Raw genomic sequence first — 239,244 nt, 5'->3', positions numbered from 1 at the left:
TTCATGGACAATGTAACACTTAATTTTTTAAATTTAATAATAAATTAAACAATGATACAGAAGATAAATAAACGTTTCCCATTTTTATATTTATGTAAATTACTTGTTAGAAAGAAAGTCAAAGATTTTGTATTAAAATTGTCATCATAAATAAGTTGCGCAATAATAATATGAATGAGTCAATAGATAAAATAAAATGCAATTATCACTTTAATAATATTTTATATTATAATATTTACAACACAATTAAATATATTTCACAAAATTTAATTTTTTATTCATAACCAACAATAATATCCTTTCACAAACAACCTGTGAACACTCTTCAGTCCCCACACAACTAATCCATTTCAATTCCCATTAATGTAGTAATTATAATATAATATAACTATATTATAGTTTGGGAACATTATCAAATAAACAAATCCAAGCACAGTAAGAATAGTATATCTATACTTACACATGTTCCTTCAATGCAAACCAAAAACAATAAATTATTACATTCTAAAGTTGCTATTATTTATTATAAACAAACAATGAAAAAATTTTAAAATAATGTCTACCTACATTCATTTATTACAGCCAATACATCAAAACTCGGTAGTAACAGTAGGTAGGGATGTTTTTCTGCCTTAAAATCAGGCTTATTAGATAAGTGAAGCTTACAAGCACAAGTCAACATGTGGCAATTTATTAAATTAATGCATAAGATAATAGAAATGGCACAATATGTTTTACTTTTTATAATACATTTTGAACGAATTATGAGGTTATATAATCACACAACTTAAATAAAACAATAGCAGAACTATTTGCCATATCCTTCAAAACATTAACAGTCCGGTGTACCATATTCGACACATGGAGAGGTTCCACCAAGTCCATGTACCCTTTGAGGTCCATGAACCATGTGTTACTCTAAGGGCTCTGGAATCATGGACTTATCCTAATTAATAATGTTTTCTTTATGGGCAAAGATCTAATAAATTTTAGAAAAAAATATGAACATATGAATAAAGTTTAATTGAGCAAAAAATAAATCAAGAACTAGCTCTACAATATTGTGTGAGTATATGTTCTTATTGATATAGTAATTAATATATAATTGAGGATAGGATGATATTTTCTATCTCAGTTGTTGTCACTCAATTCATTGTTTATGGTCCAGAAATTAAACTTATGTCTACTAGTACACATATGAGGCTGTGGTACATGCTAAGGCTACACATTTATTTTAATTCTTATGAAATATGTCTGTGTCCCTCTCAGTGTAAACGGGTATATCCGAGGACACTGACATATATTTTCTTATTTTTTGGCATCAGTTGTTAAGTGGACATTGAATAAAGGTAAAAAATATGATATCTTATATGGACATATGGCGTTTCGGAACTCTTGTATGGGGACTAGCACTAATAACTAATAGCACTTGTCTATTTAAACCCTGAAATAGACTGAAATTCCTTAATGTCAAAAAATTGCTGATGATATTTTTGGCATTCTCTCGCAATGTTCACTAAAAATGCCTCAACAAACTAGGGCACTAGGAACTAAAAGTATATACTTTTAGCTCTCGGTTTCCATTTGTGTGATATATTTTATCAATCACTTAAATTGGTGAGAATTAGCTATGATAAAGTACTTAAGTAAAAGTTCAGAAATTATCATGGTACCAAAAAAACAATAATACATCCACATTTATGACACTGAAATATAACATAAATGTAGTAAAATATTTTTGAAAGATATTGAATCTCACTGAATGAATCACTCGCAAACATTGCTCCTAGCTCTGCTATGGTATGATACATTATTTCATCTAAGACCTAAGTTATGGATTGACAAATATTATTAAATGGATTTACACATAACAAATTATTCACAAAATTACATAACACAGTTTTGTATTCATATTTAAGTCAATGTGAAGCATCTTTGTCATTTATTTTAATTAAATATTTACATACAAAATGTATAATTACTGTAATACTTAGATGACCCTTCATACAAAGTTCTTTTAAAATTAATGATAATAAATATATCAACAATAACAAAATATTTTGTTAAAAGGGTGTAAAGATCAGGTACATTGCAATTTAGTACCTTTAAATTATTTTAAATTCCCAAAGGATACTGCTTTGTCGACAGTAACACTAGGATAATGAGTTTGGTGTGTAGCCATTCAGAATTGTGTGCTGAGGGCCGCCGGTGTGGCCTCGAGCAGCTTCTCATAGAACAGCAGATAGGCGGCACAGCGCAGTACCTCCTGCAGCGACACCTCATGCACCAGCGTGTCTGACGTGTACCACCAGCTGCGGGAAACATGTGGGCCCTTACACAATGTTTTCTGAAGTTATCATGTACGGGCTTCATGTAGCACCGGTGTGCTGCATACCACCATGTTGTGAAATTTAAGTGCACGACATTGAAGTCTAAGTGCAATATGCAGCTGTATACAAACACTGTGTTAAAAAAAAGTCCTGTACGATATTTGATACGGAGATGCAGTAAAATGCGGAGACACCACTAAAAATAAAATAATAAATCAAAACCCTTTATTAATGCTGCATTACGTAATAAAGTAAGTTATATAAAATGTCAAAAATGTTACCCCCTAAAATTATCTAAACCCCTGACTTATTTGATTGACCTGATGATTTATTGTAGCAGTAGGCTAAGGTAATCGACATGAAATCAGTCCAATGGCGGATAGCTAGGCATCTGCTGTGAGAACATCTTTCCGAGAGAGTACCACCATCAACTGCGATCGCCAACCCGCCTGCCAAGTGTTTTTTATTATATAAGAGTGGGCAAACGGGCAAGAGCCTCACGTGGTGGGGAGTGGCGAGGCAGCCGCTCATGGACATCGCAAAAGCAGGTGTCAAGAGATGCATTGCCAGCCTTTAAGGTGAGAGTATGCTTTTTTTTGAAGGTGCGTAAGTCGTATCGGTTCGGCAAAGCAGCAGCTGGTAATTGATTCGACAAAATACTGCTGCTGTACGAGGCAAGAATTATATTGAAAACCGCGCGGTTGTGGAATGCCAGACGTCAACGTTATGCGGGTGGTATTTAGCATTTTCACGTAGTGTCCGTTGGTGGTATTCGGCCGCTGGCACTCACCGAAGCCGATCCGAAATCAAATAGATCGTCGATGATTTGAGCCGCTCTTCGCTGTATGCGCCCGCCCAGAGTTGCGCTTTATATATATATTATACTAGCTGACCCAGCAAACGTTGTATTGCCGATATTAAAATCGCGATACAAAAGTAACTGTTGATCGTAGATGGGTGAATATTTGAAGTTAAATGTATTTTTTAATGCTGACTCACAATCAAACAAATTTAAAAAATGATAAAAGTTTCATGAGAATCGGTCAAGCCGTTTCGGAGGAGTTCAATGTTTAACACCATGACACGAGAATTTTATATATTAGATATAAATATTGCAGGTGGTGGCGTGTAGTGAAGTACTGTCTCGCCTTACTGAGTACACCAAGCTTTTTAGAGGCCAGTTTGGCCTTCTCTTCCAATTGACCACTAAAATGAACGTCAGTCGATCCTATCGACGCTGATATAGGCTGTGGCAGTTAGGGGAGCGATCTCGAATCAAGGGGATACCACAAAGAGAGACTTTTTAGCGATGAACGCACAAACTTGTGTCTTCTTTGGGTTGAATTGGACTAAATTTCGTAGTCCAATGCGAGACTGCAAAGCAAAGTCTCGATTTCATACACACGTTTGTTCCGGTTGTCGTCGATGTAGCCCGGGAGATGTTGAGCTAGAACTTCACATTTTCACCGAAGCCGATCTGAACAAGCATACGGTCCATCTATTTATTTACGTGGTCTTAACGATAATGGTGAAATTACAATTAGATTATTGATAGCAAAAAGTCGTGTGGGGCTATCAAACAACTCCAAAATTGGAATTATGTGGCGCTTTGGTTGGTGCGTCTCTACGAGAAGGTAATAAATTCATTGCGCGTTAACGCTAAACAACTTTTTGGTTTTCTGGTACGACTTCCACCATTGTGTTTAGGATGGTTGCAAACTACTGTTAACACTTGGTACGTATACAGTAGCATTAATAATTTATAATGGAAACAGATTACTTAAACAGCGGCATATTTTCGTAAATAAAAACATTAATTCATTATTACAAAATCATTTGTATACGCGTAGGTTCCATGATATCATTTCATAATTACCCTAAGATTTTATTAACATGCTGCTAGATGGCGTGAAATACAAATACACCGCCATCTATTCGCTCCTAAGCGATTTAAACACTATAACTTTGTGGAACTGTCTTGACATGTCGCGCGGTTCCTTTGTAGTTTACAATAAATTACTAGATGGCGCTTATTAGTAAATTATTTATTTAAAAATTATATAAATTGGCATATTATATAAAAATTTTATTTTGAAAAATGAATAATCTTATCAAATTAGTGTATTGTCATCGGTCCTCGATAAATCTACAAAGTTTGAATGAAATCTGGCTGTTTAAAGTGGATTAAAATCGCGTCTAAAGGAGTCAGTTACAAACATACATACAAGTGAAGCTAATATAAAGCGTGTAAAATGGCCGCCGCCAGCTAAAGCCAAAGAAATACTGATATATTTTTTGACGGCTGTCTTGCCGTGTCCACGGGGTCACGGTAGCATGGGACCATAGAAACGCTCACCGTGTACACTTGTACATTGTATATTTTTTTTTTTATAAAAAACACTGTTTGTTTCTTACTGAATAAATATAAAATAATAAAAAAAACGGTCCACCCCACCAGAGATCCATTCAATGGGGATAAGGGCTTCAGTAAAACATGGTTCGCCCTGCTACCCTGAGGCCCAACATTAGATATATGACAATACACCGTTATGGTTTGTAAAACGGCTGTATTACAGTCCTGTTTCACTGCAACCAATGTGATATATAGCTCACTGCTAAGACTGATTCTTTTCATGTATCGTACTATACCTTTTGCAGGGAGCTGACGTATCTCAAATGGTTGAAGAATTGGACTTCCCAAAGAGATTCTACGTTTACGCATTGAAAAACCATATTCATAGAGGATGTGCAATGAGTGTTTCATCTGTACTGCATCTGATAACGACGTCGTCGCACCCTCGAAGGGTACGAGATGATAACGGAGATCCATATACGCTATGTGTATTTGCAGTCATCAGAAGATTCAATAACGACTTCATAAGTTCATTTGGCTATCTACGTATGAGAGCCGCAGATGGCGACTCAGCTAGGGGTGGGTCAGATTATACGCTAATGTAATATTAAGCACAGATCGCCATGCTTACGTAGTTTATATTGCGCGACCCAATCCATTCGTCATTAAGCCCGTTTTAGTCACCCAAGACTACGATTCCAGAGAAGTGGTTCTGTGCAGGTAAGTCGGCAATTGTCGTTTGAACGAAGCCCATGAGATGATCCTTTTCTGCGTCACAACAATGGGACCTGTAGACGCGGTCCTCAAATTTTGACTAGGGACTGACTTTTGCACTTTTTGACCTGGGACTATACTTTTTACGCCCTGAGGAAGTACAGGGCAAAAATCATGTTGACTGTTAGGGTATACCGTTTGTTCTCAAAGCCGTTCCCGCGGCGGTAAGTTGCGAAGTGTCCGGAGCGCGGGCCACCCACGTGCACCACCACGGCGGCCAGCCGGTACTGCGCTCCGGAGATCGACCCCTCGCCCGCACCCTCGCCCGCGTTCAGCAGCGATAGGCCGGCACGCAGGCGACACGCCTCCGTCAGCTTGGAGAGGTCCGGCTGGTAGATGGAACACTGTGTTAGTTTGTTTATATGACCTAAAGCGTGTCCGATGGGGCGGTGGGTACCTGCGCGGGCCGGTGCGCGGTGTACGGCGCCAAGCAGAGTGTCTCGGGGAACGCCACGAAGTCCCCGCGCTTGCTGAGCCCACCGACGCTCCATTCTACGCGAGATATGTGCAAACACAGGCACCACGGCAACTGACACAAAACATGATTGATTTTATTAATAAAATACATTACAACATCGTTTCCAACTGTAATGAGTTCTCCCACCTTGCCGAAGCTGAGCGTGCGGATGTGCTTGGTGCCGGCGCGCTCGCCCTCGGCCGCACAACACTTGCTGCAGCGCAGCCCCGACACCATCTCCGGCGCCGTGAACGCCCGCAGCAGGCCTGTAATATATAATTATGTCTAGTCCAATCCGTCAGAGGCACAACTCTGGAGCCGAAGCCGTACCTGCCAAGCTGTAGGAGCCACTCTGTCCGACGTTCGCGTTGCTCATTGACAGAGAGATGCTGTCGAACTTGTCGTAGCGGACCGGGCTCTGGAATCCGACGTCATAATATAAAGTTGCAATATAGATGTAATTGGCTTGTCGGCCGTGCGGCTGCGCGGGAGCTGCCTACCTTGGTGGAGCAGGCGGTGCAGGCGGTGCGCGAGGCGAGCGTGCCGCAGAAGGGCGGCGCGGGCGCGGGGCGCGGCCGCGGGCCGGCCAGCCAGCGCCGGCCGACGCCGCTCAGCTGGCAGAAGGAGCGCGACACGCCCTTGCGGAGCGGCGCCGGGGGTGACTCCGCACCGCATTCATCTGTTGACAATTGTCTTAACATTTGGCACTCAATCAAAATTATTGTAATAATTACTTGAAATTTGACCAAGGCCATAATTCAGGCTATGACAACCGGCGTGGCCTAACCGACGTGGCTTAGTTAGCAATAGGAAAGTTACCTACCTATCTGCTGAACTCTCGCTGTATGCGAAACAAAATAACAAAATAATATTGTAGGTAATTGAAATGTTGTGCTTATATCCCATGCGGGATTGTACGTACGTACGCTTACGTTTGCAACGCTCCGAATATTACAGCAATGCTATTAACTATGAGTCTCATAGTGAGTAAAAATTATAGCTTTATTAAATTTTATGTAAAAAAAACAGCGATTTAGTCAAACAAGGGACGAATGCAATGTAATATTTCAATTTAAGGTTACAGGTTGTGGAAGTCTCGGTCGTTAGATTTACTGAAATATACCTTATTCACGAGTCGCTTCACGTCAGCTGTTTCGACTTTCGTTTAGTCTCGATCTATAAATACCTACTAATATTTAGATTTCTATGGTTGATTTTATAAATATTAATTGAAAATATAATAATATCTTAAAAAGACACACTATCTGAAAAAGTCAATTATAATTGTAAATAATTGTTTTGATTACTTATAAACATAAAAATTATAAAAGTAGTTGACTCAAATCAACTATTACGAATGTTCTATTTTGCTTCATAACTCAGTGCAGGAGTTATGTAGAAACTAGGCACTGCTCGGTTACTCTGGTACTCGTGGTCTCAATTCTAAATGTAATTATACTAGATGTATATAGACCGAACTGGTATCTTACAATAGGTGTCGACCTAGGCTATGTTTACTATTCATTTTACTAATTGACATCGGACGGGCGATTTGCCGCGTAAAGAATCTAAAGGTAGAGTTGTATTGGCGTTGACGGTAACTATTGGAACGTATCGCTAGCAGAAGATCAGTTTTAATAAACATTTTAAATATTTGAAAAACATAAGCAGCGTTCTCGATCACAGGATCAATCAGCCACAAGAAGCGTTCGTTCACGAGCATGACGCATAGTTTCCTTGAAGTAAATAAATTATATGTATAATAATTTAATAACACTTTTACGAACCACTCGAATAGAATATATATTTCACTATAATCACAACTGTTTACAAGTTACACTAAATGATTTATAACAATAGGACAGTCGGGTGACAAGCAGCCAGCACGTCTGATACTTCCGACTGCCCCAACAATAAGTCGTTAATAGCTGAGAGCAATTGGTAACAGTTAGGTACCCTACTACCAATCTTAAAAATACGAAACTACCAACTTCATAATAAAGTGACATCACTAAGATTTTGCATGTGATTATAGTATATTACAATGAATAAAAATATACTAAATATAATAACTAAATCAATATAATATTAACAGGTTCCAATTATTGTATTAATATTATCATAACTGAATGTTGGTACTAATTGGAATGTCAAATAATCATAAAAGTTTAGTTGATATAGTTTATGAGCATCATCAGGTCGATGTAGCCCAGCCTGTGATACATATTATGACGACATACCCGAGTCCACCAAGTCCGGTTCGGCCGGCGCGGCAGAGGCGGGCCGGGCCGGGCGCAGCGGCCACGAGCCCGCCGGCGGCGACGCGGGGGACGCCAGCGCAGACCACGCCTTCCCTCCGCTCAGCCCCAGGGCATCCGACAGGCAGCCCGGCTGTAAATTCAATTTTTTTATTCCAAATAGGATTTAAAATCACTTATTGAACCACCCATTCAAAAGAGACTGCCTCAGACCTGAGAAGAATGGGCGCAAGAAACTCAGCGGGCTTTTTTTTAATATAAAAATATGGGTGACAATGAGATATCGTACAATAAGTGCCTGAGGGTGTTCGCTTTAGTCCGTGGTGTCATTAAGAAAATCGTTTATGCTATAGTAACCTTTGCCACACAAACGTTTTTTAACAATTCTTTTAAATTTCGTAACTCATTTGTTTTGTACATTTTCTGGGATTATATTGTAGAAGCATATACATCGCCCAACAACCAACAAAAGCTTTACTAACTCGACCCAACCGAGTAGTAGGCATAACAAGTGTATGTTTGTTCCTCGTGCTAACATTGTGAATGTCACAGTTTCTAGAAAATTCCTCAATGTGCTTATGAACATGCACTACATTATCAAAAATGTATTGAGAAGCAACAGTCAAAATGTTTATTTCTTTAAATTTTTCTCTTAATGATTCCTTAGGACCTAGGTTATAAATCGCGCGAATAGCCCTCTTCTGCAGCACAAAGATGGTATTAATATCGGCCGTACTGCCCCATAACAATATACCATAGGACATAATACTATGAAAATAACTAAAATATACTAATCGCGCCGTATCTATGTCAGTTAACAGTCTAATTTTCTTAACCGCATCTGCTGCAGAACTAAGCCTATTCGCCAATCCTTCAATATGGGGGCCCCACTGCAATTTGGAATACTGGAGTAATGCCAAGAAATACAACAGATTCCACTGGATTTACCACGTCTCCGTTTAATAAAATATTTGCATCTACATTTTTGACATTTGGCGCGATAAATTAAATATATTTAGTTTTATGACTATTTAACAACAAGTTATTGGCGCTAAACCAGTTCACGATGTCAGATAGAGCATTGTTTACTTCGTCATATAAAACTTGGCTTCGTTTCACTTTGAATATAAGTGAAGTGTCATCCGCAAACAATACCACCTTGTGTTTTTTTTCTACAAGGTTAGGTAGATCATTTATATAAATTAGGAAGAGGAAGGGTCTAAGAATAGACCCTTGTGGTACCCCTATACCGAGAGGAGCCCCAGGAGATCTCCTACCATTTACCTCGACCCTCTGAATCCTATTATTTAAATATGATATCAGAAGATCGAGTGCAGATCCTCTTATACCATTGTTCCTGACCAGCGTTGAATGTTGAACACAATCAAAAACCTTAGATAAATCACAGAAGATACCAAGTGCATTCTGTGATTCCACCCAGGCTTCAAAAATATTCCTGATGAGTTCAACACCTGCATCCGTAGTCGAGCGTCCCCTAGTAAAGCCAAATTGTTTTATATGAAGTAACTTATAAGTGTTAAAGTGAGTAAGCATTTGGCTTAAAATATTTTTTTCAAAAATTTTACTTAGGGTCGGCAACACTGAAACAGGGCGATAGTTATTCGGGTCAGAAGTGAGTCCCGATTAAAATATTGGTGTAATTTTACTATATTTCAGAAGGTCAGGAAACACGCCATGTTCAATACAGCTATTAAAAACTAGTGCTACGTATGGTGCTATGACGTCAATAACAGAACTTATTATTTTTACAGATATGCCCCATATATCAGCAGCTTTTTTTATTTCTAAAGATCTGAAAGATTTAATTATTTCTACTGGGCTAACAACACTGAATTTGAAATTATGTTTACATTCCTTTACATTTTCCAAAAGAAGTGACTCGGCAACACTGGTGGAGAATGCAAGGGTGCTTGAGATAGAGACTGGAAGGTCAGAAAAAAATTCTCAAAAGCAGAAGCTACTTCCTGCTCAGAGTGGATTTTTGTATTGTTTATTATTAGATTGTATTCAAACTTGCAGTCTTTCGCTCTTTCAGATTCCCAGTTAATAACTTTCCATGTCATTTTTATTTTATTTGAAGAAATTTTAAGTATTTATCTAACATGCATTGACTTAGCAATAGTACATACTTTCTTAAATAATTTTGAATATTTTTTTATATATAGAAGAAAAGATACATCACGATTACATGATGATCTCTCACTATATAGTTCATATAACCGTTGTCTGCTCCTATGAATACCAGCTGTTGCCCAGTTGTTGAATGACAAGAGACCACATTTTTTTTTGCACTGATACAATATTGATTTACTGTAATCAGAAAAAAAGCAAAGTACATCAGATACTCATTAAAATGAAGCGTTGTACATAGCTCGTTCAAAGTAATTTATAGGTGTCGTAGTGAAATTGGTTTGAAGTCACAGCAATTTGTGCTACTGTGATAGCAACATTTACTTATGGTTTCGTGAATTTAACCGTTATTCGGAACGATAAATCTAGACTGGCCGACCATCAAATGCCAATCCTGTAACATATATTAAGTCATCAACATAGAGAATATAGATAATTAGATCTCAGGCAGTTTCCAAAATCCTGGACGAACACCTTAAAAGTTAGGAAGTTTGCCGTGCGATGGTACCTCATTCCCTGACCGAACAGCAAAAATCACGTCCTGTTGATCAGTGAAAATATATGCTGGAAAAGTTTGAAGAAGGAACCACCCTAAACTATCTTCTCACGATTCAGCTATTCACTCAATGGTGTTTGTAAAGGCCATGTTGTGGACGTGTAACAGTAATTCAGCTACAAGATAAGACAGAATGTTATAAGCGAATGGAAAGCGATCTTATGAAGAAAATAATAAAACTCAAAATAAATACCTACCACTACTCCTACTCCAAGTTTACTAGTTGCCCCCGACTACATAAGCCGCGCGAAAACTAGGTGACGTGCGATTGTTTTGCTTATTTACTACGACAGAGCGTGGAACACTCAGTACTCTGTTGACTCTATTTCACTATCACACACATGAACATTCAAAACGCACCGATCACTAACAGTGCACTAAGCACTGTCACTTACACCTGGAGAAGCAAGCGGCCTTGACCCGCCTCCATCGAAGACCTCTTCGGTAGTCTCTGCACCACCCACTGAGCTGCTGCTGTTACGATGACGCCGACCGACGGTGATGTACAACGGCACGATCTTTTGAATCGAATCTGAATCAGCTGTATTCCATGTTAGCTGATATAATATTTCGAGTTACTAGTGGGCCGTATAGGTATAGATATGTTTATCAGAAGATTGATCGGAGAAAGTTTAGGTACCTGAGGATTTGCCTTGATTTGCAAATAACTCGCATGAGTTAGGCCAAAGGCAAATCATTCACTCACAAGCAATAGGTATTGCTTGTGAGTGAATACCGTAAAATCTTTGAACTTTACAACACAACCTTGACTCGTTGTCAAGTGTCGGCATTTGATGACTGCAGCGGTGAAATCTGATATTCACACAGTAGCTTCACTTGGCATTGTCCGCAACAAAAATAAAATAGGTATATTTTCATTCGTACCACATCATGTTGCAAGTTTCTTGATATGTGTTACACTTGCTAGATTTATTTCTCATAAATTTTCATCGTCCTTGATATTATAAATTGGTGACATATTCGAGCACAAAATAATGTCAGAATCTTGCAGCTGACACGATTTTTGATCGCCTTCTGTCATCGCCGGTAAAGCGTCTTTTTTTAACGGCCGTGTTCAATAACCTATCTATCCTTAGTTTAACTTACTAGAGGTAGACAAATCTATCCTTTTAGGCTTACGTACATTTCAATAACCTATCGACATAAAGCATTGGACTATAATTATATTGGACATAACTATGTATAGATAAGATCTTCTCATTATACGGTGACAGCAATGTATCCGTAACTAGAGATACATTATAGAAAACGGCCGTTAAGTGATATCTAGGTAACTTGATACGGGTTTGATATGAATCATTAGGTTGCTTTAAATATCTATGGCACGGCAATTATTTTATTTATTTCGTATGTATCTCAGTGAACTAGGGATATTTTGGTTTCGAATAAATACAAATACAAATATTTTTATTTTGTCTCAAAAGAATAAAAGATTATATGTAAATATTCTGCTTTCACTTTTACAAGATGATAGATTTTTGGTAAATCAATACTACCAACGGGTACTTATGAGTCCTAGGGAATCTTTCCAGTGATGATATTGTCGCGTAGCAACGCTTCGACGTATATGATGAGAGTTGTCAAACATCATATAGTCCAGCAGCGTATATGACGAGAGTTGTCAAACTTCAAGACATTGATAATTTCAACAGCTCCGTCAGCAATACTACCCGGGTTCGATACACCTACCAGTGTATGGAATTTTTTGGGTTTTGTTATGCAAATGGAAATTTCTAGTAAGTTCAGGGTCAAATCGAACAGAAAAAAATGGATGGAAAATGTGTAAGCAGGATAAAAATAGTTAAAAGAATTTTCTAGTACAATTTTAATTTAATAATAGAACAGATCCGGGGGTATATAAGCCGTACTAAGCGTGGCCTGCGGCAGTTCTAGTTCTGACTCGAAAGTGTAAAGAAGAAGAAGTAGTGAAAAGTTGAAGTGTTCCAAGAAGAAGAAGATAGAAGAGACTTAGTGTTCGGTGCGGTGTGATGCGTTGAAGGTACCGCCGCCCACAAGAGGAACAGCGGCAGACCGGCGAAGTGCAAGTTCAGAAAAAGTGACCGTAAATAAAGACTCGTTCCTATAAGCGGAGTATTATTTCCAATCCCTGACCCACTCCCGTGTCAATATTTATTTTTCTTTTGAGCTGCTCAGGCGTGAGAAGATGTAGACTTAACTGCCCGTTGTAAATATTTGTTTATGTATCCAACAAAACATGCATCTCTTTCAAATGTTACAAAATATTGTTTGCTATAATTATTGCTGACAGAGTGAAATCGTTAATCACAGAATTTTCTATGGTTTCTGAGTTTACTGCGTTTACCAACTGACGTCATCGCTGATTGATAAGTGTATGCTGCTTGGAGATAATAGTTACTGTAAAGTAGGTTAAACTCTGCTTCTACTATTGAGGTCTGGTTCTTCCAAAGTAGTGCTAAATGTTCTTGATTATTGTTAACTGTATATCTTGCTCATTCTTTTCAGCAAAGTTGTTATCTCAAACTCCAAATAAACTGTTTGCCGACTCCGTTTATCAGGCCTAGCCGCGTGCGCGTCTCTCTTTATTATCTCGAATTAGTATAGGGTTAAACATATTAATATTGCTCTTTCATGATATTCTAGATAAAAAATTTCTTGCTTAATTATTTGAATTTTTGCTTTGTTTATTGTGAGGTTTGTTGATTTTACTTGCTTTTTTGATAATTTTCTTGATAAAAATCTGTAACTCATACTAATATTCTGGTTACCTTGTTTAATGAACTGAATTTATTAAGCATTTTCTTGATAATGCTTTAATCTTGATTTTTGGTAACAGTAGCTACTTGCCAAGACCTTTCACTTCTTAATCATTGATGTAGAGGTTTTGATTGCTTTCTTGATGTTTTGCTTGGTAACCATAAGGATCCATTCCACCTGGTGGTGCAGACAGCCAGGTTTTCCTCTGATTTTACATACCTCCAGCACTCAACTCAGGTGGTGTTGCTTTTATAATTTGCTTGATTATGTTTGCTACAAATGGTTTCCAGTGCTCCGGCTCACCATTTATCCATCTTAACACAACCATTGAGTTGCTCCAACAATAATTCTTGATATAGTAGCCCTGGAGACAATCTCTGATATTTGTCAACAGCTTGATTAGTAAGACGGCTCCACACTACTCTAATTTCGGTAGTGTAAAGTTTTTATTAATAGGCACTTATCTTGCCTTTCCTACTATCATAAGAACTAATGTGCGGCCATGGGACGTCACCTTGCAATAAACTAAACAAGCAGAATGTCATACTTGTTGAAACAAAATTTTCATCTTAGTTGAAATTGGAGACAACCACTACAAGGGGTCAAATAATTTGGGAATGTCCGATAAAAAAGTTCGCTTAGTGGGAGTGTTTTCTGAAAAGTCTATTTTTGTGAATTGTCTATGTGAAAGGGAAAATATCTTGTTGTGGATTCCACTCAACCCTAAAGTTTTTGATGTTTCAGCTAGTTTAAAATCAAAATCAGCATGCTCTTGATTGCTGTCTTCCTACTGTAGTAATTCTTGTTCATTTGCTTTTGGGTAGCCACTCTAGGGGTAGGGCAGACTAGATACACTAGTACCATAAGTTGGGGTCCACTGATTAGCTTCTGTCACAGTTTAGTGATAAAAAAAAAGTCATTGTATATATAACTTAAAATAAAAAACCGAAATCATTTTAATATACTATTTAGAAATATTTTTCATAACTTTTATAAGTTCCAAGAAAGGCAGTCATAATAATATATTAGAAAATATTCTGTTTCACTGTCACACATTTATTTTTACTATGAACTTGAAAAATTGTTCTGTTATACGAAACTTAAAACACAATTAAAAAAAAAAAACAGGAATCTCCGTGAGGGGTGTCAATTGAAAGGGGGAAATACCTCCATAAAGTAAATACCATACCAATCCCAAATTCGGGATGCGAATTTCTAAAGCCAACCCGAAAACTGTACTGAGTGCATAAAATTTGTGGAAATAAAAAACCTGACCTCTGGGACTGTATATATACATATGTTACTGAAAAAAAATATTTAGAAAGAAATACTTCTTAAGTAAATCCAAATCATAATTGGTTCTCTCAAATTCTAAGATTTATCTAGATTATAAGATTTTGGAAACAATAATTAATGTTTATTTGCATTTTGGATGGGCATGGAATTAACATTTTTAAAATGTTTGAGAACCAAAACATAAATATTGGAAGATGCTGCCAATATTTTATCATAAGTGTATTTTACAAGAACTTGGCAGCATATATATTATACATTTCAGTGCAATAATTAAATACTGACAAAATTTTCCTTTATTATCATCCACATTATGCATGATGTGGATGATAATAAAGAATCAAAATTCAAGAAATGAAAATAAAAGAAATAAAATGATGACTTCTTCCAAATATGAAATTGTCATTAAAATGTAGTTGCCTAGTATAACACTCATGATAAAAGAAGGGGTGGTGATATCTGTATTCTGACATCATGCATTATTTCTTCTTCCAAACATTAATCATTGAAATGTAGTTGCCTAGTACAATACTCATGATATAAGAAGGGTCAATTTGTATTCTCACATCATGCATTATGACTTCTTCCAAATATTAAATTGTCATTGAAATGTAGTTGCCTAGTACAACACTCATGATATAAGATATCTCTATTCTGATCTGCCATCACCATGTGGCCAATTCACTGTTACTAACTCACCATGTAGCAATTAAATAATTGCTTAAAGTGTTAAGAAAGTGTTACATGTGGACAATTATATTATATACACACACTGCCTCAATGTCCTAAACATTTATAAACAGCTTTTGGTCTTAATTGTGTGAAATGGTTCTAGGAACATGTTCATACTTTGAGAAGCTTCATAAGATTATATTTAAAAATAAACAAATAAATTGGATTTGTGGAACAGGGTAACAGACTTGTAGTCACACTCACTCCCAACCTTTCTAGCCATAGCAGCAGTCTCTTCTTCAATGCAAGTGAGCAGCACATGCAACAGTTCATGAGCATCTTGTTGGTCAGCTGGCACAACCCATCCAGCAGCTCTCAGCGCCTGCAGGACTCCCAGTGGACACACAGGAGTGCCCCGTGCTGACTCATGTGTGCCATTCACAACTAAAATGTTATTTTACTTGAAGTCAGTGGCATGCTATCTCTGGATTAATTGATTTGTGAAGAAGAGCAAAGCAACTAACCTTCAATGACAGTGTACAAAGTTGTTATCATACTATTCTGTCCATCAGCTTTAGCATACTTTCTCAACCAGTCTATAAAAATTGGAGAGGCTGCCAGTGCCTGTAGGAGCGTGTTCAAAAAACAGGTTCGACCAAGGTTGTGGAGTCCAGCTATTTGCCCACGCCGCTTCCTAACCTTAGGAGCACCTCCTGGACCCCACAACACAAACGCACCAACCACTACTGCGGCTGTGAGACCAGCAGCTACAAGTATTTTATCACCCCCATCCATTTTCAAAGTATATTTATATATATTTTAAGTAGGCCATTCAATATTTACATTGCTTCGGTTTGTAACAATATTTTCACACTACTGGGAACAATAATTTTCTCCATTCTGATACATAATAAAACTGTATTTGTTATTAAATATTTTCGTGAATGGAAAACAATACCTTACAGTTTGTCTGTCTGTCTATCACTACAAAGTAGAGTTTAAATTCTCTTTGCTACAAGGCAAAAAATTTTTTTTTTTTAGTGCAATACAGTTAAGACTTTACACAATTTTCTATCAAGTCTGAAATCTGTATATTGTATACAGTATTTACAATTATAGTCTACTACTATGAAGTTATCACTCTCTTACTAGTATAAAGTGATCTGTGGCCTAGCTAATTGACAAGTTAATAAATAAAACCTACAGTGCGTTCACAGACAGCTGTTTATCTCTAACCTGAGCGTTATGTTGCTTTTATGACTCCCTTATACGACATGCTTAAGGTATTGCTGATAATTTTTTAGAACGTAAAGTTTACCCATTTCGAATCGTCCCGGAAACACCACACAAGAAAGCTCATTTCACAGCTTTATAATACGTGGAAGAAAGCTTCTTGAAAAATCGCATTATGGAGGACCGCCGCACATCCAGATGGTGGGGATGATATCCTAATTTGTCGTGCGAAGGTAGAATACGGTGGCTGGAAACAGGTGGAACAGCTCTTCGGAACACTCCCCGTAATAAATGCGGTAAAAGTCACACAATGACGCGACGTCTCTACGCAACGCTAAGTGATCACAGAGTTTCACAGAGACTGGGTCCTTGACAATTCGAGCTGCTCTGCGTTGCACGCGGACCAATAGATCGAGCTGATATTGGGGTACACCAGAACTGCGATGACAGCAGCACTCTAAATGTGGCTGGACCTGCGCTTCGTAGAACGCTAGAATGTGGGCTGGCTTGCAAAGTATTGCCATGCTCAATTAATGACGCCCAGTTTCTTCGAAGCCAATTTGGCTTTGCCCTCCATATGACCGCGGAATTGGCAATCGCTCGAAATTTCGAGATCCAGTATTCCGATATTTGGCGATGCTGAGAGGGAAATGTTGTCGAATAGCGGTGATACGACTTTCTGGGGGTTAAATTTACGCCATTCCGCGACCATCTCAAGAGACTACTCGATAGAAGACACAAATTTCTTCCGGCACTGGACGACAATTTCCCGAGAGAGACATGCGTGCCCGTTTATACGGCATCACCAGTGCTGCCGTCTGCATAGCAATGTAATTTGGAGGTGTCCAACATATCAATGATATGCAGAAGAAATAATTTAGGAGATAGCAATAAATAGTGCTTCGGGGCACTCCAGCGTTCATGGGCTTAGGTTTCTAGCAATAACCGTCGACAACTATCTGTATGCTGCGCCCTGCGAAGCTGGAGGTCCACTTGCATAAACTCTCGGGAAACCGAAACAATGGAAGTTTTGAGAGTGCAATACAGGATCAAAGGCCTTCGCTAAACCCAGTCTACTTCTACTATATACTTCTATTCTTCAAACTCTACCTATTGCTATCTAAAAGGGGCAAGCGGACACTACTTCTATAGTCTTAATATTCTAAGTCAGGTAGGTACCCTAGATTTTACGTTTTGACTTTTGACTTATAATGTGTCAAATCTGAAAAACACCATTGTGGAATACCTAAATAAATCGTCAAAATGACAAAAATCTGAGTTACTGTGTTCAAAACAATATTTGTGTTGTTCTAGGAATAAAAGTAATAATTAATGCCTCGTTCGAATTTCTGTGAATTCGAATAAAGGTCATAAATTTCATAATACACTGAGGGAATTGTGAATAATTTATGTGATAGTTGAAAAAGTTTGTGTCAAGTGAAGTTAACAGCAACAGGTTACTTACAGGAAAAATCCAACTGGTGGGAAACGGGTTAGTAATTTTTTGTGCCTCGATTTTAATATCATCTAAAGATTCTGTTACGTATGTTGTAGCTTATTTTACATTTGTCTTTAAATCTTTTGTTTTGTTTGATGGTGACAAATGTCTGAATTATAATTCAACAACGATTTGTGACCTTCGCACTTTAAAGCATTATTTCTTTAGTTTATAATGATTAAGATTATAGTATGGACGGGTGTGTAATTCTATTTTAGATCCTTAGAACTATGTAACAAAACAATCTGATTTATCAGGTGAGATTAATCTAAATATACTGGACATGTTTACTTACAAAAATCATTACAGTCCACACATATTCTGCTTGATAGTCTTAAATATTGTAATAAATATAATAATATGACATGTTGAATGTGATTCTTTGTTTTTTTTCAGATTTTTGTGACTGGATATGGCAGATGACCCAGGCCCATCTTCACTTAGTACTGGTGAGTAATGTAAATCAACTTATTTCAAGATTTATCTAAACCTTGAAGACCTTTTCATTATAGCTGACCTTTGTTACATTTGACATCCATATTATAAATTTAAAATTTAAGCTTGTTTGTATGAAGGAAATTCTCTGTCAACTTTTTAGTGTCTCAATTTGTCGGGAAATAGTCAGTATTTTTGAAAACTTGGTAATAATGTCTTAAAATTGATATGTGAACAGCCAATGGAATTTAATGCTATTTTTGCAGATATCAATCTTTTTCTTAAAACATTGTGGTAAGGTACTGAAAAAAGTGTATTAAATAAAATAAAATCCTTTTAATATCATATCATAATAAAAGGCATGAAAGGTATTTATTTTCTCAAAATTGATTACTTTAGAATTCTTTTTGATAATATAAATAAAATAGCGCTCTGATAGAGAAGAATTTACGCAAGAAGCTCTCCAAGCATTCAATTTTTTTGAGCTCTTCTTACAGATAGAGCCATTTTTTAATAAAATATTTAAATTTATTTATAGATAATGCCTCAATAGTGGCTGGGACTTTATTATAAAAGTGTTTACACTTACCCTTAAAGTAATAATATTATTAGTTACAAGCAATCCCTTATTACTAGAGTGTTATAATAATGAAAATTACTATTTATGATATGGTGATGTTTAAGTTTTAATAAATAAGTAAAAAAAAGAAAAAAACTCCGCTACGGAATAAAAATATTTATTTTCTTAGACAACCCTTAAACACATTACACAGTTTCTCACCTCAGTATTCTTGAAGGGTTAGGCAGAGATGTATTTTTTCCACCCACATTTCACTATGTTTAATTTCCACATAATAGGGAGTGAGCCTCCACATTTCTAAACTCTGGGCTGCTGCTGAGAAATTTCTTACGAAAAACCCAATAACTGCCCCATTACATGCCAGGCCAGGCTTTCTACCCGGCCTGGGAATGGAATACCTAGCCAGTTTTCCCACAAGTGACAGCACCCTTCAGACCCAAACACAATAATGCTTACACATTTCTGCTTTACGGCAGAAAAAGGTGCCATTATGGTACCCATAATCTAAAAATACTATTTGGAATTATTTTCAATGTCAGCTGAAGAAAATTTCAAATAATCCTACTTTGAAGTGCTTAGGTATTAACTCATCAAAAGTGTGAACTCATTTAATTTCCAACATAACAAATTAACCTTGAATTATAATTAATGGTGTAGTGTCTTTAGTAGGGTTTTCTTTTGAAAATGCCGGCAGTATTTAATCTGAATAATTGTGTGATTGTGATTGTATAATGTCTTTCTCACAATGTCTAACACAGAGCAGTAAATATCGTGATTCAAAGCCCAATTCAAAGAGTTTTTACACAGACAGGCCAATCTTTTCAGTCTAAATGCATAACATAACATATTTAAATAAATTTAAAATGTAAAAACACAGTTACAATTACATGTTTTTTTTTTATGGTATAGGACGACAAACGAGCGTACGGGTCACCTGGTGCTAAGTGATCACCGCCACCCACATTATCTTGCAACACCAGAGGAATCACAAGAGCGTTTCTGGCCTTTAAGGAAGGTGTACGCGCTTTAAAAGTGTTTTATTTAAATGCATGCATTAATTGCACTCGCAAAGAAAATACTAACATAACAAAGTTTCATAATAAGATTAGAATTACCTATCTTTATTGGGTAATACATAACTACAGTAAATACAAATTTGGAATGAATGAAAGAAAATGCACAGACAAAATATCTTCGTCTTCATGGCAAAATGAGATTATAATTTGCATTACAACTGAAATAAATAGTAGACATTTTACAATTTTCTGATATTATGTCACATCTACATTATTTATCTGTTTTAGGTCAGAGAGAATTCAGAAAAACAGCTGATTAGGGATGCATAGTTTTTGCGAAAACTTAGTACTTCCAAAATTGTATTAATATATGCAATCCATTTCTGACTTCACATTGTCATAAGAAACCTTGTCCAATTAACCCCCAGAAGACTCAAGTTTGCGCGTTTACCACTAAAAAAACCCCATTTGTCGTATCACCGCTCTTCGATAACACTTCCCTCAAAGCCTCGCCTAGTATCGGAATACTGGGTCTCGAAATCTCGAGCGATTGCCAATTCCGTGGCCATCAGGGGGCAAAGCCAAATTGGCTTCGAAGAAGCTAGGCGTCATCAATAGAGTACGGCAATACTTCAAGCCGGCCCACATTCTAGCGCTCTACAATGCGCAGGTCCGGCCACACATGAAGTATTGCTGTCATCTCTGGTCTGGCGCACCCCAGTATCAGCTCGATCCATTTGACCGCGTGCAACGCAGAGCAGCTCGAATTGTCGGGGACCCAGTGCTCTGTGAACGGCTGGATCACTTGGCGTTGCGTAGAGACGTCGCTTCATTGTGTGTCTTCTACCGCATTTATCACGGGGAGTGTTCCGAAGAGCTGTTTAACCTGATTCCTGCCGCCAAATTCCACCTTCGCACGACACGCCACAAATTAGGATATGTGTATATATATATATCCTATTCCATAAAAAAAAAGGAAATGACCTAAAGAATGTCTGGTTCAAAGTATAGTATACCCATAAAGTTTCACCATGTATCAGCAAGTATAGTCATGATGATGTGCAAAATAAGTGAAGTACACCAATCCAGCGGTAGCAACATTAGTGTACTCTCTAATCTTTCTAATGGCTGATAGTGATACTCAAGAAGACTGTATTGTCCACAAGTTCCAATCTTGGGTCATTTATAAGTATGTTTATTTGTACTTCTGCTGTGTTTGGTGTAATGAACTGTAAACACTTTGTTTTTTTTTCTGTTTAAGAGCAGATTATTCGTCTCAAACCAACACACTATCTTTGAGAGTGCATTGTTTACCTCATCAACAATATCTGCATGTCGCTTCACTTTAAATATAAGTGAGGTATCAGCAGCAAACAATACAATCTCTCTCACAAAAGGTAAATCGTTAATATATATATATATATATATATATATATATATATATATATATATATATACAAGAAACAAGAAAGGACCGAGAATAGAACCCTGGGGAACATCTATCCCTACAGGCTTACCCGAACACAGTCAGTGGACTATCTGAACTCTTCCTCTTAAATTTGATTTTAACAGATTTAGGACAGTATTTTTAACTCTTTAATATAATGCTTTAATTTTAGGAGTAAAGTTTCATGGTGGATGCAACAAATGCTTTGTACAAATCACAAAAAATGCTCAATGTATGAGTCAAAGCTCTTACCAGGCGTCAAAGATGTGTTCAATGAGTCTAATACCCGCATTATTTGTTGATAAGCCCCTTGTGAAACCAAATTGATTATTGTTCAATAATTTATAATAATGCATTTGCACTGCTCACGCAAATTTTTCAAAAATTTTACTGAGTTAAGTTAGCAGGATCAAAAGAACTGCCCAATTTAAACAAAGGTATAATTTTGCTTGATTACCGATTTATATCGAAGCGTTATAGTGTTCGTGTAAAAACGCCACAGTCAGTCCGTCTCCAGGATCAGATCTCGAAACCTATCCGACTGCAGCGGGGAGTCAAACAAGACGATGTCATATCGCCCAAGCTGTTCACCGCTGTGTTGGAAGATGTCTTTAAGCTTCTGGACTGGGAAGGTCTGGGTATCAACATCAACGGCGAATACATCACTTACCTTCGATTCGCAGACGATATAGTAATCATGACAGAGACCATTGCAGACTTAAGCCATATGCTCGATGGCCTCAATACAGCTTCCCCCTTAGGAACTCCTTACTCCTTAGTAGGTCTCAAAATGAACATGGATAAGACGAAGATCATGTCAAATGTCCATGTCGCACCTACTCCCATACCAATTGGGAACTGTACTCTCGAAATTGTCGACGAGTATTTCTACCTCGGACAAAATCCAGTTATGCAGGTCCAATTTCGCGAAAGAGGTCACTCGTCAAATCTAAGTTCAGCGTTCGGGAAGCTCCATCAAATCTTTTCGTCCCAAATACCATAGTGTCTTAAGACGAAGGTTTTCAACTAGTGTGTGTTGCCAGTGATGTCTTACGGTACTCAGACGTGGTCGCTAAGTATGGGCCTTATGAGAAAGCTCATGGTCGCTCAGAGGGCAATGGAGAGGGCTATGCTCGGAGTTTGCCTGTCAGATCGAATCAGAAATGAGGAGATCCGTAGGAGAACCAAAGTATCGAATAGCCCAAATGATTGCGAAACTTTAGTGGCAGTGGGCAGTGCACATAGTTCGACGGACAGATAGCCGCAGGGGCAGAAAAGTTCTCGAATGGCGACCACGTACACGTAGGCGCAGTGTTGCGAGGCCCCCCACAAGATGGACTAACCGGACGTCAAGTATGATTTTTACAATATTCGTCGAATGGTCCCACAGGTCCTTTGTATTTTTTAGATTAATAGGTTTGAGGATTTTTAGTACACACTTACACTTCCCTTAATGATAATTTATTCAAATTAAAACAATTTGTAATCAACATGAATATCAAGCTAAATCGTCTATTTTGATTGTTTACACCTTGTCAATCAAAAACATAACTCTCAATTATTATTTTTGTCTATTTCATTAATAAAAGCAACTTTTATTGAAAAGTGTTACTAGGAACCTGTGAACACTTGCAATACATGCAATTTAGGCTTTGGGAAATAGACTACTATTTCATTCAAAATGTTGTTCATTTAACAATCATTAAAGTATCTTAGTCTCCATGTGTAGTAAGAATGAAATGAAAAACAAATAGGGGCCTAAGTATGTTTTTACAAAATATCTTTGTTTAAAATTTCTAACAATTAAAATCAATAATTTGTGAGAATAAAGTGGGTCTGTGTGACTTAATGAATAAATTCACTTTTAGGTTGATTAATTTTAACTATTTAATATCCTTTACTTTTTAACTTTAGGACACTGGTGTGGCGTTTGACGTGGAGTCAGCCATTGCGTTTTTCACTTCACGGTTATCAAAAATAATCCACTTTTCATCGCATGTTACAACTGGATCCAATATTCCTTAATTTCTGTATCAATTCAACAAGGCAACACAAGTTTCAACACGCGTTTCTTTCTGCAGATCTGTCAAATTATGGCACCCATTTTTTATATGTTTTTTATCTTATTTATTAGACGCAAATGAGTCAATATTGTTAGTAAGGTAACGGTTAACCATGCCGCTAATTCCTGGGTAGTTGAGCTCGGATTGGCTTCCACCATCTCTTTCAATTCATTGTTATTCACCTATCGGGCGGTCTTCCATGTGGTTCGTTCAAAATTTCCATCTCGAAAGCGTTAAAAACAAAATCGCACGTTGCTTTCATTAGCAGTCCTTTCTCCAATCGCAACATTGAAATTCCGACCTGTTTCTGCCGCGTTAGTCCCGCGTCGAAACTTGTATTCAAAGATCACTCGAATTTTCGAAGTATCCATCTTTCTTGTCTAAGCTGATTAAAAAAGCAACTGAAAGTCGATAATAGAATGTTGCACAGGTACCATGTGAAAAAAGCAATGACGTTCTATACATATAGACAATGCACCTCATACAAAATCAAAGCCGAAATATGGCACATGCCACGAATGACACCTTAATAACCTTCATGTCTATACATTTCTGCGTTTACTCCAGTTGTTTAAAATATTATTGGTCAATAGGCAGCAATGTAAACACTATTTCAGTTTCAGCTGAGTATTTTGAATTTAGAACCCGATTTGGAAAGTGACATCAGTGGAGTAGCAGTTCAGTATTTTTTTAAGCCCAGACGAAAAAGAGGGTTGGTATAAGTTTTACGTTCGTCAGTTTTGTCCCTATTTTCCGATCAAGATCTGTTCAGTCGGAGGGTTCTTATGTTTTTAATCAAAAATCACTTTCATATTATAAAGGGGAAAGTTTGTAGGTTTATTTATTGGTTTGTATTTATATTTGTTACTTCTCTGCGTTCTAAAAGGATTTGGATTTTGTAAGTTAAGGTAACCGTTAATGAGAGAACCTAATACTCATATCTAATATTTTAATTCACATAAAATAATTCGTTAAACTGGTTATTTAAATGTTAGGTTCCTTGTATTAAATAAAATTTGTCTTATAGACTTAGATGTCTAGTGTAAGCGGACATCAACATATATTTGTATGAAAGGTTTTGTCAAATTTTAAATGTGGTTAAATCCAAAAAACTTAAATACTTTAGTGGTGTACTATAAATATGCTTATTTGGTTTGTTAATTTATTAACATCTCTCTCTTGCTACCAATTCTCTTTCATTATTTCGTGTACGGGAAAGCTGAAAAATATTAGCTTTTACATAATATTTGTAAATAAGTATCAATTATCACTAGGTAATGATACTTCCGTGATAACGTGTAAATAGCACTAGTATGTAATTATTCACGTTCTTGTAAGCCGTTTACATTACACAAAATACAATATTGCTAATCATTGTTCACTAGGGCTTATTTTACTACGACAATTAGTTGACCATAATGCCGTTACGGTTAAGTCACCTGACTTAAATATCCGAATAGCATAAAAAAAATTTGGTCTAGTATCGTTGATCCTAAGAATTGAAGAGTTTCGTTACTTTGTCATGGATCCCATAAGCAGAACCTAACCAAACTATCACCAAACTACCTTTGAAGTACGATCGAAGGTACTACGATCGATTGGCGCGATATTGAGTTATTCATAAATTTGCGCACATACATATAGCAAATTAAAGACTGATGGTTTTCTCATGTTTGCCATTGTCAGATCTGGGCCAATAGCAATGGAACCACACGGGAAGCACCAGCCTTCAAATAAAAAAGAATTATCAAAAACTGTTCACCCAGTCGAAAGTTCTGTGGTAAAAAACATAAATAAAACATACCGACGAATTGAGAACCTCCACCTATTTTGAAGTCGGTTAAAAAGAGCGACTCTATTGTTTTCATTTCTGATTGTGTCCCATTCTGACAAGCGGGTCTTGTCTGGGGGCTTTTCAATAATGGTACCATATTTAATGAAAAAATATTCGTTTTTATTAAATTACTTACGCTTTTTGCATATCAATCTTATATTAATAAAATAACCGCACCGATGATAAGTCACACCATCTTTTTTTTGAGTCGTTAATGTATTATTTAAGCACTTTTTATAGCGCACTTAGGCTTGTTGATTGACATACAGTTGACACACGACTAAGGAGAAAAAAGTGCTTACATTGTCTTTAAGCACATTTTTCCCGTTCCGCTGTCAGACTGCGACTGCTATATCCATATGTATAGAATGTCACTGGAAAAAAGTTCAAAAAATCACAAACCATGTCAATTCTAAATACCTATAACAATTAAACGGAATTTCATACTCTATTTATTTATTATTACAAGGAAACATAACAAACATATCACAAGAACTGAACAATATAGGAAAGAGATACAAAATATAAATATAGATGCGACACATGTTTCACAAATACAATTATAACAAAACGAAAAATCAAAGGAATACAGTCACAAACGCAAACATTCGCAGAAATAACTAATTTGATTATGCGCATTAAAAGGCATAAAAGGCATTTATTTTCTCAAAATTGATACCTTTAGAATTCTTTTTGATGTCATTTCTTATATACTAGATACTACTACCGCTACGGAAACAAATGGCGCTCTGAGAGCGAAGAAGCGGCGCAAGAAACTCTCCCAGCATTCTTTTTTTGCGATCTTTTTAATAAAAATATACAATATTGTACTTTCATTGCTATTCCTATAAAATAATCATAATCTTGTCCCAGGCTGTCCGATCACTTAGATATTCAGCTGTGGAGTAATAGGATTTACGACAGAGGCATTCTTTTATAAAACATTTAAATTTATTTATAGATAATGCCTGAACAGTGGCTGGGACTTTATTATAAAAGTGTATACATTTACCCTTAATGCTATTATGTATCTTATGAAGCCTACTAGAATTAGTTACAAGCAATCCCTTATTTCTAGTGTTATAATAATGAAAATCACTATTAAGAGCAAAAAGGTGACGATTTTTGTGAACGTATATTATGTTTTCATGAATGTACTGACAATGAACAGTCACAATATTTATTTTTTTAAATTTTTCTTTGAGAGACTGTCTATAACCAAGCTGATATATAGCACGAACAGCTCTCTTTTGCAGAGCAAACACTATGTCAATGTCAGCAGCATGACCCCACAGTTAAATACCGTCATGATACTGTGAAAATAACTGAAGTACACCAATCTAGCGGTCGCGATAATGTTGCGTACTCTCTAATCTTTCTAACAGCATATGCCGCAGAACTGAGTTTATCTGCTAGTTGAGCAATATGTGGACTGAAGTTTTTATCTAACGTGATACCCAAAAAGACCGTAGTGTCCACAAGTTACAATTTCTGGTCATTTATAAGTACGAAACATTGATACGAAAGATGTAGATAAATGAAATTAATTAAACTTCGGGCAACGATAACAACGATTTTAAATTTAATACTAAACTGTGTCTCAACACAGCAGGGGAGCACGAAAATAAGTCGATGTCAAGAAAACAATTGTTATAAAATTTTCACGTTCTGTGTAATGGCGCGCGAAACCCAATGTTTGTTCTTGGGGATGATAGCTCAAAAGTAATGCATGAGCGGAGAGACCTGGCCGCGACGTGAAAGCCTACGAGACTGAGGAGCTCAGAAGATGTCAGCTCAACAGTGGCTTTGCCTTCCATGATGACCACGAAATTGGCAATTGACATAGCTAAAGAAAGTTGTATTCAAGCAACAAATCATTATAGTGGGCTCGGTTTCCTTTTACACTACAATTTTATGTGCGTAAGAACTTTTTTTGAACAGTCTCGACTCTTTTTTCATGGATCGAGTAAAGAGGATTCCATATTGGGCTTGCATATTCTAGTTGGGGTCGCACGAGAGACTTAAAAAGATATGTGTGAGTACACTTGTCCATAAATTCTTGGATATAAGTGTTATGAAACCTAGCATGCGAAGAGAGCTATTTAGAATATGGTCTATATGGTTAGTGTGCGGTTCAAATGAACACCCAGATCTTTGATGGTAGAAACTGACGTCAGCTGTTGATTGCCGAGCTTAAAATGAGTCGTGATAATATTTTTATTTCTGGTGAACACTGCCTTATTCATAATAAAACGCTTTTCGAAGGTATAAAGCTAAAGTAATAAGTATTAGTTAAAACGTGTTTTAAGCCTATCGAACGTTCGATAAAATTCCTTATTCATATTCGTTAGATAAATCTCCCATAACTAATACGTCTCTATAGTACGCGATGTTGTCATTTCGTACAAAAAACATGAGTTTAACTAATTCAATGAGGAACTGTCAATGGAAACAGACATCTTTTAAATGTCAATGGTTTGTCAGTTGTCTAAAGTCGATGTCAAAATAATTTCAAACTTCAAAAATCAAAGTTTAAAAGTCTGTCGGTTGTCAATCTATGGCGGATATCCAACAACTTTGAGCGGGAAGCTTTAGATCACATTATTTAACGAACAGCTGATCGATGTCGGCCATGTTTTTTTGCGTTCGAGTGCTTTAAATGGGTTTATGAAGCTATGAGCGTTTTAGCTCTAATATGCGATTATGAATACCATTTATTAACATGCGTATATTAGCGATGTTTTAAATATGTGCTAAGTCATTATGAATAAGACAGTATATGTTTACACTTTCTGTATGCCAGGTATAATTTATTACGTGTGCAGTATGCATCAGGTCTGTTATGATCCTCCTGAATACGGACAGCGTCAGATGGGCAAGTAACTTTTTTGTGCAGCTTTAAATCGTCAGCGTAAAGTAAATAATGACAATGTGTAAAAACACCTATTATTTACTGAGAAAATGTCAATAGTGGATAAATTCACGTCACTACAAGTGTCCCTACTTACAGTGTTCACTTACAGTACTATGGGGCCAAACACAGAGTTAAAGTAATCGTTACACATATTACTCACTGTTTCTGGGTTGTTTGCGGAAACTCCATGTATAGTTATGTGAAAAGATTAGGTTATCACACAATTTAGACTGAATAAAAGTACAAAAAAAAAGCGAGGACTCTTCAGTACAGTTAATGTACATACTATAGCATTTGCGTTCAAGTTTAGTTTGCATTTACCACAATTCAATATAGTCAATATATCACATTTTTTCATTTAGCATGCACGATTTTGAACCTTTACTTAACATCTCAAAATTACTTGCCTGATTTATAAGTCTAAGAGCTCTTTCGTACTACGTCCGATCCGAATCCGATCCGTTCCCATGAAAATACGGTCCGGTGTAGTCGTGGAACTTTTTAAATAGAAAGTTTGTGATGTAAGAGTGAGCTCCAATGATTTCTCGGCATCTATGACTGTGGAATATTTGAATCACTGAGAGCAAAATTTAAAGAAATAAACATCTTATGGTTATGGTTTGTAAAGTGGCTTTGATCCAGTTCAGTGCAGCCCTGTTACACTGCGACCAATGTGATCTATTGTAATAGCCACTGTTAACTATAGCTCACTGCTAAGATTGATTCTTTTCATCAATCTTATTATGTCTTTTGCAGTGAGCTGACGTATATCAAGTGGTTGAAAAATTGGACTTCCAAAAGAGATGCTACGTTAACGCATTAAAGGACCACATTCAGAGAGAATGTGTAGCGGGGTTTTATCTGCACTATTACAGAATCTGCACGCTCTGCAATCTCTGAGACCTAAGATTGAGAGGTGTTTGTTTAATCTGCAGTGCCCCGTTAATGTCCTGGTTAATATGCGTAAGTTTTCTCCACTTAGCCCTAGTGCCTCATTCGCAGCCTTTTTGTTGAAGGCTTGGATTAGGGTTTTGGAATGGGTTAAACCCAGAGTGTTGCTCCAGAGTTTAATGCACTCTTGTGAACATGATGTATCAAGGGTTGATTTAACAAGACTCCTTGGGATATCACAGAAGGGTTCAGGGCCAAATTGACCATTCTTTCAAGTTCGTCGGCGTATTCATTGCCTTCGATCCCTGCATGTCTTGGAACTCATCGAAGTGTAACTCTGTGTTATGATCACAGAGTATTCAGTATTGTCCGGCAGTTGTCTACAAGCCTTGAGTCTGTTCTGTTGGAGTCTATAGCGGACAGAGCCGCCTGACTATCTGTGTGGATATAAATACACTGACCGACGTAGCCTTTATTTGGGATCGTAGCACATTCTATTATGGCGTATACCTCCGACTGGAAAACGGAGGCAAGATTTCCCAAGTTGACAGATTTGCCAAATTTGGGGCACTCTCCGACGATTCCACAGCCAACGTCAGATCCCGACTTGGATTCATCGGTATGCTATTTAAGGCTTCCTGTTCTCCAAGTAATTCGATTGTTTAACCAGTCCTCTCTTGTAGAGAATCCAATACTAAAGTTGCTGATGAAGTCAATGTCATGTCTAATACAGGACTTCTCAGTAAAGATTGCTCGAATAGCCGTAGCGAGTTTAAGAGCCAGCTCGTCCGCATATGGGTATGCATGCATACTCTATGCATGCTGGCCCTCGCCTATTTTTGTAGATATAGGTTTAGGGGTGGCAGGTTCAGAAGTGCATTTAGAGTTGCTCCCGGCATGGACTATGGCTCCTGTTGCTATCGCGCATGCATTTCTTTGAAGGCTTCCTAATTTGGCAATGTTGGGCTTTAGGCCTATTTTTGGTCGACATGACGACAACAACTACTTAAGGCAAATTTTGCCTTTTGCACAATACTGTCCACTTGACTATTCCATGTAAGTTTCTGGTCTAAAGTAAGTCCCAGATATTTTACCTTGTCGGAAAACGGTATAGATTTATTATTCAGTCGCAGAATATGAGGCCTTCCAACTTCCGGTTCCTTGTAAAAGGCATCAGGACAGTTTTGTCAGCATTAACCGCCAGTTCATTGTCTTGGCACCATTTGGATATTATATTAAGCGCTTCTGTATAAGGTACGAGATGGCACATGGGCTGTCGCCTCGAATGATTATCACTAAGTCATCAGCATAACCTTAAGTGTCGATACGAAGTTCATCCATCTTATATAGAAGCCCATCAATGACGAGGGTCCATAGTAGAGACGAAATGACGCCTCCTTGTGGACATCCTTTTGTGGTCATTACATCAAGAGAGACTCCATGTCGTCTAAATCTAACAATCGTACTCGAGAGCATCGACTCAACCCATTTGACCGTGGTAGAGTCGGCCATTTTATCCGCTAAAGCCTTAACAAAGGCCTTTATGGGTTTTTTTATCAAATGATCCTTAAATGTTTAGGAAGGCGCAAATCGCAATTTGTTTGTCCTCAAGTGCCCTTTCAACCCTGTCTACGTGTTGTAATAGGGCGGTTTCAGTAGATTTATCTCTACAATAGGCATAATGAGTACGGTGGATGGGGTTATTAGGTAGAACCTTATCTCTGATGTACTTGTCTAACACCTTCTCCATATCTTTCAATAAGGATGAGGTAAGGCTGATTGGTCGGAAGGTCTTTGGAATCTAGTAGTCCTTTTGCAAAACTCGCCCTGTAGATCCTGAGTAAATGTGGAAGAAGAATGTCAATTCCTTTCTGCAGCAAAGCAGGAAGAATGCCATCCTCCCCACTTGCTTAATAGGGTTGGAACGATTTAATCGCCCATTTCACCTGTGCTGGTTTTATTACTTTAGCGGACATACACCAGTCCTGCCGAGTACGATTTCTATATGGTGTACTCGCCTTAAGTTCTTCAACCTCAGGATTGAGCGCTCCAGGGAAATGGGTTGAGACTAGAAGTTCCAAGGTTTCCTTCTCATCGGATATGAAGGTCCCATCTGGTCTTTTCAGAAGTCCCAGTTGGTTCGGGCGTGTTTTTGGGAGCATTTTATGAAGTATTTCACCTTGAGTCGTACTCATGACGTCCTCACATAGCTTCCTCCATGATGCTCCACGGGCCCTCCTTATTTCTTTATTGTATTCCATCAAGGCTTTTGTGTAATCTGACCAGTTTTTGGTGTTTTTACACTTGTTTAATCATATTCACTTCTGGGATTAATAAAATTAAAATTGTTACGAAAATTTATGAACATTTGACACATGAGCGACATCTAAATTCAATTTCCTAATATGCAATTATTGGGGTTGAGCAGGTTATCAACTGTAAGGGAGATCCTGTAGTCATGAAGCCACAACCTGAGAGTTGAACAAGACATACCAAGATTTACGAACCATTGGTCACTCGAACAGTTGGAAGAGCGCTCGGACGGAACCCGAGAGGTCGCGGGTTTGAGTCCCGCATCGTTCATACATTTTTGTTACTATATAATATTCGAACAGAAATTTCGCAGAGTGACGCCCTAACTCGTAAGCGGTTGCAGCAGCAGTGTGTCGACGTCATGGAGACAGCGCCTTTGATAGTCATCTTGATCCTGTCCACCTGTCACTGTCAGCAATATGTACCTGGTCTTGCCATAAATACTGAAACAAATAAAAAATAAAATTTTGTATTGCAAATAATATTTACTACTTTTAAAGTATGTTAGTTTAATACATAAATATAAAACAATTTAAATTATAAAAAGCTTATTCGAAGTGGTCTCCATTGCAATACAGTCCTTTAAAGTTGAGGCCAGTTATCACAAACATTTTACTAATACTAAGCGTATGCAGGGTCTTTAAAATTGCATTTGGCTACATACCTACTTTGTGTAATGCAATCACAGCAATTCGGTTCTCTTTATCACCCCACTCCATTTTAATATCGCAAAATATTGTACAAAGTATTGGCACCAAAGTGAGAAAACTCAATGAACAATATTTAATTGTTGTGTGTATTTGTGGCGAGACTAACCCCCTTATTCATAATGGTCCGCTAACTTAAAACGGCCATTAAGGAGTGTTTTTTCTCATTCTGACTAGGTCAATAGAAGAAGACAGAGTGAGAATTAGTAATGCTTAATGTAATTATGTATATCGGCTCGCCGTGTTCACACTCAGGCTGAGATCTATAGAGCGTACTCACACTTTACTTACGTATAACTTAGCTAAATGTAAACTTAGCATACATAATCTTTGATTTCGTTTTTATACTCATTTGACAGCTGAATTTATTCTGAGCTTAAGCAAAGAATACATAATAGTTCAAGTACGGAAGTCTCACTCTGCAAAATCAATTAAAGAAATAGGGACTCTTGCGTTCATACAATAATAATAATAATTCGAAGTACATTTTTATGCACCTATGTGGCCTCTCTTACTATCGCGTACCTCTTCTGACGACATTAGGGTTGACTTCTTGACCTAAAACTGTAACTTACCTAGTATGAGGCCATCTTATAAAAATAGCTCAGTTTTTTCTATAATATAAATAGGTATGTATTCGTAATTTTAAATCAAGTCTTTCGCTGTCAAACCTACATTAGTTAGCAGATAGTAATGGATGCGTTAGAAGACCATGACATATAGTCAAACATACATCGTGAATGGTAATTTAATTATAACAATAATCATTTAAAATTAGATTGTTTCAGCACTTTTAAAATATTAAAAAAATAAATTTTGATCGCAATGACTTTTAATATGCTTTGCTTTATTTATGTTTCTCTATTTTATAAATATCGGTCGGTGACGTAGGTGGTGGTAAAGCTCGCGCGTGCGTCTCTGCTCGCTTGTGAGTCCCTACTGGCTGGCCTACTGTGCAGAGGCCGCCGCACAAACTTACGATTTCGATACCAACACGCGGAGTGGCCTGGCTTAAAACTGGCTGGCTTGAAACCACAGATTAAATTATAATATTACGTATATTATACACATGCATATATTATTGAACAATAAATAATTACGGTGTTATTACAAAAAAGTTAAACTTGCACTTGTTTTAAAAAAGTTCTATTACATTTCCGTGTCTTTCTGTTGTTTTCGATTGTGTTTCAATTTTTGATTGTGTCGTCAATCTTTACACGTCGTAGTTAGAAACTGTTTAAAAAAAACACGTGTTGGAGCCATGTTTAAATATTTTTTTTTGTAATAAAACCGTTAATATTTAAATAGATATTGGATACGGATTACGTAAGTAGTTACGTAAACACTACAGGTAACTTCGAAAAATGCGTACATCTACCTAAGAGGCTAGTAGCGCTCCTGGCATTTCTCTTGTGTCTGTCTGTCAGAAGTGTGAGCGGCGGTGATCATTTTGTTTAATGAAAATAAGGGACAAGACGAGCAAGACGTTCAGCTGATGGTAATTGATACGCCAAACCCATTACAATGCAATGCCGCTCAGGATTCTTGAAAAACCCAAACATTCTAAGCGTCACTACAATTCCGCTCGTCACCTTGAGACATAACATGTTAAGTCTCGTTTGCCCAGTAATTTCACTAGCTACGGCGCCCTTCAGACAGAAACACAGCGATGCTTACACATAACTGCTTCATGGCAGAAATAGGCACCCTGTGCAAAGGAGCCTCTCACTGGTGTGGTAGCCGGGTCGGCTCCCGGCACCCGGAGGCTCGTCTTGCCGGCGGTCGATGCGGGCAAGGCCACGGTCGCGCGGCCGCGGCGCTATCGATTACTTATAAATAGCGGCCGCCCCGCGCTCGCGTCCTCGGGCCGCCCCCTTCTTCCCGTCCCCTGCCCGGCCCCTCCTCGTCCTTGACCACCATCCACGTGTCAGCTCTCGGAACTGATCGATGTGCCACCGGGTGTACCCGCATGTTTTTGCTCTTCAGCAGGCCACGTGTATACGATTCCAAATCCCGTCGGAAATTAAAGTCAGGTTGGATTTCCTGTCTTGTTGATCTATGCTTTGAAATTTCCAGATCAACCAAAAAATACTTTTTTTTTGTCAGAAGCTGTCATCACACACATATCAAATTCTTCAATTAATTTCTACAGCTGTAAAATATAAATCATCATCCCATCATTAAATAAGCACCAAATAACAGAATAATTATATTGTATTAATTTTAAACTACAATATATACCTAACGAAATTAGTCTTTCTGCCATCAAAAAAGAAAAAATGCAACGCAAGTCGCGTGATGAAAAAAACTGTTGTTGCGGTGGAAGTTTGCATGGTAATGTACATCATACATTTTTTTTAGTTTTATCATTCTCTTCCTTTAGAAGTTACGGGGGGGGGGCGGACATCTTACCATTTGAGAAGTGTCTTTCGCGCAAACTAGCTTACAAAAAATAATATTAAAAACCTTAATATCATTTTTGAAGACCGCATGCATCGTCCCATAAGGAACTTCGTTCCAAAATTTCGAAAAACTATTTTTGTGTGAAAATGTAAATGCGGTTCACACAATACATCTACTTACCAAGCTTCAACAGTATAGTTCTTAAATTTTTTGAAAAAAGTGGCTGTGACATTCACGGACTGACAGACAGACATGACGAATCTATAAGGGTTCCGTTTTTTGCCATTTGTCTACGGAACCCTATTATTATTATGATTTGGCGATTAAAATGCACTTAAATCCTAGGATCTATTATGCCCTAGGGAACCCTAAAAATCATCAGATGTAAATGTTTGCTATTCTGTCATCCAAGATCATTTATGGGTCTCCAAAGTACTAATAAATAATTACGAGCAAAATTATAGCTCTACTTGGCAACGATATCAAGAGACTGGTTCCGTCAATAGAAGTTCTGGGTCTGGAAGAAAACCATGCACAGGTGCTCGAGATGACCGCTATCTGGTAGACCAGGCATTGAGAAATTGCAAATATTCTATGTCGGCCTCAAAAAGACTAGAGGAAGTGAGAGGTGTGCAAACTAGCTTATGGACTGTCAGGAGGAGGCTTCTCGCTGTCATTGTATACAATTGCCGTGGCCCTTAATTACTCTGTGAGCACAGAGTTGCTAGACTTAGCTTCGCTCATGTGGAGTCAAGAGGGGTTGAGTATTATTCTCGGATGAAGCCAGAATATCACTATATGGTGAGGACCAACGTCGGCGAGTATTGCGAAGGCAAGGGGAACCCCTTATGGTGGAGGCTCAGTTATGTTTTGCACTGCGCAGTGGCAGCGTTTTCCACAAGAAACAATTAAGAATAGCATCGATAGCATGCCCGGATGAGTACAAGATGTCATTTTAGCAAGAGGGTGCTACATTCAATTATAAACTTTTACTCTTTATTTTTATGTTAAAAAAAAGATAAGTTCTTAGTCTGCTCTCTATTTAATGAACAGATATATTTTATTTATTTATTATATACAGACACTTTATCACATAATATTACATTATATTTGGTCCCTACACTAGGCGTAGCCTGTCCTGTAGGCAACCAATTTACATCCTAAGGTTAACAATATGAACCGAAAGGTCAAAAAGTGCACTCTGTATATGTGTGTGACTCTGGGTGTGTGTGTATGTGTGTGTGTACACGTGTGTGTTTCTGGGTGTGTGTGTATGTGTGTGAGGGTGGGTGTGAGTGTGTGATATAAAACTAGCTGTTTAGAATCTGGTATCATTTATCATTAATTCCTTCGAAATGTAATGACTAAATTGACAGAAGCTACTTTTTGCTTATTTATTAAAAGTATTATGATGATAAAAGCTTCTTAGAAATATAACTAAAATAAACAGGCTATTTACCTAGGTGCCCGTTTTTTTTTCAAAAGAGTATACTCCGGAAATGTTGGAACAATCTTTGATTTAAATGCAGAATATTGCATGAAATGAAAAGGCCATTGTCCAGGAGCGTGTAACAATATTTCTCACCAATTTGAGGGCGAAGTCTGTTCCGAAGTGGTGATGCTGTCTCATGGCTGCTTACAGCCGTTTGGTGTCGCGTCGCGTACTGGAGGTCTACGCCTAAAATCGATATTCGATATATCGTGGCATTAGTCGTGTGAATCCTAGTCTTAGTTACATCGTATTCGATGTCGAAACGATGATTGAACGAACGAAACATTATTCGATATTATCGGAGCTGACCGTACTCTTAGTTGAAAATGTCAGAATATTTGAATTTAGCAAATAATCAAACGTCACTTTTACGAAAATCCCAACGACACCTAGGCTGTTGTTGCTTTTACTGTTTCAAGTGATTGTGGAGTCAATTTATTAAGTCTTTTGGTGTATATTTAATAAATAAACATACGACAAATATTTAAACATACGTCCTTCAAAATTGCGGTTTCTTATTAAACCTAAGTTGAAATTTCAAAATTATTGTTAGGACTAAGGTCACCACCCGTCTGGATTAAACCAGACTTTTAGACTCTAGTCTATCTCTAACTTGTCCGAATTTTATTATTAATTAGATGGAATATAATAATAAAACAACATATATCAAATAAGTCTTTAATCTTTACGAGAAACGACGTCTACACGAGATCAACTATAAAGTCCGCACTTCTAACTAAATGCAAGGACACACAATTACAATATATCTATGCAAAGTGATGCAACAAAATACACACACGTCAATTACTAAATGCCTTACACGAGTGAGTAAAAAAAATATGTAAATATAAGTAAAAACATAGTTATAGTTATTGAGTACATACATAACCCCCTTATTTATAATAGTTTGCTAACGTAAAGCATTGCTAATACTCACTCTGTCTTCTTCTATTAACCTAAGTCAGAATGAGAAAAAACACTACTTAGCGGCTGTTTAAAGTTAGCGGAGCATTATGAATAAGGAGGTAAAAGTACAATACAGTAGATGCATCAATCCACACATACCGTAAATAAAATAAAATAAAGAATATTGCGAGCATTTTATTATAATATATAATAACTTAAAAAAAATATAGAAAAAATTAAGAAATAAAAAAAACATATAACAGCTTACCCGGTGACAGGATCATCCAGCCACCACAAGCAGCACCCGTTCACGAGCATGACGTATGCACCAGCCATCGCCTCCCTCGACCATATTTAAAGGTAAATTGTTTACTTTTAATTTATCAGATGAGTTAGTATTTGTAAATACGATATGTATGTTCCCTCTATAGTGCCAAATGACATAATAGACATTATCTATTGGCAATACTTGTGTATCACTGCTAGCTATCGCCATTATTGTTGTGGCCGCGGTTGTTTGGAAACGGAAGGTCAAGGTCTCGGCGGGCGGGCGCCACCCGCGCGAGGGCGTGGCTGTGTCTGGAAATAGCAACAACACGGTTTGTCAACACACACCCACGCACCCAACCCACCCCACCTACCAACATACGATCGAGCGCCTCTGATCCTTTCCTTTAAAACCTTTTTTTTTTCTTGTTTAAGATGTGATTGTGACACGTTGTTTGTCCGCGATGGACTCCTAAACTAATGAACGGATTTAAATGGGGATTAGTTCATGCAGTGGAGTTTAGTCCAACTTGAGAGATAGGATAGTTTTTATTTCCAATATTTGTTTTGTATGGACATATATTCTGTGAGAGAATTTATTGACGCACGGTTTGATAGTTCTGCTGTGAGACAATTTTATTATAACGACAGGGAGCATATTTTACGAAATAATTCTTGATGTTATGAAATACTATTGAAAGATTCATAAAAAACAGTATTTTATTTATTATGTACATGACAACGTCTGTTGGGTCAGCTAGTATATATATATATATATATATATATATATATATATATATAAATACAGGTTTTTAACCGACTTTGTAAAGGAGGAGGTTCTCAATTCGATTGATATTTTTTATGTATGTACTTACACCGATTACGCTGAGATTTATGATCCGATTTTCGTGATTATTCTTTAGTTTGATGCTGAATGTTTGCCATTTGGTCCCAGTTTGCCCCAGTAGTTTTCATTTTATGAATATTTGTGTTAACATATATAACGTGAACAATATATAAGTGAACGTGGATGATGTTATTATAGTTTGTGTACTGATTTTTTAGGAGGTTTCATTTAGTTTATTTAGTTATATATTGAAACTGCTAATTGTCACTATAACTTAGACTTCACTTCCTTCTGTGAGGAATTTGACAGGATTTTCATTCCAGTAACAGTGACAGTAAACAACAAACATTGTTTTAATAATTGGGCAACAATGGGTATCCACATTAGCCGTAAACGCTTGTATGACCATTACTATGACAAACAAAACAATAATAGTGAAGAATTTAAAATAAATGTAAAAAAATACTCCAAGCTCTTGTTTTTCATGAAGCGAAAACACGTTTCTTTGCAGATAAAATTAAAAACAGTAATAATAAAGTAAAAGCGACTTGGAGTGTAATTAACAATGAAACTGGTAGATCGAATTACCGTAACACCTCTATGTGTTTAAATATTAATAATCGCGTCATAATATATTCGGAAATAGAAATTGCAAATTAATTTGATAAATATACCCAAAAGGGTCATGCTGCTGACATTGTTATAGTGTTTGCTCTGCAAAAGAAAGCTGTTCGTGTTATATATTAGCTTTGTTATAGACAGACTCTCAAAGAAAAATTTAAACAAATAAATATTATGACTCTTCATTGTCAGTACATTTATGAAAATTTTATATAGGTTCAAAAAAATCGTCACCTTTTTCCTCTTAATAGTGATTTTCATTATTATAACACTAGAAATAAGGGATTACTTGTAACTAATTCTAGTAGGCTTCATAAGATACATAATAGCATTAAGGGTAAATTTATACACTTTTATAATAAAGTCCCAGCCATTGTTCAGACATTATCTATATATAAATTTAAATGTTTTATTAAAAAATGGCTCTGTCGTAAATCCTATCACTACACTGCTGAATATCTAAGTGATCGGACAGCCTGGGACTAGATTATGATTATTTTATAGCAATATCCATGACACTACAATATTGTATATTTTTCTTAAAAAGAGCGCAAAAAAAAGAATGCTAAGAGTGTTTCTTGCGCCGCTTCTTCTCTCTCAGAGCGCCATTTGTTTCCGAAGCGGTAGATATTAATCTAGTATATTAGAACTGACATCAACAAGAATTGTAAAGGAATCAATTTTGAGAAAGTAAATGCCTTTTATGCCTTTTAATAATTAATATCCGGACGACCGAGCCTTGCTCGGATTATTAAGAATGTACAAAACTTGAACAAAAAAAAAACTAATAGGACATCTGGATTTGAACCAGGGTCTTCTGCTTTCCGGATCACCCAATGTCCTGAGCTATAATAGTCTTGTATATAGTGGCGAAATTTACCTTTATATTCTAATGTTATTGTAGCTGTTTCTCATTCAAACATGGATAAAACCATTTTTTTTTAATTGAAACCTAGCTAGATCGATTTATCACCCCCGAAATCCCCTGCATACTTAATTTTATGAAAATCGTTGGAGTCGTTTCCGAGATTCAGATTATATATATACAAGAATTGCTCGTTGAAAGATATAAGATATAAACCCGTTTGCCGGTCTTAGGCTACCTGTCATTCATAGCTAACAAACGTTATTCACGATATTTCAGTGTCTCACAAGAACGTGAAATAGGGGTGATCTTTATTGTTAAAGGCACGCAGAACCTTTCGTAGGCTTACCCATGGCTAGTTAAAAAGAAATACTATTATATCTAAATATATACTATTAATCTTTGGAAATAAAACGCAACGGAATCTTATAGTTTACCTAATTAATGACACTAAAAAGTAAATAATAAAAAAAACTACTTTTAAGAAAACCGACTTCAAAAACTGATAAGTATAAAATAACTTAATAGAGATATAGTGTAATACACCTCTTATGCCTTTAATATTAATAAAATACTATTATTTGTATAAAATAATCAATATTCGAAAACTTGGGTGGCCCTACCTCTGGACATTGGTTGTCACTATTTTTGAGTTATTCTGTTTAGAAAATTTATTGAATTAGGCGTTACTTTGCGGAAATCCATTAATGGAATTAACACTAAAGAAAACTTAAATCATTTGTATAATTCTGTATAGGTCCAAGTGTAGGAACACAGGGACAGGCCGCCTTGTTGTCCACAGCTAAACGGCTGTAGATTCCATGTTACCACAGAGTTTGGGATTATTGGCGATTTCAACGCTCTGGATCTGTTCACATATCACCGATCATATGGAGAGATCTATTAGCGACTTCTCTCTAGCATATGCTTTGAGATAAAGTCAATCATGTAAGATCCCACATCTTCACTGTTTGTGCCTCTATTGACCACTTCATTAACAGCTTCTTGGTTTCCGTGGATCCACCGTTGGGATCGTTGGACCACGACCTAATACGAAGCTGATCTATATATGCTCGCTTTTGAAGCTGCGTGTCTTCTAATGTTTCTTTAAGTTTCTGGACTGGAACGGACTGGGAATCAATATCAACAGCAAATACATCACTCACATTCGATTCGAAGAAAATTTCGTAACCATGGCTGAGACTTAAGCCATATATATGCTCGATGGCCTCAATACAGGTTCACAACAAGGAGTTGAGAAACTGTTGACGAGAATATCTACCTTGGACAAACAAGCTAGTTGGGCGAATTCTATTTCGCGAAAGAGGTCAATCGTCAAATCCAAGTCGGATGGGCTGCTTTCGTAAGCTCCGTAAAATCTTCTCGTTCCAAAAACCACAGTAACTCAAGACGAAGTTTTTTTACCAGTGTGTGTTGCCAGTGTTGAAATACGGAACGCATTCATGGTCGGTAACTATGGGCCTTATGAGAAATTTTATGGTCTGTCAGGGGGCTGTGCTTGGAGTTTCCCTGCGAGATCGAATCAAAAATGAGGAAATCCGTAGGAGAACCAATAACACCAACCGGACAATTGCGAAACTAAATTGACATTGTGCAAAAGCACATACGTCGAAGGACAGATAGCCATCCGGAACCACCTGCTATAATATATTTGTATATGGTTGTTGAATGATTCACTAGCATGGAGTGCCGTGGGATTTGGGAACCTGCCTTACTATTTCACAGTGAGACACTTATGCATACCATCGCTTGTGAGTGTTGCGCCAAGGAGATACTAGTTGTGGTATTACAAACAATACTGGCACCACGGCACATAACAGCTCACTGCAGATAAACTGTTCACTTGTTTATATACTTACACAAACGGAGTTAAAGCGCCTCCAGTCTAAAAATAGCAACAACCCTCGTACTTACATAATTGTTGTCGAGAGGCTGCGCTGCTACCACCCCTCCACCTACCACCCAGTACCCCAACGCCACCCCCCCAGGAACACGCTATGCGAGCCGCGACAGCCAGCTGCCAGTCGGACCTCAGGCGCTGTAGTGAGCGCATCATACCGTAACTAATCATTTCAATCCAGACATGTTTTGTTTATTATTAGTTACTTAAATAATTATCATGCTACTATTTAATGGATGACGTAAGATGGGTTAACTTAAAGTAAACTTTTAAAAAGATCAATAAACTTATTAAATAAAGACTACCTATGTCTAATACCACGATTGTCAGTGAAAGTGTCAAGTTTATGCTTAATATTATTGGATAGTAGTGTAGCAGAGCCGATAGGAATGTCGGCCAACCCAACACCTGTTACCGCTGAAGGTAAACATAGCTTTTGTTTATTCAAGTGTTACCGAAATCATTGGTGAAACGGTGATGGCTGGCCACCACTGGCAATGGACGGCAATATTTTTCATATATTTTGACTTAATCTTACGTTACTATATTTAGATTTAATAATCACGCGATATCTTTTAATCGTAATACAATTTCAAGTCACTGAATCCATTCAAATATCTAAATTGTAAACATTTGCATGTTTCTGCAATGGCAATGCTTCAGATATGCAGTCACCACCACCCTGAGATAAGTTGATCCTAAATCAGCGTCGACGAGAACCAGAATAAACTTGTGTCTGAAATCGAGACTATGCTTTGCAAAGTCTCGGAATGAGGCCGACAAAATTTGGTCCAATTCAACCCCAAGACACAGCTTGTGCGTTTACCGCTAAAACGTCTCCCCGTCTGGCCTGTATTGGCATACTTGGCGTCGATATATCGAGCGACGTTCAGATCCGTGATCACTTGGAAGAGAAGGTCAAACTGGCCCCTAAAAAGCTTGGTGTACTCAGTAAGGCGAGACAGTACTTCACTATAAGCCACCGCCTGCAACTATATAAGGCGCAAATTCGGCCTCACCTGGAGTACTCTTCTCACCTCTGGGCGGGTGCTCCCCAGTACCAGCTTCTTCCATTTGACCGCATACAACGAAGAGCGGCTCAACTCATCGTCGATCACGCCATCCCCTTGACTCTTTAGCGTTGCGTAGAGATGTGGGTTCTCTTTGCATCTTCTCGGTAAAATATTTATTCCGATATCCGGTGATTTATGTGCCCAGAGGATCTGTTCAGGTTGGTTCCAGCGGCCGAATTCCACCACCAGACTTACGTCAAAATGGAAAACACCACCCGCAACATGCTGACGTCTGGTATTTAATTTAATTTATTATTATTACCACAACCCGCGTTTTGCAAGAAATTCGTGCCACACAGAGCCACTTTGTGGAATCAATTACTGGCTGCTGTTTTCCCGTTACGATACGACTTAAGGACAAAAAGAGCTTACTCCTTAAATGCCGGCAACGCATCTCTTGACACCTGTTGTTTCGGATGTCCATGGGCGGTTGCCGCACCATTCCCATCCCGAGAGCCGCTTGCTCTCTTATATTAAAAAAATGTTCTTCTCCCGTAAAAAGTTGTGATCCATGGAATACCAGGTCGATCAATTTATTCAGTCTCAACGTAAGGTCCTTCTGTCTTAAGTTATTACGTAATTAGCTAACCTAGCAACATTTTCTATTGACACTTTTATGTTTAACCTATTATACTTATGTTGTCTTTATTTACTCAAACGCCGTGGGCACCTATTGGATTGTTTATATGATGTGTAACCTGTCACTGCTAGGGGAGCGTGTACAACAAAGTAAAAAACTATCACAAAGAAATACTCAAGCGCTTCAGGTATAAATAGTGTATGCGCCCCACGTGTGACCCCCACCATGTGGTGGTGGTAGAAAAATAGGGAAAAAACCTTAAAGCGCTCATTGCGAAAAGATATTAAGTGAACCCTTTTGTAGCTTCTATTCTAAAGATTTGGACGTGACCAATTTTTGAAAATGCAAACAAAAAAAATATCGTGACCATGAATTATTTTTTGTTAGTTTACATTGATTACATTACTTAACCATTAACCCACACAATTCTGTAAAGTAAGTATAAAATTTTATACTTGTTTTAATGGGGTTGATTGACAAATTAGCCTACTTACCCCGAACAAAATTCGTCAACCAACCCCATGCATGTATGCAAACTCTGGCACTAACATGGAAGCAATACTGTGGACTATAGCTTAAAATTATTATTTTTACATTTGTCATAACAGAGCCATAGGCAAAATAAAAAAAAAGTACGAACGAAAAACCTTACTTACCGAGATCAAAAATACTAGATGTGATCACGGACTAGTAAAAAAAGAAGGACTCCGCGCCGTGATATTAGCAAGTGAAGCACCTTTATGCTAGTGTGTGTGCTGTTACCGGGGACTAGTTAAACAATTTCTTCTCCCTTAAATAATCATATATCGACAAATACTTTTATAGTATTGTTTTAACAGTTTTTCACAATGGACGACTGTATTTTTAAAATATTTTATTGCGACGCAAACTGATCTGTCACAGACGATGGCAAATCTCATAATGGCGGCCGATCGGCTTGTATTAGTGTAAGTGTGTGTATGCGTGGGGCTATGATATACAGGTTTATCGGCTTGTTTTGGTGCCTCACTTATGTAAGGTGACACGGAATCCTTCTTTTTTTACTTGTCCTTGCATGTGAAGTCATTAACAAACGCCGCGCAACTGCGTCGTATTTTCAAATATGGGCCAAGTTATCTGTAAAAAATCACTTAAACAGAAAATTAGGAAATAGAGCTTCCTCAAGCATTTAGTTTACAGATTGATGTTCTAAAATCTAGATAATAATGTATGGATAATAAGGTGTGTACCGTTCTCTCTCATACATAAAAACATTGATAGCTTCATTGACTCACTCAGCCAGTGGGAGGCTCCTTTGCACAGGAAGCCGGCTAGATTATGGGTACCACAACGGCGCCTATTTCTGCCGTGAAGCTGTAATGTGTGAACATTACTGTGTTTCAGTCTGAAGGGCGCCGTAGGTAGTGTAATTACTGGGCAAATGATACTTTACACCTTATGTCTCAAGGTGACGTGCGCAATTGTAGTGCCGCTCAGAATTTTTGGATTTTTCAAGAATTCTGAGCGGCACTGCATTGTAATGGGTAGGGCGTACCAATTACCATCAGCTGAACGTCCTACTCGTCTCGTCCCTTATTTTCATAAAAAAAGCTACACAATCATAAAAGAATCTAATATTAGCTGGTGATATTAACATCAATATTCGGCCCAAAGAAACTGAAGCATTCCATTAAAATAAAACCGCCTATTATATATATATTATTGTCGACTTATGGTATCCTACCTACCTACTAAAGAACGGAACTGCCTGGATCACTTTATGTTGAGGAGACACCCACATAACACAAATTAAAATTTAACATACTGTCGATACTATAATAATACTATGATAATTTGCAAAACATTGGTAAAGATTTAGCTCACAACCTTCCCATTGTACGACCTAATTCGTCTCCACAAACAAATTTTTTTGTATCTACTGTTAGATACTGATCCAAAGAAAGTGTAAAGAATTTTGAATAGCTTAAAATCAAATAGCGCCCCAGGATGGGACAATATCACGACTATACAGGGTGTCCCAAAACTCAACGATAACCTGGTACCGGGCAAGAGGCCAAGGTATACCAGTTATGAAAAAAATAAGAAAAAAAATCTATGTCACTTAGTCAAGCGATGATAGACATTTTTCGAAAATGTTAAAAATTTGACACCCTTTGTCGCATTTTTAGGTACTGTGATCGCAATTTTCACAATTTTACAGTGATTTTTTTAATAATGTTATCTCAAATAACAGTGCTATTAATGGTAACCACAAATGAAAGTAATAATCATTGTTAACTAAGTAAAATAAATTAAATTTTGACGAGTTATGGTTCATAAAATTTATGTCAGTCAACTTTGACACTCTACGTTGGAAAAAAAATGTACTACACTACCTATGGCAAGTTTTTTTAAAGATGGCCCATTTAGTCTAGATTTCAAAATAGTACAACACTTGCCACTTTTCTTGCCAATAAAACTGCTATTTCGTACGCTATGCGTAGGGATCCCTCAGTAAAAAAAATACCTGATATTCTTTTGTTTGAAAAGTTCGAAGTCTCCATTATTTGTAATGAACAAAAGTGATAAAAAGAAATGGATAGTAGTTATGGTATTTGTCAAAACGAGACGTCACTATCCGTCTCACTCACAACGACTCATCAGTCGTTCATAATAAAATTTAAACAATAACATTTAGTACGCATCGTTTCTTCGTTTACTGCGCGTCTCTCGTAATCGTGTCACTTTCGTATTATCGACTTTGGCTTGTGTTACCCTGGACTTGATACTCTATCCGTACTTGACGACTCTGGCTTTGTTTTTTGGACTTTCTGCTGTGCAAACTGTGTGTGAACAACATGCCGCATTTGTACACACCGCAAGAATATGCAAATATACATCTTATCTACGGTGAGTGCCATTGTAATGCCTCTGCGGCAGCTGGACTGTATCGGGAGAGGTACCCGAATGTGGAGCGGCACCCAGATTGTCGTGTCTTCCAAAATGTGCACGCATCATACTCGGAAGGACGATTACCCAGTGCTGTACATCTGGTGGGAGATCTCAAGGAAACTACGACGCTGAAGTTTTGAATGAAGTTGAAAATGACCCCAGTACCTCAGTACGTGCGATTGAAATTGCAACGGGTGTGGCGAAGAGTACCGCACATCGAATTTTAAAACGATACGATTTTCATCCTTACCATGTACAACGTGTGCAGAGCTTGTTACCACGTGATCACGCACCCAGAGTTGATTTCTGCAGAACCATGTTAGCGAAAATTCGTGATGATCCGGATTTTCTAAATAAAGTTTTGTGGACTGACGAATCGACATTTCAAAGACATGGTTATTTAAACTTACATAACCTTCATAGTTGGCATACGGAAAACCCGCATTTGATGCGTGAGGATCGATCCCAATACCAATTTAAAGTCAATATGTGGACAGGAATATTAAATGGTCAAATAATTGGACCATTTGAATTCACTGAAAATTTAGATGGCGCCACCTACTTGCAATTTCTTCAAAATGATTTGCTGACATTGCTAGAAGATGTACCACTCAACATCTACAGAGAAATGTGTTATCAACAAGATGGTTGCCCAGCACATTATGCCCGGCCTGTAAGAGAATATTTAAACGAATTATATCCCGGTAAATGGATCGGACGCCTTGGACCAATTTCATGGCCCTCTCGGTCCCCAGACCTGAATCCAGTAGACTTTTTTTTACTGGGGATGCATAAAAGAAAAGGTCTACTTAAAACCAATTCAAAATGTAACAGAATTGCGCCAAAAAATTGATGCAGCATCAGAAGAAATCAATGGGAGGAGTTTTGCAAGACTGGTTACAGGTCATTTCTGAGGCGATGCAGAGCTTGTATTCGTGCTGGAGGGAAACAATTTGAGCATCTGCTTTAATTTTAGGAGGATAATAAAGTGTTACGATAATTTACCGTTTTATTTTGATTAAATTTTCCATGAGTTCCTTTCGCAAAAAATACGAAATAGCAGTTTTATTGGCAAGAAAAGTGGCAAGTGTTGTACTATTTTGAAATCTAGACTTAATGGGCCATCTTTAAAAAAACTTGCCATAGTACATTTTTTTTCCAACGTAGAGTGTCAAAGTTGACTGACATAAATTTTATAAACCATAACTCGTCAAAATTTAATTTATTTTACTTAGTTAACAATGATTATTACTTTCATTTGTGGTTACCATTAATAGCACTGTTATTTGAGATAACATTATTAAAAAAATCACTGTAAAATTGTGAAAATTGCGATCACAGTACCTAAAAATGCGACAAAGGGTGTCAAATTTTTAACATTTTCGAAAAATGTCTATCATCGCTTGACTAAGTGACATAGATTTTTTTTCTTATTTTTTTCATAACTGGTATACCTTGGCCTCTCGCCCGGTACCAGGTTATCGTTGAATTTTGGGACACTCTGTATTATTAAAGTATACTAGAAGTGAAGTTGTTCCTATCTTGGCTAACCTCTGTTTCAAAACTGACTGAAAGCTGAAAATATCTTTTGACTGACTTTATTTTTGTTTTTATTATTATTTATACAAAAAGAAACAGCTGACTACTACTAGCTGACCCGACAGTTGTTCTGTACATAGTAAAATTAATACTGTGTTCTATGAATTTGTCAATAATATTTCAAGATATTAACATCAAGAATTATTTCGTAAAATATGCTCCCTGTTGTTATTAAATGAAATTGTTTTACAGTAGAACTGTCAAACCGTGCATCAATAAATTCTCACATAGAAAATAATATGTCTATACAAAACAAATATTGGAAATAAAAATAGTTATAGGTTCCAAATCGGATTAAAAACTATCCTATCTCTCGAGTTGGACTAAACTGCACTCCATGAAGTAGTCCTCATTAAAATCCGTTCATTAGTTTAGGAGTCACTGGTAACAAATATTAGGACACTGGATTTATATACATAAAGAACATTTGATCTGATTGTAGTTATTCTAGTAGACTTATCCAGGCTTTATAATTTTAGATACATTGTATGATTTAAATAGATACATTTAGTAATTGTATGCTCATTTAATATTTTGCTAATATAAATTTATAATTTTTTATATTAATATTTTTTAGTACATAATAACAATAAACAATATGTTATTTCTGTTGTATTAAATAATACATAATTATTAGGTAGCTACTGTGTGTTTAACAGAAATATAATTTATCATTTCGATTCTTATATTTATTAATTTCTTGGATGATGATATGATACCTAGCCATTGTAGAGTTGACACATATTTTTCTATAATAATTGTCAAAATTGATAAAAATAAAAAATGTATAATTTAATTTTATAAACTTCAGAAACTTCTTTAATTTTATCTGTAATGAACAGCCGTTTTACTTCGTATGTGGGTAATAAAAAATGAGCATAACACCTGAATAATATCATGGTGGTAAATAAATTAATAGTTATTTATGCAACTGTTGTGTAATAGGGGGTATTAAAACACGAATGTGGGTGGGGGTGAGATTATAGTAGCACATGAGTGTTTTAATACCTAATTATCAACGGTTGCATACAAACAAGATTTTATTCTACACCCATAATATGAATTCTCTATAAAAGATTCTGAAACAGTTAGCGTACATTAAAAAAGCCAGTCCTAGTAACCAGAATATTGGGGTGTTTTAATGTTGTCAATAAGCTAACTGTTTTAGCATCTTTTGTAGAGGATTTAAAGCACGTGTGTAGATAAACGATGGAATTATGAAAAAGTAAATAATATGTGAAATACGACCGTGGCCTACACCCTCTTGTACCGCTAGAGACAGAACACAGGAGCATTCCTACTTTGTAATAATTTATAAATACTTTTTGGTTGTATTGTATGTAATATGTTTATCTACATCGTAATAAGATGAAACCTTGTGTTTTTTACAATAAGGCCTACATACCTCTAAAGATCATAAAACAGATGAAAAGATCCTTCGGTGTACGTGCACTAAAATTGGACAGTAGTTACGTGTTCACGTAGCGCTGGTGTTCACTGGGCAGACAGCTCGAAACAACCGAAACATCACATACAAGACCCCACTTTACACGGTGGTCGATGTGTTCAATAATATACGACGCACGGGAGGCGGCGAGGACAATCAGTTTATAAAACTGCTCGTTCAGGAATCAGGAGTAATAACGTCACACGGTGTGTTTACTTGTGAACCGTGTGCGTGTGTCATTATCAATAAACAAACGTCACTCGTCGCCCACAGCACAGCTGAGTGCTGAGTGCTGACACTCTGACAGGCGACAGCCAGTGATCGTGGACGCTCCGAGCAGGGCGGACGTGTTGCGTGTGCTGGTGGCAGTGTGAGTGTGTCTGTGTGTTTAGTGTTGACGTTGAGTGGAGTCCGGAGTGAACCGCTGTCCGCTAGCGGGCCGCTCATGTATGTCATCAATGTAGGTGAGCAAGGCGCGATTATATTTATCAACACCTCGAGCACGCCGACTGACCAGTAAAAATACGTCGCTAATTAATTTATTTACAATACAAAAAACATACTATAACTTTAAACTAAGTAATTAATTTTTATACGACGACCCCTAGTGGTAAGTGACCCTGCCTACTGAGCAAGAGGTCCCGGGTTCGAATCCCGGTAGGTGCAAACATTTATATGATGAATATAGATGTTTATTTCCGAGTCAGGGATGTTTATATGTATTTATGTATGTAAGTAAGTATATTTATAAAATATATCGTTGTCTTGTACCCATAGTACAGGCTAAGCCTAGATTGGGGCAAGATAATTTGTGTATAAGTATGTCAATATTATTACTTAATTTAATATCATCGTAGTGATCACTATAATAAGTTATGTATGTGAGATATTCGCCCCTATTCGTAGTTATTGTTAAGTTTATGTGGACTGTATACTGTATCGTAATTGCCAGTCCTGTGCTCCGTGACCCGCCTCTCACCACATACGTCACGGGTCCCTGTGAGAGCCCGAAAAAATGAGGACTAGCTATTGAAACGAGCACTACGACGAACCGTGATGATGATCATAAGATTGCCGCACTCCCGTCCGGAGCCGGTATCTAGTAAGGCGTTGGTGTTGTTGCGTAGGTCAAGGACTCATTGTCACTGTCGATAGTCGATCACATCAGTGGCCTGCGTCCGAACTGACCCCAACTTGTATCATACGAGCTCATCCGACCCACTTCTGTCCACACTGTGATGAAAGTCGTAACGAAATACAAAGTGTAATGATAGCAGAGAAGTGAACAGTTTTTTTTATAATATTTATTTAAAATACAATGTAGTTATAGCTTACAATATAATAACACACACTTAAACTTTAGGAAGCTTATCTGTGTGTGAAGCCGCTTAAAATTAAATTACATAATATTTAAAAAGAAAATAAGAATTATTTTCAATTACAGTTATTACAACAAAGATCTCATCTTAAACAAAGTAGTATAGAATTCATTTAAATGAAAATAAAAAATAATTATCAACTAATCTAAATGTTAGCAATTATAAATTAGCTGTATACCTAAGTAGCTAACTTACCCCAGATAAAATTATATTAATGAAGGATTTTGTAAAAAGTACTTTTTTAACGATGATTTATATATTTATTTTGATTCATATCTCTAAGGGAGAATCGTTTAAGTATAGAGGAATGACGTAGTTGTTTGCTCTGTTGCCATATATATTTGTAGATTTAGGTAATTTAAATGATATGTTTGTTCCTGTAAATTGTCTTAGATGAGGCAGCCTTTGAATTTCTCAAAGGAATTTTTCTTCATTTATTTCTAACATTAAACTCGTACGGAATAATTGTCAAGTTATCGAACCGCGTTGTGAATATGTCGCCCGAGTTGTCCGAGTGCTCGTCAATAACTCCCGGGAATAACTCCGCGATAACTGATAACTGATAGCGAGGTGCACTCTGCGCTGCGCTCGTGTGTGTGACTTTTAGATAACATTGAACACGCCCGCCAACTTGGAAACTTGTAATGAACCAAATGTTTTGAGTTTTCTTGAGTGTTAATACTGCCATAACTGCCAATATTCAAATGAAATCAGAATCACTTTATTCGTGTTGGTCACGGTAATGACAATTATGAATGTCAATGTAAAGGGTTGAGAGCTAATAAGAAGAAGTAGCAAGAAACTCATTGCCACTCTTTTTAATCAAGATAAAAATTTTCATTGTTTTACAAATCATTTCTTTTACAATATAGTATGTACAGTGATGCAACAAACACACTCAAACGTCAAATAGTCAGTGCCATACACGACTATTCGTCAATACTGACTGACCGAGACTGAGTCTCGTGCCAGAGTTTGGCGAGTCAATATCTCCTGAGGATGCCTCGTGTAGAGTCGAACACGGACGAGTAAAAAAAGAAGGACTCCGCGCCGTGATATTAGCAAGTGAAGTACCGTTATGCTAGTGTGTGTTCGGTTACGGGGGATTCTAGTTACACAATTTAAACAACGCACGACGGCATTTTTTAAAATATTTTATTGAGACGCAAACTGATCTGTCACAGACGATGACAATTCTCATAATGACCGCCTATCGGCCTGTAGTAGTGTAAGTGTGTGCGTGGGGCTATGTATTTACACGTTAATCGGCTTGTTTTGGTGCTACACTGTTATGTAAGGTGACACGGAGTCCTTATTGTTTTACTAGTCCGTGGTGTCGAATTGTTTGAAGACGAATATTGGCGGAAATAACACTCAAGAAAACTCAAAACATTTGGATAATTATGGATTTCCGCAAAATAACGCCTACTCCAATAAATTAACATGTAATGAACCAGATACACTTCGCGTAACTTGGAGACAATTTTAATCAATCAATCAAATTCTTTATTTGCGTATAAAACATGGTATGGTGGCCACAATCTTAAAGTTTCACATGTTTCGTCAGGTTTATCTTGGCATGCAAATTAATTTAATACAGTAAATGGTGTAAGTAATTAAACACATAACAAAATTAGATGATGAAATATGTCTGCATGTCAGGAGCAATAAAATTTTTATTAACGTAATAATATAAAAAAATTACAGACTAAAATAATCTTAATAAATATAAAATACGTGACACGTTGTTTGCCGCGATGGACTCCTAAACTAATGAACGGACTGCCGCCCAAAAGCCGTTCCAAGCCCAAGAACCACAAGAGCGTTTCCGGCCTTTAAGGATCGTTCCGAAAACGCGGCACAAGAAAAAAGCTCCTTGAAAAGCGCACTGTGGAGGACCACCACAGTAGTACGGCCGTACTGGCCGGCCACTCACTCAGCAGTGTCAAACCATATTCTTTGGCAGCATTGCGATGTCTCAGCGCCACTTTCCGCCACTCTATTTCCAAGTATCGGCCGGTGTGACGCATTGTTTTCCTTTAAGTTAAAATCGAGGACGTTCGCGAAACCACATTTGCGTCAACGTTCGTTCAATAGATATAACATTATCCTACTTATTAGTGGCGTTTGGACCATTCTTGGCGTGCGTCCGTGCAGAATGGGATGTCGATATGCCAACTTACGGCCGTTCCCAATATACCATCTACAGATAGAGATAAATTACTACCTTCTACTGTCAGTAATTAGCTGTCAATAATCTGAAACTGTCTCAATATACCCGATAAGTCATTCTTATCGCCTTATATTGGGACGCGTGAATTGCAATTTCCATACAAACTTCTTTCGCTGGTATACGTAGCTATACGTCGTCCCATTGACAGACAGGTGAGTTACCTTCGATAAGTTTATTGTGAGAGAAAATTCAACGATAATTACGATTTTTATCTCAAGTAAGAGATAGACTGTATATTGGGAACGGCCGTTAATAGCTGAAACATTTTATGCATATAAAACTTTTAGTTGCGAATGCAACTAATAGTTTATAATAATGGTCGTCTCTCGCCATTCTTCAGCACGTACTGGACTCGTAGCGCTTACCGCAGCGCTTCAGGACCCTGCCTCTGTTCTCCGACGCGTATTTTTTTCTCTATTTATCAGAATACAAATTCATACTTACACACTTAATACTTTTCAAAAACAAACTTAACTCATATGTTTTAAAACTTTTATTTTTTATCATAGTAATTATTATGACGGGTACTCGCGATCTATATTTTATTTATTTGAAGCTGATATTTCGATCCAATTGCATGAATTGTGGTGTCTTTTCCATTTAATAATAAACCAAAAACTAAGAAGTTACACATAAAAGATATCAAAATCATAATAGAAACAATTAATAAGTATAAAGCAACACTTCTTCTCGGGTGTGAAGCATACCTTTTGGAATGGTTGGTAGATTTTGACTTTCAATATGTGATCCTATATCCTATTTTGACTAAAAATATTTGAATTTGAAAGAATATTGCGTCAAACGGCGTCACAACTCACATCTGAGCATAAAGTTACACTTTATTAAATTAATTGTTTCTTTAATACAAGGGCTAGCCTGCTTCTACAAGAAACCACGCTGTGGATCTGAGATAACGTCCTCCAGATGTCTGGTTGAAACTGAAAAGTTATTTTATAATATGTTTAAGGTTGATAAGGACAAATTATTGTTTATATTACATGTATCACCTTTGTGTGTACAATATTTACAAAACATTACATAAACACACAACCACTTTCACCTTCGCACGACACGCCACAAGTTACGATATCATCCCCACCATCTGGATGTGTAGCGGTCCTCCACAGTGCGGTTTTCAAGGAGCTTTCTTCCTCGCACTACGAAGCTGTGGAATGAGCTTACTTGTGCGGTGTTTCCGGGACGTTACGACATGGGTACCTTCAAGAAAAGCGCGTACACCTTCCTTAAAGGCTGGCAACGCTCCTGCGATTCCTCTGGTGTTGCAAGAGAGTGTGAGCGGCGGTGATCACTTAACACCAGGTGACCCGTACGCCCGTTTGTCCTCCTATTCCATAAAAAAAATACAAGCCCAGTCGCTTAAATAACGTTGTTGACTTTAGTTGTTCACTAAAATTCTCCTGTCGCGGTGTTTGTTACCAAACTCCTCCAAAAAGGCTAAATCAATTTGTTTGAAAATTTGTGTGTATATCGGGTAGGTCTGAGAATCGGCCAACATCTATTTTTCATACCCCTAAATGAGAAGGGTCATAGGGGTGGACCCTAAATATATATTTTTTTGAAATATTTTATTTTTTTATGATTCAGCATTGAAAAATACCTACAAATTCGAATTTTCGCCCTTCTACGATCTACAACTATTTTTCTATCGTGATTTTTATATTATTCTGTTCCATGCACAGATCCGCAATAGGGTTTATATAATAATTGTAGTGTATTAAATTTGGTACGTTTGAGAATCGGTTGTCATCTATTATTTCACCCCAAAAATTTTTTAATTTTCGAATTTTTGGGGTATTCAAGATATATGATTTCTTTTTGATTTATTGAATTTTTTTAAATTACTTTTTAAGGTTATACAACGTTTGCTGGGTCAGCTAGTAATATATATAAATCCAGTGTCCTGCAGTTTGTTTACAGTGAACTCCGAAACTAATAAACGAATTTTGATGGGAATTCTTAATGGAGAGCAGTATAGTCGAAATTGAGAGATTAGGTCTAACAACAGGCAGCATATTTTACGAAATAATTTTTGATGTTATAAAATATTATTGATAAATTCATAAAAAAACAATATTGTATTATTATGTATAGAACAACGTCTGTTGGTTCAGCTAGTCGCTACGCTATCTGCCATAATAATTAATATCCGGACGAACGAGCCTTTCTCGGATTTTTTAAGAATGTACAAAATTTGAACAAAAAAAACTTATAGCGAGCGTTATGAGCTATAAGATATTATAGTCTTGTATATAATAGCGAAATTACCTTTGTATTCTAATGTTGTTGTAGCTGTTTCTCATTAAAACACCGATAAAACTCAATTTTTTTAAATTGAAACCTAGCTAGGTCGATTTATCGCCCCCGAAATCCCCTGTATACAAAATTTTATGAAAATCGTTGGAGCCGTTTCCAAGATTCAGATTATATTATATATACAGGAATTGCTCGTTTAAAGATATAAGATTATTAATAACCTGCCTAAACAACATTTTTATTCTAGAAAAAGTCAGGTAAAGTTGTAGTATGAAATGAGATGTAGAGTATAAATAATGGTAGTTCCCGGGTGTACCACTGGCACGGTCCACGGCTACCGCAAGGAGCGTTCTCCGACACTGTTCTAGAAACTCGTTGTTGTGTGAAGTCCGAAGGAGGCGGACCGTGAAATGATTGTCTCCGCAATGTCTTCCGCGCACCGAGCCTCAATGTTATCGTCATTCAGATCTCATACTTCCGCTAACTATCCACCTCTGTATATATCCACAGTGTGGATAATAAACTGTGTGGATTCCACACAAAATAGCACTGCTGTCACAACTTTACTTGTACGAGGCTCCTTTGCACAGGATGCCTGCTAGATTTTGTGTACCACAACGGCGTCTATTTCTACCGTGAAGCAGTAATTTATACCGGTAGCTAGTAAAATTACTGGGCAAATGAGACTTAACATCTTATGTCTCAAGGTGACCAGCACAATAATTGTAGTGCCGCTCATAATTTTTGGGCTTTTCAAGAATCCTGAGCGGCACTGTCTCGTCCCTTATAGTCATAAAAAAAAAACAATATACAATAGTACAGTACCTACTGTAGGCTACAGAATATTAACTAAGTGAAACATTCGTTTTTTTAGGCACATTTTTGAGTCAATACTGGAAACGTTGACAGTGTAGTGGTCTGTGGTACCTACGAGGGCTTAATGTTGACGCCGGCCGATCAAAAGGGACAGTCTTCACTCAATCGTGACGCCCGCACCTGTCGTGTTCTTGTTGCGGCAAATCGCGCGATTATGATTTCCTAGCTCCACTGGAGCCCTGATCACCCCTTTGTTGAATGTGGCCACAATATCTAACAACGGTTTCTAAATCTCGCTTGCCATTCGAACCTGAAGCAGTCTTGTCATACTTTAAACCGTTAATTATTAGCGCCAAAAAGTCATAATACAGTATACAATCAATGTATATCAATGACAAAAAATGAGTGTTATTGATATTGAATTTAGGTTGATTTTAGGATGCACTTTGTCAGTTACTTTGTCATGCGCCCAGCGTGATTTACGTGATTGGTTCTCAGCATGACATCATTACGGTAATTAGTTCGCGCGTTTGACGCGCTATTGTCAATGTTTGTCAGATACGTGGACGATGTGTGCGTTATGTATGACGGGATCAGTCATAATAAAAGATATTGATTTTTGAACTTTACGATATATAAACTAGCGTTAACGTATTGTTATATATTAACGTATAGCTTGAAAAAAGGGCGTACACTCTTCTAAAAGGCCGGCAACGCTTATCTGATTCCTCTGGTGCTACAAGAGAACGTGGTCCGTGATAGCCACTTAACATCAAATGACCAATTCGCTCGTTTGCCTCCAAAAATCTCCTCCTCTACCATAAAATAATACCTAAATAACATTAGAAATTATATTCATTTTAAAGTGAGATTCAAGTGTTTCTTGAATAAAATAATTCTGTAATTCAATATTTACAGCAACATTGCTAGCGGGAAGGCTGCTTGATATATTTTGTGAATAGTACCGCTTATCCTTTTTTGATTATTTATGAAAATAATTTGTAAAGGCTTTGCAGAAAACTGTAACTGTGTGTCTGTTATTAAGATATTTCTAGGGATTGTGAAATTTGATTTTGTCTCATGCCTGTCAATTAGGAATGTCTAGTAAAATAGGTAGTACTTACCTTTTTACCATTTGCTACAACTTCGAAAAAGATTGTGCTTTGATGAGAATTGGCAAGAAACTCATTGCCTCTCTGATTTATCAATATTGACAGCTTTAGAATTTTTAACCGACTTCGAAAAGGAGGAGGTTCTCAATTCGATTGGTATGTTTTTTTATGTATGTACACCGATTACGTTGAGGTTTATGATCCGATTTTTGGTTCGATGCGTAATGTTTGCCATTTGATCCCATTAAAATTTGACATAGTTTGACCCTGTAGTTTTCATTTTATGAACACTTATGAATATTTTTGTTTACGTTGATTATGTAATTATAGTTTGTGTACTGCTTTTTTAGGAGTTAGGCCATTATATTTGGTTTGCAACCGACTTAAACCCAATAGATAGCACGTACAAATACTAGCATTTTATTAATATTAAAGGTATAGATTTGCATTAGAGGTGTAGTAAATTAAATCTTTATTGAATTATTTTTTCGAAGTCGGTTTCGGATGCAACTAAATCAGTCAAGAGAACGGCCGCAAGCGCGAGCCCCATTACCAAAATTGCGATTTGAATTTTCGGTTGACGGATCGTACATTTTCCTATTACGAAAGTGTTTCGGATCCGAAAATCGATACGAAGTTCGCGATTAGACATTTTGTCTTTCTTTTACCTTATTCCCAAATTCACATGACATTTCCATTTTAGTTGTTTAGCATTATTATGATCGTAACTACAACTTTACTTTTTATGGTTATGTCTATGGTTCAAAACGAAATCCATCCGCACTATTCGGATCCGAAGTACTTTGTAATAGGATTTAATTTGAAGGTCGTTGTTCTTTCGCGCGGATCGAAACCTCGGCTTTCGATTTTGGTAGTAGCCCTCCTGACGGGCCGCCCTACTACGCGGACGCCACATAACACATCGCCTAGCCTCACGTTCTGATCATTGTAGCAGAAGAAGCCGCGACATCCTCACAGGGTCGTGTCCTTCCTCTGCTCTCTGCAAGACTGGGAAGGGAGCGTATGGCGTTCATCAGTTACCGCCATACGTCGTAGTTGGCGGGCGCAGGCGGGCGGATGAATGAATAATTCACCAGTAGCTGAGCTGCTGCGGAGTAGTACTCTAGTATGGTGGCAATGTATTTGTGTTCCGCACTGAGTACACTGCACAGGACGTGTTTTAAATATTGAACACGTATTGCCAATTCTAAATTGGGAACCCGCTCGCTTCCTCGAGCTGGCGGGCGGGGAGCGGCGCGGGTAGCGGGGAGCGCCCGACCAACAACACTCAGTGACGCGCGTCTTCCTCAACACTATTTTGCTCCTATTTATAGCTCAGCTCTATATCAATATTTAAATTGCGCTTCAATCATAAACAGGAGGAATTTGTGTGTCTAACAGATTTCTTTTCTTTAAAACAATATACATAACAACATTTGTATTTCAAAAAACTATATAGCAATATATCCACGTGGCCACGTGTGATCTAACGACACAAATTACAAAGGTCTACCGTTTCCCTTCATTCACATTCGTTTTATGACTGTGTGCAGTCTCTGCAGGCAACCTCTTATAACATGTTAAAATACTAGATTATTTTTTTTTCTCTAAATAGGATCTTAAATCACTTGAGTCAAAAACCACCCATTCAAAAATGTATGCAGACCTGAAACGAATAGGAAGAAACTAAAAAAAATTATTAACCTGAGCCAGTCATTCATATTTTAGTAACCTTAACCTACCAAACAAATGTTACGATATTGAAGAAAAGAAGGGCTTTTCATCAATTTCGTAACATTTCATGAGTGGTAATGTCACGTTAGGTCCTAAGGGACTCAAACAAATTAGGCTGGCACGCTCGGAGAAATACCAATGTCCCACTTAAAACCGGCATGAAATAGAGGTTTTGCCGCTGTGTTTCGTTCGGTCTGTGGGTTATCCGGAGGTCAAAACCTGACCCGTCTGGATAGAAATGGCAGCACGGAATAAAAATAGGCTACTCCAAGACGATACCAGGCTATGTAGTCCTGGAGAATCCGCCCTTGGCGTCCTGTACCTAATAGTGAAGCCCAGGCTGTCCCGCGTATTTCACATTCGCTGTGGACTTATGCAACACCTGGGGCTTTCGCTCAAATTTAAATTCCGTCCACTTCCACCTGACCTGAGGACGAAGCCGGCCCTGCTGTTTTTGACCGAGATAAAAATATCCTCTCTGGCTGATACATCTTACCTCTCGAACCTGGGGTATAATCTGGGACTCCTTTATACCACGGGTTGGCGTGTGCGTTTACGTCAGGGAGGATGTCTGTTCTCGACGCCTGAGTATTCTTTAAGGACAGGACCTATCCACCATCTGGCTGCGCGTAGACTGCGATGATCATCCGCGAATCCTAGCGGAGAGACTGACCGGCTCCTTGAGCATACGCAAATGGCTATAGATTCCGTGTTGGAGGAGATCCCCACTGCAGAGATCGTGTTTCTTGGCTTTTTTAACGCCCACGGGAGAGGCGTTGGCGGTGAGTTTGGACATGGCGAAGGCCTTCAATCGGGTGTGACATAAAGTGAAGCGATTATAGCGAAACTGCCATCCTATGGGCTTCTGGAGAGGTTGTGCAAATTGGTCACAAGCTTTTTGGCCGACCGGAGCATCAAGGTTGTTATCAACGGTGCATGCTCCGTCTTTATACCCATAAAGGCTGGTGTCCCGCAAGGCTGCGTGCTATCCCTTATACTGTTTATTCTGCAAATCGGCAGTATTCATTGTAATGCAGACGACAACATAGGCTATGCTTCCTAAACCGGCCGTGCCAACTTGTTCCGGGATAGCGTCGACGAGCAGTGGAACAAACTTGTGTCTGAAATAAAATCAAATCTGAAATCACGCGGGGGTCACAGAAGATCAGCGTTGCAACATATTTGTGTTGCAACACATGCTGGGTGGTTCCTTTTTAAACTTCACCCTTTTTTATATTTTTAAGTTGTTTCATTTTTGTTTTGTGTGTGTGTGTGTGTATAAATAAATGTTTATCGTTCTTTCTTTCAAAATTGAGACTAAGCTTTGGAAAGTCTCCGAATGGAGCCGACAATATTTAGTAAAATTCAACCAAAGAAGACACAAGTTTGTGCGTTTCACCGCTTAAAAGTCTCTCTTTGTCGTATCCTCTCGATTCGAGATCACTCCTCAAACTGACACAGCCTGTATCGTCATACTTGGCGTCGATATATCGAGCGACGTTCAGTTCCGTGTTCACTTGGAAGAGAAGGCCAAACTGGCCTCTAAAAAGCTTGGTGTACTCAGTAAGGCGAGACAGTACTTTTTAAAATTTATTATATTAGTAAAATTTATTTGTTATGATAGCGTTAAGTAGCGGGCACAACTATCTTTCTTGTGGTTGAGCGGCTTAGGCTCGTTGTTATCAAACTATAACAGTGCAATATAGGACTCGAAATAAATATTGCGTGAGTTGGAGCTTACTGGGAGACGCCGCCGATTCGATTTCTGCCCGGCAGCTACTAATGTGTTTTGGTTTTCCGAATTCAAATGTATGTTTATAGCGAGGCTCATTCGGTGAAGGAAAACATCGTGAAGATCCTTATACACTCCTGCACACATATTCAGTGGTTGTGTGTCAAACTGACGAACTCGCACTGGGCTTACACGGGCTCGAGTTAGAACTGAACCAGGGTGTTATTATACCACGCAATATAACCGCAAAATTTTATGATAAACGAAAACTATTTCTTTCATGTTGATTTTCAAAAATTCTGAGGATAACATAAAAAAATACATAAAATTAACAATAAAATTAAAGGTAACCAAAAATTTATGCCCTGCTTAAGTGCCCACTTTTTGCAATCGCGTGTATATTCTCTATTATATATCTCATAATAGTTGCTTACGAAGTAGGTTATAAATAGCATGGATAGCACTCCTCTGGAGCACTTGATGTTGAAGATTTTGAATATTAATATTAGTTGCATTGCCCCATAATAATATCCCATAGGACATAGTCTATAGCTAAATAGGTGCGCCGTATCTATGTCAGTTATTTGTATAATATTTTAAACCGCGTATGCTGCAGGACTAACTAAATCTATCAGACAATCCTTCCATATCCCCCTTATTGTTATTTGGAATGGACCAAGAAATACCTGTAGCAGATTCAACTGGTTTTATCTACTGTCCGTTTAACTAAACACTTTCATCTACATTTTTAACATTTTGCATTGTAAATTTAAGATTTGATTGCTATGTAACATTACTGATGATAAGCATGATAAGATTTGATATAAAACATTAAGTATTGTCCATCAATATAAATCAGGAATGAAAGAGGTCTTAAAATCGTACCCTTTTGGACCCCCATTTTAACGATTGGTCATGAAGACAGCTATCCATTTTTTATTTGTATATGGAGTTTACCTTGATGATACAATATAATTGACAATATAATCGTACAATACAATATTTTATAATGTATGTAGTGACAACAGCGCTTGAGTAAAACCTAATAAAGTGAGGAAGGGACTCACATAGTAAATTTTTCTGTTCGTTCTGTTCATTGGTACAGTAATCGGTAGTAGCTCTCTATCTGTGGTGTACACAGGCACTTGAGCTGGTGCTCACTTTGCCCAGTAGTCGTTCCGGGCGTGGCTCAATACTGTATCAAGCTCCAAATTTTTATTTTCACTAAACTTTATAGAATATTATAGATATTCAAACGAACGATGACGAAGTTCTAAACTGCGTCTTGAGAATGGACGCCTGTAGCGAAAACGTCATCAGGATGACTAGCTGCGAGGCAAAATCTAGAGGTTAGAGAGCCAGAAGCGTGAACTGTTTAGGCGCAGTTTCGAATTGTCCATAAATTTTGGTACAAAAATAAATTTGTATTTTATACTCCTGTAGTAGTAGGAATGAAGAAAATTACTAAATAATAAAGATCGTTGATCACGTATAGTTATATCTGTACCGTTCACTGATTCCCACAGCCCAGTGTGTGTGTGTGTGATTGTTGAACAAAACATAGTGGTTCAGAAATAACTCGCATATAAACTGCCACGCTCCGGGAATAGCTCGGGAGTGGGAACTATCGTGCGCGCCCTATTTATATCCGCCATCGTTCGCCATCGAGCCGAGTGCCCGTGAGCTCGGGGCTCGGGGCAGACTGTAGCAACCCTTTATAGTACTATACTACTTGATAAGAAATGTCAAAATGCGTCCACATTGCTGGGCAAATTAAATATTTGCATGTAATCCTTTGATATTGGTATTACATGAACGGCACTGGGAGCTTTTCCGAATACCGCTGCCCCCTCTTGCATATGTTATTTTAATCATTATTAAAGTTAATTATGACAGAGTTACCAGTAGTATAGTATCTGACCGAAGAACATCCAGGAGATGAATAAAACAATCAATCCTGTTAGTCTCTGTTAAATACCTCCAGCCATTACGAAATGTTTACAATGCAATTGGGGATTTGTGATGTTGCGAGGTAAAGGAGAGAGTGACTAGGGTTTTACAATTATTATGATTATTTTTTATTTTCTTACCATATCTGCAATCAGTCTTAGATCAGAAGCAGCGTGTGCTTCCAATAGAAAACATCTACTCATCCAACTTACTCAATTCTGGAGCCAACTCACAGAATAAAGAGTAATGGTAACAGAAGATCCAATAAAACACACCTTTTAAAGAAATAGCTACATTAATTAATCGCCCTCAAACAAGATTAATTTTAAATCGTACTTAGTTTGTAACTGCAATGGATTAATAATACATTGATAAATTACTTTACACACACTACGAATTCCTCGTTCTTACTTAAATGGGTACCTGACCAATAATATAACACTGAATCATTAACCTTTTTACATTTATAAATAGTTTTCAGTAATTGTAGCCACTGTTATTTATTATAGCTCACTGCTAATAATATAATATATAATAATCTTATTCTATATTTTGCATTGAGCTGACGTATCTCAAGTGGTTGAAGAATTGGACTTTCCAAAGAGATGCTACGTTTACGTATTAAAGGACCACATTCAGAGAGGATGTATAACGGGGTCTTACAATGGCTGTGTAGGTGTAGCTAATGGGAAATGTTGGGCTATAGGCCCCATTTTGGCCTCTTGGGATTTGTATAATTTTTATTTAATTGATTCGGAATATGTTTAAAAAAATTAAACAATAAGACATTAGGGGACTCCCCTAGCCATGTAAATACTAGGTGGGAGGCTCATTTGCACAGGATGCCGGCTAGATTGTGGGTATCAGCGCCGTAGCTATTGAAATTACTGGGCAAATGAGACTTAACATCTTATGTCTCTAGGTGACGAGCGCAATTGTAATGCCGCTCAGAATTTTTGGGTTTTTCAAGAATCCTGAGCGGTACTGCATTGTAATGGGCATGGCGTATCAATTACCATCTGTAGAACGTCCTGCTTATATCGTCCCTTATTTTCATAAAAATAAATAAATAAAATTAAAAATATATATTGCTTAAAACAAGGCAGAGTAGGTACTCGAACTGGAATGATTTGGGACAGTTACAACTGAACATTTCCACAAGGGAAATGAACTCATGAATATTTAATTTCAGTAAATTTAGTTTAGCTAGCAACTTCAGCAGAGAAAATACTATAGATAAGACGGTCACTTATTTAAATATACAAAAAATAAAGAAAGAAAGGATATTGTGTCTCTCTCAGTTGAATCTAAAATAGAAATGAAATGTATTCAATAGAAACAGTTTATTATAGTTTGCTGGGCAGCAGGCTGTGACGTAGTGAGTTTCGTGGTAGTGATGAGAAATAAAACCCACAGGTAAGCACGAGGAGTTTATTGTTCCAGCGCTAGAAGTAGTATATAGGGGGGGTAGTTTGAGGGTCCGGCCACTATTATGACTAAGCTTGTAGTAGGGGTATTTCCCTGCTGCGCCGTGCGGTGACTCAGGGCTAGTAGTGTAAGCGCTGGTTGACGGTGTCGTAGGTAATCTGGTTCTCTGGACGCCAGCCGAGCGTGGTGAGATCCGTGACGCCAGAAGAGGGTGCCACGTGTACGCGAGCCCTCTGTGCATAATGCGAATGCATATTCCAGTGCGTGAGTAAAGTTTCACACTGCGCATTTGATTGTAACCATGCGGCATAAGCAAGCGGAAGGTACTATAACGATGAATTCTTATCCTTATATAAGAACTCATCGTTATGAGGTTGGCCGTAAATATAAAGAATAATGAGTGATTCAGATTAGCATATTGAAGACAATTGAGAATGAAGTAAGACCGGTCGGCCTTAGGCCTAACATTTAAATTTTTTTTAATAGAAAGTGAAAGAAAAAGAATATAGAAGTCCAAAGAATATTAGATTGTTGTATTCTGCAACGATCCCGCGTGTAAGGGAGGACTCACACGCTACAGTACCTTAGGGTGTAAGATGGTGTTAATGCGTTATCAGATGAAGTTACAAAGGAGGTGAGAGTGAAGAAACGATAATGCTAAAATGTTGAAGGCAGTAAGCAATTAATAATAATAATTAACAGGCTAGGCAGGTACATTAAGTCATTAAGGTAAGAAGTGGTAGCAATTGAGATATTATAATATGGCCAGTGTAATTTTAAACTTAATTAAATGATCGTCTCATGAAATAGATAGCTTTATAATGCCTTAATACACCAGTTAAAGCTAAGTAATAATGTACTCACGAACAATGCACGGTCGTCCAATGAATGACATGTGGAATTAGCTAGCGTTTTAGCACAAAAGCAAACTATACTGTGACGATTTTACGGGATTTCCAGCTTACACTTTTATAAGATTTTCAATGAGTCGACTAGGAATAGGAACTTATTTGTTCATTTTAATTAAGGGATTAACGAAAGGGTGTTCTGTCGATCTCAAGTCGTGTCACGACTGCACGGCAGCTCGTACGCCTGTGCCTGAAGCGGCTGGATCGTGAATCAAACCGGTTCAGACCTGTAGTTTAGCGCGTGGTATGCTCGTTAGTAATAGTTTCGATTAGGTTTCGATAATTACTCGTGTATTGAAACATGTAACGATTTTACAACGTTACAAGGTGTATTGGCGTGTGCGTAGGAAAACATTTGAGATTTTACAATTGCAATCATAGGCGTACCTGAGATTCCGAGGCGCGATGGTCTGCAGCTGGGGGGCCCCCCTAATCCTCTAGGAACTCCTCGTGCTTAGGTGCGTGTTACCTCCTCTTGGCGTGTGTAGGAAAAGGATTAACCTGATTCCTGCCGCCGAATTCCATCTTCGCACGACACGCCACAAGTTAGGATATCATCCCCACCATCTGGATGTGTGGCGGTCCTACACAATGAGGTTGTCAAGGAGCTTTCTTCCACGTACTACAAAGCTGTGGAATGAGCTTCCTTGTGCGGTGTTTCCGGGACGATACGACATGGGTTCTTTCAAAAAAAGCGTGTACACCTTCCTTTAAGGCTGTAAATGCTCCTGTGATTCCTCTGGTGTTGCAAGAGAATGTGGGCGGCGGTGATCACTTGATATCAGGTGACCCGTACGCTCTTATGTCCTCCTATTCCATAAAAAAAAGGGAAAAGGATATATGCGTTGCGTTACACCGAGAACTTATTGCTCATTACGCGAGGCGATTAGATCGTTGATCACTGATGAAGTCTTAATTTACTTATATTATATTAAGCGTATATTATGCTTATATTGCAATTTGTGTGCGAGCTGTGTTGCTCGGTGACAATTCGGTTATATTATTATGTGGCGCAAGAGACAACTGTCATTGCAACAACATGCGTCTGTTGTCTATGGTATCTTTCAATGTTTTTCTTTTCTTTCTACAGGGCACCGTACGTACTATAATTTGCCATAACCAAATTACAAGAAAAGAGAATAGATAATTGCGGCGCATCCACAAGGCCTGGGTCTTATTTTAATAAATTCGAAAAATTATGGATTATTCTCTATGTAAAACTCAGTGAATCACAAAAATATTTGACTGTGTGTAGAGATTTGAATATTAATGTTTTTGAAAAAACTTCATTGGCAATTAAATATTTAATTTTGTTTACATCACTTTCTTTTATAGTCATTTCTTTTTATGAAAATAAGGGACAAGACGAGCAGGACGTTCAGCTGATGGTACTTGATATGCCCTGCCCATTACAATGCAGTGCCGCTCAGGATTCTTGTAAAACCCCGAAAATTCTGAGCGGCACTACAGCTGCGCTCGTCACCTTGAGACAAGATTAAGTCTCATTTCCCCAGTAATTTCACTAGCTACGGCGCCCTTCAGACCGAAACACAGTAATGCTTACACATTACTGCTTCACGGCAGAAATTTATGGAGCCTACTATTGCGAGATTAAATCAACCTGTCTCGATAACATATTCAGTGATCTTTAAGAGTCCAAACTCTTTAAGTGTTATACAAAAGTTAGATTCAGATCATTGTGGTATGTTTAAATTATTGTAAAAAGAAACATGAAAAAATTATAAATTGTATATTATATAGACCAGTTCCAGTCAAAAAAATTTGGATATGCTTTGTCAGTTACTTTGTCATGCACCCAACGTGATTTTCGTGATTGGTTCTCAGCATGACATGATTACGGTAATTAGTTCGCGCGCTTGACATATTGTCAATGTTTGTCAGATACGTGGACGATGTACGTTTTATGTATGAAGGGATCAGTCATAATAAAAGATATTGATTTTAGAACTATACAATATGTAAGTTAGATGAGCGTATACCTTCGTAGCGTATAAAAAAAGGGCGTACACTTTTCTAAAAGCCCGGCAACGCTTCTGAGATTCGTCTGGTTTTTTTTTTTATTTATCGAAATACATATTTTACAAAATGTGAACAAACAAGATACATTGTAAAAAGCACAGAGGTTTGACCTCAATGCATTTTCTTAGTTTACGCCTTATTTCAGTTTTTTTACAAAATAAATATAATCTTAACATTAAATTCTATACCCACATACAATTATTAATATCTATAGAAAGTAACCTACAAGAAATCAGACAGGAGAATAAGGGCGGCGGTGATCACATCATCGGGTGTTCGGTTCACCTGTACGCTTGTTTTTCCTCCTCCTCCATGAACAATATGTACCTAAATCATTTTAGAATACAGTATTTTCTTTAATAAACGCAAGCGTTACACATTGAAATAAAATACTTTCTAAAGGATGAAAATTAGCTCCTGCAAAGGTCACGAAACGGCGGGTTAAATAAATAAATTATAAGAAACGTTTTATTAACGTAAATAGCTTAATATAAATTACAGTTACAATTTACATAAACATTTTAGAATGTATTTTTTCAAAAGAGTGAGATTCGAGTGTTACCTGAATTTAAATGATTATGTTATTCAATATTTGTATCGTATCATATTTTAATATCTTTTGAGTTTTTACATTATTGTACAGCATGGAAACATTTTATCAAACAAACCTAAATGCACGTGTTGACAAAAATATATGAACAACTACTCACCCACCCACTGAATTACCCACAAATTTTACGTCAATTTAAAAGAAAATTATGTAAAGAGTTGAAAAAAATATGTTTGCGAGTTAAAATATGTTTCCCCTGTTGTGACTGACTTCTCAGTCAGTTATTAGGGTTCCCAGGTGTAAATGTTGTGTAGTCTAAAAACATCTCTATCCATTTTCAAAAGAACTATGTTGGTGTCCTCCATATTATTTTGTCGTTTTTTATTGCAGTTTGATGAGATATAAAAGAAAATCTGCAAAGAACTCTGAAATACATACACGCACACACACTCACGCCTGTTTCCCTTCGGGTAGGCAGAGACAACAGAACCAAACTCTGAAGTATATATATCTCGGGGTTATCAATACATTCCAAAATAAAATAAAATTAAAGATTTTACAAAAAAAGTTAAAGCATCTGTTGTAATTCAATAAAGAAGGTTAAGACGATTTCACAGGGCGAGAAAGTGTAATATGCGTGATGATAGGGAAACTAAAGCGTGTACTACATATTATTATATATTATGATCTGATTCGGAATCTGATGAAGGCATTAATTTATACATTTATAAAATATCATTAAATATATAGGGTAATTATATCTACGTTATTAGAATTAGTTCGTAATCATTTATTTTGATTCAATAAAAGAATTAATAGATAGGTTCATTGACTAGAAAAATCTGTAGGTCGGTCAGATTATTTATAATTTAATTTGATTAATTTGTGGTTAATCGGCTTATATGTGTACAACATGTTGCGAAATTGAAATGGGAATGGGCTGGCAATGTCGCCCGCAAGCACGGCTCGTGGTGCAAGGCAGTGATAGAATGGAGACCGTGGGGTGAGAAACGCCCGAGAGGAAGACCGCAGATGCGTTGGTACGACGATATCAAAAGACTGGCGGGAACAAAGTGGTTGGAAAGACCGGAAAAGATGGCATAAGCTGATGGAGGCCTACACCTTAGAGGTTGTGAACGGCTAAAGAAGAAGAAGATCTGTACACACTTCGTATGTGTTACCAAAACAATAAAATAGGAACCAAGAAAAATAAAGATAAAAAATGTAGCTGTAATTATACAGATACGGAGAAGGCAACGATGTTAGAATTAGTAAACAATTAAAATGTAATTAATATAAGATTTGCTGCACGTTGCGAGATTTAAATGTATTTAGTAACAAAATTATTTATTTTTGTTACAAAAACATTAGAAAATTAACAAATAAACTAAAAAAATCCATAAATTCAAGTGGTGTCAGGACCTGGCAACAACCACGACACTTGTATGAAACTATCAAGCAGCGATCTAAAAAGAACATCGCCAAAGAAAATGTAGAAATAAATTATTTCTTACTAAACATATTACAGTTGGATGAAGGCAGCGCAGGACCAATCGTCGTGGAAATCTTTGGGGGAGGCCTTTGTCCAGCAGTGGACGTCTTCCGGCTGATGATGATGAAACATACTACTTCAGTTCCATCCATACTAATATATTAAATGCAAAAAGTAACTGTCTAATGTCACATAATTATTGCTTGTATTAATATTAGTATTCTTTTATTTTTTCACATTTTGGCCAAATAGCGTTTCCAAATACAATACAGTTTCTTTCGTAAGGTGAAATCGCATTCGAAACTGGCTGTCGTCGCACTTTTTTTTCACCGAAAAAATATGTTTACAATGTAATATTGTACAGTTAAACTTATTATTTAATAGCCTGAGAGCGGTCACTCCATTCCCAATCTGTGGTATCATTAAAAAAGTCATTTATGTTATAGTAACCTTTACCGCACAAACGTTTTTTAACAATTCTTTTGAATAACGTAATTCTTTTGTTTTGAACATTTTCTGGGAATTTATTGTAAAAGGATATACATCGCCCCACAAAAGACTTACTAACTCGACTTAGTACTAGGCATAATTCAGTTTATGTCTGTTCCTTTTTTTTTACATGAGAAGGGTTCCTGGTGCTATCATTATGGTTATGTCAGTTTCTAGCAAATTCACTTATGTGCCTATGTGATATGTGATAATGTTATGTATGTTACATTACATTATCAAAAATATATCGAGAAGCAATAGTCAAGATGTTAACTTCTTTGAATTTTGCTCTCAATGATTCTTTAAGACCTAGGTTATAAATAGCGCAAATAGCCCCTTTCTGCAGCACAAATATTGTATTAATATCGGCAGCGTTGCCCCATAGCAATATACCATAGGACATAATACTATGGAAATAACTAAAGTATACTAGTCGCGCCGTATATATGTCAGTTAATTGTCTTATCTTTTTAACCGTGTATGCTGCAGAACTAAGTCTGTTCGCCAATCCTTCAATATGGGGGCCCCATTGTAATTTGGAATCTAGAGCTATGCCAAGAAATATAGCAGATTTCATCGGTTCTATCACCTCTCCATTTAACAAAACACTTGCATCTACTTTTACGGCAAATTCATTATATTTAGTTATTTGCGCAAACCAGTACACGATGTCAGATAGAATATCGTTTACTTCGTCATAAATGGCTTGGTTTCTTTTCACTTTGAAAACCTGTGAAGTGTCGTCCGCAAACAATACTACCTTATGTTTTTTCTTTTTAAGATTAGGAAGATCATTTGTAAAGATAAAGAAGAGGAACGGTCCAAAAATAGATCCTTGTGGTACCCCCATACTGAGAGGAGTCCCAGGAGATCTCCTGCCATTCAAGTCGACCTTCTGAATTCTATTGTTTTGATATTAAGTCAGTAGATCGAGCGCAGTTCCTTTTATGCCATACTGGTATATCTTCCTGACCAGCGTTGAATGTTGAACACAATCAAAAGGCTTAGATAAATAACAGAAGATGCCAAGTGCACTTTGCGATTCCTCCCGGCATCAAAAATATTCTTGATGAGCTCAACACCTGCATCCGTTGTTGAACGTCCCCTAATAAAACCAAATTGTTTCAAATTAAGTAACTTATGAGTAGATTAGTTCCACTTGTTTTGAGAAACACTTAAATTTCACCTTTGGAATTACCAAATTGCATTTTATGAATCTAAAAAATTAGAGAAAAGAACTTAGCTGCTTACGATAGTTTAAAAATGTTTGCAATACGTCATGTTTGTTTTTCCTTGCAAGTGTGTTGAAAAAGTGCGTATAAAATTCGTGAGCAACTTACTCACTAGTTTTTTCTTTCTTTGTTATTGGATTTGCCGGCCCCTAGAGCTCCGATGCATGACGAGAAGGACTGGAATGGTCCAGTTATATCCTGCAACAGAACGAGCTGGTTAGGCTCAGCAGATCGTGTTATCACACATTTATAATTGTAGGAAGTTGGCGGAAGAGGTCATATGGACTGTCATGGGCGGGATTCTCGTTGTTGACATCTGCTTGAGGATGTATCTTGACGTAGCCTCTGGATATGAATATTAGTCTATTGTTGGTACGCGCAACCGCAATAGAAGCCGCGCGCCGCTAGTAGCGTGTATATAAATAGCCGGTAAGTTGTGACATACTTGATTGTGGTGTAAATATAACGGGCGGCGAGACAAAGCCGCCGAGAGAGGAGGCCCCGCGCGGCGCCCCCTCCCCCCCCCCTGCTCGCCGCCCCCGCGCCGCAGCGGCCGCGTGCGTCGCTAATTATAGCGCGCTATACATAGCCGTGAGTCACGCTTTCGCCCCGCACACCGCGCCGGCCTCGTGCATGGTGCACGGGCCACGGACCACGGTGACCTACTTCTGACGCAAGATTCCGTTCATCAGTTCACCTTTGAACCTCTCACCCTTACCACTGCAACTTCAGACGAATCAATCCCAGCAGACGGCGCCTATTTCTGCCGTGAAGCAGTTATGTGTAAACTTTACTGTGTTTCGATCTGAAGGGCGCCGGAGCTAATGAAATTACTGGGCAAATAAGACTGAACATCTGACGTCTCAAGATGTCGAGTGCATTTGTAGTGCCGCTCAGAATTTTTCAAGAATCCTGAGCGGCAATGCATTGTAATGGGCAGGGCGTATCAATTACCATCAGCTGAACGTCCTGCTCGTCTCGTCCCTTATTTTCGTAAAAAAAAGACATGGCTTCAGTATGAAAGGGCCGCGCTACTCCGTTGACTACTTTTTTAGTATAATTCTGCCATGATCCATCGTGGAGTCGCATCTAATTTTGTAATGGCCGAACAACCTGCAGGGGGCTTTAGCGTATGTGAATATAATAGTTTGGGTACAGTACCTTTGCCATTTTAAGTAGGAGTACATAAAATATAAATTATAAAGAACTTAAAGAAACTCTGATACTATATGATACATTAATTACACGATACCCTTGAACGTCTCTAAGTCATATCAGTTCGGGAAAACTGCAGCCGGTAATTATTGATAACACAAATTGGCTGTGCGAGGCAAGAAGTTACTAACAAACCCGCGCAGTTGTAGAATGCCAAACGTCAACACGATGCGGATGAAATTTCGTATTTTGTCCTGTGAGCACCCGCGATGTATGCGGTAGAAGATCCAGAGAGAACCCATATCTATGCACCGCCAAATAATCAAGCGGAAATGACTTCATCGTCTATAATTCCAGTCGCTAATTTTAATAAAATTTTACACACCTTATCTTGCCCCAAACAAGGCATAGCTTGTACTATGGGTACATGACAACGATATATTTAATACAATATGCTTACTTAAACATACATAAATACAGATAAACATCCATGACTCGGAAACAAACATCCTTATTCATCACATAAATGATCGCACCTACCGGGATTCGAACCCGGGACCGCTAAACATTCGGCTATATGGGTCGTCTTACTAATTAGTATATAATTTACACACAACATTGTTGTATAAGTAGGAACATTATATGGGCAATTTTACTTGTTATTGTATATTGTACGCAAAGAAGTTTTAATGTAGTGAGACACAGGTCAGTCATAAATTATTTAAAAAGCATGCTTAATTAAAAGTACAAATGGGGATTTTGGAAATATTCCCTCCAAATTTTTACGAGCTGATATAAATTATTGAGTGTCATTAGAAATTACTAAGTCGGGAAAATATGCGAGCGATGCCGACTTCATACAGGATATAACGATGAAGACTCCGCTAAAGTACTAACTTTGAGGGATGAAGAAATAATTGGTCGCTCTTTGACGGCTGTTACGCAACAAAACGTGAAAGTTTAAATTGAACAAAGTAGGCTAATTTCAATACAAAATTTTCAGCACATACCTACTTAAGATTGCATAGGGAAGTTTTCATGAAATTCCTCCATAACAGCCATCGAGTACGACCATTTTTTTACTTAGTACCCCAATGATAGACGACCAGGATTAAATTCGTTATGGCATAGGTAGGTGGTTGCATTAGAATGGCCTTCTTCCATAAACACTTGTTGAAGTCAATCAAATGACTCGTCTGGTTTAAAGCCATATTTGAAATCAAAAAAATCATGGCACGAACACGTTTCTGAAGTAGATCTATTTTACAATATGCCACGATACTTAAATTAAGCCCTCAAAATTCAAGGGCTATTTGTACTTGTCACGATGTTATTTTTTAATTACATTACATTAAAATATTTGAAATTGAACCATCCATCCACCATTTTATTATCATCTATATATTCATCATAATAGTGATAAAATATTTAATAACAGTAAAAACGTCGAAAACAATTACAAACCGTAAATCAATGCAGAATCAACCTATAGTCTATTTTTCCTTACTTGTCTTAAATAGTGAACAAAGACGACTTTGAATGAAATTCACTTATTTTCGGACAACCATATTTTAGATTTCTCTTCATCATTTATAACTATTTCAGGAAAACACACGCAATGAATTACACAAATAAAAGCTATAAATTAATGTTTTAAATGCATTATATTTGCTAAGAAAAATAAAAAATTACAGAGCAAACTTTCACAGATAACATATCAACATAAGATTTTGACGTTTGGCTATAGAGATGGTACATTTAGAATGAATTATCGAGAATGGAAACTGAAATTTTATTTTGTTTAGGGCTTGGCACCGACTTCAAACCTAATAATAGGTACCTACCACATACAAATAATAGTAATATAAACATTAATGGTGTTGGGTTTGCATACTAGGTGTATTCAATTATGACTTATTTACGTTATTTTATACTATTTAGTTTCTGAAGTCGGTTTTTACGTAGTGTATGCGCTGGATCTAGTTGAAAATTGAATTAGGGAGCCGGTGTAAGGAAAGAAGAGAGAAGGACTTGCCAGAGCAGCAGCGATTCTTCCACCACGTGCCGGGTCGCGAATTTCCCTCTTTAGTTTATAGGTGTTTTCTTTGAGTGGCCATTATTTCTTCCCGAATCCAATAATAATATAACTAGGGATCACAAGACACTTGATCACGAGATTACACGTAAGCAGACGAATTAATGAGTTATCACGCCGTTGACAAGTTCAATACTAATTACTCCTCGCGGAACGCAACGATCAGCTGCGCTCGCGCTACTCCATAAGTGGGAGGGAGAGGGTGCAGGTAGGAAAGAGAAGGAATTAGTGCAACTCTTTGTGCACCCACAATATTCAATTTATTAATAATTTAATTCATTAATTTGGCGACTGTTTCACTGTTTACAAAAACCTTGTTTCATTAAATATAATACTGTCACTTTCTTTTTCATTTTGACAGTCAAAGATAGTATGTGATATAACGAAATGAACTTTAACGACCATTCCCAATATCCGGTTGTGGCCTACCTACTTGTGATAAAAAATCGTAACTATCGTTGACTATTCTGTCCCAAATAACATATTGACGTTAACTCATCTATTCACGCTATCTGTCAATGGGACGACGAATAGCTACCAAGGATAGAAGTTTGTATGGAAATTACAACAGTGAACTGGCGATGAGAATGACTTATCGGGTATATTGGGACAGCTTTACATTATTGACAGCTAATTACTGACTATGTAGTAATTTATCTTTAGATAGCTATCTGTAGATAGTATATTGGGAAAGGCCGTAAACATGCTTCCTGCAACTGACGGTATGACATATATTTATGTCATAAGGTGTTTTTCTTTTCTTTTTTATATTCATAGTACCGAGCTAACTTTCAAAATAGTACGAAAGTTAAACGTTCTTAACACTGTCATACGAAGACCGCTCTACACAGTTTTTTTTATTTTTTTTTACTTTTTTTATTTTTATTTTATTATGATTCAGCATTAAAAAATACATAAAACTTAAAATTTTCACCTGTCTACGATCAACAGCTATTTTGTTTCGCGATTTTAATATTATTCTATTCCATCCACAGATACGCAATAGATTTGCCATCATGCAACTAATATAATTATTATTCTAGGACGATAAATTTTATGTGTGATGTATTTGGTAGGTCTTTGAATCGGTCGTCATCTATTTATTATACCCCAAAAATTTTAATTATTGAATTTTTTATTACTTTATTTGGCAATACAACGTTTGCTGGGTCAACTAGTAATACTATAATAATACCTATAGACACACTTTTACACAAATTATCTTGCCCCAAACTACGCATAGGCTATGGCTATTAAGTAATATGTAGTATATTATGATATAAGTGAGATAAGTACTCCATTATACACGAGGCTGTAGGTTGCAGTAATTGTAAATCAGCCGAGTGTCTAGTGAGCAAGCTGCTCACGAGTTTCATTCGTACTTTTTAACACACTTGCGAGGAATTAAAAACATGTATTGGATAAATTCTACCTCCAGCTTCCTCACTGGGCGCAGCACACAGGTTCTTGTCGACGGTTATTGCACGAACCCGAAGCCCGTGAACGCTGGAGTGCTCCAACGCTGTGTTCTATCTCCTACATTATTTCTGCTGCATATCAATGATATTTTAACCTACCAACATACACTGCAATGCAGACGACAGCACTGGTGATCGCGAAATCGTCGACAAGTGCCGGGAGAAACATGTGTCTTCTATCGAGGTCTCTCTTTAGAAGGTCGGAAAAGGGTAATTTTAACCTTGGCCAATTTAACCCCCAGATTAGTCAAGTTTGCGCGTTTACCACAAAAAAAAAACCCATTTGTCGTATTACCGCTCTTCGACAACAATCCTCGCCTAGTATCGGAATAATGGGTCTCGAAATCTCGAGTGATTGCCAATTTCGTGGCCATCTGGAGGGCAAAGCCAAATTGGCTTCGAAGAAACTGGGCTTCATTAATAGAGCACGACAATACTTTAAGCCGGCCCACATTCTAGCGCTCTACAAAGCGCAGGTCCGGCCACACATGGAGTATTGCTGTCATCTCTGGTCTGGCGCACCCCAGCATCGGCTCCATCCATTTGACTGCGTGCAACGCAGAGCAGCTCGAATTGTCGGGGACCCAGTGTTCTGTGAACGGCTGGATCACTTGGCGTTGCGTAGAGACGTCGCTTCATTCTTTTACCGCATTTATCACGGGGAGTATTCCGAAGAGCTGTTTCACGTGATTCCTCCTTCGCACGACACGCCACAAATTAAGATACCATGACCACCATCTGGATGTGTGGCGTTACTTCACAGTGCGGTTTTCAAGGAACTTTCTTCCTCGTACTACAAAGCTGTGGAATGAGCTTCTTTATGCGGTGTTTCCGGGACGATACGATATCGGTAGCGTACACCTTCCTTAAAGGCCGGAAACGCTGCTGTTATTCATCTGGTGTTGCAAAAGAATGTGGGCGGCGGTGATCATTTAACATCAGGTGACCCATAGCTCTCGTTTGTCCTCCTTTTCCATACAATTTTTTTATCGATTTTTCAATCCTTATGAGCAGATTTCGTAAGAACTAAGTGTGCTTAAAGTGTTCATACAGGAAAGGTAGGCCAGTGCTGGGCCTGGGTGTAGTGCGCGGCATAACAGTGAGGCTGTGTATAATTAGAACCCATCCTCATGGAAATGTTTGGGGGAAGCCTTTTTCCAGCAGTAGACGTGTTCCGGCTGATGATGAGTGTATCGTTACAGAGATGGCGCACGAGAGCAGCGCGGCCGGGGGCGGCACGGAGCGCTCCCTGCAGCAGCCGGCGTCACCGCCGCTGGCGCCGCGCCTGCCCGCCGATACCAGCTTCCACCACCAGATCATGCAGGTGAGCCCGGCGCCGACACCTTATACTACCAATCTCTATCGCTCAATCGCCACTAAACTGTCCACAGCGAAATTATAAACGTGGTCAAACCTATGTTAATACACCACCACTCTTTATTAAAAGAGACATTGGCACTTTTCTGTATTCATGCATTATTTTGGAATTTCACTGCAGGGATCTGATCTCGTTCCAATGTTGATTACGTTTTACGTTAATAAAAATATATGTTTAACATGGAACACTCTTGGCGACAAGAAACTTTGGAAAGAATCAGAATAGATCTGATTCTTTTAAAAATTTCACTTAATACAACAAGACAGAGACCAAATCTAAGATTAGAGTGTTACAAATAAATGTTTAAAGTATTTCAAAGCAAACTCAGCCTTAGTTTGTGCATTTTACAAAGACAATCACTGCCACAACAATTGATGCCACCCCGGACGCGGGAGAAGACTGTACAGAGTACACACACATATTGAACTACACGCGGCCGGCGTGAGCTGCTCGCTTACATACTGTTTGATCTGAGATGATATCACACAGGGAACATCTCTCACTAATTTAAAAAACAAATTAGAAATATTCATTGACCACGTGTTAATTGTTATCTGTGACCGAAGAAGCAGTGTCAGCCGGGCCGTCTCTTTTTTTTTAATGAAAATAAGGGACGAGACGAGCAGGACGTTTAGCTGATGCCGTGCAGATACAATGCAGTGCCGCTCAGGATTCTTGAAAAACCCAAAAATTTTGAGCAGCACTGCAATAGCGCTCATCACCTTGAGACATAAGATGTTAAGTCTCATTTGAGAAATAATTTCACTAGCTACGGTGCCCTTTACACCGAAACACAGTAATGCTTACACATTACTGCTTCACGGCAGAAATAGGCACCGTTGTGATATCCATAATTCTGGACGGCATCCTGTGAAAAGGATCCTCCCACTGGTCTCTGACTGGAATAAAGTATGAGAACATCGAGAACGCTAGGTGATAATGCATTTTTTATCTGTTCGGCTATTGCGAGATGAGCTTCGAGCCGGGAGCGCGCCCGAGTGTTTCCGTGACCTTTTCATGTTGCAGCACTGCTTGTTTAAAAATGTTGCGATATTTTTAAAAATTTCCGAGAACTCGATATAAATAGCTGATGCCGCATTTACCCGCCGCGGCCGCGCGCCTCGCCCACCTATCTATAGCGGCGCGTCTGTTTGTACTATATTTACCGCCTCCCGTAATGACCCTAGACGAGCACTGGGACGGAGCCGATGGCTGGTTCCTGAGCCATGAGACGGCTCACTCAATCTCCTGACCTGTTAATAAATCCATGTATATATATAATGAAAATGGTATTTGTTTGAGGCTCTTTAAGACGTAAACTACTAATCGGATCGACATGAAACTACCACCATTCGATGCTAAATTTATCTCAGATGGTTTATTCCCTACTTTTTTTTATTGATTAATTTATTTCCTTTTAAAATTGGCCCACCGAACCGGACGGGAACAGCTAGTAATATTATATATGTAATAATAATCTTTTATTACCAAAATTAAGATACATACAAAGTAATTAAAGTTAACACAATACACTTAATCTTAATTGTGAATATTTGAGTACATTGTAGTCTATTTGTACTGAATGGTGGCTCTGCACTAAGCATGCTGCTTGTGACACAGAAGCCGGGAAGCACAGATAGTAGAAAAATAATATTAAATTAGTAAAATAAGCAAACTTAACAAACAATAATCTTTGCTTTATTGATGTAATTACTAAGTTAGGCAGTGATCAGGACGGCCATGATTTCGAACACATACAAACAGGGTTTCAAGCGCTTAAGGCCTAACGCAGATGACACACTTTTCTGTTATCGAGTCTGCATTGCGCGCAAAATGTCTGTGGCACATATTTCACAGACTCAACGCACATGACGTACACTTTTGCTCATTTTGTCGGCAGAACTGTTGGGATATACACGCAATGGAAGTACAGAGATTGCGGTGTATTATTTTGTACCTACTTGAGATATAAAAAAGGAGAAGAACAGAGAATTTTAGGTTCATCCTAATCTTTCAGAACGATTATTAAAGGGATTTTTTCATATTAAACATTTAGTTCTAAAACTAAATCCTAGTAAATTGGCACACTTCATACCACAATTTTCTTTTTAAATTTCTGTCATGATACTCTGCCAAAGATGTATCATACAGCGCTGGTCTGTACTCTATTTCTTCAACATCGATACATCGATGTCTAGGGCCATAATACAAGTCTATCACTAGCAAGTGCAGACGACAGACTAAAGTGAGCGTTGGCTGCGCTAGTACGTGTTAACCCGAACTGGCGCACTTTTGTGCGGCGCGGTGCGGCGCGGTATGTCAGATCCACGAGGATATTTTGTCGGTCAGACTTTTTTCGGTACTGCATATAATTCTATGTTTTATTATCACAGACTAAAAAGTGCGTCACGGATAGTCTGTCGTCTGCGATAGGCCTAAGGCTTAATCGAACGGAGTTAGTTTGGTAACCTCTCTGGCTTCAACATCGCCATACTTTTAATACAGAATCAAAAGCATTTTAATTTATTACAAACATAATACAATTTTCATTACAATACTACGGCATTGTGTAATATTTATATAAAGACAACCCAACTATTTGATTTTTATGATGTTATTTGAAAATTAATACTCATTAAATGCAAAAAAAAATTGATGCCTCTAGTTACGCAGGCCCAACACGGCTAAACCTGCATACGTTGCCACCCCGTACCTCGACGTAGTGCTGATCGAGCACCCATTGTCTTTTAGATTTCTTTAGTTTAACTGTAATATTGTTTAATCAGTCTTGTTCCAATTTACCTGTGAGTAACATTAAATATTGTTAAATAAAGTGCGTTTTTAAAAACTTAATTCCCGACGCCCGATACATAACTGGCGCAGTCGAGTAGTCTCGTGGTAGCTTCTTTTAACGTCGGTATAAAATCTTCCGAGTGTAAAGTAGCTGTGGTTTTCGAAACCGCAAGAATTAAAGAACCTCGTCGGTCGTTGGGACATCATCATCAACGCGCACGGAGACCCGGAACATTGGGAATTCACGCGCTGGGCAAGACTCGACCGCAGATGCAGATGCTGATTTGGTGAGTACTCTCGCTTTTCAAGTATCCTGCTGTATCTACTGTCCTAGAATTATATATATATTTTATTATAAAATTTAAAGAACGTTGCGTACAGCTAATATCGCTAAATAACGGGGTACACTTACTTAGTGACAAGAAAGGTGTATGTAGGTGATAAGTACCGAGTATTAGAACAATAGTGTAATCCGAAACGCAATGTCTTTCAGTGAATGTGATAAGGATTTTAAATTCCTTGCCGATTTATTACCACGGTATGATGGGAACCCAAAGTTATTAAACTTTTATATTAGAGAAGTAGAGAATATTGTACAACTTTTAAGTGAACCCTTCCGGGTTCACCCGGCATTTATATGTTTATTGGAAAGTAAGTTAGGAGGTGTCGCTATTGATGCGATAGCCTACGAAGAGTCGTTAATAACGTGGGACTCCATTAAAACGCTCTAATTAGACGTTTAGGAGAACCGCGCAACGAAATCCAGGTAATGCAGGAGCTCACGCGGACCCGTAGGAATAAATACGAAGATGCGGAGACATTTGGCAAACGACTTCGTGAGTTGTTAGATACTCTGTACTCGGTCGGTAAACACGGAGACCGTTTGTATTATGAGGAAATGGTTATAGAGCAATATACCAATCAATTAGACATCAATGTTTTATAAAGAGCTAGAATAAGTAAACCGTTAACATAAGAGTCAGCAATTATGGCAGCAAGGCAGGAAGAGGCTACGCTCGTCCACAGTAAACCTTTTTATAACGGGTCACCTACTTCCCATTTTAAGCAAAAGGATGCCTCTAGAGTTTCGCAACAGCGGAATATTCCATCAAGGAATTTTATAGGGACGCAACCTCAGCACCACCAGCCTTCTAATAACGTAAATCGTCAAAATATGTCTATACCCCCTACACATAATTTTAAGAGAAACTCAGGTAATTTTAGGAATAATAATAGCGCGAATTTTAGGCAATTTAATGTACCTCAAAGACAGGTAACATCTAAAATAAGTTCAGATGTTACTATGCGGGCCGTGAATAAACCAGAAACGCCCCAGTATGCTGCTCAGAACGTTTTCTATACTCAAGGTCAACCAGTATTATATGGCAATGAATGCAATAGCAACTACAATGAAGGTATACAGGAATACCCATATCATGTAGTACAGGAACCTGAAGAGGAGTACCAGCAGGATTTTCCTCAAACCCAGGAGATGCCAGACCAGACCTAGTGAAAATAAACTTGTTGGTCAGGGATCACCTCCCTTACATAGAAATACCCGAATTAGGAGATAAGTTTCTTATTGACACTGGAGCAAGCCGAAGTGTCATTGCTTCAGGTGCTATGTTTAATACTTATTATGAACCTTATGTGGAATATGAACCCTTTGAAATATCAACGGCTCATAGTGTTTCTCGCCATAATTATGTAATAAACCTTCCCTTACCACCAATTTATACCTTACTATATTATTATATGAAAATAGCCCAAGTCAACAGTCTTTGTAGTCAACCGAAATGGTTTTAAGAATACCCTCAATTTTATTACTGACCGCTCAAGTACTAACCAGTAATATGTATGATAGACAAATGTTATTTATTTTCTCGTAGAACTGTTAATTTTTTTTTCCATAACTTAAATTCTCATATACCCTTTTATGTATTGAAGTTACTGTAAAAACAATATACATATCTGGAAGTAACTTATGTAGTATTAAAATACAGGCCCGGCCTAGTTTAATGCTAGTGACAACTAAAATAATATAAAATATTTTAACTAACTATTAGAAACACTACTTATCCTCACCTACGGGATTAGTGGTGCGATTATTTTCAAAAGCATTGTGAATATTTGAAAATTATTTTGATTTATTTGGTGTTGTTTGTCCAGAAAAATGTCGTGTATGTTCCATTACTTGTATTGTTATTATAGTATAATAATATTAAGTAGAATTAAGTGGACTAAGTAATGTATGAAGGATTTATAATAAAGATTACGAAATTAAAAAAAAAAAAAAATAATATTAAACTTAGTCATAAATTTCTTATATTTGATTTCGATCCTAAATATAGAGGTCTTATAGATTGTGACTTATTGAGGTCACTAAAAAGTACAATAGATTTAAATAAAAATATATTGCGCACATCGGCGGTAGATATCCCGATCTACCTAAATAAACCAATTAGGAAAATTAACATAGGTCCTAAATGTGAAAAATTGGTTCATGTGAAAACACATCACATCGACGGCCAATATTTACAAGAAAACCTTTTTTTATTGGTCGGAAGACTTAGCCACCCGCAGCCTTTGTGACGGTAAAAAATGGTTCCTTCAAAACCACGGTTATAAACTATAATAACGGAAATAAATTTATCCCAGTTGAAACCAATATTAAGTTAGTGAAATTATCCGAAAATCTTGAAACAAGTAAAATAAATTCGTTAAAAGTAAATCCAGATGTGGACAAAATATTAAAAGAAAATTTAAATCAAATACGTACAAATCACATGAATGAGGAAGAAAAAAGGTAAATAACAAAAATATGTTATCAATATCGTGAAATTTTCTATTCAGTACACATACCCTTAACTTTCACTCATGCTGTGAAACACGAACTAAGATTGACAAATAACAACCCTATCTTTGTTCGTAACTACAGACAAGCCCCTAACAACGGGACGAAACAAAGAAACAAATTGATAACTTATTACGACAAGGTATCATAAGAGAGAGCATATCACCTTGGTCGTGTCCAACATATATAGTACCGAAGAAACCAGATGCGTCCGGTAAAGTTAAGTGGCGTCTTGTTAAAAAGGCATAAAAGGCATTTATTTTCTCAAAATTGATTCCTTTAGAATTCTTTTTGATGTCATTTCTTATACTACTAGATACTACTACCGCTTCGGAAACAAATGGCGCTCTGAGAGGGAAGAAGCGGCGCAAGAAACTCTCCCAGCATTCTTTTTTTTTTGCGCTCTTTTCAATATAAATATACAATATTGTACAGTCATTTCTATTGCTATAAAATAATCACAATCTAGTCCCAGGTTATAGATTATAGACATCTTAATGATAGAATAGTAGAAGATAAGTATCCCTTGCCTAACATACATGATATACTTGATAGGTTAGGAAGAGCCCAATACTTTACAACATTAGATTTAGCTAGTGGGTACCATCAAGTGGAAATGCACCCTAATGATATAGAAAAGACAGCATTCTCTACAGAGAGAGGGCATTACGAATTTTTAAGAATGCCCTTTGGCTTAAAAAACGCACCAAGTACGTTTCAGAGGCTAATGGACCATATACTAGAGGCCTTAGCAACGTTTATACGTACCTTAATGACGTAATAATAGCTTCTACATCCCTTCAGGAACACATTGACCAACTTAGACAGGTATTTGATAGATTTAAAACTCATAATTTAAAAATACAACTTGAAAAAAAACAAGTGAACTTTTTAGGGCACGAACTAGCGGACGAAGGTCTTAAACCAAATAAAGACAAAATAAAAGCCGTATTAAAGTTCCCATTGCCCCAAAATCAAAAAGAAATAAAAGCTTTTCTTGGACTTGTAGGATACTACAGGAAGTTCATAAAAGATTTTGCTAAACTTACAAAACCAATGACACTTTGTTTAAAGAAACACAGTAGAATTACGCACAACGCTGAATTTATGGATTATTTTAATAAATGTAAACAAATCTTAACAAATGCCCCAATCTTACAATATCCAAACTTTGATGAACCTTTTATAGTAACAACAGATGCATCAGTTGTAGCTCTTGGCGCGGTTTTATCCGAAGGAAAAGTGGGATCAGGTAAGCATCTCGTACGCTTTCCGACACAGAATCGCGTTATTCGACTATTGAAAAAGAATTGTTAGCCATTATATGGGCAACAAAATATTTTAGACCTTATTTATATGGTAACAAATTTACCATTTACACAGACCACAGACCACTCACTTGGCTTATGTCATTAAAATACCCTAATTCTAAGTTGACTCGCTGGCGTCTAAAGCTTGCTGAGTATGACTATAATGTAATATATAAAAAAGGACGTCAAAACACCAATGCAGATGCCATTGTCTGGGGTTAAAATTTTCCATAATAGCATAGGTTCCTTAGCTGTAAATTTTGATGATAATTACGACGATAATATAATAGATAGAATTTTTGAAAATGCACGCAGAGAAAACGAGATGGAGCAATCAGCCCAAAATAATGTGGAAGAACCTGAACCATCCACAAGTAACATTAACTTACCAGTACCTGTACTCTCTCAGGCTGAATCAGACAGCATGAGTGCAGTCACAATTAGTGAGAACCAGTTAATAAGTACAAATCATACCCAACCTGATAATGAAAATGCAGGCATACCAATACTGACAGACGCTATAGACAGACAATTGAAGCAATTTCACATACGATCAACCCCTGGTTTAGAATATAGAGTCGATAATCGCTCTACAAACTCTAAAACAGTCATCAAAGATGTTTTTATTCCGATTAATAATACGGAACAGGAAATTATACGTTTCTTAAAAGAACATAATATAGCAGGTAGAATATTCCATTGCTATTTCTATAATGAAGAGCTATACTTGGCCTTTTCCAGAGTATATACTACAATCTTTAACGATAGAGGCCCAAAATTAATAAGATGCACAACTCGCGTTAGTTTAATTGATAATAAAAATGAACAACAAGAATTAATTAAGAAATACCACGAAGGAAAAACAGCCCATCGAGGTATTCAAGAGACGCATAAGCAGTTACACCGAAATTACCATTGGCCTAACATGTTACTTACGATTCAAAGATATATTAACCAATGTGACATATGTCTTAAAGCGAAATATGAACAAAATCCATTTAACCCAGCTTTAGCATTAACTGATACACCCAGAAAACCAATGGAACACCTTTACATGGATCTGTACTCGACAGGAGGAGTTACATTTCTAACTATAATCTATAATTTTTCTAAATTTGCTCAAGCTATTCCCATCAGTGCATGTAGCAGTGTTCACGTAGCAGACGCACTGTTACAAGTCATATCCACATTGGGACTTCTACACCAAATCACAACAGACTCAGACACAAAGTTTGATAATGATGTAATCAAAGAAATTTGTGCATTACATAATATTCATATACACTTCACAACACCGTATAACTCTAATTCTAATTCACCAATAGAACGGTTACACTCAACTCTTTCAGAAATAATAATAATCATCTTTTGAATTCTAAATTCAAAAGATGACAAATAAGGATGACACAATTGAGACAATAATGAAATACGCACTCATTGTGTATAATAACACTATACACTCAGCTACAAATTACACTCCACATAAAATTCTATTCGGACAGCTCACATGTCAAAGAACAAGGAGGCTGTCATCGCCAACCAAAACGCCGAAGAAATTGCGCTCAAGGTAGGTGAAATAGTATACAAACAAGTAGCTAAGACAGCAAGAAATGATAAAACTAAGCCCGTATTTAAAGGTCCGTATAAAATTATTCATCTTCACCCTAATAACGTAGCGGAGATTATAGGTCCACCCTAACTCAAAATCAATCAGAGTACACTTCAAGCTTCTACGAAAACCTCATCTTGTTTCAGGACCCTCATCTCCGGAGCAATCGTGCTCACAACAACCGCCGACGTAACGCTTGTACCTATAAATGATGAGAACGGAATCCTTTTGCTTAAACAGGGTCAAGTACTACGACAAATCGATTATTTTAATCTTGCATGTGTCTATAATGTCACGTACCTACATTTAACATCAATTAAACTTTTATCTTTATTCGAGAGTGTTAAAGCTGCCGAAAAAGATACATCAATTGGAGACATACATAGATCGTACAAAGATCAAATAATACATAGTTTATCTCTTTTAAGTAAGAAAATTAGTTTTATTATTCCGCACATTAATAGAAGGAAGAGAGGCCTTGTAAATGGTTCAGGCTCTATAGTAAAATCAATCACAGGAAATTTGGATAACGACGATGCACTTAAATTCGAAGCAGAAATTTCTAATATTCATAATAAAGTAAACAATATCGCGAGCACCCAGGGCAATTCCCTGATACTTGCCGAAAATACCATTAAAGAATTTAGCCATCAAATTGAAAAAATAAATTTAAATCAAAATAAATTCCTTCTAACCATCCAAAATCAATCACGGATTAGCGATAAAATTGCCAACCAATTACATTTCTTAGAGATATACGTAGAAATAGACTATAGCTTACAAATTATTTTAGATAAATTAGAAATTTTAGAAAACGCAATGACGTTTGCGCAATTAGGAGTAATGCACCCTAGTATTAAAAGTCCATAATATAACCTTTTAAATGAAATTTCAATAATTCATAAAAAACACAAGTTCTTGCCAGTAGCAGATATAAGTTTAAATAAGATTCATGAGTTGGAAAAATCTATAAAAGTAAAATCATATAGTACGGAACATTCTTTAACTTTTGTCTTAGAAATCCCTTCCATTGATTCTAATATATATGACCTCATCCACATGTACTCCATCCCTAACTCGTCAAACCTAACTATTATTCCAAAATCCAAATACCTAGCACTTGGTAGCGATGAGTACGAATACCTGGAAGGCAAATGCAGAACAATCAACGGAATCACGCAGCTCTGCGAGATGTCCAACACAGCATCAACGAGGGCATCGGAAGATTGTATTATATCGCGAATTCAACACCGCACGTCAAACTGTACATACGCGAAAATGGAAATTAATAAAAGTATAGTGCAGAGGATCAAGGACAATACTTGGATAATTGTCCGGAGAGAAGAAACAGTCATCCACATCAAGTGTTTAGCAAAATCTACATATAAAAAGGCTTCAGGTACATTCCTACTTACCCTTACAGAGGAATGCCAAGTTGAGATACTGAATAAAACATTGAACTCAAACCGCAAAGAAATCACATTTAATGATGTTGTTCCACTGCCTAAAAATATTGAAAAGAGTGTACCAGTACAGTATCATATAAAATTGGAAAATATAGAACTGGACAACCTGCAGCACCTTCTGAAGATAGCCCAAGACATATCTGTCACAGAGGAACCACACTGGGCCACCATTATGTCAACACCAAGTTGGACTACCCTTATCCTATATGGCTTGCTGATTGCTGTTGGAGTCACAAGGATCATTAGCTGGAGGAAGTCGCATGCAGCCAAAGAAACTGCTGTACAACACAGTGAGGACACTATGGGAAGCTGCCGGGTCAGCTTCCAGCTTAAGGAGGGAGGAGTTACGCAGGCCCAACACGGCTAAACCTGCATACGTTGCCACCCCGTACCTCGACGTAGTGCTGATCGAGCACCCATGTCTTTTAGATTTCTTTAGTTTAACTGTAATATTGTCTTGTTCCAATTTACCTGTGAGTAACATTAAATATTGTTAAATAAAGTGCTTTTTAAAAACTTGATTCCCGAAGCCCGATACATAACTCTCTCCAAAAAAAAAATTGCTGATGAAATGGTAACCTCAATAAAGGCATAAAAAGGCATAAAAGGCATTTATTTTCTCAAAATTGATTCCTTTAGAATTATTTTTGATGTCATTTCTTATACTACTAGAGACTACTACCGCTTCGGAAACAAATGGCGCTCTGAGAGAGAAGAAGCGGCGCAAGAAACTCTCCCAGCCATCTTTGTTTTGCGCTCTTTTTAATAAAAATATACAATATTGTACAGTCATTTCTATCGCTATAAAATAATCACAATCTAGTCCCAGGCTGTCCGATCATTTAGGTATTCAGCAGTGGAGTAATAGGATTTACGACAGAGCCATTTTTTCATAAAAAATTTAAATTTATTTATAGATAATGCCTGACTGCCTGCTGGGACTTTATTGTAGAAGTGTATACATTTACCCTTAAAGCTATTATGTATCTTATGAAGCCTACTAGAATTAGTTACAAGCAATCCCTTATTTCTAGTGTTATAATAATGAAAATCACTATTAAGAGCAAAAAGGTGACGATTTTTGTGAACATATATTAAATTCAAATTCAAATATTTATCAAAATAGTAAATTTCATAAATGTACTGACAATGAACAGTCATAATATTTATTTCTTTAAATTTTTCTTTGAGAGACTGTCTATAACCAAGCTGATATATAGCAGGAACAGCTCTCTTTTGCAGTGCAAACACTATATCCAATGTCAGCAGCATGACCCCATAGTAATATACCGTACGTCATGATGCTGTGAAAATAACTAAAGTACACTAATCTAGCGCAATCGCAACATTCGTGTACTCTCTAATCTTTCCAACTGCATATGCCGCATAGCTGAGTCTATCTGCTAGATGGGTAATATGTGGACCCCACTGAAGCTTTTTATCTATCGTGATACCCAAGAAGACCGTAATGTAACAATACAAGTATAATTGGCTCAATGTACTAATTATCACCTTGACTCGGTGAACGTCGGAGACCCTCTAACGACATCTCATCTACGTATTCGTTGTACGATCTGCAAGTAATTTTAACAATTTAATTGAAGTTCGCGACTTCAACACGTTTAATATATTTGATCAACTTTGTTGTCAAACTATTAAATTAAAATTTTATGTAATAAGTGTAATTGAAGGTGAACTCACTAGCTCCGTCTTGTCTGTCTTATCTTCGACAATTTACTACTTTCTTTTAATACAATTAATTGGTATGAGGATTAAAATAAAATTTTAGACATTCTTTTTTTTATGGAATAGGAGGACTAACGAGCGTACGGGTCACCTGGTGTCAAGTGATCACCGCCGCCCACATTCTCTTGCAACACCAGAGGAATCACAAGGGCGTTGCCGGCCTTTAAGGAAGGTGTACGCGCTTTTTTTGAAGGTACCCATGTCGTATCGTCCCGGAAACACCGCACAAGGAAGCTCATCCACAGCGTTGTAGTACGAGGAAGAAAGCTTCTTGAAAACCGCACTGTGGAGGACCGCCACACATCCAGATGGTGGGGATGATATCCTAACTGTCACACGTAGCGTGTCGTGCGAAGGTGGAATTTTATTGTGTGAAGTGGATTCATTAATATTGTACTATAAATACTAAAGAAAACCTTGTTATTATAAGTAATAATTATTGTTAGTATAGCTGTAGTGAATATGTATTGGTAACAGTAGGTATATTGTATCCTTTCCAAATAAAATAACCTCAACTTACGGCCGTTCGCAATATTCAGTGTATCTCCGGTTGTGGCCTACTTGAGATAAAAATCGTAACTATCTTTGACTTTTCTGCCCCAATAATCTTATCGACGGTAACTCATCTTATCCATATACGCTGTCTGTCAATGGGAGGACGTATAGCTTACCAGCGATATAATTTTTTATGGAAATTGCAATTACGCGTCCCAATATAAGGCGAAAAGAATGACTTATCGGGTATATTCGGACAGCTCTTACGTACAGCTAATTACTGACAGTAGAAGGTAGTAATTTATCTCTACCTGTAAATAGTATATTGGGAGCGGCCGTTAGAGATTCATACAAACTGTATATGACGACAACATGCATGTTATTATGTAATCGCGCATCAAGCCGGCTGTTAAGTGCCCTCGCAATAATAATAGCAAGGGAGATTGGGCTGATCGTTATCTTTCATCTGAAAGGCAAAGCCAAGTTGGCTTCAAAGAAACTGATCGTCATTAAGAAGGCGCGGCAATACTTAAAGGCGGCTCACGTTGAAGTCCTACTAAATAATTGTACAAATTGTTACGGAAAGTGGCTAGTACAAATATTGGTCTATCGCTTGTCCCTACAAGTAGTTAAGCTGATTGAAGCTGACCCTTCACTACGTACCTGATTTAATCAGTCGGAATTTCTTTATTGTAATGGTTGGCAAACTATCAGATGTATAAAAGGAAAAGACCTTGAAATAGAATTGTTTTTAAATAACTTGAATATTCTTATCATAGGTATGTCTCACTCAACAATGGTGTAAAAATTTATGAATGTAATTCGAATTTTAAAATTACCACGTTTGTAATTGTTTACGAAAACAACTACAATTCACGGAGGATCATTAATTTGATGAAAAAAATTAAAGTATAAGAAAGAATCGACATGATATTTTCTGTCTATCTCCGCTCAATAGCGGATAATAGAATCAGCCCCAATTAAATTAGAGCAATTCATTGTTGTGTCTGTTTGTAGACAACCCTGTGCTAACTTTGAACTTTATCAGAAGGTTATGGATGAAGTTTTATTCAAAACCACAAAATCATGTCAAAATCTGATTGTTTGTGGACACTTAAACATAAATATTTTTTAAAATAGTACTGTAAGTGTTAAATTATTAAATTTACTTAATCATACAATTTAACTTCTTCTAGTGCCACATGTATTGATAATATTTTTACAAATGTAAGGGTAACTAATAGAAACATAATTAGTAAATTAGATTTGGACCACTGCAGTCAGTTAATACAGTTTTAATCTTTAAAACCCTCTTAATTAACCGTAAAATAACTTTTGTGCCAATTACATCAGACCGCATCGAAAGAGTGAGGGCCACGTTTTGTTAAAGACCTTCCATTCTTACAAAATACATTAAAACCTAATGAATGGTTGAAATGATTCTTATTTATTATTTTATAGGTCGTGTCATTGGATTCTGTGACTGTTTCTAGTAATTTTGTCAACTTATTAAAATCATCAATACCATCTGAGTGGTGTCTTTATTGCTTTTTTTGGTGCTGGCTCAATAACTTCGTATTGATCTACAGGTAGTCCACTATATCTGTTAGCACTATTGAATCATTCTGGAGACGGTGGTTCGGTCATCGTCATTCTTTTGTTATTTCTTGCCATTGGGACTCGTTGCCATGTAGGAAGTTGTGAGATACTTTCCATTCCAGTGTGGTCGAGCTGTGTTTGAGAACTCACATTCAGATGCAACATTTCCTTAGTAGTTTGAGTAAGAGTACCTCTCCTAGGGTAGAATTTTTTTCAAGTGTGCTTCCATTTCTCCTCTTCTCCACTTCTTCAGTTTGCACAACGCCTGCCGAAAGTTAGAATCCCGCCAACCGCATCCGATGGAAGTCACATCAACTCCACACGGAATAGTTAATTATATGTACGTATCGTACTTTAACTCCACATGTAAAGTCGGTAACATTGAGTTTGTGCAAGTGAACTTAACTTGTCCATTAGTTTTGATGTAGGATAGTCTGCAACAATTCAGAATTACAGCCGCAGAGGCACATCGCTAGGTAAGCCGGCCATTTTTTTTTCGAGTAGGTACTAAATGTAAAATGAGTATTTATTTTAGGCCGTAAAGCAACAGTTCAAACACTGGCATGTGTAGGTAACAAAAATCATTACTCGGTAAGCCCTGGAGCACTCGAGCGTGGAGCTAGCTCGCAGCTATATAATGTATGGTCCAGAGATTTGGTTTTCGCATACTTCATTATATTTCATAATTTTGTAAAGATGATGCTGTGTTTGTTACTTTGTTGTATCCAATATGCATTTCTCTTATTGTCAGAATCACAGCCCCAGAAAGAGCCATATAGCGGAGAGGGCAAAACAAAGCCTAGAGAATAGTTTCCTGCTACAAGTGAGTTATAAGATAAATGTTTACCGATACCTAACTAACTACCTGCACGAGAAATAGGCCCAACCCGACGTCGACTGCAACGTGTTGCGAGACACGTCGAGACACACAGTCGAGGCCGGCCACCGGAAGCGGTCCTGTTTCTCGTACAGCTCTGTGTGTGCTCGTCCTGATGTCCATTGCCTCCCAACTCCCGCTTCACGTCCCGTACTAACCGCGCTGTCACATGTCCATTTATTGTTTATATTCGAATCTAAATACATCGTTAATTATCAATAATATTATAATACCTCGTTTTTCGGATATCTTTATGTTTGTAACAAAACTAACGTGCTAAACTTTCTCTTCTCATTACCTGCCGAATATTTTTTTTGTACGACCGGAACTATTTACGCAAATAACTTATTTTATAAACTCAGCTTTACGTTCCCCATCTCCATCACCTATCCCAGAAAATATTAGCAATGTTCGTTAGTGTCGTTGCTTTATATATTGTTTTGTATGTTTCGTTGCGTCGTGTGTTCTTTGCTGACATCACTCACAATGAGTATTACATTTCCTATGTTATATAAAGTTAAAGAGACTGCTGGTAAATTATAGCCGTCGCTCATGCTCTCCTGTGATACCAGACAATTGACATGATCTTTATTGGTTGGTTTGAAACCTTACTTTGGTGACTTCGTTTTTAATTCTGTTGAAGAAAATTTCTTGAAAATCGCACAGTTTTTTTATGGAAGTGGAAGACATACAGAACCAATGGTGACCTGATGTTAAGTAATCCCCGCCGCCCACACTCTTGCAACACCAGCGCTACCGGCCTCTTTGGAACGCGTTTATTCAAAGGTCGCAGGTAGATGTCGTATCGTCCTGAAAACATCGCTCAAGGTAACTCACACTTTGGCTGTATGCCACACATCCTGATGGTGACGATGATATCCAAATTTGTGGCATGTAGTGCGAAGGCGAAATTTGGTGGCAGGAATCAAGATTTTGAGCTCTTTGGAATACTCCCGGTGATAAATGCGGTAGAAGATGTAGCAACGTCTCTACGTAGCGCCATATGATCGAACGTTTAGGAGTATACTGGATCTCTGAGGATTCGAGCAGCTTATCGTTACAAATCGAGCGCATGATACTGGACTGCACCAGACCAGATATGAGAATAAAACTATACGTGGCCGAGGCTGTACCCTATAGAGAACCCTGTACCCTGGGAGTCCCAGGCCCATGGGTGTCGTAAGAGGCGACTAAGGGCTTTTTAGAAGTGGGAGAGTCACGCTGCCGTCTTTTGATGTCAGCACAATCGGGCAAGACTCGTCCGGGTTAATTACCACACTCGCACAGAATACCGGCGTGAAGTAGCGGATTAGTGCCGCTATGTTTCGCGTAGGTTAGTGTCGAGGACCGGTGGCCAATTTTGAGGGTAGGGACCTGTACACTCTCTGGCTCCGCGTAGATTTAGAGGACCGCGTCCGCATCTATGCGTGTGTCTACAGGTCCCATAGTGGTAACGCAGAAACCGATCATCTCATGGGCTGCGTTCAAGCGGCAATTGACGGCGTGCTTGCACAGATCCCCTCCGCTGAAATCGTAGTCTTGGGTGATTTCAACGGGCACAATGCCGAATGGCTTGTATCACGTACCACAGACTACGCAGGGCGATCTCTGCATAATTTTGCATTGGCGTTTGGTCTGTCCCAATTGGTTGAGCTGCCAACGCGGCTCCCGGATGTGGATAGCCACATGCCGTCCTTATTGGATCTTCTGCTGACTACACATCCCGATGGTTACCAGGTCTTTGTCGACACCCCTCTCGGAACGTCCGACCATTGCCTGGTCAGGAGTGTAGTGCCTATCCGACGCCAACGTCGCAGACCACCAGCGACCCGCCGCGTTTGGCACTACAAGTCAGTAGATTGGGATAGGATGCGTTCCTTTTTTGCATCCTACCCTTGGGGCAGGGTATGTTTCCCTTCGGATGATCCTAGTGCCTGCGCCGTTGTAGTAGCCGAAGTGATACTACAGGGTATGGATATTTTTATACCAAACTCTGTAGTACCCATCGGTGGCAGATCACAGCCCTGGTTCGATGCGTCAGTTAAAGCAGCATCTGACTGCAAAAAACAGTCGTATCGAGCTTGGTTGTTGGAGTTGAATCTAGACTTGCTTGATGTAGTGTCCCCCCTCCATTGACTACCCCCAATTTCTTCAATTACAATTTGGCTGCAGCTTACAGATTACCGCGGAATTCGCAGTCGTCTTGTCAGTCATTTTTTAAAAGTAATATGCACTTTTTTGACTTTTTCAGTTAAAGAAACAACAGCAGCTGCAGCAAGAGATTTTATTGCAGCACTTCCAGAGACAACAGCAACAGCTTGCTGAGCAGCACGAACAGCAAATTCGGCATCATCTGAAGGTAAGCTGTTTAATTTTATTAATAGTAGCGTTTTAAGCAGGTTCGTTCGTTCCTGTGAAAAATAGGCAAATAAAAAATTTATTATCCCAATGATATGCTTTAAAAAAAACAGAGATTGGCGTTGCGTAAAGCTCGCTCACTCATAATAGGATCATCGTAAGAAAACTGCACTTGGTTTTGATCATCTTCGTATATTCCACGGACATGGTAACGACGTCCCAGTGAGGTCCGTACCGTTTGACAGCTCGAGCACGAATGCCTCGAGTGTCGACAGCCGTATTTATAGGGATCTGTGCTCGTGAGATCCCGTGTCGACAAACACGTGTGTTTTCGATTAAAGCTTTTTCACAATTATTTCACATCACAATATAATCAAATGATGATTTATAAACTAATTTTAAGTAGAATTATCATACTTAATTATTCTCGTTTTTATAATAGGCGTGTTGTAGTATTAGCGCCGATATATATAATTTGTTCACAAATTTACGCATAACTTTTTTTAAATAATGTGCAACCTTACGTTTACATACTTTTCAATAATTTCTTTGGTTAGGTCTGTGTCACATGGTTTGATATTGTCCAATCACAACTAGGTGTGCGTGTGATAATATGCATAGTCGTAGCATTTAGAATATTATTATCATCAAATAGGACTTCATTGAAAAACTGCTACAAAAAAAATATAAGTAAAGTAAAATTACAGGTCCTAATCACACTCTCTCTATTTTAATTGCAAACTGCGAGACGAATCTTTCCCGACCCCTGTGTTCTTTTCAAACTCCTGTTTGCTGCCATTGCCATATGGCAACGGCATGAGACCACCGTTTAGTACTCTGTTATTTGCGTAGCACACGCGATATTAGTATACCTCAATATAGTGGAAATTTTATTTCAATTTCGAAAAAAGGAAACGTTACACCAATTCCAAAAGTTGGAAGTGGAAGGGGATTCTAATAATATTCAAATCTACGGGCCTATTTCACATTTATTTATTTTTGGAAAGCTGATTGAGTCAGCCATTTATCCGTTCATAACCAGTCATCATAAACCCATACTAGCACCGGAACACAGATTCATAGACAAAATGTCCACATTAACTGAATCCGTCACCAACGTGACTGAAGTATCAGAAGGAATCGACCAGAGCAATATATATTGATGCTTTTTACACTGACATCAGTAAAGCTTTTGATAGAGTATACCATTCTCTTATGCTGAAGAAACTTAGTTATGTGGGCATCCTCGGCATTTAACTAAGGTGGTTTTCCTCTTATCTGGCATCTATATTTCAGAATGTTATAGTCTATAGCTATGAATCTAAAGACTTTTGAGTTAAAGAACGAACCACAAGTATAATATTCTAATGCGATAAGTATTTGCTGTATGACTATTGACTCACTGCTTTATTCCTAGATAAAAGTTGATCATAATTTCTCCCAACCCAGGAATGCATGTAAAAAGGGAAACCATGAGGCCTATTATAATTATTATGTTACCAATAAGTAATACAATAGGAACCTAGCAAGGTGCAAGTCGATATTCAAATCAAATCAAAAATAATATAGCATAGTAGGGTTATACTTACGTTGTATCGAAATCTCGCCAATCTCTTCGTCCCATGTGGAAACACCTCTCAAGTCCGAGGCACATATTTTCGGATGGGTGGTAGGTAGTTCTTGACGTTCAATAATTACTGGACATAAATTAATTATAGCTCTGGGAGCAGCAGAAGGCGATGGAGGAAGCGGCGCTGCGAGAGGCGCGAGAAGCGAGGGAGGCGCGCGAGCGACACGAGCGGGAACGGGACCGCGCGGAGCTGCTGCGGAAGAAAGACAAGCTGGAGCCGTGCGCCGCCGCCAGTGCCTCCACCCAGGTCAAGCAGAAGCTGCAGGTGCGTCCACACCCAGCGCTTGCCGCGGCCGCTGGCAGCTCGTACCAGAGTTTACCGTAGACGGTTGTTGTTGCAGGAGTTCCTGAAGAAGAAGCAGGCGGCGGCCACCGCCAACGGAACGCTGCCCGGCTCGCCCTACAGGAACTGGTGAGTACAGCCCGCTAACATTATACATATATATATACTGCAAGCTGAACGGGCACCTAGTCAGATTGGGTCTCACTTAACCAAACCTGTGCAGATTGTGCAACAAAGTCACTGAAGACCCCATACACATTCTTCTGGAATGACAGGCCATTGCCAGAATTAGGCTGGGGTGTCTTAAAACACCCTTACTCAAAGCAGAGGACGTGCCCTGTCTGGACCCTCTGAAGATTCTACGCTTCTTAAAAGGAATAGCCTCAATTTTTCCACAGCTCATTTTTTAGACATAAGAAGTCGAGGGTAGAGCAAGCAGGGGGCACATTAGATCCTAGGATTTAAGTGCATCTAAATCGACTACTCATAATAAAAACATTATACAAAGGTCTCGGTCCGGGTTCTATTCAATTAGGTTCAGGTCGACAAAATAATGACACAAAATTGAGTACCACCAGCTCACCTCTAGGAGCTCACGGACGATCTTTAACTATCGGAATAATAAGCTGCAACTTGAGTAGAGCGCGACGTATCTATGTGTCAGCCTATAATTTGTTCTTTCGTCGTTAGATGTAATATGATGTCGCAATACAACTCCTCGTTTAGCGTTGATAGAAACTCATAGAAATGTAGTCGTGTTTTTTCTAATTACCGCTAGATGTCGGTACTTTAATGCATGTTATATTGCTATGTAAGCATTCAATTTAGTAGTATGTAGTAAGTTTTCCTTAAATATATGGAATGTAAAGAATAAAGTATATTTAACCGGCACACAGATATGTCGGGGAAGACTTGATTCGTTCGCTATTATAAATTTTGGTTACCATAACGGCGCCTTATTCTGCCGTGAAACAATAATGTGTAAGTATTTCTGTGTTTTGGTTTGAAGGGCGCGGTAGCTTCTGAAATAATTGGGGCAAATGAGACTTAAGAACGTACGTCTCAAGGTGACGAGCGCAACTATAGTGCCTTTCAGAATTTTTGGGTTTTTCAAGAATCCTGAGCGGCATTGTAATAAGTAGGGCGTATCAATTAACATCAGCTGAACGTCCTGCTCGTCTCGTCCCTTATTTTCATAAAAAAAGAATAATATATAATTAGTTGTATATGTTGTGATCGTTTGTCGTATCAGGGGCATCGTGAAGTCGTCGTCGGGCGAGTCCATCACGTCGCCGGGCGCCACTTCCGTCGCGCACCCCTACCGGCTGCCGGCTCCCCCCGCTCCCTCCACTGCGCCCTCCGCCGCCGACTACCCGCTGCGCAAGACGGGTGAGACTTGTACCCCAGCGCTCTTTGGTGTGCTCGTTTCGATATTGTGGTGCACTAACAAAATAGCTAAAATGGACTGCAATGCACACATTCCCAAACACTAACAGAAGCGCTTCTTCTATCCATCTCCCTGTAGACATGTGTGTGTTTGGGTACTGACTAGCGAACAGTTTTTTTCGAACAGGAAAGTATCAACCACAGTAAAGATTTCAGCCGGAACCTGTCTGTGAACATCTGATACCAAATACAGCCTTTCAGATGGGGATCCGAAATAAACCGCTATAGTCTCGGATCGAACTCAGGCACGTAAGCTGTAATGTCATCCGGCCCGTTTGAACATCGGAGAAAATTAGAACTCGCCGTATAGTTTTCAGTCTGAACTGCACAGGCGTCAAACGATAGCTGGCGTGAGCCCAAGCAATTACAAATATATAATTTGATAGCAGCAGTTCCTAAAAATTATCCGGCTATAACTGCTACTCATATATTTTCATGGCCCGCTTTAGTAAAGTAAACTTCATATCTGAACATAATATTTCGTTACTAGCCTGGGAATGGTTTTACTAGTATGAATAGAACCTGTTTCTTCTTCGCAGTGAAAGTCATGCTGACCGTACGAATGAGCAGATGAAAGTTAATTGTTAATTCTCTCCTACCTTCACGGGACTCACTGACATTAACCGTTTATTTGTCTGTCCGCATTTTAATTTGAACCAAAGTTAATTAGTAAAAGTATAAGTTCACCTGTTTAAAATATCGCTAGTCGGTACCTAAGTAAGCTGAAAGTGAGTCAAATGTATACTACATTTGACTCACTTTCAGCTTACAGCATACATTTTACTGTAATAAGAATGCAGCTCTAATAATATAATTAAAAATCGCTCTCGTGTCTTACCAATAAATCATTAATTACGTCTAGTATTGCAAATATTAGCATAAAAAAGAAAGAAAGAAAAAAAGTTTATTTGTGACGATATATGACAATAAAATAACTTTGAGGAATATTATTTGGAATAAGTCACAAAGTGGTCCCAACTCAGCATATTTGCTGGTTTGAATACCAGCGCTGGTCTTCCGTTGGGCCATTGGTGACGTCGCTTTAATGATAATATAAAATTAAATCTGGCTATGGTCGTTTTTATTTTTTAAAGATAATGTTATTATGCTTTTGTTAGTGCCTGTCTTATTGGTGTTAAATAAATAAAAAAATAAAAGAACGGCTAGCATGTATACGTGGACGGGGAGACACGGGGGCGGGGCGGTAGTGTGTGTGAGTGTGTGTGCACGCAAGCTAACCGCATGCGGCGTGTGCGCAGCGTCGGAGCCCAACATGCTGAAGGTGCGGCTGAAGGCGCGCGTCATCGAGCGCCGCGCCTCGCCGCTGGCGCGTCGCCCGCTGGCCAGGAGACACAAGTCCCGCAGTGAGTAAGAGTTTAATGAAAAAAAAATTCGATAAATATCTTTTATCGTCGTCGCGCAATTTTTAATTTGGACCGATAATTGTTGTTCAATCAATATTAATGATTAATAACCAGTGTTTATTAGTTTTTAGAAATCAGAAGAAAAAAATTGATTTAAATTCATACTTTTTTTAAATAATTTTTGTATGTTGCATTATTGACTTGTTTAAAAAAAAAATCAAAAGCATGATAACTTATAAATGGTTCACTTTTGCATTACAATTATCACAAATAGTATAACAATATCACCCCTTTTACCTTCTTTTACTTTATCGACTACAGTAAAACCTTTGACTATGTTGTATGGTTGGACCTATGGAAGATACTTAGTGAACTGGGAGTACCTCAACACCTGGTTGCCCTCATCCGCTCTCTATACCTGTATACATATACAAATCAAGGGATGGTAAAGTTCGAGAACTGCACATCGGAGCATTTTAGTTTCGGTAAAGAGGTAGGTTAGTTTCCAATTCTCTTTAACGCCTATGGAGAGTACATAATCAGGCGGGCATGTGAAGGTTGGGAGGGTGGAGTCACAATAGGTGGCACTAAAATAACTAACCTCCGCTACGCAGATGACACCACACTCCTTGCTGCAAGTGAAACCGAGATGGTGAACCTCCTGGCCCCGATTGAGAACATCAGTTTACTATTGGGTCTAATAATAAATAATAGCAAAACCAAAGTAATGATAGTGGATCGTACCAACAGCCTTGAACTAACGGGAACGCTGAACCTTGACATCGTGAGTGACTTCTCCTACCTAGGGTCTAGCATTAATAACACAGGATCATGCGAAAAGGAGAGGAGACGTATAGGGATGGCCAAAAATGCAATGTCCCAGTTGCACAAGATATGGAGAGACCGTAACATCACGCGAAAAACTACAACAAAATTGGTGACTTAGCTAGTTTTGCCCATATTCAGTTATGGAGCGGAAACCTGGACACTGGAAAATGCCGATAGAGACCGAATAGACGCCTTTGAAATGTGGTGCTGGAGAAAAATGTTACCGATTCTATGGACCGCATGTCGCACCAACGTGTCTTTTCTGAAAGAGCTTAATGTCAAAACTAGACTTTCCACTATATGCCTTCGTAGGGTGCTGGAAGACGTTTGCATAGAAATGTATGTTGGAGGTGTCCAACATATCATTGATATGCAAAAGAAACTGTGTGGGAGATAGCACACAGCCTTGGGGCACTCCAACGTTCACGGGCTTGGGATTCGAGCAAAAACCGACAACGACTTGTATGCTACGCCCAGTGAGGAAGCTGGAGGTCCACTTGCATAAGCTCTCGGGAAGCCCAAATGATGGAAGTTTTGAGAGGAGCGCCTTGTGCCATACACGATCAAAGGCCTTCGCTATATCCAGGCTTACTGCCAGGCCTTCCCCCTTGCTTTCAATTTTCTTGCCGCCGCCCATCTATGTGATAGGTATACCAGAAGATCACCTGCCGACCGACCATGGCGAAAGCCGTATTGTTGGTCGTTGATCAACTGGTGACCCTCTAGGTATACTAAAAGCTGGCGGCTAATTATGCTCTCCATGATTTTGGAGAGCAGGTAGGTAATCGCTATAGGCCTGTATTTTCGGATCCGAACTGTCTCCTTTTTTAGGATCGGATGGACAAGGGCTGACTTCCATGAGTCAGGGACTACGCCTTTGTAATAAGAGTGCCGGAATAAACGCGTTAGCACCGGCGTCAACTCAGGGGCACACGTTCTAAGCACGATTGGAGAAATGCCATCCGGCCCGCTCGACTTCCTGACGTCCAACGAAAACAGAGCTCGCCTAACAGTTTTCTGTCTAAACTGTACTTCAGGCATAGAGCTCTGACACCGCGGAATGGTCGGCGGTGTTTTTCCGTTGTCGTCAAGAGTCGAGTTAGAGGCGAAAAGAGCGCACAGGAGATCAGCTTTCTCTTTTTCCGTATGGGCCAGGGTGTCATTCCTCATGTGCAACGGCGGCATGGACGGCTGTTTGGTTGAAGTTACCAAGAGCAGCTTTCGTCAACGACCAGAACTTGCGTGTTTCGGTCAGGTAGCTGGAAAGCTGCTCGCCGATTTTGACGACGTGCTTTCGTACTTCGCACGGGCGATTTGCCGCTTAAAAAATCTGGAGGCATGGTTATATTTCCTCTTAAGAACTATGCAAATCGGATCCTTTGTGCCCAGCGCCGCAACCCAAGTTCGATACGCCTGTTTTTTGCAGTCAGATGCTGCTTTAACTGACGCATCGAACCAGGGCTGTGATCTGCCACCGATCGGTACTATAGAGCTTGTTATAAAAATATCCATGCCCTGCAGTACAACATCGGCTACTGCAACGGCGCAGGCACTAGGATCATCCGAAGGGAAACAAACCTTGCCCCAAGGGTAGGATGCAAAAAAGGAATGCATCCTATCCCAATCTGCTGACTTGTAGTGCCAAACGCGGCAGGTCGCTGGTGGTCTGCGACGTTCGCGTCGGATTGGCACTACACTCCTGACCAGGCAATGGTCGGACGTTTCGAGAGGAGCGTCAACAGAGACCTGGTAACTATCGGGATGTGTAGTCAGCAGAAGATCTAATAAGGACGGCATGTGGCTATCCACATCCGGGAGCCGCGTAGGCGACTCAACCAATTGGGACAGACCAAACACCAATGCAAAATTGTGCACAGATCGCCCTGCGTAGTGATCCGTACCACACACAATGCCGAATGCGGCATTGTGCCCGTTGGAATCACCCAAGACTACGATTTCAGCGGAGGGGATCTGTGCAAGCACGTCGTCAATCGCCGCTTGAACGCAGCCCATGCTATGATCGGTTACTGCGTTACCACTATGGGACCTGTAAACACACGCATAGATGCGGACGCGGTCCTCTAAATCTACGCGGAGCCAGAGAGTAGACACCTGTCTACTCTCTGGCCTTTGAGGGTAGGGACCTCCCTTCCCTCAAAATTGCCGAGACGGTGACAGCAGATATCCTCCCTAACGTACACACATACCCCGGCATAAGGCAAAAAATTGTGCTCAATATTGTACCCGGGGTGCGTTAAATATGACGTATTGCTAGGTCGAGATATCTGTGTCTCCGTAAGGAAACACAAGGCCGGCTGCGCCGTCTCAAGGTGGTGGTGGACGGCGTTTAAGTTGGAGTGAATTCCCCTGATGTTACAAAAGTCCACATTAAGCGTGGAGCGGGGTGCCGTGGTGTTGCTGCCCTGTTTGTCCTTTACTTTGCCGGTACTTTGCCCTCCCCAGAATACGAGGGACAGCCCGAGCGCTATGGCTCGGGGCGGGATTCTCCGGCTCTGCTAGAGCCGGTACCCTCCTGGGGTAATTCCTGTTTGAATACTGCTCTCATATTTTGTTGGGAGGAAGGGGGGGGGATGGCCTCCGCTCCTCGACAAGAGTGTCTGTTTTTTTCAATGGTATCGCATTATTTCTTCAGTGATTGATTATAATTTAGTACTATTTTATCAATTATGCAAATCGGACGAGTTCATACAAATTCTTCGTGTTCACTACAGGATTACATGTTTCAAATTAAAATGTAATATTATTGTTGAATCAGTATTTTTTTCTGCCATACTATATTATAGTTTAATATTTGTTAGTTTTGTTTGACATATTATAGTAGTAGTTGCAACTGCTTTTTACTAAAGCGTTATTTATGTTTTTCATGACAGTTTTAGCCGCTTCGGCAATATATACACAAGTAATTTATCCAGACGTTTAATAGCAGTGTTACTACTTACATTGACATCGAGACATTGTAGCTCTACATATTAATAAAACTGCCTTAATGGGTTGTCTTTATAATAAAGACAAATGATAAACCACTGTGTGTGTACATGTGGTGCACGCATTCGGTCCTTTGTGGCCACTGGCCCGCGGCGGCTGCTCGAAGGACCGAATGTGATGATACACCTATTGTTTAACAATCTAACTAGCACACATGTGTCTTCAGACTGCGAGAGTGGGTCGCCGCCTGCCGTGTGCGCTGCGCCCATCCGTGAGGAGGAGGAGAGCGCGCACTCCCCCGAACTGCTGTTCTCGTCGCCCTCCATGCCCAACATCTCGTTGGGGCTGCCGCACGTGCCTCACCCCTCACACGTGCCGCATGCTTCATATGTGCCGCATGCACCGCGCCCGCTCGCCCCGCCCGTGAGTGTGATAACTATCAAAGTTTTTACTAGATGTAGTTTCCGCTTGCCTTCCTCTCCAGCAAGTGCCAACGTCGAGAACGTTCTATCAATCCTCTTACAGTACTTATAACGCACAATGCAAGTGCAGGAGCAGTGTTATTTAATTTCAAATAAACAAGCATTCCGCTTCCATTAGATGGTTACAAACCATCAGAACACGTCAAACACGACAACAGTGGGTTCCGAACCACTGCTGCTATTGCAGATCGGAACGGTTTTAATCCACAGTCGGTGCTCACACCCGCCGCAGATACCGTCTCGAGAACAAGTGCTTAAGTATGTAAGTGCAAGGGCCCTGTACTTCCCGGGAGCGAAAAAAGAAAGAAAGAAAAGTCCAGGCCCAAGTGTCGTAAGAAGTCACCTCTTCTTAATGGATTTTCGGTGCACAAGAGTCACGCTGCCGTCCTATGACGACAGCACTAACGGGCTATCGCTCACCCCCTTCCTATTAATCCACTAATATAATATGTCAGCGGTCCTCCAAGAGATTTTACCCCAGGAGAGTACTAGCTTTGACAGAGTCGGGGAATCCCTCCCCGAACATTTCTTATCGTATTCTGAAGGAGGTAACAATGTTACCGCAGCCTGCTATACGCTTACACGACTCTTTTGAACAAGTATTAAAGTGGTCATAAATGTACTCAGGGGTCGGCGTCGCTGCCGCCCGTGTGCGAGGCGGAGGCGTACTGCGGCGTGGACGGCGTCAGCGCGGTGGCGAGCGGCCTGAGCGCGCGGCTCGCCAAGAGGCCGCTGGGCCGCACGCACTCGGCGCCGCTGCCGCTGGGAGACCCCGCGCTGCACGCGCCGCACCCGCTGCACCCGCTGCCGCCCACCGCGCACCACTACCTGCGGGACCAGATCCGGAAGACGGTGGGTCTCACGCTCCCGGACCGCCCGCCCGGCCGCCATCCGCTGACGACCGCGCCTGTGCAGGTGCTGACTCGGGCGCACGACGCGGCCGCCGCGCAGCTCCGCGAGGAGGAGGGCGAGGTCATCGACCTCACATCTCGCCGGCCGCCCGCCGCCGCGGCCGCCGCAGCCGCAGCCGGCGCCGCACCGGCCGGCGGAGCGGCGCCGCTGGCGCGCGCGTTGTCGTCGCCGCTGGTGGGCGCGCGTCCTCCGCCCACGGGGCTGGCCTACGACCCGCTCATGTTGAAACACGGGTACCCGCTCCTATTTATTTGTTTTATGTCAGCTTCTAGTTATTACATTACGTATTATTTCAGTGCACGTTTAAAAGAATTGTATGTGTACTTATGTATGCACGCAAGAAGTTATACTTCTTTGGCTTAACAAAGCCAAAATCCAGTCCAAGTCCAAAAAGTCAAAACCACTCCAGTACCTAACGTTTTATAAACAATACCTACAGTTTAATCCCAAATATTTTTATTTTGACAGTACTCCAACAATGAACTAGCAATCTTTAATACACTCATTTGAATGCTACGTCAAAAAATGCGGCTGACAGTATACGGAATTGCGTTCCGTTTTAAATAGTAACCAATATAACTGGCTATAAAGGAACGGCTTCACAGTATACTAAATTGACATCACACTGTACAGTGGTCGCAGTGCATATCGGACCATACTCTTAAAAACGAATACGACTGTGTGGGCTTGAACCCTTTGCCTGTCCTAATAATGGAGGAAGAAACCAAAAAAAATAATGTCATTTAATTAATGGATGTCGCAAAAGTAAGAGAATTTTAGGAACAAACTTCACCCTGTTACTTTTGTGTTACAGTGAAGCGCGCGCATCTTAATATTTCACTCTCATCATTTTTTCAAAACGTGCCAAAAGAAGTATAACTTCAAAAACAACTTACAGTCGCCACCACGTTTCTTGTAAACACCATTCTGATGTGGAGATATTATTATGCGGACTTATTAAAATATTCATTAAATTCACTTTAAAATGGTCTCCACTACAATATAAACAAGTTGTTATTCAAACAAATAGAAACATCATAATAATACCTATGGATAATTATAATGTGTCACATTTTATTTATATTGCCCGTAGTCTGCCATATTATTCTAATAATTCGAACAATTTGTTATGTTTTTAGAGTGATAACTCTCACTTATAGGATGAATACACAAATAAAATTTAAGAATAAAATTTTATGAACGATGCGGGACTCGAACCCACGACCTCTAGCGTTCCGTGCCAGTGCTCTGCCAACAGAGCTAACCGTTCGAGTGACGTATTTTCATTAAATTTTGTATCCTTTGTTCAACTCTCACTTTAAAGACAAACAAAAAAGAGTCATCAATATTGTTGACACTATGGCAACTCAAACTAAACTGAGAAAAGACTGGATATCAGACGAGACATGGAAGAATATTGAATTGCGTAAGGAAATGCAAAAAGGCGGAAAGTCTTGCACGTATGAGGAGCAATAAAGGGAACTCAATAAACTGATTCAACGACAGTGTAGGAGAGACAAGAACCAATATTTCGAGAACATATGCTCTGAAATTAAAGACCATGCCGAGAAACACCAGGGGATCTTTTTAAGAAGATCATGGAAACAACCCGTAAATTCAAGCCATCGTCATGGGTAATAGACGATAAGGATGGAAATCCAATCCATGAAGTCACGAACGTCGCTGAAAGATGGAGGGAGTTTTGCGAAGAACTTTATCAGAACCAGTCAAACCGGGCTGCAGTGGCACCCGCAACACCAGTTGATGTAGAACCATCAATACTCCTTACGGAAATTGAAAATGCCATGCGGAAACTGTAAAAAAACAAGGCTCCGGGACCAGATTGCATCACAGCGGAGGTTCTAAAGGCCCTGGGACCTAACGGAATAACCCTACTGCACAACATCTGCAACGCAGTATGGCAAACTGTACACTGGCCATCGGACTGGACACACTCGTCTATACTCCCTCTTCATAAAAAGGGCTCAGTAAGAAACTGTTATAACTACAGAACAATCGCCCTGGTGTCACATGCTAGTAAGATTCTATTACATGTAATCAACGCGGGATTGCGATCCTTTCTCGGCTAGCAAATACCGCAAGAACAAGCAGGGTTTCTAAAGGGCAGAGGAACGAGAGAGCAAATCCTGAATCTGCGACTAATAATAGAAAAATGCTACGAGTACAACACGCCGACCTTCATGTGCTTTGTTGACTACCAGAAGGCTTATGACTACGTAAAATGGGAAGAACTGTGGCATGTACTCTCAATGTCAGATGTTCCAGCGTATCTTGTTATGCTAATACGCAGCCTCTATAAGTCAGGGTATTGCACAGTTACGATTGCGGATGTCACATCGAGCACATTTAAGTTCCAAAAAGGTGTTCGACAGGGATGCGTGATCTCCCCTATCCTATTTATTATATGCGGAGAACAGATAATGCGACAAACGCTAGAAAACTGGGAAGGTGGCATAAAGATAGGTGGAGTCAAAATATCGAATATCCGCCTATGCCGATGACACCACCCTATTCGCATCATCCGAAGTGGAAATGAAAGATTTTCTGGACAAGCTAGAGGCCACCAGCCTCAGGATGGGTCTGGCAATAAATACGGTCAAAACCAAGGTCATGGTCGTCGACCGCTTCGCAGCCATCCCGCGCACTGATCTCCTACAAAGCTATAAAACCGTGGATCAGTTCAACTACCTTGGCTCAGTGATCACGAACAGAGGTAACTGCGAGATCGAAATAAGGAGGCGAATTGGAATGGCCAAAACAGCAATAATGACATAGATAAGCAAGGTGTGGAAGGACAGAAATATCACCATTTGAACGAAAATTCACCTGGTCAGCTCTCTTGTCTTTCCCCTCGCGAAACTTGGACTCTGAAATCGACAGACAGACAACGGATTTACCTGCCTGAGATGTGTTGCTGGCGTCGCATGCTAAGGATACCATGGACGGCTTTCTCCACTAACGCCTCGATCCTTAAACAGCTAAAATTAGGGAGCAGTCCACTTCTATCCACTACATGTCTGCAGCGGATCATGAGATTTTTTGGCCATATTGCACGACGCGGTGCTGATAACCTAGAACGTTTGATGGTCACCGGGAAAATTGATGGGGAGCGACCAAGAGGCCGGAGCCCACGACGCCGGTTTGATCAAATATCCGAGCAGACTAACCAATCCATCAGCATCGCACTTCACCACCATGCGACAGACCGAAACAGATCGAGGAAAGCTGTAGACGAACTCAAGCGGAGTCACGATCCCCAGCAATGAGGGAACGACTGTGAAGAAGAAGACAAAAGTAAGTCTAAGTTTCCAAGTCAATTTCCTAATACGTAAATATTGCGGTCGAGCAGGTCATCAACTGTAAAGTAGATCCTGCAGATGAAGCCACAACCTGAGATTTGAAGAAAGCATACAAGATTTTATGACGATACGTCACGATTTTAGCTCAGTCGGCAGAGCGCGGGCACGGAACCCCAGAGGTCGGGAGTTCGAGTTCCGCATCGTTCATAAAATTTTGTTTTCAAATTTTATTTGTGTGCTAATAATCCGGTCGAGTCTGATCGTTCGCGTGTCGCGGTCGCAGGTGCAGCTGCGGAGCGCACGCGCCTACGCACCCCGAGCACGGCGGGCGCCTGCAGTCGGTGTGGGCGCGCCTGTGCGAGACGGGGCTGGCGGCGCGCACCGAGCGCACGCGCCCGCGCAAGGCCACCTTCGACGAGCTGCAGGTACGGGCCGGGCGGGGCGCCGCCGTGCGACTGCCGCGCCGCACTACCGCGCCGCACTACCGCTGTGTCTGTTGCAGGCGGTGCACAGCGAGGCGCACGTGCACGCGTTCGGCGGGCGCTCGCGCGACGCGGGCGGCGGCGGCGCCGTGCGGCTGGTGCGGCTGGCGTGCGGTGGCCTGGGCGTGGACGCGGACACGGCGTGGAGCGAGGCGCACACGCCGGCCGCCGCGCGCACGGCCGCCGGCGCCGTGCTGGACCTGGCGCTGCGCACGGCGCGCGGCGACCTGCGCAACGGGTATGGACAGAGTGACCGGATGATATGGACTGTATGACTGCATTCTAAAATGGCATAAACATCTGCTTCAAATATGAAAGAAAAACTCCCCAGGTTTGTGCTTCATTCAAAACCTGGGTTGTTCTCCGTAAACCCCGCAGCAAACTTCAATTTCCATTTTGAACCGATTGGTGAAAGGTGAAGGCTCCCATCCTTCCACGAAACTTTATTATTCATCCGGTCGACCCTAGAAGATGATCGAACCCCGAGGTTCATACGTAATAGGTTAAGGTTTACTTTCATTCTGGCCTTTTCTAACTACTTGGTACCTGATCTCATAATCTGAGAGGTAGGACTTTACTAGGTTGAGTGCACTGCCGGCATCACCAATATCATAATTTGATAATTAGCTTTTAGGGGCTGACAGTGTCGAGAGCCTTTTGTAGATCTATAAAGACCTCGAGTACAACTTGTATTTGGTCAATTTTAATTCATATGTTTGTAACTAGGTCGATTGTTGCCGACAGTATATTTGACTTAGGTCTTACCCGTACTATTTTTCATAAAATAAATTTATTTACTCGAACTAATCTTGAAGGCGATTATAAATTTCCTTTTCGAAAACTTAGGAGATGACCGGTAAAACAGAAATTGGCCTATCGTTATTAGGATTGACCCTACCACCACTTTAAAAGATTAATGTCACTTTTGCAACCTTTCAACTATTTAGAAAAGTTCCTTTTGCTTTAGGCATTGTTTCTTCGTATGGTTGAGCGATATGGTAGATAGCGGGAACAGCACCAGCCAATTGAGATTTTGTAGTAGAGAAAAATAAATTAAAATGTTCGCAGATATCTTTTTCGTTTATTATTTCCCCAAATTTTCGGTCTCTGACTTCAGTGGTTTAGAATTTTAGTGGTTAAGAATGTGGGGCAACCATTTCAGTTATTGATGATAAGGTTTTCACTAACATACTCCACAGATACCCGGTGACTTTCAGCTTTATCATTTTTAAATTTTTAAAGCTTTAGTTGCACTAGAGTCTAGGGTTTCATAACTTAATTCGGTATGTCAACAAAAATTAACTTCTCAAAAACATGAGCTATTTCATTTTTATCATAAATTTTTGTGCCGTTTACATTTAAGGTAAATAAGATTTAGTTCTCTTACAAATATGAACTGATTTTGTTTTTTAATCATAAGACCGTACACTTAAAGATGAAGCGTAGGGTGTGTGTCCAATGAACGTGAGTGCGTAATGTACGTATGGTCAACGGTGTGTGACTGTGGTGCAGGTTCGCTGTGGTGCGGCCGCCGGGGCACCACGCTGAGGCAAATCAGGCCATGGGGTTCTGCTTTTTCAACAACGTAGCGGTAGCAGCGCGACTCCTGCAGACGAGGCTGCGGCTGCAACGGATCCTCATCGTGGACTGGGTGAGTGATTAGCACAAAAATGTATAAATTTTGTGTGGATATGATATGAATTTGAATCACACACTGTTATTCAAATTCAAATACTCTAATTCAAAATAGTATTTGACCTCACTTTTCAAAGTTAAAAGCTACCACCCATTCCAAAACGAATGCTGAGGCATTCGTTTTGGAAGAATGATTTGGAGAAGAATGGCCGCAACAAACTCAGCAGGCTTTTTTTTTTCATCAAAAAAATATGTGTTACTTACTGTGGCGGAAGTGAGTGAAGCTCTGGTGCGCCTCAAATCAAAGGGTTCTACAGGCCTTGATGGCATACCATCGATCTTGTTTAAGGATTGTAGTAGGGTACTAGCAGAGCCTCTTCAATACATTTTTAACACATACTTGAAATACAGTACATTCCCTAAATTGTGGAAATCTACGAGAGTTATTCCAGTCACGAAGTGTAAAGCGGGACCAGATGTCAGTGGGTATAGACCGGTGGCAGTCCTCTTGACGCCGGCAAAAGTGTTCGAGCCAGCTATACATCGCAAGCTGTACGTGCAAGTGTCAGCGCAATTTTGCCACTTTCAACACGGGTTTCAGCCCGAATCACTGCCACTAATCTACTAAATCTGATGACATATATGGTCCCAGCAATGGACTCTGGAATACTACTTGTATTCCAGAGTCCTCTCTCTTCTCTAGTCTGGAATACTACCTGGATTTCTGATGTGGTGTAAACCATAATCCAGGTAACTGGATTTCCGAAAAGCATTCGACACTCTCGACAATGACGTATTGCTGAGGAAATTAGCGGATGTAGGTTGCAAGCCAAATGTTTTTGGCTTTAAGTTTAAAATGACTTTATGTTTAAAGTTCTGGGCTTCTCACCTTAGGGACAGACAGCAGTATGTAGACTTTAATGGATACGAATCGGAGCCCTACTTTACGAGATCTGGAGTAATTCAAGGCAGTAACTTTGGACCTTTCTAATTTATCATAACGATAAACGATCTGCTAGAGGTCCTAAGGCACAGCAAATGTCTCCTTTTTGCAGATGACGTAAAGTTACTGCTCCAAATAAGAGAAAAACTGGATTGCGACCAAGGCGACATCTCAGAACTCATAGACTGGAGCAGAGAGAACAAATTGAACTTCAATCCTGCTAAGTGTTGTGTCTTAAGATTTACCCGAGCCAGTAAACCTATATTGTATAATTACAAGATAGGCGCGGATACAGGGCGGCCGGTGAAGCAGATACAGGATCTGGGTGTTTTGCTTACATATCATTAAAACCTGCAAAAAGGCCTACAGGAATTTAGGGTTTGTTTTGAGACACTCCAAAGAGTTTACTAATATCACAACCGTCAAGGTACTTTATAATGCACAGGTAAGGAGTCGTTTGGAGCACAACTCGGCGATATGGGCCCCTTATGAGGATAAGCACATGTTGATGTCAGAGCATGTCCAAAACAAATTCGTTAGGCATGGAGTATACCCATTATACCCACTTATGTACCGGAACCTTGTTCGTGCTGGGTATGGTAGGGTATAATGAGTTGGGCGTCCGTAGGGACTTTTTTCTAGCAGCGTATGTGGTGAAGTTGTTGCGCGGGAAGGAGCACAACCCGGGAGTTCTGTGCTGTATGAGTCTCCGTGTGCCGGACCGGTACGTGTGCAGGCGCCTCCATCCGCCACTACTGTCTGTTCCGATGGCGAGAACAAAAATGTCAGCAAAGTCGCCTTTAACTAGAGCCCTTCGCCATATAAACGAACTCCACAACAAAGTGGACATTTTTGGTTGTACATGGAGTGATCTCGCAATGGTATTGTTATGTGTACTATGTTATGGTAAATAGTTGTATGTTCAATTTTTTTGTATTTTCTGGTGTGATGTATTATTTATAATATGTAATGTTTGGTTTATTATTTAATGCTATTGCATGATTAGTTTTAGATTGATTTGTTTGTTTTTTGCATCTATTATTCTTGAATGTTTGTAACTATCGCATTAGGTCTCCTGTAATGATAGTTGCTATGTGTGGTAAATAAATAAATAAAAGTTTACAAAGTAATATTTTACAATTAAACTTATTATTATAAATGGAGCGACCGCCCTCAGGGTATTAACCCTGAGGGCGGTCGCTCCATTTCCAATCTGTTGTTTCATTAAAAAAGTCATTTATGTTATAGTTAGCTTTACCACACAAACGTTTTTTTAACAATTCTTTTGAATAACATAATACTTTTGTTTTAAATATTTTCTGGGATCTTGTAAAAGCATATGCATCGCCCCACAAAAGATTTACTAATTCGACTTAGCCAGGTAGTAGGTATTATAAGTTTATGTCTGGTATTCCTGGTGTTAACATTATGGTTATGCTCATTTCATTCATCTAAAACAGAGTTTATTTTTGTTTTTCAAATTTTATTTGTGAAGTAAAATTTAGCTGCGAAACCCAAAAAATCAACAAGCATAGGAATGAGCTTTGTGACATGCTATAGTCCAATAGATCTTGTCCCACCACTGGTATTTATTTTAAAAACTGAATCCGATATTTATGCTTCAATTTCTAAAGGGACCAATTCTAATTTCATCCATCTTTTTTTTGTTTAATTTGTTTCCATAGTCAACCTATACCTTATCTCCTTTTTCAAATTCATATTGTAATCTATTCTTGGCAAATAAAGTTTTATTATATTCGTGCAATTTATTAACCTTTGGAGTGCTATTTTCATGTCCAAACTTTTTGCTTATAACTGTTTTCTTTTAATTCATGTGGGTTTGTAGTTTCAACAGATAGCAAATATTTAGGGGAAATCCTGTCACAGAATGGTTTGTTTCATTGTATCTATTTCTACATTCGTCTGTTTCACAATGTCCAAGCAAAGTAGCAGATTGTCATAGGCTAGATAAATTACTGGCTACATAAAAAGCTCCAGATAAAACAGATTGCGTTTCACAATCACTTCACCGCTATATTTTATTACTAGATGACTTATCTGGCAGAACGGTCTGCCAACGTCGCACTCAATAGTGAAGTACTTCCACCATTATTACCTAACCCCTGTATATAGGGTCCAACGTCTAGAGCAGTCGATCAGATTAGTTAAAAATTCGATCCCTAGAACAACCCGAGCACGTCAGATTGAGGTAAGGTAAGTTAATTAGATGCAGTAAAGTGTGCATTTCAATAATGTGACAATTTGAGCGTTACATATGGAAATCGGTCGGAAAAGTCACAATGTTTCAAATCAAAAATTTCTAACCGTCAGGTTAAGGGAATTCCTATAAATATTTATCAGATTATGGGTCAGGACGACAAGTACATTAAGATGAACCTTTCCTTTTTAAGCATCTAATCCTCACAATCCAATCCCACGACGAGTAAATCTCTATTTAGCTCTAATACTATTTATACATTGTGATTCGTAACTTTACTTGGACATTGTAGACTTAATAGAATTACTCAGAACGGAATTTGTAGATAGTCATCTTATTGATATGATTTACTAGATATTTTCGTGTGTATGTATTTTGTATATGACAATAAGGGACGAGACGAGCAGGACGTTCAACTGATGGTAATTGATACGACCTGCCCATTACAATGCACTGCCGCTCAGGATTCTTGAAAAACCCAATAATTCCGAGCGGCACTACAACTGCGCTCGTCACCTTGAGACATAAGATTTGCCCAGTAATTTTACTAACTACGGCGACCTTTAGACCGAAACACAGTAATGCTTACACATTACTGTTTCACGGCAGAAATGTTCCGTTGTGGTACCCATAATATAGCCGGCATCCTGTGCAAAGGTGCCTCCTACTGGTAGTAAAGTAAGCTCAGCAACAAGAGTGCGAGTAAGCCGGAGGAGCTCATGAGTCAGGGTCATGCTTCATGGGTCCGTTGTGTTGCAGGACGTGCACCACGGCAACGGCACGCAGCAGATGTTCTACGAGGACCCGCGCGTGCTGTACGTGTCGCTGCACCGCCACGACGACGGCAACTTCTTCCCGGGCACGGGCGCTGCCGGCGAGTGCGGCGCGGGGCCGGGCCTGGGCTACACCGTCAACATCCCGTGGCCCGGCCACCCGCCGCTCGCCGACGCCGAATACCTGGCAGCCTTCCGCACCATCGTCATGCCCATTGCCAAGGTACAGGAACAAGGCAGCCGTCGAGGGGCTTAGTCTAAAGCGAAACTCATTTTTACATGCAGTATAGTTTTATGAGGTCCTATAGGTCCAAATGCTCCAGGATTTGAAAACGCCCACCGTCTTATTTATTTATTTAATTAATAAAACAGTATACAAAGTTTATGTTCAATAGATTATTGTACTCTACAGATATCTGTAGTCTTAGTCGATGATCTACTATGGGGTACCCATAGGGATCCGCGCTCCGTCTCACATTATGGAACGTTTTGTTGAACGAACTTTTGGAGCGGAATGTAACATCAGGAATTAAATGATACGATATCATACGTCTGTCGCATACGAATGCGACAGACGTATCGTTACTAGGGGTCACTATCGAGTCTAAAGTCGCGGTGAAGCTCGAGACAATCTCTTAGTTTCTGATACAGTTATAGTAGTAGTTACATATCTATATTGAGAAATTGTCATCTAAATTAAGTTCAGATTCCTCGCCATTTGGAAAATAAGGCAACTTCAGCATTACCTTACAGTATTCTGCTCTGGGGTACAGCGGCCGACCTTGATAGCATCTTCATTTTACAAAAAGGGCAGTTCGCGCTATTTAGAATAAATATATAGTCTAGACATATTGAGACAAATTTAGCTGAACTTAATTTATATGACAATTTCCAATGTAACTCCTAAGAACACTGTATCAGAAACTTAGTCACATTATTTAGTGTAACTATTTCTCAGTAAATGTAACATTTGGTAGAGAGAAGTTTAATACATTTAGTTTTCCCTGCATTTGACAAAAGATTATTTGTGGAAAACCAACAAAATGTATCATCGGCAAATAATATTATATCTGACATTTTCTCACACATGGAAGATAATTGATATAAACTAGAATTAGGAAAGGACCCAGTATAGAACCTTGAGGCACTCCCATTTTTATTGAGAAACCTGCAGAAGTGATACCGTCTATGGACTCTATTTGCTCCAGATCGGACAAATATAATTTTGTCTGATCCAAAGATGTTCCAGAGATCCCATATGATTTCAAGTCTACAATAAGCGTAGGGTGATCTACGCAGTCGAATGTCTTGGAGAGATCACAGAACACTCCCAGCGCATCGTGCGACGCCTCCCACATCGTCGGCACATATTCATGTGTGCCAATTGTTGCTCGAGCATGATTTGTTCCAATATTTTACTTAAGTCTAACAGTATAGATATATGTATATGTATTCTTCATTCTTCACAGTCGTTCCCTCATTGCTGAGGATCGTGACTCCGCTTAAGTTCGTCTACAGCTTTCCTCCATCTGTTTCGGTCTGTCGCATGGTGAAGTGTGATGCTGATGGGTTGTTTAGTCTGCTCGGATATTTGGTCAGACCAGCGTCGTGGGATCCGGCCTCTTGGTCTCTTCCCCTCAATTTTCCCGGTGACCATCAAACGTTCAAGGTTATCAGCACCACGTCGTGCAATGTGGCCAAAGTATCTCATGATCCGTTGCAGACATGTAGTGGATAGACGTGGACTGCTCCCTATTTTAAGCTGTTTAAGGATCGAGGCGTTAGTGCGGTAAGCCGTCCATGGTATCCTTAGCATGCGGCGCCAGCACCACATCTCTAACGCGTCAATCCGTTGTCTGTCAGTGGATTTCAGGGTCCAAGTTTCAGCTCCATAGAGCGCGATGTGAAAGACATGAGAGCGGACCAGGTGAATTTTCGTCCGATTGGTGATATTTCTGTCCTTCCACACCTTGCTTAGCTATGTCATTGCTGTTTTGGCCATTCCAATTCGCCTCCTTATTTCGATCTCGCAGTTACCTCTGTTCGTGATCACTGAGCCAAGGTAGTTGAACTGATCTACAGTTTCATAGCTCTGTAGGAGATCAGTGCGCCGGATGGCTGCGAAGCGGTCGACGACCATGACCTTGGTTTTGGCCGTATTTATTGCCAGACCCATCCTGAGGCTGGTGGCCTCTAGCTTGTCCAGCAACTCTTTCATTTCCACTTCGGATGATGCGAATAGGGTGGTGTCATCGGCATAGGCGGAGATTCGATATTTTGACTCCACCTATCTTTATGCCACCTTCCCAGTTTTCTAGCGTTTGTCGCATTATCTGTTCTCCGCATATAATGAATAGGATAGGGGAGATCACGCATCCCTGTCGAACACCTTTTTGGAACTTAAATGTGCTCGATGTGACATCCGCAATCGTAACTGTGCAATACCCTGACTTATAGAGGCTGCGTATTAGCATAACAAGATACGCTGGAACATCTGACATTGAGAGTACATGCCACAGTTTTTCCCATTTTACGCAGTCAAAAGCCTTCTGGTAGTCAACAAAGCACATGAAGGTCGGCGTGTTGTACTCGTAGCTTTTTTCTACTATTAGTCCCAGATTCAGGATTTGCTCGATTTGTATCTCGTTCCTCTGCCCTTTACAAAACCTGCTTGTTCTTGCGGTATTTGCCAGCCGAGAAAGGATCGCAATCTCGCGTTGATTACATGTAGTAGAATCTAACTAGCATGTGACACCAGGGCGATTGTTCTGTAGTTATTACAGTTTCTTACTGAGCCCTTTTTATGAAGAGGGAGTATAGACGAGTGTGTCCAGTCCGATGGCCAGTGTACAGTTTGCCATACTGCGTTGCAGATGTTGTGCAGTTGGGTTATTCCGTTAGGTCCCAGGGCCTTTAGAACCTCCGCTATGATACAATCTGGTCCCGGAGCCTTGTTGTTTTTCAGTTACCGGATGGCATTTTCAATTTCCGTACGGAGTATTGATGGTTCTGCATCAACTGGTGTTGCGGGTGCCAGTGCAGACCGGTTTGACTGGTTCTGATAAAGTTCTTCGCAAAACTCCTTCCATCTTTCAGCGACGTTCGTGACTTCATGGATTGGATTTCCATTCTTATCGTCTATTACCCATGACGATGGCTTGACTTTACGGGTTATTTCCTTGATCTTCTTAAACAGATCCCCTGCCTGGTGTTTCTCGGCATGGTCTTCAATTTCAGAGCATATGTTCTCGAGATATTGGTTCTTGTCTCTCCTACACTGTCGTTGAATCAGTTTATTGAGTTCACTATATTGCTCCTCATATGTGGAAGACTTTCCGCCTTTTTTCATTTCCTTACGCAATTCAATATTCTTCCATGTCTCGTCTGATATCCAGTCTTTTCTCAGTTTAGTTTGAGTTGCCAAAGTCAAGAACATTGATGACTCTTGTTTTGAAAGTTTTCCATTGATCGTTAGGGTTAGTTTCCGTTGTGTCTGACAGTAGTTCAAGTTCAAGCATGTTCCGGAAGTGTTCATGTTCAGGTTTTGATAGTCTAATGAACCGTTTTGGTTTCTTGCGACAGATTTTAAGCCGCAAGCGTATATCCGCTACTAAGAGCTGGTGGTCCGAGCCGCAGTCTGCGCACGGGAAGGTTCTGGTGATGTCGTCGATCTGATTCCGATATCTGTCACCAGGGGAGATCCAAGTATAGAGTCGGCGTTTGTGATGTTTAAAGCAAGTGTTGGTGACTGCCAAGTCTTGGCTCACGCAGAAATCTATAAATTTTTCTCCCCACTCGTTCCTTATGCCAAGTCCATGTTTCCCGATTATGTGGCGAATATGATCATCGTGCTCAGTGTTTCCAACCTTAGCATTCCAGTCTCCTTGAACTATCAGCATTTCACGCTTACAGATACCGTCTATGGTCGTTTGTTATATCCCGTAAAGGTCATCAATGTCTTCTTGTGATGAATTTGTCGTTGGGGCATAGACTTGAACGATGTTAAGAGGGAGTGGTTTGCAATCTTTTCTGATAGTCAGTATGCGATCGTTTATTGTGTTATAGCCAGTAACGTGATGGGCCAGTTTATGGGGAACTAGAATTCCGACACCATTCTTGCTCCCGGATTCGTGGCCCGAGAAGAAAAGCGAGTTTCCGTTTGACGTTTTGAAATGACCTCTTCCCTTTATGTGTGTTTCACAGAGCCCCAACAGCATAAGTTGGTATTCTGACATTTCTTTCTCGATAACTTCGAGTTTTCCAGGTTTTAAAAGTCCTCTCACATTCCAAGTACCTATCCTGTGGTTCGAGCGCATGGATGGTTTTGTTTTTCCTTCAGTAACATTAACTGCTTCGGTAGCCTGATGGTTCACCGCCGAAGAGTCTTCGGTAGCATATTTAACACTCATCGACCCGGGTATCGATGAGCGCCGGGGGTCGGCCGGATCGTCCGACGTTGTTTCTTTCATATCTGTGACTTGCTTCATGGAGTTCTCTTGGGAGTTTAATCGTAGTGGGTTCCCATTACCTTCTACGTCGGTTCTTTTTGGAGTCATTTAATCTCTATGGCTACCGTGGCCTATGTTTGAGTAGGTTATTTAACCGCCGCCTACTACTCGGCGTTAGCTTGTTTTACGACTATGCTCTTCGATGTTGTAGAGCACGCTGTTCATAGCCAACCCTCCTCCTTTCTCAAGCCGGGCTTGGGACCGTCTACGGCGGAGTTAATGTATATGTATAATTAGATGGAATATAGTGCCGATATGTTTCGGAATTGGTGCTGTAAACGCACCTGATAACCTACCCCTTACCCTACGCGGAATGTGTTCACGGCCACGGGCGTGCAGTCACCAGGTACGCTTACAGGAAAGCAGGAAGAACCTATCTCTAATTATAGGTATCTAGATCTGCACCATTTGTGCATGTATCCTAGCCAGTGCGCATATGTGTGTGTGTACCTAACCTTATTATACAATTAGGTAAGGTACACGCAGGCACGCACTTAGGTGCCCTACCTATCGTGTTCCTAATGCCTTAACCTTAGGGTTTATTTATTTATTTATTTATTTACAAGTAGGTACAATAACAGATAACAAGATAAAACTATCATCTAATAACAAGTACAGCATATTTTTATGATCCTGAGATCCAATTAAAATTGTACACATCATTCACCAAATACAGTAAAAAAAAATAAAAAATTAATAAGTGGACACAATAGTAATTACAGTATAACGAAATTTAGTTAAACATTAAATTATTTTAGATAAACTAGAAAGTTTTATAAAGAGTATTTTTAAAAATGTCTACATTTGTAAAGAATATATCAAAATCAGCACACACTTCGTTAAATTCTCTACAAATTCTCATAATCGGGTTGTTATGCGATACATTATTATTTGAGGAATTGATCGAAAATAAACATGGAATACGCACAGATCGTGTTGGAACTTTAAAGTTTATCAAACTTAATAGATGACTATCCATAAAACCATTCGCAATGTTATGTAAGACGCACATATCAGATACCCATCTCCGTTTATCAAGACTATGCAAGTTAAATTTACGTAAGCGTTCAGAGTATTCCGGAATTTTACGTCTAACACCCAACCTGCTACAAAGAACTCTTACAAACCGCCGCTGAATTGACTCTATTCTATCACGGTGAACATTATAAATTGGAGACCAAATCACTGAGCAATACTCCAGGATACTTCTCACTAAACCTTTGTATAATAATATCCAGGAGTTTTCCTGTTTAAATGGTCTGGCGATTCTAAAAACAAAGCTTAACATCCTATTTGCCTTTGAACAAATATCATCGTAATGGCTTTTGAAGGATAAATCCGAGTCAAAGATGACGCCCAAGTCCCTTATCACATTCACACGATCTAGAACATTACCATCGATAAAATAATCATGAACAAATGGATTTTTCTTGCGAGTAAATGTAATGAGTTGACACTTTTTTATATTCAGCATCATGCGGTTACTTTTACACCACTGCCAAATAGTCTCGATGTCCCTTTGCAGCAATGAGCAGTCTTCTGGACCGTTTATTTTACGAAAAATTTTTATATCATCGGCGTACGCCAGACACTCACATTGAATTTTGGATAATAAGTCATTTATAAATGCCAAAAAAAGCAAAGGACCTAGATTTGAGCCTTGAGGCACACCAGAGCTAGCAAGAAATGGGACTGACTCGAAGCCACTCAACGCAACTAGTTGCGTACGATTTGATAAATAAGATGTGAGCCATCTGTGAAGATTACCATGAATTCCCAGGTGATGTAGCTTACATAAAAGCACTGAATGGTGAACGTAGTCAAAAGCTTTCGCAAAATCTGTATATATCGAATCAACCTGACTCTTATCGTTAATTGTGTCACATAAGAATGAAGTATATACCAGTAAGTTAGAAACAGTTGAACGACCCGCAAAGAAACCGTGCTGACGTGAGCTTAAGATGGGCTTCAGATGGTTAAAGACATGTACATACACAAGCCTTTCAAAGATTTTGGCGAACCAACTTAGAATGGTTATCGGGCGGTAGTTTGTGACATCTCATACTTTAGCAATCTTCCATAAAGCAGGAAAGATTCCATTTTGTAGTGATTTGTTGTAAATAAGAACGAGGGGTTTGGCGAGACTCGCAGCGCACATACGAATTAAAATGGGTGGTATACCATCTGGTCCAGAATTTTTGGATAAATCAATGGATTTAAACTGTTGAATAACATTTTCTAGAGACACTGAAAATTGGCAGATTGAAAAAGCCGAAGGAGGAAAGTCAGGAATATAGTTCACATTACTATTAGCGTTCATAGAGTAAACCGACGAGAAATGATCAGCAAACAAGTTCACAATGCCAGGGCCATCATTAGCGTATCGGTTATTGTAACTCATCTGTCTTGGGTAGGCATTAGTGACTTTCTTATTTTTAGTGTAACGCCAAAACGCTTTTAAGTTTATAGCCAGATCAGACTCTATGCGATTTATATATGTGCGAAAACATTGATCAAAAACTACCTTAGTTCTACATCTTAACATTGCAAAAGTATCATAATCTCTTGGATTACCGTAAGTTTTAAATTTGACATGAAATTTAAATTTAGATTTTAGCAACTTTATTAGCCCAGTAGAAAACCAAACGGGATAAGATTTTTTGCGTACTTTGGTTTTGGGTGTGTACTTTTCAATTATTTCATGCAAAGTGTTATAAAAACAATGAACGAACTCATCACAATCAAGTTGCAAAGCCGACTGCTCCCAATCAAAGTCTTGAATTTCCCTATTACAGCTCTCGTAATCGGTCTTATGAAAACAGAGTTTCTCAGTTATAGAGTTGTTGAGTTCAAGCAACGGGGCTCGACCACTAAGTAGGGTAAGCTCAAAGGGAGGGTGGTGTGAGTCTAAGCGGCAAACAGCAATGGTATGACTTAGTGAGATAGTATCAGGGGAATCCGTTATCGCCAAGTCCAAGATTCTATTTAAGTGGTTAGGAATGTAGTTAAGTTGTTTTGATAAAGTCAGCTGGAAAAACTCAAACAATGCTCTAGATTTTTCGCACACGTGGCTTAGAGGAAGTCCTGTTTGGTTCGACCACATCATACTACCCAAGTTAAAGTCACCAATAATGCAGATTTTATGGTTTGGATGGCTGCTCATAATATTTTGACATTTATTAAGAAATTCTACATATAGGCTGGTGGGTAGGTAATCCGGTAAATATACTGTACATAAATTGATAGTAGTAACAGGATCTACTTTTATTTGAATCCATAAATCCTCCACCAAATCGGATTGCCAATCGCATCTCAGGACATATTCAACCTTTTTAGATATTGCCATAAGTACACCTCCACCATGGTTTTTTTTAAAATGTTTAAGGAAATTTTCACATCGATCTCTGCGCATTACAAAATACCGATCATCGAACAATTCAGAAGAGTTGATATTTACATTTAACCACGTTTCACTTAAGCATACAATCTCAAAATTATTACACAAAAAAGCATTATACACATCAATCGTTTTAGACTTTAAACCTCTTACATTCTGGTAATATAGAGAGATAGCCATTTGTACAAAAAAAAAAGTCAAATAAGTATCGTTTGCAAAAAGTGTACCGTTAGGAATAAGATGTTTTAACTCATTAATTCAAGACTTTTTTCATTTCTGATCAAGATGTATTTTGAGTCAGAAGATTTCCTAACATAAATTTTTCCATTCCGAATCCAAACAAACGAGTACTTTAACTCCTTGGCTTTTTTCCTGGCTGCAGCGTGTAAAAATTTGTTTTGAGGGGACAAGTGTTCCGAGACATATACAGGTTTTTTATGTCCAGTTATGCCGAGTAATGCGGTGTTTAGTTTTTCATTGGGATTCGCTTTGTTATACCGAAATACAGCGGAATAGAATTCATCTCTGCATCTTAGGCTTTTGAATTTTACAACAATTGCACGAGGTAACTTGCTATCTTTATCCCGTTTAGCGACTCTCGTACAGTGAACGATATCAGCATCGTTAAATTTATGGCCAATAACATTTGCACATTGTTGTACTAAATTAGGCAAGCTCTCAGAACGATTCTCAGGTACACCGTTTAATTCTAAATTATTTTCTCGCAGGTGTTGTTCCAGATTGTTCAATCTTTCGGATAAATTAAGTACGGTAGAGCTCAGAGATCCGTTTTCTTTTTTCAGCTGCATATTTTCGGAACTTAGACGCTCCACGGCTTTTATTAAATCATCGTGAGAGCTGCTCAAAAAGTCAATTGACTTCCGATATTCAAGCAGTTCTTGCTTTATTTCAGATAACTCTTTGTGGAGAGCGCTAGATAACATACGCGGAATCTCAGACCGAAATGAAGTGAGAACTCGATCACTGATCGCTGATATTAAATTTTCATTGTCCACTTTAGGTTCAGGTGCTGAAGAAGGAGGTGTGGTCTTCTTACGAACAGTAATGTTCATTGTTTCTTTGTTCATAGATTAATTAATCTTTCTTATTTAAAAAAAAAAAAAAAAAATTGAATAGAGCAATAATAAAATAAAATTAAAATAGTTCACTTATATAATATCTTGGGATTGAACCAAGTTCGCCGCAATGTTTAGACGTCCCTTTACCGCACAGCTACACACTACACACTTGGTTGAATGAAATTTGTAAACGTGTGTTTTAATACGTGAGCTTAACGACGTTACGAGATTAGTTGTTTATATTTTGTGCAATTTAAAATTTAAAATTACCCTCACGTTATAACTTTTATTTATTATCACAAAACTATGACTCGAATTAGTTTAATTTCGAACCTCAAGTGATGGTTATGCACTGTGGTTATTAGTTCTTGGTGAATGATGATTCTTCTAGTATATTCACACAATGATTTCACTCGGTTGCCTTAATCAATGTACACAAACACACGAACCTCGAGAAATGTGTTCAGACTTAGGTAGTGTTCAGTGTAATGTCTGCTTCAAGTTTGTGTGTGATAACACTTATTATTGAAACACGGGCACCAATCTACTCTCTGGAATCAAGGTAACTCAGATTTAGAAACACTAATTATTTATCACGTAAACTTTTTCGGAGGCCTATGTACACGTTGCAGTACCACTAATATTTGTGATTGATGACTGATTCACCAAAATATATAAATATAGAGATAAGTACAGGATTCTTTGTTACCAGGAGACCTAGGGTGTCAGACGGGAGGTGAGTAGGAAAGGAAAGTGCGTGTACGTCGTGCAATGTACACAACTGGATTTTCTCACTACTGGTCAGCCGGCCCCACAAGACCAATAGACAGACGGCTAAAGGTTTTCTAGCCGCAGTTAAATGATGTTTAAGAGCACGGAATAGCTCTTCTAGAGGGTGCTAGGGACTGTTCGTGTCTTGCAGTTGCAATAGCTCTTCTAGCGGTTGCTAAGGCTTGCTCGTGTCTTCCAACAGTAATAGCTCTTCTAGAAGGTGCTAGGGAGTGGTCATGTTTTACAGCTGCAATAGCTCACATTTCTTGTGTGAACATTGTTATTAACGGACGTGTCGCTTTGTATTGCTAATTTAAATTTATTAAATTATTTTAATATTTAGAGTTGTAGAGTCTAATTAATTTATTTAACATTTTCTTTAATTATATATACATTAAAGAATGATGATTTAATAGATATTATTACAATAGTGTGTTGTCGGTGTGCGGCAGTGTTTATTGAAAATTTTGCTTACTTATTGCCAAAAATAATAATCATCACAAAATAGTTACACGATCGCCCTAGATTAACAGTTCAATATAATACGATTATGCTTAATGGGATTTCTCGCATCATACGCCATTTTACGCCAGTCCTTGCAACATAAGACATGCAAGCCAACAACAGAGTCATTGATCTTAACGAGGTGGTTTACGACGTGTCGGCAGGAGTACGGGCCCGAGATAGTGCTGGTATCGTGCGGGTTCGACGCGGCCGCCGGGCACCCCGCGCCCATGGGCGGCTACCGCGTGTCGGCCGCGTGCTTCGCGCACATGACGCGCGACCTCATGACGCTGGCGGGCGGCCGCGTGGTGCTGTCGCTGGAGGGCGGCTACGACCTGGCCGCCATGTGCGACTGCGCGCAGGAGTGCGTGCGCGCGCTGCTGGGCGAGCCCGGCGCCGCGCCCGCGCCCGACGAGCTGCGGCGGCCGCCCGCGCCGCACGCGCAGGCCGCGCTGGCCGCCGCGCTGGCCGTGCACGCGCCGCACTGGCCCGCGCTGCGCCGCCACGCGCCGCTGCTGGCGCTCAGCGCGCTGGACGCCGCGGCCGGCGCGCCCGACTGCGACGCCGCCGACACGGCCGCCGCCATGGCCACGCTCTCCATGCACCACCCCGCCGCGCTCAGGTGAGCCCCTCCCCCGCCCGACTGCGACGCCGCCGACACGGCCGCCGCCATGGCCACGCTCTCCATGCACCACCCCGCCGCGCTCAGGTGAGCCCCTCCCCCGCCCGACTGCGACGCCGCCGACACGGCCGCCGCCATGGCCACGCTCTCCATGCACCACCCCGCCGCGCTCAGGTGAGCCCCTCCCCCGCCCGACTGCGACGCCGCCGACACGGCCGCCGCCATGGCCACGCTCTCCATGCACCACCCCGCCGCGCTCAGGTGAGCCCCTCCCCCGCCCGACTGCGACGCCGCCGACACGGCCGCCGCCATGGCCACGCTCTCCATGCACCACCCCGCCGCGCTCAGGTGAGCTCCTCCCCCGCCCGACTGCGACGCCGCCGACACGGCCGCCGCCATGGCCACGCTCTCCATGCACCACCCCGCCGCGCTCAGGTGAGCCCCTCCCCCGCCCGACTGCGACGCCGCCGACACGGCCGCCGCCATGGCCACGCTCTCCATGCACCACCCCGCCGCGCTCAGGTGAGCCCCTCCCCCGCCCGACTGCGACGCCGCCGACACGGCCGCCGCCATGGCCACGCTCTCCATGCACCACCCCGCCGCGCTCAGGTGAGCCCCTCCCCCGCCCGACTGCGACGCCGCCGACACGGCCGCCGCCATGGCCACGCTCTCCATGCACCACCCCGCCGCGCTCAGGTGAGCCCCTCCCCCGCCCGACTGCGACGCCGCCGACACGGCCGCCGCCATGGCCACGCTCTCCATGCACCACCCCGCCGCGCTCAGGTGAGCCCCTCCCCCGCCCGACTGCGACGCCGCCGACACGGCCGCCGCCATGGCCACGCTCTCCATGCACCACCCCGCCGCGCTCAGGTGAGCCCCTCCCCCGCCCGACTGCGACGCCGCCGACACGGCCGCCGCCATGGCCACGCTCTCCATGCACCACCCCGCCGCGCTCAGGTGAGCCCCTCCCCCGCCCGACTGCGACGCCGCCGACACGGCCGCCGCCATGGCCACGCTCTCCATGCACCACCCCGCCGCGCTCAGGTGAGCCCCTCCCCCGCCCGACTGCGACGCCGCCGACACGGCCGCCGCCATGGCCACGCTCTCCATGCACCACCCCGCCGCGCTCAGGTGAGCCCCTCCCCCGCCCGACTGCGACGCCGCCGACACGGCCGCCGCCATGGCCACGCTCTCCATGCACCACCCCGCCGCGCTCAGGTGAGCCCCTCCCCCGCCCGACTGCGACGCCGCCGACACGGCCGCCGCCATGGCCACGCTCTCCATGCACCACCCCGCCGCGCTCAGGTGAGCCCCTCCCCCGCCCGACTGCGACGCCGCCGACACGGCCGCCGCCATGGCCACGCTCTCCATGCACCACCCCGCCGCGCTCAGGTGAGCCCCTCCCCCGCCCGACTGCGACGCCGCCGACACGGCCGCCGCCATGGCCACGCTCTCCATGCACCACCCCGCCGCGCTCAGGTGAGCCCCTCCCCCGCCCGACTGCGACGCCGCCGACACGGCCGCCGCCATGGCCACGCTCTCCATGCACCACCCCGCCGCGCTCAGGTGAGCCCCTCCCCCGCCCGACTGCGACGCCGCCGACACGGCCGCCGCCATGGCCACGCTCTCCATGCACCACCCCGCCGCGCTCAGGTGAGCCCCTCCCCCGCCCGACTGCGACGCCGCCGACACGGCCGCCGCCATGGCCACGCTCTCCATGCACCACCCCGCCGCGCTCAGGTGAGCCCCTCCCCCGCCCGACTGCGACGCCGCCGACACGGCCGCCGCCATGGCCACGCTCTCCATGCACCACCCCGCCGCGCTCAGGTGAGCCCCTCCCCCGCCCGACTGCGACGCCGCCGACACGGCCGCCGCCATGGCCACGCTCTCCATGCACCACCCCGCCGCGCTCAGGTGAGCCCCTCCCCCGCCCGACTGCGACGCCGCCGACACGGCCGCCGCCATGGCCACGCTCTCCCTGCACCACCCCCGCCGCGCTCCGGTGAGCCCCTCCCCCGCCCGACTGCGACGCCGCCGACACGGCCGCCGCCATGGCCACGCTCTCCATGCACCACCCCGCCGCGCTCAGGTGAGCCCCTCCCCCGCCCGACTGCGACGCCGCCGACACGGCCGCCGCCATGGCCACGCTCTCCATGCACCACCCCGCCGCGCTCAGGTGAGCCCCTCCCCCGCCCGACTGCGACGCCGCCGACACGGCCGCCGCCATGGCCACGCTCTCCATGCACCACCCCGCCGCGCTCAGGTGAGCCCCTCCCCCGCCCGACTGCGACGCCGCCGACACGGCCGCCGCCATGGCCACGCTCTCCATGCACCACCCCGCCGCGCTCAGGTGAGCCCCTCCCCCGCCCGACTGCGACGCCGCCGACACGGCCGCCGCCATGGCCACGCTCTCCATGCACCACCCCGCCGCGCTCAGGTGAGCCCCTCCCCCGCCCGACTGCGACGCCGCCGACACGGCCGCCGCCATGGCCACGCTCTCCATGCACCACCCCCGCCGCGCTCAGGTGAGCCCCTCCCCCGCCCGACTGCGACGCCGCCGACACGGCCGCCGCCATGGCCACGCTCTCCATGCACCACCCCGCCGCGCTCAGGTGAGCCCCTCCCCCGCCCGACTGCGACGCCGCCGACACGGCCGCCGCCATGGCCACGCTCTCCATGCACCACCCCGCCGCGCTCAGGTGAGCCCCTCCCCCGCCCGACTGCGACGCCGCCGACACGGCCGCCGCCATGGCCACGCTCTCCATGCACCACCCCGCCGCGCTCAGGTAACGCCGGCGCCCTCTGTCTGTCCGTCGCTCGCCGTGCGGCCTCACTGTACCGCCTGTTCTGTCCGCAGCCGCTCGGAGAGCTCGCGCTCGGTGCCCGAGGAGCCCATGGAGCAGGACGACCTCAAGTGACCGTCGCCGCCGCCGTCGCCGCACCGCACATTCCCGCAACAACTACTACAACGTTACGAAGCTTTAAAGTGTTCTGTTAATGTTTCATGTACAAAATGTATTGTATATTATGATAAATTGTAACTTTTTTGTTGTATATACCTAGTCTCGCCATAAATACTGAAACAAAGAAAAAAAAATCTATTGCAAATAACATTTATTACTTTTACGTTGAGGCCTATATAGGTTATCAATAGAAGCACGCACTCTTTCTATGAGTAAATTTTTCACTGCCAATCGTTCTGATTGTTTTAGGGATTCCACATTATCATGGCGTTTAATACAAGTCGTACTCTCTCAAACTGACCATAAATCATAATCCAGCAGATTAAGATCGGGGCTAGATGACGGCCAGTCTTCATCTCAGGTGAAGCCCGAAATGTTCGTTTCCAACCAAGACTGCGTAGATCGAGCGATATGACCCGGCGCCGAGTCGTGCTGGAAGGACCATTCTTGGTTATTGAACATGGTGTTGTTAAGAGGCTTCACTATCTTCTCAAGAACGGTATCTTGATACACTTGTGCCGATGTTTTGATACCTTTTTCCAGTCACTCCTTTATAGCTAATACCCCAAACCATCCACCAATCAGATAGTGCCAAAGTTGCACTCTGTCGACTAATTGGGAAGCTTCCTTAGAGCTTTGATCATAAATACGGTCATTTTGTTTGTTAAAATGTTGCTCAAGTGTAAAAAAATCTCATCCATAAACAAAATTTTTCTGTGTTCTCCCTCGGCGTACCGTTTTAGTGGTTGTTTCGATTTTAACACCCTATTATTTTTTAAATTAAATTATCAGTTAAGAAATGACCAGTCCCGTCGTAGACGTCTCTTATAGGCTGCAAGTCCTAAATCATCTTTTAAAATACGCGACATGGTTCTAGGTGCTTCTTCTAGACGTAGTTCTGCTTTCAGTAGTCACAAACAGAGGAGGTCTCATTATACGTATTAACAGCCCGGTACACAAACATTTTACTTATACCAAGACTATGGCGATATCGCAACATATTGTACAATGTATTGGCGCCAAAATGAAAAAACTCAATGAACAATCATATAAAAATGACAGATTCCAAATTCAAATGTAATATATTTTGTTTATATTTAATTGTAACAGTATTTATGGCCAGACTAAGTATGTACGTGTGAGGCTCGCGGGCCAGAGCCGATACCAAAGATACATCGCTCAGAGCACGCCGCGCCGGGGGGAGGACCGGGAGGGGGCGGGCGATAGTTACAATATTCGCCGTTAGTTAGTTATTTTTATATGAGAATATTTATATAGATCTGTGAATCTATTTTTGTTGATGTATATGTGTGTATGTATGAGTGTGCGTGAGCGCTGAAGATGTATTTATTATGGCAGAGCCGATCGTTTAGTTGTATTGAAATATATTTGTATATTGGGTGTTGATATCGTGTTGGACAGAGTCGTACACTAATTGTAACTATAGATGTTTATATTTGTTGGAAGAAATATTAATATTATATGTGACACACGGTGACTTGCCCCCGGCCTCCGGACGCTCAAGGGGACGAGCCCCGACGACTCGGACACGTGCCTCCGGGTGCGATACTTGTTTGGTTGGTTGCGATAAACAGATTTAAACAATGTTGTGTCTTTAAAAATTTTATTGTTAACTTAAGAGTTATTATTTAATGTATATACGTATTAAATATATATATTTGGAATTAATGTTATTCGTTTTATTACACTAACGGAGTTCTCTCATGTAAGCCTATTTCGGCCTGCTACAACAGTTCAATGTCTACTATTAACTGCCAGAGGTCAGCCTCAACTGTGGGTGGATTCTGGCAGATATAAACTTTGAGGAAGAAGCTATCCAATAGCCCGTTGCTTAGGAAGACAAACTAGCCTGTTACTCACTTAATGGTAATCTATCACCACCACCACCGCCTACGTGCGTAATTTTAAACCCACAACATAGGCTTAATTTAGTCGGAAAACCAGTAGGGAAGAAGTCAAGTATCATGCGTATGAATTGGAGACCCCTAGCTGTGGTGGAATCTATTAGAAGATTTGGAATCTGTCTGGCGGGAGGCTACTTCAGAGTGGTTACGGATTGAGCAGCAGTTACACTTTTTATGGAAAAGGAGGACAGACCAGCGTACGGATTACCTGGTGTTAAGTGATCACCGCCGCCCACATTCTCTTGCAATGCCAATCACAGGAGCGTTGTCGGCCTTTAAGGAAGGTAGGTGTATGCGCTTGTTTTGAAGATACCCATGTCGTATCGTCCCAAAAACATCGCACAAGGAAGCTCAGTCCACAGCTTTGTAGTACGTGGAAAAAAGTTTCCTGAAAACCGCAACAGTGTCCTCTACATTGCGGTTTTCAGGAAACTTACCGCCACACATCTGGATGTCCATCCATGGACCATCTGGATGGTGGGGATGATATCCTATTGGCATGTCGTGCGAAGGTGGAATTCAACGGCAGCAATCAGGTGAAACAGCTCTTCGGAACACTCCCCGTGATAAATGCGATAGAAGACACACAATGAAGCGAATTCTCTACGCCAAGTGGTCCAGCGGTTCACAGAGCACTGAGTCCCCGACAATTTGAGCTGATCTGCGTAGCATGCGGACAAATGGATCGAGGGGTACAGAGAGAGATACAGGGGTGCGCCAGATCAGAGTTTCTATTACCAATTTCAATTTTCCCCATTCCGCGACCTTCTCAAAAGAGGACTCGATAGAAGACACAAGTTTTACCCGGCACTGGTCGACGATTTCCCGAGAGAGTCTGCATAGCAGTGTATTTTGGAGGTGTCCAACATGTCATTGATATGCAGAAGGAACAGTGTGGGTGAAGGCACACAGCCTTAGGGCACCCCGGCGTTCACGGGCTTCGGGTTCGAGAAAGAACCGTCGACAACGACCTGTATGACCCACCCAGCGAGGAAGCTGGAGGTCCACTTGCATAAGCTCTCGGGAAGCCCAAATAATGGAAGTTTTGAGAGAAGCACCTTGTGCCATACCGATCAAAGGCCTTCGCTATAAGCAGACTAACCAGATAGCCGTCCATCTATGTGTAAGGTATACCAGAAGATCGCCTGCCGAACGACCATGGCGAAAGCCGTGGGTCGTTGATCAATTGGTGACCTTTTAGGTAAAGCAAGAAAGAGCTGGCGGTTAATTATGCTCTCCATGATTTTGGAGAGCAGGGAGGTAATAGCTGTAGGCTAGCGAATCCAACTGTTTTCTATTTTTTTGATTGGATGGACTAGGGCTGGCATTCATGAGTCAGGGATTACGCCTTTGTATATGAGTGCCGGAATTAACGCGTTAGCACCGGCATCAACTCAGGGGCACACGTTCTAAGCACGATTTGAGACATGTCATCCGGCCCGCTCGACTTCCTATAACTGTACTTCAGGCATAGAACTCTGACACCGCGGGATGGTCGGCGGTGTTTTTCATTTGTCGTCAAGAGTCGAGTAGGAGGCAAATAGAGCCTCTGAGCCCATCGCCGCAACCCATTCGATACGCCTGTTTTTTGCAGTCAGGTGCTGCTTAAACTGACGCATCGAACCAGGGCTGTGATCTGCCGCCGATCAGTACTACAGAGCTTGGTATAAAAATACCCATGCCCTGTAGTATCACATCGGCTACTGGAACGGCGCAGTGCCTGCGCTCGGATCATCCGAAGGGAAACAAACCTTGCCTCAAGGGTAGGATGCAAAAAAAGAACGCATCCTATCCCAATCTGCTGACTGCTAAACGCGGCGGGTAGCTGGTGTTCTGCGACGCGGCCGTTGGATAGGTACTAAACTCCTGACCAGGCAATGGTCATTCCGAGAGGGGCCTCTACAAAGACCTGGTAACAGAAAGATCTAATAAGGACGGCATGTGGCTATGCACATCCGGGAGCCGCGTTGGCGACTCAACCAATTGGGATAGACCATATGCCAATTCAAATTATGCACAGAACGCCCTGCGTAGTTTGTGGTACCTGACCTAAACCATTCGGCATTGTGGCCGTTAAAATCACCCAAATCTTCGATTTCAGCGGGCGATCTGTGTAAGCACGTCGTCAACTGCCGCTTGAACGCAGCCCATGGTGGGCGGCGTTTAAATTGGAGTGAATTCCTCTATATAGGTTATAGGTTATCACGGGCTATTATCCGCAACTCGACGACTACAGCGCGCCTATTTTGCGTGGTGAGGAGGGCGGCTAATCCTGCCACCCCAGTTCCTCAAGGTAATGTATCAAACCTCTGATGTCACCCATGACCTCGGGGAGAGTCCTCGGTGACCCCAGGTGTTTGGCCCGGTATGAGGCCACACTCCAAAATGACGTGTGCGGCTGTTTCGTCCGCCTCCGTGCAGGCTCTGCACAGTGGGCTGTCGGTGACACCTACATTGAACAGATGCTTGTTAAAAGGGCCGTGACCCGTTAGTACATGAGTTATTTTCCGTAACCTAGGTCGTGGAAGTTTTACTAGCTTGCGAGAGAGCTTGGGGTCTATTTGAGGTAGAGCTTCTTTTGCTTGTCTACACCCACTTACTTTCATCCAGTACTTATTATGTAATTCCTTGGTGTGTTGGCGTATTACCTTCGTAGGCCAGCTAGGCGGGAGAGGGATAGTTGGTTCTTGTCCTTTTGCTGTCATCGCTGAGCCTCTCCTGGCCAATTCATCAGCGGCATCATTCCCTCGTGAGTTACTGTGACCCTTTATCCATTGAAGAGTTACTTGGTTGTTATTTTCGCATAACTCCCTCAGACATTGGTGACAGTTGTATATTAGCTTAGAGGTGATAGTGTGGCTTTGTAGGGCTTGTAGTACTGATTTGCTATCTGAAAGGATGCGGATGGAGTAGTCTTTTACCATTCGAGTCAAAGTAGCAGTGACTGCTTCTATGATACCCATACATTCTGCTTGGAAGACAGTGTTATGAGCTCCTAGTGATGCAGCTATTCTTATATTTAGGTCATCCGAGAACACTCCGTATCCCGTGCCCGACCTTGTCTTTGAGCCATCTGTGAAAATCCTGAGGTTTTTTGTATTGAGGTCCTCTTTCAGTTCTTCATACAGTTGTTTTTTGTATCTCTTATCGAATATGTATTCCTTTGGAGATCTATCACTTACTGCCAACAGCAGAGGCTCCTTTTCAATCACCTCATTTAGAACCTCTGGGTGTGGGGATAGAGTGGTTTTCCAAAGATTTAATGTCTTCAACCTTACTGCGGCGCAGGCCGCCTCTTGTTTTATATAGAGGTGTAGTGCCGGAAGGTTCAGCATAGCTTCTACAGCCGCGGTAGGTGTAGTTCGCATACATCCTGTGATAGCCATACACGCTAGTCTTTGGAATCGTTGCAGTTCAGAAGTAGTGTTCAGCTTGGTGCGTGGCCACCATACAACTGCGCCGTAACATATCATAGGTCGTATCACAGCTGTGTAGAGCCATAGTACGATGTTCGGGGCAAGTCCCCATGTCTTTCCTAACATTCTACGGCATTGCCAGAAGGTTACGGTAGCTGTATTTATTTTTGTTTCCAAGTGGGCCGCCCAGTTTAACTTGCTGTCAAGTATAACTCCTAAGTATTTCACTTCGCTGTTTAGTTGGAGTTCGGTGTTAAACAGTTTTGGCAGTTTATAGTTACCCAGAACTCTTTTGTTTGTGAACATTACCAATTCCGTTTTATGTGGGTTGACTGATAGGTCGTTATCTATGCACCATCTTTCCACGATTTTCAATGCTGCATTTGTTACTTCACATATAGTACTGGCAAACTTTCCGCTTATTAATATAGTTAGGTCGTCTGCGTAGCCTACCGTAAAGTAGTGATTTTCGTTTAGAGTGGTAATTAGATCATTTACTACCAAGTTCCATAAAAGAGGTGAGATAACTCCTCCTTGGGGGCAGCCTTTAGCTACAAATGCTTTCTGTGTCTCACTTTCATTTAGTAATATCACTCTGTATTTGAGCATGTTTTCAATCCATGATGACAGAGTTGTACATACTCCATGGCGGTGTAATGCTTCTTTTATTTTTGTAAATTTTGTCTTATCGAAGGCTCCTTCAATGTCCACGAAGGTTCCTAGACAAAAGGTTTTTTCCGAAAGTGCGCCCTCTATAACGTTCACTACAGCGTGAAGTGCAGATTCGGTGCTTTTACCCTGACTGTATGCGTGTTGGTTGGGGTGTAGGGGTATGTTCTTAAGGTAATTCTCCCTCAGTTCTCTTTCACACAGCCTTTCTAGGGTCTTCAGGGTAAAAGAGGTAAGACTTATGGGTCTGTAAGATTTTGCGTTAGAATAGTCACTTTTACCTGGTTTAGGTATGAAGATCACTTTAACTTCCCTCCATATCCTAGGGATGTATCTATGCGCTAGACACGCCCTGAAAATGTTGATCAGCCGGTTGTGGAGACCTTCTCCTCCCCATTGCAACAAGGCGGGAAAGATCCCATCAGGTCCTGCTGACTTAAAGGGGTGAAAGGAATTTATAGCCCACTTTATTTTATCGGTTGTCACCAACTTGTGTGCTTGTTGCCAGTCAGCTTCCTCAGCGGTTATGTTTTCATTAACCCACTCGATATGCTGCATTATTTTGCATCCTGGAAAGTGAGTTTCCGTCAGGACTCGCTCTGTTTCCTCTGGTGAGTTGGTAAATGTACCGTCAGGTTTCAGCAGGGATCCGAGGATTTGCCTGGGTTGGTTAGAGATTAATTTCCTTGCCCTGTTGGCCTGGTTATGGCATTGGATGCTGCTGCAAAATTTACGCCAGCCTTCTGATCTTCTGTATCTGATGCGTTTCTTGTATTCAGACTTACACTCTTTGTAGATGTCCCAGTCGTATTGATCGCCTGTGTTCATTGCGCGGTTCAGATGTCTCCTGACTTTTTTCCTGAGCCTTTCTAATTCAGGTCCCCACCAGGTCTGGGGTCTTGGTCCCAGGTCATCCAAGCGAGTGCGTTTGGTGGATGTCGAGGGTTGGGCTACTCTGCCTGCTTTGTTGGAAGGAGGCCTTCGGTTGTCTGGGGCCTTCCTGGGATCATACCGGGCTTGCTTGACCAGCATATCCGAACCTCGTGAGGTGCTGGGTTGCGGTTCGGGTTCAGAGGAGGGCATTGAGGCGCTAGCTTTCTGAGCGTTGGCCTTGCGAAGGCGAGCTGCTATGCGCCTTTGCCTCCTGTTGGGTCGATGGCGATCTGTGTTGTCATGTGCCGAGTGACTCTCCCCTATTCGGGGTTTGTTTTGGTTTCGGCCCTTGTAAGATACGAGGGTCCAACCTGCCTCCAGTCTGCTGACTGATTGGGCAGACACTGCTGATGCAGCGTCTGTGCCCATAGACGGTTCCCTATTAGGCTCCTTGGTCTGTAATTTCTGGGTGCCAGCAGGTGCTGAACACGCTCCAGAGGTCTGTGTGGTCCCGGTGGATTTCTCCGCCGGGGAATTAGTTTATTTTGGGGTTTTTTTGGATCTTGGGTTGTCCATACTTTACCGGGTAAAAACTTCGTTCCCCTTGCTCCCCACCCTCCACCGAGCCCGCAACTGGGGATGGTTAACTTAACCATCAGGGCTGCAAGGGGAATATGGGTCCAGCTGGTTGGCCTCTTGCGCGACATCGGGAGCTCGAGATGAGCGGCTGATGGATTCGATCCTATCCATCAGTTCCTCCACCCATTCTTACCCCGTCAGCATGGCTGAGCACCTCCCCTTGCGGGGACCAGCCGAACCTCGCCTGTGGCCCCGCCAAGGCGGGGACACTTGACCATTACCCTCGTGGCGGCTACTCACGGGGCTACCGTTTAGCTTGAAATCAGGACCGAAGGAAGCGTATTACGTTACAGGGATAACTAATCCCCGACCCCTGTCCCGCTGACTCCGTCATCCCCGCGTACGGCGATCAACTGCGCAGGCCAAAGACGCAGGTGGATGCTGTAAAATCTTCCGGTTGGCACCCACTAACCGCCGGAAGAGTGGAGCAGATATTAGCCACTGGCCAGCAAAGGACTGCCATTACGCAGCGATTAGTGAAAATCGAGCGCAATAACAAATCAGTCACAGGCGCAATGTTTCCAGGGTGCACCGGAGAGGTAGGTGTCACTCTATTCAGAACGCCTAAGAGAGGTTTCATCGTGGATCGACACCACCGCCCACACGTGGAGGTTTCTGCTAAGCACCCCCTCAATTCCCCTAATGTTGCAAAAGTCCACATTAAGCGTGGAGTGGGTTGCAGTGGTGTTGCTGTCTCGTTTATCCTCGGACATGCGCGGTTCTGAGATGGGGGTCGTCTGAAATTCCATTAATAAGTTTGTACAGAAACATGGTGTTAAGTATTTCTCTACGATGTCAAATGATTTGAGATAAAAATATAGTAGACGATCTTAGTAACTTGAAAGGTGCATAGTGCCTAGACAAGTTGCAACTATAGGACAAGTGCTATAAAAATCGCTCCTGCAGTTTCTATTCGCTTAACATATATATCGAAATGCGGATTCCACACAGAACTGAAATATTTAAGGATACTAGGACAAGACAGGTATTAACTTTTTTTATCTCACAAATCGTACATTTACTGTTAAAGTACAAAATACATACAGTGACCCCAAAATGGTGACTGAGGGAACGGCTCAAGGATCAGTCCTGGGTCCCCTACACTTTTTATCGTATGTGAACGATTTGGGAAATTGCCTAAAATACAGCACGTGTTACCAATTTGCAGATGACACTTGCCTTATTGTGTCAAGTAAAGATATCCATAGAGCATGTGAAGATCTTCAGTCTGACTTGGACACGATAACTAAATGGTGTCATGATGCTGGTTTAGTACTAAACATTAGTAAAACTAAGCTCATGATTATCAAATCACCCTACATCAAGCACCCTACACCAAAATCTATAATTTCACACAATCATAACTGTCTGCATGGGCTAGGAACCTGTAGGTGTCCTGCAATTGATATAGTGGATACACATAAATACCTTGGCCTAATAATTGATTCAAAATTCAACTGGAGCTACCACATCGAAGACATTAGCAATAAGTTACGCCAGTTCCTAGGAAATATAAAAATATTAAAAAATAGAATTCCCTTTAAAGTAAAAATTATGCTTTATAATTCATTAGCGGAATCCTATATTCAATATGGCCTAACAAGCTATGGCCGTACATATTCCTCATATCTGAAGCAAATATACAATCTTCAATTAAAAATTTTAAAAAATACATTATCTGCAAATATGTTTCGAAAATTAAAACAACGAAAATGAAATATTTAAACATTGCAATATCTTGCCCATTTATCATAAAGTTAAGCAAATGCTATTGAGCCAATACTTTTTTAATGAAAAAATAAGATTGCAAAAGATAGAACATCCTATACAAACAAGAGCCATAACTCAGAACCGGTTGTCGATTCTCCGGGCCTGCAACGTGTACGGCGAACGAACCGCCGATTACCTAATACCTCGCTTGCTAAATGAGCTGCCCTTCAGTGAGCGGCAAAATTTAAATACTAAAAACATTAATTATAGAATAAATGATTACCTATTACATAAATTATAGCAGCTAAGAGAATTTGAACCTGCTTAGTCATATTTATAAGTTATATATATTCGTTTTTAAGTCTTTTAAAATATTTTCACTGTGTTCATTTAATTTATAGCATAAGTTGTTGTTGAGTTGTGACGTATTATTAAGTGTTATTAGCATTAGTTGTTAACCTTTGTGGTTTTTTTTAGATGCTAATTTGACCTAGTTTTATATCGGTATATGTTATTACATATATGATAAATAAAAAAAATAAAAAAACTACTACTTTAGTGCTGGGACTCTTAAATTCTTTACAGTTACGCAGAACGAAGCCTAACATTCTACACACCTTGTTGGCAATATCGTGAATATGCAGAGTAAAACGCAATTTACTATCTAGAATAACTCCCAAGTCTCTAGTGTGGCTGACTTCATTAGGGTTACCTGATGAATATAATAAACTCTGTTTGGAGTGTGTTTTTTTCCTACTAAATCGAATTACGTGACACATATCTGGATTCAAGCGCATTCCATTCATATTGCACCACATTATCAGATTGTCAAGGTCTCTTTCAAGAGATTATGCATCTTCACTTGAGTTAACAGTTTTATAAAATCTCAGCAGAAACAAAACCTTTAGCCAGTACAGAAAATATAATCGAATCGTGTTACAAAATAAAAACATGCCAAACGGACCAATTCATTCTTAGTTTAGGCGAACACGATTGAAATCCGTTCGTATTTATGTCTGAGACTGCTGCCCTCCTACGCTACCTAAAAGGTACTGATATTATAATATTGAATATTGTGAAAAATCCTCATCTTAACGAAATTCTTATTAATAACTATTTAAAACAAATATGTCAACAATATCCAAATTGTAAATTTTTGAATTCAAATGTAAATTATACTGCATATTATAATGCTAAAAATAATTATATGAATAAAGTTTGTAACAAAATCAGCAACAAATTAGAATGTCATTATAAGAAGGAATTTTCGGTATGCAAGGATTGGTTAAATAAACTAAAATACAAAAATAGAAGCGTTAGAAACCAAAAAGAAGTGTCTACACAAGTTGATAAAACGATATTGTCAGTTAAAAACTATTGTAATAAAGCGACTCAAACAATTAATCTAGAAAATAATACACAAGCTTATTTTTTTCGACCATAGACTATGTAAGGAAAAGTATCTCTTGCACCAAAACATTGCTGGTGTTTTAAGTAAGCTAGAATGGATTGAGCTAGCGTTGTCTGAAATAGAAGTAGATATAAGTATCATTTGTCTTACTGAAACTTTTATAAAAAGGGGAGAAGAATCTAATCTCATACTGCAAAATAATAATGTCGTTTCGACGTTTTGTAGATTGAATGAAAGACCAGGAGGTAGTTGTATTTTATTGGAGAAATCTCTAGATTATAAGATTCTCGATCACTATACTGAATACTCAAAAAAAAAATATTTGAATGTTGTGCTGTTGAGGTAAAAGCGATAAATTGCTACATTGTTTGTATATACAGGACACCAAAATCAAATATTACTTTATTTTTTGAAAAATTAGAACTACTTCTCCATAAATTAACCATAAATAATAATAAAAATATTATATTAGCCGGAGACTTTTAACATTGATATATTAATAGAAAATCAGATATTAAAATTATTTCAAAATCTAATAAGTAATTTCAATATTAATATAAATATAACGGAACCAACTCGACAACAAGCATGCCTAGATATAATAGCGACAAATATTCCTACAGCAGAAGGCAAAGTAATTAAACTTTTTCCATCGGATCATGAATCATGCCAACTAGTAAGTTTACCGAAAATATTTATATATAAACCGAAAAATTGGTCTACAAAAATTAGGGATTATTGTCAAGAGAATATAGATAAATTTAATATGTACTTACAATCTCTAAATTGGATCGATGTAATAAATGAGTCAAATGCCAATACAGCCATCAAAAATTTGCATGATTTCTTCTGCCTGTTGTATGATCTTTGCTTTCCCATATATAAGAAAATGTCCAATTATGTTGGCAATAGTAAATGGATATCAAAAGGTATTAAGGTAGCTTGTATTAAGAAAAGACAGTTGAGATTTACTCACTACAAATCAAAGTCTCGTGAAAGTAAGATAAAAATCAAAAAATAAAGTAAAAAAAAATATAGCAAAAGATTACGGTCTTGTATTGACTGCTCTGAGAGACACCTAAATAATCAATATATACAAAACTCAAAAAATAAAATTAAAGCTACATGGGATATAATAAAGAAAAAAGGTAGTCACAATAATATGATAGCTAAAAATTGTATTGACCTAATTCATTATAACGACGTTGATATAACAAATCCATTAGACATTGCAAAAACATTTAATAATTCCTTAATTTGATTTGACTAAAAATTGTAATCATAATTGGAATAATCTCTATAAATACAAAATAAATTCAATCAATAATAGTATATTTCTCTCTCCATGTTCCGAAAACGAAGTAATAAAGATAATAAATTCTCTTAAAAATACAAAGGCAACAGGTTATGATTCCATATCTACACATATACTCAAACACTGCAAAGCACAATATCTCTCATACTTTGACTTACTTAATTAATATATCCTTTCATTTCACAGGGTGTCTTTCCTAGCTCCAAAGCTTAAAGTTATCTGTTATTAAGCCTTTACTCAAAAAGGGTACTAAAACCGATATCAATAATTATCGCCCAATTACTCTTATATCTATTTCTCAAAGATAATGGAAAAAGCAATGTATGTAAGAATAATGCATTTTCTAAAAAAACATAATATTATAAAAAAAGAACAAACTGGATTTCAAGCTAACAAATAAACTACTTTGGTTGCTTATTACTTAATAGAAGAAATAACTACATGTATTAACAAGAAAGTAACTGTTATATCAACCTTTTTTGATATGTCAAAAGCATTCGACTTTGTTGATCATCATATCTTAACATATAAATGTGAAAAATATGGTATAAGAGGCCCTGCTCTAAAATGGATTGAAAGTTATTTAGCCGATAGACAACAAATTGTAGAAAAAAATAAAATAAATGAGAAACTGGAGATGACTACATACAAGTCACCCTATTTAATTAGTAAATTTGGAGTTCCTCAAGGAAGTCTTATGGGACCCTTACTATTATGTATTTGAATGATACCCTTACTACTAATCTATTTGAATGATTTACCCGATGTCGTCGACTATAACTGTATATTATTTGCAGATGACATATCCATAATTATTCCTGACGAGCATAAAGCGATAAATAATCATAATATGACTATTAATAAAAATTTAGAAATAATATTGACATGGTTATTAATGAGAATAATTTATTCGCTATTATGACAAAAACTAAATATATACAATTTTCTAATTATAAAACAATACATAAATCTCTAAATATAACACACAGTGACCAAACGATTAAAGAAACAAACACAATAAAATTTTTAGGCCTTATATTAGATTGCAATTGTAACTGGAAAGCTCAATGTGATACAGTGGCAGGCAAAATAAATAAGTTCGTCTTCGCTTTAAGAAGGCTCAGACAAACTGTATTCTTTAATGCTGCACTTACTGCATACCACGGTTATATTGCGTCAGTTTTACGGTACGGGTTAATACTATGGGGAAACTCCACTAATATTTCAAATGTTTTTCTGGCACAAATAAAAATGTATAAGAGCTTTAAGCAATGTCAGTCCTCTAGAATCGTGTAGACCATTATTCAAAAAGCACCGTCTGTTAACGCTAACTGGTCTATATATATTAGAAATTTGTATGTTCATTAAAAAACATGGTGAACTTTTTAAGCCAGCAAAGGACTATTCCATACAACTCGCCTTCTGATGCCATACTGTAGAACAGCGCTTCATCAAAATTACGCAAATGTTATGTGTATTAGGGTCTTTAACCACCTTCCAAAGAATATTAGAGAGATGCCAAAAACATTAATGCATAAAAAATTAAAATCATGGCTAATAGATATATGCTTTTATAGTTTAAAAGATTTCTTTAGCCAAAAATAATAGTATTTAAAAGTTGAGAGGTACCTACAAACTAATGTTTATTTAATATTATATTATTGAAAATTAAACTATGTAATGTTTATTAGTGACGTATAAATATAAAAATTCCAATATTGACAATCAAATATTTGTATGCCGATATATTGGCGAATTGTGCTGTACACCAATTAATTGTTTAACAACTATGTTACCACGATTCATACAAATAAATCATTTCATTTAAGCCATCAGTGAACATTAAAAATTTTGACTCCTGAAAACATTTTCCGATTTCATAAAAGGCATAAAAGGCATTTATTTTCTCAAAATTGATTCCTTTAGAATTCTTTTTGATGTCATTTCTTATACTACTAGATACTATACCGCTTCGGAAACAAATGGCGCTCTGAGAGAGAAGAAGCGGCGCAAGAAACTCTCCCAGCATTATTTTTTCTGCGCTCTTTTCAATAAAAATATACAATATTGTACAGTCGCTATAAAATAATCACAATCTAGTCCCAGGCTGTCCGATCATTTAGATATTCAGCAGTGGAGTAATAGGATTTACGACAGAGCAATTTCTTTATAAAACATTTAAATTTATTTATAGATAATGCCTGAACAGTGGCTGGGACTTTATTGTAGAAGTGTATACATTTACCCTTAAAGCTATTATGTATCTTATGAAGCATTATTGAAAATATTAAAGAATAATGGTCCCAAATTTGATCCTTAAGGAACTCCGCATATATGAGTAACAGTGAATGCTTTGGATTTATATCCTCCAACCACAACAAATAATTGTCCGTCCGACAAATAAGGTTTGCACCAATCAACATTTCATGATTTAACCTATCGAAAGCCTTATTAAAATCGCTATAATATATTGAATCGAATTATTGTCCACGATCAACTCCGTCAACAAGGTCCTTGACAAAAGAAGTCAAGTTGGTTGAAGCGGAACGTTATTTTACGACACCAGTGCTGTTCAGGTAAGACCATGTCTTGAACAATGGATCACCAAAGCACTTTTCCTAGCTGTTGGAAAAATACCAGGACTTTGGGAGATGTTAAAAATTATACTAAGTAGCAGTGCTAATACACTATCGCACCTTACCAAAAATTTTGATTTATACCGCCATAGCCGTCACGATTTGCTGGATCAAGTCTTTTCAAAACCCTGAAAACTTGATCTCACGAAGCTCCAATGAAAGTATAATTTTTGTCAATAAATTAATAGTAAATGATTCTTGCGCCTGCATTTGTTGTAGCCCTTGCTTTTCTTTTTTATGATTGCCTTCTTTTTTACGCTCTGGTGTCAAATCTGTAGCTAAACAGTTTGGTCCCTAATCATATAGCAATTCGTACTTGATTGTGAAGCAGTATTTTAACGAAAAACAAAATAATGCTTTAATTTACAATAATAAGTACAAAGGATAAAAGTGCGGTGAAGTAGGGAATAAGTCTGGTTCATGAGTTGCAAGTGGATTAGGGTGCGATGTTGGAGGTTTGGGTATTCGAATGATTATAGTCTGACTGTGATAATAAGCCCCTTTATTAGTCTATGCGAATACTTATATACTAGTTGGAGAGATGAGTGTGTGTAAAGTATAAAGGTGGTTACACACTACACCTCCCCCCTAAAAAGAAAAAAAATATATACTACATATATTTTATATATATATATATATATATTCAACTTCAACGTAGTTACTGAAATAATTCAAATAGGTATTAAAACGTACACTAATTTACAAGTAATTTTCAGTTAATGACAAAAAAACGAATTTAATTATTTAAAGTTACAATTCCAGATGGGTACTTGTTAAAACTATTACATTTTTCATTACCAAAACTTGTTAAAGAAAACTATATGATGATCTAACCAATACCTAATTTAAACGATTCATTTACATAAAAATATTTATAACCTTATGTTTCATACTAACAAAAATAAAAAAAACATTATTAACATGTAAGTAATAAATGTTTGACCTTTGAAACCTAAAAAAAAGATACAGCAAAGTTATTCACTAACCACAATTTTCCAATTAACAACAAAATAAAATAAAACATCAAAGAATTCAGATAACTTGTGCTAAAAATAAAAATATTGACTCACAACATCGAGATAATATTATGAATATACAAAAGAAGTAAAATAGTTTTGAAAATATTTTCAAATTACATAGGTATCATTCTGATTATATAATAGGTGAACAGGTTCCCAAAAAGCTCCTCTAGTAAATGCGAAATAAAACAATCCACACAAGACTAGAGATCGAATATTTGAACCATACAAAATTTATGCAAATATTGTTTGTGCGATTTCAAATACAACTAGCGCCATCTCTTACCGACTAGCAAGCAAAATGATCTATACAAATGAAAACTTAACTTTTAAATCTTAACATTCCGCCCACCATGGACAGAGTGTCCATCTAAGTTCAAAGCAAACAATATAAAAAAGTACAATTTGTTTAACATTACCAGTCACCAAACCAAGTTTCTTGTATAAATCTCAAGTAAACTATACAAACTTCATTACAAAATACTCTTAAATTCTTTACAACCAAAATAAAATCTTAAACTAAATGGACTGTATACATATCTGCAAAAATATTGTAAAGGTCTTAAACTGAGTTTGTAACATTAATTGTCTAAAAACTAGTTGTATAAAGTACACATTTTAAAGGAAAACATAAAAAACACAAAATAAAACTTAATAAATATAACCATCATTAACAAAAAAATATGCTGTAAGGGCCTAAGCGTGATCAATTGCAATCGGTACCAATTATTCGGTCACGGGTAAAATACTCCGTAACACCGTGCAGCGTTTTGAAGTGAGCATCAGAGATTATTAAGTCTGTGAGATGACATTTCCTAGGCAGAATCACTGGATGTCGCATATTGTCACTGATGTCAGCATTTTTTAAACGACCACCAACTCTTAAAATACCGTTCGCATCAATGAATGGAGTAAAAGAATAATGTTAACTCTTCTTTTTTACGGCAGCGTTTTCCGCAAGACTGCATATCTCTTCAGTAAAATGCTCTAGTTGAAAATGACGAATACACACATTAAGTGCGTCCTGTTGCTCGTCATGACTCAGCCAAATACTCGTTTTTGTGTCTTCTGACTTTCTTAACCGCAAAAACCTCCTACAATAAGCTATAACGCGAACTAACTTTCCTAAAGAAGAATACTTAGTCCACAATTTATTTTGTTCTCTTGCAGAGTGAAAAACCTTTTTTGCTTTTCTTCTAAATTAGTATCCTTTCTTTCTTGATTTCTGTAAATAATTTTCCTCGTCGTCGTCTCTTAACTTAGCCTGTGCTCGGTCAATTCTATAGCGTTTAAACCCCTAGAGGCACAATCCGCAGGATTATCTTTGGAACTGACATGGTGCCACTGCGTACTCTCCCAAACCAGTAGTATTTCCGATACACGATTCGCTATAAATGTTTTCCATCGACTTGGGTGACTACTAAGCCAAGCCAAAACCACAGTCGAATCTGTCCAGGCGAAAACGTTTTCCTTGGAAATTGACATAACCTCAGCTATTTCGATCAACAGCTTGGAGAGTAATACAGCGCCACACAACTCTAAGCGTGGTATGGAAACTTGTTTTATGGGAGCTACCTTGGTTTTGGATGTGATGAGACTAACGGCTACTTCCCCACTCCTCTGTAGAACTCGTAAATACACAACAGCAGCGAAAGCGTGATTTGAGGCATAACAAAACCCATGGAGCTATCTACAAACGTCATCCTCACTTGTTTGATTCCATCTAGGCAACTTAAAATCTTTTAAGGTTGGTAGACTCTTTCGATAAGCCACCCAGTCATCCGATAATTGAGCAGGTACTTCCTGATCCCACTCTACACCCGACATCCACAATCTCTGGATGAACATTTTCGCCACAACTATGGTTGGGGCTATCCAACCTAATGGGTCAAATAACCGCGAAATGTCTGATATCACTTTACGTTTGTTGATTGGTGTAGAGATGTCTGGAAGTGTTACAGAATACTGAAAAGTATCCGTATTTTTATCCCATCCTAACCCAAGAATTTTTCCAACTTCATCTACCTTTAGTTCCATTTTATCCTTGCCCTGTTTTCCCTTAATTTTGTCCGTTAGTTCTGCACTATTGCTCGACCATTTTTGGAGTTCAAAACCACCTTTCTTCAATAATGCTGTCATTTCTTCATATATCTTGACTCCTTCTTCCACTCGTTCACATCCTGTCATAAGATCGTCGACGAAATAGTCCTTTAAAACTCGATCCTTTGCTAGGGGAAACTGATCACCTTCATCATAAGCGACTTGATGCAAGGCTCGCACAGCTAAATATGGAGCAGAAGCGGTTCCAAAAGTGACCCTTAATAATCGATAGTGCTCCAATTCAGCTTCAGGAGTGTCACGCCAAAGGACTCTCTGAAAGTCAACATTATCGTTTGAAATCTAAACTTGCCGATACACATTTTAATTATATCAGACGTAATACATATTGAATATTTACGCCAGCGCATAACAATGTGACGTTAATCTGATTGAAGAGTTGGCCCAACCATCAAATCTTTATTTAGAGACACTCCATTGGTGCCTGAACAAGAAGCGTCAAAAACGACCCTTAGTTTGGATGTTGTTTTGTCATCTCTGATAACAGGATGGTGTGGCAAATAAACAACATCTGAACGTTCACGTTCCTGAACTGGGACACGCTCCATATGCCCAGCGAGAGATAATCCTGCATGACATCTACATACCGAGCATGTAAATCTGGATTCCTAAGGAATCGTCGCTCTAACATATGAAATCATCTTGTAGCAATATCTTTCAAATTGCCCTCACAGCAACCGGGAGTAGGGTCCCGAAAAGGGAGTTTGACGACATCTCTTCCAGAGTCATCTCTAGTTGTGGTAGTAGAGAAGATTTCATCACGACGTTGCTCCTCTTCGGTAGGAAGTGATTTTGTACTACCAAGCGAGTGCTCTGATTCCAGCTCCCAAAACCGTTTTAACATCTCGTTGTCATTTTGAGCAGCATGCAAATTCACAATACTAACTGTATGACAAGAATTATTTGAACTGTTTTCAGAGGTAACGTAACCCGACAAAATCCAACCCAATTTGGAATTTTGCGCAACTGGACACCCAGGTGTACCTCTGTAAAAACCATCCAATAAAATCTGGGCATAGACTTCAGCACCTAACAGTAAGTCAACCTTATTAGGTTGATTGAATGTCGGATCAGCTAATTTAAATTTAGGGAAATTGGCCAAGGACTTGATATCAATTTTCTACCAGGAAGAAAACTTGTTATTTTACTTAAAACATGAGCCTTAACATCTATACAAAAACTGGGATCTTGGAGCGATTGAATTCTTAAATTTACCACCCACCGTGAGGACATTGAAGTGCCTCTGTCGCTTCCAAGCCCTGAGATGCGGCTCTTACTTGGTATTCTTTGCAGTCCTAGCAATTGAACCACTGACTCCGTAATAAACGAAGCCTGAGATCCTTGATCCAGCAAAGATCTTAGTGTGAGATCACCTGTTTTGTGCGACTGCACCTTAACTAGAGCCGTAGCCAGCAACACTTGGCTATGGCTGGTCGCAAAACAGGAGACTACATTTATCGTCTCGTTATCTTGTGACGTTGTTGCAACATTAACAACGTTGTTATCAGTTGGTTGAGATAAAACCGGTGAAGAGCCAACTGATTGAGCTTTATTGGGATGTAGTAAGGAATGATGTTTCTTTCTGCAAATACGACAGTTAGTATTTTGACGACATGTGTAGACTGAATGATTTGTACCGAGGCAATTGTAACAAATTCGGTTAATTTTTACAAAATTACGACGACTTTCAACATTTTCATCTACAATTACACAATTTATGTCCTTCTGAACAAAACGGACAATTCTCAGTGGCAACGTGCAGTGACTTAGTACTATTTATGTTTCGTTGATGCTGTTTAGGTGATTTGGTGTCAAGAAACTCTAATGACCTGAACCTTTGTTCTAGAAACTCTGTGAACTGACGCAACGTAGGCAATGTATCTGTTGCATCACTTATTTTGCATTCCCAATGTTTTCTGGACTCAGTGTCTAATTTTAATATAACTGATAATGTGAATAACTATAATGTCCCATGATGATACATCTACCCCAATATTTCTTAAAGCATTAAGACACTCTGTTGTTGTATCTAACAGTTCTTTGATGGCATTAGAACTTTCGGAGCTTAACGATTTTTGACCTATGAGACGATTTAGGATTGAGTTGGATATATGCTTTTTGTTATTATATCTATTATCCAACTGAGCCCAACATAAGCTGTAATTACTGGAAGTAATGGGTACGTGTCTTAATAGTTGTTCTGCTTCCCCAGTTATAAAAGCTTTAAGGTAGTGCAACCGTTGCACATCATCTAATGATTTGTTATTATGTACTAACGATATAAATAAATTACGAAACTGCTCCATTCCGTATATTTTCTAGAAAACATAGGTATAGATATTTTGGGTAATTTTACCGGGCAAAATTGATTAGTTTCAGAAACTTGTGACTTTGAAGGAACTGAAATAGTCTCAGTTTTCATCAGAGCTTCTCGCAAATCTGACTTATAATCTAAATAGCATTCCTCAGTAACACTATAAACATCATTTGAACAATGACTAGATTTTTCATAAATATCTTGTGCGACTTCACAAATTATTCTACTATGGTTATCTACAAAAGTACTCCACTGTTGGTCAAGATTTTCCAATCTTGACTCAATGTAACATAGTGTTCGTCTAGATTTAGGTGTCTTTTTGAAATTAATTCTACCTTTTTCTATTTGATTTTTTTAATTCTAACTGTAATTTATCTAAGTTTGCCATTTTAATGATTAATTTAAATTGTAAAACACCTTAAAATTAACAATGTTATTGTAAATAAAGTCTTTAAATTTATCACTGTAGATTCCTTGAATTTTTTCTAAGATGAATATCGCACACAAAATATTCTAAGTGTTTGAGACTTCTAGGCAAACACGGGCATAGATTCCCCGTCACTTCACTTTTTGCCCTAAATTCAATTAAGTTCCTGGCTCAATACTTAGAAATTTTCTAAGTTGAAATTTTGATTAATTTCTTCTAAGTCAAAGTAGATATTGAAAAAGTACTCACAATTTGTCGTCACTCACACACTAAAACCACTTAACTCCTTGTTGCCGTCAGCAGTGACAGCTCCCCGCAACGCCCTGGACTGGAACCACTCACGAAGCGCCCTTTGTAGTGCTCCACCACAGCTTCAGTACTATAGACCGGACAATGATCACTGCACTCGCGAAGCGCCCTCTGTAGCGATCCACTACAGCTTCAGCACTTTAGTTCGGACACTAATCACTGCACTCACGATGTCGCGGTTGTACTATTAATCCGGCTCGAAGGACCATGAACAGGTTCTCAAAAAAGCTCCTCTAGTGGATGCGAAATAAAACAATCCATACAAGGCTAGAGATCGATATATTCCCAAACCAAATATTTGAACCATACAAAATTTATGCAAATATTGTTTGTGCGACTTCAAACACAACTAGCGCCATCTCTTATCGACTAGCAAGCAAAATGATCTATATAAATGAAAACTTAACTTTTAAATCTTAACAATAGGTATGTTTATTTTTACATTGCTTTCGAATAAAAAAAAAACACATTTATATTCATTGATCTAAATAGAAATCTTATAAATCAAAATAGTAGTCACACATGAAGAAACATAAAATATTATATTTTAGACATAATCTACATTATATGTAATTATTCTGATTTCTTATATTTGCAGTGATTGCACAATTCATATAAAAAAAAACAATTTGTTAAAAAAACGCATTGCACATTTCCTTCCTATATTTAATGAAAAAAAATCTCAAAATCGAACTCAATAAGATATTTAAATAGAAACCTGTGTTATGCTTCTTTGATTTGTCAAAATTGAAATATTCTCATTTGTTTTCCTTCATAGTTCAAATTTATGTTATTTCTCATTTACGTTTTTTCACTGTAAAGTTATCTACTTCTACATACATTTTTCTGGTACATATTAAACTTTCTTAAACACAATTTCTTTAAATCTTCACTCATAATATTATACTGAACCATATACCATGAGAGGCATGGTCATAAATTATAAATGATTGACAAACTCCATTTTCATCTATATTTATTATATAACATTACCTCATATCTCTAAACATTTCTTTACATTTGACCACACCGTTATTCCTACTCTGCTCGTAATAGTATTTATCTCTTCAATCATATTTATATTATCGGTACATTATACACATCACATATCACCTACTTGGTACTCAGTATACTATATCGTATTCGCCCGGCGCCGGCGTACTTTCATTTTTATTTAATTATCCACTTTGGTACATCATAATAATATTTATTTATAGTCGACTTCATAATATAAATGGATAACTTTGTGCCATTTGGGTTGTGCACAACCTATTTGTTTTTCTTTGGAGTCATATTTTAAGCCTCTATTGGACTCCAACTTATCTCACGGAGGAATACTCGTTCGCACCATGATCGAATGGAAGGATTTGACTCTCCATGTACCATTTTTATATAGTGCTACGGTTACGGGGGGTTTAAATGAAACTACCCGTACCGGCCTTTAAATGATGTTTATTTAAAAATAATTAAAATAAAATTTGAGCAAGGGTCGTAGGGTGTATTGTTGGTTGATCTAGTTCGTCCTTGTAGCTCGGTACTCCCCTGACGTTGAAGACGCCGGTGCAGGCCCCTCAGCTGGAGGTTATGACTCGACGTGTCACAGGTGATTTCCGATACTCGGTGTCCGGGTAACTAATCACCGGAACTTGATGGAATTATATCCTTAAACGTTCCAAAATCTTATCCTGGAACCCTGTGAATGATGTCCACAGTTAAGACCACATTCTTATGTCTCCGCTGATTGTGAACCACATGCGTCCGTGTCTATCATTAAGGGTGAAGCCGTAAGCAGGAGGTGTAGTTGTTCACAATCAGAACGGAGTTACAATAATAAAAAAAGAAAAGAAAGCGAAAGCAAAGAAAGAATAATTAATTTTGAAAAGAAAATTAAATGTTTGCTAAAATACTACATTTTAAAATAACTACTTCAAAGTTTTACAATTACTCAAATAATATTAACACGTGTCCAACACTTACCCTATCGGGGTGACGATAATCCTTGAAACTTATTTTTATATTATGTTAAGACTACCGGTGGTCAAAAAAATAATATAACTAGGTATTTTACGGCAAACGTGATAAGTCACTGCACATAATATAATGACGTGTTGCTATTACCGAGCGCAGCCGTGGTATGGCGATAGCCGGGCGACGGGTGACGCGAGCGAGCCATGCATTTTTTATGAACAGCAAAAAACTCGCCTACGCTCGCGCACAAAAGTGTTTACGTTTTATTATTTATTAGTTTTATTATTTTATGTTATTAGTTTATTTTTATTTCATTATTTTATGTAAAATAACGTATGTAATGTAGATACAACGTTACAATAGGGTCATGATTTAAGACAACTTCAGTCTCCAAGACACAATCCAAAGGGGAATCTCGTTCACACCTCGATATAACTGAAGGACCTGATCCCTATAGTACCACTCTCCTAATGTGTACCGTAATATCGAGCATAACTTTAGCAATACATTCCTATACTTTCTATATATAACTTTCATTCCCAAAATGAATATAGAGTAAATAATAGCTTCATCGCTCTTGGGTGATCAGTCCAATCGCATGTGAATCATTATAAACCACATAATCTCCTATCATAAAATAAACTATACGTCATATCAAATCCTACATTATATATCACAAACCTATACCTACTCCAATGCTGTACCTAATTGTTATCTAACCGTAACAAAAATTATTTTTAATACAGCTTCATATACCCTTTCTTGTACTTTTATTTAATTACCTCTCATAATCGTTTTCCAACTTATCAAATCATTTCAATAATACATACTTTTTTATAAACTCTCTTCAATAATCTGTTCGAGTTATATTTTTGAGATTCGGAAATTTGAAAAACAATTCTCAAACTAAATTTAGTTCCCATTAAAATTATACTTCATTATCATTCTTATAATGTAATGTAATGATTTAAACTGTAGCATAACCAGCGAACTCGTGTGTGGGATCGTTTATATGACGCCTCATATTTCCGCTGCATCTAATCAACACCTTGCATAATCTAATATGTATAATTCCATGTAATGCCTATCGCAATTCAATATTCACTTCTGACAAACAAGACTTGTTTCACATGTAACTTAAAACTGGATTGCTTCACTTATGAACAACATTAATAAATCCCTATCGATATTAAGTAAGATTACGTATATTATATTGTTAAATTAGACAAGAAAGATACTATTTTATAAGAAATAAAAATCTGTACTGATAAAGTAATTAATATAAAATAAGTAATTCCCAATCATATCATGTAAAAAACCAATACCAACTAGGAGCGGTTGAGTGTACCGTTTTCTAAAAAAAAATAAGTTATACTTATATGTGAAAGAAAAATAAAGTAAATCGTCTTTTGATATAAAATTGAGAAAATTATCTAATGAGATGGATCTAGTTTTCCATGTCAATATAAATTTTGCTTCGTCTGAGAAGTTTTCATCTTCTAGTTATTTCTATTGCGTAATTGTGTTTTTCCTTAGTAACCGATACATTACACTACTTCAACGAAGTCGATTCAGCTTGCGCCACCCATAATCGTAACAAGGAGTGGGCGTGTAATTCGACGACCCGTGCAATTCGCGCTGTAGAACGTTCACACAGAATCAGCTATATTTACTGTTGTTTTATTTCTAAGTATTATCATACATTGCATGTCAATTAATTATAATGTGTTAGATTTAAGTTTTTGAGAATAATTTTCAATATTAATTATCATTTTATGTTTAACATAGAAAAATGATTAATTTAATAAAGTGCGGATTTTACATATTTTGTTGTTGCTAATGATGATTTGTTACTCGAAACTGTTATAAAAACTTATTTTTGTACTATAAGTTTTCGAGCAAAACTAGAAATGATATAACATATGAAAACAATACAGAATGTAATTTCTATATTATAGGAACACTTATATGAAGGCTCTATAGGGCATTAAACGAAAATTGTTATACGTTTGAAACTTTAAACAAAAATTTAGTTCTATGAAGTACATGATATGAAAAAAATACTTTTTTTATATAATCTTTACATCTTTATCTACTAATCTTTATCTTTACAAAACACTGATGTAGGGTTTTTAAATTTACATCATATTATCATGGTAAATAAATTAAATAATACATAAAAATTTCTGAATGTGACTCTATTTTAAATTTTTGTGTCGAGCTGGTTCCGTACTAGATAAATTCAAATTCAAATATTTTTATTCAAAATAGGATTTATAATCACTTATTGAACGTCAAAATCTACCACCCATTCAAAAGAGACTGCCTCAGACCTGAGAAGAATGGGCGCAAGAAACTCAGCGGGCTTTTTTTTTATATAAAATATGGATTACAATGTAATATCGTACAATAAACATTAATAATTAAAGAGCCTGAGGGTGTTCGCTTTAACCCCAGTCCGTGGTGTCATTAAGAAAATCGTTTATGCTATAATAACCTTTCCCACACAAACGTTTTTTAACAATTCTTTTAAATTTCGTAACACATTTGTTTTGTACATTTTCTGGGATCATATTGTAGAAGCATATACATCGCCCAACAAAAGACTTACTAACTCGACCCAACCGAGTAGTAGGCATAACAAGTTTATGTTTGTTCCTCGTGTTAACATTATGAATGTCACAGTTTCTAGAAAATTCCTCAATGTGCTTATGAACATACAAAACATTATCAAAAATGTATTGAGAAGCAACAGTCAAAATGTTTATTTCTTTAAATTTTTCTCTTAATGATTCTTTAGGACCTAGGTTATAAATCGCGCGAATAGCCCTCTTCTGCAGCACAAAGATAGTATTAATATCGGCCGCACTGCCCCATAACAATATACCATAGGACATAATACTATGAAAATAACTAAAGTATACTAATCTCGCCGTATCTATGTCAGTTAACCGTCTGATTTTCTTAACCGCATATGCTGCAGAACTAAGCCTATTCGCCAATCCTTCAATATGGGGGCCCCACTGCAATTTGGAATCAAGAGTAATGCCAAGAAATATAGCAGATTCCACTGGTTTTACCACCTCTCTGAAGTAAGAAGTGACTCGGCAACACTGGTGGAGGAGACAAGGGTTCTTGAGATGGAAACTGGAATGTCAGAAAAAAATTTCTCAAAAGCAGAAGCTACTTCCTGCTCAGAGTGGATTTTTGTATTGTTTATTATTAGATTATAATCAAACTTGCAGTCTTTCGCTCTTCCAGATTCCCAGTTAATAACTTTTCCAAGTCATTTTTATTTTATTTGAAGCATTTTTAATTATTTCTCTAATATGCATTGACTTAGCAATAGTACATACTTTCTTAAATAATTTTGAATAATTTTTCACATATACAAGGAAAGATGCATCATGATTACATGATGATCTCTCACTATATAGTTCATATAACCGTTGTCTGCTCCTATGAATACCAGCTGTTGTCCAGTTGTTAAATGACAAGAGACCACCCGTGTTGACTGTCTTTGAAGTAAATATAGAAGCAAACTCTGTTTTAATTATTTTAAATAAATTACCATACATCTCATTTGGAGTACTGTTATAATTCAAATACAAGTTTGAGAGTTTTTCTGAAACATTGCCTCTATATTTCTCCATTCGCCTATTGTTTACCGGAACAAACATAAACTTTTTAGTTGAAGTACATTTGTTCGCTTCAATATTAAAAGAGGCTAATTGACCAAAGTGGTCTGAGCTCAGTTTACTAATTATTGATTGAGAAATAGGTTTATAATTAGTAAAAATATTATCAATACAGCTTTTAGAGGCGCTGGTTACTCTAGTAGGTTCTAAGAAAATATTTGATAAATTATATGATTTAAACAAAGATTTGAATCTAATACTTGTGGTGGATTTTTCTAATAAGTTAATATTAAAGTCACCACAAATCATAATATATTTCTTAGATTCTGATAATTTTGATAGAACCTCCTCCAATACACTCTCAAATAACTCATATAATGCATCGGGGGGTCTGTATATACTTACAACAATGGCACACTCAAGCTCTGCACAGACTATTTCAATGGTACGTTCAACAGAGAGGCCCACAATATCTTTACGGTCTTTATATGAATTTAAATGATTTACTTATAAGTATAAGAGAGCCACCACGTGTTGCCTTTTCTCTGCTAAACACACTTGCCACCCGATGACCACTGGAGTTAAAAATGAGCTCATATTTTCTAAGCCAGTGTTCAGTAAGACATAAGATATCAATATTTTCATGGTTCATTAGTAACTCCAGTTCCAGTTCTTTACCTAACAATCCTTGCATATTTTGGTGCATCAGGTTTATAACTTTACAATTATTATGTTTACTATTATTTGTACATTGTGTATTTATATTGCTAGTGGAGTCCCCTATTGTCTTATAATAGATAGTATTGTGAATCTTAGTTGTGAATTTAAGTTTCTAGGCACTAAAGTAGCATTACTTGAAAAGAATAAATTCTAATAATTTGTAAACAAACAAAAACTTCAAAGTTAATCAATATAATCCATATAAAACCTAACTTTGCTTAACCATATTATTATGAATCCTCTTAAACTGAATGTAAAAGATGAAGAAAAATAATAAAATATTTTAACTTTAAACGTTATTGTTAAGCCACTAGATCGAATCGAATAGAATTAGTCCAAATAAAGTGAATGAAAGTAAATTGTAAGAATATATTTAATTCAAATTCAAATTCAAAAACACTTTATTCATGTAGGTCACAAAAATGACACTTATGAATGTCAAAAAAAAATATATAAATATTGTTTCTTATTGAATTTACCGCTACTTCGTAAAGGGTTGAGCTAATGAGAAGAAGTAGCAAGAAACTCATTGCCACTCTTTTAAGTCAAGATTTACATTTTAGTTGTTTTACAAATCATTTCAATTACAATATATGCAAAGTGACGCAACAAAAATACTCAAAAGTCAAAAACTGAAAGGCTTACATGAGTAAGTCAAAAAAAGAAAAAAAAAAGTAAATTAATACTTATAAACACAAGAGTTATTGAGTATAGTAGATGCATCAATCCACACATACCGTAAATAAATAGAGGCATTATGTGAGCATTCCATAAAATAAAATATATAATAACTATAACTTTAAAGGAAATAATAATAATAAAAAAACACATCAAGCAGACCTCCCGGTAACAAGATCATCCAGCCCCCACGAGTAGCACCCGTTCACGAGCATGACGCATGGACCAGCCATCGCCTCCCTCGACCATATTTTAGGGAAGGGAACGACCCGCCCCACGTCGCCGCCACAAGCAGAGGCATTTAAGCGAGCATGACGATACCTGCCACGAGAAATCTACCGAATAACAAAACAATTCAAGTTCATCTACATATTATGCAATACTTACTAAATGCCTCTACTTACAATTTTGTTTCAAATTACATAACTCATGATAATGATTATTAAAAATTGATTAAAAAACAGAAACAATATTAATATTTAAATTATATAACTATAATGACATTTATCAAACTAAGACAGACATGTAACAGCCCAGCAGCTCAGTCCCAAGGGTTCTTTAGATCCAGATATTCAGATATTTTATAGTAGCCTTTTGTATACAACTTTTTCTTTAGCACTGATTTATATTTAATGGTAAGTTCTGAATGTCAATAGGGACCTTATTATAAAAACGTATACACAGACCTCTGAATGAAGTTGTGACTTTTTGGAGTCGACTTACATGAACAGCAAGCCTATCCCTATTTCTAGTATTGACATTATGAGTGTCACTAAATTAAATTTCTAACAAACTGCGTATGCTGCAGAACTAAGCTTTTTCGCCAAATTCATAATATGAGGACCCCACTGAAGTTTGGTATCTAAGGTAATCCCTAAAAATACGGTTGTATCTACAGGTTTCAACTCATCGTCTTTTACTAAAATATTTGTGTCAACCTGTCTAACATTCTTCTTCGGCGTTACACTCTTGTCAGAGTGGTCGTGGTCGTCACGTTGAGGTTAGTGGCCTGTTTCACAATGCGACGCCACTCGTCGCGAACTGCCGCTCTTCTCGTGCATTCATGCAGAGTACCGTCGACAGCTTGCCTCACTTGGTCCGTCCACCTCATCGGGGACCTGCCTCTTGGTCTAGTGCCCTCGACTTTACCCTGCACTATTAAGCGTTCTATGGAGTCGCTTCCACGTCGCGATACATGCCCGAAGAAAGTGAAAATGCGAGCTTGTACGGTAGTGGACAGTCTCTGTTCGATGCCGAGCTCCCGAAGAATGGACTCATTGGTTCGGAATTCGGTCCACGATATACCGAGCATTCTTCTCCAGCACCACATCTCAAGGGCATTGATCTTTTTCTTCTCACTTTCTCGTAGGGTCCATGTCTCAGCAGCGTAGAGGAATATGGGGAATATGAGAGCCCTTACAAGTCTAACATTAGGCAGGGAAAATTTAATACATTTGGTTTTTTTTTTTCATTAAGAAGATTATTCGTAGTGAACCATTCCACTACTTTGGAGATAGCATTGTTCACGTCATCAAAAGCAGTATGCTGTCTATGTAGTTTAAAAAGTAAAGAAGTATCATCTGCAAACAATACTATCTCATGTTTATTTTGTACAAAGTATGGTAAATCATTTATATATACAAGGAATAGGAATGGCCCAAGAATCGAACCCTGTGGAACGCCCATGGTAATGGGAGATCCAGCTGACCTCTTACTGTTCACTTCACCATCTGAAACCTGTTGCCCAAATAAGACTTCAGAAGGCCAAGTGCTTCTCCCTTGATACCATAATGATGTAGTTTCCTGATTAAGATTTCATGATGAACACAGTCAAATGCCTTGGATAAATCACAGAAAATACCAACGGCATCCTGACAATTATCCCAGGCTTCAAAAATTTGCTGAATAAGCTCAACACCAGCATCTGTTGTTGAGCGACCCCTTGAAAAACCAAATTGTTTAGTGCTCATTAAATTGTTACCATAGAAATGATTAAGCAATTGTTGTAAAATAAGCTTTTCAAATATTTTACTTAGCATCGGTAGAATAGATATTGGTCTAAAATTTGTGGGGTCAGAAGAACTACCGGCTTTGAATAATGGAATGACTTTACTCTGTTTCATCAAATCAGGAAACACACCATTGTCAACACATAAGTTAAATATGACAACCAAGTATGGAGCAATACAATCAGCTATGGAGTGAATTATTTTAACGGATAAGCCATCAAGATCAGCAACCTTTTTCAATTCTACTGATTTAAAGGCTTTCATTACATCATTGTAAGTAACATGAGTGAATTTGAACTCTATTTTACATTCATTTACATTAGACATAATTATAGATTCAGCAAGAGTGGCAGATGACTTTAGGGCCTTGGTGGTGGAAACTGGAATATCAGCAAAAAATCTTTCAAAAGCATCCGCAACATCTTGGTCTGTATCCAAGATTTTATCATTTATTTTTAAACTAAAATTTAAGTTGCGAGGTTTGTTTCTACCAGTCTCACTGTTTATTACTTGCCATGTTGATTTTATTTTATCTGAACTATTTTTAATTTTATTACTTATATACATTGATTTTGCTAAGGTACATGCGCATTTAAATATCTTTGAATAATATTTTACATAGTTAGCAAATCTTTCTGAGTGATTATACAATATTTCTTCATAAAGTTAGTATAATTTCCTCCTGCTAATATGAATTCCCACCGTTGCCCAATCACTGAAAGACAATGAATTATTTTTCTGTATATACTTTGGCTTAAATATAACATTATATTCATCTTTGATAACATCAATTACAGAATCATATAGTTCATTTGGGTCCTCATAATAATTGAAATTAGGTAACTTCATTAAAGTATTTGATCTAAAATTATTTAGGTGACTAGTGTTCACAGGTACATATTTAACACTGTACTTAGGTTTACTATAATTAAAATTAAAAGTGGTTAGTAGGCCACAGTGGTCTGATTCTAATTTATTTATAATTGACTTTGACTGTGGAACAATATTGGTAAATATATTATCAAGACAGGTTGATGTAGTCACTGTAATTCTAGTTGGCTCTAAAAATAAATTTACTAGATTATAGCATCGAAATAGGGATATTAGCTTAGTGCTCAGGCCGGATTCAACTAATAAATTGACATTAAAATCTCCACAAACAAGAATATTTTTATTACTAATTTTAAGTAGAACTTCATTATCATCATAATTTTTTCAAAAATGTTTATGATGCAGCTGGTGGTCTGTATACACTCATTACAACAAGCTGCTCAAACTCTATACAGGCTATCTCAATAGTTTGTTCAACTGACAGGCTCACAATATCTGAGCGTTCTTTATATTTTAAACTGTTATGAATCAGTATTAGAGAGCCTCCGTGTATTGCATTTTGTCTGTTGAACGAACTAGCAACCTGGTGCTTGCCAAAATTAAACATAAGCTGATGACATTTTAACCAATGTTCTGTTAAACAAAGTATATCAATATCATTATTATTTAAAAACAACTCAATTTCCAAGTGTTTCCCAGACAAGCCCTGAATATTTTGGTACACCAGGTTAATAAAATTTTTATTATTAAATTTATCTAATACGGGTGTGCTATGCTTTATATTCAAGTTATTATTTTTTGTTGTATTAGATTTCAAATTTCTGCCGGAGTTGTTCTCAGTTGTCTTATAAACTAGTTTAAATGGTTTGGAAAATATTCCACAGTTTTAATACCAAAGGTACTACTAACCTGCTCAATAGAAGCAGGTGTCTGTCTGTCCACCGAACAGGATAAGTTAATAAAATAATAATTTAGCACATGTGCTAATTGTCGAATACAATATTTAGAAAGATAATTATTTTCTTTAGTCAAATAAAAATACTTTCCAATAAACTTATTGGTGTCCATAAAATGGAAAAGACCATGACGACATGTCAAGGAATGCATATATTAATTTAACTTATGTCTATGATTATTTTCTCGTTCTGGCAAGCTCTGACTGAATGGTAACCCAAACAAAATTATTTTATTTACATTATCTAAGTTGCTAAGCAATTTGAAATAATTAGCAATATCCTTATTATTAGTTCTTCCTCTTCTACCAATTAGAATTATTATTGTTGTATTTAAATTGAATTTAGAAGTTATAATTCTGTCTAAAATATTGGAATAAGTGGCCCCAGGCATACAGATATTTAAAATATTTTGACCAAAGTTAAGATTCAGTTGTAAACCATTTTTTTTTTCCAATCTCATCACTGTACATAATAATGTTATGTTTAATATTGGTTTGTAACTCTTGATTTTGTGAGAGGGAAATAGTTGATATGTCTAATGATATGCAAGGGTTCTGCACTTGAGGTATAAGCGACTCATGCTCCGGCTGTTGGCAAGCTTGAGAAGGTGTCGCACAAAATATGTTTTTTGCCACTAGCGATTCAAATGTTTCTAGGTTATACTGACTCGACCTAATAAGCTCATCCATTGCCTGTTCCAAAGCATGTTCACTTATCTCATTTTGAGCCATATCATATTTATAAGTTATTTCCTGTAGGGTTTTGTTCATATTAGAGAGTTCTGAATGAAGCTGCTGTATTTCATATTCATAATTACACCTACATGATTCTAAATCTGAATTACACTGATTAAGTTTGTTTAACAATTCTGATCTTTCTTTACGCAAGTACAAATTCTTACTGAAATTATGATTTTTTTTGATAAATTTTTGGGTCGACTTAATATATTTGTTAATTTTAGCATATTTTTTAAATTTATTCCTACTAAAGGACAATGTTTGGGCAGTCACAGAGGTATTACATGAAGAATTGTTACCAGTTAAGTCAATAGTGACACTGGGGGAATCAGAATTACTAGGTGAGTTAGCAGAACACATTGTAGGTGAATTGCAGATTAGTTCTTCAAACAGTGACTGTGTGTGGGACATATTCCTGTTATTTTTTTGTGAGTCTAAGATAGTAATTTGCTTATGAGCATCCCTTAGCTCCCATTCTATGTCAGCAATGCGTTTGAGGGCAACATCAAAAGCATCACTGCTTTGGTCAAAACCAGCCAACACTGTCTGAAGTTCATAGTGTTTTATTAATATAATATATTTAATACTTATGTGAATAACTGGAAACTAAGTTCTTCCGCTAAAATAAAAAATTAACATTTAAAATTAATTTATCCAATACTTATTCGTGAAATAATAATAAAGAGAGTAGAAACAAATTGTAAGCTTTATATCGTATGGATATCTATTAAAAGTATCAAATTCTCGTGTCCTGGTGCATGTTACCAAACTACTCCAAAACGGATGAATCGAAATAAAAAGTATAAAATTTTGTGTGCATATCGGGTAGGACTGAGAATCGGTCGCATCCACACTTTTATACCCCAAAAATTATAATTATTGATTCCTTTTTTAAATTTACATGGCAATACAACGTTTGCTGGGTCAGCTAGTATGTTTTATATTATTAAAGTGGAAAACTCGATTTCTATTACGATAAACGTTTCTACTTTTTCTGCATAAACACCACACGTGTTGCTAGGCCAGCTAATTAAGTATGACATCATGACGTTGAATGCCATTAAGTAGTTAATTATTTTTTATTAGATTTAACTCATGAATTTTTTAACTAATAACTCCACATAATAATAATAAAAAACTTATTTCGTTAAGGAGATGGTCCTTGAATAAAGTTGAAAAAAGTATAACACAGTTGTACTCATACTAAAATTAAAAAATAGAACAAACTTATCTCGTCACGAGGTGAAATGAAACGAAATAGTCGTAAGTATATTATGTGCAAGATTAAATTAACCTTTTACAAACCTGGGTATATTGTATACTTAGAACTGTAAATGCAAAAAAAAAACAATGTTAATAAAATTTGTACCAAAATACAAAAAATCTTCAAATTAAAATTACTATTCTCTCTTTGTGCAATCAACTGTATAAATCAGATATAGATAATAGATTTTTTTTGAACAAAATAAAGTTTTCAATATAGTTTAAAAAGAATTATTACCTTTTTACTCAATTCTTTACAAATTTTAATTTATAAAATAATCGTCAATACAATATCATTCAATCTATTTTAGCAGTTTATATTATCCATACTTATAAGCAGTTTAGTTAGCTAAATGCTGTCATAAAAAATTATAAAAATAGTTATGTATAAAGAGCTTAATATTAAACTTATATTATCCATTAAATAAATTCCTCAAAATATATTTATCCAAAAGATTAATTATTTTCATTTATTTATATTCTCATAATGATACTGTCAATTACATTCTGAAGAGTTAAAAAAATTGTTAATTAATTAGTTTGAAATAAAATAAAGTTTAGTAGTTAGTAAAGTTTGAAATGTTCACGTATGAAAAAAAAACTTTTCAAACAAATACAATAAACCGCAAACATATTGCCTGTCCTGTGATCTATATCTTCATATTGACTGGATCAGCTCCCTGCTGCATCCAATTCCGACACCTGCATCTCCCGGCACCCTGCTAGGCACCTTTACCACATCAAAGGCATCATCATCCTCAGCAGCAGCACGGCAAACGCCAATAAACACTTCTCACTTTTATTTAATTTATTATTTTGATCTCTTCTAGATTTTTATTATTTTTAATTTTGATTTGATATTATATTCTGAAGAATTTAATTTTTTTATTTATTTATTTATTTATTACACTTTTTTGACACCACATTAACAAAATATAACTTAATTACTAACATACATAATTACATGATATGGTGCAAATGGCGGCCTTATCACTATATAGTGATCTCTTCCAGGCAACCATTTGTAATACAATAAAAGAGAAAGGCAGTACATTAAAAGGGTAAGAAGTGTCAAAAATATAGACACACATAATATATACTATACTAAAATATAGATAAATTTATAAGAAAGTAAAATATGTAAAAAGTAGGAACAATAATTAACATTTCAGAATTGTTGAATTATGTTGGTGGATACATACAGATAGATTCTATCAAATAGAGGACAGATAATGTTTTTTTAGTTGATTTTTAAAGGATGCTAATGATTGTGCTTGACGGATAGTAAGCGGCAGTTGATTCCAAAGAGTGATGGCATTAATGGTGAAAGAAGAGTGATAGCTATCAGATTTATGGAAAGGAACATTTAGTATTTGTTTCGCAGCAGAGCGCAACGAAAGCTCATGCTGAGACCCTAGTAGCTCAAATCTGTCTTTAAGGTAAAGAGGAGTGTTTTGGTGAAAAATTATGGAGTAAAGGTGTAGAATGTGTGAATTGCGACGTAGACGTATAGGAAGCCAGTTGAGTTTTTTTCGGTAGGAGGAGACATGATCGTATTTACGTAGGCGTTCGAGTTTATCCAGCTGAGCCTCGGTAAGGTCGGGATATCAAATATCTGCATAATCAAGAATGGAGAGCAGGCAAGTCTGCGCAAGACATATTTTACTAGGTACTGGGAGAAGATTACGTAACCGGCGCAGGGATCCATGTGCGGAGAAAACTTTTTTAATTAATTTATTCAGTTGCGTCTGCCAAGAAAAATTTGAATCTATATGTAAGCCTAGATTTTTGACATTACTACTAAAAAGAGATTAAAACATCATTGACACGAGGTCTAGACAGTACATCCCATTCAATTTTAGAGATCAGATGTTGCCTGCCTATGATAATTGCCCGCGTTTTTCCTGGATTTATCATTACACCATAATTTTTACACCACTCGCATATGGTAGCGAGATCCTTATTAAGACTATGAACTGTTGATTGTAAATCAGATAACGTGGAGTGCCTATAAATTTGAACATCATCAGCATATAAGTGGAAAGAAGAATTTAGATTGCTAGTGATGGAGTTTAAAAATATTGAAAAAAGCAAGGGAGAAAGGACACCTCCCTGTGGAACACCGGCAGAAACATGAACCCAGGATGATTGTATATGCGCAACTTTAATACGCTGTCGCCGCCCTATCAAATAGCTATGGAACCAACTCTCGGCATCTGCTGATAAATTTAAAGAAGATAATGATTTCACTAAGATGTCGAAATCGACAGAACCAAATGCGTTACTAAAATCAAGTAAGGTTAAGATAGTAAGCTGTTGGTTATCCATAGCGAGACGAATATCGTCCGTAACTTTGACCAAAGCGGTCTCGGTGCTGTGTCCAGGACGAAAACCTGACTGCACGGGGCTTAGAAGACAGTATTTATTAAGGAAATAACTAAGTTGTTTATAAACTAACCGTTCCAGTAATTTAGAAAGGAAAGGGAGCAGATATTCGGCGATAGTCGCGAAAAGTCAGAGGGTTTGAAATTTTTGGTAAAGGAATTAAGTGAGCTTCTTTCCATGTTTCTGGGAAAGTATTAGATTTAATCGAAAAATTAAGGATGTGGGTTATTATAGGAAGAAGAATGTCAATAATTGGAATAATCATGTTTCGGCCTACACAGTCGCTTCCTATGGCTCTTGAGGATATAGATAGTAAGTTATTCCTGACATCACTTTCAGTAAAAGGTACGAAAGAGAAAGGTTCAGGAGCTTGTTTCATGAAATTAGAGAGAGTATTTAGTGTAGTTTTATTGTGATCAAGAAGAACAGGAGACCTTGAAAAGTGCCTATTAAGAGAATCGACGTCAAGTGAAGCAGGAAGAACTGTTTGTTGCTGTTTCCCAACACCAAGTGATCTTAAAAATTTCCAAACTTTAGCAGGATCGGGATTATCGACTGATTCAAATATGTGACGTTGTTGAGCATCCCTACATATTCTGTTGCATCGGTTTCGGATACTTTTATATTTAACTCGATCGGAACTAGAATTGCTAATTTTGTACTTTGTTAATGCCCGAGTTTTTGCATTTATTAATGTTCTAATTTCATCTGTGAGCCAAAGAGCGGGGAGATGTTTCTTTTTAACAGGTCTAAGAGGCGCATGCATGTCATAAAGCTGTAAAATTAGAGAGTTGAAAAAACTGATTTTGGTATCAATTGAGTCAGTATTATATACTACAGTCCAATCGATATTGCTAGCATCATAGTTGAGACGATCCATGTTAAGATTGTTGAAGTTACGCAGCCAGACTGTTTGAGGTTTTAATTTAGGTAAACGAACTTTATATGACAAGAATACCAGATCGTGATATGAAAAAGGCACTGAGGTGAACTGACCATGCTTATGTACAATGTTATTTTTTGATACAATTATTAGATCAAGAATTGCCACATTTTTTTAAGAAAAAACGAAGAATCGCCGGCCCTTTACATTCGTCTCGAAAAGGATTTAGCCAAGATAAAGTGACTCTGTGCGTTAAACTATTTTTGAGTTATCTTTTTACAGTTAATTTGGTTATTTGTATTTTCTTGTTGCTCAAGATTACTAGCGTTTTTTGTAAAAATCCACAACATAATAAACTCCTACTTAATCACACTCAATACACTAACACTTACATTCATAAATTAACACACACATACACACTTTATTATCTCTTACACAAAATATATTTCTTTTTTAACTCGCACCCAACTTCACAAATCAGACATTAAACAATATTGTTACCACACCCATTCTACTTTTAAAAGAAACATCAAAATTATTCCGTTTCGAACATCAAGCAAATGTTACCTTAAGTATCCGTACAATTTAGCTTATCTTAACTTACTTACATTACTGTCCATATTATACATATATAATTTTTCTATATTTTGGTACTTATTGCACACGCAAGAGCGCTAATACAATAGAAATACTATACCAAAATGTGCGTGGCTTACGCACTAAAACAAATGAATTTAGACAAAACATACTTAACCACGATTATGACATAATTTTAATAACAGAATCATGGCTGACTAACGGTATCTATGATAGTGAGATCTGTGACAATAGATATGACATTTTACGTTGTGACCGAAACCAGGGAACATCTACTAAAAAAATTATTAGTAGCTGATTCAATTAATGAAACAATTAGACTTTTTTATTCCATTCTAAACGAAACAATAAATAAATTTATACCAGTTAAAGTTAAACATAAAACTAATTTCCCTGTGTGGTATTCTAAGTCTCTAATTCATATAGTGCAAGAGAAGCTTCAAAAGCATAGACAATGGAAAAAAGATAAAAATCCTCTTGATTACGACGAGTTTGTTATGCTCAGGGCTCGCCAAAAACTCGTACAGAGCAGGTGTTACAAAAACTACACTGAGCGTATGCAATGCTTCATTCGTAAAGATCCTAAATTTCTCTTCTCTTATACTAAATCCCTTAGAAACAGCGAACAAGGATACCCCACTAAGCTTACACTTGGTAATAGTACTTACACAGGTGAAACTTCAGTTTGTAATGGATTCAGTCAATACTTTGAGAGCATCTTTGTAAAACCAGCAAACTCGTACGATGAACCAAGTTTTCTAAACTTGAATCATAATGAAACCATTTGCAAAATTACTATAAGTGTATATGAGGTTCGTAAATTGCTTAAAGCTTTAAAAACTAATAAGGGAGCTGGTAGTGATGGAATCCCACCGATTTTTTTAAATAAGTGTGCTAACAATTTAGCCTTACCGCTATCCATAATATTTAATCTCTCCATTAACGTCTTCAGTAGTTTCCCTGATGTGTGGAAAGAAGCACTTATAGTACCGTTACATAAAAGCGGATCAAGAGCCCAAATAGAGAATTACCGGCCCATATCGATTCTGAACGCAATGAGTAAGTTATTCGAAACAGTTGTATATAGATACATATGCCCCATTATAACTAGATCTATTCCCTACGAGCAGCACGGATTTTTGAAGAACCGTTCTACCGTTACAAATTTAGCTGTTTTTACGGATTACGTAGTACAGAGCATGGACGAGAAATATCAAGTGGATGTGATCTACACGGATTTCGAAAAAGCATTTGACCGAGTAGATCACGTAATTCTACTGCAAAAACTAAGCGTGCTAGGCGTAAATGGGAGCTTACTTCGGTGGTTTACTTCATACATTAAGAACCGTATGCAAGCAGTTGTGACGGGTAGTGCTAGAAGTAACTTTGTAATAATACCCTCAGGAGTACCACAGGGGTCCATCCTAGGTCCGCTTTTATATAACGCTTACCTATTTGATATTGGAAGTTGCTTCCACCTTGCACAGTATTTAATGTTCGCTGACGACACAAAAATATTTGTCAAAATACGTTCACTTGACGATTGTCATAAACTACAACATGACCTAAATGCATTGACAGAATACTACGCAAGGAACAGAATTATAGTTAATGTTAAAAAGTGCCATCATATTACTCTGACTCGTAAAAAAAATATAATTGAATTTAACTTCAAAATTAATGGCACATGTATACCCAGAGTGACTGCGGTTAGAGACCTGGGTATTCAAATCGATGCTAAGTTTTCAATGAATGAGCACGTTGATAATGTAGCAAATAGAGCTTTCAAACAACTAGGTTTCATAAAACGAGTAATAACCTTCAGTAATCTGGAATGTATAAAGGCACTTTACTTTGCGTACGTCCGGAGTATTCTTGAATACGCATGTAATGTCTGGACTCCCCAATATATTATACATATCGAAAGGCTTGAAACCATACAGAAACAGTTTATTAAATACTTAACTTTTAAAGATTTTAAAGAATTCAGCAGTTATGAGGAAGCGTGTTCTCACTATGGTATCGACACACTGGAACAAAGAAGGAATCAAAGTGACATGTTACTTCTGCAAGCAATTTTGAGTGGCTCCATCGACTGTCCTAGTCTACTGTCAGCCTTTTCATTAAACGCTCAATCTTTAAGATCGCGTCACACGCGCCTTTTACATGTTCCCAAACCTAATACAAATTATGCCCAAAATTCCATAATTCCGCGTCTGTCACGAATTTATAATAAACAGTACGCTGAGTTTGACGTATTTCACTTATCAAAAATTAAGTTAAAAACAGAAATAATAAAACATCATCGTAAAAAATAATAATAATAGGTAACGCAACACACACAAACACACACGCACACACACACACACCACACACGCATACACACACCACACACGCACACACACACACAGACACGCGCGCGCTATTGTAATCTTTTATTTTATTTGTTAGTATATATAGTACATTTTTAAGTCTATTCTGTTAATATATGATTTCTTTTTATAATTTAAAATTTATGTAATCCTTAGTGGCTTTATGTAAAACCTAGGTTAATTTTGTAAAAATAATTGTTGTGTACGCTGTTGATTACTTTAATAAATAAATAAATAAAAAAAAAAAAAAAAAAAAAAAAAAGTAACGATGATTCACAATTAGGTAGGTTATGAGTAGGCATTAAAGGAAGTAACTGCAAGTTGAAGGAGTCAATTATTGATTGGAGCTTTCTGCTGCGATGATTAACTTTGCACATGCAGGTATTGAAATCTCTCATTATGATCACATGCTTTTATAAAGGAGTAAGACAGTCAAGAATGGATTCAAATGAACTAAAATAATCAACGCCTAACGAAGGACTGTAAAACACACCCAATAGTACTTTGGAGTGTGATATGCTGACTTCAAGTACAAGATGTTCCGCAGAGTCACCGGGGGGTGGCTGAGGAGATGCACTTATTATAGAATATGAGAATCGTTCACGAATATATATTGCAACACCGCCGCCGACTCGGCCGGTTCGGTCATTGCGGACAAGCTGAAAACCCGGTAAGGAGTAGGAAGTGGAAGGAAGACAAGGTTTGAGCCAGCTCTCAGACACTAGAATTGCATGAATATTATTACAATCAAATGAAGCAAGCATATCAGTGTAGCTAGAAGGCACACTCTGAGCATTTATATGTAAAACATTGAAATTATTAACTCAATCTATAAAAGCTTTCTCAAGTTCACTACGAAGAGAGAAGGTAGGTGAGATGCTGTAGTAGCTTTCATCAGCGGAGCTTTGGCTGCTTGAGGAATTCAAGGACAAAAAATCAACTTCACTGCTATCACTAGTATCTGCTATTACCAGCTACAATTTATCAAGATTAAAAAGTACAGAACAAATAAATAATAATTAATAAGTAATGTTACAATAATACTTAGATCAATTATAACTAAACTAACTAACTAAACAATAATACTTATATTAGTTATAACTAATGTTATGTATCTAAATCCAACGAAAAATATATGTATATATTATATTGCGTTTTCAAGTTATATTAATGTGTTTGAAATTAATATAATATTAGTGGTTTTATTCAAAAAACTGTATCCTGTTAACGCCAGTCTCACATGAATTAATTGAACAGAAATTATTAGCGCAAATTATTACAACTAATCAAATTAACAATAACATTATAAAATTTATAGATTATGTTGCTATATAATGATATGCAATGTTACACCAAGAGTATTTTGAATATCAAATTGATATTATTTTACAATGAAATGTATAGTAAAATGATGATACAGTTACAGAACAGACTTACAAACATTGTCAATTTATGTATTAGTATTATTATGTTTTATTATTACAATGTTACACCAAGAGTATTTGAATATCAAATTTATATTATTTTACAATGAAATGTATAGTAAATATAAATGAAGATACTTACAGAACAGACTTACAAACATTGTCAATTTATGCATATGTTTTATGAATAGAAGTTATTAAATTGGATTAACTGATATATTATATTATGAACCAAACAATTAGAAACTATAAATAAAGTTTAAATGCAGTTTATTGTTCACCAAAAAGTAGTATAAAGTAAGTATATAGTTTAACTCTAAACTTAATATTTGATTTTAAGTTTATTAAATATATAGTTAATTAAATTTCTCGTAGGTAAATAGTGACACAAAAATGTAAACAATATTACCTAATATTATATTATGTTGACTAGGCACATATAATCAAGTAATGCTTACATATTGTAGAACATTTATCATATACCACTTTAAAGTACAAACTTATTTCAAGATTCATAGTTTCAGTTTCAGTTCTATCAAATAAATTAAGTCTAAGTTAGAAATTAGTTATCAATTTAACATTGAATAAATTGAGATTAGTATTATAAACAAGAGTCCAGTGTTTAATAATAACAAATAATTTGTTACAAAATGTTGCTAGCCTTATAAAGTAGACATACAAGTTGAGGAGTAAGGAGACATTAAACAAAATAGAATTAGATGGAGATTAATACTTAGATTTAATAAATTCCTAGCCATACATACTGCAAATCATTATAGAAACACTAGATCAAGAAGTTTAATTCAAGTAATTTAAATGAAAAAGAACTTAGGATTTAATTTGTGTAATTATTACTTAAGTTTAGTTTATGCTTATTTACTTATTCCTGTTAGTTCTCTTTGGCCTGGTGTTACCTGCAGCCTCCTGCCTCTGATCAGCACCACACTCTCCAGCTCTCAATTGTTCGTGCGTTGTGTCGGTGGTAATAACATTTAATTCAGCGACAGAATTCACACTGTGTTTCGATCCCTTTGAATCAAGTATGAAAATAGTACCATTACTTGTCCAGGTTTTGTTCACCCCAAATTTTCGACGGGCAGTCATAAAAGTCTCATGTCTAGATTTGGTAAGAAACTCAGACAGAGTAATTCCAGACCCTTTTAGGGCAGTTTTACTAAACCATATTGATTTTTTTAAATCCACGTCTTCAAATTTTACAAGTATGGGCCGAGGCTTATCACTTTTATTTTTACCAACACGGTGTGACCTACTAATGGAAGTCACATCCAGCTTGGGGGTTTTAAGATGTTGGGTTAGGTTCTTAACGACAGCTGCCGAATGTTGTTTGCCAATGTGCCTCTTTACTATGCTCTGGTATTCCGTGCACCAGTAGCATTTTACGTCTGGGCCTCATTTCCGCTTGGTCAGATATTTTCTGAAGTAATTCTACTTGCCTGTGAAGCGTCGACAGTGACGCAATTACAAATGACCGAAAAGCGTAAAAGTCCCCGGCTACGTCGTTGACGTTTATATTAGTATTTGAAGCAGCTGCTGTGTTTTTAATGTTTTGGAGGTTATTCTCGAACTGCTCGAATCTTGTGGCGAAAGCTGTGGTCATATCGACCAACGATTTTTGAAGTGAATCAATAGACATTGATACAACTACTGCACCAGCACAAATAAATTTGAGAAACACGAAAGGAATATAACTGGTCAGTTAACAGGATGTATAGCAATTATTGAAGCATTATCAGATGCCTCAACAACACTAAAAAAATCTAGTTTATTTAATGAGGGTAGAAAAAAAATATTTTAAATACGTATGAACTTCTTTGCACTGAATTTAATCAAATTATATTTTCTTTCACTTTGATAATACTTGCACAAGTTAATCAATATTATAATTTTATTTAACAAACGTTATTATTGTAAATAATGAACTTTTAAAATTAAATAGACGTAAAAACTTCGGCGGCACACGCGCGCTTGTTGAGAGATTCTAGTGTTAATTTAAACTTTATTTATTAGTTATTTAATTATAATAGATGTTGGAGGTTTGGGTATTCGAATGATTATAGTCTGACTGCGATAATAAGCTCCTTTATTAGTCACACACTACAAGGGGAGAATCAGCACCGAGCGCTGTTTTACAGGGAGATGAGGGTATCTTCTACATTTCATTTTATTTTACTTAGAAGAAGAGTTCTATCAACATTATTTTTTTGAAATTTTGTAAAATTTTAAAATTAAATAAAAAATAATACAGTATCGTTTATTTATTAACAAACATACAGTTCCATAACAAACATGTCCAATGAGTGGCAACTCGTCAGAAGTGGGATGCGGGCGCGCGCCGCTCGGGAGGGTCGAGCGCGCTGCAGCGGCACGAACAAGAGCTCACCGGGCACTCGCTGTGCTCGCTGCGACAACAAACACTACACTGAACGACACCACACCACCGGATCATTCTGACTGTCATTAAAATAAATTTCTTTATTCCATTATTTAGGTACAATTTGTACCTTTACGAGAGTCAATTTTGATGCCATCTGTTCAAGTGACTGAAGAACCGGCAAGAAACTCAGCAAGTTTTATCCATTTACAGATTTTACAGTATCAATACATTTTTATCGTCAATATATTCCTATACTTTATAACACGTTTTCTTCCTTAAAGTTTCCGTATATGAAAGGCTTATATAAGGTAAAATATATGATGAGATGACACCGCAGAATACCAACCCTCCCTAGAGTGCCGACCGGGCTGGATAGCCCGTGACGTGGTAGGCTAAGTTTAATTTTATACCTAGCCAGAGTGATACGCATACTGGCAATATCATATTGTCAAGTATCGTTCCGATCAGCGTAGAAGGCAAGGCTTGTAACCAAAAGTCCGAATAATTTTGTGTCACGGCCAAAAGACGAGCACGCTCTGTTCTGTCAGTAGATGTGATCAAAAGATCATGAAAGGCTGATTTACAAATAAGTGCCTCCCATGCTTTTTGAGACTTTAAATCGTCTGGAAAATTTTGAATATTTAGCCAAGAATTGTTAGCTTCGTTCAAATACGCAATCTCTGAGCTACCCGGTAGATGATTTACAATTCTAGTAATCAAAGGCTACTAATACAGTAATATGAACTGAAGATAGAAATGCTGGTAAGGCAACGCCGGTTCTGTATAAATCTTTTTTATATCTGTTTTATTAATTATTATAATTAATTTAACATATTATTTGTACTGCAACGTCTGGCTCGCACGTACAATAAAGCTTAGTATAATTTAAATATGTTTTACTTGTTCAAATTACAGCTAAAAAAAATAAGACACACACACACACACAATAAACTCATTAAACTAATTTTGTAAAGTTTATAGTCTAATTGGCTTCGTACAGTAATAATTGTTAATTTGTTACCTTCTTTTGGTTTGTTAAATCATTAATGTTCTTATTTTGTGTAAAACCTATATACTGTAATCAGCTTTGGATTTATTCTTCTAATTTATATTATAATATGTAATATTATCTACAAAATATTACGCTGTAGATTACACGAAAATAAATAAATTTACATAATTTAATGTTTTTGTAATGTGTATTGTAGTGAAAATAAAGTCCATATAGAGCCTCTTGCTGCTAGACAACCGATGAAAACAGGCCAGGTTTATTACTTTAGTTTGCATAACAAGCTGCGTCTTACACTCGCGATTTGTATGTCACTTTGTGTTAGTGTGCGTGTCAACCTCAATTTTTTTCGACGTCTACACAGCTGTAACATTCTATTCCATCTACTAGGCTCCGTAAAATTGGTAAATCTTTTAAAGTGGATTGTGTTATATTTTATAATAGATTCCCAAATGATATTAAAATATTACCTATTAAAAAATTTTAATGTGTCGTAAAAAATAAATTAATGTCTAAGACCAATTATAATGTGAAAGATTATTTGAATGATAAAGATAGTTGGAATTAATGTTCCTAAATTTTGTTTATGAATATTGTTATACTCACTTGAATGCTATTGTAACTTTTATACTTAAACCTGGCTTGCTCTAAATAACTTAAAAAGTTTTACAGTGAATAAAGATTTTTTTTGAATTTGAATTATTTAGACATATAAATGATATAGGGTTGACATATTATTTTAATAAAAAAAAGAATTTGGAACAGAATCTGTGCTAATATTAGAAATACTCATGTGAGTTTGGTTGTTACTTGATCCACTGGTAGCGGGGCGTGCAGTCACAGAGCGTCAGCACAAGAGACAGGCGCCTGCAGGCACTCAAGCTCATAAGCACATAATACGAGCCGTCTGTCTTCTAAGCTCTGTACTTGAGGTAGCACCACAGTGTGATCTATTTGCCAGCTCGATGGGATGTTTGGTCAAAGAATGCAAGAAAAAATTTGAGAGCAAGAGTAAGCTCTATAAAATAAGAAAAAGTGTGTGTGTGTTAAGGAATATTTAAAATATACATACATGTATACTTTGTTTTGCTTATCTGAAAGCTCATAGATAAAATATGTTATTTTCGTTTGCCCTTGTTTGTACCACCTATTCTAGGACATCCAGTATATAACAAATATTCTTAAAAAGTTGAAAGACAAGAAGATTTAATATAAGCTTACATTAATTAAAGCCGTGTTTTTAATAAATAATAAATAAATAAATAAAAATAATTAAATTATTAATATCACACATATCTAACGTTGTTATTGAATGTTAACGAATATGGCTCTATGGGCTTTTGCCTGTCCGATGGACGAAGAAAAATTAACGAATGTCGCAAACGTCAGACTGACAACTTTTATTTATTATTTATTACAAAAGAAGTCTTAAATAAACAAATACACTTGGAGATTTTCGGAAAATATAACTGAGCAATTTGAAACAATTTTTTTAAACCATTAAATTATAGTGGTTAAAATTTGTTTCAAATGACTTTTTTCTGCCGGTACTAACGTTAGTACTTAGTACTTCTGCCAGAAACATATTCTGAGTTACCCCCAAGTCACGCCTAAAGAAGTTTTACTTCAGTAATTAATTCATAATTTGATTGTTTTCTATTTTTTGTATAGTATCTTTATAACGATTTAAATTTAATCTGTAATGTTACATAGTATTTTAATAAATAAATGTCACCTGAACCACTGCAGCAAGTGTGCGGCATGTCCGCCATGCCGGCACGCCACACACCAGCTGAACCAGGTGTCGAAGTGAGCTCCGCCCCCCGCGCCCGCGCCGCCTCCTGCGCTCGTACCCAGGTGCAGCAGGCACACGCCGCAGCGGGGCAGCGGCTTGCGGCAGTTCGGGCACGACGACACTTGCTGCAACCAAACGTGCTCTTTCTTATACGAGGGGTGGCTGATATAAAATCTACTTTGTTAAAGACAGTTTTGAAAATCGAACTGGCCACTGCAAAATCATATTCTATATTTATTCCTTTTTCAAAATTATGACACTTATTTTTTTTCGCTTGCTTTTGTTTTTTTGGCGCGGCTTTGATTTCACCATGTCGAAAGAAAATTGTAAAATGATGAAATTTGAGCATCGAGCAGTGATTAAATTCCTAAGTAAAGAAGGAAATACGCCTACGCAGATCAGAGAGCGCATGTTAAAGGTGTTTGGTGATTCAAGTCCTTCTGAATTCGTCATAAAGTTTTGGTCGAAGCAATTTAAACATGGCCGTGAGAGCCTGAAAGACGACCCACGTAGTGGAAGGCCAATTTCTGCTGTTACCGCAGATAATGTTGAAAAGGTGAAGAACCTGATTCTTGCAGATCGGCGAATCAAGCAGTGGGAGATAGCCAGAGATGTGGGCATTAGCAAGGAACGAGTTCATGAAATTATTCACGAACATTTGGGCATGTCCAAGGTGAGCGCGCGTTGGGTCCCTAGAATGTTGACCCCCTTTGACAAACAAAGGCGAGTAGAATGTTGTCAGGCATTTCTAGACCTGGTCAAAGGTAAAGAAGAAGAGACTATCTCTCGAATTGTGACCTGTGATGAAACTTGGATTCGCCAGTGGGATCCGGAAAGCAAACAAGGGTCAATGCAATGGAAATTTAAAGGAGAAAAGCCGCCAAGGAAGTTCAAGGTTCGGCCGTCGGCTGGAAAACTTATGGCCACCGTATTTTGGGATGTCGAAGGGATTTTGATGATAGATTATTTGCCTAAAAATACAACAATGAATGCTGAATATTATGCAAACTTGCTTGACCAGCTTCGTGAACAAATCAAAGAAAAGCGGAGAGGCAAACTCAGCAAAGGTGTTCTGATTTTACAAGACAATGCTCCTGTACACACAGCCTTAACGGCGAGGTCAGCCCTGAGCAAAAACGGCTTCACAGAAATTAACCATCCACCTTATAGTCCAGATCTGGCTCCCTGTGACTATTTCTTATTCAAAGATTTAAAGAAAAAATTGAGGGGTCGCAGATTTTCGACGGACGAAGAAATGAAGGAGGCTGTGACTGACCATTTTGACGAGCAAAATAAAAATTACTATTATAACGGCATGATGTCACTTATTTGCAAATGTCATAAGTGTATTTCACTTGCAGGAGACTATATAGAAAAATAAAAAAAAAACTAGCCATCAAAGTCTTTTCTTTCATAGTTAGGTAGATTACTTATCAGCCTCCCCTCGTATTTAGGAATTAGTTCTATTGACCAATGACTAGAAGAGCGCTTTGACGTCCGATGGGCGGTGTTCGGGGATTCACTAACGGTAGTGTGGGATACGTATCACGTCGAGAACATCCCCCAAAAATATAATATATTCCCAGATGTATTACAGATCGCTATAGTAATAATTATTTTACTGACACACTTTTACACAAATTATCTAGCCCCAAATTAGGCATAGCCTGTGTTATGGGTTGCAAGACAACCGATATATTTAATACAATATACTTACTTAAACATACATAAATACATATAAACATCCATGACTCGGAAACAAACATCCATATTCATCATATAAATGCTTGCACCTACCGGGATTCGAACGCGGACCTCTAGCTTAGTATGAAGGGTCGCTAACCACTCGGCTACATATGTCGTCAAAAGTTAATCAATTAATGAAAGGCACCAGAAGTCAAATATTTGGTCGGCGTCCAATTCTAAGTGTGATTGCACATTTTAAATATATATTTGTTAGATGCACATAATAACGCCAGTTCTGAATTTTTATTTAATGATCGATTTACATTAAGATTATGTAAATGTATGTATGACGCATGAAAATTAATAATCTTTTAAAAGTAACGTAAGTTTAATTTTTACATGATAAGTTATCACTTTCCCAACTTTTACTTCTTTAAATAACTCATCTTACAACATAAGTAAAATACAAAGATTCAGTACATCATAATACAAACTAATTTCTTTTTAAATATGTAAATTGTAAAAACAAAAAGTTTAAATCTGATCGCCAAATCGAGCAAATACAAGCGGCACGGCCGTACTATCCTTTTCTCGAAGCAGTTCAGGCCATTTTCGACCCCCTATAACATCATTGAAGCTTGAATTTTCAGTAACCAAGCAGGCATTGTATAAACACGGTATATTTCATATTTGATTCAATTTGAACCAGAAGTTTAAGAATTATAAGTGAAAGTATTGGTTGTGAGATACATTGTGTATAAAATAAAAAAAAGATACACTGTGTTTTTATGTGATTGCCAAGTTAATCTATTTATTTTAAATATTTTATTTATTTTATTTTATTTATAGCTTTATTTCCTTACATCTATACATTAAGATATTTACTTATAAATTGTATTTGTTAGTATGTGTTAGTATTCACTATTTTAAATAAAAATATAAATTTTGTTATTATAATTAGTTATTAATTTCGACATAAGGACCGCCTTTAGCAGTAAAAGCCTCCTCCATTGATTTCCACTTGTTCCTGTCTCTTGCAATTCTTGTCCACATCTTTCCTGCTGTTTCTACTATGTCATCGCTCCATCTCTTATTAGGCCTGCCTCGATTTCGTTTCCTATTTATAGGGTACCAATTCGTTACTACTTTGGACCATCTTTCGTCTTTTGTTCTTTGTATATGTCCAGCCCATTTCCATTTTAAACGCAGAACAGATAAGGCTACATTTTTTGATTTTGTTTTATTTCTTATTGTGACATTTTTAATTTTGTCTCTTATTCTTAGCCCCATATAACTTCTCTCAATTCCTCTCTGACAAACTTTAATTTTTTCTAAGTTTCTATAGGTTAGAGGCCATGTCTGACAAGCGTAAGTGAGGCATGGCATTAAACAGGTCTCCATAGCTTTTGTTTTAAGCTTCGTTGGCAAATTTGATTTGAAAATTTCCTTCATCGACCAGTATTTATTCCAAGTGCTTTTAGTTCTACGTTCTATTTCTTTCTCATTGCAGGATTTGAAGGATATTACATGCCCTAGGTAAATGTAATCGTCAGCATATTCAATAAATTTTGCATTAAGACTTATAGGTACCTGTTCTCTGTTAGTCATTATTTTTGTCTTGTCTTGATTTATTTCGAGGCCCACTTTCTTACTTTCTTGGCAGAGTGAGTTTATCATAAATTGCATTTCTATTGCATCTTCTGAGAATAATACAATATCATCTGCAAACCTGAGGTGTGAGAGATCTTTGCCGTGAAGTTGGAGCCCTTTATCTTCCCAGTTTAGTGCTCTGAAGACTTCCTCTAAAACAGACGTAAAAAGCTTCGGTGATAGCGGGTCTCCTTGTTTTACTCCTCTTCCTATTTTGAATGATGGTCCTGGAGTATCTAATTTAATTTTGGAAGTACTTTTTTCATATATCTCTTTGACTATGTCAATGTAATTTGTAATTATGCCTTGCATGGACAGAGCTTTCCAAATTGAGTTATGAGAGATTGAGTCAAAAGCTTTGCTGTAATCTATGAAGCATATGTATAGTGGTATATTGTATTCACAGTATTTCTCTATGATAATTTTCACTGTGTTGATATGGTCTAATGTCGAAAAACTTTGTAGAAATCCCGCCTGCTCCACTGACTGATTTTCGTCCAATATTTTAGTTAATCGTCTTAATATTGTTTTCGAGAATAATTTGTATATACACGAACTGAGGCTGATGGGTCTATAATTGGAGATGTCTTTTGAATCGCCTTTTTTGAATAGTAGTACTATATCCGTGCTTGTCCATTGTTTTGATATCTTTTTCGTTATTAAAATAAGATTAAATAGCTTAGTTAATGGTCTAATCAGTGTATCTTTTCCAGCAGTGATCATCATATTTTAAATATAAAAGATTTTTAATATTGACGTGGTCACTATAAGACATTGCTAGGTTAGCTCATTACGTAAAAGCTTAAGACAGAAGGACCCATAAGTTGGGACTGAATAAATTGACCGACTTGGTAATCCATGGATCTCACACTTTTCACGTTAGAAGAACTGAGTTGCAAAACTTTTTTTTTTACAAGTTATGTTTTTGATCGAATAAAGTTTGACAAAATCTGTTGCTTAGTAATTGTTTAAATTAACTACCAAAACTTAAATTAGAAATATAATAGAGGTATGGAATCTAATAACTAAACAGTAAACCGTAGTGATTATTTATTTTTATGGAATAATCATTATTTATAACTTCACAGTAGTGTGAACTTAAATCTGATTGTGATTTAACTGAATTAGCACTTGTTCACTAGAAAGTCACAAAAACAAATTTATACTGTTATTCACAACGGGCAACCGGAGCGTAGCGTGCCGCGGCAACGGCCGGCGAGTGCCAGAACCGAATGGGCCCTTGTTCATTAGTAGGCCCCAAAATATTTTTTAATCAAGTACCTTAGTACATTGTATCTACCGTCATTTTCTATAATCACAAATTTTATAAATTTTACTTGGTTAAATTAATATTTACGGAATGTTAGTTTATTATGTTTATTGAAATGTTTGCATAGAACGGAATTTCCTTGATATCCTTTCACGCTACAAGTTGTCATTTTCAATTATCAAAAATCAAAAAATTATCCGCAAACTTCTTGAACCCAGCCATTATGGCTCACTTACTTTATGTGCCTCATTTTTTGAATTTGTTCTAGGTTATGTGTTATTGGTCTAAGGATTTCTATTTAATTTAATTGTTTCAGGTGTATTCTAGAATATAGACGCACACGTTCTCACCTTCATCTTGGCGGCGGGCGGCGGCCTCGCGAAGGTCGGACGTGGTCGCGCGGTGGCGGGCGCGGCCACCGACTTGCCGCAGTACGTGCACGCCACGCCCGCGCGCCGCGCACACGTTCTCACCTTCATCTTGGCGGCGGGCGGCGGCCTCGCGAAGGTCGGACGTGGTCGCGCGGTGGCGGGCGCGGCCACCGACTTGCCGCAGTACGTGCACGCCACGCCCGCGCGCCGCGCACACGTTCTCACCTTCATCTTGGCGGCGGGCGGCGGCCTCGCGAAGGTCGGACGTGGTCGCGCGGTGGCGGGCGCGGCCACCGACTTGCCGCAGTACGTGCACGCCACGCCCGCGCGCCGCGCACACGTTCTCACCTTCATCTTGGCGGCGGGCGGCGGCCTCGCGAAGGTCGGACGTGGTCGCGCGGTGGCGGGCGCGGCCACCGACTTGCCGCAGTACGTGCACGCCACGCCCGCGCGCCGCGCACACGTTCTCACCTTCATCTTGGCGGCGGGCGGCGGCCTCGCGAAGGTCGGACGTGGTCGCGCGGTGGCGGGCGCGGCCACCGACTTGCCGCAGTACGTGCACGCCACGCCCGCGCGCCGCGCACACGTTCTCACCTTCATCTTGGCGGCGGGCGGCGGCCTCGCGAAGGTCGGACGTGGTCGCGCGGTGGCGGGCGCGGCCACCGACTTGCCGCAGTACGTGCACGCCACGCCCGCGCGCCGCGCACACGTTCTCACCTTCATCTTGGCGGCGGGCGGCGGCCTCGCGAAGGTCGGACGTGGTCGCGCGGTGGCGGGCGCGGCCACCGACTTGCCGCAGTACGTGCACGCCACGCCCGCGCGCCGCGCACACGTTCTCACCTTCATCTTGGCGGCGGGCGGCGGCCTCGCGAAGGTCGGACGTGGTCGCGCGGTGGCGGGCGCGGCCACCGACTTGCCGCAGTACGTGCACGCCACGCCCGCGCGCCGCGCACACGTTCTCACCTTCATCTTGGCGGCGGGCGGCGGCCTCGCGAAGGTCGGACGTGGTCGCGCGGTGGCGGGCGCGGCCACCGACTTGCCGCAGTACGTGCACGCCACGCCCGCGCGCCGCGCACACGTTCTCACCTTCATCTTGGCGGCGGGCGGCGGCCTCGCGAAGGTCGGACGTGGTCGCGCGGTGGCGGGCGCGGCCACCGACTTGCCGCAGTACGTGCACGCCACGCCCGCGCGCCGCGCACACGTTCTCACCTTCATCTTGGCGGCGGGCGGCGGCCTCGCGAAGGTCGGACGTGGTCGCGCGGTGGCGGGCGCGGCCACCGACTTGCCGCAGTACGTGCACGCCACGCCCGCGCGCCGCGCACACGTTCTCACCTTCATCTTGGCGGCGGGCGGCGGCCTCGCGAAGGTCGGACGTGGTCGCGCGGTGGCGGGCGCGGCCACCGACTTGCCGCAGTACGTGCACGCCACGCCCGCGCGCCGCGCACACGTTCTCACCTTCATCTTGGCGGCGGGCGGCGGCCTCGCGAAGGTCGGACGTGGTCGCGCGGTGGCGGGCGCGGCCACCGACTTGCCGCAGTACGTGCACGCCACGCCCGCGCGCCGCGCACACGTTCTCACCTTCATCTTGGCGGCGGGCGGCGGCCTCGCGAAGGTCGGACGTGGTCGCGCGGTGGCGGGCGCGGCCACCGACTTGCCGCAGTACGTGCACGCCACGCCCGCGCGCCGCGCACACGTTCTCACCTTCATCTTGGCGGCGGGCGGCGGCCTCGCGAAGGTCGGACGTGGTCGCGCGGTGGCGGGCGCGGCCACCGACTTGCCGCAGTACGTGCACGCTACGCCCGCGCGCCGCGCCCCGCCCGCGCCAGCGCCCTCGCCCGCGCCCTCACCCGCGCACACCCACGTGTCCAGCAGGCAGCGCGCCCACCACAGCTGCCAGCTGTCCAGCAGCGAGCGGTAGCTGCGGCACATTCGATACTTAACGCTACCTACATCATTATAATGGGTATGTTCCGATATGCACTGCGGGCACTGCACAGTACTGTCACTGTAGAAAAATTCGTTCCGTTATGGAGTGCCAGTATACTGCCGCAGTACCCTAGGGAAATATATGACGTCATAAATCGCCGCCATATTCTTTTGACCACTGGCGTTTTCGAGGCAAGGTACTCGCACTTTGATCACGTGATAAGTCAAAACCACTCGAGTGCCTAACTTTTACGCAATATATTTTTAGTTTGACAGTTACAGAACAAGTTTTTTTAATTTACTAAAAAAATTTTAAAATGCTCATTTGAATGCTTCGTCAAAAATGCAGCTGACAGTATACGGCATTGCGTTTCGTTTTAAACAGTAACCAGCATAACTGGCTATAAAGGAACGGCTTCACAGTATACTAAATTGACGTCACACTGTACAGTTGTCCCAATGCATATCGGAACATAACCATGCAACGACAAGTTATGCGAAGGTGAAAATTTAAAAAAATAACAAAAAAAAACGACTTTATAAAATCTACACTTTACCTTTGAGTGCATATTATATTGTTTTTGAATTTTCATTTAAAGTCGGTAGTTTTTTTATTTTTTTTATTTATAGTGAATCTGGAGAACACTTTGTTCGACTATGTGCTATAAGTATGTTATAAGTATATCTGCCAGTATCGTCGACAGTAATGACTTAAGTGTTCGTTACTATTTTAAACTAATATTTTGCTATCCATGAGGTACTTTCATTGGGTTTTTGTCACTATTAGATTTTATTTGAAACAATTGTTCGCTGTTGGTCTTCCTATAAATTAAAAAATACAAACATGTGTAGACCCACTTAACGTGCGGCCCATATGAGACAGTGCCAATTAAATGAAACAAATAAAATGAGTGAGAGACGCCTATGACACCCTATCTCAACAGATGAAATCTACCTCGAGGACAATTTCAAAAGAGACTTGCGAAGAGCGCAAAAAGCAGTAGCAAACGTATGAGCATTGCAATTTGATAACAGACAGTTTGAAATTCTATAGATTCTGCTATAGATCGCTCCCTCACTATAAGCCTTGGTTTTTTGGTCGGGCGACTTCCATGTCCATTTTCGACTAAACTTTTTCATTAAAATAGTGTTCATAATAGGTTATATTCGTAAGCGTAATTTATTAGTTGTTGTCATCTAGGACTTCGTTTCCCAAATTATTCTAACAAACATTCCCGAAAAAATTTGTTCTCTTGTTAGTTTTTCTTACTGACTATTTGTTTGATATTTCATGAGTGTATATATTAAAAATATATTAAAAAAATATTATTAATATATATTAGTGAATATATTAAAAAAATTGAGACGAATATAACCAAAAATCCTAGGTCATTCTGGTCGTACGTGAAGTCGAAGAGGGGTTCAAACAACTACCCCGCTGTATTTACTCACTTGGGCCGATACTCAAGTAATGGTGAGGAGATTTGTAGTATGTTCGGAGATTTTTTTCATTCAAACTTTCTCAACAACACAGTTTCCGTCAATAATAAAAAAAAATAGTCATCCATAACTCGCTCAGTGATATTTCCCATATAGAAATAAGTGAAGAAGAAGTTCTTAAACTATTCAAAGGCTTGGATCCATACAAGTCTGCTGGTCCCGATAACATTCCACCCTTACTGATCATCAGGTGCGCCGATAATCTCTGTACTCCCATGACACTTCTTTATAGACGTTCCATAAATTAATGCATTTTAGCTGATATCTGGAAGAAAGCCTTTATCACACCAATTCATAAAAGTGGCCCTAAAGACCGAGTGGAAAACTATAGACCAATTTCTAAACTCTGTGTTTTTGCCAAATTTCTAGAAAAAATAGTGCACAAGAAAATTCAATTTGCCCTAAAACACATATTTAGTGAAAATCAACATGACTTTCTTCATGGAAGATCAACCACATCGAATTTGCTTCTTTGCACTGAAACACTGTCAAAGTATATGTCGGAGCTTTCCCAAGTAGATGTCATATACACTGACTTTAAGAAAGCATTTGATAGAATTGACCATTCTATTCTTCTTGACAAATTACTACAAATAGGGATTCGAGGCAACTTATATCGATGGTTTTCAGCTTATATCGCCAATAGATGTCAAGTCGTTGTTCTAAATGGTTTTAAATCTGCTACTATGTGTATTCCTTCAGGAGTCCCACAAGGATCCATTCTGGGCCCCCTCTTATTTAATATTTTCGTAAATGACATATCCTCTAATTTTAAACATTCCAAAATAATACTATACGCCGACGATATGAAAATACTTTGCCCGGTTAATTGTGTTAGAGACGCTGAACTTTTACAAACTGATCTAGATAAATTTGTTAGTTATTCTGCAGAACACAAATAAGATCTCAATATTTCAAAATGCTTTATTTGCACATATACTAGAAAACAGAATGTCATACATGAAAATTACTCAATATCTGGAACATCAATAACAAGAGTATCATCCATTAAAGATCTCGGAGTCATCTTTGATTCAAAGCTTCTATTTGATCTACACATAAACAATATAATCATTAAGGCTAATAAAACATTAGGGTTTATCATAAGGATGTGTTCGCAACTAACATCAATTAAACTGATGAAAATATTATACTGTGCTTACGTTCGTAGCCATCTAGAATACGCATCTCAAGTATGGAATCCAGTTTATAATGTGTACATTAACCGCATTGAATCAATACAGAAAAGATTCATACGTTACTTACAATTCCGTACAAAAAACTATTACCATAATTACATGTCACGCTGTCAAAAATTTCATTTTTTGCCTCTCCAAGAAAGACGACGTGTTGCAGACATTACTTATATACTAAATATAGCAAACGGTAGAGTTAACTGTGCAGAACTGCTAGAGCAGATTGGCTTACGAACCACTGTCAGCTCCCAAAGGCGGGGCAACCTACTAGAAATACAATCAGCAAAATGTAATTATAGACAGAACAGTTTTCTTATAAAAGCATGCAAACTTTATAATGAAGTTAATAGTGAATACGATCTTGACTTATTCAAGACCATTTCAATTTAGAAGTCAAGTAAATAAAAACTTTTTTTTATATAAAGCAAGGTAGGTTATATAATATTATATTTAATGTAGGTAAACGACTATACACAATAAATTGTTATTATTTGTGAAAACTTGTAAATAGCTATCTGCTGTATAATAGATTAATTTTTAATATGTATCTAGCTGTAAGTTTTCTAAAGTTGTTAAATAAAATAAAATATAATGAGTGTCTAAGTTAGTGAGAAATGATTGCTTTGTAATCAGTAAAGTTCCTAAAACTTCCGAGAGATGGCGCTGTGCCCAAAGGGTACAAAGTTACATCGCACTATCATTTGTTCTATACTATTCATGCAGATCAAGGTCTTATACTCATGTTCAGTACTTGTTCAATATAGTGTTTGAGAAGAATAAAGGTGCAAGTGCAAGAGTGTGTTTTATTGTGAGCCATATGGTAAGAGTGTTGAGTAAAGTGCTAAATAGAATGGTGCCGAAACCGGGAGAACTGTGAGTAATAGAACTTAAGTAAATATCAGTGAAAAAGACTTATTGCAATCGCGGTTATAAATTAACTATTTCGAGTGTTTAAAAAAAGACTTAGAAAAATTTCGCGTTGTAGACGATAATATCATCCATATAGACTTTGAAAAATTTTGTATGAGAATAACTTATACAAATATTTGATGAAATAGTGACTTAGTTAATGCGGCTTATATGAACTTTGTTGTTGTCAATAGGACATTTATATTGATAAGTTTATGATTGAACTTTAGATATATTGGACATTTGAAATTGTTTATGTGCTACTACTGAACTTTTGGTTTATCTAACTTTTGTTTTAAATTAATTTAGATTTCAAATAAAGATGCAGTCGTTAATTTTGGTACAAGAAGATCGTTTTGAAAACTTAATGAAAGCGAAGAGAAATTAAAAAAAAATCACCGAAAGAGAGAGTAGCCAAAGGTTATACTGAATCTAGATTGGAGACTTTAGAAACATTATGGACCGAATTTAAGTGTGATCATCGAGAAATTGTGGCGCAAGCTACTAAAGATATAAGAAAAGAATTATCATATTTTTCTGAGGATTTATACGAGCAATTTGAAGAATTTTATACTGCCTACAAATCATTATTAAAAAGTAAACTTGAACAGCTTCAATCTTTAACAGAAAAGGAAAATATAATTGTTTCGAAGCCCAATTCTGGAGCATGTTCTATGCATAATGAAGTAAATTTGCCGTTAATTAAACTACCCTCATTTACTGGAAAATATAATGAATGGCAATCTTTTAATGATTTATTTGAGAGCTTAATTCACAACAATAAGAAGTTAAGGAGTGTACAGAAGCTTCATTATTTGAAGAGTTGTTTAAGCGAAGAACCTGAAGATTTGCTACGGAATTTAACTATTACTGATGCAAACTATGAGGAGGCCTGGTTATTATTAAAAAGGCGATAAGACAATAAAAGATTTAATTGCAACGCTGTTCTTAAGACATTATTTTCCATTAAACAAATCAATCATGAGTCAGCCAGCGTACTTAAACTAATCCTTGATACAACCCTAAGTTGTCTGAAACAGTTGAAAAATTTGGGTATTGACATAGCATCGTGGGATGCAATCCTGGTATATATAGTTGTTTCCAAGTTAGATTCTGAATCTCATAAGCAGTGGGAAATACAAATTAGTAATACTGCACCAGAAGAAATGCTTAAATGGAGTCAACTTGCTGAATTCTTAGAAGCAAGATTCCGAGCGCTAGAAATGATTGATACAAGTAGAAGTAAAGCTTCTGTGCAGATTCATCACATTCATTCAACCAAATCCTTTCATACTTCAGTTTTTGACCAAAGCAATTCGGTTAAGGATCCTGTTTGTACATTATGTGGAGAGAATCATTATCTGTTTACGTGTAAAAAATTTAGTACACAACAACCAAAAGAGAGACAAGAGTTTGTACAAACCAAAGGATTGTGTTTTAACTGCTTAGCTCCGACCCATTCGGTTAAAAACTGAGGCTATCAAAATCCTACCAGAAATGTGGCAGATGTCATCACACTCTCTTGCACTATAATAAAGAATCGAACAATACTGAGAATATTGCGCAACTATCAACTTCGCTGGGATCAGAGACGAGAATTATATCTAACTTCGCAACAGAGAAGCTTCAACCCAGCGAGGACCTACTTGCAACTGCGCTTTTAAACACAAAAGAACGAAACGGCTGTGAGCACCATATCAGAGCACTTTTAGATCAGGGCTCACAGGCGTCATTCATCACGGAAGCTACAACTCAACTGCTTGGACTTAAGCGCTCACCAGTTAATGGTTGGGTGTCAAGTCTGGGTACTGGTGAAACGAGAGTCAGACACATGGTTTCTATACATGTCGAATCACGCCAGAATCCCAAAAATTCAATCCAAGTAGAAGCGTATGTGCTGAGATCATTTTCATGAGTATTTCCGTCAACTGATGTTATACCACCTGATGATAAAGAAATTGGGGATCTATTCCTAGCCGATCCAGGCTACGCAACTCCTAGTAAAATCGATCTTTTACTAGGAGCTGAAGCGTATAGTGAAATATTGACTGAGGGCATGATCAAACATCCAAAAGGCAATTTAATTGCCCAAAACACTATTTTTGGATGGATTATATCGGGAAGGCTGTCAAATGGCACAAATACACTAGTGAAAAGAGTAGTTAACATGCATCTTCAAATCAGAGTAGACAATCTACTAAAACAATTTTGGGAACTAGAGACGGAACCTACTAACATTTTCAAAAAGAAGTTGACCAAAGAAGAAATTCAGTGTAATAACCTATTCGAAACTACAACTACGAGAGATAACGATGGGCGGTACATTGTTCGACTACCGTTCAAAAAAGACAAACCCGAATTTGAAAAAGAACAGTTTAAAGAGTTAGCTTTAAAAAGATTTTATTCAACTGAACGAAGACTGTTAAGGAATTTTAAACACTATGAAGAATATCAAAGGGTTCTGGAAGAATACATCACGCTAAATCATATGAAGTTAGTAGACAGTAGAGAAGAGATAGAAGATTCTGCAGCAGTTTATCTCCCCCACCATGAAGTAATAAGGGAAGATAAAGACACAACAAAGCTACGAGTAGTTTTTGACGGTTCCCTAAAGGGAGCAATAAATAATGTCTCATTAAACGATAGTCTTTTGAAAGGTCCAAAATTGCAACAATATTTGAGACATTTATTAATGAGGTGGCGATGTGGAGGTATTGCTATAGTAGCAGACATTGTTAAAATGTATCGCCAAGTGAGAGTATATGATAAAGACACAAAATATCAGCGTGTAATGTGGAGACCTAGTCTTACTCAACCAGTGCAGCACTATGAATTGCTTACACTAACTTTTGGAACAGCTTGTGCACCATATCTTGCTGTTAAGTGTTTACAACAAGTAGCTAAAGATGATGGACATAAATTTCCAAATGCGGCAGAAAAGGTTTTGAAAGACTTTTACGTAGATGACCTCATGACCACATGTGAATCTGTAGAAGAAGCTAAAATTGTGTATAAGGAAATGAATAATCTATTACAAGGAGCAGGATTCCAGCTTCAAAAATGGAGTAGCAACAGTGAGGAGTTTTTAAAATACGCTAGTGAAGAAAATACTTGTTTAGATCAATCAATTCATATAAAAGCAAATGATACTTTAAAAGTTTTGGGAATAAACTGGAATCGAACTACAGACAATTTTGAATATACAGTAAATTTAGATGACGTAAAAGATACAATTACGAAGAGAAAAGTTCTATCAGACATTGCAAGGCTCTATGACCCTATGGGTTGGATAGCACCAGTCGTGGTTAAAGGCCAAGATATATATCCAAAAATTGTGGCGAGCAAATTTAGAATGGGACGATATACTATCAAAAGATCTTTTAAAGAAATGGTTAAATTTTAGATCAGATTTAGTGAGTCTAAAGAATGTAAGAATTTCGGGATGGATGCACTTGACAAAGAATTCTCGTAGAGAATTGCATGCATTTTCCGATGCATCTAAATTAGCGTATGCAGCGGTTATTTACCTTAGAACAGTAAATACTGATGGCAATGTCCATGTGAGTTTGGTGACAGCTAAGACAAAGGTTGTCCAAATTGAGAAAGATGTAACTTTTCCAAGATTAGAGCTTTGCGGTGGCGTACTAGCTGCAAAATTGTTGTATGAGGTTTCCCATATCTTAGACATACCCAAAGAAGACCTTTACGCATGGACTGACTCGGCTGTTGTTTTAGCATGGCTAAAGGGCTTGCCAAATCGATGGACAACTTTTGTGAGCAACCGAGTCTCTGAAATAATCAACATAATTGAATATGACCAATGCGGCTGACTGTGCTTCGAGAGGTCTGCAGCCATCAGAATTGTTTGGCCACCAGCTTTGGTGGAACGGGCCACAATGGCTCAGAGGGCGTGTGATTAAATCTGACAAAAAAGAATTTACTACACACGAAGAACAGACGGCTATCAAAACTTGTATTGCCTTAAAGAAAACAGAAAATACATTTTTATGGACAAGATTTTCATCGCTATCAAAAGCCCTTCGAATTCTATCACGATGTAGAAGATTTTGTACTATGACCAAATTATGTAAAGAAGAAAGAAATAAAATCAAAGATGTTATAACTACAGAAGAAATGGAAAAAATATTACTAATTTGCGTTAAACAAGCTCAAGAGGTCGACTTTAGTGACAGCATAAAGGAGATCAGAAAGCGAGGATGTGTCAGTAAGAAAAACGTGCTTCACACACTTCATCCTTTTGTTGATAAAGAGGGACTTTTAAGAGTTGGTGGACGAATTAAATTCGCCAATGCATGCTATGATACAAAACATCCGTTAATCATGCCTGCTAAGAGCCACCTTACCAAATTACTAGTTAGGGATGCTCATGAGAAAACATTGCATGGCGGACCTCAAATTATGCTTTATCTATTGAGGGAGAAATACTGGATTGTACGAAGCAGAGATCAAGTAAAAAAATGCTATAGAGAATGTGTAAAATGTTTGCGATATTCAAAAATGAATAAAACACCGTTGATGGGACAGTTACCTGAAATAAGACTAAGACCGAGTAAGCCTTTTAAATCTAAAGGTGTGGATTATGCTGGTCCAATTAATGTTCGAGCATCACCTGGCAGAGAAATAAGATCTTATAAAGGCTACATTGCTCTGTTCATTTGCATGGTGACACGCGCGATTCACCTGGAACTGGTGTCTGAGTTGTCAGCTAAAGGTTTTATAGCGGCTTTTAGGAGATTCGTGTCGAGGCGAGGCTTTTGTCAAGATATATTTAGTGACAATGGCACTTATTTTGTGGGCGCTGATAAAACACTGAGAGAAATGTTTGACGCAGCAAAATCTAACAAGCCTGAAGAAATTGCCAGAGTACTGAACATTGAAGGCACGAAGTGGCACTTCATTCCGCCACATTCGCCCAATTTTGGTGGTATCTGGGAAGCTGGAGTACGTTCCGCAAAGATGCACTTAAGAAAGGTCATTGGTGACAGTACTCTTACATATGAGGAATTGTCCACTGTGTTGACACAAGTTGAAGCGTGCTTAAATTCACGGCCAATCACTCAACTCAGCGATGATCCTGATGATTGTCTACCATTGACACCAGGTCATTTCCTTGTCGGCGAGCCACTTATTACTATACCAGATAAAGACTATTCCAAAGATAAATTTACTGGATTAGATAGATGGAGGCTGATGCAAAAGATGGTAAATGATTTTTGGAAGAGATGGTCAAAGGAATATTTAGTTACTTTAAGTCAGCGATATAAATGGAATAAAGAAACAAACGAACCTGAAATAAATGATATTGTCATTGTTAAGGAAGATAACATTCCTCCAGCCAAGTGGGTACTGGGAAAGATTATTGAGAAGCATACCGGTAAAGACAATATCACAAGAGTTGTAACTATAAAGTGTAAAAATATATTTTTGAAAAACCTGTTAGTAAATTATGTTTTTTGCCTAGATCAAGTTAGAATTTTCATTATTTAAAATAGTTGTCACGGTGGGCGGTTGCCACCCAATCAAATAGTGGTTGTAAAATGTTCTCATAAATTGAAAAATGACACCAGGTCATTTCCTTGTCGGCGAGCCACTTATTACTATACCAGATAAAGACTATTCCAAACATAAATTTACTGGATTAGATAGATGGAGGCTGATGCAAAAGATGGTAAATGATTTTTGGGAGAGATGGTCAAAGGAATATTTAGTTACTTTAAGTCAGCGATATAAATGGAATAAAGAAACAAACGAACCTGAAATAAATGATATTGTCATTGTTAAGGAAGATAACATTCCTCCAGCCAAGTGGGTACTGGGAAAGATTATTGAGAAGCATACCGGTAAAGACAATATCACAAGAGTTGTAACTATAAAGTGTAAAAATATATTTTTGAAAAACCTGTTAGTAAATTATGTTTTTTGCCTAGATCAAGTTAGAATTTTCATTATTTAAAATAGTTGTCACGGTGGGCGGTTGCCACCCAATCAAATAGTGGTTGTAAAATGTTCTCATAAATTTATAACGGTTTAGATTTACACTAATTTTTATTGCGTTTTTATGTATTAAGTATTAGATTCACAAGTTTTATTTTGTTAACTTTCCTTTTATTTAGTTGTTACTTTCAGTTTATTTTTTGTTAACGAGTTTGATATTTATTTGAAGGACAAGTCCTTGATGGGCGGAATGTCTAAGTTAGTGAGAAATGATTGCTTTGTAATCAGTAAAAATCCTAAAACTTCCGAGAGATGGCGCTGTGCCCAAAGGGTACAAAGTTACATCGCACTATCCTTTGTTCTATACTATTCATGCAGATCAAGGTCTTATACTCATGTTCAGTATTTGTTCAATATAGTGTTTGAGAAGAATAAAGGTGCAAGTGCAAGAGTGTGTTTTATTGTGAGCCATATGGTAAGAGTGTTGAGTAAAGTGCTAAACAATGAGGTTTATAGAAAGTTTCAATTTCCGATTCTTCAGAACTTTCAGTGCCCTCCGGTTAAAAATCAAAGTACCGTCATTATGAAGCTATGTCAATGAAGAAAACTAGCGTCAATATTTTGACTTTATACGGAAATTGCTATTGTTAATTTACCTACTGTTTTTCATTAAAATAAGTCCGAACACGAAAATAAAATTTCTGGAGTAAAAAGTTTATTTTAGATAGATTTTCATTTTGCAACATGAAACATTGCTAGACCACTTTTGGTCAATCTATCATAGTACCTTGACTTATTCCAAAAAATGGAAGACTTCAAACATGCATTGAGATCACCCGCTGGCGTTGACTCTGGAATCACTGGTATTATTTGAAGAAAATCTCCAGCTAATAGAATCATCGCTCCACCAAATCGGTTTTGATTGTTTCGCTGATCCTTCATAGGTTCTGTTTAATTTTTCCAAATACATTTTTATGTGACATCGTGCATTCATCCGCCAATTTATATTGCTGCAAAGCTGCTTCATTCCTGAGTTCTTTGAAATGGTGCAGGTTTGTGTTTCATTGCGTTCAATAGTAATTTTTATTTATAATGATAGATAATATACTCTAGGAAATAAGGTCAAAAGTAGTACTTTACAATAAATTTTAAGACCACCGTTCTAAATAATTAACTGTAAAATGAAATAAAACAATTTTCTAAGCTTCTAAGAATAAATTTAAAATAACTCAATGACTACTATTGGAATAGAAATTGGGGAGAGTAACACCCTAATCCGTCAACGGTTGCAGCGGAAGTGTGTCGACGCCCGGGAGACATCGCCTTTTAGAGTCATCTTCACCCTGTCCACCTGTCAGTGTCAACCATACTATACAATTACACAATTTACGTTAAGTCTTTGACTGCTTGTTTTATGCGAAAAGAACAGTATTGTTTTAACTATTTTCTACGCAATATTTATTTTATTTTTTTATTAAAACCATGTACTAGTAATAGTCTAATTGGTCAAGCCCTTCTCGAGTTTTACGCTTAGCAATATTCATTTTTATTTATATTATAGTGGTAGCGTGTAATGGAATAGTGTGTAACGCACCTGTCCAGCCAATGAATGAAATGGTATTTAGTTGGATGATGTGTAACTCACCTGTCCAGCCAATGAAAGTAATAGTATTTTGTTGAACGGTGTGTATCGCACCTGTCCAGCCAATGAAAGTAATGGTATTTAATTAAGATCATTTATTTGTAGTCACGGGTATACATAGATGTTTCAAATCACAATAAAAGTTCTGCATTCCTTGCCCGCATGCTGTGGCATACAAATAGTAATTAATAACAAGTCAAACAATTATATTTATACACAATGACAGTTAATTGATATACATATCAATAATTGAATATTTTGAAATAACATATGTAACAAGTGAAATTGGTAAAAAGAAATTAAATTAAGTAAAATGATATTTAAAAAAATGTTAATTGAGTGTTGTATCTGAAAAGAAGTCTTTTATGGAATAGTATGATTTTATCACTAGCACATTAAATAGTTTCTTTTTAAAACACGTCAACTTAAGTTCTGTGATAGTTGTAGGTATCTTGTTAAATATTCTCGGCGCCATTTCAAGAACACTATTGTACATCGAAGCTGTGTTGCTGCCATGTAAACGTAATCTATCCTTGCTTCTCAAATTAATATTGTGGATTTGAGATGTTCTGACAAAAGTGTCAGGGTTAGTTTTTACAAATAATGCTATTTCATAGATATATAGTGAGGTCAAAGAATTTTAAGTTGGTTAAAGAATGGTTTACAACTATCCCTTATTTTAAGACTACACAGTGACCTAACGCAGCTCTTTTGGGCTTTAAAAATTATATCTTTTTCGCATGAGTTTCCCCAGAAAATTATGCCGTAACGTAAGTTGGATACAACAAATCCATTATACGCTGTCAGAACAGTTTGTCTATTAGCTACTTTTGAAAGCTCATGAAGTGCGTACGAGAATTTACTTATTTTCTTACTAAGTTCTATTGCATGTGCCTTCCAATTAAATTTACTGTCAATGTTAAGTCCTAAAAATTTTGTTGTTTCGACACTTTCTACAACACAGTCATTGTATGTGACGTTAATTTTTTGAGGTGTGTTTTTTGGTTCTCGCAAACGAAAGATCATAACTTTAGTTTTCTGTAGGTTTGCTTGCAAATTATTTAAGTTAAGCCAGTGTAGTGTCCTTGCTAGAGCATCATTTATATTTACTTCAATTTGTTGCAGGCTGTCACCTTTAATAACTATAGTACTGTCATCTGCAAATAATATACCATATGTATATTTGAGGGCAAGTCGTTTATATATAACAAAAACAATAAGGGGCCTAAACCGCTTCCTTGGGGTACACCGTATGTAATTTCACGTTCTCGAGAAGTACTAGTTTTTTCCATTTTACTACGTGGGCTTAGCTTAGTAATGTGCGTTATCTGTTTCCTGTTGGCAAGGTATGTTTGTATTAGACTGTGGACGTTCCCACGTAGTCAATATTGTTCCAGTTTTTTTAAAAGTATTGCATGATCAACAAAATCAAATGCCTTTGTCATGTCCATATATAGTGCACAAACCACAAGTACCAAATTGCAGTGGGGCCCCCATATTGAAGGATTGGCGAATAGGCTTAGTGCTGCAGCATATGCGGTTAAGAAAATCAGAAGGTTAACTGACATAGATACGGCGAGATTAGTATACTTTAGTTATTTTCATAGTATTATGTCCTATGGTATATTGTTATGGGGCAGTGCGGCCGATATTAATACTATCTTTGTGCTGCAGAAGAGGGCTATTCGCGCGATTTATAACCTAGGCCCTAAAGAATCATTAAGAGAAAAATTTAAAGAAATAAACATTTTGACTGTTGCTTCTCAATACATTTTTGATAATGTTTTGTATGTTCATAAGCACATTGAGGAATTTTCTAGAAACTGTGACATTCATAATGTTAATACGAGGAACAAACATAAACTTGTTATGCCCACTACTCGGTTGGGTCGAGTTAGTAAGTCTTTTGTTGGGCGATGTATATGCTTCTACAATATGATCCCAGAAAATGTACAAAACAAATGTGTTACAAAATTTAAAAGAATTGTTAAAAAACGTTTGTGTGGGAAAGGTTATTATAGCATAAACGATTTTCTTAATGACACCACGGACTGGGATTAAAGCGAACACCCTCAGGCTCATTAATTATTAATGTTTATTGTACGATATTACATTGTAATCCATATTTTATATAAAAAAAAAGCCCGCTGAGTTTCTTGCGCCCATTCTTCTCAGGTCTGAGGCAGTCTCTTTTGAATGGGTGGTAGATTTTGACGTTCAATAAGTGATTATAAATCCTATTTTGAATAAAAATATTTGAATTTTGAATTTGAATTTGAAACTGGCATTCGTTTATCTATATTTGTGACCACGTGTTTCATAAAATCATAAATGGCCATGTTTGTGGTGAAGTTTTTCGAAACCCTTTTTGTTGTGGAACAAGAACTTTGATCTTTTCTAAAAATGAGTATATTGACTGATAAATGATTTTGTCAAACATTTTTGCCATGATTGAAGTTAGGGCAATTGGTCGATAGTTTCTTAAATCGTCTTTTTTGCCTTTTTTGTGTAATGGCTTAATTATAATTGGTTTAAGTTTATCAGGATATATGCCAATGATGATGCTGATATTAATTATATGGCTAATATGAGGTGCAATTGCTGGTGCTACATGTTTTAATACTATTGTACTAAATCCATCATAACCAACACTTTTTTTGTTTTTAGGTTCTCTATAATTTTTTGAATATCGGAAGGAATCGTAGGTGGTAAAAACATCGATTGATTAATTTTTGGTATTTTAGATAAAATAAAGTTTTCTGTAGTTCCACTAGTTTTTGTCTTAATACGTTGGATCTGATCTATGAAGAAATCGTTAAAGGTATTAGCAAGTTGTTTGGGAGATTTTATAATTTTATTATCTTTAATAATCTGTAATATATTCTCTTTAGGCAAATTTTGTTTTGTTTTATTGATAACTTGCCATGTGGCTTTACTTTTGTTTTTTTGTACCTAAAATAAATTGATTGTTTTGGGCTTTCTGTGTCAGTTTTATTATTTTTTTAAGACTTTTTGAATAATTTGTGAGGATATTTTTGTTTTCCTTTGTTCTATTTAATCTGTATCTCCATAGAATATATCTTTTTCTTTTACTACAAGCTTTAATTCCTGTTGTTATCCAGTTTGGTTTATTGCGGGTTTTAATTGTAATTGTTATTGTCGGAAAACATAGATCGTAGTATAGCTTGAATGTTTCATAAAATGAATCGTAAGCTGTATTTGGGTCATTAGTTTCATATATATCAAAAATAATATTATTCAGACAAGATATGAATTTATTTAGGTTTTCTCTTTGATAGTCTCGGATAGTTGTCGCCAATACTTTAAACTGCAGGTTCTACGCACTGGATATTTAACTAGTTGCGCGGTGTGATCGGAAAGATCCCAGTCTATGACCTCACTTTTACCAGATTTGGTTTTGCCATGAGCAATGTTGTCGATACAGGATCCTGACTGTGGTCTTTTGCATTCTTTTATCTGTAGTTTTAAATAATATTGAGCAAGAAAATTTTCAAGATCTAATGATGTTTTATCATTTTTTAGCATATCAATATTGAAATCACCGCACATCACAAGTCCCTTCTTAGTATTTTTTAATAAGTTATACATAATTGTGTCAAGCGTTTCGTAAAATGTATCTAATTCTCGTTTTCTATTACAAGGAACTCTATAAATGCATAGTATAATCGTGTCATGATTAATTAAGTCAATAGCGCAACATTCAATAATATTTGTTACGGATACTTGTGCCGGAAATTTTATTTCTTTGTATGGAGTTTTATTTTTGACTAATATGCATGCTCCTCCTCTTCTTTGTTTTCTTGAAAATGTTGCAGCAACGTGATAGTTTGGTATATGTAAAATATGTTCATGTCCAGAGAGCATAATATGCTCTGTGATACATACTATATCAACATCCACTTTTTTAGTGTATAGTTCCTCTAAATGTTAAGTCAGTAAGTCCGATTTTGTAACTAGGCCTGAAATATTTAGTTGAATGGTGTGTAACGCACCAGTCCAGCCAATGAAAGTAATGGTATTTAGTTGAATGGTGTGTAACGCACCTGTCCAGCCAATGAAAGTAATGGTATTTAGTTGAATGGTGTGTAACGCACCTGTCCAGCCATTGAAAGTAATGGTATTTAGTTGAATGGTGTGTAACGCACCTGTCGAGCCAATGAAAGTAATGGTATTTAGTTGAATGGTGTGTAACGCACCTGTCCAGCCAATTAAAGTAATAGTATTTAGTTCAATGGTGTGTAACGCACCTGTCCAGCCAATGAAATTAATGGTATTTAGTTGAATGGTGTGTAACGCACCTGTCCAGCCAATGAAAGTAATCGTATTTAGTTGAATGGTGTGTAACGCACCTGTCCAGCCAATGATAGTAATGGTATTTAGTTGAATGGTGTGTAACGCACCAGTCCAGCCAATGAAAGTAATGGTATTTAGTTGAATGGTGTGTAACGCACCTGTCCAGCCAATGAAAGTAATGTTATTTAGTTGAATGGTATGTAACACACCTGTCTGGCCAATGAAAGTAATAGTATTTAGTTGAATGGTGTGTAACGCACCTGTCCAGCCAATGAAATTAATGGTATTTAGTTGAATGGTGTGTAACGCACCTGTCCAGCCAGTCCTGCACGAGCGGGTCCCGCAGCAGGTCGGGCGGGCAGCAGCGCGCCGCCAGCAGCGCCGCACTCTGCACGTCGCCCGTGCGCTCTAGCCAGCGCTGCAGCAGCCGCAGGCCCTCGCGGGTCACGCCCGTCAGCAGCATGCCGCCCAGCTCGCCCGCCGCCACCAGCTGCTCGCACGTGCTGCCCACGTACTCGTGCAGCTTGCTGTCCGACAGGTAGATGCACGCGAACGCCACGCGGTCCTCCAGCCGCATCTCCGTCTCTTTCTAAATAAATAAAACGCGATAGTACGTCCTTATAGTAGGGCGGGAGGTAAGATCAGGTAGGGCGGGAGAGCGTAAGTTATAAAAGAATCACAATAAATACAGATTTGTAGAACCTGTTCACGCTTATTTGGTAACACTGGCATTCGCAATATTTGATCGACAATATCATCGCACCGCGCAAGTAATAAACGTTCTCAAAACAGAGAGGTATCGAATCGCACCACTACACTGACACCGCTCAAACACATACACGTACTTAAAGTTAATTGCGGGAATCAAATGAATTTTTTTTTATTTTATTTATTTATTTAGGTTCACCAACAGATTATACACTATTACTAGCTTATAAAAATAACCAAATAAGTATAAATTATGGTGTAAATCCAATTAAAGGCAAACTAGCATGCATTTTTGAGTTGAACAAGTGCGGGTTTGCAAGTTTACAATGAAAAAATATTGTATTGTACTATTATAATGTAGAAGTAACAAGTGAAAGTAAAAACTAAAAATTAAATTTTGGATATAAATCAAAACAAAGCATAAGTTATGTGGTTTCTGCACTGATAAATTGCTGCAATATTTTTTTGTAATGCGGAGGGGAGGAGTGGATGTCAACACGAGTAGTTTTGAAAAGATTATTGTGCTCCCGGCAGATCCTTTCTAAATCACTATTAGCACCGAGTTCAGTTCTATATAAATTTCCAATAAAAGGTTTGAAATTTGTGAAACGTGCACTTCCGCGTGGCACTGAAAATTTAATTTTGGCTAGGATATTGGGACAGTCTAACTTGTGATTTAAAATTTTGTATAGAAACATTTGATCATTCACCCAGCTACGATTTTCTAGTGACGTTATATTAAAGAAATGCAATCTATCATTATAAGAGGTTAACTCGAACTGTTTTTTTTCATGTACTGACAACAAAAAAAGAAAGCGTTTCTGGATTCTTTCGATTCTTTTGATAGGATCCTTATAGAATGGATTCCAAACGGTGGAGCCGTATTCTAATAAACTACGAATTAGAGCAAAATAAACCATTTTAAGAGCTAAACATGATTTAAACGTTTTGCAATTACGCCAAACAAAGCCTAATAATTTGTAACATTTATTGATTGTTACATCTGTGTGTATTGAAGGATAATTTCTTGTCTAAAATAATTCCAAGGTCTCTGATTTCATCCACTTCATCTAACAAAAGAATATGAAGTATTATGCGGAATTCGTTTCTTTGTAAATTTTATATGCTAACATTTTTTTACATTAAGGGGCAATTTATTTTTAAAAGACCATTGGGAAATACTTTTAGTTTAAGTTTAAGTCATTTTGAAGGGAAATCGAGTCTAACGGATTTTGGATAGCTTTAAAAATCTTTAAGTCGTCAGCAAATAACGAAAAATTTGGATATTTTATATGGTTACACAAGTCGTTAATAAATACTAAAAATAATATAGGACCTAGATGGGATCCCTGAGGGAGTCCAGATGGAGCCATGAATGGATCTGATTGATACCCGCAAACCACAACTTGTAGTTGTCTGTACGACAAAAACGACGAGAGCCAGGACAGTAAAGTTCCTTGAATGCCAGCGTTATGTAGTTTACTTATTAACATTGAGTGGTTGACCCGATCGAAAGCTTTACTAACATCCATATATATAGCGTCCACTTGGTGTCCCTTGTCTATATTATCGATTACTTGAGTTGTAAATTCAGTTAAATTTGTTACGGTAGACATTTTATTGCGGAAACCATGCTGTTGAGGGACTAAAATAGATTTCAAATGAAAAGAAAGATAAGGACATATCAAAGATTCGAAAACCTTAACAAAAATGGACAATATAGAAATTGGCCTGTAGTTCACTATATCATCCGCTTGTCCGCTTTTCGGAATTGGCACAACATTAGCGGACTTCCATTTTTCAGGAAATATCCCAGTGGCCAGAGATCGATTATATATAAGATATAGCGGATAGGACAGAGATGAAGCGCAGTTTTTAATGAAATTAGCCGGTATCTTATCAGGACCAGCTCCTTCTCTATCGTCTAGTTTTTTCAAGGCTTTTTCTATTGAATTTTGGTCTAATGAAATTTTGAAAAGAGATTTGTTTGCTGAATCGGCAACTGCGTTATCATCTGTGGTAGAAAATATATTAGGCTTGATTCTAATGTCCGTATGATCTGGTTGTGTATAAACTGTGGAAAAGTGTTCAGCAAAAGCATTACAGATTGATGAGGGAGACGATACTTGTGTGCCTTTAAATGTCATTACGTTTGGAACCGTTCCCTTTTTTTTTTAGATTTTAAAAATGACCACAGTACTTTCATGTTATTTTTACAAATTAAATCTTCTATACTTTTTTTATAATTAACGTAACAACTATTTATTAGAGTATGACATCTTTTTCTAGCTTCTTGGAAATCGTATTCTGTGGGAGGACATTTTGTTTTTTTGTATTTCAGACGGAAGGCCTCCTTTTCCTTAATTAACTTGATAAGGTTGTGTGTAAACCAAATAGGGTATCTACCTCTACTAGCTGTCATTTTGGGGACGTGTTTTTCCATAAGTCCTTTAATAATGCAATAAAATGTTTCTATCATTTGGTTAATAGTGTCCGTTGTTTCAAAAATGTTATCCCAATTAATTTCCCTTGACTCTTTGTTAATAATTGCATAATTAGCGCGATGAAAATTGTATTTTATAATTTTGTTTGGACTTAGTAATTCCTGTTTGTGGAAATTAAATACGGAAAGTAATGGTGGGTGATACGGATCAATTTTACTTAACGAGATATCCGAAGGAAGTACTTTAGCTTGCAGTGACCTACTGCAAAAAACTAAATCTAAAATTTTGTTGCCTTTATTAGCGATGTTATTATATTGTTTAAAGCTATGAAGTGACATAAAATCTGTAAGAATAGTTAGTGTTAGTCGATTGGGTAAGAGTTACGTCTAAGTTCGACTTTACTGCTGCCCAATGTATGAAGCTGAGATTGAAATCACCGATGACAATGACATCACTTTCGTTGTCAGTATTTAATAAGGCTTCACTTATTGAAGATAGTTGCTTATCAAGCTTAATTAAAGTTATGGGTGGAGGTAGATAAACGGCGCAAATGTGTAATATTTGAGAGGATTTTCCTGTATAACCTGTAACCGTGACCCAGAGGACCTCGTTATCACTTTCCCAACATGTGTTACGAGAAGAGCTATATTTCTTTGAAACAGCGATCAAAATCCCCCCACCCTCATCCTTCGAACTACTAATGCTGCATCTATCCCTTTGAAAAATATTATAATTGTCATTTATTATTTCAGCATCTGGCACACTACTGTTTAGCCAAGTTTCAGTGATAACTATAATATCGCACACGCACTCCATGGTATTCAAGTAAAAACTTTGTAATTTACCCCGTATACTTCTAGCGTTTTGGTAGTATACACTAAATTTGCTAACAGTCTTTTATGCATTTACAGATAATCATTAAACCACAAAAAAAAATACGAATAAAATTAGCTCATAATTTTAGTAAGAAAATCACTATTTGTTTAACTTTAATGCTTTATTTACTCAAAATGTAACTAGATGGCGCCACAGGCCATTTAAAATCGCACTAACGTTGTTTTTGTAATATTCATATAGGTTAAGCTTCCTGATGTCACCTTGAGTGTTCTTACTAGTGTCAAATAAAAGTGTATAAGTTAGTGTGAGTGTTTAATTAAACAAATGGTCTTCGAGCTCGGATAACTGTGAGTAAAGTGCTAAAAGTATTGTGATTGTTAAAAGAACATAGAAAATTTCAGTGTTAAAAAGACTTAGCCGATTTCGTGAGTAAAAAGAACTTAGAATATTTCGTGTCAAAAATAACTTAGAAAATTTCGTTTTAGAAAAGACTTAGAAAATTTGCGAGTAAAAAAGACTTAGAAAAATTTCATCAACTTTTAACTTAAATTATTTTTCAAAACTGAACTTTTACTTTTATGGTGATAAAAACTTTAACAATTCATTAGTAGTTCTGAATATCATTAATTTTGCTTTCTATCTGCAATCATTTTGTGAACTTTATATACCATGGCGGATAAAAAGATCAAACTAAATATCACACAGATGATTCAGAACTCAACTAAAATTGAAAAATTACTCACAAATTCAAAAAAATGCGCTACTGATAAACGAACAAGAGGTTTTTTGGATTCACGGATGGAGATTTTACAAGATTATTGGTCTAGTTATTCCAAGTCTTTTGAGACTCTTTCTGTATCGATAGATGCTGAAACGTTACAAACAGACTACAATCTTGTCTTAGAGGAAAACTTTGAACGCACTGAAGAATATTACCTGGAGCTAATGACATGGCTTAAAGATAAATTGTATGAGCTAAAAGAGGAGAAATATGAAGGTTTAAACTCTGAGACTTCGTTGGAAGTTTCAAAGATGAGACCAAAACTTCCACCAATCTCCATACCACAATTTTCTGGCGATTACAGTCAGTGGATGAGTTTTAGAGATTTGTTTCGCTCTCTAATACATAATGATGATCGTTTGACTAAAATTGAGAAACATCATTATCTGAAGTCAAGTTTATCTGGAGAAGCTGAACAACTACTAAAAAATTACTCACTAACGGAAGCTAACTATGATGACGCCTGGAAAAAATTAAATGAGAGATATGAAAATAAGAGAATGATAGTCAACAATATCCTCAGTCGTTTCTTAAGTCAAAAGGCATTGACAACTGAATCTGCAAAGGGTATAAAAGATCTTCTAGACACCTCTAGCCAATGTCTCACTTCCTTAACAAATTTGAAGGTCGATTCCTGGAATTCTATAGTCGTGCACATCCTTGTCTCAAAGTTGGACATTGAATCTCACAAGCTTTGGGAACAATCATTAGAAAATTCCACAAGCATTCCTACCTATGAGGACCTTATAAGTTTTCTAGAGAAACGTTTCCGAACTATGGAAATGGTCAACATTTCACAACCTCCACAACGACATACTCCAAAAACTGTTCAACAATCACCGAGAGCAACAACTGCCAAAAGTTTTGCTACTGAAGTTGAAAACACTTGTACTTTTTGCTCACAGAACCACTATATTTGCCACTGCAAAGGTTTTGCCTCACTCCCCGTTCATGAACGTCAAGATTTTGTTAAGAAAAACAACATATGCTTTAACTGCCTCGTGAAAGGTCACTCAGTATTCAACTGTAGACAAAGCACAGTCTGCAAAAAGTGTGGTCGTCGTCATCATACGTTAATTCACTTCACCTCTCCTAAGGATGACAACGCTGGTGATACTGCTAAAGAGAGAGATAGCCCAAAAGGAAATGGCACTGCTGGACCCAAGACTTCTTGCAACGTCAGTGTGAACCTGAAAGCTGAAACAAATGATGATCTGGTTATTTTAGCTACTGCTGTAGTTTATGTAGATTCAAAGAACAGTGGTACTTACGCATTGAGAGCTCTTGTTGATCAGGGTTCACAGGGTTCTTTCATTTCCGAAGGAGCTGCGCAGTTGTTAAAGCTTAATCGTATTCCAGTTAATGGCAAAATCTCTGGAATATCTAATTCATCGGTGGTAACTACAAAGTCCATGGTCTCACTTACAGTCCACTCCACAAAAGATAATGCATCCACTTTCAAAGTCAATGCATATGTTTTAAGAAAACTCACATCATTGTTGCCTTCACGAGAATTTCCACAAGATACCTGGCCTTTATCTATGCAGTTGGATCTGGCTGATCCAAACTTTCACAAGCCAGGGTCTATTGATATCTTGCTCGGTGCTGACGTGCATGCTTACATACTTCTGGAAGGCTTACACAAGTCAAATTCTCTTATTGCACTCAACTCTCACCTTGGTTGGTTAATATCAGGCAGAGTTTCACAAACTGATTCAGTAGCGTATGAACACAATATGGTCGTTATGCAAACGAAGGTTGAGACAGATCAGTTACTCAGACGATTCTGGGAGATAGAAGAGAATTTACCACACAAGAAACCAATGACCGATTTAGAAATACAATGTGAAGAACACTTCAAAAACACTCACACTCGCAATGACGTCGGTCGTTACATAGTACGCTTACCATTCAAAGAAGATCCACCCACAAACCTTGGTGATGCTAAACCTCTTGCTATCAGCCGCTACAACAGATGGAGAAACGTTTTACACGCAAGCCTGAATTCAAGGAAGAATATCACACATTTTTGAAGCAGTATGAATCACAAGGTCATATGATGATGGTACCTGAAAAGGAAACAGAAACACAGAATGTATATTACTTACCTCACCACGCTGTTCTTAGGTCGACGAGTCTAAGCACGAAGCTACGTGTAGTTTTCGACGGAAGTGCTACACCTGAAAAAGGAAAATCATTAAACGATGAACTTCTAATTGGTTGTTCTCCTCAACAAGATATTAGAGATTTAATAACTAGATGGAGACAACACAAAATTTGCTTAGTTGCAGATAGTCGTCAGATGTATCGGCGGATTCTCGTAAATAATGATGACGTTGACTACCAGAGAATCGTATGGCGAGAATCTCCAACACAACCTATAAAAGAATATAGACTACTTACCGTTACGTATGGTACATCTTGTGCTCCATTTTTAGCCATTCGTACACTTCATCAACTGGCTGAAGATGAAAAGAATGATTTCCCCACTGAAGCTGAAATCCTGAAAAACGACGTATACATGGATGATTTGATGACGGGCGCATCCACAGTAGGAGAAGTTGTGAAGTTACAAAAGGGCCTGACGGAGCTGTTGGCTCGTGGCGGATTCCCCTTACATAAGTGGTCATCAAACAGTAAAGTGGTGCTAACACAAATCCCAAATGTTGACAAAGACTCTGAAAGTGCCATAAATATTAAAGTTGAAGATACGATCAAAACATTAGGTATTACTTGGAACTCTGACGCAGATAATTTTGAACTTAATGTAAATTTAAATTATTGTTCTACTAATTCAATTACCAAAAGATATGTATTGTCCACAATTGCAAAATCTTTCGATCCACTAGGTTGGCTAACACCTGCAATTATCATACTTAAAATATTCATGCAAAAGCTGTGGTTAGCTGGCTTAGACTGGGATGAAGAATTACCTACTGATCTTAAAGTAGAATGGAATACTTACCTCGATCGTTTCACGCATACTGAAAACATTCAGTTCCCACGATGGTTTGGAGTTTCAGATGACACCACTAAGCGGGAGCTGCATGGATTTAGCGATGCTTCGTGTACTGCTTATGCTGCAGTAGTGTACCTTAGAGTTTTAGGGAATGAGGGTGAAGTAAAAGTTTACCTTGTTATTGCAAAATCTAAAGTTGCCCCAGTAAAACAAATTTCTGTTCCACGTCTTGAACTCTGTGGTGCAGTGCTATTGGCAAAATTGATCCAACATGTTAAAACTATTTTAAATATACCCGACGATGATGTATTCACCTGGACGGACTCTACCATCGTTTTGGCGTGGCTGCGTAAGACACCAAACACATGGACTACATTTGTTGCGAATCGTACATCAGAAATTTTGACTCTCACTAATAGTAATCAATGGCACCATGTTTGTTCTGCGAACAATCCCGCTGATTTAGCATCGCGTGGAACCTTCCCAAATGATCTGCAGCAGTCAAATCTATGGTGGAGTGGTCCTCAATTTTTACATGACACGGATGGATTTGAACTTTCCCCCGTGGATATTCCCTCGACAGATTTAGAAATGAAAGCTACTACTCTCTTATCTCAAGTTGAGGCTTGTGTCAATTCTCGTCCACTCACACTTATGAATTCCACTCTTGACGAACCTCCTTTGACACCTGGTCACTTTCTCATCGGAGAACCCTTAATCGGTGTTCCTGAGCCGTCTCTTCTCGATGTTAAACTCAGTCCGTTAAATCGATGGCATATAATTCAACGAATGGTGCAAAGCTTATGGAGTCGTTGGCGAAATGAATATCTCACGACCCTGCAACATCGTTACAAATGGAACACTAACCAAACTGATCTCCCTATTGGAACTGTTGTTTTAGTCAAAGATGACATGCTCCCACCAGGAAAATGGCTTTTGGGACGTATTATTCAGAAACACCCAGGAACAGATGGCATAACAAGAGTTGTTACATTAAAATATAAGGATAGTGTTTTTAAGAGACCAATCGCAAAATTGTGCCCTCTGCCTCTGGATGAGCCTGACTCCCTGTAATTTGAGACTGATGTTTTTTCTTAGTTTGTTTTATTTTCTTAAATTTTGTTTTAAGGACTTTAGTCGTCCTTGGCCGGCGGAATGTTTAACTTTAATGCTTTATTTACTCAAAATGTAACTAGATGGCGCCACAGGCCATTTAAAATCGCGCTAACGTTGTTTTTTGTAATATTCATATAGGTTAAGCTTCCTGATGTCACCTTGAGTGTTCTTACTAGTGTCAAATAAAAGTGTATAAGTTAGTGTGAGTGTTTAATTAAACACTATTTTTAATCCATATAGCAGGCGACGAATCATCCTTTCTCATCATAATGCGACCGTGACGCACCCAAAGGTATTTATACCCTTGATCCTTTTTATAAGTGCGAGCCAAAGCATGGAGAGTACGGTTCGCTGGTGAGAGGTGTTCAGACACGTAGATAGGGGTTTTATCGGCCGTTATGCTGAGGTGAGAACTGTTCAGTTTGTCCAATGGGTTCGATTTGTTGAATTTTAAACATGCACCAAGAAATTCATCTCGTTTTCGCGGCGGTGTCAGCTTGAGGATAACAGAGCGCGGCCTGCTGCTATTTGTGTTGACCTTAGCTATCCGGGTGCATGAGATAATATAACTTTCAGCGATTGGATAAGAAATGGTTTTACCCAGTTATATAACCGTAGTAATAAGATTTTCCCTAGGGAACTCTGGAACACATTGAAGGTCTAAGTTGGATTCACGTGCCCTCTGTTCTATTTCCGACATTTTATTGTTTAAATCACGCACGCTATTCTGAAGTTTAGTATTTTCCCCGCGAAGGGTTGACACCTCCGATTTTAGACACTTAATTTCGCCTTGCATCTCGTCGAATTTACTAGGCATAAACTCGAGGGTTTTGATAAGTTCTGGTATCTGTTGTATTCGATTCTGAAGTGTCGCCAACTGTGTGTTGATGTTGTGTGCCAAAGACGATCCCAAATTATGTATTTTTGTCGATATTGCCTCTTCAAACCGATTTAAACGCTCGTCGAATGAAGAAAAGTCGACATGAACTTTGGACTCACTCAATGGATCTAGATCCGACGTCTTCACTGGGGTGTTGGTGTTGTCACCCTTTGGCCGAGGCATCTTACACTCTGGGCACTTCCAAGCCGCCTTGGCTTTTGAAGACAACTTCGAGAAATTCTCCTTCGACAAACCAATACATCCATAATGGTAGTGGTTAGGACACAAGGAGCAGGTTAACCTCTCAGCAGAGGCGACGAATTGCTTACAACCACTACAAGAACTCATTGTTTCAATGACAATATTCAATCTTTTAGCAGTACAAAATATGTAGATAATTAACGTGTTATGAATAATACCTTGTTTACGACGATCTAATTGCTCGTGTCTTCGCTGCATAGCACGCTTGTGGCAAAAATGTCTTAAGTGCTGTGCAAGACGCGTCGCTTACGCGTTTCAGCAAGTTTGTCAGAACAAGATTTTGTTTTAACTTGTTTAGTTCGTAAATCACTGTAGGTACACTTATTAACTGTAATTTTAAGGAATATTTAAGGTTTATATTTTTTATATAGTTCTCGAGGGTGCAGAGAACGAATTTGGGATCACTTTCGAAATACAAGATGGAAAAATATTCATGTTCGTACAGCGATCTTACCGAGGACACAGTGTCTACCCACGACGATGGCCGAGCGCGGACTGACGTTGTTTCGATAGATCTTTCTGTGCAATGCGTACGGAGTGACATAATAAAATAACCCTTGATACCACACTTCATAGCTCATGCTTATCAGAAAAAATATATGAATTTTAGACAATTCATTTTTATTTTTTTCTGAGATTATTTATAACATATTCAATAATTTATTTTCCGTGTTTTTGAAAATATTATATCTGCTTTCCTTGCGTAATTTTTAAGAGACAAAATTATGTAAGTAGTAGCAGCAAACTGATCCTGAATGAAGCCCCATTTCGTCAATTTTGTGTGAAGAGGTAACGGATAATCATTTTTACGACATAAAATATCAAAATTTCAAAGCAAAAATTTCCCGCTAATTGGAGATAAAGAGGTAATCTATTTGAGGCAATTTTTAGTTTTGTTAGATTTAGTTTCATTTCATCACAAACTCTACCGAAGAATATCTTATTTTTTTCGGATTCGTAAACGCGTCCTTAATGCTCGACCATCATTTTCTCAGAGCATTGTTCAACACCGCCAAGTTAAAAAATAATTATTTTCTCATATATATAAATTTTCGTGTCACGGCGTACGTAATCGAACTCCTCCTAAACGGCTGGCCCGATTTTGATGAAACTTTCTGTGTGTCTTCAGGTGGATTGAGAATAGTTTAGATTCACAGTTGAACTACCTCCTAAACGGCTGGACCTATTTTGATTATTTTTTTGTGTGTTCCAGTGAATTTGAGATTGGTTTAAATTCTCAATTCCGTCCATACAATATAATTCTTCTGCTCATGTGTGTTAGTGAACTACTTCAAACGGCTGGATCGATTTTTCAAATTTAAGACGTGTGTACAGGACAACGTCTGTCGCGTCCACTAGTAATATTATAAAACTAAAACTGCTGATAATATATGAGGCATATATTCTGTTAAAATAATAAGTTCAGTAATTGACGTCATACCACGATACCTAGCTAGTAGTTTTTAATAGTTGCATTGAACATGGCGTGTTTCTTGACCTTCTGAAATATAGTAAAACTAACGCCTTGTTAAGGTTTTGCCGACCCTTATAAAAAATAAAAAAAAAAACACAAGGTAGGTAGTATTGATTGCGGATGATACTTCACTCATATTCAAATTGAAAAAAAAAGCCAGGTTTAATATGATGAAGTAAACAATGCTCTATTTGACTGGTTAAGCGTAAACAACCCATTGTTAATAGTCATAAATCTAAATATATTAAATTTACCGAGGCGAATGTCAAAAGCGAATATTTTATTGAACGGAGAGCTGGTACAACCGGTGGAATCTGCCATATTTCTTGGTTCATAATCCATTCAACATTGCATTGCAAATTGCGCTATATAGTTTTTGCCTTTCGCCTTTCAAGTGACGATATGATGTTATAAACTCACCAAAACCAGAGAAAAATCGAGCGGATGATGATGGGAGGCGGCGAGGAAGTGTAACATCGCTCGCAGATAGGGGTCGGGCAGCGCGCTCGCGGCCGCCGCCAGCGCCTCGCGCCACAGGCGGTCGTCGGGCGCGGCGCCGGGCGCGGCCGCGGGCAGCAGCGCCAGCGCGGCCAGGCGCACGCGGGCGTCGCGCGCGCGGGCCAGCACGTCGAGCGCGGCGCGCGGCCGCAGGTGGAAGGCGGCCAGCGCGGCGGCGCGGCACGGCGTGCCCTCGGCCTCGGCGCGCTCCACGCCCGCGCCCGCGTTCTCCCAGCCCCAGCCCCAGCCGCACAGCGCCAACGCGCGGGCTCGCTCCGCGCTCCTGCACGCAATTGTTTATATACTTTTCAGGGTCTCCTACCAAATAGATATTATATATTATTTCCAAAATAAAAAAATTGTCTTTATTCTCCCAAAACGCCTAAAAAGCGTCCATCACTTCGCTATCATCTTCAAATTTCTTGCCCTGAAGTTGTTCATCAAACTAAAGAAAGAGGTAGACGTCACCGGGAGCCGGATTTGCCGTATAACGCGGGCGTTCAAGTCATGCATGAGCGGCGGCCATCGTGACTGCAGTCTCTAACAATTCGTATTGATCCAGTGGCCCCAAAACTAAATGGTACAGGGAGTGCCTCAGACGGCCAACAGAATTGTTGAAAAATGTAAATATATGTCTTAATGATTATCTTATATCAAGAACGCAGATTGCCATGTCACTGTTGAAAAGAAAAGAAAAAAAAAAGATTTCAGTGAATAATAAACTTAACAAATATTTAAAGATCGTTTAGAAGTACATTAGGAACGAACCTATAGATAATAATCTTTCTGCTCGGCATATCGGGCAGCAGCGTGGGCACAGCCTCGGAACGGTACCCGCCCGCCGCACCCCCCGAGCCCCCCGTCTCGCTCGGTGCCCGCAGCGCAGTACGCACACCCGGGTGCGGGCACGGACTGTTTCGCACGCACCCTGTCAAAAAGACATTAATACGAATTCATAAACACGAATTTCAATAGCAAAATGTCGTACCTTTCAGTCGATTGCTTTTTATTTTCTTAGTAGGAAATACTATTTCCCTTTGAACTTATAATGAAAAGAAAGCTAATAGTGAAGGTATTGCTTTGAATGGACAGATGCAAACTCTACAAACTACTCAATACAAAATTTTCGCGCCAAAGTAGCAGTGCTGTCCATACACCATAGTGAGTGAGTGCGCAGAGTAATTGTTTTTTTGGATTTAAACCCAATATTTGGTAACTTGCTGTTATTAAAGATAAGACATTATAGTATATAATTATAATAGTATTATAAATAGTATTTGTTGAATAAATTCGACTTGAATAGCGGCCATTCAAATCGAAGAACGACTAATCAAGGACTTTGCAGCGTCGTTTCGTTTGTCTGTTTTTTATTGTTTATGTATTTTGGGATATGTTGAAATATTATAATAAATATTATTACTTGACTTGAAAAATTATCGTAAAATAGATTGCAGTACTTATTTTGTTCCAACTGATAACCCAATAGATGTCGATTGCTTCAATAGCTTTCACATAAATTCACTGAAATCACCCTAATTATAAGCATTATTTTGCTACACGTTAAACAAAACGCATAGATACACTTTCGCACGCAAATATTCAAGGTTTAGAGAGCCCGGAACGCAAAGCGTTAACACCTTCATCTGTAATGACATGGCCTAAATATGAGAATTCTTTGCGAAGAAACTAACATTTTTGAGCCTGTAATTTTAATTGGAATTGACGGAGTCTATTGAACATACTGGTAAGATTGTCCACACAGGTTGGAATATCATGGGAGTATATAACTATATCGTCTAAAAATACAATACATTGTATTTATTGAAGTCCATATAAGGCGGTATTCATAAGCCTTTGGAATGTAGATGGCGCGTTTGTTAAGTGAAAAGGCATACGCGCGAACTAGTAGTGCCTTGTAGCAACTGAAAACGCGGTTTTTGAAGAAGCTTTGGATGACATTCTAACTTGGTGGAATCCGGAAGCTTAGTCCAACGTGCTGAAATATTTGCTTAACCTAAAATTTCACATATGTTGGTTATAGGATACGAATCGCGAATTGCCACTTCTCTCCGAATTGAGTTTTAAAGGCGTATTTTCATTAAATTGGAAATACGCCTATTGCAGCGGAATAAACGTGTATATCAAAATAATGAGTTAAAAATATTGTTGTTTCTCTCACCTGGACTCAACTGAGTTTATAATATTTATTTTTTATTAATTAAGAGAGAATAATATTCCGAGCGATTGCGAGGATAGAATTTCGACTCAAAATTCCTCGAACGCTAGAACATTTCTTAGGATTAAAACAATTCATAGAAAAATAATGACTTAAAATCACTTAAATTATTAATTCAACAACAATCGGGCAACACAAACCGTCCTCCACCAGAGACTTGCTTAGCGCCAGGAAGTGCCACAGCCCACTGAGCGTCTCGTCCTCCGCCACTTCCGCGTTCTGCCAAAGGTCTGCCTGCAACACCACCCGCATTTTTTATTTAAAAAAAATTATAATTCGTTGCAATCAATGTTCCACAATTCTCTCAAATTCATAAAAAATCAATTTGTGCGGCGACAGGAAGAATGAAGTTTCTTATTCTCCTTTCTAAAAAAATATGGTTGCCAGCTCTATGTCAGCCGCAACATTAGGGTTGCCAGATGTAAACTGGTATATTATTGTTGACAATTTACAGTCATCTGCTTTTTTTAAACAAAATTTAAGCTTAATATTTAGATACTATTTACGATAAGCCATGGTTGCCGTGCGTGCGTGCGTGCCGTGCGTGCGTTGCGTGCAGCGCGGCCGGGGCCAGAGCCCGCAGCGCGCCGCCCGCCCACCGACACCGTCACGTCATAACAACTATGACCGTGTGAGTGTACCTTGAGTCCGTAGTGGTTGTCGGCCCGGCGCCGCACCAGAGGGGCCAGGTCGGCCAGCGCATGCAGCGCGGCCGGGGCCAGAGCCCGCAGCGCGCCGCCCACCCACCGACACCGTCACGTCATAACAACTATGCCCGTGTGAGTGTACCTTGAGTCCGTAGTGGTTGTCGGCACGGCGCCGCACCAGAGCGGCCAGGTCGGCCAGCGCGTGCAGCGCGGCCGGGGCCAGAGCCCGCAGTGCGCCGCCGCCCGCCCACGCCAGCGCGCCGCCCGCGCCCACCGACACCGTCACGTCATAACAACTATGCCCGTGTGAGTGTACCTTGAGTCCGTAGTGGTTGTCGGCCCGGCGCCGCAGCAGAGCGGCCAGGTCGGCCAGGTCAGCCAGCGCGGCCGGGGCCAGAGCCCGCAGCGCGCCGCCCGCCCACCGACTCCGTCACGTCATAACAACTATGCCCGTGTGAGTGTACCTTGAGTCCGTAGTGGTTGTCGGCCCGGCGCCGCAGCAGAGCGGCCAGGTCAGCCAGGTCGGCCAGCGCGGCCGGGGCCAGAGCCCGCAGCGCGCCGCCCGCCCACCGACTCCGTCACGTCATAGCAACTATGCCCGTGTGAGTGTACCTTGAGTCCGTAGTGGTTGTCGGCCCGGCGCCGCACCAGAGCGGCCAGGTCGGCCAGGTCGGCCAGCGCGGCCGGGGCCAGAGCCCGCAGCGCGCCGCCCGCCCACCGACTCCGTCACGTCATAACAACTATGCCCGTGTGAGTGTACCTTGAGTCCGTAGTGGTTGTCGGCCCGGCGCCGCACCAGAGCGGCCAGGTCGGCCAGGTCGGCCAGCGCGGCCGGGGCCAGAGCCCGCAGCGCGCCGCCCGCCCACCGACTCCGTCACGTCATAACAACTATGCCCGTGTGAGTGTACCTTGAGTCCGTAGTGGTTGTCGGCCCGGCACGGCACCAGAGCGGCCAGGTCGGCCAGGTCGGCCAGCGCGGCCGGGGCCAGAGCCCGCAGCGCGCCGCCCGCCCACCGACTCCGTCACGTCATAACAACTATGCCCGTGTGAGTGTACCTTGAGTCCGTAGTGGTTGTCGGCCCGGCGCCGCACCAGAGCGGCCAGGTCGGCCAGGTCGGCCAGCGCGGCCGGGGCCAGAGCCCGCAGCGCGCCGCCCGCCCACCGACTCCGTCACGTCATAACAACTATGCCCGTGTGAGTGTACCTTGAGTCCGTAGTGGTTGTCGGCCCGGCGCCGCACCAGAGCGGCCAGCGCGGCCGGGGCCAGAGCCCGCAGCGCGCCGCCCGCCCACCGACTCCGTCACGTCATAACAACTATGCCCGTGTGAGTGTACCTTGAGTCCGTAGTGGTTGTCGGCCCGGCGCCGCACCAGAGCGGCCAGGTCGGCCAGCGCGGCCGGGGCCAGAGCCCGCAGCGCGCCGCCCGCCCACCGACTCCGTCACGTCATAACAACTATGCCCGTGTGAGTGTACCTTGAGTCCGTAGTGGTTGTCGGCCCGGCGCGGCACCAGAGCGGCCAGGTCGGCCAGGTCGGCCAGCGCGGCCAGGTCGGCCAGGTCGGCCAGCGCGGCCGGGGCCAGAGCCCGCAGCGCGCCGCCCGCCCACCGACTCCGTCACGTCATAACAACTATGCCCGTGTGAGTGTACCTTGAGTCCGTAGTGGTTGTCGGCCCGGCGCCGCACCAGAGCGGCCAGGTCGGCCAGGTCGGCCAGCGCGGCCGGGGCCAGAGCCCGCAGCGCGCCGCCCGCCCACCGACTCCGTCACGTCATAACAACTATGCCCGTGTGAGTGTACCTTGAGTCCGTAGTGGTTGTCGGCCCGGCGCCGCACCAGAGCGGCCAGGTCGGCCAGGTCGGCCAGCGCGGCCGGGGCCAGAGCCCGCAGTGCGCCGCCGCCCGCCCACGCCAGCGCGCCGCCCGCGCCCACCGACACCGTCACGTCATAACAACTATGCCCGTGTGAGTGTACCTTGAGTCCGTAGTGGTTGTCGGCCCGGCGCCGCAGCAGAGCGGCCAGGTCGGCCAGGTCAGCCAGCGCGGCCGGGGCCAGAGCCCGCAGCGCGCCGCCCGCCCACCGACTCCGTCACGTCATACCAACTATGCCCGTGTGAGTGTACCTTGAGTCCGTAGTGGTTGTCGGCCCGGCGCCGCAGCAGAGCGGCCAGGTCAGCCAGGTCGGCCAGCGCGGCCGGGGCCAGAGCCCGCAGCGCGCCGCCCGCCCACCGACTCCGTCACGTCATAGCAACTATGCCCGTGTGAGTGTACCTTGAGTCCGTAGTGGTTGTCGGCCCGGCGCCGCACCAGAGCGGCCAGGTCGGCCAGGTCGGCCAGCGCGGCCGGGGCCAGAGCCCGCAGCGCGCCGCCCGCCCACCGACTCCGTCACGTCATAACAACTATGCCCGTGTGAGTGTACCTTGAGTCCGTAGTGGTTGTCGGCCCGGCGCCGCACCAGAGCGGCCAGGTCGGCCAGCGCGGCCGGGGCCAGAGCCCGCAGCGCGCCGCCCGCCCACCGACTCCGTCACGTCATAACAACTATGCCCGTGTGAGTGTACCTTGAGTCCGTAGTGGTTGTCGGCCCGGCGCCGCACCAGAGCGGCCAGGTCGGCCAGGTCGGCCAGCGCGGCCGGGGCCAGAGCCCGCAGCGCGCCGCCCGCCCACCGACTCCGTCACGTCATAACAACTATGCCCGTGTGAGTGTACCTTGAGTCCGTAGTGGTTGTCGGCCCGGCGCCGCACCAGAGCGGCCAGGTCGGCCAGGTCGGCCAGCGCGGCCGGGGCCAGAGCCCGCAGCGCGCCGCCCGCCCACCGACTCCGTCACGTCATAACAACTACGCCCGTGTGAGTGTACCTTGAGTCCGTAGTGGTTGTCGGCCCGGCGCGGCACCAGAGCGGCCAGGTCGGCCAGGTCGGCCAGCGCGGCCGGGGCCAGAGCCCGCAGCGCGCCGCCCGCCCACCGACTCCGTCACGTCATAACAACTATGCCCGTGTGAGTGTACCTTGAGTCCGTAGTGGTTGTCGGCCCGGCGCCGCACCAGAGCGGCCAGGTCGGCCAGCGCGGCCGGGGCCAGAGCCCGCAGCGCGCCGCCCGCCCACCGACTCCGTCACGTCATAACAACTATGCCCGTGTGAGTGTACCTTGAGTCCGTAGTGGTTGTCGGCCCGGCGCCGCACCAGAGCGGCCAGGTCGGCCAGGTCGGCCAGCGCGGCCGGGGCCAGAGCCCGCAGCGCGCCGCCCGCCCACCGACTCCGTCACGTCATAACAACTATGCCCGTGTGAGTGTACCTTGAGTCCGTAGTGGTTGTCGGCCCGGCGCCGCACCAGAGCGGCCAGGTCGGCCAGCGCGGCCGGGGCCAGAGCCCGCAGCGCGCCGCCCGCCCACCGACTCCGTCACGTCATAACAACTATGCCCGTGTGAGTGTACCTTGAGTCCGTAGTGGTTGTCGGCCCGGCGCCGCACCAGAGCGGCCAGGTCGGCCAGGTCGGCCAGCGCGGCCGGGGCCAGAGCCCGCAGCGCACCGCCGCCCGCCCACGCCAGCGCGCCGCCCGCGCCCACCGACACCGTCACGCGCTCGCTCACCGTCACCTCCACCATGCCGCCTGCGGTCGCACCCACATGTTGTTAGCACGATAAGATTACACCAGACAGCTATAAACATGGGCGTCGCGCTGTGAGCCAGTCAGGGGTGTGCAACTTCCCTATATTTAACGTTACGTAGTCGTTTCTAGATTGAACGTAGAGACTCACAAAGAATGGAAAAATAAGTAAGCACGCTAACAGACGAATTGCCTACCTGGTCGCAGTTAGTGGATTTTCTTAATGCATGATTTCGTAATTTTGAGATGATTGATTCTGAAAAGCAGACAGTTAAACAAAGTTTAACTCCGCCTCCATATCCTTCCCTATATCAAAGGGTTGGTATGGTGCCGGTCCCAAGCCCGGATAAAGGAGGAGGGAATCCAAGCCAAGTTGTGAGACGTACCGTGACGAGGGCTGCGTGTCTGGGGGAGAGCTCAGACTTTAACGGTGTACCTCCGATACCTGGGCACCTCGGAGTGTTACTTTATGCCCTTCGGCCAGTAAGCGGGGCTCTGCTGGTTCGTGACCTTTATTTCCCTAGCTTCTCGTGGGAACAAAGTGGAGAAAAATAACGTTTTAAATTCTATTTTGTCGACCATAGGTGCAAACCTATCTATCTCGGAACCCGAGGGTGAGCGGCAAGACGCCCCCAAGGGAACCGAAAACTTACCTCAGGCCGAAAGACTAATCCCAGGCGAGCTGGCAACCGTTAAGGAAACCACAACGCCTACGGAAACAGACTCGAAACTGAGAAATATAAAGACGAAGCCAAAGAAGCTGTCCGGTGCAGCCCGGAAAAGATTCAGAAAGCTTCTCCAAACGGACATGCCTGTAGAGGAAGCCAAGGCGTTAGCCAAAATGCCTTGGAATGACCTACAGAAAGCAGGTCACAACCCTCCACCACCTGAAGCGAAAGCTGAAAAACGTGGCAGGTCAGAGGAGATTTCTCCGAAAACCCAGCCGAAGAAGTTACCCAGGCTAGATGACACTCAGTCAACCTCGGGAAGACCTAGCTTCAAGGAGGTAACCGGGTCCTCACGTGTGGGCATTCGACATACCCATACTATGAGCGAGGACGAAATGCGGAAAGTGCGCCGCGCACTTCTTGCCTTGATCACCGGGGCTGAACAAGGTACCGGGCCGACATTTTTGGGCTTTGCCCACAAGCCTGGCTGGATTCTAGTGACTTGCGAAAATGACTTCAGCCGAGAGTGGCTTGTGGACAAAGTCAAGGATCTGAAGCCGTGGCCGGAGGCAGAGCTCTCATGCATGTCGGAGGAACAACTGCCCAAACCCTCCATAGCCACGACTTTTCTGCCGAATACTGAGGCTGACACAGTCGAAGAGGCACTGAAGCTGATCCGAGCGCAAAATGCGGGACTGAACACGGAACACTGGAAGGTGCTCCACGCGAGGGAGGACAAGGGAGGCCAAGTGGTCACTTTTTCCTTGGACGATCCCTCCGCGGAGACTCTGAAAGAGTCCGAGTGCAGAGCTGCCCTTGGTTTTAGAAAGATCAATTTTAAGATCAAGGGCGTCTCTGAGGGTTCCGCAGCAGCGAGTGGACAGCAACCCACCCAGACCAGCGGGCCTGTGCGACCGGGAACATCCGGGATCTCAAAGACCCCGCTACGGCCGGCTGCCCCCACAACTACGTTCCGGGGCAAAGGGCCGATGTCGAGGAACGTCTCAGGTCCCCTCAGGGGAGGGAAGGATCAGAGTCGGGCTAATTCTGGCCGCGGGCGGAAACACCCATACCAGAAGACAGACCGACCTAAGCCTTCCACCTCCGGTGGGATCCAATGACGCTCCGCAGAAATAGGGCGAGGATACTCCAGGCAAACCTCCACCACGCCAAAGCTGCTACTGCAGTAATGGAGAAATGCCTTGCGAGTGGTGAAATCCTCTTTGCCCTACTACAAGAGCCGTGGGTCAATACCGGCAAAATACTGGGACTGAACACCGCTGGTAAGTTAATCTACAATACCAGCGGATCAAAACCCAGAGCTTGTATAGTCTTCAACAAGAACACTAATTTCTTACCTGTTACAGAGGTCTGCACCGACGACCTTGTTGCGGCGTATTTCTGTTTCGAAGGTTGGGAAGGCACCAAAGTGATCGTTTGCTCGGCGTACCTTCCATATGAAGAAAGAGACCCGACAACAGAATTGGCGAGAGTGGTCGAGTATGCACGACGCAACAACGCCGAACTGATTGTCGGGGCCGACGTCAATGCGCGCCACACAACTTGGGGAAGCAGCGACGTCAACCACAGAGGTGAGCAACTTCTTAATTTCTTAGACACTAACGGCCTACAGGTACTAAACAGAGGTAATAAGCCAACCTTCGTTACCTCAAACAGGCAGGAAGTTCTAGATATCACTTTCGCTACCGACAACATTGCCAGGCGAATATCAAACTGGCGAGTCAGTGATGAAATTTCGCTATCGGATCACCGTCACATAGCATACGGCATCTTGACTTGCCTCGAAAAACAACTATATACGTTTAGGGATCCAAAGAAAACAAACTGGACTGTCTATAAAGAGAAACTCAGGAGTAATTTGGAGAATATCCCTAAGCGCATCAGAACCCTGGATGAGCTAGAGTTGGCAGTGAAAGTAACCACGGATGGCATCACTGACGCCTACGAGGCTAGCTGCCCTCTCTCCTTACAACACTCAAACAGGAAAGTGCCTTGGTGGAATTCAAACTTGAACAAACTAAGGCAGAAATCCAGAAGGCTGTTTAACAGGGCTAAAAAAACCCAAGAATGGGAACCTTACAAAGAAGCCCTAACAGATTACAACAGAGAAGTTAGGAAGGCCAAACGAGCATCTTGGAAGAGGTTCTGCGAGGATATAACAAAAATTCCCCAAGGATCCCGAGTACACAAACTGCTCGCCAAGGACAAACCTAGCCAAATCGGCCTGCTTAAGAGACCAGATGGATCTTTTACAGCCGACGACGTAGAAAACGTAAGAGTACTGATGGCCCACCACTTTCCGGGGGCTACCTATCAACCAACTGTAGCAACGCCTACACAACGGCCTCTTGACGAGGACTGGCGTAGAGCGGCAAAGATAATCAGACCCCGGGATATAAGGTGCGCCATCAAGACTCTGAAACCCTACAAGTCAAGCGGTCTAGACAACATTTTTCCAGCGCTTCTTCAAAAAGGCCTGGATATCCTAGTACCGCTACTAGTCAAGATATACCGGGTAAGCTTTGCCTGGGGCTATCTTCCAGAGCAATGGACTAGGGCTAAAGTACTATTTATACCTAAGGCAGGCAGAAAGGACTACTCCCTGCCAAGCTCCTTCAGACCCATTAGCCTAACCTCCTTTCTCCTGAAGGTTATTGAGAAAGTCTTGGACAGACACATAAGGGAGCATGCTCTAAGCCTAAAGCCCATTCATAGTTCTCAACACGCCTACTGTGGATAGAGTCGAGAAGGCGTTACAAGACAAACAGATTGCACTTTGTGCGTTCCTAGACATTGAGGGCGCCTTTGACAATACCCCGACAGACACGCTGGTGAAGGGACTAATTAACAAAAATGTAGACTCCACCACTGTCAAATGGGTAAGGTCAATGCTCTCAAATCGCAAAGCTCTAATCTCCCTCCATGGGACATCACTGGAGCTATACACTACGCGAGGTTGCCCACAAGGTGGCGTTCTTTCGCCACTTCTATGGACACTAGCAGTAGACGAACTACTTAGTAAGCTGGCAGAACTCAGAATTGATGCACTAGGGTACGCAGACGACCTAGTTATTATCGTCAGAGGTTTCTGCCAAAGCTTACTAAGCTCTATACTGCAAAAGGCGCTAAACACCATCTCACAGTGGTGTACAGCCAACAAACTGTCAGTCAACGCAGGAAAGACTGTTATTGTGCCATTCACGAGGAAACGGAGACTTAACAAACTGAAGTCTCCCACCTTGAACGGCTCTACTTTGGAATTCTCAGCTGAGGTTAAGTATCTGGGAGTCACATTCGACCAGAAACTCACATGGAATTCTCACATCGACAAAGCCGTGAAAAAGGCTAAAACAACCTTGGGTGTATGTCGACGTCTGGTAGGGAGACATTGGGGAATGCGCCCCAAGATCCTCCTATGGCTATTCAAAGCAATTGTGAGACCAACAATCACATACGCCTCCATTGTGTGGTGGAACAAAGCCAACCAGAAAACAACTGCAGACAGACTAAATAGCCTGCAGAGACTTGCCTGTATGTTGGTAACCGGAGCCATGACGTCTTCTCCTGGTGCGGCCATTGAAGCAATGCTAAACCTACCGCCTCTTCCACTGTTCATACAGCAAGAGGCGAAGGCAAGCAAGCTGAGGGCAATCGCCCAGGGGGGTTCATGTAACTGGATGTCGCAAACGCTTAGGACCTTAGAGGACTCAGTTATGCGAGACCACATATTAGGCATGTTACCTGATCAGATGATTCCACAATTAATCTCTGTTAAACACTATATCGTGGAACTACCTTCCAGGGACGACTGGATGAACAACAAAGTCACGTGGAAGGACGGGAGCCTCATGTGGTTCACCGATGGGTCCAAAATGGAAAATGAAGTCGGCTGTGGGGTCTATGGAGAACGCCCCAGGTTTAAATCCAGCACAAACCTGGGAAGCTTTACCTCCATATTTCAAGCAGAGGTGTACGCCATCCTGGAATGCGCGGAAACCAATATCCAAAAAGGCTACTTCAATCATAACATATACATTCACTCTGATAGTCAGGCAGCATTGTTGGCTTTAGACGCTGACTTGACGTCGTCTAAGTTAGTCAATAATTGCGTCGAATGCCTGAATTCATTAGGCATGAAAAACAGAGTGATTCTCAGATGGGTCCCAGGGCACGCCGGAATCATAGGCAATGAAATGGCCGATGAGCTCGCAAGAGCTGGGGCTAAAGCAGTCCGATATGGTCCGGAACCCATTTGTGGACTGCCAAAGAGCGCCATCCGACACACCCTGAGTAACCAATGTAAACAAGAAGCACTTAAACGCTGGAACAACTCTTCAGGTTTAAACCACTCTAAAGCACTGATAAGGGCATTCAACAGCAGCTATGCGAATGAAGCCCTATCATTGAACAGGAAAAATCTATGCATACTCACTAGGATGCTAACCGGGCACTGTCGCCTAAACAAGCACCTCAGTGTGGTCGGCATCAGAAGCGACAAGGCTTGCAGGTTCTGCCTTGAGGATGATGAAACACCTATTCATCTACTCTGCGACTGCGGCCCACTAATGCATAAGCGTAACACAATCTTTGGCAACTACTTCGTACCTCCAGATAGTGTTTGCAACACTCGCGTCAAGGAACTACTGCGGTTCGTAAAGGCGGTAGGGCTTGACGATGAGCTCTAGTATGAGTGGCGAACACAACAGTCCAATTCTGGACGCGGTGTTACTAGGAACCTTCTAGGACCAGGAAATAGCCACCCTCTTCAAATAATAATAATAATAAATAAACAAAGTTTTCAACCTAAAAAGCAAATCACTAAGACTAAGTAATCCGACAATTTTGAGTACGTTGTCAACATTCCAGAAGTAAAATATCCAATCACAAAAGAACAAGTTTTATCAAACATTGCACGACTATATGATCCTTTGGGTTGGATCGCACCTGTAGTGATCATAGCAAAGATATTAATTAAAAAAATATGGAAATCGCAGTTACATTGGGATTATCCATTAACTTCCATCAGTCATCAGTCATCCATTGGCTTGAGTGAGATGTGGCTCCAATTTCGTAAGGAGTTGGTAGAAATTCAAAGAATTAGAATACCTCGATAGATGTGTTGCTCACGCGAGAGCAAAGTTGAACTTCATGCGTTTTCAGACGCATCGAGGGCGACCTATGCAGCAGCAGTATTTATTCGGGTCATTGATCAGGATAAAACTGTACATGTCAATTTAGTGTCGGCTAAGACTAACTGGTTATAGCTGATAGAGAAGGAAGTTCAATTCCGCGTTTAGAATTGTGTGGCGCAGTTCTTGCAGCGAAGTCATTAAATGAAATATCTCAAGTGATCCCTACATCAAAGGAAAATCTATATGGTTGGACTGATTCGATAAAAGGAATAGCTTGGCTGAAGGGGGGATCAAGTAAATGGTCAACGTTTTTTAGTAATCTTGTGTCAGAAATTCTACCTATAATGGACTACGATCAATGGGGAGATGTCTCGACCGAGACCAACCCATCAGACTGCGCATCATGAGGATTAAATCCATCAGAAATGGTTTCACATGATTTATGGTGGCATGAACCTCAGTGGCTGGGAGAAATTACGCCGTTATTTCTTACTGTTGGAGAATAATACTACCAAAGACTGAGAGAGAAGCTTTACCTAAATTTATAACTGTAAAGGAAATGAATCAGACATAAGACAAGTGTAAGCTCAGAAAGTTGCCTTTAATAAAGAGATTACGTTACTAGCGAACGAAAAGGAAGTAACAAAACGAAGCATTCTTCATATTCTTTGCCCAATTTTGGATCAAAAGGAGTTATTAAGGGTAGGTGGACGTATTGATTTGCCCAACGTAAGGTATGACGCGCGGCATTCGATTATTATACCGACTAAGTCTCATCTTACACAGTTATTAGTATTAGACGCTTATAGCAAAACGCTTCACGGGGGACCAAAAGTATTGTCAATTTCATTCCAAATTTTTTGGTAGGTGAGTCTTTTTTAAATGTTAGTGATGAGAGTTATATTGACTGTAAATTAGTAGATTAGATAGATGGAAGTTAATTCAAAAAATAGTGAGAGACCTATGGCAAAGATGGTCTAAAGAATATTAATGTAATTTAAATCAAAGATATAAGTGGCAGTCAAAATTGTATGAACCAAAAATTAACGATGTTTGCATTGTAAGAGATGATAACATTTCACCATCTAAATGGTTTTTAGGCAAAATTACACAGAAACATGTTGGACCTGACAATGTAACTAGGGTTGTTACTCTTAAGTGTAAAAATGGTTTTATAAAAACACTCTTGAGCAAAAATAAGTGTACTTGAAATTTATTGTGGTGTTTAGTTAGGTTTAATTTTATAGTTTAATTATATTACGTTGTCTGAGTAATTCAATTCATCACAAACTGCTTAGTTTTTTTGGATGTTGTATTTAATTCTGTGAGATGCTCACGGTGGGCGGTTCAGTAATTTAATATGAACCAGCATGTTCTATGTTTACTGTAAAATTATGTGTTGTTAAAATGTTTAGAAAGCTCTTAGTTTTTAAAGGATAAATCCTTGGTGGGCGGAATGTCTAACTGCGTTAACTGATTTTCGATGTTACTCATATAAAGTTTGTAGGAAAATTGATAGATGGCGCTAGTAGTTGTTTACTTCGCGAACTGTCTCGAATTATTACAACATCAAATTGTTTAATAAACACAACCACCGTTAATAATATCCTATATTTAATCTATATCAAGTCTAATTGAACACACAACCACTTTAATTACTTTGGTACCTAAAATAAAAATAATGTGCACCGCGTTCGCAAAACCTTCAAATAATTTAAATTTGGTACAAATGCACGGCATACATATTCGCATATCTATTTCGTTTTATCTATACGCTATACGCATCATAATTATTCAAACTGTCGTAACATAATAACGTCTATTGTTAATAGTCGAAAATATTTCCTCGAGCGCGTATTCAGCGTATTGCATGATGCGTTCGGGACAGACGAGGCATTAAAAGTTCACTGTTGGGTGTATTTAATTCCTGTCTGCTCACATTGCCATATGGCAAAGGCACGATTTAGTACGCTGTTACAAAGTTAGCACACAAGACAGTTCAGTAATAAGGTAGATTTTCATTTGGTTTTTGCAAGCATCTCGCGACTTCCTTTCCGCTTTCGTACGCAGACGAGAGACTCGGTACTCATACGTCTTGGGTGAAACCTAGTTTTAAAACCTGTTACAGTATACACGCCTCACCTCTAACTCACATAAGTTACTTATTAAAACAAGGCTAACGTGTGGTAATCAAAGTAATATAAAACACCATTAAGAATTTCCATCCACAAATAAAAAAACAAACTACAATATTAGTCAATATCGCAATATGCAATCAATAATACGGTCTACAACAATAGAGAAAGTATAAACATAATGAGCGCTATCTAAAGGTAGTCGCAGTCGGTACGCTACGGGCGTAAATTATTTTTACAAAAAATTAAGCAGCGCCATCTCTTAGCCTGGGTCCACTGGTAATAACATCAGTGGGACATATATTCTCTGGTATTATCTATGGAGCCAGTACCGGTAGCGGTGAGCGCCAGCAGCCGAGCGCGGTGCGCGGGGTGGCAGGCGACCGCGAGCAGCGCGCAGGCCGCGGGGCTCAGCTCGCGCTCCACCACGCTGCGGCCACGTGCGCCACCTCCGCACTCGCTCTCTTCCAGGGCACTCACAGACGTCTATGAAGATATTGGATTCATTATTTATTTATTCATAAAGGCTTACCAACTAAATACAATTTACTAACTTGTGCACTAAGAATTAAACAAAAATATAATAAAATAGTTTAAATGTACTTAAATTATAGGTATGCACAACATTACTTTACGAAATACATGTGATATTTTAAAATCAAAAATCTATAAATTTTGGAGAGCAATATAAATTTGTTTTTTAAAATTAAGAAAATTGGATAAGAGGATATCAATTTTTTCATCTATATTAAAATACAATTATATAATTGTAATATTAGCTGTAGAGGAGATTTTAAGCCATAATAACTGTGGTGGAATTTAATTGCATTGGGGAAAAAGTACTAAGCCGACAATTGACGGCAGCGGCACGACGGCACATGCAAACCGTTTTGTTATAAAAGCGAAGGACAGTCCGTATCATAGCTTAAAAGTTTATGTAGACACAGCAATTTTGAAGCATTTCTACGTATTCGCAGAGATCTCATTTGAAATGTATTTAATATATTCTCATAGCTATCATTACGGCTATATTTATTTGCAACAAAACTTAACTTTGAAAGAAACTTTTTTTGTACAGATTCTATTCGTGATATATATTTTTTGTGATATGGGCACCAAACGGGTGAATTATATTCAAGATTAGATCTGACAACAGAGTTGAAAAGTATCTTGAGTAGTAAAATACTTGTTAAATCTTTCGTATTACGGAAAATAAAACCTAGCATTTTAAAACTCTTACGAACAATGTGATCTATATGTTTGTTGAATCTTAGTTCACTATCTAATAAATCTTTAAAATCATTTTTTTCGGCAATAAGCACGTAATTTACCTTGTAACTAGTTGTAAGTTTAATACGTTTTCTAGAAAATTTTAAAAAGTTGCATTTGCCTTCGTTCAGTTCCATACTAATATTTTGACACCATAAGTAAATATAGTCGATATCATTTTGAAGCATTTTTTTGTCCTCAAAACATTTTACCGTCCTGTATAATTTTAGGTCATCTGCGTATAGTTCATATTCTGATTTAATTAATTTATATGATATCATTTATATATAAGGTATTATAATAAGGGGCCTAAGTTTGAGCCATGTGGTACCCCAGATAGCTAATAAAAATCCCGAGAATGATAATCACTAAACTAAGCCACAAGTGGTCGGGAAGCCATATAAGATGTTAACCATGTCAATAATTCATCCGATATGACATAAAATATAAGATATAACTTAAACAAATTTGAATAATTATAAGCAAAATGAAATAATTTCATTCAGTTCTTTTCATTCGTATTAACTCTAAATAATTTTTAGATAATTATTGTCGGATTGTCTCATTTCCTTGATATTTTTAAGTCTTGATACCGTTATTTAGCGGTCTCTGATATGGTTGATAAACGATAGCAGCGAGCAAACATTATAGCGCTACTTGCGAAAGAGTTGTAGTCTATGTTATGTGTCCCAGCGCCAAATGTGAGTCGTTCGACTGTCCAGAAGACTTAGAAACGATATCAAGAGACTGGTTCCGTCAGTAGGTGGAAGAAAACCATGCACAGAAGCTTGAGATGTCTGCTTCCTGGTGAACCAGGCATTGACAAATCTAAAAACTAGAGGAAGTGTGCACATCAGCTTATGGACAGTTAGGAGTGACGGCTTCTGTGTGACGTGGACTCAAGAGGACTGGGGTAGAGTAATATCACTATATGGTGAGGACCGACGTCAGCGAGTACTAAGAAGGCAAGGGTAACGTTTCACAGAAGTCTGCTGTGAAGAAATAATCCCTTATGGTGGAAGCTCATTTATGTTTTAGGCAGCGATTAATGTATTGGACCGTACGGAGTTAGTCTTCACAAAAAACGGCACTTTGAATGCCGCTACATATCAGAAGTCTTAATTACTTACGTACAACCCGCATTAACAGTTCTTGGAGCGTTTTTTTTTTGCAAAAGAGTGTATATTAACATGAATAAATAATGAAATAAAAAAGTGACTCACCGCCGAGTCGAATGATTGTTGCGATTTAAAGTCGTTGGCTTGCTGGATGTCGTACAAGCGCAGAGAGCTGGAGTCGCGCTGCAGACATACCAGCAGGTTCCGTCTGTGAAACATACTGTTTAGAGTAGACTGTTTGACTTGTGCGGGGTGCACGCGGGTGGAGTTGTTAGTGCCGGCATCACTAAACACTACTAGTCAAAAGCTCACTACACTTCTATAAGGGTTAGATGAAGTGATAAAGACATCGTTGCACCCAAAGCAAAGAGTACAAAACAACATTGTACCTGGTCTGCACATAAGCTTTGTTACAAATAGAAAATGCATTCAGTTTTATGACGTAATGTAATCGTAATAAAACTAATATGTATATAAACTCTCGTACGCGGGGTATATTCTGAGACTCTAATTTATACCACGGGTTTGTGTGTGCATTTATGTAGGGGATGAGGTCTGTTCTGTCCAGTCTCGATGCCCGAGTTACGTTATCGATATGTTACACCCACACGGCGCTGTTCCCTCGCGACGCTTGTGTTGTTTGTGTTACCTGGTGGGGCACCAGTGAATCTCGCGCGGGGGACGTGGTTGCGGCAGAGTGAGCAGGGGCGAGGCCAGCGCCCTGGCGTCCCACACACACACGGCGCTGTCCCCTCGCGACGCCAGCTGCCAACCACCACGCTCCGCACACACGCCCTGGCAATGTCGCGTCGTGGCTGATCCGGACGCTTTACTGCCTGCCTCTAAAGGCATTATTAAATATACTATCAATTTCCTAAGCAATGTTACTATAACATATTCCACCAATGATTATTTATCAACATGAAGTTATTATTATATTAGGAATGCTCGCAACTATGTTATACTTAGTCTGGCCATAAATACTGTTACAATTAAAAATAAACAAAATACGTAGGTCACATTAAAAGTTTTGCGTAACTTAAAAAACAACATGATATAACCAAAACATTATGTTTATTACGGATGCAGGTGTTGAACTCATCAGGAATATTTTCGAGGCCTGGAAGAAATTACAGAATGCACTAGGTATTTTCTGTGATTTATCTAAGGCTTTTGATTGTGTTCAACATTCAACGCTGGTCAGGAAGCTATGTCACTATGGTATAAGAGGATCTGCGCTCGATCTTCTTATCTCATATTTAAATAATAGGATTCAGAGGGTCGATGTGAATAGTAGGAGATCTCCTGGGACTCCTCTTGGTATGGGGGTACCCGAAGGGTCTATTCTTGGATTCTTTCTCTCCCTAATTTATATAAATGATCTACCCAATCTTGTAGAAAAAAAACACAAGGTGGTATTGTTTGCGGATGACACTTCACTTATATTCAAAGTGAAAAGAAGCCAAGTTTTATATGACGAAGTAAACAATGCTCTACCTGACATCGTGTACTGGTTTAGCGCGAATAACTTATTGTTAAATATACATAAAACCAAGTATAAAATACTTAATAGTAATTTACCGTGCCAAATGACAAAAATGCAGGTGCGAATATTTTATTAAACGGAGGTAAAACCGGTGGAATCTGTTATACTTCTTGGCATTACTCATGATCCCAAATCCATACTCCAAATTCCAATGGGGCTCCCATATTTATAAAATTAGACAGTTAACTGACATAGATACGCGCCGCTAGTATTATAGTAGTAGTATACTTTATTTATTTTCATAGTACTATGACGTATGGTATATTGTTATGGGGCAGTGCGGCCTATTTTAATACCATCTTTGTGCTGCAGAAGAGAGCTATTCGCTCTAATTATACCATAGGTCCTAAAGAACCAATAAGAGAAAAATTTAAAGAAATAAACATTTTGACTGTACAATATGATCCCAGAAAATGTACAAAACAAATGTGTTAAGAAAATTAAAAGAATTGTTAGAATATGATCTACAATATGCTTCTACAATATGATCCCAGAAAATGTACAAAACAAATGTGTTACGAAATTTAAAAGAATAGTTAAAAAACGTTTGTGTGGGGAAGGTTACTATAGCATAAACGATGTTCGTAATGACACCACAGACTGGGAATGAAGCTAACAACCTCAGGTTCTTAAATTATAAATGTTTATTGTACAATATCACATTGTAATCCATATTTTTATATAAAAAAAGCCCGCAGATATTTTTACGCCCGTTCAGGTCTGAGGCAGTCTATTTTTAATGGGTGGTAGTTTTTGACGTTCAATAAGTGATTTTGAATCTATTTTAAATAAAGTTATTTAAATTTGAATTGCTTTTCAAAATACTCTCCTTTACATTTTAAACATTTTTTCATGCGATCGAACCATTTTTTAAAACAGGAGGACCATAGATATGAACGCATGATTTCTACGTGCTGATTGAACGCTATCACTGCCTCTTCGGAATTGGTAAAAGTGTAACCTCTCATGAAATCATTGATTTTGGGGAAAATATAGAAATCACAGGATGCTAGGTGCAGGAAGAAGTGACGAGTTGTACTTTTTAGGAAGCTAAAAATGACTTAGTTTTGTTGGCCGTGTGTGAAAAAGCATTGCCATGATGTAGGAGAACGCGGCTTTTTGGTCGTCTTTCGCGAGCTTTTTTTAACACCCTGGGTACACAAATGATAGAATACAACTAGGCTTTAACACTCTCTTGATCTTCGAGTGTGCAGATGGGACCCGTAGCTGAGAAAAAATGCAATAATTTTTTTACCAACGTGTCTCACCTGCCTCACTTTTGTTGGCCTGTGTTCATTTTCCAAGATTGCTGTTTTATTTCGGGCTCAAAACAATAAATCCACGTTTCGTCTCCTGTGACAATGTCATAAACAACATTAGAATGTCCGTGGTCGTACTTCATTAGCATCAGTGAGCACCGTTCCACACGAGCCCGTTTCTGCTCCGCTGTCAGTTCATGAGGGATCCAACGACAACAAAGTTACCGAAGTTTCAATTCCTAGTGTTAAATTTTCTAACCATTCCCCAATAATCCTCGAACTGTCTCATAGGTGATCCGCGGCTTTTCTTCAATTAGCCACTTAACAGTAGCCACATTATTTTCGGTGACGGCAGTTGAAGGCCGCCCTTCTCGAAATTTGTCATATAAAGAAACCCAACCTCTCTCAAATTCAGCAAACTATCGCCTCACGGAGCTCAAGCAAAGTGCTTCTCTTCCAAAAGCATTTTGAAGACGAGCGGCACAGTCTTGCGGAGAGAACTTTTTAAATCATAAAGAATCATCGCTCTAAAATCTTTTCGACTTAATTCCATTTTCGTTGCGTACGTAGAACTTTGACGTGTGATAAAAAACAATTGACAAATGATTTCCTGCCAATTGTTTTCTTTTTATTACAAAGAAGCTTGCATTGTTTCAAAAAATATAACATACGAAATTCAAATAGTTCCGATTAGCTACAAGTGCAAAACTTTTAGTGTGCCCCATATATTAACTACATTTGAATATGGAATCTGTCATTTTTATATGATTGTTCATTGAGTTTTCTCATTTTGGCGCCAATGTATTGGGAAACGAGAAAACGCTATATCGCTGTGAGTGCATTGCACAAAGTAGGTATGGAGCCAAATGCAATTTTTAAAAGTCTCCATACTCTTGGTACTAGTAAAATGTTTGTGTACCGGGCTATTGATAGGTACAATGAGACCTCCTCTGTTTGTGACAGAAAAAGATCTGGCCGTTCTCGTGGTGTTCGTACGAAAAAAGTGGTCAAAGCAGGAAATAATTCGAAGAAATCCTGACCGAAAGCAAAACATTTTATTTCGGGAGACGAAGACAGCACCTAGAATCATTTCGCGTATTTTAAAAGATGACTTAGGTTGGTTTGGTGGGGTATTAGCTATGAAGGAGTCACTGAGCCTACTTTTGTGAAAAAGGTAAAAGTGTTTTGATAAACATCGGTACAAGTGTATCAAGGTACTATTCTTGAGAATGTAGTGAAGCCCCTGAACGACACCATATCCAATAACCAAGAATGGTCCTTCCAGCAAGACTCGACGCCAGGTCATAAAGCTCGGTCTACGCAGTCTTGGTTGGAAACGAACGTTTCGGACTTCATCAGAAGACTAAACGTCGCCTGGTCCCGATCTTAATCCGCTGGATTATGATTTATGGTCAGTTTTAGAGAGTACGGCTTGCTCTAAAATCCATGATAATTTGGAGTCCCTAAAACAATCCGTACGATTGGCAGTAAAGAATTTTCCCATGGAAAGAGTGCGTGCTTCTATTGCCAACGAGCCTCAACGTTTAAAGGGCTGTATTGCAGCCAATGGAGACCACTTCGAAAAAGCTTTTTATTTGTTGCAGTATTTATGGCAAGTCTATGTACATATTCTTTTTAGATATTGTTAAAATTCAAGTCAGAAAAAATACTTGGAGGGAATAGAAGAGCATTCGTAACATAAAACAAAGGCCCGATACTGTGAAAGTGTCTGTCCATGCTATCCTCCATAGTGCGGGCCAGAATCGAGACCCCCCAGAGTAGAAAGGTAAAAAGATACACTATATAATATTAAACACTGAAACAGCGGTTATGTTCATCATGTTCCTTTTAGCCCGAACAAAGGCATAACATATTTATATGTTTTGTTGGTTTTCCTTCTATGTAAAAAAATAGATCATAGGCTGTAGTGCTCTACGGCTATACCTCATCATGGCCTGCCGCAGGGTTCCTTACTAGGGCCTCTATTCTTTATTATTTTCATTCAGGGTATTGAAACTTGTTTTCATAATTCCAACGTTTTGCTCATTGCTGATGATATGAAAATCTTAATAGTAGTTAATTTAAACTCGATCAATATTGCAAAGTTAATCGATTAGATCTTAACGTTTTTAAATGCTTTGCGATATCCTACACGCGTTAGCGCAACGTATTATCTTAATGCAATCACCTAAAGATTCCACCAAACTTAAAACAATTAAAGTTCCCTATTGTACATTGGTTAGATACAACTTTGAATATCAATATTATAAATAACTCTGTAGATTATGCGCAGCTTCTTGTGAAGTTATTCTTTAAAATTATCATTCAAATACAAAATTTCGAAAAAACTCGTGTATCAGATCTGCCTTATCTTTAAATAAAATTAGGAAAAATAATAAAAATTTGGACCTTTTTTGCGTCACTGCCACCACCATTCATAAAACACTTGCAAGCGAATTCTTTAACGCTTATAAATAATTCCTTAACCTCGTTAAAAAACTCGTTGGTCACTTTTCGAATATGCTCTTTTTTACCCCTTACTGTATATCTTTTAAAATATTTATTCTTTACTATGTTTTCCGTGTATTTCTTATTTTTTTTCTCTCGGTTAAGGGTTTTGTCGTTTTCATATGTAAAATCTATCTGTGAAAACTTGTAATTAGCTTATATTGTTTTTCTGTATTTATTGACTACTATCTTCTGATAAGCTGTAATTTTTATTTTAAAACTAAAATAAAATAAATACATATATTATGGGATACCTGAAATATAAAAATATATTCTGAACATCTACAAATATATTGGCACACCTATAACACATATCACAGAGACTACTAAAGGCACAAGGAATATAAGGCTTACTTTACGAAAATATACAAACCTCTTAGATCAAATATCTTGATATGTTTATGATTAAGACCAGCCAACACAGTTCGAGGTGCAAACGTGCACCAGGCGACACAATGGGCTGCCTCCCCCGCACCGCCAGCCTCACACAAAGCACGCCCTGCTTCCGGCCAGCCTGATGCTGGTGATGAACTGTCTGCAACCAATCATATATTCTAGTGCCACTCTCAAGTTCTTGAAGCCTCACAATACCTGTATAAACACCACTGGACAGGCTGTTCCATATGTTTGACTGCAAATTTTTTGTGCCTATTTGAAGCGCCACTCGCGAGCGTCCAGAGAACTAATTTTGACGTATAATACAAATGGCTACGAAGGAACGTAACAATACTCTGAACTTTTTTACATTTTTAATCAGTTTCGTTCTTTTTCCGTGTTATTTATACTTCAAGAAACAACGTAAGTAATAAAGTACACAATTTTTTTTTGTAAATCGTTTTCCACCATCTATGTTGTCTACTAGATTGTCATCACTAGTCTTAGTATCGCAGACTCTCGCTACATGGCTAACAGCGCCAAAATGGCGAATATCAAACAGGCACAAAAGCACTTTGACAGCCGCTAGTCCAGTGGTATGTAGTAGAGGTCAGTGCTCACAGTAGTAGGAAACATACCTCCATCATAGTCTACAGTAGAACTAGCTTGTACGTCCCACAGCATGATGCAGTTGTCCGCACGATGCTTGTCCATTGCTGCCACCAACAAATTACTCTCCTGGTGATTCCATGCCAATGAATTGCAGGGACGTGCATATCTAGCCACTGCAACAAGCATTTTTATGTTTAATTAGTCCGAGGATGTCTTAATGCTGTCTGCTGATAGCGGCTTAATGGAGTGACGCAGTTCGCTATGTACCTAAATCGAATTAATAAAACAACATCGCACGTAGAAAAGCATTAGCATGAATGAAGTTACGGCAGTTGTAGAGTGACCTTTATTGACCATAGATAGTGACACCATAACATATTGCAAGCACACTTGGTAAACGTCATGATGCTATTTATCAGTTCGTAAAGGGACTATGACATGGGGAGACGAACTAATAAGAAACTCCCCTATTTCTGTTCATGTTTCTAATAATTCACACGCGTTACCAGTCGGCACCCTTCACTCTCATAGGAAACTTTTACTATTATTATTATTATTATTAATGTTAGCCAGATATTAGAGACCCGGAGTTAGCTGTTTGCCCCCGCGCCTTCCCCATTCATCATCAACTGGCGAACGGACCAAAACAGGCCTGACGAATGAGGTCCGAACGTTCTTCAAGTTTCATGGCGGGCAATCACCTTCCGAACCGCTCCCATCCACCTCCGGTCACCAAGTCCAAGGTCACTCTGGTTTGGGTACCGGGACACAAGGACATCAAGAGTAATGAGATAGCTGATGAGCTGGCCAAAAAAGGAGCTATGGCAACCATCATTGCACCTGAACCCTTCTGCCATGTCAGAGAATCCATAATCCGAAGAGTATTGAAGAATCAGGAAACTCCCAAAACAGCTCTCACAGGAACTAAACATACAATTTACCATACCTTTGGGCACACACAGCTCCATCTTCCTATGTGAGTGCGTAGCCATCAAGGAAGCCGCCAGCGCTATATTAAGAAGGAAGGTACATGGCCACAGCATCAGATTTCTTTCTGACCGTATGGCGGTACTAACAGCGCTGAAGGGTAACACATACAACTCAGTACTAATACACGAATGTCACCAAACCCTGGAGCAAGTTGCTTCTGATAACCGGGTAACTCTGCAATGGATCAAGGGACATAGCGGTTCGTTGGGAAATGATGCAGCGGATGAGCTTGCAAGGCGGGCATCGGCAAATATAGTGACTGGCCCATTGCCACTTCTGCCACTGCCCTTCAGCCAAATGCGCTCATGGATACGCTCTCTCACCAACGACCTACACAACACCCGATGGATGAATGTCTGAAGCTGTAGACAGTCAAAGGAGGCGATACCTGCACTATCACCCAAACTGACACGTAGACCTATCAGCCTCAACAGACATGACATCCGTATAATGGTGGGCACCCTAACGGGTCACACATCACTAAACAAACACCTTTTCACAATCGGCGTAACGGACAGTCCTAAGTGCAGAGGCTGTCTGACCGAAGACGAAACGGTCGCTCACGTAATCCTGGAAGGCGCGGGGGTGGCCAACCAACGGGCAAAAACCTTAACCAATACGAGGTCGCTCCAAGAAGTCTGTGAACACCCCAGGAATGTTCTGAACTTCTGGAAGGAGCTGGGCTGGTTGGAGTAACTGGCCATTACTGCACGCAAAATGGACCCAGCTAGTGGTTTAATTGCGGAAACAGGAGCCCCTATACCATACCATACCATACCATACTATACCTCCCAAAACAGCCAATCATTGGATTTCATTGCCTAAACCAGGTTAAGCTGCTCTTAGGCTGCTTAAAGGTAGGCCTGGAGGATGGGATTTAGATACAAATTAGAACTCCGAATATGAAAGAAAAAAAAAATCTCTAAGCATTGCCCAACTACCTCCTCACAATGAGCATAGTCATCTCTAGGTTGTATGTCCTTGCACATGTAGAGGGCACAATATATCTACAAATTTAAGTGCTTATTTCCCCAACAATAATGATAATAATACATATAATGCAAACAGTCACTTATGCTCAAATATGGGGGATAATGTGTAGGTCCGGCTGCAGTACACACTAATACATACATACAAGCATTGCGACGATTACGGAGGGTTTAAAGAAAACTACCTGTACCAGCCTTTAAAGGATGTTTATTATGAATCTATAACGTTGAAGACGCCGTTGTAGTACCTGACTACGAAGGGTACTAGATCAACCAACAATACACACTGCGACCCTTGCTCATATTTTGTTGCTGTTGCTGCTGTAAGCTACGCCAGCGCACAAAAGTGCTAACGAAAGATTTGAGTGTTTTTTATTATTTTATGTAAAATAATGTATGTAATGTAGACACAATGTTACAGGATAAGTTAACTTTCATACTTATATACACTTTCAGTTTTTTCAGGACATAGTCGGTCTAAGATTTGAATCCTGTTGTACAACTCTCCACACATATAAGCCATAATTTTTGCCACCTTGGCCCACCCCTTTCACTGGAAAAGCGATTGAGCTGTTATATTATGGCCAGGTTTTAGTTGGAAGTAGATTTCAATCTGAGACTGACATAAATGGTTATTGACATATTATTTTTCTAGTTCAAATTCAATTTTTTTTAATGAACATGGGTTTTAAAATAACTTAGTAAACATCTACTATCCATTCAAAAGTTTATGATGCCTCAGAATAGAGAAGAACTGTTGCAAGAAACTCAGCAGGTTTCTTCTTTTTTTTTATATTAAATATAGTTTTGTCTCAGACCTTTTATATTGTTACGAACATAACATCTGCCAGCCCAGTCATAAAATGCATATTTTCTTTGGATATGTTGTTCAAGAGAATCCCCACAAATGTAATTAAGAGACAGTATTTTCAATGGATTTATTTGAATGTATGTTTCATATTTGCCAAAGATTTGCAATCACATAATAAAGATGACACAAACTCTGTATGATGTGTATATATAAGTATGTGATAGCACTTCTTCTCTTAATCAATACAGACAGCCCATTGTTTGGTTTATTCCCTCATGCTTTCTGTGTTTCTACAACTAATTTACATGTTCCATTTAGATTAAACATTTTTGAAATATAAGTACTAAAGTTTTTTCATTAAAAGATTGTAAGCTCAAACATAATATAAACATTACCAAATTCTCTTCCAGCCAATCCCAGAGGATCATATGCTTGTTTGAGGCTAGTTAGAGACACTCTCCCATTCACATGTCCCAGAGCAAGTAAAGGATCTGGTTGCTCCGATATTGCACTCACATCTACACAACGGACACCACTTGCGCTCAGAGAGGCGACCACATACGCTCCACGCGTTGATGACAACTGTGTGACTGTAAACAGAGATTTAATTGTGTGTATTACTCAACATTTAACCAACAACATCAACATGGATAACTTATACATACATGATGTCTTTTTCTCAATATCCCTTATATTAGCTATTTCATACAAGGACAGATCTTGGCCACCCCATACAACAAATTTATCGTGTTGTGCTGGACACCATATAATTCCTATTTTACTTCCAGACATGGTTTAAACAAATATTTCAACACTAACATAAAAAAAATTACAATTTAACAATTTAGCATAATATTATGTATGTCCTTAGATTCCTAATAAAATTATTAATATAATTATGTTCCAACATTTCTTATTTAAAATAAAATATCTGTAAACTTGTAGTAAGTTACAAGTAAGTACAAAAATAGTTTGTAATTTCACACTTTATATTTTATAAATCTGACAACAATACCGCATATGAATAGTTAATGTAATATTCTGATTTCTATTCTTAGAACCAATTCCCTAATACTATCAAGTACGTATGTAGTATATAGAAAAATAACAATAATATTTTTATTTACATATGAATTGTCAATTGTCACTTTTTTTTGGTTCTGTTCGTCCATCTGGACAGACAAAAGGGTCAAAGCCCATACAGCCAAGTCTTCATTTTTATTTTTCTATTCTTCAGTCTTCACTTTACACAGCTTGTTCAAAGTCAAGCTAAGTCTTTCTATAATCTTCATCTTCAAACATAAATAGTACAATTTCACATAAAAGTAGTATTTCGTGTTCTCCATGTTTCATTTTCTTCATATACATATAGGTTCGCATGAAAGGCCGAAGCCAAGTCTTTTATTGATAATATTCTTGTTCCAATGAAGATCAAGCTTAGCCCGGGGTTTAATAATAATAAACTTTTATGATATAATACTAAAATATAAATCTCATATACGTTATAAGAAATATATTATACATGAATTATAAGTAATAATGATGAATATTAGTTGAATATAATAATTATAAGATAATATGAAACTAATTTAAGGTATAACTACAAATATACATTATAATAATATACATAATAATTACATTATAAACACAAGTCCAATAATAATTTATGGACGAATATGTTTTAAGTCTGTGTAAGGGATTGTGTCAAAAGCCAAGCCGTATTTTCAAATTTCGCCTACCGTTGAAACTATAAATTTGTAAAGCGGCACGAAGCAGTCATAAGTTTTCAATAACTGCTGAAGTGAGCGCGGGATGTTTTCAGCATTCTTATAAATATCCAAGAGGCAGTCTATCAATGTAAATCTTTGAAGATTATATTGGGGACAGTCAAAGAAAATGTGATCAAGAGTTTGGATGGATAAATTACAGAATTGACAAGTTGGAGAATCTAAAACACCGATCCTAAATGAGCACCACTACGAGAATGTCCCAGACGTAACCGACAAATTGTGGTGTAAAATTTTCTGTGTAAGTATTTTTTCTTTTTAACAAACCAGGGAGGAGAGATTTCGTTTTTAATGTCGGCTAACCATTTGCCCTTTGTTTGAACAACTTGTTGCCAATAATTCTGAAAGTCTTGCAAGATTGTACCTTTAAAATGAGACAGTGCATCTGTGTGTGGTATGGGAATGTTCAAAGCAGTATGTATCTGATTACTATTCACAATAGATTTAGCAAGATAATCAGCTTGTTCATTTCCTTCCACGCCTATGTGTGAACGAGTCCAGAATAAAACAATATCTTTTGTTAGGGATAAGCATTGATATTTGTCTCTAATATTGTAAATGATGAAATTAGTTGTAACATTACATTTAGGATATTGTAAAGCTTTTAAAACACTCATGCTATCCGTTATAACAATCCAATTATTATATGACTGTTCTCCAATATATTCTAGAGCAGCATATATGGCAGCACATTCTGCTGTGTATATACTAACCAAGGTATATAACCTATGACCAAACCCACTCCGCAGTTGTATGTCATAAACTGCCATAGAGACAGCAGTATTACTTTTAGATCCATCAGTATAATGTTGGTTATAATTTTGCCACTCTGACAGCATACTATATACATCTTCCTTATATTTTAATGATTCATTAATAATTATTTTAATAGGTGTATATTTTGAATTATAAAAATTTAAATAACATGGCCAAAGAATACTAGAAAATAGATTATGATCACAAGAAAAATGTAACAAATCAGAGATGCCTTCTACTTGATAGTAGGATTCATTGTCAGTTTGGTTAATATAGTCCTGTATCTTTAATACGAGTGGATGATTATTAATAGAAGTTAATTTGAGAAAGAATTTTGTTTGTAGATATTTGAATCTAAGAGCTAGTGGGGGAATATTACATTCTACTTGTAATGATATAATAGGAGTAGACCTAAAAGCGCCTGTTATGATCCTTAAGCATTTATTTTGTATTTTTTCTAATTTATTCACTAATGTAATTACTCCACCATAACAAAAGAAGGCATACTCAAAATGGCTACGGACTAATGACTTATATAGTGTTAGCAAGATGAGTGGGTCTGCATTCCAATATGTACCAGCTAATGATTTCAGAATATTGCAGGCCTTTAATGCTCGATTTTCTAATATTTCAACATATTTGTACCATCTAAAATTACTTAAAAACGTAACTCATAAAAACTTTATTGAATTATCTATTGAAATTTCCTGAGTATCATATTATATTCTTGCATCTCTTATTCTTATAGAATGCTTTGAAAATATTACTACTTTGCTTTTATCAATACTGACCTCAAGACTAAGATATTGAAAATAAAGCTCCAATTTTTTGAGTGATACATTAAGATCTAACACAACATTTGATAAATGAAGTCCTGAACTATACACTACTAGATCATCAGCAAATTGGAGGTTAGAAACTCTATTACCTAAAACAATATTTATTTATGTAGATTATAAAGAGCAATGGACTCAAAATTCCGCCCTGCGATACGCCTCTATATGAATATCGAGGACCTATTAATTGGTTACTGACTCTAACATAAAATTTACGACCATGCAAGAAATTGAATATCCAACTAACTATTTTTCCAGGAACATTTAAGGATAGAAGAATGGATGATAATTGTTCTAAATCAACATTATTAAATGCTCCTACAACATCCAAAAAAACACCAGCCAATATCTTATTGTCAATCTGGGCACTATGGATGTCAAGACATAAATGCCGTATACTCTCACAAGCAGAACAACCACATCGAAATCCAAATTGATTATTAGGTAAGAGGTTGTTACTTTCAATATAAAATATTAATCTCTGTTTTATTAATTGTTCAAAAATTTTACCAACACACGAGCTTAGTGTGATAGGACGATATGAATCAGCTGAACTAGAATCTTTCCCATGCTTTAAAATAGGAATTAGACAGTCTGTTTTCCATTCTTCTGGAATAGTGGAGTTCTTCCATAGGAGATTTAATATTTTTAGAAACTTATTTAAGTTAGAAGAGTTTAGGAGTTTAAACATTTTATAGGAGAGCCAATCCAAACCGCATGCAGAGTCCTTTCTTGATGATAGACCAGCTTTTAATTCTTCAATAGTAAAAGTGGCAATCATAAAAGAGTTGGTGCTTAAAGGATGATTATTGTGGATAATTGTCAAATTTGGTACTGTATCTGGAGTATATTTGTGTAAAAAGTTGGATATCTAATTATTGCTAGAGAAACAATTATTATTAGAATCTAAGTTCTTAAATTTTTTCTTTGCTTGAGCTTGCTTAAAATGAATGTAGTTTTGGATATTGCAATTTGATTTGAATAACAGATAAGCCTGTTTGCAATCTTCTACCACTTTAGTACATTGCCCATTCCACCAGGGAAGTTGTCGCTTTCTTTTAGGTAGATTAGTAATATTGTTACAGTGGTAGTTGGTTTTAGGTACTGAATTTTCTACCGCTCTAAGAATTATGGAACAGAAGTTATTGTAAGACTTCTGTAGATTACAATTATTTATATCAAATTGTTTTAACAAGTCATTTACTAAGTTCTCATATTGGTCCCAATTTACTATTTTCAGATTACTGTGTGGAGGAATGTTGGATGGAATTGAAGAAGATTCAGTTTCCGACACTACCATGGAAAATTTTGTGATTGTAGGCAAGTGATAGCTGCCCAAAGAGTCCTGATGAACTTGCCATTCACAGCACAGGAATAATGAAGATGATACTATTGTTAGATCTAGTCCATTTGGTCTCCAAGAATTAGTACCCACTGTTGGTTGATCATTATTTAAGAACATTGAGTCATTATCGTCCATTACATCCATGATGTCTACCTCTAGAATTGGTTCTATTACAACCCCAATTATGAACCCCTATTAGGTTCATTGCTGCTGGATTGGATAAAATTAAATTAATGATGTCTTGTGTGTTCTCTGTCTTATTGAGTGATGGAAAGTTTGTTGGATGTTTAAATAAATCTGATAATGGTGTTTTACTTTTATTTTTACTATCCAATTTCTTTTTTTGTTTTATAGGGCATTGACCTGATACTGCAAGATGGTAACCTTTACAGTGCACACATACTGCTTTGTCAATAGGTATAGTACATTCTTTATATGAATGATTTTCAGTGCAGATTGAGCAACGCTGAGCATTCTTACAGAATTTAGCCAAGTGGTCAAACCTAAGGCATCGGATACACTGCTTAACTGGCGGCACATAAGGTCGCACTGGTAAACGCCACATCTTTAAGTGAACGTAATCTGGGAGTGAAGTAGATGACGCAAAAGTAATAA

The 239,244-nt window shown here is 39.1% G+C and overlaps 3 protein-coding genes, 2 long non-coding RNA genes and 1 pseudogene across 10 annotated transcripts; 3 read left to right on the top strand and 3 right to left on the bottom strand.

The window, feature by feature from the left end:
• Positions 1-1,419: 1,419 nt before the first annotated feature.
• Positions 1,420-16,637, bottom strand: LOC126968938 (ubiquitin carboxyl-terminal hydrolase 30 homolog). Its single transcript, XM_050814166.1, has 9 exons — positions 16,126-16,637; positions 15,873-16,045; positions 8,155-8,305; positions 6,415-6,593; positions 6,245-6,332; positions 6,062-6,180; positions 5,855-5,986; positions 5,593-5,786; positions 1,420-2,312 (listed from the first exon to the last, which is right to left on the bottom strand). The coding sequence occupies exons 1-9, from the start codon at positions 16,394-16,396 to the stop codon at positions 2,183-2,185; spliced, it is 1,437 nt and encodes a 478-aa protein (XP_050670123.1). The 5' UTR covers positions 16,397-16,637; the 3' UTR covers positions 1,420-2,182.
• Positions 16,638-18,066: 1,429 nt separating this feature from the next.
• Positions 18,067-128,861, top strand: LOC126968898 (histone deacetylase 7-like). Of its 5 annotated transcripts, XM_050814050.1 has the most exons (18): positions 18,067-18,326; positions 18,729-18,781; positions 76,784-76,905; positions 91,583-91,654; positions 93,960-94,067; positions 95,785-95,961; positions 96,038-96,108; positions 97,232-97,368; positions 98,685-98,789; positions 102,790-102,986; positions 103,673-103,897; positions 103,961-104,190; positions 107,561-107,702; positions 107,780-107,997; positions 109,272-109,410; positions 113,315-113,551; positions 123,752-124,209; positions 127,067-128,861. In XM_050814050.1, exons 2-18 carry the CDS (start codon positions 18,745-18,747, stop codon positions 127,125-127,127), a joined length of 2,736 nt encoding a protein of 911 aa, XP_050670007.1. In that variant the 5' UTR covers positions 18,067-18,326; positions 18,729-18,744; the 3' UTR covers positions 127,128-128,861. The 5 variants fall into 5 exon arrangements, with proteins under 5 accessions (XP_050670007.1, XP_050670011.1, XP_050670008.1 ...); XM_050814054.1 differs by lacking the exon at positions 98,685-98,789; XM_050814051.1 differs by lacking the exons at positions 18,067-18,326; positions 18,729-18,781 and adding an exon at positions 42,049-42,277.
• Positions 128,862-169,292: 40,431 nt separating this feature from the next.
• LOC126969186 (uncharacterized) lies at positions 169,293-170,035 on the bottom strand (annotated as a pseudogene).
• A 13,773-nt stretch (positions 170,036-183,808) lies between these two features.
• Positions 183,809-190,528, top strand: LOC126969035 (uncharacterized). The gene is made up of 2 exons (XR_007730332.1): positions 183,809-183,944; positions 190,464-190,528. It is a non-coding gene; the product is annotated as an uncharacterized LOC126969035 (long non-coding RNA).
• A 2,259-nt stretch (positions 190,529-192,787) lies between these two features.
• On the bottom strand, positions 192,788-235,194 carry LOC126969185 (GATOR complex protein MIOS-B). The gene is made up of 14 exons (XM_050814502.1): positions 234,571-235,194; positions 234,301-234,495; positions 231,142-231,288; positions 230,502-230,663; positions 225,465-225,657; positions 224,921-225,023; positions 222,761-222,914; positions 214,300-214,475; positions 210,370-210,463; positions 208,762-208,921; positions 207,916-208,276; positions 196,347-196,624; positions 195,735-195,785; positions 192,788-192,809 (listed from the first exon to the last, which is right to left on the bottom strand). The coding sequence occupies exons 1-14, from the start codon at positions 234,695-234,697 to the stop codon at positions 192,788-192,790; spliced, it is 2,223 nt and encodes a 740-aa protein (XP_050670459.1). The 5' UTR covers positions 234,698-235,194.
• A 368-nt stretch (positions 235,195-235,562) lies between these two features.
• Positions 235,563-239,000, top strand: LOC126969028 (uncharacterized). 2 transcript variants are annotated; one of them, XR_007730325.1, is made up of 4 exons: positions 235,563-235,933; positions 237,543-237,728; positions 238,525-238,724; positions 238,984-239,000. It is a non-coding gene; the product is annotated as an uncharacterized LOC126969028 (long non-coding RNA). The 2 variants fall into 2 exon arrangements; XR_007730326.1 differs by lacking the exon at positions 235,563-235,933 and adding an exon at positions 236,728-237,359.
• The last annotated feature ends 244 nt before the right edge of the window (positions 239,001-239,244 follow it).

The sequence above is a fragment of the Leptidea sinapis genome, chromosome 17, assembly GCF_905404315.1.
Source record: "Leptidea sinapis chromosome 17, ilLepSina1.1, whole genome shotgun sequence".
Taxonomy (NCBI): Eukaryota; Metazoa; Arthropoda; class Insecta; order Lepidoptera; family Pieridae; genus Leptidea; species Leptidea sinapis.
The sequence above is the reverse complement of the archived record's forward strand: the minus strand, read 5'-3'. Positions and strand labels throughout refer to the sequence as shown.

Coding starts and splice junctions, on each gene's coding strand:
- LOC126969185 (XM_050814502.1), bottom strand. CDS start 234,697: ATGTCTGGAAGTAAAATAGGAATTATATGGTGTCCAGCACAACACGAT. Junction 230,664..231,141: donor TACTGTAGACTATGATGGAG/GTATGTTTCCTA, acceptor GATTGGTTGCAG/ACAGTTCATCACCAGCATCA. Junction 225,658..230,501: donor CAAGATATTTGATCTAAGAG/GTTTGTATATTT, acceptor TAATGCCTTTAG/AGGCAGGCAGTAAAGCGTCC.
- LOC126968938 (XM_050814166.1), bottom strand. CDS start 16,396: ATGGATGGGGGTGATAAAATACTTGTAGCTGCTGGTCTCACAGCCGCA. Junction 5,987..6,061: donor GCACGCTCAGCTTCGGCAAG/GTGGGAGAACTC, acceptor GTTTTGTGTCAG/TTGCCGTGGTGCCTGTGTTT. Junction 2,313..5,592: donor AACGGCTTTGAGAACAAACG/GTATACCCTAAC, acceptor TGTTTCCCGCAG/CTGGTGGTACACGTCAGACA.
- LOC126968898 (XM_050814050.1), top strand. CDS start 18,745: ATGGCAGATGACCCAGGCCCATCTTCACTTAGTACTG. Junction 97,369..98,684: donor CTACCCGCTGCGCAAGACGG/GTGAGACTTGTA, acceptor GCGTGTGCGCAG/CGTCGGAGCCCAACATGCTG. Junction 98,790..102,789: donor CAGGAGACACAAGTCCCGCA/GTGAGTAAGAGT, acceptor ATGTGTCTTCAG/ACTGCGAGAGTGGGTCGCCG.